This window comes from Perognathus longimembris, chromosome 3 (genome assembly GCF_023159225.1).
Source record: "Perognathus longimembris pacificus isolate PPM17 chromosome 3, ASM2315922v1, whole genome shotgun sequence".
Lineage (NCBI taxonomy): Eukaryota > Metazoa > Chordata > Mammalia > Rodentia > Heteromyidae > Perognathus > Perognathus longimembris.
In genome coordinates this window covers 97182625-97464443 of record NC_063163.1, presented here as the reverse complement: position 1 = coordinate 97464443, position 281819 = coordinate 97182625, and the positions used below count along the sequence as shown (strand labels likewise).

Genomic DNA, 281819 nt, shown 5'->3' with positions numbered 1-281819 from the left:
TTTTTTTACACTCTTGGATGTCTTAAGCACAAGTTTTCAACAGCTCCCTGAAACAGTCCTATACAGTAGACAACACAGGGATAAGTAGACAACAGGCCCCTGGGAGCTCACGTGGGGTTCCCAAGGCATGGCTGAGATCCAAATTTCTTTTTCTGGTTCCCATCCTTTGCCCCTTAAAAGCCACGCTTGTGGTTTAAAGTTCAGCTTAACCAACACTGCGTGTATAGGAAGGCTGGTCATGCTTGGCAGGAGAGGACCCTGCTCAGGGCCAAGGTGTTCAACTTTGTTTGCAGGAAGGCTTTTTGGGGACACAAATCCTTCCTGCTTCGTGTGTGTGTGTGTGTGTGTGTGTGTGTGTGTGTGTGTGTTGGGAGTTAAGGTAGAGTGGGTCAGGAGAGAGTTTATGAGTCAATAGTAAGTAAACCAAAGTTTAAGAGCAAATAAGCTCATTGGGATTGTTCAAAAGCTTTTGCTAACTTCCCTTGAACTCTGCTGTGGCTACTCCTATGTGCTGTACAACTGTAATAATCCAAAGCATTAGTGGATTTACAGCAAAGATAAATGGAGCTTATGGTCCATTTTTGCTTCAGGGTCCATGTTTGCAATGGACTAGCAATGCTTTTGCTATGTGCTTCTAGGAAAAGTTGCAGATGTTAAGATAGTTTTACAAGCTGGCTGAGGCCCACTGTCTCTTTCCATTACAAATCCCCTGTTACTTGTCCCCAGCTCTGTTGATCTGGTTGTGTGTGGGTACTCTGGCTAAAGGATAAGGGAAAACTAGGGGATGATTTTTGTATAGATTTAATGGATCATTTATGTGCTGTAAAGTTACTTGCTTAAAATTATTGTATCTTTCTTGTTGCACAAAAAGGCTTCAGGGTCTTGCCTACTGCCAAGGAAAAGACCAAATTATCTTTCTATTCTCTATAGGAAATATTACAAAACAACTGGCACAACAAAAAGTAATTAGAGGGTCTACAGCTCAAAAACACAAGACTATTTTAAAAGTGAATGTATGTTTGGCAGTTTATTTAAATGTCACAATTCCACCCCACCCCCTGAGTTTGTGGTCTCTCAGCTTTTTAATACTTAGGATTTCTAGATCTAAATAAAGGTTTCTTATTGACAATGCTCTGATTTTCTAATCAGCTTTGTTTTTCAACCAACTATTCACTCAAGATTCAATGCCACTCAAGGGGTTACTAGTCAGCCTGAATATTAGTTACTGGTAGAGTTTTCAATGATCTCTATGGCTCTGTTCTTGCACCATGCCATCTGTTGCTTTCTACTTAATGCACTTAAACTGTTATCGTGACCTGATTAATAGCTTTTGTTCCCTGTACTCAATGATGCCTATGGAAATCATTCATTCTCAAGTCACACATGAGGAAACTGAGGCCAAGGCCAATGCTAGAGCTAAGGAGGATGCCAGTGTTGAGGATGACACTGCATGCCATAAGGGATGAGATCCAAACAACTGCCGTGCTTTGTTCCAAGGCCATTCCAGTTGGTGACAAAATAACTGCCTCAGATACCCAGATTCCTTCTCTGTCCCCCACAGCAGGTCCTTCCCATTGGAAAATGCCTTGGTTTTTATGTTTTCATGCAGACATTTTCAACTCTCCTTATGCAGGAAAGAGCTAAAATGACTTGCCCAGGATCACTCAGCTAGTAAGTGACAGACCCAGCTTTCACATCCAGATCCTGGATATAAGGCATTGGCAGGGAGAATAAGGGTAAACAGACGCGTAAGTCCATCAAGCCAACAACGTTGTTTCTATGGGAGAGTGAGGAGAACGTGGAAGCAGCAAGCTGTGGCCACAAGCTGTCTCTAGCCCCTTTTCTCTTCACTCCCCCACCCTTGGTTCCCAAAGCTACATGGACTGCCCTTTTCTTTTAATTTAGGGACCAAGACACTTTCAGTATCTCCAATAGGTCTTCCCCTAACAACCTGAGAAGGGAAAGAACAGCGATTTTATAGATGACCAAGTAGATTTAGGAAACGCTGGGAGCTTCCCCATTGGGGTGTTTCTGTTTTTTTTTTTTTTTTTTGGCCAGTCCTGAGCACTGTCCCTGGCTTCTTCCCGCTCAAGGCTAGCACTCTGCCACTTGAGCCACAGCGCCGCTTCTGGCCATTTTCTGTATATGTGGTGCTGGGGAATCAAACCTAGGGCCTCGTGTATCCGAGGCAGGCACTCTTGCCACTAGGCTATATCCCCAGCCCCCATTGGGGTGTTTCTGACAGGAGTCTTTCACCTAATGTCATGGCAGGTTCTGTAAGAGGAACCACAGGAACAAGGGCTTAAACCCTGGAGTGCTCTGGTGAAGGATGAATAAAGCATGAACATAAAGATGTCAGGGGTGTGTGTGTGTCTCAAATCCAAGAAGTAGATCCCTATTTGTAGATCCAAGAAGTAGATTTCCTGTTAGCAAGGATTAAGGGTGAGATCCTATAAAGCACTCAAGTCTTTCATTTGGTGTACCACACCCAGGAGCCCTAACATGAAATTGAGGTGTTTCTTAGACACAGACTTCTCCTAAAATCACTGTCTAGTTCTAGTCTGGGTCCCCACCTTCCACAGTCTCCTTCTCTTCCCCAACTCAAAGGTAAGTTTCTCCCAAAGGTAAAGGTAATCTCCAGTGTGGTTAAGGGGGAACTTCAGGTACCAGAAAAGCTCTGCTCAAACTTCCCACCAAGAGAGAGAGAAAACCCCTCCAGATCCCCTCTGCTCCAGGGCCAGGCCTCTGATTTGGGTCTGAGGAGCTTTGGTTTCTTTTCCCACTCTCTGCCCTGCCCTCATTTTTCTGTCCTTTTCCTCCCCACCCCATCTTGTACATGAAAAAAAAAAAAATCTTGGAGAGTTCATTCTGGCTTATACAGGGCTGGAGACTGCAGGCTCGGGTCTGCTGAGAGGCCTCCCGCTCTCCGTTTCTTTCTCTTCCTTTTCACCAATCCTCCACTTTTTTGAGTCCACCCTTCTTCCCATTCCCTGAGATCCTTCTGTTCCTTTCACCGGTCACTGGTCACTGGTCACCCCCCAACTCCAAATCCCCACTTAACACCCGGGGAGCTAAGGAGTTTCCTTCTCTAGCTGTCACCTTCACCTCAAACCAGTCACTCCAAAACAGTCTGATGTCCCATCCTCTCCCCTTGCCCGGTGTTTTCTCCAACCACCCTTCAAGCCCCCAGAAGCAGCCTGGCAATGATGCAGCAATGTGCGCAATGGCGGCTGGTCAGCACCCCCTTAACCGACCCGCACGCGCGCGGATTCCACACACCACCAATTGCCAAGACAACCGGTCCACTAACCCGCCCCCAGCAAGCTCTGCGCGCCGCCTCGCCGGGCAGCCACAAGACTTCAAAGAACCAGAGTTAGCGGATCACAGAACGTGGGGGCGGGGCCTGTGGGGCGGGGCTTGTGCTGGCTGGGCGGGGCCTCCGCGGGTTAGGGCCGGGACCTGCAGGTTTTCAGCTCTGCAAGTTTCTGAGCAGGCGGCAAAGTGAAAACTGCTAAGATGCTATTAAGCCAAGGGCCCAGGCAAGAGACATAAGTTGGGGGATGAATCTAACCAAAGTAAATTATATGCATGTACGGAAGATCACAACCGGACCCCTTTGTACATTTAATAGGTACAATAGGTACATTATGACCTTTTGCTAGTATGATGTATTCAGTGTATAATTATATACTGTGAAAGTACAACACACTGTACAGCGTGTTATGCACGGAAGAGTAATGTGTAACACATTTGGGCCAAATAGAAATGAGACCCTCAGGCATCTGAACTTCAGGATCTGCTAAGAAAAAAAGCAGAATTGGGAATCTGAGAGTACAGGGCTAGGGGAATGGCTCAAGTGGCAGAATGCCTGCCCAGCAAGTGTGAAGTACTAAATTCAAACCCCCAAACAATAAATAAATAACTAGTAAAAAGAAAAAGTGTGTGTTTACAATTCTTGCAGCTAGCCTCACAGTTTGTCCTGTCACAGCTCTCTGAGATGCTTCTATGAAGATGCTTCATTCATTCAAACTCACCCTTTACTGGGTAATAGCATCTTGAACAGGCTATTGATAGACAAGATATTGATGTGTTTGGCCAGCTCCAAATCCCTAAAGAGCTAATACCAGGACTAACAAATGACTAAGAGCCCCACTCTTCCTTAGAGATTTAGAAAATGGCCAGGAACAAGAGGCTCATATCTGTAATCCTACCTAATTAGGAGGCTGAGATCTGAGAATCACAGTTCGAAGCCAGCCCCCCCGAGGAAAGTCCATGAGACTATTCAATTAACCACCAAAAAAGCGGCAAGTGGAGTTTGTGACAAGTAGTAGAGTGCTAGTCTTGAGTAAAACAGCTCCCCTGAGCACTCAGGCCTTGAGTTCAAGCCCTAGGACTAGTACAATAAAAGAGAAAGGAAGAAAAGAAAAAGAAAGAGGGAAAGGGAGAGAGGGAGGGAGGGAGGGAGGGGTTAAAAAAGAAAAAAGAAAAAAATGCCCTCAGGACCAGAATTGAAAAAAGAAAGGAAAATGGCCCCCATACCTTTATGGAGCCAAATCATCAAAGTTAAAACCAGGAGGGTCAAAAAGGGTTAAATGCATATGATTTTCCATACCCAGGTGGAATCTTTGCAGTTGCTAAGCCATTTTTTTTTTAATTTTTTTTTTTTTTTTTTGGCCAGTCCTGGGCCTTGGACTCAGGGCCTGAGCACTGTCCCTGGCTTCTTCCCGCTCAAGGCTAGCACTCCGCCACTTGAGCCACAGCGCCGCTTCTGGCCATTTTCTGTATATGTGGTGCTGGGGAATCGAACCTAGGGCCTCGTGTATCCGAGGCAGGCACTCTTGCCACTAGGCTATATCCCCAGCCCGCTAAGCCATTTTTGAAGGCTCGCTAGAGCACCCCAGTTTTGTTTTTTTGTTGTTGTTGTTTTGGCCAGTCCTGGGGCTTGGACTCAGAGCCTGAGCACTGTGCCTGGCTTATTTTTGCTCAAGGCTTCAGAACTCTACCTCTTGAGCCACAGTACCACTTCCAGCTTTTTCTGTATATGTCATGCTGAGGAATCAAACCCAGGGCTTTGTGCACGCTAGGCAAACACTCTACCACTAAGCCACATTCTCAGCCCTAGAAAACCCTAGTTTTATAGCACCAGGTAACCCAGTTTCTCCCAGGGATACCTGGCCTTAACTGACCCAGGCCACCTCCAGGAAACAATATAGCATCTAGTGAGTATCACTGCTGGATTTGTTCACCCTTTGTACTCTCATTTCTGTGCCCCCTTACATTCCCAAAGATAGATAAGACAAAAAGGAAACAACAACAAAGAAAATACCCCTTGTTTCCATTTCATGGAGTTCATTCTGATAATTATTATTATGTATAAGCAGAGGCACATAGACATTGCGCACCTTTGTGTTCTTCTAAGATTATCCTCCTTTGGTCTCACTGAGTGTGAATGCCTAAAGTCCTGTATAATTTATCATGTCCCAGTGTATTTTGCATCTAGCTTCCAAATATGTGAAGAAACATGTGTTATTTACCTTTCTGAGCTTGGCTTACTTGTTTCCCTATTTCTAATGACTTTGAATATGTTTGTTTGTTTTTGCAATGCTGGGAATTGAATCAATCCATGGTCTTATGCATGATAGGCAGGTGTTTTTCCTATCATTGGCCTCTACTACTCAGCTACATCCTAGCCCTGAGTTTGTGCCTATTTTATGAGATTATTAGCTATCTCGAGCTCTGTGAATTATTTGTTCATATTATATGCCCTTGAATCTTTTTTCTTTTTGTCTGTGTATGTATGTGATGATATGAAGGCTTGAACTAAAGGCCTGTGTGCATCTAGAGTTTAGCATTTCCTCCTCTTGCTCTTTATTTTCTGGTTTAGCTAAGCTATCTCTTTTTCCTCACTCTCTACAGAGGGTAGAGGTAGAATTCAACCAAAGGAGATTACTGCAAGCTACTGGCTCCAGAGACTCCTAAAATTTAGGGGCCCAGACCAAAGCTAGACTGGCTTAGGAACAACTCAGTGATAGAGATATAGAAATGTAGGCAATAATGCCTTTAGAAATCTGATGAGCAGGAGGTAAGCTATCAGTGGTTAATAGGGGAGGAAGGACAATATAGAGATCCAGGGGTGTGTGTGTGTGTGTGTGTGTGTGTGTGTGTGTGTGTGTAGGTCTTGAGGCTTGAACTCAGGGCCTGGAAACTGTCCCTTAGCTTTTTTGGTCAAGGCTGGTGCTTTACTACTTGGGCCATGGCTCCACATCTGTTTTTTTGGTGGGTTAATTGGAGATAAGAGTCTTATGGACTTTCCTGCCCAGGGCTGGATTTGAACTATGATCCTCAGACCTCAGACTCCTAAGTAGTTAGGATTACAGCTTACCCAGGAAGTTCTTTAGTGGAGAAAGAAATCAAAAGAAAGGAAGAGCTATTAGCCAAGTGAAGTCCTTCACCCCCTTTTCCAAGGCCAGGGTTTGCAAAAGCTAGCACCTGAGCCTAGAGGAGGGTGGCCTGTGACTAAGGATGAAGGCCACGGCAATGTAGAAGCACGTCCATACATGAGCCACATTTTTACCTGTGAGTGAGAGAGTATGTCCCTCTTAGGGGAAGCCTGTCTGTTGGAACCTGCAATGAACGACTAGGTCAAGAGACTCTTCTGAAGTTCAAACAGCTCAACAAGTTCCTTCATCTCCTTTCATAGATAAAATTCTTGGACTAAATACCAACCTCCCTCCATACCAGCCAAACCCCCAGTCCACCAGAGCTTTGAGGGGTTTTCCTGGAAACTTTTTGTGTTGTTTGTCAGAATTTTGTCTTCTACAGTTGGGTGCCAGGTCGCTCATATCTGCCATCCTAGCTACTCAGGACGCTGAGATCTGCAGATCATGGTTTGAAGCCAGCCTGAGAAGGAAAGTCCATGGAACATTTATCTCTAATCATCATAAAGCCAGAAATAGCTGTCACTCTGTTGGTAGAATGCCAGCTTTGAGCAAAAGAGCTAAAGGATGGTACCCAGGTCCTGAATTCAAGCCCCAATCCAATACAGACGCACACGCACGGACACACATTCTTTTCCACAGAATTCAATGGCAACTAGTTTAGCCAAAAGGAGAATTCTCCTTGCAACTAGTTCCATTGTGGAGGAAGAAGGTGAGGTGCTACTGGAGATAAATGCAGACAGGACAAGTCCTCTCCATCTTTCCTTTGCCTCAGTTTCTCCTGCTCAGACCAGACTGCTCTATGATCTCTGGAGATGTATGCCATCACAGGTTAGCCTCAGCTCACAGATATTGCTCCTGGGTTCCAACTTCAAAACTCCCCAGGAAATGCCTAACGTATGAAACTGTAACCTCTCTGTACATCAGTTTGATAATAAAAATTTGAAAAAAAAAAAAACAACCAAAAAACTCCCCAGGAAGCCAAGCAGAGTGAGGCATACTAGGAGTTCCAGCTACTCAGGAGGCTGAGGGCAACGTAAACCTCTGGTCTCAAAAGCAAAACACTTCCAGGGAAGTCATCTGATCCCTGCTACCCACTATGTGTGCCACTGGCCACCGGAACAAGCTACTCTCTAAGATTCAGGGAAAGACAGCACCCAGGTCTGGAACACTGTGCCCCCTAGTGGAAGTCTAGAGAGGAAGAAAGGAATTTAAAAAGAGGTTCCTGCTGGTCCCTGTCAGTCTCCAGGACCCCATCGTCCTGGATTGTGCTCATCCTCTCCACCATGGGGAGGAGCTCCAGCTTTCCCAGAGCGGCTGCAGGACTTGGCAAAGTTCTTCCTTTAGGCAAGACACGCCTGCACAAGTGACGCCCCCCCCCGAGCGACCTCTCTAAGATAACCTTCCGATGGAAACTGAGTGCTTGGAGCACAGCATCCCATTCACCTTCCACTTTCCTACTGCAGGGCACAGTCTGCAGACAAAACTCTGAACATACATGGGGGCATCTGAACTCTGGGAATCTTCCAGGATGTCAGAGCCTGGCTTTTTTTTTTCCAGATAGGAAGAGTTCCCGGCTGGCTCTCTGGCAGTGAGGGACTGGGCCAGGGACGGAAAGGGTAGACTTGCTAGGCTTTGCCCAAAGCCTCCCTCTCCTTCAGAGCTCCCTCCTTGCTCATCCCGCTGTTTGCAGCACCTGCTATGGACTTGCTGGTTTCTGTGGCTCCATCATGGGCTGTCTCAGCCATCTACATCTTCGCCAAGAAGAACGGCATCCCCTTCCTGAAGCATATGGTGGAAATACTCACGATGAGGCTGGCTGAACCCCCATATGTCCACAGACCCTGTACACCCAGCTACACCTAGACCAGTTTCTCTCCAGTGTCCCCAGTGCCGGTGCTGCCCCTTTCCCCAGCTTTGCCCACCAAAGAATGCTTGAGTGGCTTTGGACATGTCACAGTCCCACCCCCACCCCCCAATCTCATTAGTCATGGGGATTGAACTCGTGGCATGGGCCCTGTCCCCAAGTTTTTGTGCTCAAAGCTAGCCTCTACCACTTGAGCCACAGCTCCACTTCCGACTTTTTTGGTAGTTAGTTGGAAATTTGAGTCTCACTGTCTTTGAACCAATATCCTCGGTAGCTAGGGTTACAGATGAGCCACTAGCTTCGATGGGACTCTTATCTCCAATTAACCACCAAAAATCCGGAAGTAGGGCTGTGGCTCAAGTAATAGAGCACTTGCCTTGAGCAAAAAAAGCTCAGGGACAGCGTTCAAGCCAATATACACATACACACACACACATACACACACACTCATTTAAATGAAAAGAAAACAGGTCTTAGAGAGGGGGTTGCTGAACAACCTCTGCCCCTGGCCTGCCCTGAATCACCCCACTGTAGTCTAAGCTTCAACTCAGCTATCAAAGTGGGTCTCTGCTCCAATGGGGAAAGGGAAGGCAGAGCTGCATGACTTGGCCATTGCATATATTTTCTGGTCTTTTCCTCCTCAGGGCAGCACATGAGCAAGGAATTCTCCCAGGTTAACTTTCCTGCAGAAAGTACCGTCCTCTAGTCTGAAAAGTACTGTCCTTCACTTTCACCTCCTCAAGTCTGAGCCCACTGTGGGCCCTCCCAGACCCTGTGGGTCATTTGGGGGGTCATAATGAGTGGCACGAGCCTGGCATTGGTGGCTCAGGCCTGTAATCCCAGTGACTCACTCAGGAAGCTGAGATCTGAGGATCAGAGTTCAAAGCTAGCCTGGGTATAAAAGTCCCTAAGACTCATCTCCAACTAAGAATCCAGAAATGGGGCTGGGAGTATGGCCTAGTGGCAAGAATGCTTGCCTCTTATACATGAAACCCTGGGTTCGATTCCCCAGCACCATATATATAGAAAATGGCCAGAAGTGGCGCTGTGGCTCAAGTGGCAGAGTGCTAGCCTTCAGCAAAAAGAAGCCAGGGACAGTGCTCAGGCCTTGGACTAGCAAAAACAAAACAAAAAAACAAAAAAAGAATCCAGAAATGGCACTGCGAGCACAAACAACTCAAGAACAGTGTCCAGGTCCTGAGTTCAAGCCCCTGGACTAGCATTAATAAATAAACAAACAAATAATAAGAGGCATGAGGAGCTGTGGGGCATGCCGGCCTGAATGCATCGTTAAGAGCCTGTTTTCCCAGCCCTGGGGCCGCGTGGCTGTTAGCCCTGCCTGCCTTCCGGTCCTGAACCGGAAAGGCGGTTCTAACTGGCCCCGCCTCCCAGCCTTGGGACCACGTGTAGCCAAGATGGCGGCTGGTGGTGAACCCGGAGGCGGTCTTGTGGGCTGTGATGTAGATCTAGGCCGACCCTTAGGGAGGTCCCTCGGCCCTCCCTCATAGCCCCTAGCTAGGTGCGCTGCATGTGCTACACCCCTCCCCTTCCTGCCACTCTCTAGCCCTTAAAAGGGTGATTCCTCCCTGCGTAAACGAGACTGCGTGAACTTCTCCCGGGCAGTCTGATTGTCCTCTGGCGAAGGGGGGCTGAGTGCGGGCGGTTCACCGACTCTTTACTTTCTCTTGGCTCCCCCCCCTCCGTTGGGGTGCGCTCCCTGCCTCTCCCGCTGGCCAGGAGAGCGCTGGGGGCAAAGGACCCCGACAAAGGAGCAGATAGCCTAGTCTAGATAGCCTAGATATCCTAGATAACCAGGAGCTGAATGACCCTGCCCCTCTCCTCTTAACCTTCTCTGTTGGAACTCGGGCTCTCTCCACCCCTCCACTGAAAGGATTAGAGGAGAGAAAAAGGGTATTTTTTTTTCCAGTGCTGGACAGAGAGTAGGAAGTTCAACAAATGGAAACCTGAAGGAAGCCACTGAGGAGTAGAGCTTCCAGTGGGTTCTCCAGTTAGCCAGGAAGAAAATAAGAGGTCAATCAGATGGCTACAGGAGCAACTGCTGGGGAAATGTGTTTCCCTTCTTGATCCCAGAACCATGAAGTAGACATGAAAAGAACTTAGAGAACCCTACACAGGGTTCCAAGTGCCCAGGGACATTTTTCTCAGACAGGTCACTTAACCATTCGGCAAATCCCTCAAATGCAAAAGGGATCATGAGAGCCTCTACCTAAAAGGGTGGCTGTTATGGAATCACAGGGATGAATCTCTTAAAGGAAAAAGCAGCCAGGTGCCAGTTGCTTACACCCTGAATCCTAACTGAGATCTGAGGATCATGGTTTGAATTAGATCAGGCAGGAAATTATGTGAGATTCTATCTCCAATTAACCACCAAAAATCCAGAGGTGGAGCTGTGACTCAGGTGCTAGAGTACCAGCCTTCAGCATAAAAACCAAGGGATAACACTCAGGCCCCTGAGTTCAAGCAGTACATACACACACACATATACACATGCGCGTGTGTGTGCGCAGGTACGTGCGCACGTGTCCGTGCAGAAGAGAAAGTAATTCATCAAGGGTTAGAGTCCAAAACAACAGAGAAAGTAGAAGACTGAGGACAGTTTAGTAGTAGACACCTGCTTAGCTTGTGTGGTCCTGGGTTCAATCCCCAGCACTGTAAGAAAAGAAAGGAGGAGAGTGGGTGGGGCTATAGTTAAGGGAGAGGAGGAATCTTGATGAGACTAGACAGGTGTTTGTCAAATGCAGAGAACCCCCATCCCCTACCCAGGTCTCACCAGCAAGCTGAGAAGATAGGCCTTGGGATCCAGAAGCCTCACAGCTGTGTGGGTTTTTTTTTTCCACCTTAGCATCTCCATGTTGATTTACCTGAGCTGAAACTATGAAGTGGCAGACCTCTGGTATCCAGAAGACCTGCAGGATGGTGCCCAAGTCCAGGAGTACTTTTGATGGTATGCTGACAATATCTGAGGCATCTTTGCCCTGTGGGTCAGGGTGAGGGTCAGGGTCTGGGGAGAGGTTTAACTCTCAGAGCCCTGGGAGGAAGAAGGTCAGAGGCTGAGCTCACCCTTTGCTCCCATCAGGTGATAGCACCAGTCATTGGAATCGAGATACTTGAAGAGAAAGTGGATCGCAACAGAAACAGTGTAGACCAGGATTTGCAGCGATTAGAGGGCAGGTTCTTGGGGACAAGGCCTTCCTTATTGGCCAGCAGGTGGCCCTGGTTGATCTCATGTTGCTGGAGGAGCTGATATAGGTGTAAGATCAGCTGGCCCAGTGGTGGCTGTGGGCAGCCTCCTTTCTCTGCCTGAACTGGGGGCCACAGCCCAAGTTTTTTACTTCCCTTTTGGGTATAGGGGTCTCATTCCAGCTGCTGTAAAACCCTGAGGCTGACCACACTACTCAGGGGCCACAGATGAGGACTGTGGGAGGGAACCATGTGCTGAGCTTCTTGCATTGGTATCTTAGTGTCTCCAGGTTTCCCATCCTTGTTCCTAAAGTCTGTGGCTCTTGGCTATGACCTGTTTGAGAGCTGGCCATGACTAGCAACATGGTGTGGGCAAGTGGAGGCTTTCTTGGAAACTGAGCTGTGTCAAGAGGCCCATGGTTTTATCTTGAGCATCCTGGAACAGGCAGCCAAAAATCAATCCTAGTGTCCCCACCAGAGGCCCATGCAGGTATGCCTGTTCATGTTGCTAAGATCGCCTGAGTGGTCTAATTAGGGGTCTTTGTCTACCTTCTTATCTTTTCAATTTTGCCCCAGTCCTTTGTCAATGAGCTCAGCCAAGATGAGATACCAGGTAATTTTGGCATACATAACCAGGAGGAGATTAAAGTTTACAACACAGAGGATCTCTTAAAAATCAGTAACATGAAAAACAAACCAATTAAAAGTTATGTTTGGGGCTGGGAATGTGACTTAGTGGTAGAGTGCTTGCCTAGCATGCATGAAGCCCTGGGTTCGGTTCCTCAGTACCACATATACAGAAAAGGCTGGAAGTGGCGCTGTGGCTCAAGCTTGAACTCAGGGTCTGAGCACTGTCCCTGGCTTCTTTTTACTCAAGGCTAGCATTCTACCACTTGAACCACAGCACCACTTCTGGCTTTTTCTGTTTATGTGCTACTGAGGAACCGAACCCAGGGCTTCAGGTTTTCAAAGCAAACACTCTACCACTAGGCCATATTCCCAGCCCCAAAAGTTGTGTTTTAAGTATAATAAAGATCTGAATACTGAATAAGGAACTGAGAGCCATTAGCTTTATTGCATTTTCTATTATATGTATAGAATAAAACTATATCCCAGTAAACCTTATGGTTAACCAAAGACATCTTATAGATAACAAGTCCATGTAGCATTGTTAACAAGACAAGAAAATATTAGATAAGCAACCAACTAGAATCACAAGTTATTAAAGGAAATAGATGTTGACAGGCACTCATAGCTCATACCTGTAATCCTAGCTCTTTAGGAGGCTGATATGCAGAAGATGAAGGTTCAGAGCCTTCTGTGGCAGAAAAGTCCTCAAGACTCCTTCTCAAACAAACAAAAAACAAAACCTAGCCTGGCACCAGTGGCCCAAAGAGGCTGAGATCTCAGCATCATGGTTCAAAGCCAGCCTGGGCAGGAAAGTCTGTGAGACCCTTACTTCCAATTAACCACCAGAAAACCAGAAGTGGTGTGTGGCTCAAGTGATAGAACACTAGCCTTGAGTTCAAGAGCTCAGGGACAGTGCCCAGGCTCAGAGTTCAAGCCTCATGAGTAACAATAACAAAAACTAGCAAAAGGCTGAATTGGATATGTGGCTCAAATAGTAGAGTGCCAGCTGAGTAAGTAAGCTGAGCAATTAAGAAGCCCTGAGTTCAAATTCAGAAGGAAGGATGAGAGGAAGAGAGAGAGAGAGAGAGAGAGAGAGAGAGAGAGAGAGAGAGAGAGAGGAAGAAGAAGGAGGAGGAGGAAGAGGAAGAGCAGGAGGAGGAGGAGGAGGAGGGGGAAGGAAGGAAGGAAGGAAGGAAGGGAAAATATTTCACAGAGCACAGTAACAGTCTTTGAAGTCTAAGAAACGTAAACAATTTCTTTTTAAGGAGCATTGCTATCTTGTAAAACAGTTCCACAGTAACAACAAACAGTAAGATTACATCTTGTTGCACAAACCTCACGTCTGTCCATGAGTTAGAATTCACATTATTGTAACAGAGAAGATTTATCATATAAAGAGTTGGTAACCAGGCAATAATGAACTCTAATGGCATATAAGAAAGCTTACAGGGGTTATCACAAGAAGAAGCCAGTGCTCTTAGGGACCAATGACAAACACTGGAATTATGAGTAACCTAAGTGCTTGATGAAGGGTTCCATGGGGCTCAGACTTGGTGTTGTGTGTGCATGTACACACACGTGGGCCACCTTCACTCCAGAGGCCAAGGAGGGGATGACAGCTTGGAGATCTTCCCAGCCAATTGTGGGAGAAGTGGGCTTTAAGGGGGGGGGGGTGCGCACAGTTGCTATGGCCTCACTTTTAGGTCCAGAGGGACTGAACAGCCCTTCAGAGGTGCAACTGAATGAGAGCCAGGCTAAGGGCAGGTAGAAGATGCAGAGATGGAGGTTGAACTGCTCTTGAACCTGAACTTGTCTCTTTGCCATGCCCTCTGCATTATCTCCAAAAAGTGTCCATCCCATTCCCCCCTCTTTTTTTGCCAGTCCTGGGGCTTGAACTCAGGGCCTGGGCACTGTTCCTGAGCTTCTTTTGCTCAAGGCTAGCTCTGTACCACTTGAGCCACAGTGCCACTTACGGCCTTTTCTGTTTGTGTGGTGCTGAGGAATTGAACCCAGAGCTTCATGTATGCTAGGCAAGCACTCTACCACTGAGTCACATTCCCAGCCTGTCCATCCCCTTTTGAGATGCATAGGCAGCTGACTGGTGAGCTGGGCTGGCCCTGGCCCTAGGGAGAATGCTAACCAGGCTCTGCTTTGAGACTCCCTTCTTTTCCACCTATCCAGGGCACACCTGATTGCTGAGTTCCTGAAGGTAACCCCCCTGGGAATGGTGCTTCTCCTCAGAGACAGCAACTTCCTGCTAGCCAAGAAATATTGGTGAGCTGGGACCCACCCCTGATCAGGGCTACCCTCTTCTGGGCTGTGGGGCTGAGGATTGTAGGACCTAAAGCAAAGACACTAAAGAAGAAACTGACCACTCCTAGATGGGTCATCTTTTAAAAATTCCTGGCACCCTGCTCAGCTCAGAGGCAGAGGCTAAATCCAGGAATCATTTAGGACTAAGATTGGGGAGGCCAGGACCTAGCTAGCCTGAGCTGGCTGGAGCTGTAGGCTAGAGACTGGATATGCCTCAGCCAAACCTGGACAATGGCTTTGATGGGCAAAGCCTGAGCTTCACTTACGTATGAAACTGTAACCCCTCTGTACAGCACTTTGACAATAAATAAGTAATTATTCAAAAAGAAAAAAAAAGCCTGAGCTTCAGGTTAGCATTCCCAGCATGCCATTTCAGAGTTTCATAGCTGTGCTGACCCAGGGTCAAGCTCTGCTTTGAATCCCAGCCATTATTAGGAAATAGGAACATTTTGTGTTCATGGCAAGGTTCGTAAAACCTTGTGCCCAGATTTTCCCTCCAAACTACTTCAGCATTTTCTGTCACTAATATATGTGTGTTGGGTGAACTTATGCGAGATTTTGTAGATAGCCTTATAAAAACTTGTAAAATTATTTGTAGAATTTTTTCCCCTTCAATTATTTATATTCCCCCATATTTCCAAATAATTAAAAGGTATTTACATTAACAAAAGTGTGGGGCCAGGAATATGGCTTAGCAGTAGAGTGCTTGTCTTACACACATGAAGCCCTGGGTTCAATTCCTCAGCACCACACAAACAGAAAAGGCCAGAGGTGGTGCTGTGGTTCAAGTGGTAGAGTGCTAGCCTTGAGCAAATAGAAGCCAGGGACAGTGCTCAGACCCAGAGTCCAAGCCCCAGGACTGGCAAAAATAAAATAAGATAGGGATAATAATGTTACCACTTCCCAGGAACTGCCTAAGGATGGAAAATAAGAGTTAATGCTAGGAATTCAAGGACAACCAATAAAAAGGATTCTCACCTGGGCACCAGTGGTTCATGTCTGTAATCCTAGCTACTCAGGAGGCTGAGACATGAGGATCATGGTTTGAAACCAGGCCAGGCAGGAAGTCTGTGAGACTCTTACCTCCAATTAAACAGCAAAAAACTGGAAGTGGAGCTGTGGCTCAAGTGTTAGAGTGCCAGCCTTGAGTGGAAAAAGGTAAGGGACAGTGTCCTAATTAAAGCCCTGGTATCAGCACAATGAGAGAGAGGAGAGAGAGGAAAAAGAAGATTCATATAATGGATGCAAGCTAGTAAATAATAATAATAATGAAAAGGGACTCTAAGTCCCTCTCCCAGGCTCATGGAGACTTTATAGGTAGGCCTACATGCAGGGCAGCCTCTATCATGCTCAGTGAAGACCTAGAAAGAAAGACCTGATACAAAGCAGAAATGAAGAATCAGGGAGGAGTTCCTGTTACAGCAGTGGGGACAACCTGACAACCTCCCTTGGGAGTGGAGTTGGAGGAAACCTAGACTGCCTGAATATGCGTAAAGCAGCTGTCCAGCCCTGGCAGGGTATAGAAAAGATCCCAGGCACTCTCTGCCCTTTTGTATCTAAGCTGTAAGTCCCACTGGTACCTACCTGAGATGCAGAACTGCACCCACAGCAGTGGATACTTAATGTGGTAGCACATCACTAACCAGCTGCCTACCACTGATGTCTACTTGGGCAAGGTAAGTCTCTTTGGCCTTGTCATGCAGGCTGGGGTAGGAGCCAGAAACACCCCAGAAGTGATAGGCACCGGTTGGTACATATACAGCCTCCCATTCATTGCCCTGGCCACACAGGACTAATCTATAACTTCAGGTTCCTTCACCTTCAATGAATCATGAGAATCCTCCTGAGAACAGGGTCCCAGGAAGCATCACTAATTGATAATGGCAAGGAGAGGAGGCCAAGGAAGCTTGGAAGGGCCCCAGAGGAGCTGCCCTTCTTTTATCATTCTAGTCTCTCCTGTCCCTCTTCTCTAGGCAGTTTGTGGATGGTGAAGAGCTAGAGCAGTTGTTTAGGAGGCGAACACCAGCTTTTCAGTACCTTGATGAGGCGGTCCTAGCTTCTGGGTCCTTACTGGATCAGCTACTGCTATGTGCTGTGACATCTTCTCAAACAGACCGTGGTAGGCAATATGGCGGGTCCATGAGGAGTGGAGGTCACTCCGGGTGCTGAGCTTGCCCAGGGAGGCCTTTGAGCTCATCCTCCAGCCTCAGGACCACCATAAGGTGGGGTAGGACTCCCAGTTGGTCTGGGGGTAGCTGTGTAAAGGGGCTGCAGCTTGCTTGCCACCATGAATTCTGCTGCCTGTCTTAAACAAAACCTGTCATCTTGGCTCCTCCCCAGCCTCACTCTGTCCCCAGGAAATGGAACCTGTCTCACTTCTAAGCCGAGGCCTAGAAAGACAAGGCATCTTTTAAGATCACAGTGTGGAGCAAGCACTCAGGCTTTCCCACAGGTCTCTGGTTTCCTTCTACAGCTGCCAGGTTCACAATCTGGGGGTGGGGGTGGGGGGGTTGTCATTGAGGCCCTAATCCTGGCCAGGAAGTTTCTAGACTCTTTTGCATGACAGTCTGGCCAGTCATACCCTAAGTCCCCAATGCCCTCTTCCTCCCCAAATTCCACTAGTATGTTAGTCAGCTTTCTGTCTGTTTAACCAAGTACTGGAGATAATTAATCTCTAAGATGAAAGGTTTAGCTTGGCTCAGTTTTACAAGTTCCAATCCATACAGGATAGACTCACGAATTTCGAGCCTTGGGTTGGGGTTCAGCAGGGCAATGGTGGTGAATGCACAGCATAGAAAACTGCTCACCTTAGGATCAGGGTCCAAGGAAGAGACCAGTGTACCACAATCACCTTCAGAAAAGGGGAAATACAAGAATAAAATTAAACAGCAGGGGCTGGGAATATGGCCTTGTGGTAAGGTACTCACCTCGTATACATGAAGCCCTGGATTTGATTCCTCAGCACCACATATATAGAAAAAGCCAGAAGTGGCACTGTGGCTCAAGTGGTAGAGTGCTAGCCTTGAGCAAAAAGAAGACAGGGACAGTACTCAGGCTCTGAGGTCAAGCCCCAGGACTGGCAAAAAAGAAAACAAAACAAAAACAACAGCAACAAAACCCCCCTCAATTTCCATCGAGAGAATGTCACCCAATGACCTAAATTCCTACCACTAAGCCCCACCTCTTACAGGTCCCACCATTTCCCAGCAGTGCTATTATAGGGACCATACTTTTTAATGCATAAAACTTTGAGGGACATTCAAGATCCAAATAATAGCACCCAAACTTCTGTGTCTTTCTTGCAATCCCTTTCTAGCCACATTTTAGATTAGATTTGGCTGTCGATACCTCTTGTTTCTCCTTCTGGCCCCGCAGAGTTAGTTCTCATTAGTGTTAGAAATAGCTTGGGATGTTGGGGAGTCACGTAGGAATAAGGACACCAACTTGAAAGGAACTTGGCTAGGCCAAGTTTCCTTCTGCAGAAGAAGGCATCATTAGCCAAACCTCTGGCAAGCAAGCATACAGAGCAGGTAGGCCTACTCTCTTTTTACCCCTAATCCATCAGGCTCTGCCCTTCTGCTCCCATTGGCTGAGCTCAGGTTCATATGCTGCAAAAGGATGCAGCATAATTAACAGGATGTAATTAAAATTCAAGGAACTAGTAGCAGGATGTCCTAATTAAAGGGCAGCAGGACAAGGATGTAACTAACAAGGGCGAAGCCACCAGGCCAAGGCAGGCACTTTTCAGAAAAACAATTCTCACAAGATTAACAGAAAGAAAGCAAACTACTTGGATAGAAAAGCCTCTTTTCTCCCATTAGACTCTCAAAATCCCTTTTTGTCATGCTCTGCATCGAAGGACTAGCGCTGGGAATGCTCAGGCGTGAATCCTTCTCAGACAGATAGTGTCTATGAGACAGAACTATGTGGCCCATGCGCACACAGGAGCCCATCTTCCCCACCCCTGCCAGCCCTTAGCTAACTAAGGCTCTTTCTCCCTCCTAAATCTCCTCAGAATCCTTGTTGCTGCTGCGAGGATTCCAGGCCTCCTGGCTTCATGGCAACACCAAGGAAAATAAGAAATTCTAGAATGTGGCATCCTGGGCTCAGATCAAAGAGGGCAGCGGAGTCCGGGGCTCAGGATGGACACAGGCTCAGGTTTGTGACTGGCCTGCTACGGCAGTGGGGCCCGCCAGGAGTCTCAGTATGGTTTTGGAGCTGTTCATGGACCTGCTGTCAGCACCCTGCCGTGCCGTCTACATCTTCGCCAAAAAGAACAGCATCCCCTTTGACTTCCAGTTTGTAGATCTGCTCAAAGGTCAGTCCCTATTGGTACCTGGGCTGGCCTGGTCCTGGAAAGCAGCCCAATGACCCAGGGATGGAAATTTCAGAGAAAGAGAGGTACTAAGGCAAAGGCGGAGAAAAGATACCAAAGGTGTCAAGATTACCCAGGCTGCATCTCTGTCTTGTCTAACAACAGTCTCTTCACTAGAAAGAAAAGCCTCTTTGAGAGGAAAGGGGAAGATTGCTAGGGGAATCCCAACCAGGTCCCTTGCCATCACCTTGTGTGTTTTGGGGAATGGTGATGGTCTTACATCTCATTATCTGTAGCACCTGACAACCAGGCTGCTAATGATTGCAGTAATATATGAGTACAGACACTGTTCAGCCTACAGCCACCCTCTTCTCAGAATCAAACCTGCTCTGATGGTTGGATATTTCCCCAGCCCAGTGGTAGATGGTTTGCTAGAATATTCTAGATGCTAAGCTCCATCCTTAGTACTGAAAATCAAGTTATGTACAATGCAAACCTGCTATGGATCATATAGACCCATGTGAAGTTTCGTGGGTTGGGTTCCAGCCCCTCTACCCCAAGCACTGAGGAGGCTCTAAAAGCTCAGCTTATACAGACAGAAACTTCAAGACTATAGAAAGGGACATGTGGAAGCTGTAGAAATGAATGAGGCATAAATGGTACTCCCAGAAATGTTTGCATTTAGAAGTAGCTAATCAAGGAAGAGTGAGAATTCCTAGCCCTTACAAAGTTCCCTATATATACTAGTGTCTGATTTCACATGAGGAGCTCCTTCTTTGGAGTCCAGCTTTATTCTGGACTTATGTTTCCTATATGGCCAGCTTTAGCTGCCCCGCTTTCCTTAAGAGGCAGTACAGAAGCCAGGTGCTGGTGGCTCACACCTATAATTCTAGCTATTTAAGAAGCTGAGATCTGGGGCTTGAGTTTCAAAGTCAACCAAGGAAAGAAAATCTGTGAGATTCTTACCTCCAATTAACCACCAAAAAGTTGGAAGTGGACTGTGCCTCAAGGGGTGAAGGACCAGCTTTGAGTGAAAAAGCTATGGGACAGCATTTAGGCCATGAGTTCAAGCCCCAGTACCAGCACAAAAGAGACACAGGGATAGGGTGATTGGTGATGGAGTTGGGGACTGGAGAGCTGTAGTTTTGGGGAGCCAAAAGGTTATCTTGGTGCTGGAGAAAAGAGATCAACAAGTCTAGAGTAGTGGCAGAGTGGAAGGCAGGAATCCTTGGCCCCTGTTTTACCACTGACCTGGGTGTGCCACAGTATCCTTTGAGGCTTCAGTTTCTGTCTCTGAGTGTCCCAGGTCTCTTTCTCCTGAAGTTCGCAGCAGCTTCAGAACTTCCCTGGTCCCTCTCAGGTCACCACCACAGCAAGGAATATATCGAGATCAACCCCTTGAGGAAACTGCCCAGCCTCAGAGATGGGAAATTCATCTTAACTGAAAGGTAAGGATCCTCTCTCTCCATCTGCTTCTGCTCCTCCTCAGTGGGAATTGACCTGCTAGCATTCATTTAATTTGTTCATTTGTTTCATTTCTTATTGGTAGTACTGGAGTTTGAATTCAGACCTTCAAATTTGCTAGATAGGGTGCACCCTACCATTTGAACCATGCTTACAGCCCCTATTTATTTTTATTTACTTATTCATTAATTCTACTTTATTTATTGTCATTATTAATGTAATGCACAGAGAGGTTAACATATCATAAGTCAGGTGATTAGTGCATTTCTTTGTGGGCAATTTCACCTCTCCTATTTATTTATTTATTTATTTATTTAATTTTTTTGGCCAGTCCTGGGCCTTGGACTCAGGGCCTGAGCACTGTCCCTGGCTTCTTCCCGCTCAAGGCTAGCACTCTGCCACTTGAGCCACAGCGCCGCTTCTGGCCGTTTTCTGTATATGTGGTGCTGGGGAATCGAACCTAGGGCCTCGTGTATCCGAGGCAGGCACTCTTGCCACTAGGCTATATCCCCAGCCCCTCTCCTATTTATTTATTAACATTAGAAAATTTCATGCATGCACTGAAGAAGAGTGAATACTAACCAATAGTATAATAAACCCACACAACCATATCCCAGCTCCAGTAGTTGTCCATGTGGGGTCTACTTTTTAAATTTTATTTTTCATTTTACTTTATTTTATTTTTTGTGAGTTGTGGGGCTTGAACTCAGGGCCGGGCCACTTTCCCTGAGCCTCTTTGTGCTCAAGGCTAGCACTCTACCACTTGAGCCACAGCATCACTTCCTATTTTGGTCACTTCCCATTTTTGAGTGGTTAATTGGAGATAAGAGTCACATGGAGACTTTCCTGACTGAGCTGGTTTCGAACCTCCATCCTCAGATCTCAACCTCCTGAGTATCTAGGATTACAGGCATGGGCCACCTGTGTCCATCTTGGGTCTATTTTGTATCAGCCTGTTCCCTTTCCTTCTTGATACCCATCATTTTACTCAGAAGTGTTTAGGAAGGTACCTCTAACAGATATGGACTCTAAAAATATATCACATCGGGCTGGGAATGTGGCTTAACAGTACAGTGCTTGCCTAGCATGCATGAAGCCCTGTGTTCGATTCCTCAGCCCCACGTAAACAGAAAAAACCTGAAGTGGCTCTGTGGCTCAAGTGGTAGAGTGCTAGCCTTGAGCAAAAAGAAGCCAGGGTCAGTGCTCAGACCCTGAGTTCAAGCCCTAAGTCTGACAAAAAAAAAATCACCTCAATATCATAATGACAACTACTAAAACTAGCACTATTTCCTAGATTTCACCAAATATCCATTTTCTATTCAAAATTCATTAAGTAGCTCATAAATATTTTATTGGCAGTTGATTTGCTTAAATCAGAGATCCCAGAAGTTCTGAGGATCACAGTTGTTTGATCTGCCTCTTAGGCCTCTCTTTATCCATACATAGTCTTGTGTTAGCCCACTTTTTTTTTTTTTTTTTTTTTTCAAGTTACATTTTATTTTTTTATTTTTTTTTTTTAATTTTTTTTTATTATCAATTGAACATAAATTTTTTTTTTTTACAAGGTGCTGTGCAAAGAGGGTGCAGTTACATAGTAGGGCAGTGTGTACATTTCTTGTGATATCTTACAACCTGTTTTCCCATCCCTTGTCTAGGTCAGGTAGACCCATATGCAGTATACAATGTATCAAGCACATATACAGTGTTCACAGACTTGGTCTCTACTGTCTCTCCATCTCCCTTTGTTAACAGTCATATATCAGGGAGATCATGCCCCTTTGTTTTCTGTGTTCTAGGCTTGTCTCACTCAACATTATTTGTTCGAGTTCTGACCATTTCCCTGCAAATAACAATATTTCACCATTCCTAATCGCTATGTAGTATTCCATTGTGTATAAGTACCATATTTTTTGGATCCATTCATCTGTGGAGGGGCATCTGGGTTGTTTCCAAATTTTGGCTATTGTCCACTTTTTATCTCTATGCCTAAATACTGCAGCCTGGATAATATAAAGAACCAACACTGAACTCAGCTGAAAGTCTAAGAGCTGATCTTCTCAGCATGTAGGCCTTCTTGCTGGGCCATGGCATGGCACTGAGAATCATGTGGAGAGACAGATCCAGCAAGAGAGAAAACTTGTTTTTATGTCAAAGCAACTTGAGTGGTAAACCATTAATCTAGCAATCCTCTTATTTATGAATGGATTGATCCATTCAGGAGGGCAGAGCCCTGAGGACCCCATCACTTATTTTTTTCTCCTGCTGGTATTTGGTCTTGAATTCAGGGCCTCAACATTTCACTAGGCTTTTATGCTTAAGACTGGTGCTCTACCATTTGAGCCACTCCTCCACTTCCAGCTTTTTGCTGGTTAATTGGATATAAGAGTCCCTTGGATTTGTCTACTTGGCATTTTTGCTCATAACTGGTGTTCTAGAGCTGAAGCCATGTCTCTAGCTCTTGGTTTTTGCTGGCTAGAGATGAGTGCCATAGACGTGTTTGCCTCTGCTGGCTTTGAATTGTAATTCTCAGATCTCTGCCTCCTGAGTAGCTAGAATTACAGATATGAGCCATCAGGACCTGTCAACATAGTCATGCTTAATGGTGCCACCTTTTCTTTTCTTTTTTTTTTTTTTTTTTTTTTTTTTTTTTTAGCCAGTCCTGGGCCTTGAACTCAGGGCCTGAGCACTGTCCCTGGCTTCCTTTTGCTCAAGGCTAGCACTCTGCCACTTGAGCCACAGCACCACTTCTGGCCATTTCTGTATATGTGGTGCTGGGGAATTGAACCCAGGGCCTCATGTATATGAGGCAAGCTCTCTTGCCACTAGGCCATATCCCCAGCCCTGGTGCCACCTTTTCAAAGATCATGATGGGTATTAAATTCCAACCTAAGTTTGGGTGTGGACAACTAAATAGTAGCACACTCTTTTCCCCTAGAAGTTTACTGATGCTGATGATGAAGAAACCGAATCTGTTGTCTTTTGGAGTTTTCTGCTTTAGACATCAATCAGCAAGCCTGGGGCATTCTCCTAAAGCCTGCCTCCACTCTGTCCCTTCCTCCCCTCCCTTCCATCCCTAAGGCCTCTGCCCTCCCCAGCCCTTTCTTATGAGTTTGATTGGCTATCTTGGCCTCTCTATGGTCCATCTACTTCCCCCACCCAGCATTCAGTCCCCTTTATCATTGCTGGCAGCCTCTCTCCCCTTTTCACCTGTCTTATTTCTGGCAATATGCACCTGCTCTCCATTCTCCAAATTCATCTCCATCTTACTCTAGTATCTTGCTATATGTTTCCTGTCTAGACCGCCATTTTTTATCCTATCCACTGACTCCTGCACCCCTCCTGCCCTTGCTGATGCTTAGACTGTTAGTTTAGGAAAGGTCTTTTCCAGGGGCCTCTGGGCAACTTCTCCTGGAGGAGAAGCACTCCTGCCTGTAGCTGGAGGCCTTAGCAAGTTGGGCCCAGGCTGTGATGGGGTGATTGGTGTCAGGATCTTTGGAAGGCAAGTGCAGTGAGCCTGACCTGTTCTTTTTGCAGTGTGGCCATCCTCTTCTACCTCTGCCGCAAGTACAGCGCACCTTCACACTGGTACCCGCCAGACCTGCACACTCGTGCACGTGTGGATGAGTTCATGGCCTGGCACCACACAGCCATTCAGCTGCCTATGAGCAAGATACTCTGGTTCAAGGTAAGAAGGGCCATGTTTGGAGTTTGGGGACAAAGTAACAAGAGAGTCAGGAAGCCTGGAGTCTAGTTCTGGCCTTGCTGTCCAGTTGTAAGCTCAAGCAAGCCCCCCTTCTCCCTCTCAAAGTTTTGTTTCCTCTGCTCCCTCTCCTGCCTGCCTTATGGCATTGATGGGAGTGTGGAACAAACCATTGGGTATGAAAGAATGTTATTAAGACAAGGGGAAGGGTACCAAAATAAGGGCTGATGTGACTCAGCTCAAGTCAGAATTCAAGAAATTTCATTCAGAACTATAGAATATTAGCATCAAGGGGCCCTAGATAAAAAGTTTGAAGACATAAATAACAAGCACATATGTCTCTACTTCTAATACTAGTCCTGTGTCTTAGTCTGCTTTTGGTTCCTATGACAAAATTCCAGAGGCTGGGTAACTTTTAAAGAAAAAAGCCTTATTTAGCTTACAGTTTTGGAGGCTAAAAATCCAAACATAGTACAGGCTCTGGTGAGGGTCATCACAATGGAAACAAGTTAAGGAGGACTCAAATGGGGCTGGGGTGTAGCGCAGTAGCAAAGTGCTTGCTCAGCAAGTGGAGCATCCTGGGTTTGATGCCCAGTACCAAAAAGGAAAACAAAAAAAGAGGGACGACATGATAAGGAAAGGAAGCCAGAGAATAGGAGAGGGGCCAGTCTTGCTATAACAATTTTGTCTCATAAGAATTAACTTACTGGGGCTGGGACTATGGCTTAGCAGTAGAGTGCTTGCCTTGCATGCATGAAGTCCTGGGTTCAATTCCTCAGCACCACGTATATGGAAAAAGCCAGAAGTGGTACTGTGGCTCAAGTGGTTGAGTGCTAGCCTTGAGCAAAAAGAAGCCAAGGACAGTGCTCAGGCCCTGAGTCCAAGACCCAGGACTGGCAAAAAAAAAAAAAAAAAAAGAAAGAAAGAAAAGAATTAACTTGCTGTCCCTTAAGAATTACTTTAAACTCTTCTGAAGGTAGTGTGCCTTATTAGATTTGACTTCTCATATTACCCACTGGGGAGGAGGGGTTAGCGTTGAGCTTCTAACCCATGAACCCTTGAGGAATACATTCAAACCACATCTAATCCATAGCACCTATTACAGATCACTAGTTGATCACAGGATGCATTTTTGCTGGGGTCTCAAAATCCGTCTGAACACAGAGTGCCAGGAAACTTCTACTAATTAGAACTTCCCAAAAGGTGAAACAATTTACATCCTTGAAACTGTCTGCTATCTATGTAGCTGACAGGATGGTGGAGGTCTAGAAGGGCAAATGGGACCGGAGAATAGCCTTCTTTTTCTTTTCTTCCCCCCTGGCCAGTTGCTGATTCCAATGATCACCGGTGAGGAAGTCCCCGCTGAGAAGACAAATGAGATGCTGGAAGAAGTGAAGAAAAGCCTTGCACAATTTGAGGAGAAGTTTCTGCAGGACAAATTGTTCATCACTGGGGACCACATTTCACTGGCTGACTTGGTGGCCTTGATGGAGATGATGCAGGTGTGAGATGGGCAAGTGGGTGGTCAGAGCCTAGGCAGAGGCAAATGTTTCTGAGATCAGTGGGAATATAACTTAAAGATAGACTGGTGAAGGAGGAAGAGGAGGCAAAAAGTTGTAGTAGCCAGATCTGGCTGCCTAGACTCCATCTTGAGGCAATGGGAAGAAAGGACAGAAGGTTTTGAATCAGGGAGGAGAGTGATCGTGTGTGTGTGTGTGTGTGTGTGTGTGTGTGTGTGTGTGTGTGTGTGCCTGTGTGTGTGTGTGTGCGCGCGCGCACGCATGCATAGGTGTCTGCCTCCTGCCTGCGTGCCAGTACTGAGGCTTGAACTCAGAACCTGGGTGCTGTCCTCTGAGCCACAACTCCACTTGAAGCATTTTGCTGGCTAATTGGAAATGAGTCTCATAGACTTTACTTCCTGACTTTGAACGAGATCCTTAGATCTCAGTCTCCTGAGTAGCTAGGATTACAGGCAAGAACCACTGGCAGGCACCAGACTTGATCTCTTGACCAGGATCCTAATGCTAATGTGTGGGGAGGAGGTAGAAGGGTATACCTGGATGCACAGAACAATGTATTTCTCTGTTCATCCACCAGCATTCCAGATGCATCTTCCTTCTAGTGGACTCTCCAGGAAATAAGTGTTCAGAGGCTTCTGGCTTTGTCTGTTTTTTTGTTTTGTTTTGTTTTGTTTTTAACCCCAGAATTCACATGATAGGGCAGATGGTTTTGAGGAGTCTTCATTATGTATTTGGAGGCACACCTTGGGATGGAACTTTTGCAAGGTTTATATAAACAGAGGAGAGTGGCTAGTTCTGAGTTAGCTGGTATGTACAGGCAAGATGGCCAGTTTGGGATACTGGCCAGTGTCTTGAGGGGCCAACAATAGTCTCTGGCCGATATGTAATGTGGTCACTTTGGTCCTTGGTCAATGTGCAGTACAGAGAAGTACCAGGAAAAACGATTCCAGCCTGACCCACACCCCTTCCACGCCACCCAACTCCCCCCTCTTGGGCCTCCTAGATGTTCTGGGTATGTATTTCTGTGCGTGTGTGTGTGTGTGTGTGTGTGTGTGTGTGTGTGTGTGTGTGTGTGTGTACACATGTGTGTATCATTACTGGATCTTGAACTGAGGGACTTCACACCCTCCCTTGGCTTTTTTTTACTCAAGGTTGGCACTCTAGCATTTGAGCCACACCTCCATTTTCAACTATTTTCTGTTTAGTTGTGGATGAGAGTCCCATGGACTTTTCTGCCTGGGCTGTCTTAATCCTAAAATCTCAGCCTCCAGGGTGAGCCATCATCATTGGGTCCTTTTTTTTTGCATAGATACTGAGGCTTGAACTCAGGGCCTGGGCACTATCTCTTAGCCTTTTCTGCTCAATATTGGTGTTCTACCAATCTACAGAACTCAGCCTCCTGAGTAGGTAGGATTACAAGTGTGAACTTCTGGCACCTGGGAAAGAGTGTATATTTTTTAACGAGACAGTTGAACTCTGAGGCAGCTAGGCTGCTGTATCTCCTTTTCAGCCCTTGTGCTTCATCATAGAAGGAGATTCTATATGTATATAGGGAGGGGGGAGACTTAGTTCCTCCCACACATACTCCCTTGGATACAAGGGGCTTCCCTGGAAAAAGGCAAGGATCCATGGAAGATTTTTCAGGCTAGAGATATGGCAACCATTTTAGGCCAGATGTGACCTCAGAGAGAGGTTTGAAAGCCTTGGAATAAGACCATTGATCAACAACCCTGGAGGTTTCTGGGTCTTCTATCCAACCCAACATCTAATTATATGTACTTCAGACCCCTGGCCAAGCAGATGACCAACTCTGTGGGGTCAGCAGATGGTTAACTCTTTCAGAGACTGTTGGGGTGTGGGGGTCCCCTGAGGCTATAGGAGATGACCTGGGTGGGAGCTGGTGCCCAAGTTAAGCACATTTTCCTCTCTGTCTATCCGTAGCCCATAGGAGCAAATCATAATATCTTCCTCGACAATAACAAGCTGACCGAATGGCGCACGCGTGTAGAGGTGGCCATTGGATCTAGCCTCTTCTGGGAGGCTCATGACCGCTTGACGAAGTTGGTAGAATGGGACTGTTCAACACTGGATCCATCGGTCAAGGAGAGGATCTGTGAGTTTCTGCAGAAGTACAAGTGACCCCAGAGGCCGTGCATGGGCCTGGCTGGCTCAGCCCTTTGAGCCTCTTCCCTTAAGGGACATCTTAAAAAGCAACTCTGTTCCTTGGCCTAATAAAGAAGTAGAACTACCAGCATGGCTGTGAAGTCAAGGATAGTTAATATAAGCAGTTAGATAGTTAGATAGTTAATATGGGCACTGGTGGCTACTCAGGAGGTCGAGATCTGAGGATTGTGGTTCAGAGGCAGCCCAGGCAGGAATGTATGTAAGACTCTTATCTCCAATAAACTACTGGGGGGAAAAAAGGCCAACCCTGGTGGCTTACGCCTATAATCCTAGCTACTTAGAAGGCTGAGTTCTGAGGATCACAGTTCAAAGACAGCCTGGGCAGGAAAGTCTATGAGACTCTCTAGTTAACCACCAGAAAATTCGAAGTGATGCTGTGGCTCAAAGTGGTAGAATGCTAGCCTTGAACGAAAAAGCTCAGGAACTGCACTCTGGCCCTGAGTTCAAGCCACAGTAGTCTCTCTCTCTCTCTCTCTCTCTCTCTCTCTCTCTCACACACACACACACACATGCACACGTACACATGCACATACAAAGCAAGAAATGGAGCTGTGGCTCAAGTGGTAGAGTGCTAGCCTTAAGCAAACAGAAACTCAGGAACAGAGGCCAGGCCCTGAGTTCAAGCTCCAGGACCTGTACTACATATGTGTATATATATATGTGTATATTTACACATATATGCATATATACACACATTCATATGCAGAGAGCCTGATGTGGGAGCATACTGTCATGTTTCCAGAAAGAAAGTAAATAAATATTAAGCCAGGTACTAGTACTTCACCCTTGTAATCTTAACTATTCAGGATCCCAGGATTGAGATGAGGGCAGAAAAGTCTAAGACTTACCTCCAACTAACTCCCCCAAATAGCTGGAAGTGGAGCTGTCTCTCAGATGGTTGTGCCTTGAGCACAAAAAGCTCAGGTATAGCAACCACACCCTGAGTTCAAGCTCCAATATAGACTCCCCTTGCCTTGTCCTAAAAAGAAGTTTGAAAGGGGCTGCTGTGACCGTCCCACAATATGAGGACACAGCAAGAAAATGCCATCTTCGAAGCAGAATTCAGTAGACACTGAATTGACTGTAACCTTGATCTTGGGACTCACTAGCCTCCCAAAGTGTGAGCAGGAATTTCTATTGTTTACAAATGACTCCATGGATAGGATATTGTGTAACAGCCTAATTAGCACTAAGTGGTCCAGGGAACGTGATTGAGAGCCTAGCACTGACCACAGTAGGAAAGTCAAATTCCAGCCAGTGCTTTTGGAGTGATCACACATGCTGAAAATGCCACCTTTGAAGCTTTGTGACCTGCGGGCACCAGGATCTTTGGAGGGTTGGTAGAGGGCAGATTCTCCAGTCAGATTTTCTGGGGCTATCATCTTATAGTGCCTCACCTGTGAAGTGGGGACAGTTGGAAATTCTGACACCCACAGAGACAGAAATGTACCTTGAAGACATTATGCGAAATCAAATAAGCCAGTCACTGGGACCAGGACCCCTTTGTATCTTCCTCACAGCCTATAGGGGCAATCATTTTCATCTCCACTTGATTTGCTAGGGCTGACACGCCAGGAACTCCACCCCTTCCTTGGTCAGTGGGAAAGCAGAGTAAACTGTCCCAGAGCTTGGGGCCACCCCATGGGGGCGTGGCCACGCCAGGCCTGATCTCAGCCCCAGGGACCTGCAGCCTAAGCTTTCACTCCCACCATGGGCCTGGAACTCTATCTGGATCTGCTGTCCCAGCCCTGCCGTGCCATCTATATCTTCGCCAAGAAGAACGGCATAACCTTCCAACAGCACACAGTGGAGCTGCTCAAGGGTGGGTCGGCCTCAGATTTGGGACACCCAAGAAGGAGGGTCAGACTGGGAAGCAAAAAGCTTAGGAGATCTCGTCTGGTGCCCCCCACTTTCTGGGGCCTTTGCTAACCTGATCTGGAGACTGAATGAGAAAGGGGAACTGTCAGGTAGATCCAAGATTCAAGATAACTCTGGCATACCCTGCTGTCCCATGGAATGGACAACAAGGGCTCCTCAGCTGAAGAGAAGCTGGGAGAAGGGGCATGAAAAGAGATACAGAGGGAGGGCATGGTGAAAAGAAGCCTAAACCAGCTGAAGTGGGTGTGGCCTCGGCCTAGGGATAAACAACCTCCCGGAAAGAGATGGCCAGACAAGAGGGAGTAGAGGATCAAATATACAGACTGTGGCTGACAGCCCGGCCCCTCTTTTGTGGTCCCCAGTGCTGAGATTAGCAGCCCCTCCAAAGGACGCATTTCTCCTGGGGAGGCCTGGCTTTCTAGCCAAGGTCTGGCTTTCTAGTCCTGCCCTTCTCCCTGTGCTAGTGCTGATGAAGGGTCTTCCCCCTTCATTCCTCTTGCCTCTGGCCTCAGGTTGTCCTGCTGGGGAGGGTATCTGTCCCCACCTCCCCTCCCCCCAAGGCAGGGATTGGTGAGCTCTGGACTCTGAGCCCAGGATGTCTGCTGCTTTGGCAGGCCTCCCAGGCCATCAAGGACACAGCTGGAAGGTGGAGGCTAATGGGGGTGGTAGGAGGGGATGGCAGCTGGTGGGGGTGAAGTGGTAGGAGAGAGTGGCAACCAGTTGGCAGCAGAATGCCCATGTTGATGTTGCTGGATAGGAAAATAGATGCCACTTAGCTAAACTTTCTACTCAGTGTACCTGCCCCCATGGTGGGCCATCTCCTGCCTTTGTGCCTTTGACTTTCTACTTGTTCCTCTATTAAAACTTCATGTCTCCCTCCCTGTTTCAGGTGACCACCTTGCTTTTACTGCACAGGGATTGCCCTTGGCTAATAGAATCATTTGGAGAGTGGGCCCCAGGGCCAATGGAATATCCAAGTTTGCTGCCAAATATAGGGATGCAGCAGATAGTTCCTGGGGGAAGGAGCTATCATAAGGAGGGTAATAAGAGGGTGGCCAGGAGGCAAGAGAGAAAAGGCAATTGTGCATGACTTTGAAGAACTTCCAACTGACCCAAGGTAATGGGGAGTCCCTGAGCGATACTGAACAAAGCAGCAGTGAGACAAGCATTCTTTATGGTTTCTCTATGGTTGCATCTTCAGGAGCAAATAAAAGCTCTGGAGATAAGCTCAAATAGGGACCAGAGTACCAGAGGCCTCTGTGTGTCTCAGGGCTGTAAGTGAGGCAAGTCTCTTAATAAGGCAAAGAATGTGGAAGTTTATTTTACAGCAGATGTTAGAGCAGCCCACCTCCCTTCTCCCACAGTAGCCCCTCCAGCCTTTCCCATTCCAGTAACTCACTGGGGAGGAGAGCCATGAATTTGGGAACTGGGAGTGGGTCAGGCTACATGGAAGACTCGTCATTCTACTCCCAACTCTCTCATGCTGGGCTCTCTGCAGGTCAGCACCTCAGTGATGCCTTTGCCAAGGTGAACCCCCTGAAGAAGGTGCCAGCCATGAAGGATGGGGACTTCATCTTGACTGAGAGGTAATCAGGCTCCCAGGGCTGCTGACACCATCTGGTCCTGTCTGTTACAAAGAAACTGAAGTCCTCAGAGCAAAGGGCCCCTTGGTTCATCCCACAGAAAGTTGGAGCTAGAACCCAGGCCTCTGCCTGTCTGCTATTACAATTCACCAGGCAATGTTGAAACATTAGGTCATCTGAGGTTTGTCTGACTGCCCAAGGATGAGAGTGGAGACAGACTGGCATGAATTGTGTTTCCTCCAGGCTCAGCTTGGATGCCATCTGCTCCAAGAAGCTCTCCCTAATCCTCTGGCCAGAAACTACTTCTTAACATTCAATGAGGGCTGGGAATGTAGCTTAGTGGCAGAATGCTTGCCTGCCATGCATGAGGCCCTGGGTTCTATTCCTCAGTACCACATAAATAAACATTCAATGAGTCACTCTTACAGAGTTTTCTCTGGTCAGTAAGATGAACTTGATTATTAATTAGCCTCAGAAAGATTGTCATCTCTGACAGCAAGAGCAAATCCCTTCCCCTTTTAAAGACTACTTTCTTTGTTTGGAAAATGAGGGCAGGTTAGGAAGATCAAGTCCCTAGTATAGGGTCCTTCATCCACCCATTATGATGTTCCTCCTTTCCCCACCCCCACTCCCACACAGTGTGGCCATCTTGCTCTACCTGGCACACAAATACAAGGTTTCAGACAACTGGTACCCTCAGGACCTGCAGGCCCATGCCCGTGTGGATGAGTACCTGGCATGGCAGCACACAACCCTGAGGAGAAGCTGTCTACGGGCCCTGTGGCACAAGGTGAGGTTGGAATGATGGGAAGGACAGTAAGTGGTTCAGGCAATTCTTTTCATTTTGGGTCTTCCTCCTCTTCTTTTTCATCTCTTCCGCCTTCTTACTCCTTTCCCCTCCTCCTCCTCATCTTCCTCTTCCTCCTCCTCTTTCTCCTGTTCCTCTTTCTCCTTTCAATACTGGAATTTGAATTTAGAGTCTTGCTAGGCAGATGCTCTGTAACTGAGCCATGCCTCCAGTCCTATTTACTATTGTTTTTTACTTCACTAATCCTTCTGTTGTGTGTCTGGGTTTCTGTGAAGCCCATCTAATACGTTCTTTATTTGAGAAATGTACTTTGCATTTCTAGAAATTCCATTCGATCATTTTTACAGAGTTCCATTTCTCTTTAAAATTTTCTTTTAAAGTTTTAAACATTTGCCTTTTGTTAATTTCAACACATGAGTCTTCTGTGGTTCTTTTTCTATTGCTTTTTTCCCTTATTGATTATGGGTCACATTTACCTCCTCCTCCTCTTCTCCCTTCTCTTTTTCTTCCTCTTCCTTTTTTTCCCCTCCTCTTCCTCCTCCTCCTCATCATCATCTTTTTCGTCCTCCATCTTTATCCTTTCTTTTTGCTGATCCTGGGGCTTGAACTCAAGGCCTGGCCACTGTCCCTGAGCTTTTGTACTCAAGGCTAGTGTTCTACCACTTGAGCCACAGCTCTATTTGCAACTTTTTTTTTTATTTAATTTTGGCCAGTCCTAGGCCATGAACTCAGGGCCTGAGCACTGTCCCTGGCTTCTTTTTTGCTCAAGGCTAGCACTCTGCCACTTGAGCCACAGCGCCACTTCTGGCCATTTTCTGTATATGTGGTACTGAGGAATTGAACCCAGGGCCTCATGTATATGAGGCAAGCACTCTTGCCACTAGGCCATATTCCCAGCCCCTACTTGCAACTTTTTGGTGGTTAATTAGAGACCAAAGTGTCACAGACTTTCCTGCCCAGGATAGCTTTGAACTATGATCCTCAGATTTCAGCCTCTTGAGTAGCTAGGATTACTGGCATGAACCATCAGTGTCTGGTTACTTTCCTGCTGCTATACATGTTTCATAAGTTATTATTGTGTACCAGATGCTGTATATAAAAGAAGAGTAGACAATGAAGTACCTTGAACTGGAGGTGTGGCTCCACAGTGGAATATCTACCTAGCAAGCACATGTCCTACAAAGTTCAGTACCACTTCAAACAAACAAACAAACAACAACCTGACTATTCAAGAGGCTGAGATCTTTAGATCAAGGTTCAAAGCTGGTTTGCAGGAATGTTTATGAGACTTTTATATCCAACTCACCAGAAAAGGCTGGAAGTGGAGATGTAGATCAAGTGGTAGAGGGCCAGCCTTGAACCAAAAAAGCTAAGAAACAGTGCCCATGCCCTTCGTTTACCCCAATACCAGCACAAAAAGAAAGGAATGAAAAAGAAAAATGTTGGGTACTGGTGGCTCACACTTGTAATCTTCACTACTCAGAGAATGCACTCTGAGGATCTCAGTTCAAAGCTAGCCTGGGCTGACAAATTGGAGAGACTCTTACCTCCAATCAACCACCATAAAGGTGAAAGTAGAGGTGTGACTCAAGTGGTAGATTTCCAGCTTTGAGCTTAAAAGCTAAGCAGGAGTGCAAAGCTCTGAGTTTAAGCCCCAGTAAGCAAAAAAAAAAAAAAAAGTATACAGTATGTGGAGAATGACCCATGTAACTTGTAGGCATGGATGGGAGAGGAAAACTGGGGGAAAACAAAGGAAGGGGTGACATTGCTCATAAAAAGAAATGTACTCATCACCTTCTTAAGAAATGGTTACCTGCTGGGCTGTGGTGGCTCATACCTATAATCCTAAGGTGAATCTGAGGATCATGGTTTGAAGCCAGCCTGGGCAGAAAAATGCCTGTAGACCTTTACCCTCCAATAAACCACTCAAAACCCAGAAGTGGGTCTATGGCTCACTCAAGTGGTAGTATTCTAGCCCTGAGCACAAAGAGGCTCAGGGACAGTGCCCAGGCCCAGAATTCAAGTCCCACAACCAACAAAAAAAAAAGAAAAAAAAGAAATGATAACCCTTCTGTACAATACCTTAATAATAATATTATATTTTAAAAAAACAGACAGAGATGTCAAGACATTTCAATAGAACTCCCCCTGTTCCGCAATTTATTTCATTTGTTCAGTTGTTTACATGCAGGCCTAAGTTTATGGCTCAGAACTCATGCAAACTCTCACTGTCCTATTAATACTGTTATGCTACATTATCCCTTTAAAACTTTGTATCTATTACCTATCCAATTTCTGCAGAAGTATAATACCTAACAGTATAAAGTCCTGGCTCAAGACTTTGACATGATAGCCAATGTCTATCAGAATAGAAAAAAAAATTAAACTTAATGATGAAACCTAGGGACATTTGACCTAAGAAGTTCTCTGGCCCCTGAATGTGGCTAAAGTGATTTGCATCAACTCCTCCCTCCAACATGAAACCAGACCAAACTAATCTATCCTGGCACCTAGAGACAAACGACTTCAAAATAACTAATCAGTGATGTTTCCATAAAAATATCTGATGCAAGTAGGAAACACAAAACCTACCCGTACCAAAATGGAGTTACTTAAGTCAAACTAACAAAATGGAGTCAAGAGAAGCCATGAAAAAGGAGCACACTCGGATCCATTCTTATTACAAGGCATTCCAACATGTAGACTGGTAATAGGATTTACTGGAAAAAAATTTCAAACTTGCAGTATGCCTGAAAGGCTACTTGCAATGATTGCCTGCACCAATAACCTGACACCAAATCCTTTAACAACCCCTGGTAATCTTTGTTTTCAAAATACTTTACATAGACTCTGTCTTTAAAAGATTTCTCTGTTGGGGCTGGGAATATGGCCTAGTGGCAAAAGTGCTTGCTTCGCATACATGAAGCTCTGGGTTCAATTCCTCAGCACAACATATATAGAAAACGGCCAGAAGTGGCACTGTGGCTCAAGTGGTAGAGTGCTAGCCTTGAGAAAAAAGAAGCCAGGGACAGTGCTCAGTCCCTGAGTTCAAGGCCCAGGACTGGCCACAAAAACAAACCAACCAAATAAATAAATAAAATAAAAGTTAAAAAATAAAGATTTCGGGGCTGGGGATATGGCCTAGTGGCAAGAGTGCCTGCCTCATATACATGAGGCCCTGGGTTTGATTCCCCAGCACCACATATACAGAAAATGGCCAGAAGTGGCACTGTGGCTCAAGTGTCAGAGTGCTAGCCTTGAGCAAAAAGAAGCCAGGGACAGTGCTCAGTCCCTGAGTCCAAGCCCCAGGACTGGCAAAAAAAAAAATAAATAAATAAAGATTTCTCTGTTAATTCTTTTTTAGTGTGTGGGGGGGAGTGGGGTCAGTTGTAGGGCTTGAACCCAGGGCTGGGGCCTCTTTGTGCTCAAGGCTAGCATTCTACCACCTGAGCCATAGTACTACTTCCAGCTTTGGAGTGGTTCCTTGGAGATGAGTCTCATGGGGACTTTTCTGCCCAGGCTGGCTTCAAGCTGTGGTCCTCAGGTCTCAGTCTGCTGAGCATCTAGGATTAAAGGTGTGAGCCACCAGCACCTGCCTTTTTGTTTGTTTTGTTTTTGGTCAATGTAATAAAACACCCGAGGTTATCACCTTATAAAGAGAAAGTTTATTTTGGTTTACAGCCAAAGTGTATTTTGGCTACCAGTGCCTGGCTTAAAATTTGTATTTTAATCTCTTTACTGTAGAGGTAGTAAATGTTGGGGGGAGTAGAGCTGACTCCATCTTGATTATTGGGTCAACCTGACCCCAAAATTCTGCTTCTGTAAATAGCTTGCTTAACTTGTTTGTTTGCTCTACCCCCTGCATCAACCTCTTACATTAGTGCCACACTTGCTTGTTGCTTGCTCAACCCACTGTGCCAACCCCCTACATCTGTGCTATGCTTTTACCTTTATAAACCCCAATTTGAGGACTGCTTGGGGTTACGGTTGTGTCCCTGGCTGGTCAGCCTGCTTTTCACTATCGCAGCTCCCAAGTCTGTGCTGCATACCTGGCCGGTCAGTTTGCTTTTTGCTTCCCCAATAAATCCTTTTTTTTTTGCTTGAGACTGTCTCTGAGTGGTGGACTCTTGGTGGGATGTGGAATCTCCTCCCTCAAACCCCGTAACACTCTTCTCTTCCTCCAAAAAATATCTTTCTAGTTGCTTATAGTGTAAGGGATTCTGTTAAATTTAGGAGAAAGAACTATCAAATAGACACAGCTACTTGAGTAATAACATTTCAGTCACTAATGGGCCACACATGTGGCAGAGGCATAAATGAGCTGAAAATTGTAGTCACCTAGTAACACTATATATTGTAATATCATAGTGTAGTGCATTACTTATGTGTTGCATGTATGTGCAAACATATAAAAGTATAGCAGTGTGCCAGGCACCGAGACTCCCACCTGTAATCCTAGCTACTCAGGGGGCTGAGATCTGAGGATCAAAGTCCAAAATCAGCCTGGGAAGGAAAGTCAATGAGATTCTTATTGCCAGTTCAATAACAAAAAGCTGGAAGTGGAGCTATGGCTCAAGTAGTAGAGCACTAGCCTTGTGCAAAAAAGCACAAGGACAGAGCCCAGGCCCTGAGTTCAAGCCCTAAGACCAACACACACACACACACACACACACACACACACACACACACACACATTATAGCAATGCAACTATGTACAGTACATTGACTTGAAGTGATAATATTTTAGGGTGGATTCCTTATTTAAAAAAAAAAAGATTTGCTGTAGTTGGGCATGGGTCATTGTCTCTCGCCTGTTATCCTAACTACTGAGATTTTGTGGATCACAATTTGAAGCTGGGAAGGCTTTGAGATGTCTAACTGCAATTAACCACCCAAAAGCTAGAAGTAGCTGAGTGCTGATGGTTCATGCCTATAAACCTTGCTACTCAGGAGGCTGGGGACTAAGGAACAAGGCTTGAAGCCAATCAGGGCAGAAAAGTTTCTTGTTGTTTTTGCCAGTCCTGGGGCTTGGACTCAGGGCCTGAGCACTGTCCCTGGCTTCTTTTTGCTCAAGGCTAGCACTCTACCTCTTGAGCCATAGTGCCACTCAGGCCTTTTCTGTATATATGGTACCGAGGAATTGAACCCAGGGCTTTGTGCATGCTAGGGAAGCACTCTACCGCTAAGCCACATTCCCAGACCCAAGGCAGAAAAGTTTGTGAAACTTGCCAATTAATCACAGGAAAAGTCAGAAATGAAGGTGTGGCTCCAGTGGTAGAGTGCTATCCCTAAGCAAAAGCAGCTCAGGGATAGCACCCATGCCCATAGTTCAAGCCCTAGGACTTGTGGGGGGGAGGGGAGGTGTAAAAAAAGCCTCAAGTGGTAGAGCATCAGACTTGAGCAAAAAAGCTAAAGGATAGTGTCCCTGAGTTCAAGCCTCAGTACCCCTGCCCAAAAGATTTCTTCAAATAGTTTGCTGTGTTCCATGGGTGGCAGCCTTAGACATTTTAAGTTTACTGTCTTTTGATTTTGCAAAGATGAAATAATCTCTTTCTCATCATGAAATGACATGATTTTAGTTTGTAGGCTAGTTTCCAATTACCAAATATTAGATTCATTGTTCAGGTCCCTATTTGAGTCATTTTCAAAGAGGTCGTGTGTGTGTGTGTGTGTGTGTGTGTGTGTGTGTGTGTGTGTGTGTGTGCACTTGGGCTTGAACTCAAGGCCTCACATTCTCACTTGGCTTTTTCTACTTGAGACTACTGCTTTACCACTTGAGCCACAGTTCAACTTCCAGCTTTTTGCTTATTTAACTGGAGATAAAAGTCTCTCAGGCTTGTGTGCCTATGCTGGATTTCAACCTCCACTCTCAGATTTTCATCCTTTTGAGTAGTTAGGATTACAGGTGTGGCTTCAAAGAGGTTTGAGTCATTCTGTCTGATGTCCTGAGGCTTAGGACAATCAGAGACTGGGGAAGCAGGAATATGTCTGCAAAAAGTTGTCCCTTGAGAATTGCCAAGCCATTGAAGAAGCAAAAGGAGCTACAATCATGTAAAGGGTCTTGCCTTACTGTCCTGAAGGCTGGACTTACTCATTTCCCACTTTGCCTGCTCACCCACCAGGTGATGTTACCTGTCTTCCTGAGGGAGCAAGTAGCTCCAGAGGTGCTAGCAGCCAGCCTTGCAGAATTGGATATGACTCTGCAGTTGTTTGAGGACAAGTTCCTCCAGAACAAAGCTTTCCTTGCTGGGAACCACATTTCCCTGGCTGATCTGGTAGCCATAACAGAACTGATGCACGTGAGTACTTCCAGCAGGGTGGGCCTCCTGGATAGAGGTTGCTCTCATGAGAAACTGAAGCCCTGTTTTTTGTTTCTTTTCTTTTTATGCCCTTACAGGGGCTTGAACTCAGGATCTGGGTGCTGTCCTTTAGTTTTGTCACTCAACGTTGGCACTCTGTCACTTGAGCCAAAGCTCCATATTTTGGCTTTTAAGTGGTTAATTGGAGATACGAGTTTCACGGGCTTTCCTACCCTGGCTAGCTTTGAAGGGTGTTTCTCAGATCTTGACCTCCTGAGTAGCCAGGATTACTAGCATGAGCCACCAGTGTCCAGTTGGAAGTCTTGTTTAGTGCTGCCTCCACCCAGCTGTGTATCTGCAATTATGTGTGGAAACACCTTCTGGATATCTTGGGTTCCCAAGCCTGGTGGATCAGGCCTGCCTTTGGCTTCCCTCATCATTTCCTGTTCCATCCCCTTCTTACTACAGCCCGTGGGTGCTGGCTGCCAAGTGTTTGAAGGTCGTCCTAAGCTGGCTGCATGGAGTCAGAGAGTGAAGGCAGCGGTAGGAGAGGAACTCTTCCGGGAGGCTCATGAGATCATCCTGAATGTTAAGGACTGCTCTCCTGCCGACCTCACCTTAAAGCAGAAGATGATGCCTGGAGTGCTGGCCATGATCCGCTGAGCTCAGAAGCCTCACTCCCGTATTTCCCATGGCAGTTCACCAACCCTTTTCATTTCATTGTCCCACAAAAGTGACTTGCTCTAGTTGAAATTCACCTTGAGCCTCCAGGCCAAGGTTCCAGCCCTATCCTCTCTTCCAAGGCTGTCTGAAAGCCATGATAACAGCTCACATCCAGATTTCAGATCACTGCACTTCTTTATAAGTTTGGGTAATAAACCTGGGCTCAGCCCAAACCTCTGCTTGTGTGTCATTCATTCAACCATTCTCTTTCCTGGATTTCTCTGTCTTGGTTTCTATCTGAAAGATGAGCCCTTTTCTCAGACCTTCAATTAGAAGGATCAGCTTTCTCCTGATGGTTGCCGATAACATAAAACACACACATACTTCTAAGCCTTCTGGTTCTTGGAGATTTTTCAGACAGCACAGGGATAAGCAAGCAAACATGTAATGTGTAGGCTATAGCATGGTGATGGGAGTGGGCTTTCTGCTTGCTCGCCACCCAACCTTTTTGATTTTTGCTCCAACAACAACAATGGCTATCATTATTATTGTTGTTGTTATTACTACAGACATGATCCACGACTCCTGGCTAAGACATGATCCTTTTGGTCAAAGTACAGTTAAGCTACTTATCTATCTTGCATCTATCCTTGAGAATTGGTCAGGAGAAGAAAATCCAAACTGCAGTATTCTCCTAATCCAGATCCACTCCAGCAGGGGCTTAAATGTAAACTTTAAACAGAAATTGAGTGCTCAGATTGTATTTTAGATTGCTGTTGGCAGTTGGATTGGAAGGCAGCCAGAAGGAAGTTGTGAGATGGAGATGAGATGTTGCAATAGTTGGGGACAAAGGTGAGTTGTGGAAAACTGAGGGGCTGGGGGAAAGAAAGAGAGAGGAATATGTTTCCTCTCATTCTGGAGAGGGCTGAGACTTTCACACAGGCAAGAGGACACTCTACCTTAAAGGGGTGCGTTTAGAACCAGGAAGTCACAGGCACCCTTAAGCTTCCTTATATAATCTATCCTCCGGCCAAGGGATATTATCTTGAGTTTCATATTTAGGGAGGGGTCCTTCTCACCCCGGGGGGCGGGGAGGGCTCTCTTGGAAAATGAGTATGTCATAGTCCAGGCTCCGGAGCCTCAGAACTGTAATCGAAGGGACTTGACTCTACAAAGGAGGTGGAAAAGTTTTTGTCCCACCTCAGTTACCCTTGCAGAACGCTGGAGGAGCAAGTGACCTCAGGGCTTGGAGAGGGAGAGCGGGTTCCTTCGCGGGACGTTGGTTTGGCCTCGGCAGAGCACGTAGCCCATCCTCCCCAGCCCGCTTCCAGAGCGCTGAGCCGGAGAGGCGGCTGTGCTTTTGTTCCCGGGGACGTGGGAGCCACTCCTGTCTAAGCCCATTGCTAGAGACCGAGAGAGGGTGACGCTGAAAACCCACGGGTCTTTCCATCCTCGATTTACTGGGTGTGTGCTGGACGCGCCCTATTTTATCCAGGAAACTGAAGCCCAGGGCAGCGGCCTGACCTGGCCTTGGGACCCGTCGCAGGTGAGCGGGTGCCGACCACTGTAGCCGCCGGGGAGCAGGAATGGGAGGGGCGCCGTTGATTGGCTCACGGTTCTCCGGAACCGTCCAATGGGTAGAGAGGGCGTAGTCGAGCTTGGGTTTCGGGTCTGCGGCTGGGAGGCCCCGCAGCAGCCGTTCCTTGCCCAGCGACCCGGTGCCCGGAGCCTGTCCCCCCGCCCACCCCGAGGCCAGCCTCCCCGGTCTGCCAGCCGACGCCACCGCCGTCCCGGCCATGGTCCTAGAGCTCTACCTCGACCTGATGTCCCAGCCCTGCCGTGCCGTGTACATCTTCGCGAAGAAGAACGGCATCCCTTTCCAGCTGCGAACAGTGGAGCTGTTCAAGGGTGAGCCGGGCTGGGAAGTGAACCGGTCGGCATCCCCTTGTGGCCGTGCCAGATGTGCAGCCCAGGCAGGAGAGCGATGTTTTAACTGGGTGTTACCACTCAGGGGTCTTTTTCGCTGCCTGCTCCAGCCTAAGGCCCTTCCACTTTGGACATCTTTCCTTTCCACAGTTGCTTTTTCTTGCTTCTGACTGCTCTTGGGGCTGGGAGGTTCCCCAAGAGGGTATTGGGAGGCCAGTACCCTCACTTGGAGCTGTTAGTATTGCTAGTCTGGCTAGCCTAGGAAAACAACTGGAGTAGAATCCAGGGAAGGAAGCAGAGCCTTAACTGGACAGTAGAGCAGGTACAGTATCCAGAGCCTTCTGGACAGGCCAGAAGACCCCTGCTCAGCTGAACCCTCCTACTGGATGTCTTTGGTAGACCCAACTTGAACCACCTGCAGCAGGAGGGGAACAGGACACAGGCAGTTTGTGTAGGAAGAATAGGCAGGAGTGACAGTGTCCACTCAGGACAAGGAAAAAGAAGCCCTCTACCTATTGGTCAAGCTGGAGCCTGGTTCAACGGAGGTTCTCAGATCACACACACACACACACACACACACACACACACACACACACACACACACACACACACACATATCTTAATGTGCCCTCCAGAACTTGCCTGGGTTATATGGAGATAAACCAAACCTGGGAACCCCAATGACACAAAATGAATCTGAGTTTGAGCTTAGAGATAAGACTAAACTGTCTGACCCATGGGCAGAAATGGCTGGGTGTAGACTATAGTGTGACAGAATCCCTCTCCCTCCAAGCTCAAGTTAAGTTTTTGCTTGGGCTAGGCTTTGCCACTCAGGGAACTCTAATGGGGGTCAGCGTCTGTAATCCACTGACCAGCACAGTGGCCTCTTCCCTGAAGAAAACAGTATCAAAATTTAGAGGACCTGGGCACTGGTGGCTCATGCCCATAATCCTAGCTATTCAGGAGGCTGAGATCTGAGGACTGAAGTTTGAAGCCAGCCCAGGCAGAAAAGTCTGTGAGACCCTTCAATTTACCACAAAAAGTCAGAAGTGCAGCTGTGGCTCAAGTGGTAGAGCATAAAAGCTCAGAGACTTCCCAGACCCAGTTCAAGCCCCAGGACTGGAAAAAAAGGAAAGTCAGGCAAATATCTCAGAAGTCTCAAGGGTTTTCTCCCTATCTTTCACCGATCTCTCCCATAGGCCAGCACTACACTGACTCCTTTGCCCAGGTGAACCCTCTGAAGAAGGTGCCAGCCTTGAAGGATGGGGACTTCATCTTGGCTGAGAGGTAATGAATCCCTAGCCTGCAGTTGGACTTTGTGGATACAGTCACTATTGTTCATGATTGAAGGCTGAAGCTAGGGCTTGGGTATACCAAGTTTCTTTTCTTTTATTCTCCTCCTCCCCGTTCCCCTTCTCCTCCTTTTTTTTTTTTTTTTTTTTTTTTTTACCAGACTCAGCATAGAGAGTGGGCTAAAGTTAGCAGAGGGATCCAGGGCTAAGAAGGGTTGTTGAAGTTTTGGCATATTCTCTCCCATCTTAAATTGTACAGATGAGGAAACAGGCTGGGCAAGGGCAGTTACATAAGATCAAGGGCCCAGTTCACTGCCAGGTTCCTTCCCTCTAGCCTAGGTCTCAGAAGGAAGAAGAGTATAAATGAAGAGAGACACCAAGCAGATGGAAAATTCTTTCTCCTATAGATCCTTGGGGAATGTGTTATTTCCCTGGGGAGTTGAACTAAGCTTCAGTGAACTTAGTATCTATCAACACTACGTGCCGAATGCTGGTGACTCACTCCTATAATCCTAGCTACTTGGGAGGCTAAGATATGAGTAGCGAGGTTTGAAACCAGCCCAGGGGAGAACGTCCATGAGACTCTTATCTCCAATTAACCACCAAAAAGCCATAAATGGGGCTGGGGATATAGCCTAGTGGCAAGAGTGCCTGCCTCGGATACACGAGGCCCTAGGTTCGATTCCCCAGCACCACATATACAGAAAACGGCCAGAAGCGGCGCTGTGGCTCAAGTGGCGGAGTGCTAGCCTTGAGTGGGAAGAAGCCAGGGACAGTGCTCAGGCCCGGAGTCCAAGGCCCAGGACTGGCCAAAAAAAAAAAAAAAAGCCATAAATGGAGCTGTGGCTCAAATAGTAGAGCACCAGTTAAGCAAATAAGCTAAGAAACAGTGTCCAGGCCCTAAGTTCAAACCCTAATAATTCTGCATGCACACACACACACACACACACGCACATACACAAACAACACCAGCCCCATCCAGACTCTGGGGCTTAGACAGAGAACATGGCTATCATGGTACTCACACTGTAGAGGGAGGAGCCGAGAATAATCCATAAAAACATGTGGTAAGTCATATAGTGATTGCTGTGGAAAAGATAGGTGTGGGGGGGGGGCGGTAATTTGGGGTAAGTGATTTTAACAAAAGGCCCACCTATCAAGTGGTAACTGAATAGGAGTCTACAGAACTGGTGTGGTATATGGGAAGCATGTTCTGATTGGAGGGAAGAATAAGGGTGAAGACCATGAGATAGGCCATGTTGGAAACAAGCTAAAGAACAAGTGGGCCAGGGATTGGAGCACAACAAGAGGAAAGAGAGCAGAGAGAGCTTCTGGCACAGGGAAGAGTTAGATTTTTCTTATGGATGAATAGAGCCATTGGCAATTTTGAGCAGAGGACAGCAGTGATCCCCCTTGTGTTTAAAATTATTTGTCTGGAGTGGGGTGGGAATCCAAGTACAAAGTACTGGGACCTCAAACCACAATGGTGGTGATGTAGGATGGGACAACAACTGGCCCTGAGTGTTATTCAAGGTCAGACTGAGGGGCTGGGGATATGGCCTAGTGGCAAGAGAGCTTGCCTCGTATACATGAGGCCCTGGGTTCGATTCCCCAGCACCACATATACAGAAAACGGCCAGAAGTGGCGCTGTGGCTCAAGTGGCAGAGTGCTAGCCTTGAGCAAAAGGAAGCCAGGGACAGTGCTCAGGCCCTGAGTCCAAGGCCCAGGACTGGCAAAAAAAAAAAAAAAAAAAAAAAAGGAAAGGTCAGACTGAAGGATTGGTCATAGAGGAGGGGAGAGGGAGCCAAGGCCAGACCCCAGGTTGGTGGCTGAAGGGTGGTACTACTCTTTACCAAGCCCGCAGAGAGCCTCTATGGAAGAGTCATATTCACACTCTGGGCCATGTGGCTTCAGAGCCTATGGTCTGTGCAGAGTCCAACATCTAGGGAGGCATGAGGAGCTGTGGGTTGAGGCTGCACATACAGATGTGATGGGATATGTCCAAGAGTATGGCCAGGAAGGGCTTCCTGTGGGAGATAGATAGAGGATTTGAGCAGGAAGTGGGGCAGGGTGGCAAGCAGTGCCCCCTTGTCACCTAGAAAGACTCTCCCAGCTGTATGAGGAAGACAGTGGCCATGCTCCTGACTCTGTCCATCCTGCACATCTGGTGGGGAGTGGTATTCCAGTTGCCCTTTCCTCCTAGAAACCTCTCCTGAACTCCTGGTTCCTTCTGAAATCCACAAGGTTTTGTTTCTCCTTTGGAACCTTTCATTCAGATGAGGCAGAGCTGTGTGACCTTGGTTGTCGCCTAACCTCCCTGAGCCTCACATTCCTCCTTTGCACTTTGTGGATAGTGAAACTGTCTCAATAACTAGTGGAAAAGTGACTGGAGCATATCCTCCAGTCCTGTCCCTTTCACCTAGTGTGGCCATCCTGCTGTATCTGAGCCGCAAGTACAAGGCCCCTGACCACTGGTACCCCCAGGACCTGCAGGCCCGAGCCCGTGTGGATGAGTACTTGTCCTGGCAGCACACAGCCCTGCGGAGTTGCTGCACCAGGGCCATGTGGCAGAAGGTGAGTCCCAGAACGGGGATACCTCCCAACATGCTAAAGTGATGGTCCTTTTTTGTGGTTTCAGTTGTGGGGTTTGAACTCAGGGTATGGGCACTGCTCCTGAGCAATTTTTGATCAAGGCTACCATTCTATCACTTTGAAACACAGCTCTACTTCCAGTTTTCTAGTGGTTAATTGGAGATAAGAGTCTTACAGACTTTCTTGCCTAGGCTGGCTTTGAACCATGATGCTCAGATCTCAGCCTTCCTGAGTAGCTAGGATTTTACAGGTGTGAGCCACCAGTACTGGGTAGCATTTTCTGTTTAAGGAATTCTATTCAGACCTGGAACCTCAGAACACCAACTCCTGGAATGCTAGAGACTGCCAGCTGTGGTGTTTTAGGAACATGCCCTTTAACTACCTCCCAGGAGATTCAGAATCATGCCCCTTGTGGGAATTCTCTGGTACAGTGTGAGGTAGGGAGAGAGCAGGTACAGAGTAGCTGCTGCACTGGGGAAGACTTTGTGTTCAACCTGAGTCACAAGAAAAGTGAGAATCTATGGAAGCCTTCATACAGGCAAAGAGCCAAGGGAGAGCTGAAGGTTTGTGATATACAGGATGGGAGTATGCTAAAGGATGAGTGTTAGGCAGAGTCTGATCCTCTATCTGCTTGCTGGCTCTCCAGTTGATGTTCCCTGTGATCCTGGGCCAAAATGTACCCCCTGAGACACTGACAAGCACTTTAGCTGAACTGGACAGGTGTCTGCAGCTACTGGAGGACAAGTTCCTGCGGGACCAGCCCTTCCTGACAGGGCCCAATATCTCTGTGGCTGATTTGGTGGCCATCACTGAGCTGATGCATGTGAGTGCCATGGAGTGGGGGTAGCTCTCTGTGAATAGAGAGTCCTGGGAGGGAGCTTTTGTCCCTGATGTTGATTTTGCAGAGTCATTTCATCCTCTGAAATGAGTCTTCATCTATAAAATGTTATCTTCAAACTGGGCACCAGTGGCTCACACTTCTAATCCTAAACTGTTCAGGAGACTGAGATCTAAGGATTGAAGTTCAAAGCCAGCCCAGACAAGAAAGTTTGTGAGACTCTTATCTCAGGTAGATAAATCCAAAATATTCTTTTTTCCCCCCTGCTTATCCTGGGACTTGAACTCAGGGCCTGGGTGTTGTCCTTGAGCTCTCTTGTTCAAGGATACTGCTCTACCACTTGAGCCACAGCTCTACTTCCAGCTTTTTGGTGGTTAAATTGAAAATAAGACTCTCTCCAGCTTGGGCTGCCTTCAAAATACAGTTCTCAGATTTCAGCATCCTAGGAAGCTAGGATTGCAGATGTGAGTTACCGGTTCCCAGCTCAATGCAAGTTTAACTCAGTGAATGTAGACTATAGCAAATTGAAGAAGGTACGGACTTTTAAATGAAATGTAAAAGCTTCTTAGAATGAAGCCATATGTACAATTGTCTACATAACCAGGAAACACTTCCCTCTTACATTCATGAAATCATTTTTTTTGGGTGCAAGTACCAGGGCTTTCGGGCCTGTGTGCTGTCCCTTAACATTTTTGCTTAAGGCTAGTACTCTACCATTTGAGCCATAGCTTCACTTTTGACTTTTGAGTGGGCAATTGGCAATAAGACTCTCATGGACTTTCTTGCCCAGGCTGGCTTCAAACTGCAATCCTCAGATCTCAGCCTCCTGAGTAGCTAGGATTATAGGTGTGAGCCACCAGTCCCTGGTTCCAAGAAGACTCTTATCTCCAATTAACCACCAAAACAAGCTAGAAGTGGAGGTATTGCTCAAGTAGTAGAGTGCTAGCCTTGAGCAAAAAAAGCTAAGGGACAGTGCTCAGACCCTGAACTTAAACCGTAGTACCAGCACAACAAAAAAGGTGGTCTTTGTAAGTTCTCATATAGGGATATAAGAGGCCTTCTTGTTGTGGTTTCTCATAGAAGTGGGTCACACTCTACTCCTCCCACCCAGCCAATTAGACACATGGTAGTGAAACTAAGATTCATTCAGGTAAACTGTAAGGCAGGTCATGTTGCCTTGTGTTTGGCTGTGCCAACCTGCATTTTTTCTCCACAGCCGGTGAGTGCTGGCTGCCATGTGTTTGAAAGCCGGCCCAAGCTGGCCGCATGGCGCCGCCGTGTGGAGGCTGCAGTGGGAGAGGACCTCTTCCAGGAGGCACATGCAGTTGTCTTGAAGGCCAAGGACATGCCACCATTGGAGCCGACCTTGAAGGAGGCATTTAAGCATTCACTGAAGAGTTTGTTGCAGTGAATGAGTTGTGTGGGCCTGTGGAGCCATTCAGGAAAACAATGATTTGTCAGAATAAAGAGACAAGGCTGCCTGTCTCTCTGGTTGTAATGGGATAAATCCATGGGTTCCTTCCAGGCATCATGGCCACCTTCCTTTTATGTGTCTGACCAATTCTACTCAAACATCTGTTCTCAAATATGTGTTGCAACTTGACCTGGGAAACCATTGGATCCATCCCTCTTCTTTTGAAAATTTCCCATGGTTCCTCACTTCACCGAGGCTAAAATGCAAGTCATGGAACTTGTCAGTGAAGGACTTTGCCCCATTCTTCCAAACTGCTCCCTTTGGTCCTGTTCATTTTGTCACCTGATGTAGGTGAAGGTTAGTGAAGTTTAACCTTTATAAGTAGGGACTCTTCCTTAGGGTTCTTGACTTTGATAACAGAATAAGGATTTCTCTGGGGCTGGGGATATGGCCTAGTGGCAAGAGCACCTGCCTCGTATACATGAAGCCCTGGGTTCGATTCCCCAGCACCACATACACAGAAAATGGCCAGAAGTGGCGCTGTGGCTCAAGTGGCAGAGTGCTAGCCTTGAGCAGGAAGAAGCCAGGGACAGTGCTCAGGCCCTGAGTCCAAGGCCCAGGACTGGCAAAAAAAAAAAAAAAAGAATTTCTGGACAAGTCATGATAGTAAAAAATTAAACAAAACTTGAGGAAGTATTGAGTAGGTAGGTAGTCAAGCAGGCAAGCAAACAAAAGTAGACAAACAGACAAGCAGAAAAAAGGGGCACACTCTTAACAGAGTGTGGGTGCTCTTGAGGAGAGACAGAGAGATACACAGCTCCTTGGCAGTTAGGGGTATTTGCATGGTAAAGGTAAAGGTACATGGTACCAAGATAGATGTTTTATCTGTCCTGGTGTTAACACTTTCTGAGTTCCTGAGTATTTGGGGCATTTCTTCTAGGTATTCATGCTGTTCTAAAACAGATGCTTGTCCTTAAGATAAGAAAGGTGCCTTATTGTTCTGTTGTCTACCTTTTGGGTAGGAGGTTGCTTACATTTTGGGGGAAGGCACATATCCTACCAAACAAATGTTAATTCCTGGGGTGAGAAATGTATCTCTCTGGAAGGAATGTATCCTGCTGTCTCTCTTTGAAGCAAAGATAGTGCTTCTGTGTTTCTCAATATCATGTTTCTGAGTTGCCTTTATCAGGCTTCATTTTCCTCAGGCTTCATTTTCCTCAGTTTATCCTGCCTCATTTTCCCCTAACTGACTTTGGTCTCTTATTAAGCTTAAGGGATGTAGATGGATGAATGTTTCCTTATTTTCTGTAAGGTTATCAGACCTCATTTTCCCCTAGTCTATCTTGCTTCATTTCCCCCTACACAGTGACTTTGTTCCCTTAATCTTAAGTAGACGGACTCACTTTAAGCTTGAGTCTTTGAATTCCTGGCAGCCATTTACCATGCCTCACTTTCCCTAGTCTATCCTGCCTCAATTTCACATCCCTCTCCCCTAGTCACCTTGGCTTCTGCTCACAATGTCTTCACCTTAACTTCTTTGCCTGGTGCCTCTACTAGTCATTAGCATTTAGCACCATGTCACTTCCCTAGGGAGACTTCTCTGACCTCCCCAGTCCCAAACCAGATGAGTTGACCTCACTGGTGCCTTAGCTCCAGTGTTTCCCTCTCTCAGTTTTGGCAGAGATTAAGCTCCATGACTCCTGGTTTGAGTGCATGTCACAGATGGAGTAAAGGGATATCTGATCAGGAATGACCTCTCTCCACCAAATCTCTTTCCTCTTTCTGAGGTGACTTTGTCTCCCCCTGGTGGGTTACAATGGTTGCCTCATGAACATTCTTGCAGGGAGAGAAGTCCCTATTTATTTCTTAGTCATCCATTTACTGAGCTGCCATGGTGTCCTATACTTATTCCTAACTCTAACCCCTGTCTGTGTTCCAAACTCACCATCTTCATGACTCTAATAACCTACCAATCTTGTGTCATGGACCCTCTTTTTTGCAAATTTTCTAATAAATCAACTCCTAATCAGACAAGAAAAGTTGATGGAGTTTCTTTGCCACTTGCTTTTCCATGGAGGTTCTTATAATATCCACCCTTAAAATTTTCTATATGTAGGGGCTGGGAATATGGCCTAGTGGTAGAATGCTTGCCTCTTGTACATGAAGCCCTGGGTTTGATTCCTCAGTACCACATATACAGAAAAAGCTGGAAGTGGCGCTGTGGCTCAAGTGGCAGAGTGCTAGTCTTGAGCAAAAAGAAGCCAGTGACACAGTGCTCCGGCCCTGAGTTCAAGCCCCAGGACTGGCAAAAAACAAAACAAGCCAAAATTTTTCTATATGTAACTGGACAGATTGCCTTGTCTTAAATTATGTGACACTGTTTGGTATAGTGACTCATCATTTACACAAAAGCCCAGTGTGTTGGGGACCAAGTGGAGATGTCCTTGAACCAAGGGCTTACCAAGCCCCACCTGTGGGCAGGTTTCCAGGTTGTTCAAAAGAAATGCATATTGAGTGCTCAGTGATACAGTGCTTGCCTATAATGCAAGGCCCCTAGGGTTCAAAAACACTATTAACCCTAGTACTGGGGGAAGGGGTGAGATTGCAGCAGGGGAGTCCAAAGTTTCAGACCAGCCTGAGCTATGTAGGAAGTTGAGGTTACATAAGGAAACTCTGTAACAGAAAAACAAGGGATACAGCAGGTTCCTAGATGGAAGTTGCTTGAATTCATTCAAAACCATTTTAAACACCATGTGCAAGGTAGAGGGTCCTACAGAACTGTGTGCTTCGCTCTTTACATAAGTAATGGAACAGGAACGGGTGAGTTCCTAGCTTGAAAGTCTGAGAAGGAAATACCAATCCCTGGTGGGAGTGGGTTGGGCGGAGCCTGGGTTCACAGTCTAAGTCCTATTGGGGGTGGGATTACCCCCTAAGATTCTGGAAGGTCGGGTTTCCAGAAATTTACTGCCAGAACACGTGACTTCAGAGCCAGGGGGTGTGGCCCTGGCAGCCAATCGGAGAGCGAGGAGTCTGCCCAGCCAATGAGAAGCCTGGGTGTCGTGGGTCCCCGCCCCCAGGCCCTACTCCGTCACCCTAGGAACCCGGGCTTCCGGCGTTGGGCCCCGCGCGCCCTTTCCCGGCGGCCGAGGTGCCTCTCCCTAGACATGCCGTTCGTTGAGCTGGACACGAACTTGCCCGCCAACCGCGTGCCCGCAGGGCTGGAGAAGCGGCTATGCGCGACCACCGCCGCCATCCTGAACAAACCTGAAGATGTGAGTGGGCATCCTGGAGACGGGAGGCTGGAGGAGCTCCGCAGCCGCGCTCCGTCCGCGTCCCGCCTCCTCGCCGAAACCGGTACCCTTCTCCCCAGGAGCGCCCGGTCCGCCCACTGACCTCCCGTGCTTCCGGACCCCTGGGCCCGCCCTGCCTCCCCAGCCCGGACCCTGCGGTGCCCTTCCGGGACGCCGGAGGGCATCCTGAGCCCCGACGCCTCCGCCCCTCCCCCCGCCCCTCCCACTCCCGCACTCGCCGACCCTCAGGCTCCCCCGAACTCCGACGCAAACCCTACGGATCCCAGCTTTAGTGAAACCTTTGTGTCCCTTGCAGCGTGTGATCATTACAGTTAGGCCTGACATGACCATGATGCTGGGTGGATCCACAGAGCCTTGTGTCCAGTTGATCGTCTCCTCCATCGGTGTGGTGGGCACAGCTGAGGAGAACCGCGGCCACAGCGCCCGCTTCTTTGAGTTCCTCACCAAGGAGCTGGGCCTGGACCAGGACCGGTAGGTAGGGGTAGTGAGAAAATCTCAGGGACTCCTAGCAGCCGGAGGTGGGGGTCTGCCTCAGGGTTCCTATGTAAGCTTGAGAAAGAAAAGAGAAAGGGGGGCGGGGGTGAGAGGCAGGGAGGCAGAGGATCGATTGAGATCTGAGGATCAGAGTTCCAAACCCAGCTTGGAGAGGAAGTTCAATGAGAACCCTTATCGCCAATTAACCACCAAAAAGCTGGAAGTGAAGGTGTGGCTCAAGTGGTAGAGTGCTAGCCTTGAGTAAAAAAGCCAATGCAAAGGAATCTGCCCACTGTGAAGGCCCTTTTTAAAACACCTCTCTGGGGGTACTGTAAGAATTCTTGGGATGGCTTGTGTGATGCATCTTGCCTTGGTACCTGGCAAGGTATGAGGGTATTTATAATTATCCTGAAGAAGGATTTCAAAGAGAACTTTTCTATTCTGTTCAGAAGGAAATCTGGGTATGTCCTAAGAATGAGCCCTTTGGACTAGATGAAGCTAGAGGAGGGGGGTACTGAAGAGAACCGTGGCCTGCATGTCTAGGCATTTGGATTCTGGGCCTGGCACAACTAAGAGAGCCCAGACAAACCTGGACATGAAACATTTCATTTGCAGCCTCCTTTTCTGTGAAAAGAGGAAGCAGGGTCAGTGACCTTCCCTCCCCCACAAGAAGGCCCTTACCCCCAGACCTGGCCTTCTGTGGCAGGATTAAAGTTTCCTCCTGGAGGGAAAATATTTCTAAGCCTAGTCTATGTCTGCAGGCAACAATGGGCATGAGAATTCTGAAAGAACTTTCCAGTATGGAGCTCTAGTTGGCCCAGGAAGGTTGGTGGGAATGTCTTGTTCCTGCTAGAGAGAATTTTAACAAATAACCAGTATACTCATACCTAATATGTGCTAGGAACATTATACCCATAATCACATTTGATCCTTACCAACCCTGTTCATGGGCCCTCTGTGCAGACTAGCCATTCCCAAGAGGTAATGGAAAAACTGAGGCTGTCATCCCTTCTGGTCCCTTATCCATACCAGGTTAGCCCAATGCCTAGGGCTCTTCACCAGGAACTTCATGTCATTTCTGGAAGGAACACTTTTATTTATTCCACAAACTTTAGTTGGGGGTCACCCTGTGCCTAGTGTTGAGTCAGACTGAAGAAACCAGATGGCTAGTACATTGGGCCAGTCCACAGGGACCCTGCATATAGGAATAGGAAGAGCTATCTCCCCTTCTAGACTGCACAATTAACCACATGGCATACCTACATTGTGTTGTGTCTGCCCCGGGTGGGTCATGCCCATGTACAGCTATCACCTAGCAACCTGTTCTGTCTGTGTCAGTTGAAGATCATTAACTGTGATGAGCAGATTGGAAAAGGCCTTATGGGCTGATGTGGGCTGGTCTGAGAAGCCACTGCAGGGATGCCTAGTAGATGTGTCTTGCAAGTTTGGGAGTTATCCAAGGAGCTGACAACTTTCTCCTGTTTCTTGAAGGATAGTTATCCGCTTTCACCCAGTGGATCTCTGGCAGATTGGGAAGAAGGGGACAGTCATGACATTTTTGTGATTGGCAACAAGGATCCATGGCATCTGTGAGCTGGCTATCCTGTCCAGAGGCCTGATATTAGCAATCCTTCTGCAGATATATCTGTGGCTTTACCTTAGTTCTTCTCTTCACTATCCTCAAACCAAATAAAGAATATCATTATTCAAGCATGACTTTGTGTGTGTGTGTGTGTGTGTGTGCACGTGTGTGCGCACACCATCCTGGGGCTTGAACCTAGGGCCTGGGTGCTGTCCATGAGTGTCTTTTACTTAAGGCTGGCACTCTACCACTTGAGCTACAACTCTACTTCTGGCTTTTTGGTAGTTTATTGGAGATAGTCTCATGGCCTTTCTTGCCTGTGCTGGCCTTAAACTGTGATCCTCAGATTTCAGCTCCTGAGTAGCTAGGATTATAGGCAGGAGCTACCATCACTTGCCATATAACTCCTTTGTGTGTGGTGGGGGGTGGTCCTGGGGCTTGAACTCAGGGCCTGGGTACTGTTGCTTAGCTTTTTCACTCAAGGCCAGTGCTCTACCACTTAAGTCATAGCTCCACCTCTGGCTTTTTGATGGCTATTGGAAATAAAAGGACTTTTCCTGCCTGGGAAAGTCAGCTTCCTGACTAGCCAGGATTACAGGTGTGAGCCACCAGAAACAGTTCATACATGACTTTTTCCCTCTCTAATTCCTTTCCTAAAAAGCATTCAGATTGTTGTGGACAATGAGATTTAAGAGGCACACTGAAATGGCATGTTTCCTGTTTTCAGAGATGCTATTTGATATATTCACAGTGCTGAAATTTTGAGTAAAGGGCTAAGCCTGGAGTTTCTGCTCTCTACATCCATATGTAGAGGCCAGTGAGGCCTTGTGTCTGGAACTTCTGATATACTGTGAATTCTAACTTTTTTTTTGGCTTTTTCTTTCTTTTTTTTTCTCAAATTTTTATTATCAAACTGATTTACAGGGAGGTTACGGTTTCATACGTTAGGCATTGGATACATTTCTTGTACTGTTTGTTACCTTGTCCCTCATAACCCCCTCTCTCCTCCCCCTTGCTCTTTCCCCCCATGAGGTGTTCAGTTCACTTACACCAAACGGTTTTGCAAGTATTGCTTTTGTAGTTGTTTGTCTTTTTTTACCCTGTGTCTCTCAATTTTGGTATTCCCTTTCAATTTCCTACTTCTAATACCAGTATACATGGTTTCCAATATACTCAGATAAGATTACAGAGATAGTGTAGGTACAACCACAGGAAGCTGATACAAGAACATCATCAATAATAGAAGCTACAGATACAGATGGGACGTTGAAAGTAGTTACAACTGTGATATAACAATCGTTTCCATAACATGGAGTTCATTTCACTTAGCATCATCTTATGTGTTCATAAGGGTATAGCTATTGGGCTCTTGTGATCCTCTGCTATGACTCACCTAAACCTGTACTAATTATTCCCAATAAGGGAGACCATAGAGTCCATGTTTCTTTGGGTCTGGCTCACTTCACTTAGTATAATTTTTTCCAAGTCCTTCCATTTCCTTAAAAATGGGGCTATGTCATTCTTTCTGATAGAGGCATAAAATTCCATTGTGTATATGTACCACATTTTCCTGATCCATTTGTCTACTGAGGGGCATCTGGGTTGGTTCCAGATTCTAGCTATGGCAAATTGTGCTGCGATGACTATTGTTTTCTACTGACTTCTGTGCTGACCAGCCAAATGGGGATGGCTGCATTTCAGGCACCTTCCCTGGACTTGACTGCACATAACTCTTGTTGAGAAGTTACTGAAGCTATTTACTTTGCAAAAGCCACACCAAACATGAGAAACATGGTGTTTGTCATCATACTCAGCGTGTAACTACAATGCCATTTTCTCTTAAGATTGTCACAACCTTTCTACCTGTCTTGTGTCCCATAGTCTCTGATAGCTGACACATAATAAATGAACTCATAAGGGGACCAGAAACATCATGGTAGACTGAGTGTCTTGGCCTCTCTGACTTCCCATGGGGGATCCTTTGTCCTGCACATTTATATAGACATTTACATTTGTAACTGAAATTGTCCATATACACCCACACAATTTTAAATCATATTCAAATTTATTCAAATTATATTTATAAATTTATTCAAATTTATTCAAAATTATATTCAAAATTTCCAATTCAAATAACTTTGCAACACTGATGAGATAAATCATATTGAATCAACCCACTGTTTTCTGCCATTTAAAGGAAACTTTTACCCCTTGCTAGAATGTGGCTCAGCATTGGTCATGAGAGTCTCTAAAAGTTGTCTGTAGGGACCAGGCAGAGATGGTATGGGGCCTGAAGGTCCTGCCTGCACCCTCCTACCCGCTTCTGTCAGCAGCCCCAGCCCTCCAACCAACCCCTGATTTTTGTAACCCTTAAACTGGCTGGCTCCCCTTCCACACATCCTCTTGTCATCTTCCCCAGATACAATCTCAGCTTTTTATTTTTGCCAGTCCCGGGGCTGAACTCAGTGCCTGGGCTCTGTCCCTGAGCTGCTTTTGTTCAAGGCTAGCACACTCTGCCACTAGAGCCACAGTGTCACCTTTGGCTTTTTCTGTTTATGTGGTAGTGAGGAATTGAACCCAGGGCTTCATGCATGCTAGGCAAGCACTCTACTGCTAAACCACATTCCCGGCCCCAATCCCAACTTTTTTTTTTTTTTTTTTTTTTTTTGGCCAGTCGTGGGCCTTGGACTCAGGGCCTGAGCACTGTCCCTGGCTTCTTCCCGCTCAAGGCTAGCACTCTGCCACTTGAGCCACAGCGCCGCTTCTGGCCGTTTTCTGTATATGCGGTGCTGGGGAATCGAACCTAGGGCCTCGTGTATCCGAGGCAGGCACTCTTGCCACTAGGCTATATCCCCAGCCCCCAATCCCAACTTTTAAACACTGTAGTCCCAGGGGCAGGCTTAGGGGAGAGGGAAATTGGTCCTCACCACTAGCCAGGTAGCTCAAGCATCAGAAGAAACTTTCTTGCCCCTCACAGCTCAAGAATGAGATGGCGAGGACTGGCCTGAGCATGTCATTTTTTTGGATCTGCAGTGCTGGTGCCCTCCATTGGCGTGATGGGCACTGAGGAGAAAAATAGAGGCCACAGGGTCTGCTTGAGTTCCTCACTAAGGAGCTAGCCGTGGGTCAGGATAGATAGCCAAAGGACCCATTTATGACTACTGTGCACCCAGAGGTGTCAAACCTGCCTCAAGGGCTCTGCATAAAGTGGAGGAAATGATAATCTTTTTTTTTTTTTGCTCAGGAAGGATATACACATCAAGGCCCAGTGTCTTGGGCCCCTTGACTCCTGAGTCCTAAATTCTATTGGTAGGTCTATTAACTGGGTGACCAGAGCATTAAATACATTTTCAGCTGTGAAGTGTTTTGTTAATGGCCACCCAAACTCAGAAACTATAAAAGGACTTTATTTGGGATCTTAGGAACTGCAGCCTGGGAGATATCTCTGATCCAGTGTTCTGAGAAAGGCAAGGAATGTAGGACTTTACACGAACAAGCAGTGTTAAATTATAAAAAAGCAGTACAAAATCTGTAGAACTCCATGAGAAAGGGGTTGCTTGAGGGGTAGAAGGAAAAGAAAGTATATATTTTGTAGACATATCTGTAAAATAAGAGTGATAACTTCTTGGTATGCATTTTAAATCTCTGTACACGGTGTTAATTATCCAGTGGTTCAGGGTCCAAATCATTCCAGATGCCTGTGGTCAAAGAATAGAGAAGACTTAAGTTCATCTTAAGGGGCTTCACAATAACCTAGGACTTGCAAATGACCTTCCATATCCATTTTTAGAAGCATCTTAAGCCAAGTTCCAGTGCCTCTTACCTGTAGTCCTAGCTACAAAGGAGACAGATCTATAGATCACAGTTCCAAGCCAGCCCTGGCAGGAAAGTTGATGAGACTGTCTCCAATAAACGACTTCCAAAAATGAAAGCCAAAAGTGGAGCTCTGGCTGAAGTGATAGAGCACTAACCTTGAGCAAAAAGAGGTTCAGGGACAGCATCTTGTCCCTAAATTCACACACACAAAGCATAAAGTTCTCTCCTATGCAATTTGTGGGCAGGGACGGGAGGGGGGAAACTGAGGAAAAAGAAGGAAGGAGTGACATTGTCCCAAAAAGAAATTACTCATTACCTGAGTTATGGAATGATAATCCCTCTAAACAACACCTTAATAATAATAGAAATATAGCTCTGGGAGGAGGGGAACAGTAATGCAGGGACAAAGGGTATACAAATGCAGCAGTGATACTCACTAGAAACTGGAAAACAAACTACAATTTGTGGGTAAGGACTGGAGGGAGAAACGAGAGAGTGAGGAAAGGAGTTAAATTGCCCAAAAAGAAAGGTGCTCATTACCTGACATGTAACTGTGATCACTCTGTACATCACCTTTAGAATAACTATACACACATATATGCATAAAAAGCTCTGTCAGTGTTGCTTTTATTCTGTTTTATTTTCATACTGTGAGGTCTGGGGAAGACATGGTTTCTGGGACCTGTGTATCTAGTGTATCCAGCTAATCTCTGGTAAGGATCTCTCTCTCATGCTGACACTGGAGCTTGAACTCAGGGCCTGGGCCCTGTCCCTTATCTTTTTTCCCTCAAGGCTGGTTCTCTACAACTTGCGCTACAGTTCCACTTCTGAGGTTAATGGTAGTTAATAGATTCTCACAGACGTCCTTGCCCAGGCTGACTTCAAACCATGATCCTCAGATCTCAGCCCCCACTGACACCTAGATAGTCAAGTTTTGTTGTTGTTTGTGCTGATCCTGGGACTTGAACTCAGGGCCTTGGAGTTTTTCTGTTCAAGGCTAGCCTTCTGTAACTTGAACCACAGATCCACTTCTGGCTTTTTTGGTAGTTAATTAGAGATGAGAGTCTCACAAACTTTCCTGTCCAGGCTGGCTTCAGATTTCAGGCTCTTGAGTAGCTAGGATTATAGCCATGAGCCACTGGCACCTGGCTAGAAAGCATTTTTTAGTTACTCTCCCAGGGGTCCTGCAAGGATCATCAGGATAGCGTGCATCCTTTACCTGCCTTGGCACTTGGTAAAGTAGGAGCGTTTTTATTACTTTGAAGAAGACAGTCTGATTTTCAAGACATTTTTCAGTCTGGTAGCAAGGAAATCTGGTATGTTCCCTGGAACAGTGGCCAAACTGGTTCCAGGTGAAGCTAGTGAGGAAGGTTATGGGGTACTGAGAAGAGTACTGAATTAGATAGTCGGGACAACCAGGTTCTGGATGCCGTATAATTAGGGGACCCCAGCCAAATCAGGAACTAAAACATTTTCAGTGTATAGTCTCTTCTTTGAATAAAGCATGTGTAGGGGTGGGGAGCAGGCTAAATGACCTCTCTACTCCACAAGTAGGCCTTAATCCCCAAATCTGGCACTCTGTCGTAGGGTTTAAGTTTCCTCCTGGGGAGGAAGAAACTTCTGAGCCTAGTTTCAGGCCTGTGAGGAACAAAAGGCATATGTTTTTAAAATGAATTATTTTATTATTAGTTACTCTTTTTTTTTTTTTGCTAATCATGAGACTGGACACTGAAATGCTCTACCCCATAGCTCCACTTCCAGCTCTTGGTGGTTAATCGGAGATAAGCGCCTCATGAACTTTACTGCCTGGACCTGCTTCAAACTGTGATCCTTAAATCTCAGCCTCCCGAATAGCTAGGGTTACAGGCCACTGGCACTTAGCTTATTTCATTAATTCATTACTTAATTGTGCCAGTACTGTGGCTCAAACTCAAAGCCTGGATGCTATCCCTTAGCTCTTTTCCTAAAGACTGATACTCTACCAGCTGACCCCCAGCTCCACTTTGGCTTTTTGGTGGTTAATTGGAGATGAGTCTCATGGACTCTCCTGCTGGGTCTCCCTTCAAAACAAGAGCCTCAGATCTCCACATCTTGAGTAGCTAAGAGTACATGGCATGAGGAACTGGCACCCAGGTGGACCTTAGAATTTGAAGGAATCTTCTAGAATGGCGCTCTGATTGGCACAAGAAGGATAGGAGTGGTTACTCCTGCTAGGTGGTGAGGCACTCAAACTGGGAAGAGAGCATTCTAACAATAAATAATAATGATTATCATGTGCTAGGAATAATATACTCATGATCCTGTTTGATCCTGACAAATCCAGATTCACATCTTTATGGAATGGAAGTCAGAGTCTAACAACTTCACCTGTGGGAAAACTGAGGCTATCATCCATACCAGTCCCCTACCCCCAGCCAGACCTCACCAATCCCTGTGCTATTCCACAGCAACTTCATGGCATCTCTGGAAGGAGTACCTTCATTCATTCCATAGACTTTGAGCTAAATCCCCAACCCCTCTATAGTCTTTTGATAGCAAACATTGAATAAAAGTATTACTCATAAATGTAAAATTCTTTAATTGTAAAAAATACCCTAATATTGAATATTACTGAAACTATAATTAGTATGAAGGAAAATAAGGCATTGACATGGAAAAGGACCATACCAAATTTGTTGAAAAGCAAAGCTAATAGTAAAATACCATGTATTGCGTAATACTGAAAATGAATGACAAATTTGTGGAAGACTATAGATTTGTGTAACTAAAGAAATAGTAAATTTCAGTTTAAAAAAGAAGGAAATAGGCCTCTCAGTGGATCACAATAGCTCAAAAACTATGTATGTACGATCATATAAGACAAGGATAAGCAAACTCTATTGTTGATGTTATATTTAAAGTTCTAGGTGAATTTCCTTTGGCGTATGCCACGTGGCTACTGTATATGTTTTTGGCATACTGGATATTGTATTCATGCCTACCTGATCTAGGGAAGGGAAAGAAAAATGAGGGTGTAAGATATCACAAGAAATGTACTCACTGCCCTATTATGTAACTGTACCCCTTTTGCACAACACCTTGTCAATAAAATTTAATTAATAAATTTATAAAAAAGAAGGAAAAGGCTCTTATAGTCTGCTCCTGGTGGACCATTCATTCTCTTTAGGTTGCTGTACCAGGTAAAGTAATAGGGCTGGCTTGACTTCAGAGAACTTCCTTGGTTATTTTAAAAAGCGAGTTCTGCCTGGTTCCAGTGGCTCATGTATGTAACCCTTGCTACTCAGGAGGCTGAGATCCGATGATCATGTTTTGAAGCCAACTCAGGAAGGAAAATCTGAGAGATATTTTTAAAATTTCCAACTACCAAAAAAAAGCAGAAGTGGCATTGTGGCTCAAGTGGTAGAACGCCAGTCTTGAGCAAAAGAAGCCCAGGTACAGTGCCCAGGCCCTGAATTCAAGCCCCAGAACTATCACAAACACAGAAAGAGGACTCTTGCTGAGAATTCTCTTGAACTGTACTTTGCAAAATCACATCCCACTATTCCAAGCCTATAAATGCAATATTTGCCACTAGAAACTGAATGAATGCTGTCCTTGATCACATCTACTTATATCATGCTTTAATTTCAAAGTGTTTTCAGGTGGGGTAGGGAGAAACCAAAGGAAATTTCTATCTGCGTAGTTTTCCAGGTGTTCATACAGAGTTTACAGCTTGTGACTATTAGACCCTGGTGGGAGCTGTTTTCCTCACATACTTAGACATTTGATCATCCTTGTCTTTAGTGCACCAGAGAAATATGAAATATCAAGTTGACCATTTTTATTCTGTATAGTCAGTATCATAAATTCGTTCCAATGGAATATGACTGCCTAGTGTGCTTGTACCACTGCTTTAGGGCCTCTCATTTAAAGCCAGATGTTGGCTGGCCAAGTGTGTAGCAGAGATCCAGAAGATCATTATTTGAGGCTAACCTAGGCAAAATGTTATGAGACTCCCCATCTCAATCAGTAAGTTGTGTTTGGTCTTAGCTATGGAGAGCCTTAGGTAAGAAGTTCCTAGTCCAAGGTTGGTCCTAGGCAAACAAAACAAAACAAAACAAAACAAAACAAAAAGACTACCTGAAAAAACAACTACGGTAAAAAGGGCTGAGGGCTTGGGTCAAGTGGAAAAGGCTGTAAATTCAAATTCCAGTACCATCAAAAAAGAAAAGTGCTACAATTTACAATTCCTTCCCGTGTTTGCACCCAATTCTGTCAAAATGTTTCACAGGTGTCTTGTTTTCCTGTAAGGAATGTTGAATGTGAATGAATGGTTACTTTGCCTGAGGATGGGATTGAGGTCTGACTCGCAGCATCACTTCTAGACAACTGTCTTTCCATATTTAATCTATCAACCCCCAGGAAGGAAGAGTTATATCTGCTGGCAGATCTACTATTTTGTCCCTTCATGGTGTTCCTGAATTTTCTTCCTGGTAACTCATACCTGAGGATTGGGCATGATCTACATTGTTTCTCACCTTTTTTAAGATTTCATTCCAAAGCATCTTTCAAAATACAATTCTGCATTAGGAGCTAGATCCAAGATGCATGTTATTCATGCACATTTTTTCCCCCAGTCCTGGGGTTTGAACTCGGCCTAGGCACTGACCCTGAGCTTCTTTTTGCTCAAGGCTAGCACTCTACTACTTGAGCCACAGTGCCACTTCCGGCTTTTTCTGTTTATGTGGTCCTGAAGAATCGAACCCAGGGCCTCATGCACGCTAGGCAAACACTCTACTATTAAGCCTCATTCCCAGCCAATCATGCATTGTTAAAACCATCTGTTTCTACTGGGTGCCAGTGGCTCATGTTTGTAATCCTGGCTACTCAGGAGGCTCAGATCTGAGGATCATGATTTGAAGCCTGCCTGGGCAGGAAAGTGAGAACTCATTCCAATTAACCCGCAAGAAGCTAGAAGTGAAAGTGGCTCAAGTGGTACATCACCAGTCCTGAGTAAGGGAAAAGCCAAGCAAGAGCATAAGGCAGGCCCTGAATTCAAGTCTCCTAGTAACTGGTACAAACAAAAAAAGCATTTGTTACTGCTCTGTCCACTGTGCTTTTCCATAGCAGTGCATACTTTTTCTCAAACTCAAGGTTGAGTCTCCTTGCACATCAACAGAACTTTTTTTTTGTATTGAGTTGAACCTATGAGTTATTTAGCACATCTTATGTATATATATATGGGCTGAGAATGTGGCTTAGTGGTAGAGTGCTTGCTTAGCATGCATGAGGCCCTGGGTTCTATTCCTCAGTACCATATAAACAGAAAAAGCTGGAAGTGGCTCTGTGGCTCAAGTGGTAGAAAACTAGCCTTGAGCAAAAGAAGCTCAAAAACAGTGCCTAGGACCTGACTTCAAGACCCAGGACTTGGAAAATGTGTGTGTGTGTGTATGTGTTTCACTCTTTACATAAGGCCAAAAAGAGCCATAGCATCCACTCTTACTGAAATAAGCAGTTATGAATTCGACCAGTGTGAGAATCTTCCCTAAAATGCTTTACTATTAATTCTCTTTCCATATGTGGAGGCCTAGTCAGAAGCCCTTGTGAAAGGAGAGCACAAACTCAGGAACTTCTTCCGGTGTGATTTCTGAAAATACAGGTCCACTCCTCCCCCTCCGTTTACTGGCTCGCCCCTCCCCTCTTTGTTTCAATTCTTTCAATGTATCTGTGCCTTTGGGCTTCAACTTTTCTAGAAAACACACACCAACACACATATATACACACATACCTGTACATATGTGTGCGTGTGTGTATAGTGATATATCACTATAGGAGAGAGAGAGAGAGAGAGATATCAAGGATGAGGACATGCTCTTCTACCCCTAGTTCTAGGTGTTTCTCAGGTTCCCTCTGGACGCCCAGCACGAGTCCCAGGTCGTGACAAGACACACAGCCCTTCCTCATATAGCTGAGGACCAGGCTCGGAGTCCGATCCAGAGCAAAGACCCAGAGCAAGGATCCGGAAGCAACCGGCATCAGGCCACAGTCTGGAAGACGCCGCCTACAGGACCCGCGTGAACCTGCGGGACGCGCAAGTGGCGAGTTGATTTATCTGATTGGTTGGCCAGGCCGGCGCCAGAGCCAATGGAAACGCTCTTTGTTGTCAGGCGCGCAGTCGGCCAGCCCGGAGGTCCCGACGGATGGGCCGTTGCCGTGGAGACGCCGGGAGAGTTCTCCTGCGGTAGGTGTGGGGGTGGGGGGATCCAGGGTCCCGGCGCGGCTGGGGTGTGACGGTGGTGGGGTGGGGCGCGGGCTAGAAGGGCGGCGGGCCGGAGGGCGCGCGGAATGCGAGCGCTTCGGGCTCCTCGGGCATCCCCAGAGCCCTAGTAGGGAGTCAGGAGGCCCGCGAGACCGAGGAACCAGGCGGGGCCTTGTGCTCGCGCTGCGGGCCTCCTTCCCACTCCTGCCCGCGCCGGGAGGCGTCTAGCACGCCCGGGACTGTGTTCCTAATGACATCGGCCTGAGTTACTGGGGATTTCACGTCTGCTAGGTGCGAAACCCGGCCCTAACCCCCTCTTTTTCCCCCTCGCGTCCTTTCACTTACCTTCACAGCAGCCTTTCGAGGTGAGTGTTGATATTAGTGTCATTTACAGGGCATCCAGCGTGAGGCTGAGAGAAAGTTAAAAGATTTACCTAGGAGTCACCCGGTGCTTCAACCCAACTCCCAAGTGGGAATCTAGACCACTCTACTGTCCTGGTTCCCAGGAGGAGGCGGAGCCCTGGTTAGCTAGACTAACAGTTCCCAGGTATCTGTACATTCATATTTGGGGGCCATTTAACAGTTCAGGCCCTGGGCTATTATTATGGATCATTAGTGTGGGACAGTAGGATTCCGTGTGGCTGAGGTTCCTTCTGTGTGATTTTTCACTGTGGCTGGACATAGAATATCCTTAGAATGGTCTCTTGCTTAGGGGTCAGAAAAGCTAGTTTATGTTAGTTCATGTGTTGTAAATATAACAATATATATATATTTTTTGGCCAGTCCTGGGCCTTGGACTCAGGGCCTGAGCACTGTCCCTGGCTTCCTTTTGCTCAAGGCCACTTGAGCCACAGCGCCACTTCTGGCCGTTTTCTGTATATGTGGTGCTGGGGAATCGAACCCAGGGCCTCATGTATAGGAGGCAAGCTCTCTTGCCACTAGGCCATATCCCCAGCCCCAATATAACAATATTTTAAGTAGAGGGGCAGACTGTCTTTTAAATCCTGGTATTGCAATGTGACTACAACCAAACACTGTACATAAAAGGGTGGCAGTATTCTAACATTTTTATTTTACAGATACTGAAATTGGAACATTGCATAATTTTAATGTAATTTTCACATTTTTTTCTCATTTGATTTGGTATAACTACTCCTAGATTGTATAAAAACAGAGGTCTGATTAGCAGTAAAACCTTTGTCCAGTCTCGAGCCTCACACAATTGAGAAGAACTAGCCTATAAAATGGCATGTAGAGACTGGGAATGTGACTTAGTGATAGAGTGCTTGCTTTGCATGCATGAAGCCCTCAGTTTGATTCCTCAGCACTTTTTTTTATGACTGGCTAATGCCTTGGGTATACATACAATATTTTATAATATTCCGTGTGTGTAAGTACAACATTTTATTTGTTCATTCTTCAGTTTATGGACACTTGGGGGGTGTTTCCACCTCTTAAGCTGTCATAAATAATGCTGCCACAAACAGAGCAAGTTTTAGTATGGATATGTTTTCATTTCCCTACTACATTGCATACTAATTCTTATTAGCATTTTGAGGGACTGCCAGACTTTTCTTACAGCATTGCATCATTTTTACATTCCCAGTAGCAACATGGGAAATTTTAATATCTCCACATTCTTGTCAATTCTGTCATCTTTGCAGCCTTCAAACCAATTATTATTTTTTCCCATTATATTTCTAAAACAGGTGGTCCTGTAGCACAATGGTATTCTTGTTTGTTTCTGAGCCCTTTCTCAGTCTGTCCTGTTCCTTCTCCAGGAGATTTGTGGACTGGCACAGCCTTTTCCAGTGATGGGAAGTGATCCTCCGTGGTCGTGCTGAATCTCTGAATATGGTAAGACAGATGCTTGCCTCTGGTGCTGGCACCAGTGGTGCTTGTTACTTTGCCTTTAGGTGTGAGAGGTATTTTCTGGTGGACTCTGAAAGCACTCATTGTGCAGCACAGGCCCTCCTAGGAGGGGTTTGGATGATTGGCTGTTGATTTAGTTTGTGGGCCTTACCACAGTTGTTGGGAGAGCACAAAGTTAACATATTCTTTTGGAATTCTTTTTTTAGAACCAGGGTCTTCTACTGCGTTGAGCTTTTGCTAGAGTGTCCACAGCCTCTGCCCTTATATAGTGGGAGAGTACTGAGATGTGCTACCCACACAGATTAGCCTAGTTCCTCAGGCATGTCCTATTCCGTAATACTTCTTTTCCCCAGAGATGATCAGACATGGGTCATTTCCTTAAAGCTTTTGTTTTAAAGTTTGTTTTGAGACAGTCTTGTTGTATAGCCTAGCTGGCCTTGAACTCACAGTCATCCTGCCTCAGCCTCCTGAGTGCTGGGATTACAGGCATATGCCATCACACCTTGCTCCCTTGTAGTTTTCGATGTAGAGTTGATTATCTGCTGGAGCATAATTGTATTTCTGTGAAAACAGCACTTCTCTTCTCTCTAGATTCGAATTGCAGCTTTAAATGCCAGTTCCACAGTTGAGGATGATCATGAAGGAAGCTTTAAAAGTCACAAAACCCAGACAAAGGAAGCTCAGGTATGTAATCTAAGCTCTTCTTCCTCTGCAGGTAGACCTTGATTCTCATTTCTACTGATAGAATCTCATTTTACATGCACTCAGACATCTCTTTAATAGGATTTTAAGGGGAAATTCCATTTTGAAAGATGGCTAGCTCTCTTCATGTTAAAGCTGTTTCATGTAGGGGACAGTTATACTGAAGAGAAACTATATATATATATTCTGTGTGTGAATGTGAATTCCTGTTAGCTCCAGGCTCTACTTCTCCAGCTGAGGTCAGCATTCCATGCAGCCCATTCTTTGTGCAGGTTCAGGGGTTTGCATACTAAGAAACAGGAGAGTGTTTATGGTAGATGTGCTTTAAGTTTCCCTAGATTATTACCTCCACTCACAGTGTGATGAGACCCTTGAGAGGCACCACCTTGCCTGTAATCTTGCTCCAGATAAGTAGAGGAGCCAGGTCCAACTTTGCCTTTCTAGGTTGTTGATCATTCTTCTCTACCATGTTGCTTAGTAACTCTTCCATTTCAACCAGCTTCCTTTTCCTTCCCTCCTTCTTTCCCCCTCTCCTTTCCCTTTCCTTTCTTTTCTCACTCCTTTCTTCTACCACCCATTAATCTGTTTATTTTTCCACCTATACCATATTATAGTATAACGAAGGTTTGCTCCTATCTTTTTTTTCCCTGGAATAAATATATGTCCCATACTCCCTTTTATGGGTGAAATCAGGGCAGTTTCAGACCTCTTTCTGAAGTGACTAGTCAGCTATCTCTGGTCTGTAGGGATGTCGGTGTGGTACAAGTGGGGGTGTTGGAGGAAGTTGTCATTCTCTCCAGGCAATGATTAGGCTAAGGCAGAGAATCTGGTAGAAAGCAGAGGAGGGAGCGTATGAGGCAAGAAAAGAAATGTCCAAAAGAAATATCCTCTTTACCTTACTTATGTAACTGTAACTATATCACCAACAATTTAAAAAAAGAGAGAGCAGAGGAGGGCAAGGAAGGGCTTAGTGGTAGTTAGCATGCATGAGGTATTGGGTTAATTTTCCACCTGAGAAGGAGAGGGAAAGAGAGAAAAAAAGAGGGATAGAGAAGAAAAGAGGAGCCAGACACTGGTGGCTCACACCTGTAATCCTAGATACTCAGGAGATTGAGATCTGAGGATTGCAGTTTGAAGCTAGCCAAGGGCAGGAAAGTCCATAAGTACTCAGAAAAAGCCAAAACTGGCACTATGGTTAAAGTGGTAGAGTGCTAGCCTTGAGCACAGAGAGGCTCAGGGACAGCACACAGGCCCCAGGACTGGCCCTCTTTCCCCCAAAAAATAGAAGAGAAGAAGGAGGGAAGGAGGAAAGAAAGGAGAGAAACCACATTGAATTGTTTTACTCACAAAACTTCTGGCATTCAGTTGTGTGGGGTGATTTTCTTCTACCCCAACAGAATTTCCAGTTCTCCAGATACCAAGTAGGTGTGTCTTGCACTTCAGTCAGTTCTGACACTGACTACTCCAAATTAATGTGGGACTCCACAAGTTAATGCCTCAGCCCTGTAGACTTCCCTCCCTTTAGGTACCATTTGCAGGTATTAAGTGCCAGGATATCCACAATTCTGTCTGGCTTGGCTTTAAAATCAAAAGTTCTTCACTCCTATTTTAGGTTTTATAATTTGCTAGTATGACTCACAGAAGTCAGGAAAAATACTTCTGTTATTGGAAAGGACACAATTCAAGAGCAGCCAAGTAGAAGAAATGCATGGGGTAAGGTATGGGGAGTTGTGTATAGAGTTTGCATATTCTCTCTGGGTACACCACCTCCCAGCATCAACTGAGAAGCACTCCAGACCCATCTGTTAGGGTTTTTTTTTTTTTAAAGGAAGTTCTATTACATAGATGAGATTGATTAAATCACTGATGGTGAACTTGATTTCCAGCTCCCCTCCCTCCCTGAAGGCAGTGATGGTGTGGAAGACCTAAGAGTGCAAACCCTCTGACTCATTGTCACCAGGCCTATCGAAAAGCTATCCAAGGACTTCAGTTACCTCTCATCATGTTAACTAAACTCAGATCTGGTTAAAAAGGATTTGTCATGAAGACCAGGAAACACTCTTTTACCCCATCACTCAGGAAATTCCAAGGATTTCAGAAGCTGCACCTGAGAAACCATGAACAAAGCCCCCAAATTGACATCTTATAATGCCATATATACTCTTTTTGGATTGTACTCGGGCCAGTTGACCACTTTTACCTAGAAAGGGCTACTGGGATCCTACCTTGGATGCCCTAACTCTGCTCTGGCTCTCTATGTTGTCTATGCTATTGTGTAGACTCAGTGCTGCCTGTATTGCTTGTGTCTGCTTTGGGGCTCATAAAGGACTCTTCTAGTGATCATCTCTGGGAAACTGGATTGTTAGGGTAATTCCACTATAGAGTGTGCAGCTGACAGTTAAGGTGGCAGTGACTATGGTCTCCATTAAACACATAATTGGTTTAAAATAGATAAACCTTTGTACTATATGAAAATATCTGTCTTGGTTTGCAGGAAGCAGAGGCTTTTGCCTTATACCATAAGGCTCTGGATCTGCAGAAACATGACAGGTTTGAGGAGTCTGCTAAAGCCTACCATGAGCTCCTCGAAGCACGCCTACTTCGGGAGGTAAGTTCCTGGCTGGCCAGGCACTATGGTGGGTAGCACCACACTTCGGGAGCCAGGCTTTCTGGCTCTTATCTCTGCTCTTTCATTACTTGACTGATCAAACTGATCCTTTCTACCACTTTCCCTTACCACACTCACTCTCTAATTCTTAATTTCAACAGGCTTCATTGTTCTGTTTTTATACATGCAAGTAAATAACTTCATCCATGTTCATCTTCATCCAGTCTGTTAGCCTTTTCCTATCCTGCTGGTACCCTCAACAGAGCCTGCTTTGCTTTCCTGTCTTTTTTTTTTTTTTTAGGTGTATATTAATTGTGCCAAGGAGATTGACCATGATATTTCAAATGTACATGTATTATATTTTGATCAGAATAACCCTCCTTTCCAGTCAGGTGCTGGTGGCTCATGCCAGCAATTCTAGCTACTCAAGTGGCTGAGATCTAAGAACCATAGTTTGAAGCTGGCCATGGCAGGAAAGTCCATGAGACTCTTTATCTCCCATTAACCACTAAAAAGCTGGAAATGGGGCTGTGGCACAAGTGGAAGAGCTTTAGCCTTGGCAAAAGAGCACCAGGACAGTGCCAAGGCATTGAGTTCAAGCCCCAATAATGGAGAGAGAGAGAGAGGGAGAGAGAGAGAGAGTGTGTGTGTGTGTGTGTGTGGTGTGTCTCTGTGTGTGTGTATGTCCATTCTTCATTGCTTTCTCTTTCCCAAGGCCCTGAGTTTAAACCCTAGTGTATGTGCATGCACACACACACACACACACTCACTCACTCTCTCTCTCTCCATTGCTTTCTCTTTCTTATCCCCAACTCCCTATTGATTAACAGTTTTCTTTGAGATTCCTCATGCTATCTTTATTCACTTTCTCTTTCTTTTTCCCTTTCCCTCACCCCCCTAAGTGGTACTATAGTTAGAAGCATGTTATACACACACACACATGGGTATGTGTATATTGGTATATATACACATGTACATGTCCATGAATATGAATATCTTTAGGTCCAGCTTTCACATATGAGTGACACCATAATATTTGACTTTTTGAACTTGGCTTATCTCAGCATGATGTTCTCCAACTCCATCCATTTTTCTGCAGATGCCATTTCACTTTTTTTTCTTTCTTTCTTTTTAAACTAAAAACCTAATTGTTGGGGCTGTAAATGTGGCTTAGTGGTAGAGTGCTTGCCTTGCATGCATGAAGCCCTGGGTTCAATTCCTCAGCACCACATATACAGGAAAAGCTGGAAGTGGCACTGTGGCTCAATTGGTCAAGTACTAGCCTTGAGCAAAAAGAAGCCAGGGCCAGTGCCCAGGCCCTGAGTCCAAGCCCCAGGACTGGCAAAAAAAAAAAAAAAAAAAAAAAAAAAAAGAAATGACATGAAGTTCCTGGTGAAGAGCACTAGGCATTGGGCTAACCTGGTATGGAATAAGGGTCTAGAAAGGATGACAGCCTCAGTTTTTTGGCCAGTCCTGAGCTCAAGTCCTAGGACTGGCAAAAAGGCAAAAAAAAACAAACCAAAAACCCCAACTAAAAACAGTGTATCAGGATTCTATTCCCCTAGCATCCTTGTCAGTATTTGTTGGTTTTTTTTTTTTCTTTCTTTTTTCTTTTTGGCCGGTTGTGGGGCTTGAACTCAGGGCCTGGGTGCTGTCCCTGAGCTTTTTTGCTCAAGAGTAGCCATTCTACCACTTTGAGCCACAGCTCTACTTCCAGTTTTCTGGTGATTAATTGGAGATAAGATTCTCATGGACTTTGCTGTCTAGGATGGCTTTGAACCGCAATCCTCAGATCTCAGCCTCTTGAGTAGTTAGGATTATAGGCATGAGCCACTGGTGCCAGGCTTCTTGTTGTTTTCTTTTTCTTTTTTGCCTGTCCTGGGCCTTGGACTCAGGACCTGAGCACTGTCCCTGGCTTCTTTTTGCTTAAGGCTAGCACTCTCCCACTTGAGCCACAGCGCCACTTCTGGCCATTTTCTATATGTGTGGTATTGGGGAATCGAACCCAGGGCTTCATGTATATGAGGCAAGCACTCTTGCCACTAGGCCATATTCCTAGCCCCTCTTGTTGTTTTCTTGATGATAACCATTCTGACTCTGAGGTGAGGTAGAATCTTATTACAGTTTTATTTTTCATTTTGCCATATTGGGATTTGAGCTCAGGACTTTGTGCTTGCTCAGCTGGCATTCTACCACTTAAGTCATGTCCCCAGTCTAGTCTTAGCTGATTATTATTATTATTATTATTTTGCCAGTCTTGGACTCAGGGCCTGGCCACTGTCCCTGAGCTTCTTTTGCTCAAGGCTAGCACTCTACCACCTGAGCCACAGCACCACTTCTGGCTTTTTCTGTATATGTGGTACTGAGGAATCAAACCCAGAACTTCATACATGCTAGGCTAGCACTCCGCCACTAAGCCACACTCTTAGCCCCTTTGCTGATTATTTTGGGGGTGGAGTCTTGCAGACTTTCCTGCCTAGGACAGCCTCTGAATCTCAGTAGTTAAGATTACTGACACGAGCCAGCAACCCTTTAGTGTAGTTTAGATTTTTATTTCCTTTATGGCTAGGGATGTTGAACATTTTATCTATTAGCCATTTGAATTTCTTCTGAGGACTGCTCAGTTTTCTAGTCAATTTATTAATGGTATTATCATTACTTTTTAATTTTTTGAGCTCTTTGTGTATTCTGCATATTAATTTTTTATTTATTGAGTACCTGGTGGAGATTTTCTCCAATTTTGTGGGTTGTCTTGGTTCTGGTAATTATTTCTCTTAGAAATTACTTTTGGAAGTAGAAATGTGGCTCAAGTGGTAGAGTGCTAGCCTGGAGGGAAAAAGCCAAGTGAGAGTATGAAGCCCTGAGTTTAAGACCTAGTACCCCCTGCCCCCCAAAAAAATTTAATTTGGAGAAACATTGATTTAAAAGAACAAAAAAGACAAAAATGATGTTCTTTTCATTCTCTGGCAAGGGTATTCGATTTTAAATCAGTAATTTCTTAGAAGTAAGATTTTTCTAAGAGTTGTCATAAAAGCTATGATAAAGTGACTTCATATTAAAGATGTTGACCATCTTTATGCTCTTCCATTCATACTTACTTTTAGTCTAGGAAATATTGTCATTCTATTATAAAAGTTATGGAGACATTAACCATTTAGTTGAAATAATTTATCTCTGGTCATGTGGTGAGTTACAGAATTGAGTATAATCTCTTGATTCTTAATCCAGTTGTTCCTAGGTTCAAGCTCAGGTTCTGCCTGGTGACTTTGGGTTACCTCTTCACACTCTGTCTGTATCTTTAGTCCTGAGCAGGGGAGAGCTGGCTAGGCTGTCTTATCAATGGTGGCAAATGTCACTTGTCATTCAGGCCTGAATCCCAAGGTGTAGTAGCAGTGGCAAGGGAGTATTCATTCTGTCCCTGTTGATGGCCAGACTGTGGCAAACTCCTTCCTGATGGTCTAGTGTTTCTTCTCTGTGATGAAAGCTGGAGTGATCCTCTTAAGAACATCATCATAGCATGTTCATTTTCTTGTATAAGCTGGCCTGGACTGGCACAAAGTCCTGCAGTAGGGGCTGACGTAGAAGCCATGTATCTTGCTAAATACTTGCTGAGGCACTGGGACCTAGGTATCATTTCTGCTTCTGTTTTTTCCCCCCCACAGGCAGTTTCATCTGGAGATGAGAAAGAAGGATTGAAACACCCTGGACTGATACTGAAATATTCCACATATAAGAACTTGGCTCAGCTGGCAGCTCAGCGAGAGGATCTGGAGACAGCCATGGAGTTCTACTTAGAGGTGTGGTCTGGCAGTGCTCTCTGTTTCATAGCAGCGATCTCTCTGTTTTGAAAGCTCTTGGTAGAGAGGATACATGTTGTCTTGTTTACAGTTGATTAGTATATCACCAAACTGCTGGATTAAAGGCTTTAGTCAGCAGATGATAACATTAAATACACAGCAGTCTGGAGATTTGAGCAGAGGCTTGGGTGCTGAGGGCTATATGTAAATTAATTTTTCTATACAGTGCATGTGTGACTGTGGGTAAGTTAATATCAGTGCCTCCAGCTTTGTACTAGTGTAGTGTATTGGAAGTAAACAAACAAACAGAATAAGGAATCCCAACACTTGGGAGGACAAAAGAGAGTTGCAAATTTGGGGCCTGTCCAGGCCATATAGCAACTTTGATTTCTATATTGCCTGTCTTCCTTCCTTCCCTCCCTCCCTCCCTCCCTCCCTCCCTCCCTCCCTCCCTCCCTCCCTCCCTCCCTCCCTCCCTCCCTCCCTCCCTCCCTCCCTCCCTCCCTCCCTCCCTCCCTCCCTCCCTCCCTCCCTCCCTCCCTCCCTCCCTCCCTCCCTCCCTCCCTCCCTCCCTCCCTCCCTCCCTCCCTTCCTTCCTTCCCTTTTTCTTTCTGCCAGTTGTGGGGCTTGAACTAACGGCCTGGGCACTGTGTCTGATGTTCTTTACCTCAAGGTTAGTGCTCTACTACTTGAGCCATAGCACCATTTCTGGCCTTTTCTGTATATGTGGTACCGGGGAATCAAACCCAGGGTTCATGCATGCTAGGCAAGCACTCTACCACTAAGCCACCTTCCCAGCCTGATTTCTGTATTATATTTCTATATTTCTATATTATAGTCATCACCTCTGTGGGTACTTCTAATGTGCTAGATACTGAGTTATTGCTTGCTATTCATATTTAAGCCATCTTGCAAGGAGGGTGTCTTTATTCTCATTTTAGAGGTAAGGAAAGAGGCTAAGGATCATTGTGCTAATTAATATTGGAGCTGGAATGTGAATTGAGGGTACCTCATATAATCTTTTTAGAATCCTTTAGGACTGGGCTGGAAATATGGCCTAGTGGCAAGAGTGCTTGTCTCGCATACATGAAGCACTGGATTCAATTCCCCAGCATCACATATATAGAAAATGTCCAGAAGTGGCGCTGTGGCTCTAGTGGCAGAGTGCTAGACTTGAGCCATAAAGAATCCAGGGACAGTGCTCAGGCCCTGAGTTCAAGGCCCAGGACTGGCCAAAAAAAAAGTTAGTACAACTAATTTATTTAACTCAGAACATTTTCTTGATGTGATGCTAATTTAAATATTTCTGTTCCTTATTAATTTAATAGGAAGTGAAAGAAGTAGAATAAAAAGAAAATACTGCAGTCCTAAAGGATTCTTTTTTTTTTGGCCAGTCCTGGGCCTTGAACTCGGCCTGAGCACTGTCCCTGGCTTCTTTTTGCTCAAGGCTAGCACTCTGCCACTTGAGCCACAGCGCCACTTCTGGCCGTTTTCTGTATATGTGGTGCTGGGGAATTGAACCCAGGGCCTCACGTATACAAGGCAAACACTCTTGCCACTAGGCCATATCCCCAGCCCCTGTACTAACTTTTTTTTTTTTTTTTGGCCAGTCCTGGGCCTTGGACTCAGGGCCTGAGCACTGTCCCCTGAGCACTGTCCCTGGCTTCTTCCCGCTCAAGGCTAGCACTCTGCCACTTGAGCCACAGCGCCGCTTCTGGCCGTTTTCTGTATATGTGGTGCTGGGGAATCGAACCTAGGGCCTCGTGTATCCGAGGCAGGCACTCTTGCCACTAGGCTATATCCCCAGCCCCCCTGGCTTCCTTTTGCTCAAGGCTAGCACTCTGCCACTTGAGCCACAGCGCCACTTCTGGCCGTTTTCTGTATATGTGGTGCTGGGGAATCGAACCCAGGGCCTCATGTATACGAGGCAAGCTCTCTTGCCACTAGGCCATATCCCCAGCCCCTGTACTAACTTTTTAAAGTGCCATTCTCTGGTTCTAAAAATGCACAACTTCAGGAAAGATGAGTTGGCTTTACTAGTAAGTTATAAACAATCATACAACTTTTGTCATTTTCCTTGGAAGTTTGAGCAGGAAGGCCAGTACTATGTGCCCCCTGTGTCCATAGGTACCTAGTCAGATCTCCAACTCTGTGTGTGTGTGTGTGTGTGTGTATACACACTCTGCTTGTGTTGTTTCCAGGCAGTGATGCTGGACTCCACAGATGTCAACCTCTGGTATAAAATTGGACATGTGGCCCTAAGGCTCATCCGGCTTCCACTGGCTCGCCATGCTTTTGAGGAAGGCCTGCGGTGTAATCCTGACCATTGGCCCTGCTTGGACAACCTCATCACCGTACTGTACACCCTCAGTGATTATACAAGTGAGTTTGGTTTTGATTCTTTCTTTTTTGTTTTTTTTTTTTTTTTTTGCCAGTCCTGGGCCTTGGACTCAGGGCCTGAGCACTGTCCCTGGCTTCTTCCCGCTCAAGGCTAGCACTCTGCCACTTGAGCCACAGCGCCGCTTCTGGCCGTTTTCTGTATATGTGGTGCTGGGGAATCGAACCTAGGGCCTCGTGTATCCGAGGCAGGCACTCTTGCCGCTAGGCTATATCCCCAGCCCCTTGATTCTTTCTTAATGTGCCTTTGTTTTTTGAGACAGAAGAGGGAGGCTCCCTTGGGTAAACAGATAGCCAAAGTTAACCCTGATAGGCTTTCTGCCAAATGGTCAGGGACAATGGACATGTTTCTATATCCTTGCTTTATTCCATTTTACTTTCTAGATTTCTTAGGTACTGTAGTAATAAGCATGTTCTTGGAGTGTTTTTTTCTTTCCTTCCTTGTACTATCCTTTTTTTGTGTGTATGGCATGTTTTTGTTTTGTTGTGATAAGGTCATACACTAATCTGGCCCAGGCTGATTTTGAACTCACTACCCTTCTTCTGGGATAACAGGCATGCACCACAATTCCTAGCACATTGTCCCATTTTTATGTCTTAGGTTGGGCTACTGTTACAAAATGTTAGAGTGGGTACCTTAAACAACAGAAATTTCTGTATTGATTGATTGAATGATTGACTGTGCAGGTCCTAGGACTTGAGCTCAGGGCCTGGGTGCTATCCTTGACTTTTGTGTTCAAAGCAGGCACAGCTCTCCTTCTGGCTTTTTGGTGCTTAATTGGAGATAAAAGTCTCACAGACTTTCCTGCCTGGGATGGCTTTGAGCTACAATCCTCAGATCTCAGCTTCCTGAGTAGCCAGGATTACAGCATGGCATGAGCCATCAGTGCCCAACCAGAAACCTATTTCTTGTAGTTCTGAAGACTGAGAAGTCCAAATTCAAGGTGCCAGCAGATTTTCTGTCAGGTCTTGGCTCTCTCCTTGGTCTGCAGAGGGATACCTTCTTGTTATATCCTCAGCGATGGAGACAGGGAAGTAGAGAAGGAAAGAGCAGGAGAGAGGGAAAGTGGGGAGGGGAAGAAAGAGAGAATACATTAATCTTTTCCTTTTATAAGGATACCAGTCCCATCATGGAGACTCCACATATGGTTTATCTAAAACTAATTATTCATAAACTCCCCCCCCCCATCTCCAAACACCATTACATTAGAGGTTAAGGCTTTAATGGGTGAATTTTGGAGATATAAACATTTATTTAAGACATAGCCTCTATCTCTACCCCTACCCAAATCTATGCCCTTCTTACCTGCTAAATATACTCATTCTATTCCAGTATCCTAAAAGTCTTTTTTTTTTTTTGTTGGGGCTGAGGAGGGCAATGGTCTCACTGTGTAGTCAAAACTGTCCTCAAAGTCAAAATCTTCTCATTTCAGCCTCCTGAGTGCTAGGAATATGGGTGTGAGCCATTATGCTTGACTCACAGAAGTCGTAACGGCTCTCAACATCAACTCTAAATTATTATTATTATTATTATTTTTTTTTTTGGCCAGTCCTGGGCCTTGGACTCAGGGCCTGAGCACTGTCCCTGGCTTCTTCCCGCTCAAGGCTAGCACTCTGCCACTTGAGCCACAGCGCCGCTTCTGGCCGTTTTCTGTATATGTGGTGCTGGGGAATCGAACCTAGGGCCTCGTGTATCCGAGGCAGGCACTCTTGCCACTAGGCTATATCCCCAGCCCTATTATTATTATTTTTTTTTTGCCAGTCCTGAGCACTGTCCCTGATCTTTTGCTCAAGGCTAGCACTCTACCTCTTGAGCCACAGCACCACTTCCGGCTTTTTCTGTTTATGTGGTACTGAGGAATCGAACCCAGGGCTTTATGCATGCAAGGCAAGCACTCTACCGCTAAGCCATATTCCCAGCCCCAGCTCTAAATTTTAATGTCTCATTTAAATATCATCTAAGTGATGTATATATGAGAGTAGAGGTACAATTTTTTCCTGAGGCAAATTTCCTTTCTACCTTGGGCCTGTTAAGACAGATCTGTTTTGTACTTCAACATGTAATGATAGGATAGACATTTTCCTCTGAAAGGGAGAAATAGAAAAGAGGAAGGAATGATGAGTCCCAGATAAGGCCAGATTTGCAGGCTTGGGATATGGACTAGTGCAAGAGTGCTTGCCTCATATACATGAAGGCCTGGGTTTAATTCCCCAGCACCACATATACAGAAAATGGCCAGAAGTGGTGCTGTGGCTCAAGCGGCAGAGTGGTAGCCTTGAGCAAAAAGAAGCCAGGGACAGTGCTAAGGCCCTGAGTCCAAGGCCCAGGACTGGCAAAATAATAATAATAATAATAATAATGCCAGATTTATGAAGGCAAATTTCAATAGCAGTTTGATGTTCTACCCTTACCTGTCCACTGTTGAACAGTGCCACTACCGTAGCTCAATGCAGTGGCCCCACATTTGTTACTTGAAGGATAGTACATGTTCACAGACTTCCTTCAGTCCCTCCTGTGTTTTTCTTTTCCCTTAGTCTCAACTGGCAGTGTTTTTGCTCATATAACTCCATCTCTATTCCTAGTTTTAGCATAGATAGTTCATTAAATTTATAATCAAATAAAATTTTTAATTATACTTAATTGTAAATTATAATTATATTACAACCTTATTTCATTATAATTAAATTTCTCATTATCCAAGAATTTGATATCCTTGTTAGCAAGTGGCTAGTTACATCTTTATTTTTTTCTGCAGAATAATCTTTCTCAATTTTTTGCAATGCATATGAAGTCACAGTTCCTACTCTAATTCATTTTCTAGTGTATTTTTTTCTTTTTTTCTTATTTATTGTCAAAGTGATGTACACAGAGGTTACAGTTTCATACATTAGACATTGGATACTTTTTTTTTTTACATTTCTTTCTTATTGTTAAAGTGATGTACAGTGAGGTTGGATACATTTCTTGTACTGTTTGTTACCTCCTCCCTCATTCCTCCTCCCTCCTCTCCCTTTCCCTCTCCCCCCATGAGTTGTGCAGTTGGTTTACACCAAACAGTTTTGTAAGTATTGCTTTTGTAGTCGTTTGTCTTTTTTTTTTTTGAAGGTTCATAAGGAGTTTTATTAGTGGGGCCATAGTTCCCACGGGAGAGGGAGCTACATGGCATCTGCACCTTATCCAGGTGGCAGCTTCTCTCTCTTGGGGTAAAGGGGAAGTAGGTAGGTAGTGAGTAGCAGTGTCTCATTAGGTATGGGTGGATCTGGGGGCTAGTGGGAGGAGCTGAGCACCTGAGGCTAGGGAAATGCTAACATTCCCTCCATTTGTTGTTTATTAATAACAGAGGAGGGGTACCAGGCTGGGAGTATGGGCGGAGGTTGTTTTTTTTATGTTTTAATTGCATTTTTTTTTCAAATTTTTATTATCAAACTGATGTACAGAGAGGTTACAGTTTCATACGTTAGGCATTGGATACATTTCTTGTACTGTTTGTTACCTTGTCCCTCATACCCCCCCTCCTCCCCCTGGAGGTTGTTTCTTCTGGAGCTACTTCCTGCTGTAAAGAGGTGAAGTAGTCAGGGGTCCCTGATTCGTCATTTGGCCTGGTATCATCCAAGAATGTAGTCATTTGTCTTTTTATCCTGTGTCTCTCGATTCCTAGTGTATTTTACCATATGGTTGTTCTTTCGTATTTGTAGAGGACCCCCTAAGAATACCAAAATCTATAGAAACTCAAGTACTTTATATAAAATTGGCATAATTTTTGTATATAACTTATCTATGACCTCTCATATCCTTTAAAATAATCTCTAATTACAATGAAAATGTTGAGTGAATAGTCATTATATTGTATTGTTTTGGGGAAAAAGTACATGCAAGTTTAGATTAAACACAGTTTTTAAATTCTTGTTCTTTTTTCCCCCAAATATTTTCAGTTCACGGTTGGTTGAAATTGTCGGTCACTGTAGAACCTAACACATTCCTTGACTAACTAACTGGTCAGGAACAACCATTCCATGCCTTCAGCACTTTGCTTAGAAATCACAGTTAAATAGTTTTATTGCTTACATGTTCTACTTTCCACAAAGCATTGAAACATGAAGGCATTTTAATCAAGTGCTTTGCTGTTTTTTTTTTTTTTTAAATATGGCCTTTTGTCCATTGGCCTCTTCCCCAGAAATGCCTTTAGTATACTTTAACATATATTCATTCATTTGTTAATTTTCCCATTTGCACAGGGTCTAACTAATGTAGTCCAGGCATCAAACTCTGAATCCTCCTCAGTGGTGGGATTATAGTGTGTGCTACAATCCTTGGCTCATACCCATATTTTTTCCCTTTTCTTTCTCTCTCTCCCTTCTCTCCCTCTCTTTTTCTTCCTCCCTCCCTCCCTCTGTCTGTCCTCCCCACTCCCCCCACCAAGGCTCCCCATCTCCTGATGTTAACTAACAGGGGCAGAGCTTCCAAGTATGGTCCTAAGTCCTAAACTGTTTGTTTCTCTGTCAGCATGCCTCTACTTTATCTGCAAAGCATTGGAGAAGGATTGCCGGTACAGCAAGGGTCTGGTTCTCAAGGAAAAGATCTTTGAGGAGCAGCCTTGTCTCCGGAAGGACTCACTCCGAATGTTCCTCAAATGGTAAGTTCTGCCTCATCCCATGTAGTGCTTGTGCCCATCACCATGTGCTGATAAACATGAGGAGCACACTTCATTCTCCCCTTAGGTCCAGACCTGCCTGCAGGTGGAACCCTTGAGCTCCAGAGCGGCATCCTAGACTTTTCTCAATCTTACCTCAAGCGTGCTTGATCTCTTGGCGATGCTTTCTTCAGGTTAAGCCTCTTACTGCCCTTCTTTCCCACTATTCTGCTAGCTCTTAATATTTGCTGGTTTTCCTCTAGATGCTTGTGACAACCTCCTATCCACTGTACCTCCTTTTTTCTTGCTGAAGTTTTGTCTGTAGTGTACTGCCCAAGCTAGTGTTCAAACATGCCTCTAATCTCGCGCCACTCTTGCCTTGCCACCAGAACAAACCTCACTCTGAGCTGAGTCACCCAGTCCCTGGTTCTAATTCCTCCTTACCAACTGCTTTTCCTCCTAGGCTCTTCTTTCGGGATGTGGGGGAGTGCCAGTCCTGGGGCTTGAACTCCAAGTATAGCCTCAAGTCCTAAACTTTGTTTCCCTAAGCATGTTTGTATATCATCTTCAAAGCATTGGAGAAGGACTACTAGTACAGCAAAGGTCTGGTTCTCAAGGAGAATCTTTGAGGAGCAGCCTTGTTCCTGAGCTTTTGTGCTCAAGGCTAGCACTCTACCAATGGAGCCACAATTTCACTCCTAGCCTTTTCGGTAGTTAATTTGAGATAAGAGTCTCACAGCCTTTCCTGCCTGAGCTGGCCTTGAACCAAAGTCCTCAGTCTCCTGAGTAATTAGGATTACAAGTATGAGCCACCAACACCCAGCAGGTACCTGGGCCCCTTTTACCAGAAATGCTGGGGCCCTGGAACATTCCAGGCCTGGCCCTGTTATGCTCTATCTTGTCTCCTCAACCTGGCTCCCATTGTGCACCCAACCAGTCCTGTCATCTTTCCACCTCTTTTCTTGCTATTGCTCCCACTTCACATGCCGACTCCCAGGCAGTGCCTTCTTTTTTGATTCTTTTTTTTTTGTGTGTGTGCATGGGTCCTGGAGCTTGAACTCCGAGCCTTAGCCCTGTCCCTGAGTTTCTTTCACTCAAGGCTAGCACTCTACCACTTGAGCCACACCTCCACTTCTAGTGTTTTTTGGTGGTTCATTGGCAATAAGACTCCCATGGCTTTTCCTACCTGGGGTGCCTTTGAACCAGGATCCTCAGATTTCCGCTGAGAAGCTAGGATTAGAGGCATGATCTACTTGTGCCTGGCACCTCTATCACTATCTGAGTGCTAGCTGCTTTCCTCCAACCTTCCTTTTGAGTGAAATCATCTTGCCCTCTGGTATTCCTTGGCCCCTGGAACTTACCTTCAGAATTTAATGGATATTTGTCTTCGTGTCTGTCTCCTATGTACTTGTGTTTTTGTACACGTAAGTACTGAAGAACTCACCTGTAGGAGATAGTTAACAGACACATTAGAGACAAGCACTCAGTGGCTGTGTGGTACAGACCTGCTGTGAGGCATCAGGACAGGCTAGCAGGGAGAGCAGGTAGGGTTGGGTCATCTCCAGTGGGAGGGGACCCCAGGCCTCAAGGCCTCCACCCTTCCTCTAATTTGGGGATACTATTAACTTTGGTGGGCTTGGTTTGTTTAATGGCTTTTGATTGGAGTGGGCATCTGGGGTAGTTAAATTTTAAAAAAAATTGTAAGTAATAATAATCATTTTCTGAGGCTTTCCAGACACAAACATGATATTGTTAGTACAACTGGAAGCTTTCTTCTTTCTGTGCCGGCTGTGATTTGTGGGAAGCACAAAAGGTGTTAGTCATTTCCAGCGCATGTGGGTCTTAAGTACTAATTGCCATCTACTTGAGGCTGGACTTAAGTGGTTATTTATGTGGGAAGAATAAACATAGATTAAAGGGTATTAACTTAAATGCACACTTATCTGTAAAATTTCAGCCTTGGCTTTAACTTGTAACGTTGTAATTTCTCCTGTCCTTCATGCTTCTAGTGACATGTCGATTCATGATGTAGTCGTCAGTGCAGCTGAAACACAGGCCATTGTAGATGAGGCCCTGGGGCTTCGGAAGAAGCGGCAAGCACTGCTAGTGAGGGAGAAGGAGCCGGATCTGAAGCTGGTGCAACCCATCCCCTTCTTTACGTAGGTAGTCCCTTGTCTCTGGGAATGCTGGGCTAGCTGGTGGGCCCTGATATGGGACACTACTCTGCTCAGAAGTGAGAAATTCCAGGCCTAACCCTGGCTGGTAGTTTGGGTCAGGGTTACATGCCCAGTGTCTCAAAGTCTACAAACATATACCTGCTTGTTGACTACTAAGTAGCAGCTCAGCTCTCTTATGGATATTCAGTCCAAGTCACTCTTGGTTAATGGCTTTGTTGACCCCTCCCACCTGTCATGTTCCTGTAAGGTCTCTCAATCTGCCCTACCCAGAGAGGAAAAGGAAGTTGGCATTTATTAGCTACTTGGTGGGGAGAAAACTGCAATCAGTCTTAGTGTAGACTTCCAGACTGTCAAGTCTGTGCTCTATCTTCAGGGACATTTAGGACCTTGCATAATATGCCTTAGCTCCTTTCTATTCTGGAAGAGTAATGTGGTATTGATGGCCCACTGGAGTTGGAGACAGTTTGGCCCCTTAGTAATATTTCACGTTAAATTTCTATTTTAAAAAATCTGACATTGGATCCGAATCCTTAAATTTAGCATGCATTGGCATTAGTGTTCAATTTCCTCCCCCCTTCTCACATAGACAGACACCTTATATGGAGGCATTGCTACACAGTGGTCCAGACCATTTCTTCTGGGTCAGATATACATGGTACTCCTGCTATTGATTGATTCATTACGTTCTATTCCCTAAAAATTGAGAAAGCAACATCCCTCCCTTGTTGAGGGTGTCATGATAATAAAGTAGAACATTCCTGGCTTCTGCTGGAGTGAGGGGCAGGAGGTCACAGGGCCCTCCTCTTGCTCTAGCTTATGCTATACCTTCAGATGTATTATTGGCCTTTCTGAAATGGTGCCAGGCAAGTATGTTGACCCTTTCGTTTCAGGTGGAAGTGCCTGGGAGAGAGCTTGTTGGCTATGTATAATCATCTCACCACTTGTGAGCCTCCACGGCCCAGTCTTGGCAAGAGGATTGATCTCTCTGACTACCAGGACCCCAGCCAGCTATTGGCATCCTCCATGGTGATGGCGCCCATCAGCGTGATCCAGCCAAGCCCTGTCAGCACCAGTACAGCTGTAGCTGTGCCTGACCCTGTTCTCTCCTATGCCTCTGTGGCCACAGCCAGCTTCCCACTGCATAGTACCAGCCTACTGGAAACAAGCACTCCTATAGGTGAGCGGGTCTCTTGGAGTCATCTTTCAGTGAGATCTCATTTGCTGAGCCCAGCAGGAATGAGAATGTTGGAGTACCTTGGCCTCTTTAGGGAGATGAGTCATATTGGCCCTTAAGGTTTAAGTGAAAGTGGAGCCCTTAGCCTTGTAGGGCATTGATGAAAGCAATTCATTACCTGTAACTCATTCTACTGAGAGGACATGCAGGGTATTCATTGACAGTGTGTTCTCTTGGGTGGGGGTGGAGGGTAGGGGGGTTAGAAAAGGGAAGGGGGAAGGGTATTACTAAGTCATAACATAAAAGTCCCTTTCAACTCTTGTCTCAGCAAGTCTCTGCTCTCACTGGCCATGCACATTCCAGACAATACTAAGTCACCAGCATGTATGGTAGTTTGTTATTGTATGGCTTTATTGATTCTTATTATCATTGGAGTTGTAAAAAAACATAGTTTGACAAAAGATTCTACTCTCATGCCTGATGTCTCTGGCCAGGCACTGGTGGCTCACGGCTGTAATCCTAGCAACTTAGGAAACAGATACATGAGGATTGTGGTTCAAATCCAGCCCAGGCAGGAAAGTCTGTGAGACTTTATCTCCACTGAACTACCCAAAACGGTGGAAGTGGAGCTATGGCTCAAGTCATAGAGCACCAGCTTTGAGCAAAAGAAGCTCAAGGACAGTACCCAAACCCTGAGTTCAAGCCCCAGAAACAGCACCAAAATAAATAAATAAACAAAATTTAAAAATATGGCATTTAGGGAAGTTTTGGAATGACTTTCAGTCACAGTTGCTTCTAACTTCCTCTGTTGTCTAAGTGGTTTCCAACTCTTTTGCTCTTTTCATATTATTATCGGGTGTTCACAGGGTCCTGGATGTGGTCAGTGCAACTCGCCACATATCCCAACCATATCATCTGAGGCCTTAGAGGCTTACAGCTCACTTGTACTGGGGTAGGGGGGTACTTAACACTGTGGATCTTAACCACTTGAGAAGGATGTGAGAAATAGAGGTGAGGTTTGTGTATGTGTTTGTGTGTATATGTGTGTGTGTGTGCCCGTCATGGGGCTTGAACTCAGTGCCTGGGCACTGTCCCTGAGCTTTTTTTTGCTCAAGGCCAGCAGTCTGTCACTTGAGCTATAGCTTCACTTCCAACTTTTTGGTAGTTAATTGGAGATGAGAGTCTCATGGACTTTCCTGCTTGGGCTGGCTTTGAATCACGATTCTCAGATCTCAGTCTCCGGAGTAGCTAGGATTATAGGCATGAGTCACAGGCACCTGGCAAATTAGGGGTTTTAAATTAATTTTGTTTAGGACTCTTTGCTGTTGGAGAAGAAAGATTTTTTTTTTCCTAGTCCTGGGGCTTGAACTCGGGGTCTGGGTACTGTCCTTGAGCTTCTTTTGCACTTTACCACTTCAGCCACAGTGCCACTTCTGGCTTTTTCTGCTTATGTGGTACTGAAGAATCTAAGCCAGGGCTTTATGCATGTGAAGCAAATACTCTACCACTAAGCCACATTCCCAGCCCAGAAGAAATATTTTTGAATGTAAGAAAAAGTTCTGTTCTGATAAAGGGGGACTGAAGAATTCCCCCCACTTCCACATTATCTGAGTTTAACTTGCACTCTTTGTAAAGGTGATATGTCTGGGGGAGATAAGTCCAAGAAAGGGGTAAAGCGGAAGAAGATTGCAGAAGAGAGTGGAGAGACAGCAAAGCGGAGGTCTGCCCGGGTTCGGAACACCAAGTGTAAAAAAGAAGAGAAAGTGGACTTCCAGGAGCTTCTGGTGAAGTTTTTGCCATCCAGGTACTGCACATTCCTTTTGAGTCACAAAAATAAGCAAATTCATAGCCTATCAGCCTTCCCCTCCAGTAATATTTCTGTTCTCTCACACATTGTCCTCTGGGTACCTAATCTGTACAAATATGGAAACCACATCTCTCACTAGACTGAGATCATGAATGTTTCTTACCTCCTCTTGTCTCCGAATTTCTTGAAGGTAGGAGCTGTCACAGGCTCATCTTTTAGGAACCAGGTACTTGTTTCTTGGGGCCTGAGAAGATGGGTTAGTAAGATAGGTAACACATTGTGTCCCTGCACCTATAGACACTCACTTGTTGCTGGGGTGCCTAGGATTTCTGTGACTTATCCATGACAACCCCATAGAAAGCAGCTTTCCTTCTTCCAGAGAATGTATGTCTGCTTGATTTCCTCTAGACTCAGCAGGATTCCCTTACATTTTGAGAAGGAATAGTCTTTGATTTCACTAATTCTGTATGTGTGTGTGTGTGTGTGTACGTGTGTGTACGTGCACACTGTTCTTGAGACTTGCACTTTGGGCACTGTCCCTGATCTTTTTTGCTCAAGGCTAGCATTCTACCACTTACGCCACAGCTCCACTTCCAGCTTTTTTGATATTTAATTGGAGATAAGAGTCTCATGGACTTTCCTGCTAGGTCTGGCTTTGAACTGAGATCCTCAGATCTCATCCTCCTGTGTAGCTAGGATTACAGGTTGCCATCAGTGCTGGGTTGATTTCACTAATTCTTAATGTTTCTTAGAGAAGCCTAGGAGAAGAAAAGGTGCCAGCCACTTTTATTCATGCATTGTCTTCTGATGAGTTTCTCTTCAAGTGTGATATAGGAAGTTTCCCCTTGGAAGAGCTTCAGGATTATACTGTGGTAAAGTGACCCTTTCCCTTAGCTTTGCTATTCTGTTTTGGGATTTTCTTCTCTAACCCTTCTTATGTGGAATGCTTTCTACCTTATCTTTATTGAGTTGATTTTTTTGTGAGGTTTTAGTGTTCACTTCAGTACCTCAGGCATCTTGTAGTATCTTGCCTGATAAAGTTTCCCTGGTATGTGTGAAATCAGGGGATGGAGACACTTACAAGTGCCCTGAATGTTTATGCTGCATAGGTCTGGTGTGAGGAAAAGGTTGGCCAAGACTTAGTCCTTGGGAAGCATCTGTAGAAGAGCTTTCCCTAGTCCCAAGACTAAGCTTGACCCAAAGCTTTATGGGCAGCTAAGGAGGGACCAAGCTCAGATGGGCTTGGTGTAGACTACCACTCTCACTCACCCAGCCATTTTGTCCCTGTTCATTGGGCTCCCTGAAAGCCTAGAAGTGCTCCTTTGGCCTGTACCTTTGTGCCTGCTCTTGTCCTACTCTTTGCAAGGCCAGACTGTCTCCTTTGTCATCAGCCTGAATAGCATCCTCCCTGATTCTGCTCTGTACTGCTCTTGCAACTCTCTGTCTCAAGCAAGAATTTTGCAGTGATTAGTCTTGCTTGTTGGTGTTATTGCTTATTGTCTCTCTCCCCTATCAGAAGGTAAACTTCCTACAGGTGAGTCTCTCATATTTACGTCTATATTCTAGCATCTAGATCCATGCCTGGTCAGTAGTCACATATTGATTGAATAAATGAGCAAGTAAGAGTACAGATCAGATGCTGGCTCACAAAGAGGAGAGAGGCAGAGCCTCCTGGAAGCACAGACTCTAGACCCTGCCACTCGGCTATTTTAGTCTACTTCAGGATTCAGATTAAGTTTCTCTACTAGAAGCAATTCACATGCTGTATCAGATGATGATGTAAATTTTGTGACTTTGGCTTATTCCATGCAGGTTAAGAAAGCTGGACCCTGAGGAGGAAGATGATCCCTTTACTAACTATGAAGTCCAGTCAGAAACCAAGCTGGAAACCTTTGCAAGCTTAGGACCTCATCGACTATCATTTGACTCAGCCACATTCATGGAATCAGGTAGGAATCAGCAGTGTGACTGCTAGGAATTTCCTCCAGGGCTTTTATTTTTACTTTTGTTGTTGTTGTTTTGTTGGTCAAGAAGATGCCTGTGACCATCTAGGAGGCCTGCTTAAATATCCCATCTCATACTTGCTTTGCTGCCTGAAGCTGAGTGCTTAAGGGTAAATTCAGAAACTTGGCTTTTATAAGTTGAATGTGCATCACAACTGAGTATGTATTATGTGCCAGACCCAGTGTTTTGTATTTTTTGTGCATGATTTCATTCAGTGCACTCAGCAGTACTCAGAGGCCAACCCTTTTGATTCCTTAGTCATGGCAATTCGAAGAGGCTTGCTTATTGGCAGTGACTGCTGGACCCAGACTTTGAGCCCTGGCAACCTAACATTAGCACCACAATGAAGTACTGTGCTTACCTGGATTGAATGGTGGAGGGAGGACACAGATTATCGTCTTTCAAAGAGAATGAGAGGGGCTGGGAATATGGCCTAGTGGTTAAGTGCTTGCCTCATATACATGAAGCCCAGGGTTCGATTCCTCAGCACCACATATATAGAAAAAGCCAGAAGTGGCGCTGTGGCTCAAGTGGTAGAATGCTAGTCTTGAGCAAAAAGAAGCCAGGGACAGTGCTCAGGCCCTGAGTTCAAGCCCCAGGACTGGCAAGAAAAAAAAAAAACCATCAAAGAGAATGAGAGACTAGTCATGAGAGATCCCTTCAGATCAGGTTGTTCTCCCCGGGCAGAGAAGCAGGATGTACATGAGTTCTTGCTGGAGAACCTGACCAACGGTGGCATCCTGGAGCTGATGATGCGCTACTTGAAGGGCATGGGCCACAAGTTCCTGCTAAGGTGGCCACCTGGTCTGGCGGAGGTCGTGCTCAACGTCTATCACAGCTGGAGGAGGCACAGCACCAGTCTGCCCAACCCCTTGCTGAGAGACTGCAGCAACAAGCACATCAAGGTTCGTGCTCTTGAGGATTAGTGTCAGAGTGTGACCATGGGACAGTAGAGCGAGTCTCTAAAGTGGGAGAAAGCTTTCCTGCCTGGGCTTGCATCAAACTGTGATCCTTAGATCTCTGAGTAGCTAGGATTATAGGTGTGAGCCACTGGTTCCTGGCCCCTGAGTGCTTTTAAGGCTTGAATATTGTAGTGTAGATGTAATATCTGACCTTACACATGGTCTCTTCCACAAGACTCTAATGATAGATCTGCCAAGTCTTATCCCTATAAAGATCCATGTACCTTTTTATTTGGTTCTAGTACCGGAATTTGAACTCAAGACTTCATGCTTGTCACACAGGTACTCTAATGCTTGAGCCAAACCTCTGGCCCTTTTTGTGGTTATTTTTTTTTAATTATTATTATTTTTTTTTGGCCAGTCCTGGGGCTTGGACTCAGGGCCTGAGCACTGTCCCTGGCTTCTTCCCGCTCAAGGCTAGCACTCTGCCACTTGAGCCACAGCGCCGCTCCTGGCCGTTTTCTGTATATGTGGTGCTGGGGAATCGAACCTAGGGCCTCGTGTATCCGAGGCAGGCACTCTTGCCACTAGGCTATATCCCCAGCCCTTTTGTGGTTATTTTTGAGATAGTGTTTTGCTTTTTGCCTGGACTGGCCTAGACTGTGATCTTCCTGTTTATGTTTCCTGCTCTAGGTGGGATGACAGGCATGAACAACCATGCACAGCCTTTTTGTTTTGATAAGAGGCCTTGCAAACATTTTTGCCTGGGCTGGCCTGGAACAGTAATCTTCCCAATCTCAGCAAGACATCAGGTTTACTACCATGCCCACCTGTTGATTGAGAGGGGTCTTGCAACCTTTTTGTCTTGGCTGGTCTTACACCATAATCCTCCTGGTTTCTGCCTCTCCAGTAGCTGCTGTTATAGATGTGAGCCGCTGGCACTTGATCATGTTCATCTTTTTATATCTGTCAAATAGTCACTTAGGAAATGGAAAGTAGGTAGATGGAAGAATTTTGTTTTTATCCAAAGATAAATTTGAGTTCAGTGTTCTAGCTCTCTAGTGAATCTTTGTGACTTTCTTCCTGACCTATCTGTGCCTATCCTGCAGGACATGATGCTGATGTCTCTCTCCTGCATGGAGCTCCAGTTGGACCAGTGGCTGCTGACCAAAGGCAGAAGCTCTACAGGTGATCTTCTGAACCCCTGCAGGCTAGAGGAAGCTGAATGGGGTGGCTGAGTCATGGAATTCAGACTTATACCCCCCTGTGGGTACCTTGTCATTGTTCCACACTTGTTCCAGAGTCCTAGAGAAACCTCTCTAACTCCTTATGCTATTACTCAGGATTAAAGAAAATGGAGGTGGGGGGAGAGGGAAAGGGGAAGGGGGGAATGAGGGAAAAGGTAACAAACAGTACAAGAAATGTATCCAGTGCCTAATGTATGAAACTGTAACTTCTCTGTACATCACTTTGACAATAAATAAGAAAAAAAAAGACAACTTAAAAAAAGAAAAGAGAATGGAATATCTGCTTTAGGGTGGCTTCTTTATGTTTTATGTATCCCCAATAATTTTCCTTGCTCATATCAATCATTCTGACTTGTTTTTTTTGTTGGTCATGGGGCTTGAACTCAGGGCCTGGGTGCTGTCTCTGAGCTTTTTTTCTGCTCAAGGCTAGCACTCTGCCACTTTGAGTCACAGCACTACTTCCAATTTTCTGGTGATTAATTTGAGAGAAGAGTATCATGGACTTTCCTGCCCAGGCTGTCTTTGAACCACGATCCTCAGATCTCAGTCTCTTGAGTATCTAGGATTATAGTCAAGAGACTTATTCTGACTTTTAAACTACCTGGTAGGATACAGATACTCTTAAAGCTTATTTTGTGAAATTAGTGGTCCTTTTCCTCTTAGCTGTCAGGTTTTCTGGATCTTGTCTGATCTCTTTGTTGTGTGCTGCGCAAGAGGCTATAAGGCTCCAAGGAACTTGGGGTATTCACGGAGACTGAGAGCTTATGTTAATTACTCTGAAGAGAAAAAGGGTATTTGTGTTTCACACATGAGGGTGATTTGTTGGCCTGCTGGTTTTTAGTGTCTCCTCGGAACTGCCCAGCTGGTGTGGCAAATGGCAGATTTGGGCCTGACTTCCCGGGAACCCACTGCCTTGGTGACCTCCTGCAGCTGTCATTCGCATCGTCCCAGCGTGACCTGTTTGAAGATGGCTGGCTGGAGTTTGTTGTGCGTGTTTACTGGTTGAAGGCTCGTTTCTTGGCATTGCAGGTTGGTTCTATGGTCATAGCATGCCTTGTCATCTGACAGGGAGGACCAAAAGTTGGCCATTTTGGGGACATATGGCTGACTGCATGTATACTTGCACAGTACTTATTTCCGCACTGGGCTTGGCATGAAGAAGTGGGACATTGTGGGGAATTGCCAGTGTGTCAGAATTCCAAGCATGACTACTGCTCTACAAAGCACCTTAGCTCGGTTACAAAGTTCTAGAAGGGATCTCCTCTGCTTCCTGTTGACCTGTAATCAAGATGGCCTTGGTTGAACCATTATTTATGCTTCAGTGAGAAAATGTAAATACATGAATAGAAGCAGAGCTTTCTAGAGAGTAATATCCCATATTGTGAGAGTTCTAGATACGCTTCTCCTTGGATCCTGGTCTAGAAGACAGGAGTGGATTTACTGTTCCCCAGGACCTAGCACTTGATAGTACCTGGTGCATTGGTAGGGTAAGCCAGAGATTGCTAAGTCTCAATAGCAGTAGTTTAGTCTTAGGGAAGTAAGATTGTTGAATGTGAAGAACATCAGTTCTAGAATGAGGACAGACTTAGGTTCTAAACCTGGCTCTGCCAGATACCTGGCTTACTCTCATATAAATTATCCATGTCCTTACTTAGAGCATAGCATTAATGATATTTCCTCTCATAGTGTTGTAGTATGGATCATTCATTCATTCAGTCATTCAATGAGTATTCATCGAGCCCAGTCTATGTGCCAAAGCCTTTTCTGGGTATAGCAGTAACTGGATTACCTCCCTGCCAAGGGCACCCATAATCTATGAGATCAGCAGTGCAAGAAACCTGACACAGAAAAATCAGTTTTCTGTATTTTGTCCCTGTTTTTTGGTTTTCCTTCTGACTAGGGAGACATGGAACAGGCCCTTGAGAACTATGACATCTGCACAGAAATGCTCCAGAACTCCACTGCCATCCAGGCAAAAGCAGGGGTTGAGCAAAGAGACATTGTCATCCGGCTGCCAAACCTCCATAATGACTCAGTTGTTTCCCTGGAGGAGGTGAGTGGGAGTTTTTAATGCACAGATATATTGAGTTGGCCATTAGACGAGGCCTTGACTTATCTTTGAGAAACAAGAGCTGTCCACAGATGTCCTGATGGCATACTCTCCTAATGGAAAGTTTGTTCAAGTAAAGATGGAAGGTATGGATTCCTCTGCTAGCATGATTTAAAACTGGTTATTGCTTAGCTCTCATGTGTGTGATAGTAACTATCAAAACTGGAAGAAAGTATCAGCTGGTGCAGACCAAAGTTGGTCTGGCTATGGGCTGAAATAGCAGTCAGAGTACTTATGCTAAGTTCCATCTGAGTGGCACCACTTCTGTTCTGTAGCAGTTCTGCATCTCTCATATGTCCACATGGGTGAAAGAAGCCTTTGGACTCTTCCAGCTTTGTTTCAGGGCAAGAATAGGTGTGGTACCCTGCTGCCTATGTGCTGAGACTGCATCAGGCCCTTTATTAAGAATGTTCTGTGGGTTGGTAATGTGTCCCAACCTCTAGTCCATTTCTGTGTTGGGCATCCTGATTCTCTATGGCTCTGCAAGTCTGGTTTTCTGATTTTTGACCACATGGCTGTCTGACAATTTTGCCTGATGCTATTCTGGAGGCACTCTGCTTCATAGTAATTTTGGGTTTGAGGTGTGTGTGTGTGTGTGTGTGTGTGTGTGTGTGTGTGTACCGGTTTGAGGTGTGTGTGTGTGTGTGTACCGGTTTGAGGTGTGTGTGTGTGTGTGTGTGTGTGTGTGTGTGTGTGTGTGTGTGTGTGTGTACCGGTCTGGGGCTTGGACTCGGGGGCCTGGGTGCTGTCCCTGGGCTGTTTCGTTTAAGGCCAGCACTCTACCACTTGAGCCCTACTTCCAGCTTTTTTGATGGTTAATTGGAGATAAGAGTTTTACAGACTTTTCTACCTAGTCTGGCTTTGAACTGTGTTCCTCAGAATTTAGCCCGCTGAGTAGCTAGGATTACAGGTGTGAGCCACTGGTGCCCAGCTTGGGGTGTGTGTATGCGTGTGCTTAAAGAGTGTACTTAAAGAGTGAGCAGTGTACTTAAAGAGTGTGTGGTGTGTTAGTTTTTTAAAGAATTGGATGCTTTAGGGCTGGGGATGGGGTACCTTGATAGTGCTTGCCTATTCCAGGGCCTTGGGCCCTGGGCCCTGCCAACAAAAAGAAAAGAAAATGGAAGGCCTTGGCCTTCATATAAATACTTTGAAAGTCATATACATTCCGTGTGAGCACTGATCGATTAACAGAGTCTAATACATTTTGGCTGTGGGTAGGGGCTTAGAGGCTAATTTTAGCTTCTTCTTCTGGGAAGCCAGATTCAGGAAGGGTACGAGGGTTGCCAACTAGGCAATATTTCTGGGCCTTTTTCAGATTGATAAGAACCTGAAGTCACTAGAACGCTGCCAGTCTTTGGAGGAGATTCAGCGGCTCTATGAGGCTGGTGACTACAAGGCTGTTGTGCATCTACTCCGCCCCACTTTGTGTACCAGTGGGTTTGACCAGGCCAAACACCTGGAGTTTATGACTTCCATTCCTGAGAGGCCAGCCCAGCTGCTTCTGCTACAGGTGTGTGTGTGTTCCCCACTTGGGTCCCCTACAACTATTTGTATCTTCTTGTGTATGTATTTGCCCTCTCAAGACTTTGAGGTAGTCCTGGAGATCACAGAAAAGTGGAAGTCCAGATCACCAGCCTAACCTCTAGAAAGATTCTATAGAGAGATATGATTAGACTAGAGTAATGTGAGAATGTAGGAGTACAGAGTCTATGTGGTTCAAGGAGAGCCTTGCACTTGACTCTGAACTTCTGCATGTCAAAGGAGAAAAGAATGATTAGAATTCCATTCATCTGTCCATTCATTCATCTTGTTTTTAATGATGTTTTGTTTTGTTTTAGATAACCTTAACTATATAACCTAGTCTGGCCTGGAACTTGTGGTCCGTTCAGGATTATAGATACATGCTACCATGCTTGGCTGTTTTTATTGCCTTTATTTTTATTTTTTGCACTGGGATTGAATCCCTGGAGCGTCCTATATACTTGGTGAGCACTCAGCTGCTTATGCCATAAAACTAGTCATTTTATTTGCATTTTGTTTTTAATTAAATTTTATTTTTAATTTAAAAAAATTTGTGTGCTGGTTCTGGGACTTGAACTCAGCCTGGGTGCTGTTCCTGAGCTTTTTTTTTCTCAAGGGTAGCACTCTACCACTTGAGTCACAGTTCCATTTCTGGCTTTTTGTTAATTGGAGTTAAGAATCTCATGGGCTTCCCTGCCTGGGGTTGTTTTTGAACTGAAATCCTCCTATTTTAAGTCTCCTGAGTAGCTAGGATTGTAGTTATGAACCACTGGCACCTGTTTTTTTTTTTTTTTTTTTTTTCCCAGCCCTGGGGCTTGGACTCTGGGCCTACTAGGTGCTGACCCTGAACTCCTTTTTGCTCAAGGCTAGCATTCTACCACCTGAGCCACAGTACCATGTTCAGCTTTTTCTGTGATTAATTGGAGATAAGAATCTCATGGGGCTGGGAATGCAGTTTAATATTAGAGTGCTTGCCTACCATGCATGAAGCCGTGGGTTCAATTCCTCAGGACCACATAAACAGAACAAGCTGGAAGTGGCTCTGTGGCTTAAGTGGTAGAGTACTAGCCTTGAGGAAAAGAAGGTTAGGGACAATGCCCAGGCCCTGAGTTCAAGTCCCAGGACTAGCAAAGAAGAGAGAGAGAGAGAGAGAGAGAGAGAGACAGAGACAGAGAGAATATCTCATGGATTTTTCTGCCTAGGCTGGCTTCGAACTGTGATATTCAGGTCCTTAGATCTCAGCCTCCTGAGTAACTGGGGTTACAGTTGAACCACAGGCACCTGGCTTATGTGGCTATATTTTATTTATTTATTTGTTGGTTATTTTTGGTGCCTGTGCCTGCTTTCAGTCTGGGCCTGGGCGCTGTCCCTAAGCTTCTTTTGTGTAAGGCTAGTGTTATACCACTTGAGCCACAGATCTACTTCCAGATGTTTTTATAGTTTAGTGGAAATAAGAATGTCACAGACTTTGTTTTGAGACACAGTCTGTGCTTTATCTAGGCTAGCCTAGAACTTGTAATCCTTTACCTCCCAAGTAGCTAGAATTGTAGACTTGTGTTACCATGCTCAGCCTGTTTCTATTGCTATTTTACTTAACTCTGGAGTAGATATAAAATGGATAGATGTTCAACTGCATGCTGGTGGCTCATGCCTGTAATCTAGCTACTTGGAAGCTGAGATCTGAGAATTGTTAGAAGTCAACCTGGGCAGGAAAGTCTGTGAGACTCTTATCTCCAATTAACTACCAAAAAGCTGGAAATGGAGCTGTAGTTTAAGTGGTAGAGCAGTAGCCATGAGAAACGCCCCCTCCCCAAACAAAACAAAATCAATAGAAAACACCTACCACCACCACCACCACAATGAAAAAAACTCTCAGGAACAGCATCTAGGCCTTGTGGTTAAAATCACTATCACATTATATGTATTATCTTAATGGACCCTTCCCTTTCAATTTAGAAAGAATCTTATTCCAGCTTTTTGTTCAGATTACATGCAGCATCTCAATCCTTTCCTTTCTTAAACTGGGAAATAGTTGAGTTACGACTACGTGAATAGAGGTATCTCAGCCCTGTAAAGGGGGAGGAAAGAGTTGGTTTGGGGAGAGAGCAGAGGAGTAGGGGGCAGGCTATTAACTCCTGAGTCAGGTAGGCCCAAAGTGAGATTAGCAGATGAGGTTTGGCTGACCTCAGTTATCATGGCATGCTGTAGGGTTGCCTAGCATGGCAGTGTGTGGGAGGGATATCTGGATATAAAAGAGAGAAAAGGCCAGCCCTTTTACTTCTGTAGGATGGTTTCAATGTTCAGTTGCTGGTTTGCTCTTGTTGATATCATCAGCTACTGGATGCTTCCACATAGATCATTATCTGCCTTCCCAGAGGGCCTATGCTGCACTAGGAAACCTTCCTTTCTTTTGCACTGTCTTTCCTCTCATCCCAGCTTTCCTCATGCCAGGTCTGGATCCAGGTGTGCTGAGCTCACAAAGTCTTTTCATCTCAATTCTTTTTTTTTTTTGGCCAGTCCTGGGCCTTGGACTCAGGGCCTGAGCACTGTCCCTGGCTTCTTCCCGCTCAAGGCTAGCACTCTGCCACTTGAGCCACAGCGCTGCTTCTGGCCGTTTTCTGTATATGTGGTGCTGGGGAATCGAACCTAGGGCCTCGTGTATCCGAGGCAGGCACTCTTGCCACTAGGCTATATCCCCAGCCCCTCATCTCAATTCTTATTGTGCTTAGGACTCCTTGCTCCGGCTGAAAGACCACCAGCAATGTTTCGAGTGCTCTGATGTGGCTCTGAATGAGGCTGTCCAGCAGATGGTGAACTCCAGTGAGGCTACAACCAAGGAGGAGTGGGTGGCAACGGTGACCCAGCTGCTGCTGGGCATTGAGCAGGCACTGTCTGAGGATAGCACTGGCAGCATCCTGAAGGACTCATCCTCCACCACTGGCCTTGTTCGGCTTACTAACAACTTGATCCAGGTAACCCCTGGCTGCTTCGCACCAGTGATCCAGTGGCTGTGTTACTCTGATGTTTCTTTCTTCTGTAGATCACTGGCTTTCATTGTCAGTTAGGCACACCAAAGGGGATGCCTTGGCCTTTCTGGCTACAACATTTGGGAATCAGAGGTGGTGGCTGTGCACAGGTTGCAAATATTTGTTGGGTTGGGTATTAGAGATGATTAGCATTCAATCCTACAAGATTCTCCCAGACATCCCATCCAGAGATGAAGAAACAATCTCAGATGGGAAGCACTATCTGCTTGCAGTGATCCAGAAGCAGAGTGGGGGCTAGAGCCCACACCTGACTACCTGCCAGAGTTCCCCACCATCCAAACCATCCTGGCCCTTAAAACTGAGGTATGGTCACAGTACCCTCTATCATCCAGGCAGGCTTTTAGAGGAGAACTTTCCTCTGAGCCACCCTCAACTTTCTCCTTAGCTCTGTTCAAGTCATCAGAAAATCCTGCCAAACTACAATCTTCCGACCTCTAGCTATTGTTTCTTACCTGTGCCATGTTTGTTTTGCCATAGTCTAGGCCACTGTCATCTTCTACATGAACCGTGACATCACATACCCTTTAGTCCTTCCTGCCCCTCTACCTTTCCTGCCCAGCTTCTACCCTGCCACAAGGTCACCTTTCCTGGACAGATTTATGAATGTCTCTCCTGTGTGGGGTTTGAAACATGGCTCAGTTGGTAGAGCAACAGTCAATGAGCAAAAGCATCAGGTACCAAGTTTGAGTCTGGGTCTCAGACAAAAACAAAGAAAAGATATAAATGTCTCTTCCCTTGCATAAAGCTTCTCACATTCTTTCTGGGTGGTGTGCTGCCAAAGGAACCTGCCTCCTCCTTGGCTACAGCCATTATGGGCCACCCTCTGGGGCCCCTGCCTTTAAGTAAGACTGTCTTCTGCTTTCACATGCTGCCCTCTCTAGGTGTTTGACACACTAAAGCTGTTCACTTAGTGTCCTACTCTTAAGGGCTCACTTTTGCCTGCCCTGCCACTCTGCTGCCCTGTTTGCTTTCATTGCAGCAACCCTACAGATCCATAGTGCTCACATAGCTTGTCTCTGGCTCTCTTTCCCTGGGTGCTTTTCTAGAGGGAACTGCCATAAGTGCTTATTTTAGGAGGGCTGGGAGCAGAACTGGTCCTACTGTGACATCTGTAGTGCCCTCCATCAGGTCATTGACTGCAGCATGGCGGTGCAGGAGGAGCCCAAGGAGCCCCATGTCTCCTCAGTGTTGCCCTGGATCATCCTGCACAGGATCATCTGGCAGGAGGAGGATACCTTCCACTCACTGTGCCAGCAGCAACAGCTCCAGAGCCCAGCAGAGGAAGGTGTGCTGGCAGAAGGTTTGGTTGGGTGGGCTCTCATTTCTGTGTCTTTGCCTCTGGACTCCAAGGTCTTACCCAGGAACTATGAGGTTCAGTAGAACAAGACGTGAGACTGCTTGGTATTCCCCATCTATAGATAGTTGTCAGGAAACTAGTAAAAATACAAACTTATATAAAGCTAGCTGGTGGTGGCTCATGCCTGTAATTCTAGCTACTCAGCAGGCTGAGACCTAAGGATCATGGTTCAAAGCCAGCCCAAGTAAAGCCCATGTGACTTTTATCTCCAGTAAACTACAGTACTCAAAAAACCAACCAACCAGAAGTGGTGCTATAGCTCAAGTGGTAGAGTGCTAGATTTGAGCAAAAAAGGAGCTCAGGAGCAATGCTCAGGCCCTGTAGGACAGCCCCAGGACTGGTACTATGTATGTGTGTGTGTGTGTGTGTGTGTGTATACATATACATATATGTGTGTGTATGTGTATGTATATATATTTGAGGGGGGGCGGAATTCAATACAAGAAAAATACAAGTTGGGCTGGGAATGTGGCTTAGTGGTAGAGTGTTTGCCTAGCATGCAGGAAGCCCTGGGTTCAATTCCTCAGCACCACATAAACAGAAAAGGCCAGAAGTGGTGCTGTGGCCTTGAGCAAAAAGAAGCCAGGAACAGTGCTCAGGCCCTGAGTCCAAGCCCCAGGACTAGGGGAAAAAAACAACACAAAAACCAAGTTGGCCCTGGGTATGCATCTCAGGATGAGCCTAACCTAGTCTTGTACAAGTGTGGTCAGAAAAGAATTTCCTGAGGGGGTGTGTGTGTGTGTGTGTGTGTGTGTGTGTGTGTGTGTGTACAGGGCTTAAACACAGGGCTTTGTGTACTTGCTCTGGTTTTTCACTCATAGCTAGCACTCTACCACTTGAACCACACCTACTTCTGGCTTTTAATTTTACTTAAAGACATTTTCATTGTTATTATAAAGGTGATATACAGAGGGATTACAGTTACATAACTCAGGTAAAGAGCACATTTCCTTTTGGATAATGTCACCACTTCCCTTGCTCTCTCCCAGTTTTTCCCTCCCATTTTCAACATAGTGTCCAGTGAGTACCATTGCTGCCTTTTTTCACCCTTTGTCCCTCCATTTCTGTGATTCCCCTTATGCTCCCAAAGACATATAAATGAACAAACAGAACAATAACAAAAAAGAAAAAAAAGCCTCTTTCCATTTCTTGGAGTTCATTTCAATAAATACTATTTTGTTTGATCAGATGCACATAGGCATTGTGCCTTTCTGTTCCTCTTCTAAGAGTATCCTCCTTTGATCTCACTGTGTATGATTGCCTAGAGATCTGTGTAATTTATTATGTCCTGGTGTGTATTAGATCTTTGAGAGAAAACATGTGTCATTTGTCTCTTTGAGCTTGGCTTATTGCACTTAACATGATTTGTTTTAGGTCCATCCATTTCCCTGCAAATGACATAATATTATTCTTTCCAATGGCTGTGTAATTCCATTGCGTATAGTTACCAGTTCTGGCTTTAAAAAGAAAAATTGTAGATAAGAGTCTCAGGGATTTGTCTGCTTGAGCTGGCTCCAAACTACAGTCCTCAGATCTCAAACTTCTGAGTAGCTAGGATTATAGGCATGAGCCAGTAGTGCACAGTTTGTGGGAATTGTTTTTAACAAGTGACCAGAAAGGAAACAAGGAAAGAGAAACACACAAATGTCTTTGACTTTGGAAAGTGTGTCAAGGAAAGGAAAAATTCTGATGACTGACAGAAGACATGGTTCTATTTCCCGGTATTTTTTAATGAGGTGAATTGAAGGAAGATGATTATTAGACCAAATTCTTGGGAGAATGTTATTATCTTTTCATTTGTGGAGAGCAGGTGGCTGCAAAAGCTTCTCCATGTCACTGTGACCCTTAGCTAATGCTTCTGGGTCCTGCCATTGCCCTATGACCAGACTGTTGAAGGAAGAAACTCAAAACTAAAACATTTCTGGCTGGGTGGTAAGGGCCCTGGTGAGGGCACTGTCACATTGAGCACACACTGAAGTAGGGTTTATTAGGCCTTTCTTGTAGAAGAAGGGCAGGAGGAAGGATTGGGCAGAAAAAGAACTTGAACTGTTGATACAGGTCTGAAAAAGCCATGCTTAGCCTGGCACAGAGCAGTCCTTCCATGTTGGACTAAGGTTATACTCTCATCCTGCTCAGTCCTGTTTGTGGCTCCCACAGGTAGTATGCGAGTCCTAAAGCTGTAGCAGATGCTGAAGGAGATTGGCAGCTGGAGACAAGTCCTCTCCTAAAGGCAAATCTCAGAATGAGAACAGAACTTAAATGCTGTCCTCTTTTGCAAACAGAGAGGTAGAATTGTAGCTTTAAGGAACAGGCAATCTGGTCATGTGTAGGAGAGTGCCTCAGAAAATTCGTTCATGTTATATTTGAGCACCTACTAAGTCTGGAGGAGCCAGGAGCTGGTGGCTCATGTCCGAATCCTACTTATTCAAGGCTAAGGTTGAGGATCAAGATTTGAATCCAGCCCTGGCGGGAGTCTGTGAGACTCATCTCCATTAACCATCGAAAAGCTGGAAGTGGAGCTATGGCTCAAGTGGTAGAGTGCTAGTCTTGAGTGAAAAAGCTCAGGGACAGCAGACAGGCCCCAGAACTGGCACACACACAAAGATATTTATAGAGGATGAAATCAATAAGCCAACATGCAAAGGCATGGGATAACAGGTACCTACTACCACAATGAACTGCTTCTGTCAATCTCATGGACTTTTCTGCCCCAACCGGCTTGAAATCATAATTCTTCTGATCTCTGTCTCTCACATAGGTTGAGATAACAGGCATGTACTTTTTGTTGAGCTTTTTGCCCAGGCTTGCAGCAAACAATTCCCAATTTCAGTCTTACAAATAGCTAGGATAGCAGGTGTGAGCCATTGGTGCCCTGCTTACATTGCTTTATTGATATACATGGTTCTTTCTTCTTTAAAACAGATAAGAGGAAAGTAAGAAAATCAGTGACCACAGTGGTACAGAAACACCCCAAAGATGAGACCTTGTGGTCCCAGGTGCATGTGTTGTTAACTGTTTGTTGGTCTGAATTTTCCCCAGGGATATCAGAGACTCCCATGCTCCCATCTTCCCTCATGCTGCTCAACACAGCCCACGAGTACTTGGGTAGGAGGTCCTGGTGCTGCAATTCAGATGGGGCCCTGCTGAGATTCTATGTAAGTGATCCCCTTGGGCCAGGTGCTGCCATTTCAGGGCTGGGACTGGTGAGGAGGGATTCCTGTGTCTTGCTTTGTCCCCCCTCTGCCCCTGACCCTGTAGGGCCCCCATTGTGCTGTTTTGACTTTACTGCATGTATGTGGCTACTGAAACTTGCCAGAAAATCTCAACTTGGTTCCGGTTAGTTTTCTGTTTTTGTGGCAAAATGCTTCGAAGTTCAACTTAAAGGAGGAAAAGTTTATTTTAGCTCATAATTTTAGAGATTTCGGTCTAGGGTCACTTGGACACATCATCCTTGGGCTTGTGGCAACATCATAGAGCATATATAGCACAGGAAACCTGTTCACCTCATCATGTTGGGAAAGCAAAGAGAAAGACAGAAGGGAACAGGGGTCTCAATATCCTCCTCAAGAACTCACCCCCAATAACTAGCCTAATTTCCTTTTTTTTTTTTTTTTGCCTGTCTTGGGCCTTGAACTCAGGGCCTGAGCACTGTCCCTGGCTTCTTTTTTGCTCAAGGCTAGCACTCTACTATTTGAGCCACAGTACCACTTCTGGCCATTTTCTATATATGTGGTGCTTAGGAATCGAACCCAGGGCTTCATGTATACAAGGCAAGCACTCTTGCCACTTGGCCATATTTCTAGTCCCCTAACTTCCTTTTACTCCCCCACCTCCTAAAGGTTACATTACTCACCAATATCTCCATAGGTAGGAAACCGAGCCTTTAACACATGGGCCTTTGCAGGTCTTTCAGGATTGACACTATAGAGATTTCCATCTGGGCATGGTAGCACCTTCCTATAATCACAGTATGTGAGAGGCTGAAGCAGGAGAATCATGAATTCTAGGTCAGCCTAAGCTATACAGTAAGATAACTATCTCAGAACAAAGCAAAACAAACTAAGAAAATAGAAGGAAGAAAAGGTGATGAGTATTTACTTAGCAATTTAATAGCTACATAAATGAGTGAAGAAGTAACCTGAACCTAAAATATCTTCTTCTAGTGGCTGGTGAATGCTGGCCAGGTGTGGTGGGAGGAAAGTAGTTTGCAAGTCCAGCAGGAACTACTGCCAGAGCTGCCCAGAGTAAGACCACTGGGATAAGAAAATTTTCCTTGAAAGAAGTCTTTGGAATACAGTCATACCGGGACCTCAAACGTTGCTTCCTCAGGTTAACAGAGTAAATAGAGAGGTGGTCTCCAGGGGTCCTGCTGTGGCAGGAGAAGGCTGTGACTATAGCCTTAGGCATCTCCTTAGGCATCTCTTCCTGCCTCTTGTAGGTTCGAGTTCTCCAAAAGGAGCTTACTGCATCCACCTCTGAAGATACTCACCCCTACAAGGAGGAGCTGGAGACAGCCTTGGAACAGTGCTTCTACTGCTTGTACAGCTTCCCCAGCAAGAAGAGCAAGGCCAGGTACCTTGAGGAACACTCAGCCCAGCAGGTGAGAGTGACACACAGGCCTGAGAGGAAACAACTCTGAAGAGGGATGGGGCTCCAGAAAAGCTGAATCTCTTTGAAGAACATTAGATTAGTCACAGCTCCACAGTTCTAGTACAAGTTATACCAGGATAAATTAAGTGGATGGTCTGATGACATCTGACTATAAAGGGCAGGAGTTTCACTTGCAAAGGTGTATCTTTATAAATATTGGCTAATGATTTAAAATTTCAGCCTGACAGTTACCCATAGATTTATTTACAGTCAATTTGTTTGATATGCATGATTTCTTTGAGAATTTGTGTGTGGGGGAGGGGTAATATTGGGGTTTAACTGAGGACCTTGCATTAGCTAGGCTGATAATATACCATGGAGGTACACTTCCAGCCCTATTTTTTTTTAATCAATTATTTTTAGGATAGGTTCTTTTCCTCCCTGCATATGTGCCTGAGCCATAGTCTGTCCACTTTGGGCTTCTCATTATAGCTGGGATCACAGGTATGAACCACCATATCCAGCTTCCCTTTAAAAATTTTTTAAATTTTAATTTTATTGTAGAGGTGTTGTACAGAGAGGTTGCAGTTATGTAAGTAAGGCAATGAATACCTTGTTAAACATTGCAACCCCCCTCTTGGTTTTCTCCCACTTTTCCTCCATCCCTCCCCCACATATTTCCCCCTCCCCTCCAGCTTCCCTTTTATATAGATGGAGTCTCATAACTTTTCTGGGCCATCCTGGCACAACATCCCTCTTGATCCCTCCCACATAGCTTGAGATGACAGTTGTTTACCACTATGCCCAGCTTTGCGTTAAGAAGTCTCACAAAGTTTTCTGTCCAGGCTGGCCTGAAACTGAAATCCTCCTGTTGTTAGCCTCCCACGTAGCTAGGATTACAGAAGTAAGCCATTGGCACCTGGCTGCTGCTTTTTTTTTTTTTTTTAAGTTTTCTCAGGGCACTATTGAGTATATTATCTCATAGCTCCTCGATCCTATTTTAGGGATTCTATCCCCTAAAATGTAAGCCCCTTAGGATAGGACTTCCATTTTTTTTTAAATTTATTTATTGTTAAAGTGATGTACAGAGGGGTTGCCGTTTGCTATGTATTGCAGTGAGTACATTTCATATTGGGCTTCCATTCTTATCCTCCATTCTGGCCCCTGTCTCTAGGATCACCTTTGCTTAGAAACAGTATTCAGGTAATTTTTTTCAACCAACTGGCTTAGGTGGGCAGCTCAAGTGGGGAGAGGGTCATTGGTAGCCCGACATCTCCACTCAAGATTGAACCTCCTCATCTGCTAAACCATATGATTTTTCAGAGCATAAGCACAGACCTCAGTTTCCAGCATGCTTTTTTTTTCTTTTCTTTTTATGGCCAACATGTTTTTCACAGTTGGATTAATGATTACAGTGGGCATGAAGATTTTAAGAAGTGTAAATGTTTTAGGCTCTCCAATATATTGTAACTTCATTTACATTGGGCATAGTATGCTTCTATAAAGGAACTTTTTCTTCTTTTCTTTACCCTACGTGTACTATGAGTCTGCCTTCTGTCTTTTTTTCAAGGTGGATCTTATATGGGAAGATGCCCTGTTTATGTTTGAGTACTTTAAGCCCAAGACCCTTCCTGAATTTGACAGCTATAAGACCAGCACTGTATCTGCTGACTTGGCCAACCTCCTGAAGAGAATTGCTACCATTGTGCCTCGTACAGAGAGGCCAGCACTGCGTTTGGACAAAGTGTCCGCCTACATTGAAGGGACCTCAACTGAGGTGGGCCTTCATAGATATGCATATATGGGGTAATGGAGATGTTCACATCCCTTATCCTGTGGGACTTTTGTACATATACCCTGGCTTCTTCCTTGTTATGGACCAGATAGATGCTGGGCCAAGGAAAGCTGCGGGGTGGGGGGGTGGGGTGGTTGTTATGATCAAACAGTTCTGGGTTTGTAGGTCACACCTGAGTCCTTGACTTTGCTTCCTCTCATACTTATTCTGTCACATGCCAGGTTCCCTGCCTCCCAGAAGGGGCAGACCCCTCTCCTCCAGTGGTGAATGAGCTCTACTACCTCTTGGCTGATTATCATTTCAAAAACAAGGAACAGTCTAAGGCCATTAAGTTCTACATGCATGACATCTGTATTTGCCCGAACAGGTGGGTAATGTGGTGGTGGAATGGGGCTGGTTGCTGGGAGTACTGGGATATCTCTAGTTCAGTTTGGAGTTTCCCTGACCATAGCAAGGAGACTAGGAGGAAAAAATGAGGACAAGGAGGTAGTTTAGTGTTGTATAGTTATTAAAAAGGCAGATTCTCTATAAAAAGAAGAGTGAAGGAGAAGGCTTTGTTTTCCCCCAAAGACCCTGGGAGGGTCATTGAGAGTAGAGGAGGTATAAGGTGCTCTTGTGGGTCTTTGAGTGTAGGTCAAGTAGGTGCTGCCCAGCTCCATCCTGTGGTTTTATGCTGGCTCATTTCCTGGTTTCAGCCCTAGGATGGCTGATGTCTACTCTTGGTGCTTCTATTGTATGCTTTTTAATTACAGTTGGTTTCTTGGGATAGGAGAAGTAATAAACTAACTCAGACCAGGAGTTCTCTTCTCTTGTGATACAGTGTATTGTTGGCTCCCAGGGTAGTCACAGTGGTATGTATAGAAGAGCCCCATGTACATGAGGCTCATGCTTTTTTCTCATGGGGCCTTGCTCAACTTTCTCTTAAAATGTGTTTGGCTTGAGCATCCTGAAGTGCTCTGCTGTTTTCATGAAGTCTGCTACACTTGGTTGAGAGGAAATGTCTTCTCTTGGCTGCCTTGGAGCAAGGCCAGAATGAGGCCACCATGACCTGACTCTTAAGTGTAGCATTACGGGTAGCATTTCTGGAAATACTCAGGTGCTAACTCATGATGGCTACCCTTGAACCATGGATGAGTTGGAAACAGAGCATTTAAAAAAGCATTTTGTTGTTATTGTAAAGGTGATGTGCAGAGGGGTTACTGTTATATAAGTCAGGTAAAGAGTACATTTCTTTTTGGACAGTGTCACCCCTTCCCTCCCAGTTTTTCCCTCCCACTGCCACAAGTTTGTTTTGTTTTTTATTTCAGTCACAGGGCCTGATAGGGCCAGGGTGCTGGCCCTAAGCTCTCATTTTTATTTTATTTTATTTATTTATTTATTTTTGCCAGTCCTAGGGCTTGAACTCAGGGCCTGGACACTATCCCTAAGCCTCTTTGTGCCCAAGGCTAGCACTCTACCACGTGGGCCATAGTGCCACTTTTGGCTTTTTCTGTTTATGTGGTACTGAGGAATCAAACCCAGGGCTTCATGTATGCTAGGCAAGCACTCTACCACTAAGCCACATTCCCAGCCCTGAAACAGAGCATTTTTTACTCAGGGAGAATGAGAGAATTCACCCATTCAGGACCTACCTGACCATAGGGAGGAAGGATTAGATCTGAGTGCAGAAGCCAGTTTGTAAGACTTCCATAGCTTGTGGGAAACAGCCCTCATAAGACCCCTTTTGCTCAGCCTATCATTTTCTTTAGGCAGAGAGCCATGTACTTAGAGGCCTGGCTGTCCTCTGGAATCACTGTGCTCCACTGTAATGGCATGGCCTTGCACTCTGGCTGGCTAAGCATTCATTGTGTGACACACTGGGTGTGGGGTGGGGGTGGGGTTACCTCTGTACTGTTGCTTTCTTATCTGAAAAGTTAAGATTATGAAACTCACCATCCATGAAGTATCAGGCACCTGGTATGGCTCTTCTTACCTGACAGTCCTTTAGTCAGTGGAATAGAGTCACAAAGACTCAACTTTGCCATCTACTTTTTTTTTGTTTGTTTGTTTGATCATGGGGTCTGGGTGCTGTCTGAGCCTTTTCACTCAAGGATAGAGTTCTGCCACTTTGAGCCACAGTGCCACTTCCAGCTTTCTGGTGGTTAATTGGAGATAAGAGTCTCATAGACTTTGCTTCCTGGGCTGGCTGTGAACTGTGATCCTCAGATCTCAGCCTCCTGAGTAGCTAGGATTACAGGTGTGATTCACTAGTGCCTGGCTTCAACTTTGCCTTAGGGGATATCAACCAGTCAGATCTAGTCCACTGAGCAGCTGTGCTACAGAGGAGGGGTTTCCTATGAAGACTGGCCCCAGGACCAAGGAGGGACTTGTTTGGCTTGGTCCTGAGCTCCAACCTTTGGCCTCCTTTATTCTGGCCCTCACAGGTTGATGCCAGGGGAGCCTCAGGGCTCTGTCTGTTTTCTCAGCTAGCCTGTTGAGTAGTGAGAAGTTCCCCACTGTCTGGGTAGCAGACAGCTGGGTGGACAGTAATGTCCTGATTGTAGCATTAGAGGTTGCTATAGGGAACAATCTATGACTGTGTTGTCCATTCCTGAGCTGGAAGTGGTCCAGGCAGTTCATCTGTTTGGGGAAGGAGGCAGTATAGTGCATTTCTACTGCCAAGGAAGCAGTTCTGAATCCAGTGCCAGAACCAGACCTGTCTCGTATAAGTCAGAGCCCAGTGTATGGGCTCTGGACATTTCCTCCTCCTGAGTTCACATCATTACTTCCCTGGTCCTCTCACCGTCCCTGTGGGTCAGCTATTCCAGAGAATCAAGTGTGTATAGTTCTGCCAAGATCAGATCCTGACATCAGAAGGCTCTAAAGGACACATAAGAATTTTCAGTTGTCATGATTATGTTTTTTGCCTTTGGTTACTGTATTGTGACAGGAAATAGTGGTTTTCATGCAGTCACATGAGTACTGTTATGATGTGGTTCCTTTCTTCAAGGTGAGGACAAATGGAGTTGCTGAAGGCATTCTGGAAATTGAAAAGAATTCCCTACTATGAAACTAGCCCTGGTGAAGGGGGTTTGTCACCTAATGCATGTTTCCTCCTCAGGGTGACTTCAGCAGAACTGTCAAGGTTTGGTAGCTTTGAGTCCCCAGGCCCCTGAGGAAGGAGAACCATTCTTAGGAACCCCTCACATAGGGGGTGATGCTTTTGTCTTTACTGTTCTCTAGCATAACTGAGCCTTGACTCTTTCCTGCTCCTTTGTTTACATGGTGTCATCTTTTGTTGCTAGAAAGCACATCTGTTTGACAAAGTTTCTCTGCCTTTATCATAGCTTGGAGATTATGAAATAGTCAGAAAGCCAGGCAGCCAGTTTAAAAGTCATGAAAGCTAACTTTGGCTGTCATAGACTAGAAATTGTTGATATTTGGGAGAATAGTATCTATCTTTCTGTTTGCTGTTTTTTATATTCTTTTGTACCACTCAGAAAATTCTAGGCTCTACAGACGCCCAGAAATTATATTGGTCTTGGTGTTTCTGTGACTGTCACTTGCTCACAGAGGTTTCTGTGTTCTCATGGTCACTTTCTTTAGGTGACCTCAGAATGGTAGAGGTTTCACCATCTTTTAGTTCTCTCACTTTTTATTTTATTTCTGGGAACTGAGCTAGAAAGGCCAGGGTCTACTCCATGTTCCAGAGAGACAGAGAAGGTAAGTAGGTGGGGCCCAGAGCGCTCTTGTACATCTGTTCTTGGTGGATGTGTTGATGGAAAGCTCTACTCTCACTGAAAGGAGAGAAGGTGACATCTGCTGCCAGTCTTCCTATCACTTTAGCTGGGCCCCTATTGATTATGATGCAGGGTCAAGGCCTGCTTTGTGAGTGACACCTCAGTGTAGGGAGAAAAGTCCAAGAGTCACTTGCTAGAAGGCCAATGAGTGCCTGTGAAATGCTGAGGGACTCACAAAGAGACTCATTTTGCCTCTTTCTTAGTACCTACATTTCTTCTCTTGAGGTGGGTCTTATCTATATGTCATGGCTAGTCTAGGTCATAGCCCTGGGTATACTGAGTGGCTGAGCTAGGCTGTGAGCCCTGGTGTGGGAGTGGAGTTTCCATATTATCTGTTTCCTAGCAGGCTGCTATGTCTTCTATGCCATGGAGGCAAAGGTATTTTTAGCTGACCTTTTTGTCATCACCTCAGATTCGATTCTTGGGCAGGCATGGCTCTAGCCCGAGCCAGCCGCATTCAGGACAAGCTGAACTCCAACGAATTGAAGAGTGATGGACCCATCTGGAAACATGCCACACCTGTCCTGAACTGTTTCCGGCGGGCCCTGGAGATTGACAGCTCTAACCTGTCCCTATGGATTGAGTACGGCACCATGTCCTACGCTTTGCACTCATTTGCTTCACGCCAGCTGAAGCAGTGGAGAGCTGAGCTGCCCCCTGAGCTTGTGCAGCAGGTGAGGAGGGACACTACAGAGGTCTTACCAACTTACTGTCTAACCTGAGTGTCCTTGGTCAGCAAAATTCTGTTTTTAGTTCTTTTTCTGACATCTCTCTCCCCAGGAGGCCAAGAAATTGTACCATGGTCAATGATAACTGTATTGGGCATTGGGCACTCAGTTCACTTAAGACATATATAAGGACTGGCTATTGTAACCTTTCTGGTTAGCCAGTCAAGTGGTAAGAGAGAGGTATTGTCCACTAGACCTAGGTATCATCTTTTTTTCCCCTCATCCCTTGTAAAATTCTTGATCTTCTGTTGAGGTTTTCAGTTTCTCTTTGTTGGGAGTGGCTAATGTGGAATACTGAGTCTGGACTGAGGTTGTTGCTCAGTATGATACCTTTGGCTTCTTGAGATGGAAGTGAAGAAACTGTAGTGATAAATCTTTGGGTTTTTGTTTGTGTGTGTGTGTGTGTGTGTGTGTGTGTGAGAGAGAGAGAGAGAGAGAGAGAGAGAGAGAGAGTACTGGTGCTTGAACCCAGGCCTGGGCACTGTCCCTTAGCTTTTTTGCTCAAGTATGGCATTCTACCACTTGCCACAGCTTTATTCTTGAGGTGTATCTTCTTAGCTATATGTCTTGTACAATACTTCTGGATTTTTATGGTTAATTGGAGATAAGAGTCTCAATGGCTTTCCTGCCCAAAGTTAGCTTTGAACTAGAATCCTCAGATCTCAGCCCCCTGAGTAGTTAGGATTACAGGTATGAGTCACTGGTCCTTGACTGATTTTTTTAATTTTAATTTTTTTGTTTTGGTGGGGATCAAACCTTGGGCCTTAAACATGACAATTGGTACTCTACCACTTACCTACATCCTAGTCTTTTACTGGCAAGTTTAGAGTGGTATAGCAGTAAGATATCACAACCCAGAAAGGTGTCTCAGGAGAGCAAGGTGCTGGAAGAGCCTGTGTAGCCAGGTAAACAGTACTGTGCCTGAAGTTTTACAGTGATCATCTATAATCAAAACCACAAACAAGATGATAGCATTCTTAGTACTATCTTGGGACTATTGGAAGACTGAAACTTGCAGCTCATAGTTATCTTCCTGTACTCATCTGAAAGCCTCCTGTTCTTGAGGGGCTTTTGACATGGTGCCTCCAGCCCCATTACCCTCTGAGATCCATGTCCCATTAGATAGGTACATGGGTTCCCAGAGCCCTTGAAATCTTCTTGGGCTCATGACTCATTTCTTAGCATAAAGCTAAGTAGCAGGAAGCCTAGTCCTGCTCAAAAACATGAGAACACTTTGTTGTCTTTTCTGACTATGAAAGTGATATTGTAGCCAGGCACTGGTGGCTCATGCCTATAATCCTAACTACTCAGGATGCTGAGATCTGAGGGTCATGGTTTAAAACCAGCCCAGGTAGTAAAGTCATGAGACTCTTTAGTTAATCACCAGAGTTCTGACAGCACCCAGGGACAGCACCCAGGCCTTGAGTTAAAGCCCCATCACTGATCCCCACCCCCACCCCCAAAAAAAGAGAAAAAAAGAAAGTGATATGTGTTTAGTATAAAAGTTCAAACATGTTTTGTGAAAAATGTAACAATGAATTTTACTGGTAGAGATAGCCACTTTCATAGACTGGGTGACATCTCTATCTATACAATTCCAAGGCTATTTGAGTATGGTCAACTCCAGGACAGCATCATAAAGTGAATTTTAAAGGACTAAATTATTATAGCAAATAGTGAATAAAAGGTAAGATTGGGTCTTCATCATGAAAAAAATTAAATGAATAACTCCTGAATCTTACATTACCAGAACTATGGTGACAGTTGCAAGTGTGTGCTAATTCTTCAAATGAACAAAAATTGTTCAAGTTTGATTGTGGGAGAGCTTAATTTTTTTATCACATTATCATTTGTATAATGTGATACACATCCTTTGCCTTTACAGCCTGAATTTAGAAGGTTACTTTTGTAAAAATATTTGAGGGCTGCTTTCCTTCCCCTAAGATTTTCTGAATTCTTTGTCTTTTTAGAAACTTGTTGTTTCTTACTTAGCCAGTTTTTCTCGGACATTGGCCAGCTGTGTTCATTCCTCATTCTCATGTGTTAAGCTTTGGCCAATGATCTGAGCAGTTGACCTTTATCAACTTCGTAACTTTGCACATAATATCCAAAACTTAAGATTTTACTTTGAAGTAGATTCTCATACTATTAGGCTAGATTTAATAGTATATCTGATCAGGGTTTCAAGCTAGCAACACTCCTTCATTGTGCAGTTGCATGAACCCTATAGATCAGTAAGGATGAGGGTTCCCATATCTGGCTGAGCATCAGAGTCTCTTGGGTATCAGGCATGTTAAGAGGCATTATCAGGAATTCACAGTCAGAAGCTGGGCTTTAGTAAGCTGATGGTTATTTTGTTTTATTTTTCTGGGTAATATTGATATAGCATTATACAGACAGGCCAGGCACCAGTGGCAGAGGATATAAATGGAAGGGGCAAAAGGAGGCACAAGGAGGTGGCAAGGATGCTCTCTGGAAGGGAAGTGAGTAGTTAAGTACGGACATGATCTTCATCTTAAATATTAACCTCCGGGGCTGGGGATATGGCCTAGTGGCAAGAGTGCCTGCCTCATATACATGAGGCCCTGGGTTCGATTCCCCAGCACCACATATACAGAAAATGGCCAGAAGTGGCGCTGTGGCTCAAGTGGCAGAGTGCTAGCCTTGAGCAAAAAGAAGCCAGGGACAGTGCTCAGACCCTGAGTCCAAGCCCTAGGACTGGTCAAAAAAACCCCCAAAACCCCAAATTAAATATTAACCTTCTCTGAAAATTCATTCTCAGCTGGTACCAGTGGCTCAAGCCTGTATAGTCCTAGCTACTCAGGAGGCTGAGTTTGAGGACTGTAGTTTGAAACCAGCCTGGGCAGTGAACTCTATGAGACTTTTATCTCCAGTTAACCACATAGAAAAAAAAATCAGAAGTAGAACTATGGCTCAAATGGTAGAGAGCTAGCCTTGAGCTAGAAAAAAATAAAACAGAACCCTCAGGGATAGCAGTTTAGGCCCTGAGTTCAAGTCTCAGGCCTGGCACCAAAAACCAAAACACCAACAACAAAAAGAATTATAGCATTGAGTGTAAAGGATAAAGCCAAAATCCCTATGGCATCTCTCCCTAGATCTTTTTCTTTTCTTTTCCTTCCTTCCTCCCTCCCTCCCTTTCTTCTTTCCTTCCTCCTTCTCACCCCCTCCCTCCCGTTCTCCCTCCTTTCCTTCTTTCTTTCTCTCTCCCCCTCCCCACTTCCTCCCTTGCCCCCTCTTTTTTGTGCCAGTCCTGAGGCTTAAACTTGGAGCCTGGATGCTGTCACTGAGAGCTTCTTTAGCTTAGGGCTAACACTCTACCTACCACTTGAGCCACAAAGCCACGTTTTGGCTTATTCTGAGTAGTTTATTGGAGATAAGAGCCTCATGTACATCTCTGCCCAGACTGGCTTCAAACTGTGATCCTCAGATCTCAGCCTCCTGAGTAGCTAGGATTACAAGTGTGAACTACCAGCACCTACCTCCCATCTAGTCTCCTTACTCTTGTCTCAGCAGCTTGTATCTTTTCAGACTTAACAAAATTTGCACAATTTTTTGTACATATTAATATACTTTAGAAAAAAACCACCATGATTTGTCTGTTTTCTCTTTTAGCCTTGAAGTACTATCATACCAAATAAAGCATTCACTTTTGTTTTTCCCAGAGCAGAGCTGTATCCAGGTTAATTCCTGTGTGTCTACTAGTATATTCCTTTTAAAGAGTGTAACCCTTTTTTGTTGTAGTTGCTCTGTGCAGAAGCCCCTTGCTAGATTCTATTTGTGTTGCAATGGCCCCTGAGCCCACAAGCCTAGGACTGAAGCTAGCACCCTGTGCTTTAGAGTCTGACTCCATAGAAGTCCTTCCTTGTAACTCCAGAAAGACCATTATCCTCTACTGGGGCACAGTGTGATGAGATGGGCCTGGTCTTTGGAATCCTTCCACTAATCTCCCGGCAGTGATGCCATATGAGATTTAGTAGAGTAGGAGATTTCCAGGCAATAAGTGTTGTGAGAAAGTAAATGCCCCTTTGGCTCTTAGCATACAGTTGTAGAGCTTTATTTGTACAACTCCCTGGAGGCTGGGGCAGGAGACCAAGCTCCACATCACACCCACCTTTTCTCCCTGCCTTGTTCTTCTACTTAGGCTCATGGCCTGTGGGGCTAACTTCAGTGTTGATCTGATGGAAGATAATATAGCTCAGGTTCTGAGACTAAGCTCTCAGGCTATCTCCTTGGAATGTCAGGGAAGGCGAGAAAGATGAAAATCCTCTAGGGATATTAGAGAAGGAGTTTGGAACTGGTCCAAGGGTGAAAACGGCCTTTCAGGGCTTCCCTGCAGTCTGTGTACTCTTTCCACTTCTGGGTGGCACCTTCCAGCCTTAAAGTGTGTTACAGAATGTAGTTCCCTGGTTGCTAGAGCGATGACTGGACTTCTGTGTCTTATTAGGCTGGGCTGCAGCACACATTTTGTCCATTATTTGAGCTGCATTGTCTTTTGCTTCTGCCTATGAACTCATCCAAAGGAGTTGTATGGAAATAGAGATCCATGATGTTGATTCTCAGGCAGAGGAAAGGCCTAGGATCCAGAGTTGTCTAGTTGAATGACCTGGAGGAATATCATGACATTCCTGCTGTGGTTTAGGCTGCAAATGAAGCTGGCTATTCCTTCTTCTAGGGAGTATTGGAAGATTTTAGTAGGGACATCTGCCTTAGTCATTTTCTGAGCCCTGGTCATGGAACCCCAGACACAAGGTGAACGAAGTACCAAAGTTGAAGATGTCCCTCCCACTCAAGATGGCAAGTCATCATGAAAATGTCCTGTAGAGCTTCTGAGACACATCCCCTCAGTGACTGTCCCTTCTTCTTCCTGCCTTAGATCTTGTACCTGCTGCACTTATCAAGGACAGGGACATCACCAGTTTAACCCTGTGTAGGAATGTGACTGGAATTCAGTTTCTTGGGGAGGGTCTGTGTGGTGTCAGAAACCAGCCAAAAGTTGCTCATCACAGTTACCTTTTCTTGGCTAGTGGTCATTATGGACTCCCGTGGCAGAGCTTAGTGGGGCAATGACTTGGTCAAATTCACACAGCTATTAAGCAGTTTGCATAGAATTACATTTCAGCTGTTGCCTTCTTCTGCAACAGATTTGCTACAGAATCTGTTTTAGGAGGGTATGATGAGATCACCTGATTTTACTGTTTTCCTGGCCTTGTAATTCTTTCTGCTATATTTCATCTAGTGATGGTCTCTTACTTCCTAAGTGTCTGTTTTCTTTGCCAAGAAGTGTCTGACAGAATACCTGAGTAGCATGTCACTCTTTTGTGTCAACTCCAAGGCCATTGCTACATGATATTCACAAAAGTAAGCCTCCATTGAGCTGAAGTGAGTAGAACAGGCTTGCCTGAATGGGCTAGGAGCCTGAGCATGTATGCCTGGCTGTCACAGCCCCCCTTCCTGGAGAACAATGCCTATGGCTTCTGACCTCACTCTGGCTCCTGAGGTTAAATGAGAAAAGGCCACAACTTCCTTGCCATCAAGCCAGGTGCATGGTGAGAAGTGGCCAGAGACCTGGAATGCTCAGAGCAGCTGCTTCTTTGCTTCTACGTGGTAATCTTCATCCTGTCCCAGCCTGATAGCTCTGGAACGGAGGGATGCATGTGTGCCTGACAGCTGCCAGGGGCTGCAGAGAAGCAACTGTCAAACTGGAAAGTGTCTTACAAGCTATCCCTCTGTCTTATTTCTGTCTTAGGGGTTTTAAGGGGATAGCTGGAGATACTTCTGTAAATGCAGATTCCCAGGTCAGTGGGCATTAGATGATAGGCTGAGGAATCTGTCCTTTAAATAGGATAGGGAGAAGAGAGGGAGACAGTCAGGTGCACAGCTTTCCTGGTGCTGTGGAACTGAATCCTGGGTGAATATCTTCCCCAGCTCTGCTTGTTTGCCCTAGTAGAAGATGAGGGAGCAGGGTGCTCACTGCCTGCAAATATCTACTCTGATCAGAGACATTCTCAAAGTGACATGGCAGAGTTGACAAGGGACCTCTAGCCTTGTCCTTTATTTTCCCCCTTTATGGGCACAAGTCTTTTCTGTAGCCACACAGGTCATACTTGAGAACTTCAGAGAGGGTTCAGTAGTTACTTTATAAACTCATAGAGGGCTGGGAATATGGCCTAGCTGCAAGAGTGCTTGCCTTGTATACATGAAGCCCTAGGTTCAATTCCTTAGCACCACATATTTAAAAAAGGACAGAAGTGGCGCTGTGGCTCAAGTTGGCAGAGTGCTAGTCTTGAGTAAAAAGAAGCCAGAGACTGTGCTCAGGCCCTGAGTTTAAGCCATAGGACTGGCAAAATAAATAAATAAATAAATAAATAAATAAACTCATAGGCTGTTAGATACTATAGGGAGAAAGTAGAAGAAAAGATCTTTGGGTTTGATGAGAGAGGACCTGAGTTTAAGTCCAACTCTTTGTGTTACTTAGTGTATGCTTTAAAAAAAAAATTTACTTATTTATTTGCCTGTCCTGGAGCTTGAACTCAGGGCCTGAGCACTGTCCCTGGCTTCTTTTTGCTCAAGGCTAGGACTCTGCCACTTGAGCCACAGTGCCACTTCTGGCCTTTTCTATATATGTGGTGCTGTGGAATCGAACCCAGGGCTTCATATATACAAGGCAAGCACTCTTGCCACTAGGCCATATTCCCAGCCCCTAGTGTATGGTTTTGAGACTCCCCAGGGTCTTCTACACTTCATTTTTACCAGCTGTAAAATGGTGGTAAACAGTTCTGGTCTCAAGGTTGTTGAGAGGAATGTCAGCTGCTTTCATAGAAGAAGTATGATCCTTGGACAGGTTTGGGCCTTGCACCTAAGCGCAGTCTGGTCTTGTTACAGATGGAGGGCCGGCGTGACAGCATGCTGGAGACAGCCAGGCACTGTTTCACATCGGCAGCCCGCTGTGAGGGTGATGGTGATGAGGAAGAGTGGCTTATCCACTATATGCTGGGCAAGGTGGCTGAGAAGCAGCAGCAGCCACCAGCCATCTACCTGCTGCACTACAGGCAGGCTGGCCACTACCTGCACGAAGAAGCGGCCCGCTACCCCAAGAAGATCCACTACCACAATCCACCTGAGCTGGCCATGGAGGCCTTGGAGGTGACTTCCCACTGGCCCAGGGAGGGAGGCAGGGAAAGAGTCAGCTGGTCTCTTGTTCTCTATGGAGATGGGGCTGTAGTCCCAGTGATTCTGCTATAAACCCACTGGAAACACCTCTGTGTCCAGAAGCTTCATGTGCAATTAACTTGAAACAGCCTTTCCTCTTTTTCTAAGTATACTTATTACTCTTTCTGAGTATATTAGCATTTTGTTCTTACATACCAGAGGAAAACCACCCTTCATTAGCACATAGTTTCTAAGAACCTGTCCTTAACAAGGCAGTACAGTGCATTATCTCTTTGTGTCTGAGGCATTTGTACCTACAATCTGACTGGAGGAGGACAGACACCTTTGTTCTTGGGTGCAGATAAGACACACAGGCCTATTGAAACCTTAACCTATGCCTGGACTATGCGGCTTGGTAAGGTTGAACAAAGTAAACAAGCTGCTCTAGATCCTAGATTTGGGTTTTCTTATTGCTACTCAAGAGAAAAACAGTTCCTTGTTGTGTTTTTTTTTAATTTCTGAGATTCTTTTATGATTTCCAGAGCATTTTTTAATTTTCTTTTTATGATGGTATTGGTACTTGAACTCAAGGGTTCACTATCTCACTAGGCTTGCCTTTTACAACTGGTGCTTTACAACTTGAGCCATGCCTCCAGTCTAGACTTTTGCTCCTTAATTGGAGGTAAAGTCTCATAGACTTTTCTGCCTGAGCTGGCTTCAAATTGTGATCTTCCAGGTCACAGTCTCTGGAATAGCTAGGATTACAGGAGTGAGCCACTGGCACCCAGCCCAGGACCCTCTTTTTAATACTTGCTAATCTTGTGAGAAAACAAAAAAAGGTCAATTAAAATGTTTTTTTCTCCCCCTCCCCCTCCCCCTCCCCCTCCCCCTCCCCCTCCCCCTCCCCCTCCCCCTCCCCTCCCCTCCCCCTCCCCCTCCCCCTCCTCCCCCTCCTCCCCCTCCTCCTCCCCCTCCTCCTCCCCCTCCTCCTCTTCCCTTTTTTTTTTTTTTTTTGCGGGTCCTGGGCCTTGAACTCAGGGGCCTGGGCTCTGTCTCTGAGCCTTTCTGTGCTCAAGGCTAGCACTCTACCTCTTGAGCCACAGCACCACTTGTGGCCTTTTCTGTTTATGTGGTACTGAGGAATTGAACCCAGAGCTTTATGCATGCTAGGCAAGCACTCTACCACTAAGCCACATTCCCAGCCATACTTTTTTTCCCCCGCAAAATGGTTTATAGTAGCCCTTTGGGGGCCAGTGTGGGATTCATCAAGAAATATGTAGCTATAGCTTCCTATCAATTTTTTTTTTTTTTTTTTTTTTTTTAGTAGCAGCCTAGATACTGCCATTCACAGCCCCGGGTGTCAAATCCTTCCCTGTCACAGTTCTTTCATGCCATCCACTTGGGGCTATGTGCTTTGGAGGAACTCTATTTTGGGAATGAGAAGGCTGAAGTCTAGGAGAGAGGTGTGACCCAGCTTTAAGCAGCCAGCAGGAGAGAGGAGCTGGGTCAAATCCCACTGAGCCTGTGGCGGATATGCAGCACCTTTGGGCAGTAATGACCCAACACATGGAAAGAAGTGCCCTGGCCCTCAGAAAGATGATGTCAGTTCCATGATTTTTTTTTTCTTTGAGTTTTTGGCTTTCGTAGTTGCCTGGTAGAGCTTATTAGTGGTCAGAATGGTGCCCTCCCATGAGTGGATTGCCCATCAACAGCATCCTGTGCTGGCTTGTAGGTACACAGAGTTCATTTTGGAGTACTCTGCTCTGCACAGCCAATGTAGCCATGTAGCTTTAAGTCAGATGGCATGTGTGTATGCCTTGTTTTTAAAAATGGCAGTTCTCTGAAGAACTTACCTTGCCCTGATATAAATGAAGTGCCCTGATTCCTCTGATGTGAAGCCTTCATTCAAAATACTTGTCACCTGGATCAGCTTTGCCAGTTGAATACTTTATCCTACCCCAAGTTTGGCCACCTGGTATACAGAATGGTTTTCTACATGCAGAAAGTGAAAGAAAGATTATATAATTGAAATGAGTGGGATGGGAATATGGCCTAGTGGCAAGAGTGCTTGCCTCGTATACATGAAGCCCTGGATTCAATTCCCCAGCACCACATATATAGAAAAAGTCAGAAGTGGCGCTGTAGCTCAAGTTGGCAGAGTGCTACCCTTGAGCAAAAAGAAGCCAGGGACAGTGCTCAGGCTCTAAGTCCAAGCCCCAGGACTGGCAAAAATAAATAAATAATGATTGAAATGAAATGAGAGTACTTTGTTTATGCTGGTCTTGGGTCTTGAACTCAGGACCCGAGTACTGTCCTTGAGGGGTTTTTTTTGCTCAAAGTTAGCTCTCTACCACTTGAGTCACAGCCTACTTGTGGCTTTTTTGGTACTTAGTTTGAGATAAAGAGTCTCACAGACTTTCCTACCCAAGCTGGTTATGAACTGTGATCCCCATATCTCAGCATTCTGAATAGTTAGGATTACAGGCATGAGCCACCAGCACCCCACTTTATATTTATTTATTTTAATTTTGCGTGGTATTGAGAATTGAGCTCAGAGGTATGTGCTTGCTAGGAAGCAGTAGTATTTGAGCCACAACCCAACTTGGTATCCTGTTGACAGAAATAAAGTTGCTAGGCCATGGAGTTAGTAAGTCCAAGGATAGACTGGGAATAAGGGTTCTGGGTGACATATTGCAGCCCTCTGTCTGAGATGTCTCCTTGAGAATATTGGGCAGACCTAACTAAAATGATGCCATCTGAGGGAATGCTTTCTCTAGGATATGGAAAGACCTGCTTAGTCAGGGCCTGAGGTGCCAGCAATTCTTAGTCCTTATGACAGACACCCATTACATCCTTCATGGAGTAAATGGTATAGGTGAGAGCTACATCACACCCACACTGGGGTGGCAATCCCAAGTCAGCTATACAGCTGCCTGCATGTGTTATACATAGGACAGTAGAGAACAGGAGACAAAACAGACCTGGGTCGAATCTGGCCCTGGATTTTCCCAGTGGCTGAGCTTTGTGAAACTCACTTCACCCATTCATAAATAGACACTGTGCTCATCTATCTCATGTTGTGCTCTCCCTGCTTACTTGCCCTAAAACCTATGGGCGCCTGACTCTTCCTCCTAGGGACAGTGTTACAAACAAATCCTACCTGGTCCTTGCTTCCACAGCATATTTACTCAGTCCAGTATAGAGATAGATATGGAGGCTTAGTATCTGTGAGTACTAGGAGAGGAGCACAAAGAGGGCAGCAATGTCATGGCAAGAGGCAGTGCCAGTGAAAAGGGCTGAGTGGGTTGTTACTGTCATTTCACCACCATGTGTCTGGTTTAATTTTCAGAGCTCATCTTGAATTAGTTATAGGTTGACTGACTTTCAAGCTAACAAAACCAAGTTAGTATGTGGTAACCTGTTGCCCCAGGCAACATTTATAGTGTGGCTACCTGGCCTGTGGAATAGAGCTTAGCACTGAGAAGATTGTTCACATCAGAGGTGTTGTTCTAGGTGTACTTCCGGCTCCATGCTTCCATCCTGAAACTCCTGGGGAAACCTGATTCTGGGGTTAGTGCAGAGGTCCTGGTCAACTTTATGAAGGAGGCTGCAGAAGGACCCTTTGCCAGGGGCGAGGAGAAAAATACACCCAAAGCTTCAGAAAAGTGAGTAGCTTGCTTGCAATGACCCCAGAGTGCTCATTTTCTATGGTATAGTGGTCACAGAGAATTGGAACTCATCTGGAAATACTGATGGCTAGGCCAAAATAATTCTTTGGAATCTGTGGAGAGTGAGCGTGCAGTCTTTGGTCTCTTTACACTGTGGCCATGCCTGGTACTGTCCTACCCTCAAGGCAAGTCCAGGGGAGAGATCAACCTTAGTGTTCTGCTAATATACAGTGATATCCCATGCATAGGAGCATATAGGAAGCCTTGCCCAAGGATGCCTGGTGTGTATTCTATTCTCTTGAGAAGCATTAAAGGGTATGGGAGATAGGGGCTTTTCTCTAAGTGCCAGAGAGCTCAGACAAGCTAGGGCCCTGGCATGGTCCCCTCAGTGGTGTGGAGTGAATTCCTGTCATTCATCTGTGTCCCTGCTCCCATGTGAATTGTCTCTGTGGCCTAGACATCTTTCACACTGATATCTCCATCTTGGAGGCCCCTACCTAGCTGGTCACTGTTTAGGATTCAGCTGAGAACTGGGGAGATCTGTTCCCTGACCCTGACCCTGAAGGTCATCTGTACACTGCCACAGGTAGTTACATGACATGCGCCTTTGGTGAACAGCAGAGACAGTGCCCTTTTCTTGTGGAAGAGATAGGTATAAGTGTACCCACTTGGGTGGGTATGTTGTGTCTAGAAGTTTCAGGTATATATGTTGTAAATCCTCAAGGGTACAATGAAGTTATCTTTAATTGATCATAATTCTCTTTAAAATTTTTTAATTATAGAAATAATATAGTTAGAGGAAAATCAGACACACATATATGCATAGACTAAAATGTGACAGAATGCCCTCCCAACTTAGATGTTACAGTTTAATTTCTTTTTATTTTATTAGCTTACATGAATTATACAGAAGGGCTTTCATAGTTACTATTTCCACACATGTTTACAATTAACTATACTCAATCTTACCCCTGCTATCACTTTTCCTTTCCCTTCTTTTCCCTTTCCCCAAACCTCATAGCTTCTCAAAATGTTTTCTGTATATTTGTCCACACATATACATATGTCCAATTCTAGGGTTTCTTTTATTTTTATAAAAATGATCTGTTTAAGGTACTATTCTAGAATTTGTTTTTCCTCTTAATGGTGAGTCTAGGGCACTATAGAGGTGACATCCTATTTACCAGTTTTTTTCTATTCCATACTTACTGTTGCATCATAAGATAATCAGGGATTTTTTTGTAACCATTTCCACGGACAGGAAGGTGTTCCTACATTTTTTTTGTTGTTTACTTGTGTTATAGCAGGTATCCTTAGGCATATGTGAACCTCCTGCACTAATGTAGCCATAGTTTCTGTTCCTTCATTTGTTGGGGTTTAGACATATTGGGCTGTCACATAGAAGGGCACTGACTTGAAGTGAACTGGTGTTGGAGTGCTTCTGAGGTGAGGCTTGTCACTTCTTGAGTAGTTTCCTGGGCCTGACACCCAGAGTCACTGGCAGTCTGGCCAGAAAAGTAGGGAAGTATCTACGTAGGGGTAAAACTGGGTGGGTACTGTTGAGACTGCTCTTTGAGGAGCTTAACCAGATAGGGTGGGAGCCACTAAAGGTAAGTGGGAGCAGGAAGCCCTGGGAAGGGTACCAACTCACAATGCCACATGTCCATTTCACCATGACATGGAGCCTGACCTGCTCCCCAATCCTCTATCCCCACAGAGAGAAGGCCTGCCTGGTGGATGAGGATTCCCACTCTTCAGCTGGGACACTGCCGGGCCCGGGAGCCTCCCTACCCTCCTCCTCCTCTGGCCCAGGTCTGACATCCCCACCTTACACAGCTACTCCGATTGACCACGATTACGTCAAATGTAAAAAACCCCACCAGCAGGCAACGCCGGACGGTATAGTCCCTGTTCTCCCTACTGCCAGCCCAGGGCGGCACACCAATCATGGGGAGGGTGCTCAAGCGAATTTGTTTTGTCGCTTTATTTTGGTGAGGGGGGGTGCCGGGTCTGGGGTGACACGGGCAATGTTGCGGCTGTTCATTAACTTCATGGACTCACGGTGAATCTTGTGCTTCTAAGACATGCTCAGGGTCGCCACCTGCCAGCTTGCCCACCTGGGAGCCAGGGGAGGGGCAGCTTGGACTAAAGGGTCTCACTTTTTTGGGTCTACCTTTTCTCGCCTTCAAAGTTAGGGGTGCTGGCATCTTCCCTTGAAGGGCATTTTGGAAGACTTGTAGGTTATCTAGAGGCCTACATCGTTCAGCAGTGCATTGTTAGAGCTCTTTCCTGGGGATGATTGTGGGTAGGCCTGACTATATCTGTCACCCTTGGGCATCCAGATGGGGTTACCTGGGACTGTATGCAGGGCCATCCCATGTGGGATGGGGCAGGTGGCGACCATTCAGTCACATTTCTTACTAACATTAGGAGGCTTGCATGCTGGCCTGTAGCTTGAATTTTTCACATTCTCATCTTTATAGTGACAAGCTGAGGACAACATACTTGTTAGGATAAACCAAATTAGTGGATTTAGAGGGCCATTCAAGTGGAGCCTTGGGGAGGTGGTGACACCATTGAAAGATACCTGGCTCCTCATTCCCATGCTGCTCATCTCATCCAGGCTGTTGGGAAGCAGGCCTTGCTCTGCTTCCCACAAGATGATAGGGCATCTGTAGGTTGGTAGGATTGGTTGTAGGCCGATGCCTCCTGCTGTGTAGAGTGGCTTCCTGAGGATGGGTCCTCTGGGGACTATGGTAGCCTTAAAGCTGAGGTCCAGGGTGGGTGAAAGAGCATTTGGGGCTCACCACTTTGGTTCCAGCACCCTACAGGCTCAGTGGGTGTACAGGTTCCTGGAGAGCATGGACATCTGCCCCCAGCTTGCTCAGTCCAAAGCAGATTTAGAGAAACACTGGTAAAGAATAGCAAGGTCGGGCTGGGGATATAGCCTAGTGGCAAGAGTGCCTGCCTCGGATACACGAGGCCCTAGGTTCGATTCCCCAGCACCACATATACAGAAAACGGCCAGAAGCGGTGCTGTGGCTCAAGTGGCAGAGTGCTGGCCTTGAGCGAGAAGAAGCCAGGGACAGTGCTCAGGCCCTGAGTCCAAGGCCCAGGACTGGCCAAAAAAAAAAAAAAAAAAGAATAGCAAGGTCGCTGGGCCTCAGGTTTCCTAAGTGTAGGATTTAGTGATCTCCTGAGAGGACGAGAGATTATATCTTCTCTTGGCTTTGGCTTGGGTCTTCAGCATGTATGTTGAGAGAGAAGCCAAGGATCTGTAAGTGTGCTGTGTGCTTCCATTCCCTCCCAACAGAGTTGTGTCCTCACTGTAGTCCCTCACTGTAGTGTCCCTTCCTGACCCAATGCACTGAACAGAGCTAGGAGAAGCTGAATGCCTTCTCCAGTCTTCAGTTCTGCCAACATTTCTTAAATGAGATACTTCCTCCTCCTCCTCCTTTCTTAAGTTACCTCAAATTAACTGGGGGAACCACCCTGCTCCAATTGTTCACTCTTGAGAATATTGAGAAAACACTAACAGTTAAGACCTTGCCCTAGGAGTTACTCTCTGCCACTTTCTTTGAGGAAGTTCCAAAGGAGAGAGGATTGCCTCTCTCAGGTATCCACATGCTCTGTGCTCCTGTTCATGTGCTCCTGGGCTGGGGAGAACCAGCACCAGCCCTGTAGCCTCCCAATTTCCTGCAGGTGCCAGGGGCTTGACTCTGAGCCCATCGGGCTAGGTATACCTCCAGGAGCAAGAAAGGAGGCAGAAGTGCTTCAGAATGGAGGTACTATCACCACCTGCTACTGGTGGTCTGGATGTGCCACTACAGAGTGCAGGGGTTGGGCATTGGGCATGGCAGATCAGGATGCCAGCATCATAACAGCCACTTGTTTTGGAAGTATGCAGAACAAGTAAGCTCAAATATACTTTTAGTAGTTTCAAGGTGCTTTTTTAAAATTAAAATTTTATTGACAAGGGGTCAAAAATTTTATTGTTCAGAGGGGTTACAATTACATAATAAGGTAGTGAGTACATTTCTTGTCATATTTACTATACCCTCCCTCATTTTTCTTTCCCTTCCCTAGTTCAGGTAAGCATATATACAATATCCAGTGTACCAAAATCATATACAGTAACCACATGGGGTATGCCAAAGGAAGTCCATCAAGCTGATTTTTTTTATTAATACTTTGGGATTCTCTGATGCCTCACAGCTCTACCTTTATTCAGTTCCAGTGTGCTGAGAGGGGGTGAGAGGCCTAGTACTTTCAGACAGCCAAAGAACACTGTCTGCAACAGAGAAAAATTGGGGGCCTGAAAATGGCCATGATCTTTGAATGCCAGTGCCCCTTTTAGCCACTATTCTGGTTCCTAGGAAAAGAACCAGACTCCAGGCAGAAGCAGCAGATTGCCATGTCAGGAGATTTTCTGATAATCTCAAGAATCCACACTGCTCACTACTTACTACTCCTGCTTCCTAATGAGACCTGACCATGGGAGGATAGTGTATGGCTCATACTTTCCATTCATCATTTCATCCTAGGACCAGCTTCAGATCCTCTGTGGGAAGATAGGATATTAGCACTGACTGCAGGTCACGGCCAAGCCATCCCATTGCAAGAGTGATGGATACTTATAGCCCGGGTAGCAATAGGGTTAGGAAGTCAAGGGCAGAGCAGGCTCTGGAGTTAGAGATATCTGAGTTCCAATTCTAACTCCATTGCTTACATGCTCAGCGTTCTTGGATAAGAGATTACCTTTTCGGAGGCAGTTTCCTTTCCTGCAAATGGAGTAGTGTTTGCTGTGTGATTATTAGATAAAAGTACTTGCAAAGCTGGGCACCTGTAATCCTAACTACGCAGGAGGCTGAGGATCATGGTTCGAAGCCAGCCCAGGTAGGAAGTCTGGGACACTCATCTCTAATAAACCACTCAGAAAAACCCAGAAATGGAGGGCTGGGAATGTGGCTTAGTGGTAGAGTGCTTGCCTAGCATGCATGAAGCTCTGGGTTTGATTCCTCAGTACCACATAAACAGAAAAAGCCGGAGGTGGCACTGTGGCTCAAGTGGTAGAATACTAGCCTGGAGTACAGAGAGGCTAAGGGACAGTGCCCAGGCCTTGAATTCAAGCCCCAGGACTGGGGCCGGGGGGGGGGGGGGGAACCAGAAAAATCAGAAGTGGGGCTGTAGCTCAAGTTATAGAGTGCTAGCCTTCAGCAAAAAAGTTCAGGGACAGAGTCCACACCCTGAGTTCAAGCCCCAGAACTGATACCAAAAAAAGGAAAAGAAAGAAAGAAAGAAAGAAAAGAAAATTGACTGTATATCAAGTCCTCCGGGTGCAGCTGTTCTCCAGATCATGGGGGAAGCCGGGATGTGTGCTAACTCATCACACGTAGAAGGCACACAGTGGAGCCTGTCACCCTTGGTTTGTATCCTTACTTTCCAGCTAGTCATGTAGCCTCAAAAGATGAGCAGGCAGCGCCTGGGTGAGCCTGCACATCGTGCTTGCTGGGTCCCTGTTTCCCACCTGACAGAGCCTTTATGGGGCTATTTAATTTGCCAACAGTGAGAGACGTAGCCAAACATCAGGAGTTGCCGGGAGTGTATTTTGGAGATCTTGCATTAGGGCTACCTCCCCTCTTTAGTACCTCTTGGCTTAAAAAGATGAAAAACAGGGCTGGGGATATAGCCTAGTGGCAAGAGTGCCTGCCTCGGATACACGAGGCCCTAGGTTCGATTCCCCAGCACCACATATACAGAAAAAATGGCCAGAAGCGGCGCTGTGGCTCAAGTGGCAGAGTGCTAGCCTTGAGCGGGAAGAAGCCAGGGACAGTGCTCAGGCCCTGAGTCCAAGGCCCAGGACTGGCCAAAAAAAAAAAAAAAAAAAAAAAAAGATGAAAAACAGCTAGTCTCTGGGGGCTTACATCTGTGATTCTAGCTAGTCAGGAAGCTGAGATTTGATGATTGTGGTTCAATGCCAGCCCACTCAAAAAGTTCACAAGACTCTTATTTACATTAACCACCAAAAAACCAGAATGGAGATGTAGCTCAAAGTGGTAGAGAACTAGCTTTGAGCAGAAAGCCCAGAGTCTGTGCCCAGGCCCTGAGTTCAAGCCCCACAGCTGACAAAAAAAAAAAAAAAAAAAGAAAAGAAAAGAAGCTGGGTGCTGGTGGCTCTTGCATGTAATGCTAGCTACTCAGGAAGCTGAGATCTGAGGATCATGGTTCAAAGCTAGCCCAGGCAGCACAGTCCATGAGACTCATCTCCAGTTAGTCACTAGAAAACCAGACGTGGCTAAAAACACTACCTTTGAGCAAAGGAGCTCAGGGACAACACCCAGACCCTGAATTCAAGCCCCATGACTGACCAAAAAAAAAAAAAGAAAGAAAGAAAGTAGAAAATCAGCTGGAGTAAATTTTGATTTGGCTTAAGATTTAGAAAAACAGTTCCAGCTAGATGTCTAGATAGACATTTGATTGTGTCTCTCCTGGGTCAGACCTTAAGAGCCATGAGTTCACTCTCTAGATTGCCCTCACCTGTAGCCTTGTGCTGCCTGCACTAGCGTTGGACACCTGTTGCAGCCATCCACATACTTAGTAAAAAGCCTCTGGAATTCATCCCATAGGGTGCTCTGAGACCACCACAGCCGTCATAGACAGCCCTTCTCAGGGAAGCACACTGACCTGAGGAGGGGCCTTCTGGCCAAGCTAAGAGAAAGACAGACAGACTGGTTGTTTAGGTGACCTAGCTGTCCTCCTCACTGAACTAGCTTCTTCCTTCTATTCATTCAGTTCTTGGAATTGACCCACAGTGCTGAAATACTTCATGTCGAAGCTTTCTGACTCGAAAGAGAAAGTGACATGAGAAGCATATTGTGACCTCCAACGGCTCTTTGGTGGTAGCAGTTCTGTAGCTTCACAGCTATAGCAGGCTTGGCCATATCCTTATTCCTCTGAAAGGAAACCAAGCTGTGGGAAGATAGGCATTCATTCATGATGTCATGCTAGTCAGGGCAAAGTTAAAGGAGAAAGAGATCCTAAGTAATCTTCTATCTAGGCTGTGTGTGAGGCTAATGTTAAGAAAGCCCTTTGCCTGGATGATCTGACAGATTACATCTGTTTATGTTTCCCTCCTTGTTAGAGGTACTTCAGTGGAGGAACTAGGGAGCAAAACCATTCCAAAATGGCTTGAGCCTTCATTGATTTGGCTTAGCTGGTCTTTGAGATATTTTCTTTTTTCTTTTTTAATTGCAAGTCTTGGGGCTTATACTCAGCCTGAGCACTGTCCCTGACTTCTTTTTGCTCAAGGCTAGCACTTTACCACTTGAGCCAATGTGAAACTTCCGGATTTTCCTGTGTATGTGGTGCTTAGGAATTGAACTCAGGGCTTTGTGCATGCTAGGCAAGCACTCTACTCTTTGTCTAAGACCTGGTCTGCCTGTTGTACCTCATGTCACTTCAGAATGAGAATGCCACAGCCAAGAAAGGCCTAAAAGGCCAGAGGCCTTGCTCTGTGGCCAGTCTGGGGCTGGGTCTTCTTTGGTTCTTTAGCCAGTCTAGGGTCACGTCTATGCAGGTGTTCTGTCAGCACTATACCAGGTACACATAGCCACCCTGGTCTCTGTTGCAAGCTTAGAGGAGACAAACAGGAGTCAGTCATTATTCAGATGAAGGTTAGGTTGAACTGAAGTGAGCATCTAAAAGGTAAGTGTGCTTGTCCCAGAGAGAGCCAGCCTGGCTAGGAGTGGGAAGCCCTTCTGAGGAAGCAAAGCTTTGCTATGATCTCAGGCTGTGTCAGTTTACTGTGAGTGGAGAAGGGGAGAGAGGACAGGAGTTGAAGCTTCAGGGGCTGGCATCCATGGTTGCAGGTGATGCTCAGTAAGCTCCTTGACAGCATGAGCCCAGCTGCCAAGGAGCCTCTGAGGCTGTTCTGGTTTTTAGGCTGTGGGTCGTTAGTTTCTTAGGTAACTAGTGTCAAGCTTCTTCACAGCCATCCATCCTCACCATGCTGTCACTGTCCGTCATGTTTCATCTGTGCCTGTCCTCTCCTGTTCACCCCCACGCTGCCTCCACCAATATTGCCCGTGCTGCCCCTAACCCTGACCACACTCTGTTCTCCAGGCTTTGTCTTTCTGCTTGCACCTGTCACGGCTCGCTTCAGGGAACAGCGCAGACCGCATGCTCAGTCCTCAGTCCGGCTCCCTGCTTCCCCTGTGACCAGGAGCACCTTCATATCTGCTGGTCCTGTGATTTGGAGAGTGTATGTTAGATGTGTGTGGCCTCTGCCAACAGCCCTCCTTCCCAGTTCTGGCTGTATGTAGTGGCACTGGTGGTCTGTCCCCTAAATATTCACCTGTTTGCCTGCCTGGCAGGTGGCTCAGTCCTCTATTTCCATTGCTTTGTTCTTCCTTGCTTTAAAACAAAAACAACAGACTTTTAAGTTCACAAATACTCTTTATAAGGTCAAGTGTAAAAATGTAGATTATCTACAGTAGCTGAGGCTGTGAGGTGGGCCACATGCCTGTACTTCACAGTGGCCAGACTCTTGAGAGTCAGGGGCGGTAAAAGTAGTCATTCCTGAAGGGACTGACCTTTAGGCTGGCCAGGGGTAAGTCAGATTCTGGTAGGAGCTCTGCTTTCCTGTAAATAGACATTCTCAAAGTGAGAGACTCCCAGGAAACTCCTGCTTGTCCCCTGGGGAATAGTGGCTGGGAGGCTGTCAGACAACAGAACTAGTTGCTTCTTTGCTTTTCCCTAATTGTTACCTTCCTGAGAATCTCTTTAGGGCAAAGCTGATCATGACATTTGTTGAGTAGGTCTTGCTGTGTGCTAGGGATTGAAAGAAGGCACATGGGGAAAGCCAAGAAGAAAGGGCCCTGATCCTGCAGCCAGGTTGAATCTCTGGGTGGTGTTTTGGGATAGTGATTGGTACTGTGAGCTGGCAGGAGTAAAAGGAAACTCTGCAGCTGGAAGGTCAGGAGATAGGCCTCCAGAGAAGCCTGGCAAGCCCCTGTGGATAGGGACAGTGGAGATGAAGACCTGGAAACTGGAGAGTCCTGCAAGTGTCTCTTCTCTTTGGTGTCTGACAATGGTAACAAAATAAGAGATTTTGTAGGCAGAGAGTTTTGGAGAACAGCTCTCCCACAGAATGCAATGGGCCATCCTTTGTTGGCTTCACCATTTCTGATGAGGTCTAGCTACCTTCCTTACATGTTCTGGCAGATCTGTGGTCCCATAGCATTGACTCATAAAGAGGGCATTAGCACATTGGGAGTAAATACTGGTTTGCTTAAGTCAGTCTTTGGTTTTCATAATGATCACAGCTGGGATTCCACCAAACAGGCAATTCCTTTAGGCCCAGAGCCCAACAGCTTGTGAGCCAGTGAGCTTATGGCAGTGCGCCAGCGGGTGAAATCATCTTGGCTAGGCTTGCTTCCTGGAGCTTACCACAGGGTATGCTGCTCACCCTGCAGTAACTTTGGCTGGTCTTATGTTGGCTGAGGTGACCCAGCCCTGGCCTTACTTTCATGGAGATCTCAACTTCAGAAATATGGCCTGCCGTCATCTGGAGAAACTGAGGCCTCTTGAGTGCTGTCCAAGTCATCAATATTCTCTCTGTGAGTACAAAAATGAATACTACAGAACATGATAGTCATTGGGTTATCATTAAACTATGCTAGGCCGGGCTCCTTAGAGGTCTCTCATGTCAGAAACAGGAATATTAAAAAGCATGATGATGTGGACTGAGAATGTGACTTAGCAGTAGAGTGCTTGCCTAGCATGCATGAAGCCCTGAGTTCGATTTCTCAGTGCCACATAAACAGAAAAATCCAGAAGTGGCGCTGTGGCTCAAGCGGTAGAGTGCTAGCCTTGAGCAAAAAAGAAGCCAGGGACAATGCTCAGGCCCTGAGTCACAAGCCCCAGGACTGGTAAAATAAAAATAAATAAATAAATAGATAGATAGATAGATAAATAAATAAATAAATAGCATGGAATAAGCTGGGTGCCAGTGGCTCATACCTATAATCCTAGCTACTCAGGAGGCTGAGATCTAAGGATCATGATTCAGAGCCAGCCTGGGCAGAAAAGTGCCTATGAGACTCTTATCTCCAATCAACCATTCAAAAACCAGAAGCAGAACTGTGACTCAAAGTGGTAGAGTGCTAGCCTTGAACAAAAGAGCTTAGGGCCTGAGTGCCTAGGGCCTGAGTTCAAGCCCCTCAATTGACAGAAGAAAACAAAAACCTCATGATGTGGGCTCCTTAAAGTGCAAAATCATTCAGCCAAGGTTGCCTAGTCTGTAAGTGGGACTGGGGTACCCCAATGACCCTGTGTGGCTTCTGGAGCTTCTAGGGTTCACTGCCAGTGCTGCTTATCCACAGGGACAGTGAATGGCCATCTCCATAGCGTGGAGAAGTGATCTCTCTTGAGAGCCGTAGGCCTGTCCCTAACTCACACTTGGTGCTTGCCTATGGAGCCCTGGGATTTGGCCTTGCAAGTAAGACTAGAAACCTTTGCTGAGTATGAGGTAGAAGGTCCAGTCAACTCACTGCTTTCTGTTGGGATCTGGACGATCCCTTTCTCCCCCCCCCCCCCCCACGGGGAGAATGGTAACCACAAACTCTATGAAAGAGCACTCAGCCTGGCCCTCGGCCAGCGGAAGGCCAAAGGCGTGCTCACATGGGCAAGCGCTAAGTTGAGGACGGGTTGCTGAAGCTTCCCCTCCCCCCAGTCCCCCCACATGTTACCGAGGGCGGAGGCGAAAAGGAAGGCATCAGGGACACGCTGCGGTGGTGGGAAGCGTCTCAAAAACTTTAATATGGAAGGGCACTTATATAGAAGTAATGGCGGGAAAGAAAGGGGGCTGGCCAAAGGACCAGTCATAGGCTAGGGAGCATGTCCATCAAGTGACATCACGAAACTTCCTTTGTGGGCAGGACAACCCCATCATGGTGGCACGCACGTGTTCACCTCCCAAGGGGTGGAGGCCAGAAGGTGGGAGGGACTTCCATTGTCCCAAGGCTGGTGGAAGGGCAGCCTTTCCCAGGCCATAATAATCCCCAACAGCTTTCCAGCATGGGTCTCACACGGTCAGCTCAGCTGATACTTGCGACCCATCAGTTACTGGGCAGTGGACATTCCAACAGCAGCTGTAAGGAAGAGCTGTGCAGTGACAGCTATACTGTCCTGTCAACCAGGTCACTGTGCCCAGACTGCAATGTATGATGAGATGTGGGCAAAGAATTCAGAGCAGCATGGCAGGATGAGGACGAAGTTGACTCTTTTTTTTTTTGGCCAATCCTGGGCCTTGGACTCAGGGCCTGAGCACCGTCCCTGGCTTCTTCCTGCTCAAGGCCAGCACTCTGCCACCTGAGCCACAGCGCCCCTTCTCGCCGTTTTCCATATATGTGGTGCTGGGGAATCGAACCGAGAACTTCATGTGTAGGAGGCAAGCACTCTTGCCACTAGTCCATATTCCCAGCCCCAAAGTTCTTTTTTTTTTTTTTTTTGCTAGTACTGGGCCTTGGACTCAGGGCCTGAGCACTGTTCCTGGTTTCTTTTTGCTCAAGGCTAGCACTCTGCCAGTTGAGCCACAGTGCCACTTCTGGCCATTTTCTATATGTGGTGCTAGGGAATCAAACCCAGGGCTTCATGTATATAAGGCAAGCGCTCTTGCCACTAGGCCATATTCCCAGACCCCGAAGTTGACTCTTGATGTTCTTTTGTGTGGACCAGCCTGCTTGGAAGAGCTGTGTGTCAGCATTTGGAAATTAGTTACCACCCTGTGAGCGAGGCACTGGCTTCATTATGGCCTCAGCAAAACTCTGTCTGTTGAAAACTAAATCTCAGATGGTAAGTTTGGACTGATAAGGCATGTTCCATCTCTGAAATTAGAGAGAATGGGTAATTGAGCTGGCATTTCATGAACACACAGTGCCAGACACTGATTCAAGTACTTTCTGTACATCAGCCTATGGAATCATCATGACAACTTTGTGAAGCAACATTGTATTATAGGTGTACATGCAGGGAAACCAAATAATTGTGTCATTTGGGTAAGTGGCGTAGCACAATTTTAGCTGTGACAGCCTGATCTTCCAGAGTCCAGGCTTTTACTCGATCTTGTTTCAAGGTCCTCTTGGTAGATCCTCAGGGACTGCCTGATAGGTGCTAATACATTAATCCAGATCTTTAAAGTAATTTAGTATACGATTGAAGACCTGGGCTAGGAATATGACTTAGTGGTAGAGTGCTTGCCTTTCACACATGAAGCCCTGGGTTAGATTCCTCAGCACTACATAAACAGAAAAAGCCAGAAATGGCACTGTGGCTCAAGTGGTCGAGTGTTATCCTTGAGCAAAATGAAGCCAGGGACAGTGCTCAGACCCTGAGTCCAAGCCCCAGGACTGGCAAAAAAATAAAAAAAAATAATAATAATATTAGAGACCCTTGGGGGGACTGTTTCTCCAGAAGCCATTGTGGCATTGATCTGTCTCATAACATAGCTGTTTTCTGGTGGGGTAGAGATTTAAGGTTTTCAAGGTCACATATCTAGAGTGACACAGAAGAATTTGACCTTAGTTCCAGACAAAACAAAATCTTACGTTACATTTTTTTTTCTATAATACCCCCTTTTAAAAATGTAGTTGAAGCTGGGGTTTGGTGGCTCATGCCTGTAATCCTAACTACTCAGGAGGCTGAGATCTGAGGATCATGGTTCAAAGCCAGCCGGGTAAGAAAGTCCATGAGACTCTTATCTCTAATGCACTACTGGAAAAATGCAAGTGGCACTGTGGCTCAGGTGGTTAGAGTGCTAGCCTTGAGGTGAAGAACTCAGGACAGCACCCAGGCCCAGAGTTCAAGCCTCGTGACCAACAAAAAAATAAAATAAAATAAAATGTAGTTTGCCTTAACTCATCTTTGGTATTTTGTTTTGTTTTAAAAACAGAATCTTATATAGCCCCAGGTTGGCTATGAGATCCTCTGCCTATCTCATGCGGAGACTTATATGTGTGTCCCAATACACCTGACAAGGTCTTTTGTATTTGCCATCACTTGAGCCATTTCTAGAAAACTTCTTTTCTCTATGTAGGTCCAAGTTTCTATCAGATTGCATATTTATATCTACCTGAGGAACTGCCTTTAATATTTCTTGTGAGATATAATGCATTTATTCAGCTTTTGTTTGTCTGAAAAAAAGAGGCCTTTGATTCTCTGGCTCTAGGAGAGATATTTTCAGATTATTGAAGTCTGAATTGATGTTTTTCCTTTTGGCACTTAAAAATATTATCTGACTTGGTAGAATTTCTGATAAGTTGTCTGTAATTCTTAACTTTGTTTCCATCTATTTGATATGTCTTTCTCTAAATACCTTTAAGGTTTTCTCTATATTTTTGGCTATATCAGCAGTTACAATATGTAGTATGTGGTTCCCTTCCCTCTTTTAATGTGTGTAAAGGGACTTTCCCTTGATTGGTGTTCTCTGTTGGTGATTTAAGCCCTTGGTTACTTTTGGAAAATTCTCAATTATTATGTATTTTTAAAATGCATTTTTTTTTTTTTGCTGGGGATCAAACTCAGTTAGGCAAGTTATTGTTGTAAGATTATTTTTTGTGTGTTCTCTTTCTCCTTCATTTTCTTTTTCATTTATCTTTTAATTTAATTGTTTTTATAAAAGCGATGTACAGAGGGGTTACAGTTACATAAATCAAAGTGATGAGTACATTTCTTTTTGGACAATGTCATCCTTTCCCTCCTTCAATTTCTGTGATTCCCAATTAGTCAGTTAAATCATTTGGATGCTCTTGAATGATGTGTCCTGATTTTCTACTCCCTACCTCTTTCTTTCTTGGTTTTGATTCTTTTTCTTTTCTTTTTTTTTTTTTCTTTTGCCAGTCTTGGGGCTTGAACTCTGGGCCTGGGCATCGTCCCTGAGTTTCTTTTGCCCAAGGCTAGTACTCTACCACTTGAATCATAGCACCACTTCTGGCCTTTTCTGTTTATGTGGGACTAAGCAATCAAACCCAGGGTTTCATACATGCTAGGGAAGCACTCGACCACTAAGCCACATCCCCAGCCCTTGGTTTGAATTATTTCTATTTAACTTAGTTTTACATTTTGATCTCTTACCCCCCAACTGTTGTATCAAGTCTGCAGAGAAACCATAGCAAAGACATTCTTCATTTCTGTTATTGTGTTTTTTTATTTCTTGCATCCCCATTTGACTCTTGCTTAAAAGTTCTGTCTTACTCCTGAGATTCTGCATCTGTTTATGGGTGATGTTTATGTTTTTCCAATACAGCCTTTAACACCTAATCATATTTATCTTAGTTATTTTAAATTCCCCATCAAGTAGTACTGACATCTGGGTCATCTCTGTCTCTTGTTTTATTGACTGTTTTGTCTCTTAATTTTTTTGCCTTCTTTCTTGGCATATGTGTGTATATTATAATTTTTATATTTAATATTTGGGGATAAATAATATTTAAACCTGGAATGGGCTTCCCCTCTTCTGCTTCTAGGACTTTAAGGGAAGCAGAAGTAGGTTGAAACTTGTTGTTGCTATGGTTACCTCCAGTGCACCACAGGCTTCATATTCCTTGCATGTTACCTTGTGCTTACAGTGGGGCCTGGTTTGCCTTAAGATTTTTCCCAATGTTCCAGCCTATCTTAGTTCTAGGTCTTTGTGTGTACATCAGAGTGAGCCTCCCTGCGTGTTCTTGCCTTCTCCCTGCAGCTGGCTGCTTTGCTTGCTACTTGGTGCTTGCTAGTCTGGGGCAGGGCTGGGTGGTTCTCTGTTGTCTTGGTCCATCCTGAGCCTTAGGCAGGCTGTGTCTCAGTGATCCTATCCCTCCCTAGTAACTAGTGGTTTCCTGCCCTTCCTTAGTGCAGAAGAATTTTTCTTTCCCCTGTACCTTGGAGATGACAGGATTACTGTCCTTTCCTGAAGCTGGAGGCTTTTGAATCTCAGGGAAGAATGATCCAGGCAAGCTTTAGACCTTTTCCAGAAGTCCCATCACTCTCCTCCAGGTGTATAGTACCTGAAGGGTATCTTCTAGCTTTCTCCCTGCCCTTCCCTAAGTCTTTCTTTAGACTCTTCGAAGTGCCTGTGAAGACTTAGGGAGAATAGCCAGGAAGTAAGTACAAATACCCTTTATGTCTGAGATTCCCAGGAATCTAGATTCTCATACTAAACTGCCCACACCTGGCCTTTAACAACACCTTAAAGATTTTCCTTGTTGAATTTCTTTTTTTTTTTTTAAGCACTTTAGTTACTTCTATTACCCTATATAGTAAACCCACTGCATTATGGTGGCTACTGAACATCTTTTCCCAACTCCACATTCACCAATAGCATGCTCATCACTTAAAATTAGCAGTGATGGGAACATTTATGCCACAGGCCTCAATAAATGCCACAAGTCAGGGTTGCTGTCCTCTAAGGGCCAACTATTGAACATTTGTTGGAACACCATGCTTTGGAGAAACCCCATGGAGGTTGACTATGGAAATCGATGCCTTTGGTGAGTGGCTCAAGGCCCTCTAGGTTGGGTCTACTTAGCAAAATCAGAGTGGTTCTGCTCAGGCTATCTCCTTTGCAGGGCAGTCCCCAGGCCACTGGCAGGGAGACTCACCCTGGGGAGGCCTCTTCATGTTGGAGGTGGTGTGGATTCATTCTCCTGCCTTCTCTTTCTTCTTCTTCCCTTAGACCGGAGCCAAGACAGCACAGCTGTTGCACTCTCAGACTCCAGCTCGACCCAGGACTTCTTTAATGATCCCACCAGCTCACTAGAGGGTTCCCGGAAGCCCTTTACAGAGAAGAGGCTGCCTGTGCTCAGTGCTCAAGCAGGGCTGAATGGTAAAGATCTTCAGGGGGCCACAGAGGAAAGAGGTATGAAAAACCTAACTCTGAATTAGAACTACTTTGATGTTTTGTGGCAGTCTGGGCAGAATTAAGTCTCACAGGCTTAGGTGGCCTAGGTCTGTCCTATCTTCTGTCCTCATGTCTCTGCCTGATTCTTGGGACCTCAGTTGGTTATTTACTTCTTTGGGCCTCTGTTATTCTCCCTGTAGGATGGAAGTGAACCTAGTGCTCACTATTAGCTTAAAGCATGCTGGTAGCTACTCTGGGATTGTAGGGATTAAATAAGGCAGCTCCTAAAGGTGTTGGCACAGAACCTGGTGCACCTAGTATGCTCAGTGATACTTCTTATGACCCACAGAGTCCAGCCTGAGAAAGCCATATCCACAATGTCAGTGCACCTTATTTTCCTATCTTGGTAAATGATTAGTTTTTTTTTTGTTTGTTTGTTTTTTAGTCTTGAAGCTGGATTCTGATGTCTTATACCTTAATCCTGAGAATCCCAAGAATCTAGATTTGAGATTGGGTTCCTAGTCAACCCAGACAGGAAAAGCCATGAGACTCTTATTTGACTCTGTAATTGACCACCGAAAAGCCAGAAGTGGAGCTGTGGTTCAAGTGGTAGAGTGCTAGCTTTGAGCTTGAAAGCACAGGATTATGTCAGTGACCAGGCAAAGTTCAAGCCCCAGGGCTGGCACACACACAGAAAAAGTCTTGGGATTCTAAATATCAGAAATGCTGTTTTCTTTTTTATCTGAAGCACCTAGGCCTTTGGCCAGGGGTGGTGGTGTCTGCCTCTTTGATGCAAAAGTCCTGATCTAAGTTCAGGATATACCTAGTTCTCTTGGGGTATCCTTGATGAAACACTAGGCAGAGCCCCAACTCTGGTCTTGCTGGGAGACTAGAGGTAGGTTAGGGCATTCCTAGTGCTACTCTAACGTTGTGAGTGATCACAGATGGATTTTGAAAGCTTTCTCACTCTGGCCAAGAGCTATGCATACAGGTACTTGCTGAACAACAACTTCCCAGACACATGCTCACTGTTGCCCTAGTCCAGACACTGCTTTAACTCGTTTGGTTCTCCTAGCCACCCTAGAAATAAAACTTATGGCTTTCCATTACAAGTAAAGAACTTGGGATACAGAGAGAATCAGGAATTTGCCTGAGGTAAACCGTAGTCCCTGTTCTGTGCTGCTTCTTCGGGTGGGCTAGATAGCTTGGGGGATAACCTACAAACTCTGGGAGTAGGCCTAGCAAGCTACCATACAGGCCTTCAATGAAGGGTCAAGAGTTGGAAGCTCACCTTTAGCCTTTAGATGTGGCAGTCAGGCTAGAGCTGTTTTCAGGAAAGTAATCCTCTACCAGCTTTCTACCTCCTACTAGCTCCCTCTGGGTGGCTTTAGAAGGAACAAGGCAATATATTCTGCAAGTTGGATAGGGTGACCTGTTAGGGTCAATAAGAGTTCATGGAACCCAGGACTTGCCCAGAGAATGTAATATATCTAGACCTCATCAGAAACAAGGCCAAAGCTGAATGTGGTATGTACCTGTGGTTCTAGCACTTTCTAGACAGTGAGGCCAGCCTGGGTTATATAGTAAATTTTAGGCCATTGTGGGATACATAGGGAGACCTTGCTTCAAAAGCACCACTTTCTTAACAAACGTAATCATTAGGCTTTTCTCAGGCAATGGTGACTTCCAAAAAATGACATCAATACACTGTAGAAAATTTAGAATGTGAAGGAAACAAGTAACAATTTTCAGCACTCTTTATACAGCACTTGTAATCTTAAGAGTAAGATTTTTACTTTTAGACAAGTGAGACTAGTCATTTCTGCTTTGTGGTCTAACAAGCACTGAATTGTTGTGAGTGCTACTGATATCATGGGCCTCTTTCTACCATATGTGGAGTGGGGAACCTGGGGAAAGTGTGGACTGAGCTGAGCACAAGTTGGCTTTGGTGCACCCTGTCCTATCCAGACCTTTCTAGACTTGCAAGGAACATCCTGCCTCTTCCACTCAAGATTGATGGTTTAAGCAGAGTATGAGGCTGGTTTTTGATAAAGAACGTTAGAATGTAATCAAAGCTTATCAGAATAGCCTATAGACTTGAAATAAAGCATCTCTCATTTACAGGTATGTGCCTCCCCTTTAAGCTGGGCTTTTTTCTTGGTCACTGAAGTGATAAAATTGGTGAGCTCCTGCCAGATAGAAGTAGGTATAACAAAAAAGGATATTCTCAGCCCATTCATAGAAGATAGCACAAGGTGCTGAGTGTTTCTCCCCGACTGGCCTTAATCAGTGTAGTGTCTCTGGCAGTGCCCTCCCTTAGGCTCTCAGTGGATAGCAGCCCTGGGCACCATCGTCTTCAAAAATGGGTTTCCTTTTTTTGTGTGTATGTATGTGCTTGAGATCAAACCTAGGGTCTCATTCACACTTGACTTGAGCTCTATGACTGATCCAATCTTTAAGCAGTTTTTGGCCTCCCCAAGAAAGGGTTAGGAGTGAATGTCCTGTGTGTGCTCTATACCCCTCATCTTCCAGGAATATCTTTGTGGGAAGTCCTGTCACCAACCTGATTTGTGTGGTCAGTGTCACAGGATACAGGCATTCATTCACACTTTTTGTGTCTATTGATAGAGCAGCTAGGAGTAAAAGGTTTGTACCAGGCAGTGGGTACTGAGGGGACTAGGAAAGACCTGCTTGCCACACTGTTTGGCCTTGAGATTCCTTCCTTCCTCCTGTGTTCAGCAGATATGAACTATCCCACTTCCCAAGAAGTGCCCTCTTTTAGTTTTCCAGAGGCCATCTTTCTGCACACTATTCTGCTGCACCGGACCTTGAAGAAAGGCTTCTGAAGATATGACTTCTGCATTTGTAAAGTCCCCCACCCCCAGTCCTGGGCCTCGAACTCTGGGACTGGGCACTATCCTTAAGCTTCTTTTGCTCAAGGATAATACTCTATCACTGAGCTACAGCATTTCTTCTAGCCTTTTCTGTGATTAATTGGAGATAAGAGTCTCAGGGGCTTTCCTGCCCAGACTGACTTCAAACTGGGATTGTCAGATCTTAGCCTCCTGAGTAGCTAGGATTACAGGTGTGAGCCACCAGTGCCTGGCTGAAAGCTCACCTTTGTAGGGATCAAAGCCCCACCAAATGTCCAGAATATGGAGGTAGCAATAGTAGGATTTGTTTTTGTTGGTTGGTTGGTTGTGGACTTGAACTCTGGGCCTGGACACTGTCCCTGAGTGCTTCAGCTCCAGCCTAGCACTCCACCACTTGAGTTACAATGGCATTTCCAAGATTTGGTTCTTAAATACAGAAAAAACATGGTCCACAATTTAACCATTTAAAGTAAGTTAATATTATATCATTTTGAGGGCAACAGGGTCAACCCAAATGCAGAGTTGTCAACAGCTGGTGTGGCCCATGCAGTGGACATCAGAGCCTGCTATACTGTGGGCACATATGCCCTCTTCCAGTCAAGGAGGCCTACTGATAGTACCTGTGTGTAGGGCAGGACCAGGAATCACCTGGCTTGTCTAGGTCCTGCTTAGTCTACTTGTACTTTCTTAACAGGGGATCACCCTTACTGGACTGTAGTCTCAGACTAGTGGAGTTTGAGTAGTGAGAGTTTCTTAGAAATCAGAAGATGTGGACCTGAGACCTGCCACAGCAGATTTTGACTTAAGCTACTCAGCTATTAGTATCTCTAGGACATATAGCCAGCTGTAGGCCAGACTTTTTCAGAACAGGACCCCTTTAGTTCAATGGGCTATGGATGTCTATCAGACCACAGGCTTGGCTAGAAAGAGGTCCAGGCTCCAGATCCCCTCCAGCCTTCCCAGAAAGCCTGCAGGATGGAGGTACTTCACTGTAGCCATCTCACATATGTTTCCTAGGACCTTTCTAGGGTGAATCAGATGGTTCTTGTGCCCTACTGGCCTTGGCACCTGTGTGGCTAATTACCTTGCCAGAAATGGCCCAGGTCACTAAGGTGTGAATTTCTCTCACTTCGTATTAGGAAGAAGTCTTCCCATTTTCATGCACCTAAAGTTAGCACTGAATTTATGTCTTGGCTGGTAATCATTGTGTGACCTTGTTGGCATTTCTGATATTCTTCTTCTGCTTAAGAAGTGGAGGATTCCAGTGACTTGTGAGGCCCATTTAACAGTGGGAGTGGTTACTGTGTGTGAGGCCCCTCAGGCCCTTGAGGAACTGGACTTTTAACTCCCTCTGGGCTCACTATTTTCTTCACTCCTTATGTGTCTTTAGATGTGTATTCTTTGGATTGATTCTTAACTCCCTGTCTGCTTCCCATCACATCATGTTCTGCTGTCCTTGTGTCTGAGCATTTGGTACCTTTGTTGAGCCTTTGTAAGGCCTGTACTATTGTCTGATTTCCTTGTCTCCCTGGAACCTCAGGTCTGGGCCCAGAACCATTGCTCCTGTTATACCTTAGGGTCAAACTGTGAACTTAGCATTATTTTGAGCAAGACAACAGAATCCTTTGTAAACTGCATGTCAGTCCTAAGCTGGAAGATCCCTAAGCCCCCATGAGAGAGTATTAGCATGGAGACCAGCTAGGATCCTGGCACTCCAGTCAGTCAGTCTTCTTCAGGTCATGGGGACAGGAGCTATGGGTATATGTCAGTGATAGAGTGCTTGCCTAGCATTCATGAGGCCCTGGGTTCCATCTCCAGAAGTGTAAAATAACATCAGTACATGGGATGCAGGGCCACAGCTCTCTTCCTGGCACTGGGCTCCTTGGGAAGGAAATTCTCTTTTGATTTTGCTCTGCAAACTCTTATTTATCTTGGGATGGTGAAACCTGAGAGCGGCAACATTAAGTAAAGTCCTGAGGGATGCCTAGCAAGTGGGCTAGGTAGGAGAGGCAGGCAAGTGGGGAAAGCAGCTCAGAAGGCGTTGCAGGAGAAAGGCAGATATACAAAGGAAATATTCTGAGTGGCTGGTCTCAGTGGAGTGTGGATGGCAGGTAGATGGTAGAGGTGTCTGCTCAGTTCTTGCCTTGACAAGAAGAATGATGATTGTCAAACTTACCACATGCTTGATGTCTGTCAAGTTATGCTTGCACTTGTAAAGGGTAAACTTATTAGGGCCCTAGTGTGTGCCCCCTGGCCCTGCCTAGTAGTCCCTAGCTGCCTCTCTTTTTTTTTTTCCCCCTCTCTTTCTCTTTTGCTGTAGGGAGAAGGTTAGCAGAGCTTCATAGTGCAGACTGCCTTTAGGATGAGTGGTGTTGGCTGCCTCTCTGGCCCTTTCCAAGAAGACTGTATATTATGTGCCAAATTCCTAATTGCCTCAGGAGCCATGAGCCAGGGGGCCACCTTGCCTTTGCCCTCTGCTTTCTTCCTTTTATTGCTCCTTCCTGGGCCAGACAGCCTCCTCCATGGGCAGCCAAAGATCCTGCACCTTAGAGACGAGTCTGAGACCAGCCAGCCACTTTCATTGTCCTGAGGTGCAGCCCTAGACTTTCCTGGGCTGCCTGGCTCTGAGGTCCCTGGTGGAGCAGGGCTAAATCTCAGGGCTTATCTCTGGTATGTCAGTGCTTGGTTCGTATGCAACAGCCATAGAGAAGGAATCTGAAGGCTGAGGCACTGAATGGTAGGGCAGGTGTGGAGCTTCATGGGCTTTTTCCTAGCTACATTATTGGGTGGTGGGCCTCCCTGTGTGGGCTGCTTTTCTATGTACCTATAACCGTCCTACTGAAGGTAGGACAACCTTCATTCAGCCAGGAAGAGACCAGTTAGTAACTCTTCTTTCAGGGCCCTGCTGCTGCATGGCTACTGAGGCCTCAGTCGGTGGCAGCAGAGCCAGTACTAGGTCCTATCCCTAGCACTGTTAGGTCCAGGGCCCAGTCAGCATGGATATATCAACCTTAGATGTGCCAGTCACCTACCTGAGGTGTCTCCATTGCTGGTGATAAACTGCTTCATGGGCAGAGCCTAAAACCATGGTGACTTTCTTTTCCTTTTCAACTGTAGGCAAAATCAAAGAGTCCTTGGAGAACACAGAAGGCTTCCGGGCTACAGAGCAAGGTCTCCAGAAGCCTGCTGCAGACCCCCTGGCCTCTGTTTGTATTCCTGTCAAGCCCCCAGTGTCCACACCTGCTTTGTTGGATGGGAAGAAGAGGAATGACTCTCCAGCAGAACTAGTGGCCTTCCCCCAGGGGCTACCAGCTGGTGCTGAGGAGCAGCGCCAATTCCTCACAGAACAGTGCATTGCTTCCTTCCGCCTGTGCCTGAGCCGATTTCCCCAGCACTATAAGAGTCTCTACCGACTGGCCTTCCTCTACACCTACAGCAAGACCCATCGGGTGAGTGGTGTCCAGGAGAGGGTTTGGACTGTTTGCCCAGGGAAGGCAAACGTCCTTGACAGTTGGTGGATAGAACTAAAACAGATTGGAGCTTTGGGATAAGGTTCAGGTGACTCGCATGGGGAAGATGGGAAGGAGAGCTATGGAGACAGATTCAGTCCAAAGAGTGGACCACTTTTCCTGTGTCCCAGCCCCCAACATCATCTTGCAGAGGCATCCTTGCTGTGGTGCTGCCCCTGGGCTCGCCTCCCAGTTGCAGCTGTCAGAACCATCTTCACAGCCTCTGCTTCATGGGGGTTGGGTGCTGACAGCCTCCTCCAGCTCTTTTTGGAAAGCAACAGCTGTGCCTCAGGCTTAAGCATTCCCAGGCATACCCCTTCTTGCTGGCAGCTTAGTATTCGTGGAGGAACTGGGTTGACTTTCTTTCCCCTCAGCCACTCCTCACTCAATCAGGAGGGTTCTAATGGTCAGTGGCTCTCCTTGTGACACCTATTCCACAGAGCTTCATTCCAAGGTGGGAAGCTTATTTAAAAACATGCAGATGAGGGCTGGGAATGTGGCTTCATGGTAGAGTGCTTGCCTTGCATGCATGGTTCAATTCCTCAGCACCACATAAACAGAAAAGGTCAGAAGTGGCGCTATGGCTCAAGTGGTAGTGTGCTAGCCTTGAGCAAAAAGAAGCCAGGGACAATGTCCAGGCCCTGAGTCCAAGCCCCAGGACCGGCAAAAAAAGAAAAAAGAAAAAGAAAAAACCATGCAGATGAGCAAACAAAGCAAGTCCCACTGTGATGAATATTACAGAGAAAATAACAGGATACAGTGAAATGTTGATGTGGCTCCATAAAGGCACCTTCTGTGCTGAGACCTATAGTGAGTGGAGATACCACCAGATTGAAGGAAAGAGTATCTAGCCAGGGTCAGGAGCCCAGCAAAGCGGCTGTGTGGTTGAAGATCAGAGAGGTCTGAGGTGGACAGGTGAACCTGTGGGGTCTCACTGTGAGACCTTCCTTTGGCCTTACAGTTGAGTAGGTTCTCTTCTAGGAGGCCTTCTGCTTCCCCTGATTCCCCAGCCTCTCTGTGGAATCATGAAGAACCAGGAAAGACAGTTGGCAGAGAGATAGATCCTAGCTTGACACTGGTTAGTTCACAGAATTATGTTTGAGGACCTAGGCACCAGGAGCTAAGTGACTTCACAGTGACTAATATGCTCTTGTAGCTTGGCCAATTTCCTTAGAGCATAGCAGGTAGACTTGGTCTCGGTGGGGTGTATGCCAGCAAACAACAGTAGGCTTTGGTTTCCCTGGCTTCCCCCAGCTGTTTGCTGCCTATTGATGCTTCTGTTGCCACCAGGAGCTTGGCCTGCTCACTGCTTGACTTGCTGTGCTCCAAGCCTTCTCTACCCAGGGAAGCCTGAGCTCTTATTAAACCTTGACTAGCATGTATCTTCACTGCCAAAGCAATTTGCAGTCCAAAGGGGCAATGGCTGATGTATTGCCTCACCCTTTTCTCCCACTGCTTTGGGAACTTTTCTCATTCCCTCTTTTGAAAGCAGCAGAGCCTTCTGCAAGAAGTCTCTTGAGTATCAGTAGGAGGAACATTAGTTAGCACTGTCACCTAGCTTTGCAGACCCAGCCAGCCATGGTTAGCTCTGTCCAAGACATAGAATTTCAGAGGCCAAGCTTAGACTCAGTGCTCACCCCAGAGCAGATGCTAGAACAAGATTTGTTGTGCAAGATGAGTAGTGGGATCCAAGGAAAGGGAAGGATACAAGATTAGGTGAAAAGAAACCAGGAGTTGGTTGCTCATACCTGTAATCCTAGCTAAATAGGAGGCTGAGATCCAATGTTTCAAAATCAAACCAGACAGAAAAGTCCACAAGATGCCATTTCCAAAAAAACTAAGAAAGACAATTGCTGATAGCTCATGCTTCTAATACTAGCTACACAGTAGGCTGAGATCTGGGGATTGTGGTTTGAAGCCAGCCTGGGAAAAAAAAATCCAGGAGACTTTATCTATAATTAACAATAAAATGATGAATTGGAGAAATAGCTCAAGTGATAGCCATGAGTGAAAAAACTGAGTGATAGTAGGAGGTCCTAGTTCAAAACCTGGTACTGGCACAGTGAAAGAAATAAATAAGTAAAGAATAAGTGTCAGCACCAGCCACGCAATCAAACATGTGGCTCTAAGTGCAAACCACTGGGAACAAAAGATGAGAAGAAAGTTGAGCTGCAAAGCAGACCCCACAAAGCCAGGTATCAAGCCTCCACGTCCCACTAAAGACTTTATTTGGAGCCCCAGGGAGCCAATGCCAGTGAAATAATCAGCACAGCACCAGGCACAGGCTGCAGTTATTATGGCCTATCCCCCTCACTTGGCAAGTATTCTCATAATAGAAAAGTGTTTATATAAAAATTGGGGGCTGGGAATGTGGCCTAGTGGTAAAGTGTTCGCCTTGTATACATGAAGCCCTGGGTTTGATTCCTCAGCACCACATATATAGAAAAGGCTGGAAGTGGTGCTATGGCTCAAGTGATAGAGTGCCAGCCTTGAGCAAAAGGAAGCCAGGGACAGTGCTCAGGCCCTGAGTCCAAGCCCCAGGACTGGCAAAAAAAAAAAAAAAAAAAAAAAAAAGTTGAGTGGGGGCGGGAGGGTGGGGGGGTTACAAACACAATTCTCCTTCCCTAAAACAAAAGCTACTATTTTATGTCTAATATTTCTTGTGGTGGTTGTATACATGTACTGTTGATAGTGTGTTTCTGAGGCCCATGGCACTTAGGTTCCTTGAGGAGAGAGTTCTGTCCCCTTTACATCTAGGAACCTGGGCTCAGGGTTCCATAGCCATGAGTTGGCAGAGTCAGGGATTGCTCTTCTGCCTCCATACTATTACCTGTGTCTACCCTAAGTTTGTTTTCCATTTTGCTCTTTCCATGAATGTCTCGAAGGCCAACTGGTCATTCTTTGATGATTCATGGCATTAAGGGTACTCAGTTGACCCAGGCATCCCCACTAGTGGGGCAGTAGCGTGCCTATGGCTGCTGCGCCATTGCTACCCATGTCCCTGAGGAATCTTCCATAGCTGTCATGCTCAGTTTCTTCCAGCCCTTCTGTTAGCTGCATTCCTAGGTTGGATTCCTTGCTTTGTAGCATGAGTTGTATTGCCTTCATTCTGAGAAAGACCCCTTAGGGGGCAGATATTATTCCCTTCTCATAGCTACACTTTCAGCTGATAGCACTGTGTAGTGCCAGGTATTCCATAGCTGGTCACCAAGCCAGTGAGCATACCTTAGACCCTCATCATGTTGACAGCCACAAGGTTGTAATTCTAACAGTTTTGTCTCTCACATCTCTGGGCTCACAGTCACTGACAGGATTTTAAAGCTGTCAGTCAACACTCAAAAACCTAGCTCTCTGAGAACACATGGGCAGTTCAGAAAAGGGTGTATGAGTTGGGATGGAGATATAGCTCATGGTAGAGAGCCTTCTCAGCAGGCACAAACAAGGTCCTGAGTTTGATTCTCAGCACTGCAAAAGGTGGTGAGGGGTGGGGCACATTTCATCAGGATACCTAGTAGAGGTATCTAGCCTTCACTGATAGGACAAGGTATGGTCACCTGTGTGCACTGTTCTCCTACAATCAAGCCCCTCTGTCTTCCACTGTAACTACTCTGAGGGGTCTAGGGCAAAAGATCTGATAAGATGGGCCCTTGAGCCAAATAGCCAGGTTAAAGAACAAACTTGGAGATTCATACCTCCAAGCATTACTTCATATTGTTTGTAGAATTAAAACATGATATCTTAATTCAGCTTGAGTCTTGATTATGCATCCAATCTGTCACTTGCTTTGAAGATTCTTCTGGGCCTTTGTAGGCCAGAGACCAAGAGGCAAGTTTCTCCATGAAGAGTGCTGCTTTCCTGGTCATCTTTCTCTCAAAGGGATGTAGATGCCAGCAGCTTGGATGGATTTGAACTCTGCCAGCACCATCAGTTACAAATAAGAGAGAAAAGTTTAGAAAATAGAATGAAACTATGTACCCCTTTATTGTCTCATGACCCATAATGTGGCAGCATTGTTTGTGTTTTGGTATGCTGTCTGTGCATCTCTCCAGGTTTGTTTATTTAGCAGCTGTCTGCTGAGCAGATGTCACATGGGGAAAACCTCTTTGAGGTTCTGAGGATGCACAACAAAGCCCTAAGTGTGTACATTGGAGAGGGTAGGGAGGAAACACATACACAATAAACTGAGTAAGGAAATGGAGGGGGTGGCGAATGGCTATTTAGACAGATTGGTCAGAAAAGGCCAATTTCTCTAAGCCTTGAAGACCTGAGTCAAGTGATGGAGCCCTGCCAGCTATGAGGATGTCAGGGCTAGAAGCCATCTTGAGAAGTGATGGGCAGTTGAAAGAGAAGAAAGATATAGTCAGAAGCTTCCTGGGACCGAGTTAGGAGAAATTGTGATAACATCATTCCAAGTGAGACTAAACCATTGCAAGGTTGTGGGGTAAAAGGAACATCATGCAGCCTACAGGTAGACAATGAGTAGGGATTGCTAGTTGGAGACCTGGCAGGATGAAGGAGCAGTTTATAGAAGCCTGGACAAAGTAGGAACCCATGTGGGAGGGTGGTACAGTACTATGGGCCAGCCGTAGCATGCCCATGAGGCTGATGGCCTGGTAGACTGATGGCCTTTAGTGGCCAATTTTTGATGACCCCACAAACTCAGAATATTAAGTGTATTTCCCTTTGTACGATTAATTTATGTCATATGAATTTTAAAAATATGGGAGTGTAGCTGTAGCTCAGAATGGTAGACCACTAGCCTTGAATGAATGAGCTCAGGGACAATGCCCAGGCCTGAGTTCAAGCCCCACAACTGACTAAAAAAAAATTTTTTTAAGGGGCTGGGGATATTGCCTAGTGGCAAGAGTGCTTGCCTCGTATACTTGAAGCCCTGGGTTTGATTCCCCAGCACCACATATACAGAAAACAGCCAGAAATGGCGCTGTGGCTCAAGTGGCAGAGTGCTAGCCTTGAGCAAAAAGAAGCCAGGGATAGTGCTCAGGCCCTGAGTCCAAAGCCCAGGACTGGCAAAAAAAAAAAAAAAAAAATTAAATAAAACAAAAATAAAATATATTCATTTTCCTTGAGCAACTCCTAAGAATGATAGCATTTCCTTTCAGTTTGCTTTATGCACATGTGCATGTGCATGCATGCACATACATATGGTATGTAAACATATATATACATATATATATGTAAACACATACCACTTTAGGTTTTTTGTGTGCTGGTCCTGAGGCTTACATTCATGGCCTAGTCATTGTCCCTGAGCTTCTTTTGCTCAAGGCTAACACTACCACAGCTCCATTTCTGGTTTTCTGGTGGCTAATGGGAGATAAAAGTCTCACAGGTTTTCTTGCCTGTGATCACTTTGAGCCATGATCTTCAGATCTCAGCCTCCTGAGTAACTATGATTACACATGTGAGCTGCCAGTGCCTGGCTTAAGCATAATTTTTTTTTATAATTATAGGATCAAGAGTGGTTGTTACAAAGTCTGCCAGACTCAGGTTGAGGGCATTTGTCTGCATATGCAATTACAGGGTGAATTTTCAGTGTGCATGTTTGTGTGTGTCCCAAGTAGCCTGCCAGTATCCACTGTGAACTAATGGTGGCCACATTGCTGCTCTCCCCCACCCCCCACCCCACCTGTGGAGCCCTGTACTCCAAGAGCCTCAGCCAGTTCCCCCCAGTATGAGACGCATGCGTAGCACCACAGGCTGTAAGGACCTTTCCCAGCCATGACTTTCACCTACTCCTGATTCCTTCATTTGACCCATCCATAACCACTGTCTCCTCCTGAGGTATTACCTGGTGAAGGGCAGAGCCCAGTGACCTTCCTGGCACCTGGCACCTGTGCAGGGTGGCAGGCCATGTTGCAGAGTTCTCACCAAGAGATTTGTTCTGTTTTCAGCCCCTGCCAGGCAGTTCACATTCTTGGTGTCATTGGTAAGAATTTGACCTTCTCTGAATCTCACTCTCTCTTTCCTAAGTTTGTGAGGAGGGAGGTAGTTAAGTGGAAAATGAACACATATCATTGGCTATGACAGGGAGAGAGCCCCTGGGAACAGACAGAACCAAACAGACTAGGTCATCCATATAGTGGCAGGTGGTGCCTGGGGTCAGGTCTACCTTTCATTCTTAAATATCTTGGGATTGCAGGTAACCCCTGCAGGGACAGCAGCACTGTTTTGGTATCTCCTATGTATAGCCCTTTGAAGGCTACAGTTAGGGACACATATTGGCACGCTTGCAGCTTGGGTTTCTTATGCAAGGGGGGGAAAGCTGAGGGGCTCTCTGGAGCAGTATCACTATAGCCTAAATGTTCTGAATTAAGATCATCAATGTCAGTGATTGCAAAGCCAGGAGACAAAGCAGACATTGAGATTGAGATACGCCCCAGGGGCATGGACTGTCCCCCCCCCCCCCCACATTATCTGTCCCTGGCAAGTTGTATGCTCTGGACGTTGGCCTTATAGGGACTTTCTTCTGGACACCTAAGGTGCAGCTAGGCTCCTGCCTATGTTTGTATAGACACTTCTCTCAGCTGAGTAACTTCTTCCTTTCATTTTCTAAAAGCACAAACCCTGTTCATCCTGTTTTCATTCCCTATAGTACCCCTTTCTCTGGACTCTGCACCTCTAGTTTGCCTGCTGAGGAGCTATCAGTGAACAAGTCAGCCTGTATCCTTGCCCTCATTGGGGTTGATGGGGAAGTGGGAGCAGATGGCAGACTTGGCAGTGAGTCAATTAAGAATCGGTTTAAGGTGGCAGTAGGGCTTTGGGACAATACAGTAGGAGACCTTATGGGAGTTAGATGAGGTGGCACTAAGCCAAGGGACCTGCAGGAACTATGTGGGAGCAGAGAAAGTATGGCTGGGAGACCCTCCCCCAGGGGAAAAAGGAAGAGATGGGCTGATATGTGACACGCACGGACCTGACCGTCATTCTGAAGGAGTGTCGCAGAAGGCCTTCAAGCAGAGGAGTTAGTAGGTCCTCTACCTTCTGTCAGTGAGCAGATGGTTTAGATGATGGGTGGAGGAGGGCACTGAAGTGCACACATGCTCTGTGAGATACTTTTCCCCACTTCTCCTCAGCACCCCTCAGCCCTCAGTCTACCCTCTGTTAGAGGAGGTCCTGCTAGGCCACATAGTCTGCAAAGTCCAGAAAGATGAAAGACATTATCTGGTGAATGACTCCACATAGTTCTCCCAGAGATGTTGGGCCACTGGTATTGTGGCAAATTGTATAGGAGAGGGATGGCCACGCAGCTGCTCCTGGTGACTGCCTCACAGCATGTACCAGGCAGGTTTAGAGTGACACTTCCAACTTTGTGGTAGTCTTGGGAGAAGCCCAGGCTTTGGAATAGCTCTCCTTGGACCAGGGTACAAAAGCTAGCTTTGTTACTTCCTAGCCCTGGGTCTTGGGCCTCTTTGGCCTTGTTTTTCTCACTGATAATGAAAAAAAAATTGTGGTACTATGCTCTGCCTGGGCTGCATACTTCACTTTTCCTCACTTCAAGGCACTTACGAAGCTGCAGGGCATACAGTATGCTACAGAACCACTCATAGAGGCCCGTCAGTCTCTGTCCCCCACCTTGCCAGCCTAGCACCTGCCAAACCCACTAAATCTTTAGATAGGTTTTCTGGGCCTTGTCAGCAGCTCCCATCCAGGCCTTAGACATGAATTAGCTAAGAGCTCCCATGAGCCGTCTGGACACTTTGTGCTATAGCCATCGATCTGCTCTTTCTCTGGCCGCCTGGAGACAGCTGGGAAATACGCTCTCTACCAGTACACAGTGGCTGAGTCTGCTGGAGACTAATTTGTGATCCAGGTCAGGTTTAGCAGACTAGTGTTTCTGCTCTTTTTGCAAGCACCCCAAAATGTCTCCCTCTTTCATCCTGAGAAAAGGGCTGCTTGGTGCAGATACCACTACAGGGGCTGCATTGGTAGAAAGCAAGCCAGGGTGGAATGTGGGCCCCAGTTCCCCAACCACGGAACCTACTGCCCAAACAAGAAAGCATTCTCCTACTCTTCTACTCTCAAGCCTGACCAGAGGAAGCTTTTGTCAGGGCCTCCTTTTCTTAGGGAAATGATGGCTACTGTGGAAAGAGTTCTTCAGTGTTCTATCACCTCTCCACCCCTCACTACTACTGCTTACATCATTTGGACACTTCTCACAAGTTCTTGGACCCTACAAGCAGCTTTGGGGGTCATAACCTTTCTCAAGCCTGCCATGCAGCCCAGGCCGGGCTTGTGTCTGGGTTTCCTGGAGTCACTCAGCTTGAGGAGAAGGCTGCTGCAGTATTGAAACCAGGGGTTTGAGAGCAGAATGACTGTGCCTGCTTTTTGGGCCCCACAACCCATGCACAGAGCAATTCCTCCCTGCCTCACTAGATCTTCACTAGCCTCACAGGTGGCTGCACCCAGTCTCCTCCACCTCTGAGCTGGGCTCTGACTATCCCACCTGTCTAGGCTCTTGCCCCATTGAATCTCCCAGTTCCATAACAGTTGTGTGCAAACAATAGTCCATATCATTGCCTTTTGAAAGCCTCTTGACCTCAGACTGGACCAGAGGTGGGGCTCCTTTGTATCTGGCTTCCATAATCAAGAGGACACTTCAGTTTCCTGGCCCACATCCTCTTATATGAGCTTCTGCCTGTGACTGATTAGACCAGGGTAGCTACCTTCCTGGACTAAGTCTGATACCCCACCCCCCTGGAGTGACTGAACCAATTGGCACTAAGACTCAGGGGTCATGACTGAGCACTGCTGTGTGTTGTATGAGTCTCTCTCTGGGGAATCTCTGCTTGCTAAGTCCTAAACTTTCACCTTTTCCTAGCCTTGATAAACCAACTAGACCTAATCTTGAATTTTAATTCTTTTTAATCAACTCATCTCTCCATTGTGCTGCTTCTCTGTGGTTGCACCTCCCTCCTGGTGAAAAGCATGGGTACATGATCTGAGGGATAGCAAGGGGTTTGGAAGGGAAAATATCAGGCTGGGTCTGGGAACCAGCTTCAGAAGGTTTCCAAATGAAGTGGCCTGGGAAGAAGCATGACCTCTAGATCCTGGCTGTTGGAGGTCATCATTGGGGCACTTGAATGTGAGCCATGTGTTGTTGCTTCTGGAGTACTGAAGCTCAGAAGTTGAAGCCAGGACTGTTTTACTCTTCTTCATGAGTGGGGAGTAGCTTCCATACTCTTCATACAGAGGCCTAGCTCAAGGATCTGAAGCACTCCCTGCTTCTGAGCCTCAGGCAAACAGGAGGCCCCATCTGGCTAGAACCCCATCCATCCACTCTGAAGGCATACAGCCCAAGACCCTGGAAAGGCCTGTGTCTTAGCAGACAGCAGCTATATCAGGCACACCCTTCTAGCAGCTGGGCCTCAGCAAGACAAGGCTCCACATGGCCTCTGGTGGAATTTCCTACTCAAGATTCTATTTCTGTTGGAGTTGACTCTGTTCCTGATCTCAGGATATCATACTCGTATCTGAACAGGTGTCTGGGTCCAAAGAACAAGCCTCCCTCACGCAAGAATTAGAGGGGTCCTACGGGCTAAGTGCTTACAGTATCATCCAACAGGGACTATTTTTGCCCTCCTCCTAGCATGCTGGGGTACGCATGGCTGCAAACAGACATGTCTTCAGTCAAGCTTGGCCAGGGCAGCCATGACTTCACAAGACCTTTCCCTATGAGCCAGGCTTGTCCCTGTAGAAGTTGGCCTTCAACTCCAGGTTGAGCATCACTATCCAGCATTCCCATGGAAGTGGCTCTCACCCATGGACTTCTATGGAACAGCCATTTTTTTCTGCCTTAAGTGTGTCATCCACGAGACAAATACCTGAGATCTTGCCTGTCCCTGTTCCAAAGGGATCTTTCTCACTCCCACATGACTTCAGAGTCCTGCCTGTGTGTGGGAGCAGTCTGTGGGGTGTGGTCCTCTATAGTTATAGGAACAGAGGCCCGGAGAAGAAGCCAGGGTTAGGGTTTGTACTTTAGCCTAATGTGGTGACACAAGCAATGATTAGTAAGTTAAGCCTAGCCAGTGGTAGGCAAAAAAGGAACAGTGAAACAGGTGTATAGGCCCAGAGGTGAGAGGGCATTTGAAGTGGCCTGGGACCAGGGCTGAAAAAGGCAAGCCAGGAGCCCCAGCAGGGAAGCAGACTGATTGGCACAGGAGGGTGTATGATGTTGAAAGGGTTGGAGGCCCAAGGCCCAATTTGTCATTCTGCTAACTCCTCCCTGGCAGGATGGCACTGCCAGGGTATGTGGCTAAAGCCTTGGTTCAGGCTTGAATAGCCACCTGCAAAGACCAAAGTTTCTGGCTAAGCAGTTGATAGGAAAGGACTGCTCCCTGGACCAAAGAGAAGGCCTCAAAGAAAGCTGAGGAAGCCAAGATCATGTTCCCCCTCTCCTCTACTCCACAGTTGCACCTGGGTTCTACCAAGGGAGCTTGGGTCTGAACACTGCATTCTGAGCTTGAGGCAGCTGTACCTCTGGCTCTAAGTAGGGCTTCCTTATAAACAAGTGAAGTCTGCCTTTTAAGCTAGTGAAGGCACTGATAGCAGGTGGGACACTGTCTACATGTAAGCTTTACAGGGTTGGTCAAGGCTAGTAGTCTCTGTGTATAGCCCCAAGCAATCTGAGGTCATATTCTTAAGTTGACGGCACTGGGCAAGAAATCCGTTCTGGAAATGCATCCCATAACTCAGTGATCAAAGCCACCTAGAGCTATGGGATCAATGTCTGCAGAATTGCCACTCATCGCGGTTTGCCAGTACAGCCGGGAAGGAGGGGACCGCCTGCCTTCCCTGTGGGCGCCCTGAACAACCCACACACTCACTTTCAACCTACTTCTTGTTTCCCCAGAACCTCCAGTGGGCCCGAGACGTGTTGCTAGGCAGCAGTATCCCATGGCAACAACTGCAGCACATGCCGGCACAGGGGCTCTTTTGCGAGAGGAACAAGACCAATTTCTTCAACGTGAGTACTTTGCCTTGTTGATTTCTGAGGCTGCTTACTGCCACTGCTTTGCACTGAAGATGCACGAATTGACCACCTGGGCGGGCATTCCCAGGGCTATAGGTTTGAGACATCTTAGGGCAAGCAGGGTAGAGCGTGGCAGTGCGCGCCAGACTTAAGCATGGGGCGGTGATTGCTGAGTGACTTCTAGCAAGTCACTGCCCCCTCTGGGCACCAGTTTGCCCTGTACAGGGAGAGGCATGGATAAGTTTGTTTGGAGTCCCAGGTGTCCTGGGGACATACAGAGTCTGTTACCTTGATCCCCCAGGAACAGATTTACTTCTGTGTGGTCACGGGAAAGAGGAGCTTCTAACTAAAGCTGACTCTAATGCTTAAAAACCAAGTTTGCTCAATACTGAGATTTAGTGCCCTTCCAGCCCTGCTTTCCATGTGGGATGGAAACCCACTCCTTGAGTAGGACAAGACTGACCTCTCAGGTCAGTCTTCCATCCTGAAACCCACTTCTGCTTTCCTTGACACCCTACCAGGCCCATCCCTGTCTCATTTGCCGTATCCTTCCCAGAGCCAAGTAGCTCCTCACTCCTCTCTGTCTAGCACTCATTTTCTTGCTCATCTCCCACCATCCCTCTCAGCATAGCTAGATTGCAACTGTATTTAGAAGTCACTCTCAGCTTCGATTTTTGTGTATTTTCCCTGATACTCATAGAGAAACTATAGGGCAAGGTGGGTCTGAACAGAGAGCTGAGGTCTGCTTTCAAGTCTGGAGGATAGTGACAAAAACTGCTTCCCAAAGTGTATGGAAGGAAGTTCCCACCAAGAGTCAGCCAGGTTGTGGGTCTGGGTCCATGACTTTTCCTTTTGCCAGGCTGCTACCTTCTCTGGGGTCAGCAGAGACTGTTAACCCTGCATCTGTCTACCTTTTCTCTTAGTATTTCAAAGATAAGTAGCTTGTGTCATTGGTAACCAATTTTTGTGGTGCAAAGGGATTTGCCATGAAAGAGAAATGCCCTCCCACCCACATGTCCAGGCCGTAGTTCCTGCCCCACATATGACCTTCCAGGATACTCTGCCTTTTGCAAGCCAGTGTGTAGGTGTATACAATGGCAAAAATACATGTTTCTGCCCATCTGGGGTCCCTCGTCCCAGCATCTCTTTCCACTTCTGTTCTCCCTGCATCTCTTCACTACCTCTCTCTCCCCTCTTTACCCTCTCTTCCCTTACCCTTTCCCATCTCCTATTTCTGAGAGGGTTTTGATAACTTTGCCCAGACTAGCCTCCAATTCTTGATCCTCCTGCCTCTGCCTTTCACTGGGATTACAGGCTTTGTTTAGAGCTAGTTTTTGTTTTGTGTTTTTGTTGTTTTCAGTAGTAGGGATTAAATTCAGGAAGTCTTACTTGCTAGGTAGGTACTTTACCAATTTAGCTATATCCCCAGCCCTTAACAACATTTCTTCCTCTCCCTCCTCGTCCTCCTGTCCTCCTCTTCCTCTTCCTTCTCCTCCACCTCCTCCTTCTTCCCCTTCCTCTTCCCCCTCTTCCTCCCCCTCCTCCTCCTCCTCTCCCCTCTTCCTTCCCTTCCTCCCTCTCCCTCCCCCTCCCCCTTCTCCCTTCTCTAGTCCTGGGCTGGGGCTTGAACTCAGGGCCTAGGTACTGTCCATAAGCTTCTTTTGCTCAAGGCTAGTATTCTACCACTTTAGCCACAGTGCCACTTCTGGCTTTCTGTTTATGGGATATTGAGGAATCAAACCCATAGCTCCATGCATGCTAGCCAAACACTGTACCATTAAGCCACATTCCCAGCTCCTTAACAACATGCTCTGTTTTTTTGTCGCAATGCTGAGGATCAAACATATAGCCTCACTCCTTAAGCAAGTAATATACCGCTGAGCTGTATCCCCAGTATGATCTTTTTTTTTTTTCTTTTGAACTCTGGGCCTGAGTGCTCTCTCTGAGCTCTTCAGCTCAAGGCTAGTGCTCTACACTTGAGCCACAGTGCCATTTCTAGTTTTCTGGTGGTTAATTAGAGATAAGAGTCTCATAGACGTTCCTGCCCAGGCTGGCTTTGAACCACAGTCCTCAGATTGCAGACCTCTCAGATTACTGAGTAGCTAGGATTACAGAGCCACTGGTGTATGTCTTCTTTTTTTTTTTTAACAAGACAAAATATAGTTTATTTCAACAAAAAAATATATACATAGTGCTATAGGAAAGTCATACTGCTAAGTGTCTGCACCTCATCAAAGGCCACTACGGAAATCAGTGCCAATGAATGCTGTTTCTTAATGCTTCTAGATTTCATTCATGTTAAAGAAAAGAGACAGTTTGTGCCCACTAACTTCAAATGTAGTATTATATTATACATAACTTTGTGTCTCTAAAAGCCCAAAGGCAAATAAGAGGAACTTAACTGTATTTAGAAGTCACTTCTAATATCAGTGACAGGAATATTTCACTAATTCAGTGGAGGCAAATTTCCTTTCTAGACACCCTGGAAACTGAGCATGTTAACACCCATTCGCTCATTTGAGTAATTAGTCAGTTCCACTTGTTCTTTTTTAATAGCTGTATGTACTCTACACATGGATGTCCTAGAATTACCTGCCTATTTCCCCAACTGAGAGACATTTATATTATTTCCAGTCTTTTGTTGCTACAAACACTGCTTCATCCTTGCACATTGGTGGGAGTCCCTTTATAAGAGATATCCTAGAAATAGAATTCCTGGATCAAATAATTCATGGTACCTTTAAAGTCATAGTAGATACCACTCTCCACAAAGATCTGGCCCACATTCCCACCTGTAAATTAATTTTTTCAAGGCTCCATCAGTACTTTATACTATTGAACTTTATAACATTTGCTTTTGTTTGTGTGGGAGTAAGTCTTACTATGTGGGCCAAGCTGGCTCAAACTTGTGATCCTTTTGCTCAGTCTCCTGAGTAAATATTTTCTTAGTAGTAGGTGAAAGTACTATCTATCATGTTTTATTCATTATGAGTGATATTGACCCTAATACATTTTAACAGTTTCAATTTCTATGCAGTTTGCGCTCATGTTTATTTTTATTTATTTATTTTTTGCCATTCCTGGGGCTTGAACTCAGAGCCTATGTACTGTCCCTGAGCTTCCTTTTGTTCAAGGCTAGCCCTCTACCTCTTGAGCCACAGCTCCACTTCTGGCTTTTTCTGTTTATGTGGTGCTGAGGATTGGAACCTAGGGCTTCATGCATCCTAGGCAAGCACATTCCCAGTCCCTCATGTTTATTTGTTTGTTTTTAATTGGATGTTGAGTTCTTTTTTGAGTTTTTTCCTATTTTTCTGCAGTTAATAGATCAAAATCAGGGCCAAGTAAGTTGCTTAATTTTCTGAGCTCTTCCATTACTCACCTATTAAAGTATCTTTTACTGTCTTGAGGGGTAATTGTAAGAACCACAATAGATAATAATAGTGTTCCTAACCAAGATATGACATATAGTAGATGCTCAAGGAAATAATGTCCCTCTCTTATCTCCTTTCTGATGTTAGTTCTTTGCCCTTAAAGACAGTACACGGCCTAGTCTCCAAGCCTGCCACAAAGGTACAGCCTTCAGACTCCCTAATGCCACAGTTAAGGTACTCATCAGGTGCCTGTCCTTCTGGAGCTAGGGCTAAGTACTCCAGGCCCCTTTCCCACTATTTTTACTCCCTATAGCTCCTCTTAGAGTTTCTGGTACCTTCTAGAAAAATAGCCTAAGGTTGTGCCTATGGGAGGGGAGCCTTGGGAGAGTCCTTTGTGAGCTTGACATTTGGGCAGCATTTTTCTTCATTGCCCGAAGCCTCTGTGGAAACTGACTGGTGTTTTGGGTGATTTTTCCTTTTAAATTGGTTCAGCCTCTAGCATCTTGCTGTCCTTACTATCCTGGGGCTCCCTCTCAGTCTCCTCTGCTTTTTTGAGCTCTTTAGCTTCCTGAAGCCATACCTGGAGCCCAGCATGGTAGGAAGTGTTTGGCAGACCCTGAGCACTCTCAGCAGGGAGTCCATCCAAGTCAATCTTTGCCAAGTATGAGGAAACTGTTTACTGACATGTCAGAGTAGTATCATTTAAGGCAGCTGCTGGATGCTGGATGTGTCTATGTGTCTGACAGATAGAGCTAAAGACTGGGGTGAGCAGGCTGCTTACATCCCTTTTGGATTTATTGACTTGTCTGGGGGAAGAAGAAGTGAGAGTGTTGAGGGCTGGCTCTCACACAGAGGGGAAGGGCAAGGCCATTAAACTGCCTTGACTCACCGTCCCTGTAGGGATTCTTCTCTAAGACCATTCATTCATACTAACCAGCCTTGGTGTTGCTCACCCAACTGTCTAGGCAATTCTCCCATCTTCAGGACCTGTGTGGAGAACTTCCTTATTATTTTAATGACAGTTTTTGAAAATTGTGTGAGTCATATAGGACTACATTGTCACTGCCAACAGTTTACATAGCAGAGCCTACGCCCCCTTTGTCTTTTCACTCTAGGCACTGTGCCCTCAAAAGTGCCTCATGGGGAGCCCAGTTGCTCTGTTTTTTAAAAATGTATATGTATATATGTGTGTGAGTGTGCCACAGTGCGCTTTTTGACCTCTTGATTTTCTCACCTACATTAAATTTTGGAGAGTTTTGCTGGCTGTCTTGATCTTCTCCATCTCCTGTGTGGGCCTAGTGGTTGCTCTCAGAAACATCCTGTTGCATATATCTTTGTGCTGCTGGTAGTTCTTTGGGTTTTCTGATCTGGCCCAGCCTAGCCAAGAGAAGGTATTATTTTAGTATTTGTAGATTGATCCCTTAATAAATAGATGACCTCTAAGCACAGTCTTCTGGCCCAGTAAGTCCAGCTGGGTGTTGTATAGGATAAGGAGATTCTTGATCCCTTCCACAAGATACCGAGGCTGTGGTAAAGTCCCTCATGCACATCTTTGTGTATAACTCTGTTGGATGCTCAGGACATATGGGAGGGGCAGAGAGCCAGGCTCCCACTAGCAGGACAGAGTACTGCTCAGCTAAAAGTGGCCAGGACAAAAGAGGTCAGGAGTAGAGACACCTTTGGGGAAGCTCTTCAAGTTGGGCTGTCCCTGAGACAGATAACTAAGTCTTCACAGGGAGTTCAAGAAGCCAAGGGAAGGGATGGGTAAGTGGAGCTTGCCCCTCAAATTAGCTTGTCCTTCATAGTAGCACAGACATGGCATGCAACAGGCCTAATGGTGTGGTTGGATTATGTATAAGTAGAGGAAGAGTGAACTTAATATGAATCCAGTCTCACTGTTTCACTGACTGAACTAGCATCCCCAGAGAGGGACTAGTTCTTTGCCCTAGCCATTTCCTGCCACTCCACTTCTGCTGTGGAAAATCACTGTGGGGCTGAGGCAAGAACAAGCTCATGCAACTAGGTAGATCGGTGCCCAGCTGAAGGCCCCCATTGCACCAGCCACCTTATACCAACAAAAACACTGATCTTGGCCCAAACTTAACCAGAGTTCACAGCTGTTGTTAGTTGGGGCAATGCCTTGGCACTATAGCCCATCCTTTCGCACATTAAAGGCAGCATATGTAGCCATGAAATTCAAGGTTGGCCTCCCAGGGAGTCCGGGAAAGCCCCAGAGGCCTGTGGGTGGAAAGGGGCAGCAGGGCTGAGGCTAGGCCTAAAGGCTGGAGCGGGGAGCAGCAGTTTTTCCTCCTTGAGCAGAGGGTACCAGGAAAACACATAAGCTGGATGGCTGAGCCATCTGTGTGGTCTGTACCATAAAAGCTGGAGGCTTGTTTCTGGGTGCCCAGAAGCTTTGGGGACTTTCTGTGTGTATGTACCTCTGGACAGACAGGCAGGCCTATGTGAGCTAGAGCCGGGCTACTTTGTCGACAGTGAACTTCTTTCTCTATTTTGTAGTTGATTCGGAAACGTTCCCATAGTAACCAAGCCAGAGATGGCTCTCCTTCTTCCCCAAAATGTTTGCTTATTTTAGCAGGCAGGGTTTTTTTTTTCCTTTAAAAAAAAATCCCATTTCAACCCAGTTTTCAGTCTCTATGAGAGAAGAAACTGGACTGGCGGCTTCCTCCCACCTCTGAGGTTGAGCAGGGAGAGCAGCAGGTCATGTTCCTCTCTGTGTGGTACCTACCTGCTTCTCAGGCCAACAGCTTCTGGGCTTTAGGAGTACCAAGAAAAGCAAAGACTTTGAGCATGGGTATGTTCAGCCTCTGCCCACTTCTCTTGCTGGCCTTGTAAAGGTACTGGGCTTCCCTGGACAGGGCATTCCCCAAGCACACTGCATGCTGCATGGCGTATTCATAGAATTTGAGATGGACCTGTGCAGACGGAGCCTTGGGGATTTTCTTTGGTTCCTGATTGGCCTACTAATCTCAGTGGTCAGCACTGGTACTAGAAGAACAAGGAACTTGTTCCTTGTCCAGGAGGAACTTCCCCCTTCCTCCCTCCCTGGCTATGTGGGCCCAATGCTTTGTGGCCTCGCCTTGTAGTAGATGGCTGTGGGTGCAAATTGTGCGTTCTCTTTCTTTTCTATAGCTTGTCTACCTGGTTATCATTACAAAACACACCATTTTCTCACATCTCTTTTTGTCACCTGTATAATAGTCTCTAAGACAAATGTATGGAAGTAGAGGCCAGGAAACAGACCCTCTGCACCCAGTGCTTCCATGTTCCCTCTCTCAGGCATTGTCCCACTCCTCCCAGCCCTGGGCCACAGATGACTTTTATTTTGATCCATCTATGGGTGTGACAATGAACACTAGGTGGTTTCAGTCTGTGTTTCCCAGGTGACAGAGAAGGCTGAGGCCAGTCTGGTTCTAGGGCTCTGGTTCTAGGACAATCTGTCCTACTTGCCCGCCACCTTGTAGGTTCAGGTGGTTCCGTTTACTTAAACTGATGAGAGGAACAGTCATAATGAGCTAGCTTTGATTCTTTTAAGTGTTGTACTCTGTGTTGTCCCCAGCCCTCTGAGGTATGTGCCCCCCTTTGGCCTTGATGTGGTTTGGGAAAGGAAGGGGCCCCATCAGTGGGGCTGGCCTCTTGCCAGAGCTGGAGGGAAGGAGAAAAGAAAAGGTCTCTTAGAGCCCCCAGAACTCTATTTTCAGCAAGAATTAGTCATATCTATTCTACTCGTAACTGCCACCAATGGGCTTGGGGGAGTCCCCCTCCACCTATCCCTTAGCAGTTGCCAGATGCAGTAGACCTATCTTTCTGTCTAGGGCTCAACCAGTGTTCATCCTCCACACACCCTTTCATAGAGCCAGTGGTCCAGATGGAGCCAGGCAGAGCCCCAGATGGGAATCTCCTCTAAAACACCATTGCCATTGTTCTTCCTTCCAATGCCTTTCCCCAGCTTGGTACCCAGTAAACAAAGTGTGCCTAGTGACCATGGGTCCCTCTCACCCTTGAAAATTCCATGGGATAAATTTTCTAGGAAGTATTCAATGCTCAGGTCTGTGTCCTGGCCTCCACTTGCGTATATTTGTCCTAGACACAGGTTGAGGAAGGAGATGTAAAGAATTAGTGTTCAGAAATGCTTCCTTGGGAAGTAGCAGCCCCAGAACAAGGGGCACAGGAATATTGTGGCTCAGGTGCTCAGGAATCTAGCCATGACCAAGCCTGAAGTCTTTGCCTCCTCCTGTTAGTCCAGACCAGGATTGTCCCTTAGCTCTGTCACCATCCCTCTGGTTCCCAAGATGCCGTGTCTGACTGGCCTATAGAAAGCCCCTTCTAGATACTAGCCTCAGGTTCAGGGATTATTGCAGGTGGTCTTTATCAGTGATGATGGAACATAATCTAGGGAAGAGGTATTGGTCTCTTCCTAAATCCTGATACCCCACAGTACCCCCAGAGACCAGTCAGGTAAATAGACCTCAGGAACATCAGCACAGGATTTCCTACCCTCCCTTTTTTTTTTTTTAAAATCAGGTCTAGGGATACATCAGGATAAGAATGACCTGGTGGGGCTGGGAATGTGGCTTAGCAGTAGAATGCTTGCCTAGCTTGCATGAAGCCATGGGTTAAAATCCTCAGCACCACATATACAATAAAAAAGCCAGGATGGCCTAGTAGCAAGAGTGTTCCCCTCGTATACATGAAGCCCTCCCTGGGTTCGATTCCTCAGCACCACATAAATAGAAAACGGCCAGAAGTGGCACTGTGGCTCAAGTGGCAGAGTGCTAGCCTTGAGCAAAAAGAAGCCAGGGACAGTGCTCAGGCACAGTTCAAGGCCCAGGACTGGCAAAAAAATAAAATAAAATAAAAAAGCCAGGAGTGGTGCTGTGGCTTAAGTGGTAGAGTGCTGGCCTTGAGCAAAAGAAGCCAGGGACAGTGCTCAGGCCCTGAGTTCAAGCCCCAGAACTGACAAAAAAAAAATGGTTTATAACAGCCAAGCCTCATTCCCCTCAGGACCACTGGTGATTGCTTTTGTGTACGTATCTGCTTGCTTCTTTGTTTATATTTCAAGGAGCATGTTAACTGTCTGTTAACTTGCTATGTTATATCTTGGACCCATCACATTGTCAACAAGGGCTTGAACATGCAGGCTATAAAGCTGTTGCATTGGTTCCTATTCCCCAGAGGTACCAGAAGGTAAAGCAACTTTGCCCAGATCCCATGACCAGTCTGGGTCAAAGGAGGGGCATGCTCCTCAATGTATCTAGTGCTGATGCTTGGAATGAGGCCAGTAGCCTCAAGCAGGAGCATTCCCCATTGTCTGAATGAGGATAGTAGAGTGCCAGTGAGCAGGAGGATCTGAACATCTGCACTAGGAGGTGAGCTTGGATCGTAGGCTGATGAGGGGTCAGTACTCAGCTAGACCATGATATTAAACAGGGATGTCTTTGGTGGCCGAGTACTGTACTGCCAGCCAGTTTGGACACTATGAGTATGGCCCTGAGAGGCTAGCTAGCTGAGTTGTGCCACTTTTCTGTGTAACCCCCTTACCCAGGCCCAGTAAGGGTCTGGAGCTCGTGAGACTAGCAGCAGCAACACTGGAGGCCATCAGCTTGTTGCAGTACTGCAGCACATGCCTGGCCTAGCCTGGCCTCTTTGAGGAACCAGCAGGGAAGATTTCCATGACAGCTATAGTAGGACCAACCTCAGTGGTCCTTTAGTTGGGTTTTATGGTCCTTTATTTGATCTGCCTCCATTGGTCCCTCATAGCATATCAGTGAGGCTTAGGTACTATTACTATCCCCATTATAGAGATGGGGAAATTGTGGACCAATAGGTCCACTGGCTGTGAAAACCTAAAGTCTCTTTCTGTCCTCTGCCCACTGAAAGGAGAAGCCTGGCCACTTCTTTTGGACAGCAGGTCTCATGGCCCTATTTTCAGTCTGTCCACAGCCTACTCCCCAGCTCTGGGAGCTGCCAAGTGTACTTCTGAAGCAGTGGTTGCCAGTGATTATGGCACAGTGGCCCAGGCCCTCATAGAGGCTGGTGTGATTGTGCCCCCTTGAACAACATGCAGAAGCCGAAGGATTGGCCAGAGATCACACAGCTGGCAGGTGGCCAGGCTGGGATTCCAGATCTATTTGATTCCAAAGCCTTCACCTTTAGCTAATGTGTCATTGGGGATTTGGAAGCTATATCCCAGCTGTCTTATTCTGTTCATGATATCAGCTGTGGGTAACCCAGAACAGCGACAGTGATAAATTGTGTCCATGTGCTACAAAACTCTCCACCCTTCAAGAGGTGGAGTCTTGCCTATCTCTTGCTTTGACTGGGGCCTGATTAGGCTACCCTGACCCAACTTTGAAGAAACCATGGGTGAGGCCCCTCTATACTTCAGCCCTACTTCTTGAGCACCTTGTCTGGCATTCCATTGTCCATTCTGCAGCCAGGACCCCTTGCAGGAACTCTACTCAGTGTTACTGTATCCTGCCCTTCCCTAAGCTTACCCACAACCTTGCCTAGGAGTCAGCTTCCTTTGGTAGATGTCAAGCCTTGCCTGAGTTTTGATGGGAGTCATTTGTAGATGTGCTTTTTGAGGTCCCCAGGCCTATGCCCCCAGCCCTCCTGAAGTGTAGGTTCTGTCACTTGAAGGTGAGCAGACACTGAGAGGAAGATAAGAGGGCAAGATTAGATATGTTCATGAAGGACAGAGCAGAGCGGGACTTCCTTCCAGGCAGAAGGAGCAGTGTGAGCAGTAGTGTAGACATAGAGGGGTACATGCTGAAGGATAGCCAGTGTCAGGGTGTGTGCTTGGTATATGGCCAGCTAGACACAGGGCCTATGGGTGGAAAAGCATCTTCAAGACACCACTAGCTGCCACATTGTACCTAGGAGTGAAGGGGCTGGGATAAGGTATGAGCTGCACTGGCAACCTGCCACTCTGTGGCTCTTCTGTTCACAGTAGTCCTTGAACTCTTCTCAGCCTTCTTGCCTTTCAGATGGGGAAACAGGTCCATACCTAAGCTAGGATTTAGGTGTTCTAAACCAAATCAGTAGCAATAGAAATGATGGACAGTGGGAAGTTCTAGAGACAGGCAAGAAGAAGGACCACAAGCATGTATAATGGGATAAGAAAGGAATCAAGTAGTACAGAGGGCTAAGGCATTGAGCTCATGAACCCAGAAGGTCCTTGGTCTGTGTGCATTCGTGTGCCTGTCCACTGGAGAACACAGCAGGATATCACTGACAGATAAGCAGTAGCTTATCAGTGAGGATACCACACAAGGCCATGTTGGGAGGATGATGCTTATTGTCCCACCCCAGGGTAGCCTTTTCTTCCAAATCTCCATCATGTGGTCCTCAAAAGAAATAGGGCTGGGAATGTGGCTCAGTGGTAGAGCGCTTGCCTAACAAGCATGAAGCCCTGGGTTTGATTCCTCAGTACCACATAAACAGAAAAGGCTGGAAGTGATGCTGTGGTTCACGTGGTGGAGTTCTAGCCTTGAGCACAAAGAGGCTTAGGGATAGTGACCAGTCCCTGAGTTCAAGCCCAGGACCAGCAAAAAAAAGAAAAAGAAAAGAAAAGAGAAGAAACAATCTTAGATTGGTTGTAGCTTTTTCTCTTCCCTCATGATTCTATGTCACCAATGACATACCACCCCTGGCTGGCTTCTGTTCCTGGCCTCCCTTGTGGTGGCTAAGAGGTCACCTGGCCTAGCTGAGCTGCATCCTTATCACTAAGATGACCTGAGATGTGCAACAGGGCTGTACTATTGGCTGAGTGGAAGGAAACTCAGTCATGTCACAGTGGGAATCAGAGGACATAAAAGCAGGGAAAGAGTTTAAATTGAGGAAATGTGAGCTTCTTGGCTGTAGTAGGAATTGCTGCAATAGTGCTATTTTTAGTATTGCTGAGATGATCCATGGGCCAGTTGCACAAGCAGAGTAAACAAAAGAAACACTTCAAGTTCTTTCTTGAAAGGGGAGGGAGTGAGTCCTGTTTTTAAGCATCTTGAAAGGGTTAGCAAACTCGTGGGTTCTGAGATTATTCCCAACCTCTCCTTTCTTGCCATATCCTGAGCTCTGTGGACCTTGTGGAGCTTTCATAGCTTCAAGCTTGCTCAGCCCTAGGTTTGGCTTGAGTCAGATATTGAAATTCTCCCCATCATCTCTCCTTTCTTGTCTGGGGAGTGAGTGAGCCCCAGAGAGGATTTTCCCAGTTGCCCCATCCAAGAGATCAAGAGGTAGTAGCCTACAGTGAGGAAACAGGGTAAGACCCTGGCCGCAGAATGCCCAGATCCTTCCCCCAATAGAATGCATCATGGTTCGAAGACTTGCCAAGCCAAGCTGTTCTCATCCATGGCTAGAATTTAAAAAAATTTTAAACCAAATGCAGGCAGCTTTTAGACTGTTCTTCCCTGGTGAGGGACACTTTTCACCTCAGGATGTGAATTCAGAATTGTGACAAGGCCAGAATACTTGGGCAAAGCAGTATAAATTCCTAAGCCCTTGGCATTCATGGTTTTAGTCCTCAGGACAGTCCTCCAAGAGTTATAGAAGCTCCAGAAGGTGGCTTAGCCATAACTTACAGAGTGTAATCTAGAGCCCAGGATTTTGGGACCCGTGTCCTGTGGACCAGCTCCCACACCAAGGTTTCTGCCCGGCTTCTCAAGAGCAATGTTTTTTTCCCCCAGAAGGACTGCGGTGCTGTGTATACATCCCCTTTTGACCTCAGCTCTGGTCCCCTCCACTCTCTGCTGCTCTGCTCTGCTTCACTCTTAGTGTTCAATCAAGGGCTCTGTTTAACATTCCTGAAGAGAAGAACATTTTTTGGCATAGATTTCTTTTCCCACTTGCAAGTTATTTTTCAGAAGTTTGCTCCTGAAACAAGTAACCCTGCCGTGTTTTTCTGAGACACATGCATATTAGTCTTAGTTGGGGTAGATCCTTGTGCCCTCTGTGGATTGCCCTCCCAGGACACACTGCTTCAGCCAAGTTCAAGGGCAGAGGTGCATTTACAGGTGTGGGGCCTTTGGTGTGTGAGGTAGGGTAGGCAGCCTGTTTAGACTGAGGACAGATTGGGCAAAGGCAGAGAGGTTAGGTGAAGTTTGTGGCTTTGGGAAAGACAGGGACTAGGAGCTCCCATCTTGAGGATGAAAAGAAGAGGGGGTCACAGTAAGATTGTGCCCTTTTCAGAGGGAAAGATATTGCAGTGCCATCCTCCATTTTGTTCACTCAGCCCCTAAAACACTGGGCTTTTACTCCAACGTGGACACTAACCATGAAAGCCCAAGTGAGGGGCTCAGACAGTAACTTACAGCTCACTACTGTAGTTAATTCAGTAGAAGAGTATATGTCCTTAGGGGAAGTTAGGTGCCATCGTATTTATCTTGAGTTAGATTTTCATGGTAGCAGCAAGCCCAGGTTGCCCAGAACTCTATGGAGGCCCCTGACCCTCAAACCCCAGAGTTAAAGAGTATATGCTAGCATGAGAACTAATCCTTTGTTATGTCATTATGTTGTACAGAGTTGAGGCCTTAAGCCAAAGACTTATAGGGTATAGACTTGCATGTGGGAGGAGAAGCCCAGAAGTTCAGAGCATCTAAAACTCTAGCTAGCTCCTTTTCTTGCTCTCAGAGTTTAGTCCTGCTGTTGATTTCCTAGTCCTGACCCCTTTGTCCTCAGTTTCTCCATTTCCAGAGATGGGCCAGTCAGATGAGGTCAGTGGTTTTCCAGCCCTTTCTCCAAAAGAAACGTTTTCATATACCCAATGGAAAACAGATGAGAGGGCAACTGCTCCAGCCGAGGCAGGAAGGGCCAGGCCCCACCCACTTGGGCTGTACCTCTGCTGGCTCCCAGCCCCCAATCAGGGGAGATTTAGCCTGATAGAAGACATGGGTTTCCTTTCTGCCCTGCCCCCAGCAGACTGGCCAGCACTCTGCCATTCCTGCTTAGTTTAGTGGCCAGGCTTACTTTCTGGGATGATTTTCTGTCTATCTCCCTCTCCCTTTCCACTTTTCCCTCCCTCCCTCCCTCATTTTTTTCCTCTGCTTTTCCTATTTGGAAAGTTTGACCACATTGCTTGTTGCTTCTGAGAAAGCATTGGATTTGAAATCCTGGAGCAGCCCCTGCCTGGTTACCATGGTAACAGGCTGTGGCCCACAAATGCCCCTGGGGGCCAGGAACTGCCTGAGAGGAACATACCAAGGTCTCTATCACACACATGGGCCTCTGTGGTACATGTTCTTCCCCTCTTCTGGTCTTAAGAGGAGCCCCCTCCTCCTTTACACACCCTGGCTCCTGTGTATACCAGGCTCCATCCCATACTGCTGGGTGACTTTGGGCAAGCCAGTTAGCATTTATAAGGCTTACTTTCTTCATCTTCAGAGTGGACTGACCTGCCTCAAAGTCATGGCAAGAGTCATACAAGAATACTTGGAAAACATTACTGCCATTGGCCCATGGCCTGTTAAGAACACAGTACAAAGCATCGGTGGCCATTGTGTCTATAGACAATGTAGTGAGGAAGGGACTTTGTGGATAAAGGCACCCAGTCCTAGGGCTCACTCAGGTCAGTAGAGAAAGTGGAATAGTTTGGGACCAATTAGAAGGCTCATTGAAGGAACTAACTACAGAAATATAGGTGGTTAAAAAGTTTTGGTTGAACTGGGCTGAATAGCCTATAGTTCTAGTATTTGGAAGGCTGAGGCAGGAAGAGTGCAGGTTCAAGGTTAACCTTGTGCTATGTAGCAAGTTTCAGGCCAGTCCGGTCTACTAAGGGAGAATTTGTATGTTTAAAAAGTTTGGAGCTAGCTTGGTAGTACTCTCTCATAATCCCAGCAGTCTGGAGGCTAAAGCATTTGAGGTCACATGGTAGTCTAGAAACATGAGCTACATGGTGAGACCTTGTCTTAAAAAGTTAAACTAAACTTTAAATATATGGTCTCTCAATGTATATATGTCTTAGGTTAGATCAAAGCAAGTGAAAACTCATGGAACTTTCCCATAGAAAAGCTTCTCTGTGGTTCCTTGCCCATCACTGGCAAGGCTCAGATTCTGTTGATCCCTCAAACACTGCCATATCTCTTCAGAGGACTATTTAACTAAATGGTCCTATTTACTTGTTCAATGAGTGCAAGCAAGCAGGCCAGTTGTGGGCTGCAAAGAAGACCACTCAATTCCTGCTAAAGGGAGGTCCTTGACAGTAGGGAACTAGGCACTATCTGCACTGGACTTTATTTCTGGAGAAATGTTTCCCAGCCATATGCAGGATTACTGGGAAATGTTGGACTACAGGTTTTGCCTGAGCTCATACTCATGGCTCAACTAAGGAAGGTGCCATTCCCCTTGTGGGGAATGATCCCGGTCCAGCCTTAGAGGCATGGGGTACCAAATAAGGTGGTTACCTGGAGGCCTTTGATAGGGAAGTCTGCAAATGAAGAGTCCTTGTGGTCTCCTCTTAGTAGACAAGAGATATCCCCATTCTCAGGCATAGCAACAAGACGGGAATGTTCCAGCAGGCTCAGAACCCCATCCTTAGCCTTACTCTCTGAAGCCAAGTATGAACACCACTTCTAGCTTTCAGCCCAGGTACCTGGAGAGAACTACTGTGCGGGTCTCAGGATGTTGTAAACCTAGGAGTGGGGTATCTGCCAGTCTCTAGTAAGAGTGGGTGGGAACATGTGTGGAGGCCTGGACTGACCTTCTAATTGAACAGATTGTTAGCTTGAGAAGGCCTTCTAGGAAGGAAACCAAGGAAGGCATTGTGAAGTGTGAAGGTCCCTCAAAGAGCAGGGGAAGGCACCAGTGGGTGGGACAGAATGGGCCCATTTTGCAGGGTTAGCACTGTCACTGTCAACAGGCCAGCTCTGTCCTTGGTTGTAGACCTATTTCAGTGTACTGAGGTAGGAAGTTCATCACTATGGTTGGTGGAGGGCACTGTCTGAGATCAAGGGATTATATAGCTTAGAGAAGGCCCTATACACTAAAGAGACCTAGGAGAATATCAAGGTGTAGGCCAAGAAGACCTCTTGCCTTCCTGACTAAGAGGAATATACATGGGAGTGCCTATTTTAGGTAATCAAAGACATGTTTGGCTTGGCTCATTGAGACTACCCGGCTCCAAGTTAGTCCTAGGCCAAGTTCTGCCTTTGGCCATCAGGAGCATCCTGTAGGTGTATCTGCTTTCAATGGGTGACCCCATTCCTGGTGAGTAGACCCTTCTATTCCATTAATTCACAGCATGGGTAGGAGGTCCCAGTGCTTTACTTGAGGACCCTGAGCCTTAGTGAAGTCTGGTAGTATCTTAAGTTTGTCCTCCTGGCTTGGAGGTAATTTTGCAGGTTTGGGACTGAGCCCTGCTCTAGAGGGTGAATGTGTTCACGCCAGGTACACATGGGTTTTGAATAATTCTTGCCGGTGACAGTCATGGAATAGGAAAAAGAGATGGAATGTAAGCCCTGCATCATCCCTTGCCTCTGTCCACCAGAATACCTGTTCACAGCTGCCTGGAGTAGACACCTGACATGAGCTGTGGCCATTGTCACCACTCACAGCCTAAGCCACAGTCTAGTCTCACAGCCTGATCTCTCATTGTTTCCTCATTTTCCCCCTACCCAACACATGTACATTTTAGCACAACCAGATAAGCCAGAGCCCACGAAGGCCGTTCATTAGGGACCAGGAGTTAGATATACAGACTGTCCTAGATTGCTTAGTGTTCATGTTAGATGTGTCTTTGCTAGGATTTGAGATCCCCTCCTGAGATGAAATGGAAGCAGCTTAGCAGTCCTCCAGAGTGGGCTATTGTAGAGCTTGGGCAGCAGGTTGCTTTCTTACCCTAAGGTGGGGGTGGGGCACAGAGGAGCCCAGTATAAATGTCCTGTTGCCCTGAGAGTCTCAAGGGCCCTGTTCCAGTCATACATAGGGAGAAGGCATTCCAGGAGGTAAAACCAAAGGAGACATTGTAAGGTATAAGGGTTTCCTGGGGCAGTGGAAGGCACCAGTGGGGAGGAAATGGGCCCAACATGCAATTGCCACTATCACTGTCAATAGGCCAACTCTGTTCTAAGTAGTGGACTTGGGCTGGGAATATGGCCTAGTAGCGAGAGTGCTTGCCTCTAAGTAGTGGACTTATTGCAGGGTGCTGAGGCAGGGAGTTCATGGTCATAGTTTGTGCATCCCACCTCACTCAGAATGCCTCAGAGCCTGTTGACCTCCCCTTGCTTTGTCTGTTTCTTCCACCCTCTCTGCAACCCTTTCTTTCCACAGAGGTCACCTGACACCACATGCAGCCTCATTGCACCTAACACCCCTTGTCCTCCACATGATCTCAGACCCCTGCTGTCCTTCTCTTTCTCCAGTGGGCCACTTATCCTGCTTGATCCCACTCTGTAGGAAAATCCCCAGTCTTTCTAAAAGGAAAGACTGATACTTCCTCCCCTGGAAGCCATCCCGTCCCCATTCTTGTTACTTTGGTGGTCTACCGTGCAGCTGGGCTAAAGGTACCAGGTAAGTTGAACTGATGTGTCCTATACCCACAAGAACCCTGGAGCTCATGGCTGAGAGTCTCATGGCTTTGTCTCTAGGTGATAGGGAAAGGTATTCCTTTTCCCTTAGAAAGGCCCACTACTAACACATATGCCAGCTCCTCATGTCCTCCAAGTGTGTACAGCACAGGTATCTGCAGCCTGATGCAGACTGAGAAACACAGATCCTTGAGCTGAGTCCTATTGTGGCAGCCTAGAGGTGTTCTTGCTTGCTCATAGCTGATACTCTACTAGAGCCATGCCTTCAGCAAAAGAATTTTCTGGAGGATGGTTCTGGGGTTTGAACTCAGGATCTTATGTTTGCTGTGTTGACCTACCACTTGAGCCACACCCATAGCTGGAGGTGTTCTTGAAGTAGGCCATTTCTCTTCTCTCCATCTCTGTTTCTGTCAGAACAGCTGGGTAATGACATCTAAAGATGCCTCCCAGCTGTGCAGTGTAGGCTCAACACCTGAGTACCAAAAGCTGTTGTTTGAGGTAAAGTGGGGGCCAGGGGCATCTGAGCCATACAACTTTGGGGAGTATTGGATACCTGGGTAGGAGAGGCCTATTTCATCCAGGAAACTGGGTGGCGTGGAACTGTAAGACCCAGTGAGGGACTTTGGTTCTGTTGTGACCTGTTAGTGTCTCTGATCAGAGAGGCAGGTGAGCAGCAGCAAAGCCTATGTCTCCAACTGCTTGGCAGTCTTCATGGCTGGGAATTAGGACTAAAGAGCATGTTGCCCAGCATTAGATTCATCCCAGATAAAAGACTGGGAGGGTGTAGGTAAGAGCTGGAAAGAAAGAAACCAAGAAGTGTAGATCTTCAGTGGCATAGCCCAACCCACCTTTGGGGTCTAGATACTGGCTACATGAAACCAGAAACCTACCACCACTGGGATTGTAAAGTCACTTAAACTGTATTGGCCACATGAGTGAAAGGCCAAATCTTGTTTCTAAAGAAGCCTGTGGCCATGTTAGGGGGCTCCTGTGGCCCACAAGTGCGTGTGGTAATGACAGCTTGATCTCCTGGCCCTTCAGAGCTGGCAGAAAGGAGTCCTCAGCCTCTTAAGCCTTCAGATAGATGGGCAGCTGTCTGTTCAGGGAAATGGTCAGCAGTCTGTGGTTTTTGATGTTCAGGTGCTTTGTGAGCTGTTAGGGATTGTGGAACTTTCTTGCTTAAAGTACTAGTAAGTCAAGCATGTCAGGTAAGCAGATCCACCAGCCTTGACTCTCTCAGTGCTCTCACATGATGCCCAGGAGCCTCAAGTACTTCCCCTCTGTGAGGGACAAGGAAGGTACCCTCACTTTTGTGGAACTTCCTTACACTGGGTCTCAACTAGAGATGACTGCTTGTCTCATGAGGCTTTGAAGAGCACTGGTATATACCAGAGCTTGGGATACAGGGCATCACATGGCACAGTGGTACCAGAGTCAGGGAGACCAGAGCCCACAAAACCTGAGACCCTCTGTAAGCAGAATGTCTCCCAGGGATGTCTCTCCAAATGTTCCTCGCCTATCACAGGCCTCCCTCTTGCTGTGACCACCAACCCTGGGACCACCAGGCCTGCTCCCTTCTCTTCTCCCAGAGTGCTCATCTCTGCTGGCCTGTGGATGGGGGGGAGGGTAAGGGGGTGCTGGCACAGTGTTGATGAAAGCCTATGGCCCTTTTAGAGCCTGTGTAGCAGGACAGTATGCTGTGGCGAGCTGGATGCTACCAGAGGTGGGTCTATAAGCCTTCTGGGTACTGGGCACTGGTTTCCAGAAAACCACACACTTTCCACTGATAACAGCTTCTTCCTGGCCTAGGGGTGATGAGCACATGTTCTCAGCTTCCTTTGATCTGACTTGATCTTTCAGGAAGTAGATAATCTATGAAGTGAGTCCATGAGCTATATAAGGTGCCAGTGTCATTCTGGCACCTAATGAACAGAGGACCCTGGATCTGGCCAGCCCTGGGTGATGAGTTTTAGCTATACTGGCCGTATTGCTGTGTAACTGCCTAGTGCTTAGGCTCTCTGAACAGTTCCCATGTATATTGTGTCTGTGAAACCAAGAATATGGGATTGTGAGAGGCTGTGAGCTGAGTGGCAGCTGGATTGAGAAGTTCTTATTTGAGATCCCACCATCAGATAACTCAGTTGAAGGCTCTTGTCCTCCCTACATAACCTGTGGGTGGGTTATACTCATTTATGTCCCTGAAAGTGAGTGGCTTCTAGAAGCCTATGTCTGTTTCTTCCAGTGCTGGGTAGGGAATCCACCTTCCCTGGGAAGAAAGTAGAGCATGCTACAATTGGCAGATTGGATTCTAGCCTATTCAGACTGGGAGCACCTGGGGGGGGGGGGTGGGTGGTAAAGCTTAGGAATACTGGTGGGCAGGAGCTAGCCCAAGGATAAGGCAAATGGGAACTGGCCAGTTCAAAGAGGGGCTATCAGTAGAACAAGTGTTACCAGGACTGGACAGGTGAATCTCGGCCTTTGGAAGGATGGAAGAGCTCCCAGCTCTGAGGTGATGAGAGAAGCTTATGGAGGAGCAGCATTCTTCCATCTAATCTACGTAGGGTGGCCCATCCCTGCCTTGCTTTATTCTCTCCAGGCAGGTGGGAGGATCAGCCAACACTTGGTGGCAGTTCCAGTGTAGCCTGCCTCACTGGGAGGAAGATGCTATGTATACACTAGTGCTGTGGGTGCTGCCATTTTCTCTGGAGGTAGATTCTGCCCTCCTTAACCCTTTCTTCCTCTGTAGAAGCAGCTCATTTAATGCCTCAACAAACCACTCACTGGATGCCGTCTCCAGGGAATTGACATGGGCAGTTAAGAATGGGAGGGGGCATCCTGGCCAGCCCTGAGAATAAGATGTGGCCCAAGAAGAGACTTGAGTCAAGATGCTCATGCTGTTCTTGAACAATCAAATCCTAGAGGGTCCTGAGACTTACACAGTGCCTAGCATCCCTCCCTCTGACCCCTCCCCCCCCAGCTTAACAACTTCTTTCTGGGCCTAGTAGTGCATCCAGAAAATGAGGCGCCTTCCAGCTCTAAAATGCACTCCCATGGCATCTCTGTAGTTCCCCCCCACCCCCTTTAAGGATGTTACTGCACAATTCTTCACTGTCATCCTGAGTGGGATGGCTAGTGTGGCAATTTTTTTACTCCCCACTCCCACACCTCTCCCTGTCACAGGGCACCATTCACATAGGTATTGTCTGTGGCTTAAAGAAAACTTCTGAACGCCTCAGCCATTGTCATCCCAACCCTAGTATGTAGTTAGCCACTGCCATCTCTGTCCCCCCTCCCATTCTTGGCTGTTCCACTTTGCCTTGTCTGAGCTTCCTGCACTGAGAACTGTGCCCAAGATACCCCGCAGTATATGGGCAGCCCCCCTACTGCTGCACAGCAGCCAGGCAGGGACCCCACCAGGATTGGCCGGCAAAAGTCAGTTGCGCTGCTGGGCCCGCTTCCAGGCGAGCGCCGGCGCGGCGCCCCATCCGACTCTGCCGCCCCGCCCCAGGCCCGCCGGAGCTGGGGAGTCTCCGCGGCCATGGCCCAGCGCCCGCCCTAGCTCTCCTGCACAGATGCCACAGCGGAGCCGGCGGGTAGGAACTTGCCCACAGCCAAGGACGGGTACTGGGGCCAGGGCTGCACGACCACCTCGCCTTCTTTGCCTGCCTAGCTTTCTGCTTTGCTGCGCTTTGGCTCAGTCCTTCCCGGGTGGGCTTGACCAGCTGCTGCCCACTGCCTGGGGTGCAGCAGGAAACCCGCAGGCTGTGGTTTCTGCGACTCCTCTGCGGAGGAAGTCGCGTTAGCGATAGGGTGAGGCGCCCCCATGCCCGGGCTGGGCTGGTGCTCTACGCCACATCAGGTGGGCAGCCAGGCCGGCCTAGGCAGCGGCACGCGGGGGCGGCTAACACTGGTGGAGACCGTACAAACGCTGGCGCGGGGAGCCCCGGACCAGCCCAACCCGACCGAGCCCGGGCCGGGAGCCGGCGCGCGGGGGTGTGCGCCGCGCTGCACCGCGCGAAAGCGAAAGCCACTCGCTCCAGCAACTTCGCGGCAGAAGGCGCCGAGGAGAAGCTGCGCGGAGCCGCTCCCGGGGATGGTGAGCGGGCCACCAGGCCGGGTGGGCAGCGGCACCCAGGCGTGGCGCTTCCATAGCTATAAATAGCTGCAGTGCGGGGGCGGGAAGATGGTGCCAGCACTTTGTGAGTGCCCGCCGGCTTAGAGCTCCGTGCCAAGTCCTGGCGCTGAGCATTCAGAGTAGAAGGGGTGGGGTCGGGGGCAGGGGTCGCGGGGGTCCAGGACGCAGAGCTGGCACGTGGGAGCGGGGCTTGCCCCTGGCAGTTGGCCACTGGGCTCTCCCCACGCACTTGGGTTGTTTGTGGGCTCTGCTTTTCCCGGGAGGGGGAGGGGACCTAGTGCGCGATGTCTCACTTGGCAGAAGAAGCTGGAAACGGCAGGCGCCAGCTGCAGGCAAATTGCAGGCTTCCCCAAACCCTTCATGCGTTGTTCGAGGACTCATTACCTGTGATGGCACAGGGAATCCCTTGTCCTTAGTAGCCCCGCCTGGACGACCAGAGCCGCGCGGGGTCGGAGCGGGGAGCTGGGAGCGGGGACTACGGCGCCCCTGGTGGCTTGTGCGTAACCCTTTAGCCTGAGAGGCTTTCCCAGATGGCTTTGAGGTAGACGCTGTAAAAACTTCCTGCCCCCAGGGGTTCTCCATCTGGCCTGCTTTTCCCACTCCCCCACTTAGACCTGGAACCAAAGTGCTGCCTGAGGAGTGGGAGCCCCCAGCTCCTCTGGACATTAAAATGATAGAGGAACTGCCTGGAAATAGATTTGGGCCCAAATTCTAGGACTCCTGAGAAGGAGGGTCCCAGAAAGGACCACCCATGGGGTACTTAATACCCAAGTCGTTGATCTTAACTTCAGGGCAAGTGGAGTGGAGTAAACTGAGTTGGTAAACTGAGTTCTGCTATAGTCTTGGCTTGGCTAAGTCATCCCCTCTCCCACAGAGAGGTGTAAGTGAAATTGTGTATTGGAGAAGCTGGGTGGGCACCCTCTGAGTATGGTAGGACTCTGGGAGATAAAGTCGGCCCAAGGCACACAGACTACACCGAAGCTATCCCTCCAAACACTCCAACCTCTCCCTTCTCAGTAGCCTCTTGCTGTTTGAGTGGTTTGCTGTACGGGTTTGTAGGTAACAGGTGATTCCCTAAGATTAGGGGATTCTGGTAGTTTCCTCACAACTACTTCTGATCTTGCTGCCCCTGATTCAACTTGAGGTAGGGTTGTCTCCAAGGCTGTCCTGTCCCCATAGAAAGTTTTGTATTTCTGGAGGCAGGAGAATAAAAAGGCCCCTGATTTCAGCCTTGCTGACAGGCTTCATTGCTGTCTAGCTCCAGCCACCACTCGCCAGCTGGTCCTTAGCTAGCAACAGCCTGCTCCTATATCCCATGCCTGCTGCTTCTGAGAATGGGATGCCAACATACTCCCCGCCCTCGCCTGTTCTGAGCACTGAATCACTACTGTGTTCCATGCCAGAAAGGCCTGCAGGAATCCCTCTGCCAGGGAGTCGGCTCTCTCTTGGGTACTCATAGCGCTGTTTTCTGTGAACAGGGCTGTTGAAGCTTAGTTGTCTGGGAAGCCTTGATCACCCATCTTACTGTGGACATCCCCCACCGTGTTAGCTTAGGCATCCAGATCTCACCTCCAGGAGTTCAGCCTACTGTCATGCCCTTTTCCTTGGCTCCCACAAATGATCCTAAGTACAGGGAAGAGAGCTTTGTAAAGAGGATGTTCTGCCCAGCATTTTTATGGAGACTCAATCCAGATGCTGACAGTATACTCTGTGGTTGTTTTTAACAAGATGCTTTAGGTAGGGGGTTTATGTACAAAGTTAGACGTTCATATAAAAATTATGTGCTCCCTGTTTTCAGGATACCCTGGATGGTAGGACCCACTCACTCTGCAAGAATCAATACTATATTGATTGTATGGCCAGCTCAGCTGCCCATTTCCCACCTGCCCAGCAGAGGCTCGTTTTCCAGCTCCTTCTGGCTTTTCCCAGAACACTTATCAGAATCCTTGTCCTCTGGACCCGTTACTCAAACAAGCCTTCCTTCTATTCCTGCACCCTGAATCATTAGGTGTTGGGGCTCCCTGCATCTTGGGAAGGACAAGCCCAGTTGTGGCTCTGGGAGCATAGGCAAGACTCCTTGAGTTCATGGAACTGACTCACACCAAGGTTAAAGAGACTTGAAAACCAGAGTTGAGGTTTTGACCTGGAACATTCCTTTTCTGGGCAACATGCCTGCAGGCAACATAGGCAGTTGGCTGCAGTCTTTATCTTCCTGGGTCCTAGCTTGTCTTTGGGCTTCCTTTTTCTCAGGAGCTTTACTATCTGGGACTTCAAGTTTCCTCACAGGTCATATGTCTCAGATTTAATGTGAGCTAGAGGCATTGCAGCCCCTCCTGCCTGGATACCTCTGGACAGCTCAGTCTAGAGGGCTATAACCAGTGTTCCACCCAAGGTTCAAGACTAGGACTAACTGCTGAGGCCATGCTAGGAGCAGCCAGGTGGGCAGTACCTGAATAGGCTGAACAGGGCCCAAGAAGTCCCCATGCAGACTCAGGAGTCTGGGTGAGCTGGAGAAGGGGAAAGTTCATTGCTAGCTGCCCAATAGGCAAGCTGTTTCCTTGTCAGGCTGAACACCCTACGTCCCCCCATCAGCAGTTCATTGCCTTGTCTTTTCATTGTCTCTCTGTGGTGCCCAGGTGGCTCCTTAACAACTTTTACTTGGGAAAAGAGGCCGCTCTCTGTACTGCCTTTGTACCTGAGCTTTCTTTGCCTAGCATGCCACTGGGCATGATCTGAAAATGGCAGATTAAGGGAAGGAGCCACATCTGAGTCCTGTGAAGATGGCAGCAAGGGACAACTAGAACAGAATGTGCTTAACTTTGACTGAGGCATCTGAGGGTGCTAGTGGAAGACACTGGCCACCTGTTCATGGGCAGGGCTTCTAGTCCAAGCCTGTCCTATGGTGGGACTCCAGGTCTGACTCAAAACAAGTGGTTGTTTGTTACCACTTCCGTGTGTGTATGTATGTATGTATGTATGTATGTATGTATGTGTATGTATGTAATGTACATATGTAAAAAGGAGGTTTTACTGCCAATTTGTTTCTTTGGGAGTGAGAGTATGGGGAGAGACTCAAGGTGGTCCCACTTCGGGGTGGGGGTGGGGGGTCACTGGGAAACCTGAGCAGGTTGAGACAAGTACTGGGTTGATTATACACTTAAGAGTATCTCTGCCACCATGGGTGTAACTGTGTGCTTTTATTCCCTTCCCAAATTAGTTCAGCTTTGACTGGGTTACAGCCTTTGCCCCTCTTCCTTTCCTGTTCTGGCATTTCCAGAAGCACTTGTTTTCCCAGGGGACCTTCGTGCCTTTATAGGCACAAAGAGGGGGGCTGTAGGAGGATCTATAACTGAGAAGTGGGATTTGTAAAGGTAACAGATGAGGCTTGCCACCCTTAGCCAGAATAGCCTTGAGCAATCCTGTCAGAAGTAATGTGAGACCCAGATATGGTGGTACATACCTCCGACCCTAGCACTTGGGAGAGTGAGGAAGGAGGATTACAAACTTGAGGCCAGCCTGGGCTACATAGTGAGAACCTGCCATTTAAAAAACAAAAAACAACAACCAACCAACAACAACAAAAAACACAAGTGGACTGAGTGGTGGCCCAGAGGAGAGAGATGGAGTGTACTGTGAAAACCAGAGCAGTGTTTGAAACTGTGGCCTCAGGCTTCCAGGATGTGTTGGCTAAGGGGTGAGAGAAGAGGCTACATCTAGCAGCCAAGCTAGGGTGCAGGGTCACAGGGATGCAGGAGTGTGCATCAAGCCCTTCCTGTCCACATCAAGGCTCTTAGTGTGGGCCGACCAGGGAATCTGGGAAAAGAAGAGCCTAGGTCTCAAGCCACAGTGTGCAGGAGATAAGCCACAGTGTGCAGGAGATAAGATAAGCTGTGAGCCCAAGCACAGCTTTGGCCAGCTGTCTACATAGTGTTCCATAACTGCAGGAGACACTTCCATCTCTTGCCTTTCTAGTTACCATACCACCCACCAAGATTCTCGTGAGTGGACTCTCCCTCACCAGCTCACCAGGTTCGATTCCTCCCCTCTGAAGCCCCTATGCTTTCTAGTCCCCTTGTGAATGGACAGTATTTCCTTCCCCTACCTCAGCACCAGGGCTTACACTCAGAGCCTTATCCTCTTGTTCGGCCTTTTTTTTTTTTCTTCTTGTTATGTTGGTACTGGAGCTTGAACTGAGGGCCTGAGCACCGTCCTTTAGCTATTTTGCTCAAAGCTAGCACTCTACCACTTGAGTGAAAGCTTTACTTCCAGCTTTGGGATGGTTAGTTAGAAATAAGAATCTAGGGAGCCAGATGCCAGGGGCTCACGCCTGTAATTACTGGCTACTCAGGAGCCTGAGATCTGAGGATTGTGGTTTGAAGCCAGTGCAGGCAGAAAAGTCCTCATGAGACTGTAAACTTCAATTAACCACTCAAAAACCAGAAGAAGATCTGTGGCTCCAAGTGGTAGAGCCGCTAGCCTTGAGCAAGAAAGTTAGGGACAGCGCCCAGGCCCTGAGTTCAAGCTCCCGAACTGAAAATAGTCTAGGGGATTTTTCAGTCCAGACTGGCTTCAAACTGGGATCCTCAGATCTTAGCCTCCTGAGTTAGGATTATAGGCATTAGCCACCAGTACCCAGTTTGCTTGGATTTCTTGATTACAGCTGGTACTCTATCACTTAAGCTGTACCTCTAGTCTGGTATTTTGTGGTTGGTTGGACATGGAATCTCAAAGACTTTTTCTGCCCAAGGTGGCTTTGAACTTAAGGTCTCAACCTACTGAATAGCTAGGATTACAGGTATGAGCCACTGGCACCCGATTTTGGACAGTACATTTTGGGCATTAACACCAGGCTAGCACAGCACCCCATCACCTCCACTTACCCAGCTTTCAACTGAGAAGGAACAATTTGAGGGCCCCCAACCCACAGCCACTGTGCTCACCCTCCCTAGATCCCCAGGCTTGCCCTCCTGTGATTGCTGTTTCTAAAGCCCCATTGCCTCCACAGCAGTGGGAGGAAACCAAAGGCTGTGGGAAGGGTTTAGGAACTTGTATTAAGCCCTCAGCCCAGAGTCTGGGACTTTATAAAATATTTAGGTTGTTAGAGTCAGTCTGTCTCTGTGACCTCATCTGCCATGGAGGAGCCCAGAACCGCTCTTGAGGGTGGGGTGGGCTGAGTACTTGGGATGAGGATTTGGCACGCAGGAGGAGTCTTGAGTACAGTCTCATGGTTCTAAGTGCTCTGAGGCTGCCAGTGTGCTCCTCCAGCTGCCCTTGGCTCTCCCATACAAGCATTATTCTAGCTGCACTGGCTACCAGGGAGCCCAGCCCAAAGAAGTAGGGGCAGATCTGAAGACAGCGTATGTGCCTGCAGAGGTGGGAGAGGACAGTACCAGGGGAAGGCTCTCCTCATGGGACTGTCTGTTGTTCTGGCTCCTGCTTCTGCTCTTGGCTTTCTCAAATCTGTGATCTCGCTCCATCCTGTCCTTTGGATTCTGTGGGAGTGTCAGCACCCAGTCCTGGCCTCCCTCCATCTGCTCTCAGCAGGTCTCCCTCCAGGCACTGCTGCCCACACTCTTCTCATCAGGCTTGACTTAGCTCCCCTTCTGCTTACTCCTGGCTCCTCACCCACGCCCTCCCTGAGGCCCACATCTGTGCCTTCTAAGGTAGTGCCAGTGGGCCAAGCCTCATGCCTCTTCTCATGTGGCCCATGATAAGGAAGATGGAAAAACAGGTATCTTTGCTTGCTGGGTGCCTGTCTTCACAAGGCTGCCACAGCACCTCACCAACATATTGGCTCTCTCTGGGACTTCATAGCCATGCATAAAGTCAGGTGTGGGAGAAGTAGTTAGGGGGAGGTTTGTTTTGGCTCCTTCTTTTTCCTCTACAATAACCCAGGTCTAGACCATCCACCTGCAGCAGATACAGAGAAGCCTGGCTCTACCTAGCTCAGGTGAAGTAGGGTTGTTGGCTTGCTTTCCACCCTGTTGACTTTGTTCTCTCAGGCCAGCTGTCTAATGGCCGGCCTCGTGGCCACAAGAATCAGCCCTGCCCTTGGCGGCTTACCTTCCATTCATACAGAGCTCCCCACTAAGGAGAGGAGGTGGTGTTGCTAAGGACTTCTGCTAGAAGAGGGAAGCCTGGCAGAGATCCTGGCCTTACCTGCTTGCTACAATTCCATGACTGGTGGGTGGGCAGAGCAGGGCTCAACTGTGGGAGTGGAAGGAAATTAGCCCATTTCAGGAGAAGGGGAGGGAATAGTGCTCAGCGCTCGGTGAACTCAGGAGCCCTATGATGTGGCATTTAAATGAGTAAACATGAATGAGTGAACAAGGGCACTCAAACTAATCAGAGCCCACAGAATTGTATCTTTCAGTACCACTGTTCCCAGGGAAAGGCCAAGAACTGAACCAAGATGAAAGCAAAACCCATGCAACTATAAAATGCTGCGTTTCATGCCTCTGGGGCTGACTTGGAGCATTTGGTTAGGGTGTCTGTCATTCCCTTCTGGTTTTCCATGGACTCACTGTCTGATTTGCTGTGGTCTTCTGTCCTTTCTGAGATAGGTGGTGTTGTGTTACTAAAGGAAGTGGGAGATAAGGATTCAAACTGTAGGCTAGAATGGGTGATACGCAGGTTTCTTGGCATATGAGTTTGTTAGCATCCAAGTGCTCCCCATGGGTTTCTACTGCTGACAGATCCACCTTGTCACAAAGCAAGTGTCTTAAGAACTTCTTCCTTGTGTAGGTTTCTTTTCCCCCTTATATCAAATATGCTTCTGTTGCCACCAGAGGGTCAGGTCCTTGCCTAGAAGGAAGGCTTGAGTTGCCTAGCCTTTCCTTCAATCTCTAGTACAGCAAGCATTTGGTACAAAAGCTAGTGGGTAAGAATGGGAGCCCAGTGTCAACAGGCTGGCAGTTGGGAACAGGGAAAGGCAGGAGGGCATGCAGCTTGGTTGGAATGGTCCAGCAAACAGTCCTGTAAACATTCTAGATATTCCAGGAGGTGCATGAATGACTCTGGGGCATTACCTCAACTTCAACAAGTTGTTGTCAGCTCCTGCCCATAACTGATAAAGGTGAGCCAGTGCCCAGTTCCAAATGGGCTGAGAGTACCAGGCCACTCTCACCCAGTTCTGTGTAGTATATTGGTAGCTGTGTGGTAAGTCTTCCAGGTCTTCTCCATGTGCTCATTCACACACACACACACACACACACACACACACACACACACACACACACACACACCCCTCTTGTATCTTCCATCTTGAATTTGGAAGTAAGAATCTGGAGGTACTCTCTTCAGAATCTGAGGGTCCTAGCACCCATTTTCCTCCTCCTCCTCCTCCTCCTCCCCCTCCCCCTCCCCTCCCCCTCCCCCTCCCCTCCCCCTCCCCAAGCCCGCTAGTGCCTGTGCCCCAGCCCCACTAGTGCAGAGGCCCAGGGAAATGTGAGGGAGCAGGGCTACCCCTCTGCCTCTGGGATACTACCAGGAGAAAACTAGAAAAGTCAGCTTCTCCTCACACACACACCCTCAAACAGTTCAGAAGAACAAATGCAGTTCTTTTATTCATCCTCCCCTGATAGGCAGGCAGACAGGCCACACCAGATCAGGGGAGAATAGCCTCCCACATGACAAGTCATCAGGGGCTCTGTATAGGAAGGGGATTCAGTAAAACCCAGGGATATTCCAGACCCTCTTGGATGACTGTCTGGAACAGGGTATATGCCTCCGTGTATCCTCTAATTTGTGAGACCTGTAAGCCTCCGTTCTTACCTGCACCTCACACAAAATGTGGTCTTATGTGGAGAGGACTGCTGCAGCTAGTGATAAGGCCTATAGGAATCCTTTTCTCAAAGCCATGGGTGAGTGAAGGGCCAATCCCCGCTCTTGAGGCTGTGTGACTCTGAGAGAGCCACTCCATATCTCTTGAGCTCTTGATATCTGGCCTTATAGGCCTAGCAAGCTGCAGGGACAAGCACCTTCAAAGGCCACTGCAGTCACACCTAGGCCATCCACAGCTGGGAGAGCAGAGGAGGAAGATGCCAGGGCTTGGGGCTCTTGACTCCCACGGCAGCCACTATAGTTCAGGGCATCCATCCTACCTCACACGTGGTGGCTTTTGCAAGCTGCTGCAGACCCACATCTGAGCAGCTCACACATGGATACCTTTAGTCTCTGCTCTTGATGGACACCACTGAGGGCAGAAGGTGGTGTGAGGCCTCCACACAGTCCCTAGGCTACTCACCTGTCTGCTTGATGGTTCAGTGTGGAGGGCACAGGCTCAGAGAAGAGGAGTTTAAGCTCCTCCTGTGCCTGAACTCTTGAGGCCAGAGGTGCCCTAGCTTCCTCCCCAGGACTGCTGGAGCAGTATGGGTTCATGCCTCTTCATACACCAAGAGCAGGCAGTAAGCGGTAACCAGGGCCTGGAAGGGATACCACCTAAACATACATGAAGCCCCATGGCTGGTAACCAAGGTCTCTAGAAGCCCATGTCGTAGCCTGACATGGACCTACCCCACTCCAAGAATAGGAAGAGGGGTCCATGTCACTTGTAGCACCAGTCCATTCTAGACAAGAATTGTTCCAGGGTCCCATGTGAAAACTTGCTGATTCTTTCCAGGCCTTTGAGGTACTGTGCCAAAGTAAGGCTTTCTTAATATTCCTTCACTCATTACTCCTTCCCAATGTCCTATCTGCCTCCCCTTACACCTTGATGGGGCTCCAAGTTGTCAGATGCCATGCTGTAGAGAACCAGACTTGAGCTGATAATATTAGGAGATGCCTGGTGCCACAGTATTTAGGCATAGGCCAAGGTCAGGAGGAGGGGAGTTGTTGCCAGGAAAAAAACAAAACACAAAAACAGTTATTACTGAGGTAGTAGAGGCTTGGGCATCCTAGGGGCTGTGAGTGATTTTCTAAGACAGCCAACAATGACGTACATGAGAGCAGGGCCATACCAGAGTCTGTCTGCAGCAGAGGCCAGAGATCTCCATGGCCTCCTTTTCTTTTTTTTTTTTTTTTTTTTTATAACTTTTTTCTCTGCTTTTTTCTTTTATCTTTTTTTATTCTTGTTGTTGGGGTTTTTTTTCTGGTGGTACTGTGATTTGAACTTGGTTTGTTGTTGTTGTTGTTTTGCTGAGCTGGCACTAGACCACTTGACCCCTGCTGTACACACGAAGACAAGTGAGCTTTTTTTTTTTTTTTTTTTTGGCCAGTCCTGGGCCTTGGACTCCGGGCCTGAGCACTGTCCCTGGCTTCTTCCCGCTCAAGGCTAGCACTCCGCCACTTGAGCCACAGCGCCGCTTCTGGCCGTTTTCTGTATATGTGGTGCTGGGGAATCGAACCTAGGGCCTCGTGTATCCGAGGCAGGCACTCTTGCCACTAGGCTATATCCCCAGCCCGCCATGGCCTCCTTTTCACTCAACAGTTTTGCCTCTGAGAGTTGGGCACATGGTTCAGTTGGCACCTGTGCAGAGTGGCATGCTCTGCACCTGAGTGCCATTGTAGGGCATAGGTGCAGCAAACACACAATACAGCCAGAACCACATGTGTCTCATCTGCCACCATGAGTAAGGAGAGAATAGATTGAGGCAGTCATGCATCTCTTCCCCTATAGGGGACCAAGAAGTCCCCCGTTGGGTAGTATGCCTCTAGCATATTCTAGAGGATGCTAGGCAGGATGTCCCTAACACTCTAGCCACACCCTGTTGTACCTATCCCACAGGGCATCTGGCGGATCCCCGTGGATGAGATTGACCGGCCAGGCAGCTTCGCCTGGCACATGAACCGCTCCATCGTGCTTCTGCTCAAGGTGCTGGCCCAGCTCCGGGACCACAGCACTCTGCTGAAGGTGTCCTCTATGCTGCAGCGGACCCCAGACCAGGGCAAGTGAGTAGGCCACCCACATGTATAACCTTGCACGTGGTTCTGCTGCCATCACCAGGCCATCCACCAGGACTGTGTCTCCACTGCTTCAGTTTGGTCCTGAGCCCATTGGTCTGGAAGCCCCAGCCACCAGTCTCCCCTCAGCAACCTCCCTGTTTCAGGCACCACTCCTGCCTTCAAGCACCCTGGGATCAACAAAGTGGTTTCCACATTGAGACCATGGACAACTTAGCCTTCCCCTTCTCCTTCCCCTGTCCTGGACCTCTCAGAGATGCTATCAGGTGGTGAGGAAAATTTGTAGCACCTGAGGCAAAGGCTAGTAATGACTAGGTGGGCAGCAATGATGCCTGGGCCTCAACAGGAACCAGGAATCCCTTTGCTAGCGGGGTAGGGCACATCTGCTACATGCAGGGGTGAAGGGTTCCTGGAGATGCAAAGCTGTGAAGCCTCAGGCTGGATCACTACCCTCTTATTTCGGCACTGCCTCGTGTTCTGGCTTTGTTCACTACGGCATATTCGGTGGCATGCCACAAGCTCAGGAATACAGGCCTCCCTCACTCTCCCACCCCTGAGCAGCAGGCAGGGCCAGCCCTCTGTGGCCCTCCTGCTCACAGCTAGACCAGAGGTCTCAGTGCAGCCAGGGGGAGCCATCTCAGAGACCTGAGGAAAGTGGGATGCAGCAGAGACCTTCAGAGAAGCAGACTTCAAAAAGTAGATTGGACACGGGATACACACGTTCTCAGGGTAGGGATGGGGTCCCGGGATGCCACCCAGCAGTGTTGTGGTGTCTGACATTCTCATTCCTTCTGGCTACCTCTGGGTGATCATAGGAAATATCTGCGAGATGCTGACCGCCAGGTCTTGGCACAGCGGGCCTTCATCCTTACTGTGAAGGTGCTAGAGGACACACTGAGTGAACTCACAGAGGTATGTTGTCCACTGCCCCTCTCCATGGTCCATAAAATGTGCTTTAAGCACGCATACCCCAGTCAGTGCTCTTGGTACTACCACTTGCATTTTAGTCAGGTTCCTCTGTCCCCACAGGGGAAGCAGCACCCATCCTGACCCCTCCTTCTTGCCCAGCAAAGTCAGCTGGAACAATGAATACTCCAGCAGTTAGTGAGACCCCAACATACTTGATGGTCAGAGAGAGTAATGACGACCACCCAGGTGGCTGAGCAAGGCTTGTGGGCACGTTATGTGTGTCTCCCATCCTCCAGGCAAGTGCAGCAGGACCCCACTGCACTGGAGCCAACTCCAGAGACCCAGGGACTGCAGGACCCCCTCAGTGAGTGGGACTGCTGGGAGGCCCGTTTGCCATCCCTAGAGCCCATGTCCGGTAGGGTGGCTAGGGCTTGATGCAGCTGCTCAGCACTCACCTCTCCCTAGGACCTCATGCACAAGGCCAAAAAGACCTGGCTGTGCAATTACCACACCCAGCAATGGCCTCAAGCCCTTTACAACCCCCCGGGGCTTACATCACCACTCCACAGGAGACCCAGGTGGTCACATCCCAACTAGAGCCAGGCTTGTCACACAGGCAGCAAATAAGGGTCCCATTGGCCCTTCTAACTTCCATTGTTGTGGGGCACTAGAGTCTCGGGATCCAGCTTCTTCCTCTGATGACTGAGGCCAAGCCCTGGCCCATTAGTAGAACAGATGTCCATAGCTAAGACTGCTATTGGGTGGAGCCCCAGAGGTGCGTTTATGCAGTGGAAAGACCCTAAAGTCTTCTCTCTGGTTTCTTTGCAGGGGTCAGAACGCCCAGGGCCCAAGGCTTCTGGCCTTTCCAGAGCCAAAATGACCACTGATATCTCACACAAGAGCAGTCCTGAGGATGACCAAGAGAAACTTCCTCACCCCAAGAAGTCCCCTCTGACTGATGGCTCAGGGCCAGAGCCTGAGCCAGGGGGCACAGCGAGCGCTCTCAGTCACCAGCCTATGGCCATGGATGCAGGAAACAGTGGAGGCCAGGGTGGGGAGCAGAAGGACAGAGAGAGTCAACGAATGGGGTCCACTGAGCCCATGGACACAGGTGAGGCCACCATTTGCCGCATAGACTTGGAACGGCCTTTGTCCCTGCTGCCGGGCCATCCCCTGAGGGACCGAGGCTCAGAGAGTCGACCTGCTGAGCTCTCTCTGGAGGAACTGAGTATCAGTGCCCGGCAGCAGCCTACTCCACTCACCCCAGGCCCCCCAACCCCCACCCCCAACACTGCCCCCACTACTGCCACGGGAGCCAGAGCATGTAGCCACCTCGAAGAGACACCCCCACGACCCAGCCGTAAGAGGAAGCTTCTGGAGGACACAGAGTCAGGCAAGACCCTCCTGCTGGATGCCTATCGAGTGTGGCAGCAGGGCCAGAAGGGTGTGGCCTACGACCTAGGCCGAATCGAGAGGATCATGTCAGAGACCTACATGCTCATCAAACAGGTAGGTAAGCAAAGGTATGCCCTCCAGGGCTACACCTGTCCACAGACTCGGCGTCTGCAAACTCCACTGTGTCTGTGGCTTTCTCTTCTCTAGGAGGCTCATTCCAGAGTGTCCAGATGTGCTTGGGCCTGCCCCTGGAGTGGGTCTCAGTCACCATGCCCACCACATCCCCTCTGTACACTTTAGGGGTTTTTTTTGCTTTTGAGGCTTTCTGAAATGAGAAAGCAAGACAAGGAGCTTTAAAACATGTGACTTTCACTTTAAGGAAAACGAACTGCATTACAGGTCCTGTCCTCGTCCCACTGCTTCGAGGTCATCTGGATGCATGTGGGGCACTGTCATCTGAAGGTGGTTACTGTAACCTGCCTAAAAGACAGGGCTGGGGAGAGGCTAACCATTGTGGCCTAAAGAAGCTGTCACCCTGTTCTTTCTGTTGCTTTGTTGTTGTTGTCTTGTAATGTATAGACACACACATTGTTCTCCTCTTAAAATTATTCCTATATGAAGAATACCCAGAATATCACTAACTGGTGTAAATAGGTAACCATCCCTAGTAAGCAGTTTGTCCTAAATATCAAGTACTAACTTCCATTTGCTTTTGTTGCTAATTGCTTGGGAGACAGTCCAGGTGCTACTGTTTTCCTTACTGGTAGTGAGGCTGGCCTTTCCCTGTGTTGCCTTCTCCCCTGCCTTGATGGCCATATACGGCCATCTCCTCAATCCCTGCCCACTGCTTGTCCAGAGTGACCCCTTTACCTCCTGAGTCATGGACTGAACTTCCTGTGCTGTGGGCTCTTGGGCTCTGGAACATGTCTAGCATGGCCCAAAGCTATCACTATCAGACTTGTCCCACCATTCAGACCTGGACATCCGAAAGGCCTCTCATACTTGGATCATAGCCCTCTATCCTGCCCCTCAAGTGAGCAAAAAGCTCAGAAGTCTGCCTGTCAGAAGCCACACCTAGAAGCAACTGGGCTTCAACTAAATGTTTTGTTTGGTTTTAAGAAATGATCTCAAAAAACAACTACATAACCCAGACTGGCCTGGAACTTTCTATTTTCATGTTTCTACTTCCTGAGTGCTAGGATTATGGATGTACATCACCACACCCAGTTTTCAGGCAAATTGGAAGCTTGGTCTGGTCTGAATTTCCTTGCCAGCCTTAGCTCTTATGAACAAAAGTAAATGGCTACAGAAAGTAACTTAGTGGGCTGGGAATGTGGCTTAGTGGTAGAGTGCTTGCCTAGCATGCATGAAGCCCTGGGTTCAATTCCTCAGCACTGTTATGAGGTCCTGGGGAGGTACCCCAAGTGAGACTCAAACCCACGTCCCTCCAGAGTCCACCACACAGAGATAGTCTCAAACAAAGATGGATTTATTGGGGAAGTAAAAAGCAAACTGCCTGGCTAGGAATGCAGCACAGACTCGGGAGCTGAAACTACGACCCCTAACAGTCCTTGAGCTGGGATTTATCGAAGTAAAAGCATAGTACAGATGTAGGGGGTAGGGGGTGGACACAGGGGGTAGAGCAAGCAACAAACAAGCAAGCCATTTACAGAAGCAGAATTTTGGGGTCAGGTTGACCTAATATTTAACTTCATTTTAACAATTGCTACCATTTTTCCCTAATCAAGATGGAGTCAGCTGTATTCCCTGCAACAAGCACCACATAAACAGAAAAAGCCAGAAGTGGCACAAGAGGTAGAGTGCTAGCCTTGAGCAAAAAGAAGCCAGGAACAGTGCTCAGGCCCTGAGGTCAAGCCCTAGGACTGGCAAAATAAAGAAGAAAGAAATAATAGAACGAATGAACAAATGGTGTGGCCAGACAGAAAAAAGGAAGAAACTTAGTGTGGCCGGAAGGATGGCTGCCCCTAAGTCCTGATACCAGTAGCTGGTACATGGACCCTCAGCCAGAACCTTCACCTGGAAGACAGACTTGGGAGCTCTGGATTTGGTCAGCAGTGAGGAAAGTTTGCACTGAATAGAGTTCTCCCCACCCCCTGCCCATACCCTCAAAGGCTGGTCTGTGCTGCCTAACAAAAATGACTGGAAGCCAAGCATCATGACCCAGGTCTTCTGATTTTGAGCATTTCCTTATTCAGGTGGATGAGGAAGCTGCGCTGGAGCAGGCTGTGAAGTTTTGTCAAGTCCACCTTGGGGCTGCTGCCCAGAGACAGGTAAGCTGGAGCCAGTCGTTCAGGGCCTGCCTATTACCTAGGCCCTAGCTGTAGGCTGAAAGCAAATTTGCCTTGAGGATAGTTCCTGTGGTTAGCATGGACCAAAGGGAGAGGACCAGGAAGTGACTAAACCTTAGGCTGTTGGGGCACCATTCACAGTAGGGAGTGCCTTGACCAATACCAGGAAAGTGGAGCCTGCCGCTCCCACTTCTAAGGAGTGTCCATTTTGTTCTCAGTATGTCAAAGGTGCGATGGAAGCCCTTGCACAGCCCTGTAGGGTGGTCTAAACACCATAGGGGCCCACTCTTGAGTAAGGGACAGGGACACAATTCTTGACTCTCCCCAGTATATCTGCCACCAGGAATTCAGACAGCAATACCACTGCTGCCATTATTTCAGGCCTCCAGGGCCCACTGCAGGCTCCTAGGCCAACAGCCTGCCCTGGCCTCCTTCCAAACTATAGCCCGTCGCACAGTCCTGGGGCTTATCCCAGACACCCACCACACGGTACAGTCCACAGAGCCTGTCTTCTGCCATATAGAACCGTGGATAGGGCATTCCAATCAAAACATATCAGAAGCCACAGTCATCTGTGGAAGCAAACTGTTCCCCAAGCACTGGGGTGCCCATTAGCAGGTATATGATTCTCGGGGCAGGGTGGAAGGCCCTGCTACCCTGGAGTGGGCAACTCAAGACAGTGTATTGGGCTTATTGCTGGGGAGGGGCTAGATTGCTGGGGGCTCATCTCTGACATGAGATGCTGCCTCAGTGTACCCCAAAACATTTCATTTGAAGCATGCTACCAGGATGCTGTGGCTTTTCACACTTGTCCAAGGAGTGCCAGGCTTTGGGGGAGTGGCAGTGGCCCTGGGAAGAGAACCCTGGAAGAGTGTCATAGCAGAATGGACTGTGAAAGATGACCGGAAAGGGTCCCGCTCATGGGGTTCGTAGCCAGTTGCAGTCCTGAGCTCAGGTGTGGGACCCTTCCACAAGTGGCCTTTGGAAAGTCCATCCCAGGATTACCCATTCCTGCAGTTCCCAGGTACAGCCCCAGACTTAAGGGCAGACATGCTTCTCCCAGCAGAGGCCCCTAGAGAATGAGTGGGGAGGGCCCACAGGAGGTCCTCACTTAGTCCTCACCAGCACCAGCCAGTGCTGGGTCCCCACCTGTACAACAGCGCCAATAGTACTGTGCCAGAGGATCCTCTGTGTAACCAGTATATCATGGGGCTCAGATGCCATAGGGCTCTGTTGGCATCCCAGGTCCAGATCACTTGTACTCCACAGAGGACTGTATCGGGCTGGGGTGGGACAGGGCAGTGTGTGCTCAGGGCTGCCAGCCAACCCTCTTTGCGTTTTTTGTTCTTACAGGCTTCAGGGGACACCCCCACTACCCCAAAGCACCCTAAGGACAGTCGAGAAAACTTCTTTCCTACAGCGGTGGTCTCTACCGCACCTGACCCTGTGCTGGTCGATGCTGTCCAGCGTCCCACTGACAGCCACGTCAAGCCTCGTGGTGCAGTGGCTGCTGCTACTACAGCTGTTGTCAGCTGTCTACCTGTAATGTCCGCCTCTACTCCAGACCTGTCCAAGGACTCCGGGATCCCCCGGCCACACAGGCCGGAGGCCACCCTCAGCGTGGCGTCTCTGACCCCAGGTGAGTGTTGTGCCAGTCAGCCTGGTCATGTAAGTACACATGTCCAGTGCCACAGCCAGACTCAGGTCCCCACTATCAGCTGACAGAAAAGACTGCTTCCTGTGTGGAGTATGAACAAGGTGGGCAGTGAGGACATTCCCAGCCTGAGTGATCCCCTGGGAGCAGGCCACTCCTGGCCTATTCTGCAGCCTCTGTCAGCATCGGTGGCCCCAGACAGGACCAAAGACACGAAAAAAGAACAGGCATGTTCCCTAACCAGCTCACCTCTTCAGCTGGTAGGTTTCCAAGAGACTAGCCTGGCCAGTGGGTGCCTAGGGTCACCAGGGTCCACCCAGGGATGGGCCAGCCTCCTTGACACTTCATTTCAATCCCTCCCATCCTTCTCCCACTGTTTCAGGGACCCAGTCTATGCACTTGCACAGGCCCTGTGTTGGCCCACAGCTGAGTACCCACCTGCCCACACCAGGGTCATCCCGGTAGAATCACCCAACCTTTCAGTCCTAGGTCCTGTGGTTGAGTAACATATCTAGGGCTTCTGCTTTCAGCCATGGGACCATGGCTATGTCATTTTCCAAGCCATCTGAACAATGAGACAGCTACCTCTGGCAGCAGTGCCTGACAGAAAGGCAGAGAAAGAGCCCCGGGTGCGTATTCTACCCCATGGGCTATACTGCCTGAGAGGAGGCCAAGGTTGGGAGTCTCACCTTTCAAGCCTTTCCCACAGCTCACTGTCAAGTGCTGGTCTTTTCATCCATGCTGTCTCGTTTCCTAAGGATCATGAAAATGTAGGGGCCCACTAGTCTGTCAGAAAACACACTGGCCATTTGTTCTCAGAGCAGCCTCTGAAAGCCACAGAACAAAGAGCATTGAGCATTGAAAGGCTGGCATTGTGCATTGGGGGAAAAAAGAAGGAAAGAAAAAATAAAAGGGGAACTCTAAATGATGTGACCATCTATGTTGCGTGGTCCCTCTACATTTTTCTGCCTCAGTTTCCTGCCTAAAATGTATAAGGAGGAGATAGTAGCTCTGTAGGACTTGCGCTCAATAGTAAGCATGGTTTTGCTGGGCATGGTGGTACTTGCCTGTCATCCTCACTCTCAGGAGGCAGGACGATCAGGAGTCAGAGGTAAACTTCAGCACAGCCAGACCTTATGTCAAAAAAAAAAAGGAAGAAAAAAAATTATAAGCCAGGCTCCAGTGGCAAACACCTATAATCCTAACCAGTCAGGAGGCTGAGATCTCAGGGTCACAGTTCAAAACCAGTCCAGGCAGGAAAGTCTGTGAGACTTGTCTCCAACTAACCATCAGAAACTAGAAGTAGCGCTGTGGCTCAAAGTGGTAGAACACTCGCCCTGAGTGAAAAGCTGTGGGACAGCACTCAGGCTCTGAGTTCAAGCCCCACAACCAAAAGAAAAAGAATTGATGTGAGTTTGCTGGTGGTAGTGGTGAGGGGAACCCGTGGCTGTAGTAAATTGCTGTTGGTGATTCACTCATTTCCACAAAGACCCATCTCTTGTCCTTCTACCTCGGGCTGTCCTGTCCTTTGACTTCCCTGGTCTCCCATTATCTTGTAGTATCTGAGGGTGGAAATCTAGCAGCACTTGCTGAGGTAGATAGTTGTAGCTTGCAGTCTTCTCCCCACATACACACACCCAGCTTGTTCTGGTACTGGGGCTTGAGCTCAGGACCTGGGCATTTTATCCAAAGGACAATAAGCTTTTTTGCTTAAGGCTGTCGTGCTACAGCTCTACTTCTGGCTTTTGAGTAGTTAATTGGAGATAAGAGTCTCATGGATTTCTTTGCCCAGTATAGCTTCAAACTGTGATCCTCAGATCTCAGCCTCCTGAATAGCTAGGATTATAGGTGTGAGCCATTGGCACCTGATTTGTCTCTTTTATAGTTTTATTCAGTAGAGTGATGGGCAGCCTCAGATCTCCACTGGCTGTTAGGAATTTACATCTTCCTTAATTTTTAGGTCAGAAGAAGAGTATCTTTTCGAGTGTATATTCCTTTCCCAGAAATTAGATTAAGTGGCCTTTTGCCAGGATGAAGCTCAAGCCCCACTGAGTGTGTGCATATGTAGACCTGAGAGAGGGGCTGCCTGACCAGCTCACCTCTCTACTCCCACGTCTGCCCACTTCAGGGCTGCTGTAGAAGCCATAAAAAGGTGGGTTTTGTTTGACCCCTCTGTGGTGAGTGTCCCTAGCTGTTCTCGGAACTTTCTGGGTTGGCGTCAGGTACAGGTATGTTCCCAAGAGCCCACATCTAAACCTCTGGAACAAAGAAAGCCCTGGGGGAAAGAAGGTGACCCTCCACAGGCTCTAGGTTCTCCCGGCATGACACAGTCGTGTGGTGGTATGGCCAGAGACTGCTGGTTATGGTGATGCTTGTAAGAACAACCAAGGACTAGAGAGGACGAGCAAGTATGCAAGTCTGGAACCAAAGCTTGGAGGACAGTGCAGGTTTGTGGAGTGGACGCTGAGCGAGGCCTGAGCTCCCTGGGAGAGCAGACTGGAGGATGTATTTCCCCTGATCCCCTCCTGAAGTGAGCAAGCTAAGTGGACAGCTGCAAAGGCAGCCCAGGGGCCTGCTATCCCCAGGCAGGCTGTCCTCCCTCCTCCAGGAGACAGTCAACAGAAAGGAAACCTACCTTGTCCTGCCACTATGGCCTGAGCAACAAGCATCCTGAGGCCCCAGTGAGGAGCTCACACCCACACAGGCCATCCAGGCTATGGCCCCATAGACAGGTGCTCTCCTGTGAGCTCAGCCTCCACCAGAACTCAGGGCTCATGTCTGTTTCTGTGCTGTGGAGTTTCCTCTAGGCAATGACTAACATGGCTTCATGTTTGATGGATATCTTGTCCCAGGCCAGGACCTAGAGTTGTGCACATACTGAGAACTGGTTCTCTGGCTGCTGGGAGTAGTCCCACCCAAATGAAGGAGTCTCATTCCCCGAGGTCCTAGGCCCTTCTAGGATGTAGTAAGGGGCCTCTGCAAGCAAGATTGAGTCTAGATTACAAACCTCAGTCCTAGGGAAAGTCTGAGCTAGGCATGAACCTAAGGACAACCAGCCCAGATTTGACACCAGGCCATGGGTCTGCCCTGAGGAACAAAGGGGTTGTCCCATTGGCACAGGATCGCCACTTGACCACCTGCTTTCCTGCTAGGACCTGCGGCTGGGGGAGCTCCTAGACAGCCCTTCTCAGCTGAGGGTGGCTTCAGTGGTTCCCGTGGCTATATGGTAGGATAGCCCAGGGCACTCTGGTGAGGGGAGGCACTGCCTAGCCCAGGGAACACCTTCCCATGTACTTAGTTATTTTTGTTTGTGTGTGTGTGTGTGTGTGTGTTTGTTTGGGTGTGTGTGTGTGTGTGTGTGTGTGTGTGTGTGTACCAGTCCTTGAGCTTGAAGTCAGAGCATGGGTGCTGTCCCTGAGCTGCTTCTGCTAAAGGCTAGCGCACTCTACCACTTGAGTCACAGCACTGCTTCTGGCTTTTTCTGAATTGTTAATTGGAGATAAGAGTCTCATAGACTTTCTTGCCAAGCTGGCTTTGAACTGTGATCCTCAGATCTCTGCCTCCTGAGTAACTAAGATTACAGACATGAACCATCTGTACCTGGCTCCTTCCCATATGTCTTAAGTCTCAACTGAACATAGCCCACAACTTTTCCTCCAGCTAGGAACAGTACCGCTTTCCAAGAAGGAAAGCCTAGAAAAGACAAGACACCTAGCACCACTCTTGGGATTGAGAAGCAACCTCCCCTGATACCTGGAGGGCAACCTTCACCCATCCTGAGAACCTTAGCCTCTACCCAGCATGTGCCTGGCCCTGCCTCTCTCCATTCAGTCCTGTGAATTCCTGTCAGCAATAATTCACCTCCCCACTGAAGAGCAGACCCCTTCTCCAAGCTTGGTGTGGTGGTCCCAACTACTCAGGAGGCTGAGTCAGAAGTTGGGGGCCGGCCTGGACAACATCTAAAAACAAAAACCTTCAGTCCCTGAAGCTCTGTGGAAACCAGGGCAGGGTGTGGCCCAAAGACCCATTCCTGTAGCCTGTCTTTGTCCCAGAACTTTTCCTCCTGGTGGCCAAGGAGAGGAGCTGCCATCTCTATTGGGCAGGTAGCCATAGGTATAGCCATCACCCCCTCAGACCTGTCAGGTTCTAAGGCCTACTCTTGGCCCCTGCCTTGAGCCAGGAGTGTTTGGGCACAGCAGGAGGACATAGTTCCATCATGTGCTCTATCCACATTGGCCTAAAACTGGATGACTTCAATTCTGGTCCTGACCCCATTCTAATTGCCCCTCACATAAGCCAGAGGGAAAGAACACACCTCCCACACACAAGCCTACTTCTCTGGCAGCCAGTGAGATATCCTGCCCAGGTCCAGGGGCTGTGTAATGTCAGATGTGTCTCCCACAGTGTCTAGGGTGGGGGAGATTCACCTCCTGAAAATATCAGCCCAGCCCCTCCACACAGTTGTCCAGGAGAGCACAGCTAGTCCCCAGGCCACTTGGTGGAGAGAGCACCTAAGCCAGATCCCCATTGTCCTTGTTATCCCGCCAGGGAGCCTAGAGAATGGCCTGGGTCCCAGGGCTTGGCACAGATACATAGGTGGCCAGGAGGGTGCCCTGCCCCCATAGGATGAGCATGTCACTTGCAGCTGGCCTTTGTCCCCACAGAAGGAGAGGAGTTGGCAACAGTGGCAGAGGGCTCCAGCTGCCCACCCTTGGAACCACGGCGTGGTCAACAGGTGAAGATGATCTCCACTGGTCCTCCTGTGGATCCACACTCGTGGCTGGTGAAGCCTGCCCACCAGACAGGCACTGAGCTGCCCTGCAGCCAAAGTAAGGCCCTGAGGAGCAGCCCAGCCCGGTTCTCATAGTTGGCAGCCTGAGGGGCCCTCTCTAGGGAAGGGCTACCACGGAGGGTGGGTCCAGAGGAGGCCCAGGGGAGGTGAGATGGAGAGAAAAGATAGGGGTGTGTGGGGCATGCAAGGAAGTTTAGACAAGAGTCATGTGAACCATTATCGGCCCCCCAGAGCCTCTAATTCAGCCCCTAGCATCACAGAGCGATCCTAAAAGGGGTAGGCATCTTTCTCATGGCTATTGCCCCACTGTAGATGAGATCGGGAAGAGCTGTTCTGTCACTGATGCATCCTCACAGGCAGTTGAGATGGAGCCCAGCCCCAGACTCTGGCCTATTCCCACCAGCAACCCTAGCCAAACCCCTTGGGAACTCCTCCTTGCTGGGCTGTGTGCAGACCTCTCAGGACGGCAAGACCTGGCGCCAGCCCTCAGAGACTAGGCTTGGACTCTGAGTAAGCCCCATTCCTTTTAAAGCCATTGGGCTGCAGAGGAATGTGGAGCTGTGCCAGGACATCCCGGTTGCTCTCAGCTTGTGCAGTTCCCTGGAGGCTGCCAGGCCCCAGAGCTGCAGCTTGTAGCCATCCTAGTTTCTCTTAGGCTCCCAGCAAATGTAGCCTCTCACTTGCCCAGGAGTATGAGAGAAAATTTGAGACACAATGTCTGACTCAGTAACCAGCGCTAGGCCTCAGGATCCTCCCTAGAGTATGGAATTTCTGGAACAGTTTGAGGTATACAGTAATTTGTGGAAGCACAATGCCGGAGGAAGCTCACAGAATCCCCAAGAAGGCTTAAGGAAGCCTAACCTGTGCCTAACCTGGCTCTCAGAGTCCACAGTGCCCTTGAGTTGGGGACACAGCCCCAAGACCCCACAATCCAGAGCCAGAGCTCAGTCTCTGTAGGCCTGAGCTGAGCCATTGCCCAGGATGGGGGCCTAGGAGGTCTGGCAGTGCACTAAATCATCATGGGGGGAGGGGGACCATGAACGAGATGAGCATGCAGGCTAGGTCCAGCCGGCAGAGAAAAGGCATCCACATGGAAGTGTTCCTCTGTCCAGTTCAGTGACTATCCTTCAGAGGGAACAGGGGTCCAAAGCAGGGAGCAGTAGGCACAAAACTCAAACTCCAAAGTCTTCCCCCACAGCTGCCAGCTCCAAGGTCTTCAGCAGTGGGACTGCCCAGCCACCTGAGGGCCACACCGGCAAGGCTGAGCCCAGCCGGGTCAAGTCCCGCCTCCTGCCCAACATGCCCAAACTGGTGATCCCCTCGGCTACCACCAAGTTCCCTCCTGAGATCACAGTCACGCCACCCACTCCGACGCTACTCTCCCCGAAAGGCAGCATCTCAGAGGAGACCAAGCAGAAGCTAAAGGTGACCATGGGTACTGCCCAAGGAGCCTGGGCTGGGGGCTCCAGTCTTGGGAGCACCTAGGGGAAGGGCCTAGATTATTGGGGGCCTTAGATTACTAGGCAGACTGGTTGGGAGGTTGGGTTAAAAAGTCAAGAAGCAGCCAGTGGCTCATGCCTATAATCCTAGCAATTTAGGAGGCTGAGATCTGAGGATCCCAGTTTGAAGTCAGCCTGGGCAGGACAGTCTTTGAGACTTATCTCCAATTAACCACCAGAAAACTGGAAGTGGTATTGTGGCTCCAAGTGGTAGAGCACTTGTCTTGAGCAGAAAAAGCTCAGGGACAGTGCCCAGGCCCTGAGTTCAAGGCCCATTACTAACCAAAAATAAATAAATAAATCAAGAAGCCTGGAGCAGGACCAGGAGCCCCTGACCATTGCCCTCCCTGTCTGCAGTCGGCAATCCTGTCTGCCCAGTCGGCTGCCAATGTGAGGAAGGAGAGCCTGTGTCAGCCTGCCTTGGAGGTCCTAGAGACATCCAGTCAGGAGTCCTCCCTCGAGAGTGAGACGGATGATGACGACGACTACATGGACATCTGAGGGAGCTACCACCACACCCTGAGGGACCAACCAGGCCTGGAATGCTCCATCAGCCCAGAGCCTAGGCAAGACCAGAGGCTCACATGGGCTATCATTTCCAGTTCAGCTCCCAGGCCTGCCCAGTCCTCACTTCACAGTGTTGGAGTCCAGAGGAGGAGGGCCCAGCGTAGCCCTGTGAGGACGGGGATGTGGTCTGTACAGCAGGGCTGACATCCTTTTGATGAAATGTTGACTTTGTAAATGTGCCCATTCCAGCCCAGCCCATACCATGTCCACAGTTTGGTGCCAGAATAAGTTGAGCTCTGCCTGAGTCCCAGTGGAGGGACCACCTAGGGCCAGCTTGTGTCACACCTTTTTGTTTGTTTGTTTCTTTTCTAATAAAGATGGAACAGTGGTCTTTGCTTCTTTGTTTATCCTCAGGAGGGTGCCTGGGGTCTTCTATACAAAGGGTTTCTATCCACAGGCTTGCTGGATGTCTCCTCCCCTAGGGCAGACCCAGCCTTGGTCACCTCAGAGACCGGAAGGCTGGGGAGTGTAGGGAGTTGGACAGACCTCTCTAGAGCTGTGGCAGCTAGAACTGGTTCGGAGGGCTGGGAATGTGGCTTAGTGGTAGAGTGCTCGCCTCACATGCATGAAGCCCTGGTTCGATTCCCCAGTACCACATACATAGAAAAAGCCAGGGTGGTGCTGTGGCTCAAGTGGTAGAGTACTAACCTTGAGCAAAAAAAGCTCAGGGACAGTCCCCAGGCCCTGAGTTCAAGCCCCAGGACTTGCAAAACAAAAAACTGATTCTGAAAGAACTTGTGGGGTATTCCAGAGCTCTCTGGAATGCAGGTAGGAGGGAGGCCCCAGGAAGGTAGTGTCAAGGCTGCACTGAGCAACTGATAGATCAGTGCTGGAAGGGACACAGGGATGGGAGAACTCAAATCCCATCACAGTCCACCCCTACTCCAACAAGACCGGCAACATACACTCTAGGCTCAGCACTGATGACGTGGAGCCTTGTTCCAAATATTAAGTTGTATGGTTTGTCTCTCTGTATATTTCCAGGATGGCCTCGAACTCCTAGTGCCCCACCATCCGGAGTAGCTGGGTATGAATTACTATGCATGGCTAAAATTTCAGAATTTTAAGACAATAGACATTACATGAGCCTATGATACTAGCTCTGTTCTCTTAGGCTCAGAATTACTCTGAATTGAGGGTACATAGGGGTTTTGTAGCTGTAACCCCAGAACCTTAGGGCCCATCTGCACTAAAATGGAGACTCTGTAAGATGGAAATGGGGTACAACTTTGCTGCCCTCTTTTCCCTCACACTGAGCATTACCCTGGATGCCAGCCCAGGCCATTTGGAACCAAAGACGTCATGGTCAAGGATGTGTCTTGGTTGGACCTGCTATCTGGACCAAAAGTCATAGTCAGCAGTGACTCAGCCAATACCTTCACCCCTCATCCCTGTGGTAAAGATGAGTCTGGGAAGCAGCTGGCACAGAACTTAAGTAACCATACGCATGTCCCTCACCCACCCAGAGGTGCCCTGCCTACCCAGCAGTACTTCCTCCCCTCTGGAAGTTGAAGCTATGACAGACTTTATCAAATGTGTCTGTAGAGCAGAGGGCTCTGGTTCTGATGACCAAAGCCTTCCTTTGAGTCGTAGTAGGAGCCAGCCTTTCCCAGCTGGACCCACAGGAACGGGAACACCCCAGGTGGCTGCCAATCCTAGCTGGTTTCTGGCAGGCTCACCTAAGCAAGAGGTAGGGATAGGACCAGAGAACAATGGGCTGGATGAGCCCCAAGATCTGAGGCGGCTCACAGCCCAGATGGCCTCAGCTCATCTCCCCCACCCCACCCCAGTGTCAGATCTCTGACACCTAGGAAAACTACAACTAGGAAGGGATTACCTGCCCATCTGTCCTCAGGCCATGGGCCTGGAGGAAGAATTTCAAGCCATGGGCCATCACAGCCTGCCCACCTTGGCTTCAGGGAACTCCTCCCAGGAGCCTCAGCCTCTACTGTCTTCAAGTTTCCTAATCTGCTGGAGGATTAAGGAAAGGAAAGAAACCCTAGAGCTATCATGCAAACTATCCGAATGACCATCCATGGGGCGGGGAGGGGGAGGGGGGAGGGGAGGGCTTGTCTCCCGTCTCCCCTGCCCTGAGTGAGGCCCTCTGGAATCTCTCATGAAAGGACCCACTGTACAGCTGTCCCTTTGGCATTGCCTCTGTCCCAGGGCTCAGCCTGGGTCTAACTTGGCTGTTCCCATTCTCTGAGATCACCTCTACCATACACGTCACAGCCCTGCCAAGAACATGTCTGCTTCTTCACCTTCCAGGCTAAGAGAAAGGATTAGCAACACCTCCTCCCTTCTAGAAGCCAGGGCAGAGGAGCTGAGGTCCTCTAGAATCTTGCCAGTTTCTTGAACGATGGCCTTGCCCACCCTGAAGCATGGCATCCCTGCAAGAGCCCCACCCTGTAGGCTCCGGCAAGCTGGTCTGGGCTGAGGCCCAGAGGCTGGAGCAATAGCCTCTGGATATCCGGCTTATCACGTGTCCTGCAGCTGGAGGCTCCAGCCCCCTTGCTCCCCAGGGCATCCCAAGGCCAAGGTTTGGCCCCCTCCCCCTTGTCCCTTGCTAGCAAGACAGGAATGTGCTAACGGAGCAGGTCAGTTGGTCCACGCAGGCACCTGTGGACTTTGAGAGGACAGTGTGGGGAGGGAGGGGCAGGGTAGGGTGGTGCCATAAAAGCGAGGGCGGGGCTAGTCTGGCAGGGAGTAAGCGCTTCCCAGCCGCTGCATCTGAGCACAACAGTCTGCCTGGGCTGCAGACATAGGCTGCACTGTGAAGATGGCTCTTCCCTGGATCCTGCTGCTGCTGGTGATCATCTCCGGCCCAGGGCCTAGGCCCACAGCAGGTATGTTCTCACCCTGCTTTTCTGTCCCTCTCCTCTATCTGTCCATTTGTCTAATCAGCTAGGCCTAGGGTGGATGTCCCACTGGGCTCAGCCACTGCCCATCTGTTGGGCCATCTGTGATTCTGCTGGGGGCTGGGGGAAGAAATTCTGAGGCTCCAGGGCCCAGGGATCTTGGTGAGGATGCGGGTGTCCTGGCCGAGTCCACCTTATATCTGCTGGGATCTGGGAGACTAAAGCTGTCTGGGAGGAGACAGCCGAGCCCTTGGCCTGCACCCCAAGCTTCAGTGAAAGGCATGATTACATTCAAGAAACCCCCAACCATTGCTCAACCCTGAGTAAGATTGTTAGTACTCATCAGGGTGCAGATAAATCCAATAAAGTCTAGCAGAAGGCCTGAAGTTCAGAGTTGTAATCCTAGCCTCCGGGTAGCTGGCTAAAGCCGACCAGTCGCCCTCCACCCATCTTCTATCTTTCATGGAAGTATCACTACCCTCCTGCACACTTTAAACTCACTTACTGGCATCTCAGAGCCTCTTTCCCACATCCTATCACAGCCTTAAAGCCATCAATCGCATCATTAGCCAATAAATATTTATTGCTGCTCTTAAACGCCAGGCACTGCACTTAGTGGAGTAGGGTGGCTCAAATCCAGACCTAGCCCTTCACTGACCTCCTTTATTTAGATGGTGAAGGGACAAGTGGAACATACGATCCCATCTTGCCTGCTTGTATCCCACCCCAGTCTCCACCCTCTAGTTCAGAAGGGCGATATCTGCAAATATGCCCCTTTAGCTAGGTGCCAATTATAGGCTCATGCCTATAATCCTAGCTACTCAGGAGGCTGAGATCTGAAGACAGAAGTTCAAAGCCAGCCTGGGCGGAAATGTCTTTTGAACTTTGATTAACCACCAAAAAGCTGCATGTGGAGCTATGGCTCACATGGGAGAGTGCTAGCCATAAACAAAAAGGCTAAGGGACAATGCTCAGGCCCTGAATTCAAGCCCCAGGACTGGCACCAAAAAAAAGAAGAAAATATGGCCCTGCTACAGGTCCCCATATACTGCCAGAGAAGGCTCGGGCCTCACGCTGTTGAACTCCTAATGTCTAGCTCTTCAGTATCAGGCTCCCTGATGGAAAGGAACCTCCTATCCCTTGAAAGCAATGGACTATCTCTGGGTCTGGGCATCTTTTTCTTCCTGACTTTGTTTATTTGTTTTGTTTTTGTTGCCAGTCCTGGGGTGTGGACTCAGGGCCTGAGCATTGTCCCTGGCTTCTTTTTGCTTAAGGCTAGCACTCTACCTCTTGAGCCACAGCGCCACTTCCGGCTTCTTTCTATATATGTGGTGCTGAGGAATTGAACCCAGGGCTTCATGTATACAAGGCGAGCACTTTACCACTAGGCCATATTCCCAGCTCCTCCTTCCTGACTTTGAATGGGACTCAAGCCACCATGTGCACAGACCCTTGCTGAGGCAACTAAGAGAGGCCCTAGTCTAGTCTGTGAGCCCTGGAATAACACCTGTAATATGGAGGTCAGATCTGGCCAGTGCCATATTGGCCACATGGCAAGCTTGACCATGTGGTATTTCTAGCATCTTGTCTTGCTGGGCATGCCTGGATTCCTACAGGAAGGGAAGTCCTATCCCCAGGTAATAGGAGTTCCTAAATCCCAAGAGACAGTGGTGGGCATATGGCTTTTATTTAGGTTATTGAACTTGTCAGTCAAGTGCTTGGGACTAGGAGCTTCCTGTGACCCAGCCCCCTGACTTGATCCTATTTAGGGTCAGGCCTGCTCAGGTGCCATTACGCCATGCCACATGTCCCCATGTCTGCATCCTGTGTCCTGTCTCTCATTTCCATGGTGGCCCAATTCAGCTCTCCATTGGAGCTGAACTGGTTTGTTGGTACTTAGAAATCTTCCAGAAGTAAGTCTCTGTATCTCTGTCCTACTTTGTGCTATATGTTTTTCTGAAACCTGGGACCCGTCCATTTGGAGCTTCCCCAATAAATTCATCCTTTTACTTGAGACTGTCTCTGAGTGGTGGACTCTTGGAAGGATGGGTGATCCCCCCTTGGACCCCATTAAGCACCCTGTCCACAGACACCTTGGGAGTCAAGAGAGATCTTCAGACCTACAGGGTCCGAAGGGTGCAGAAAACTGTGACCCTCTGTGGAGGGCTGTCTTGTGAGCTATAGACTAGGTGGCCAAGGGACAGTTTGGCCCTGGAGCTACTCAAACACTCCAAGGTTAAATGTCTTAGGCACTTTCCCTTATCTTACTGCATTCTAGCCTGTCCACTCTGCCACTAAATCTGTGTTGATTATCTGGAACCAGTGACTTTATTGTTATCTTAGTAACTGTGCTATACTGACAAGCATTCTTCTAAGGAATGTTTCCCTTTAACAAACTCCCAGGGCCTTGCATGCAGGGCGGCTGCTCTTGCATGCACCCAGATCAGGATCTCTTTTCCAGGTGCCCAGAATAGCTGTTCATCACGCTGTGGGGACCGGAATGGGTTCTGCTCCTGCCACCCAACCTGCTCTGGCCTTGGTACCTGCTGCCCAGACTTCTGGGACTTCTGTACAAGGATCTCACCCTATTCAGGCTCCATGATGGGTGGCAAGGACTTTATGGCACATTTCAAGTGGTCTGGTGACACAGATGGTGTGATCTGCAGGTAGGAAGAACCAGGCCATTAGGACTCCCATAATCCTCACTTCATACCTAAAGCTCTTCACACAACTGGCCTAGTGGAGGTCTGGGACCAAGGATAAGCAGGAGAACAAGGACACCCTGGAGGGTGGGAGGCAGTTCTTGAGTTTTGAGAGGATCTGCTCACTTGGCCCAACTGCTCCTATGACCTCAACCCTCTCTAGGTTTAAGGAAAGCATCGAGACTCTTGGCTATGTGGACATCTTGAGGCAGGTCCACTGCATATCGCCCTTGCTCTATGAGAGTGGTCGCATTCCCTTCACCATCTCCATGGACAATGGCCGCACCTTCACTCACTCAGGCACATGGCTAGCTGGTAAGCCCTCAACCCTGCCAGACCAGTCTAGATCCCTCCCTGCGTGGGCCCTCATTCCTACCCGAAGCCAGAGCTCATGGGGACTTTCCCTAACCCTAATCTATGCACACCGAGATCTGGTCCGCCTAACCTACCTGCCATTCTGGCTGAACCAGTCCCTTGGGTGAAGGTTCCTTCCAGGAGGCCCAGCCCAGCGGGAGGCCCTTAGAGGGGTAGGCCCTTGGATTATTTGGTCCCGAGCCTTCAACTCACCTTTCACTGGCCCCTGCACAGTTCACCCCTACAAAGTGTCTGAGACCGAGAAGAGTCAACTGGTGAATGAGACCCACTGGCAATATTATGGCACCTCGGGCACGGCTGGTAACCTCAGCCTGACTTGGAACACCTCAGTGCTGCTCACACCAGTTGTTACCATTGAGCTGTGGGGCTATGAGGAAACAGGTGAGGCTGACTTCGGGTTAGTGGAAATGACAGAACCTCTGGATTCTTAGAAATGAGAGGAAGGCAGCCCAGGTGGCGCGTCTAGACAGAGGAGAAAGTCGGGGACCTCCATGCAGGGGATGGGGTGGGTGGGGAGATGTTGCAGGAACAAGAAGTCTGATGCTGAAGAAGGGGAACGGCAGTCACTTCTCTCAGATGGTGCGAGGGAGATGGCAAGGTAGGGCATGTCTGGCTGGCTAGGGTACCAGGTGTGGTGGGAGGTCTGGATACTTTGATCATCAGATAGGCACATCCTGGAGACAGAAGAGCCGGCTCTTCTCAATCCTTTACATACCCTGGCACACCCAGTGACACTCGATGTATGGGATGAGGTGATAGTAACACAAGCCAGGGGCCCCGGTGGAGCAGTGGCAAGACAGACTCTCCCATGGCGTTGAGTTGGTGTGTCCTTCTGTCCTCCTATCACTCTGTCAAGCTCTCTGTGGGAGAGTGGGGCCAGGCTTGCCCTGCTTCTGCCCCCAGAGAAGCCTTAGTGTTGACTAAGGCTTGTTCTCCCTCAGGTCAGCCATACTCAGAGAACTGGACAGCAAAGTGGTCTTTCCTCTACCCCGTGGCTACAAATATCCCCAACTCTGGCTTCTTCACTTTCACTCCAAAACCTGCACCTCTTGAGTATCAGAAGTGGAAAGTGGGTGCTCTCAGGATCATCAGCAGCAAACAATACCCAGGGCAGAAGTAAGGGCATAGAGTAGTGGATGGGCTGGGGGCCATCTGCCTGGGGATTGCCCTGCTTGCTGGGGCAACTGCAGGCCAGGGTGGTGTGGCTGCCCCTGCCCTTGAGCTCATGCTTCCTCCCTACTACAGAGATGTGCAGGCAATCTGGACCAACGATCACGCACTGGCCTGGCACTTGGGTGATGACTTCCGGGCAGATTCTGTCACCTGGGCCCGTACACAGTGTCTGATCTGGGAGAATCTGGAAGACCAGATGCCGGATTTCTTGACAGAACTGCTTGACTGCCCTTGCACCCTGGCCCAGGCCCGGGCGGACACTGGCCGCTTCTTTGTAAGCTTGGACATGCGTTAAAGTCTGAAAGGGGTGGGGGGCAGAAGGGGCAGACAAACCCCCAAAGAGAAGGGGCTAGGAAGGGAGGGCTCCCAGGGATATTGGGGGGCGGGGTGCACAACCCAAGTGACAACCACCAGCCACTCTACAGGTGGACTACGGCTGTGATATTGAACATGGCAGCGTCTGTACCTACCATCCCGGGGCTGTCCACTGTGTGCGCTCAGTGCAGGGCAGGTGAGCCACCATTCCGGAGGACTCAGGGCTGAGGGAAAGGTGAGACTGGGACTGGGGGCCAGGCTGCCAATGGTAATCTGCTCTCACCCCCAGCCCCAAGTATGGCTCAGGCCAGCAGTGCTGTTACACAAAGGACGGCAGCCAGCTCCTCACTGCAGACTCAACGAGTGGCAGTACCCCAGATCGTGGACACGACTGGGGTGCACCCCCATATCGTGCACCACCCCGGGTTCCCGGCATGTCCCACTGGATGTACGATGTCATCAGTTTCTATTACTGCTGCCTCTGGGCACCTGAATGCCACCGCTATATGCGCCGGCGACCATCTAGTGACTGTCGCACCTACCAGCCTCCACGCCTGGGTGGGTGCCAGCCTGGGGTCCGGGGGAGGTGGGGTGGAAGGGGCAGGGCTGTGGGGCAGGGATGCCTGACCATCCACTCTCACCTCAGCCTCTGCATTTGGGGATCCTCACTTTGTCACCTTTGATGGCACCAATTTCACATTCAATGGGCGTGGCGAGTACGTACTACTAGAGGGGACGCTGACTGACCTAAGGGTGCAGGCACGAACTCAGCCTGAGAGGACAACCTATGGTGAGGCTGGGGTCCCCCACAGGTTTCTGAATAGCTCTGGGTCCTCCAGGATGGGAGGTAGGAACCCAAAGGACCTCACTCGGTACCCACCACTGCAGGCACAAGGGACGGAGGCACAGGGCTAACGGCAGTGGCTGTGCAGGAGGGCAGTTCCGACGTGGTGGAGGTGCGGCTGACTTTCGTACCAGGCTTCCTGGAGGTGCTGCTCAATCAGGAGGTGCTCATCTTCACTGAGCAGAACTGGATGGACTTGAAGGGTGAGTGGCATGTCCAGGCAGGGTCAGCAGGCTGCCCAAGAGCTGAGGGTGTGCAGAGAGCCACCTTCAACTTAGCCCTTGCTACATTCTGGGATTGCAACCTGTCCTGGGGTTCAGATGCAAAGATGGATGCTTCACAGGACTTACAAGCCCAGGTAAGCCCAGGTGGGTCTGTGCTCCAGCCGATGGGCCTCAGGTGAGGGTGTTTGCTCTCGTCAAACCTTGGAGCGGCGAATATTGAGGCCTACTCAGAGCCCTGAAAGGCCAATCGTATGGGTAAGGGCCTCCCTACAACCTAGAGGAGCCCAGGGGCTGTCATGATGGAACACAGTGCTGACCAGCAGGGCCCCCCCCCCCACTATACAGTGGTCACTAGATCCCCCCTCAAAAGCTGCTGCAAGGAAACCAAGGCTGTGGGCTTCAGGACACAGCCCAGAAGTGGAGAGCAAGAACCACAGGACTTCAGCACACACCACCACGGTGCTACCACTAGGAGCAAATGAAATGGCTTCCGGAAGTGCAGGGAGGCTGGGTGTGCGTGGCCCTTCCCTTACAGGTCCTCCCAACCCATCTTGTGTGCAGAGCAAGGGCCCAAAGGAGTGGCCCTGACTTATCTCCACCTGTGGCCAGGTATGTTCCTGTCAGTGGCTTCAGAGAACAAGGTGTCAATCATGTTGTCATCGGGGGCTGGCGTGGAGGTCAGCCTGCACGGCTCTTTCCTGAGTGTGTCCATCCTGCTGCCTGAGAAGTTCTTGACCCACACCCGTGGCCTCCTTGGGACCCTCAACAATGACCCCACCGATGACTTCACCCTCCGCAATGGGCAAGTGTTGCCCCTGACAGCCAGTGCCCAGCAGTTGTTCCAGTATGGGGCCGACTGTGAGTGACCCTAGGAAATATTATGGGAAAAGTGGATAGCACAGAAAAGGGGGAACATGCTCTGTACCAAGGGCAGACCCTGGACCCTTGGTGCAGAGCTGTACCCACCCAGGACTGTCTCCCCAGGGGCCGTGCACAATGCCTCCTCACTCTTCACCTATGACACCCAGAGTTTGGTCCACAACTTCATGAACCAACCCAGACATGACCCCAACTTCAAGCCCCTTTTCCCCGATGAGGCCACCCTCGATCCCAGCCAGGCAGAAGAGGCCAGGAAACTCTGTGCCAACGACCCTTTCTGTATCTTCGATGTGGCGGCTACTGGGAGCCTGAGTGTGGGTAATGCCACGCGAGTCTCCTCCCAGCTACACCAGGAGCGGCTGAAGCACCTACAGCCTGGTGAGGGCTGGGGGAAGGCGTGGCCTGAGCCAGGGAGCAGGTACCCTACATTGCCATTGAGCCCCTTGTGCCAGGGTCAGCAGCTCAGCTGTGCCCTCTCCTTATTCCAGTGGTGTCCTGTGGCTGGCTGGCTCCCCCTTCCAATGGGTACAAGGAGGGCAGTAGGTACCTGATGGGTTCCACCATCCACTTTCGCTGCAACAGTGGTTACAGCCTGGCTGGGGCGGAGACCAGCACCTGCCAAAGCAACGGAGCCTGGTCTGCGGCCACCCCGGAGTGCCACGTAGGTGAGAAAACCTCTCCTGACCATGCCTATTCTCCCTCTGGCTTGCCTAGTATGCCCCAGGCCACCCTCACCATTCTTACCCCCTCACCAGGACGGAATTACACCGTGCTTCTAAGCATCATCTTCGGAGGCCTGGCCGTGGTGGCGCTGGTTGCTGTCACCTATGTGTTGCTACGCCGCAGGAAGGGCCACATGTAAGACCCCACTCTGAGGCCCACTCCCAGACCCCACTTCTACCCCTTGGACAGCTGTCTTGGGACCTTGGGGAAAGCCAATGGGAGCCATGCCCAGCTTAACACTACACGTCTGTTACAGGAACATGTGGCGTTCTCAACCCTGAAGCAGAAACCAGCGAGGCCAGCTGTCTTGCCACGGTGGAGACCCAGCCTCCCAAGAGAAGATCCTGGACTCCAAATAACACGTACCTCAGTCCTGTGATTCTTGCATCCCTCGGGCTGGACGCCTGATACCTGGGCCTGTAACACCTGTGGACTCAAGACCTCATGCCATATCTGTCATCTCAGACTCAAGGCACAATGCAGGTGTTCGTAACCTTTGAAATACCCTGCCATCAACACTCTGCATTCTGTTCCTCTACGGCAGCTCTGATTCCTCAGCCTGGAGACTTTTAACCTGGAACTATAATGCCTGGGTCCCAACCCTAATCTCCTGCATCACAGATTGCAACTCCAATCCCTCCCCACCCCCACACAGCGTGACGCCCATGACCCTTACCCTTAATGAACTGGGACTTGCTGCTCACCCTCCTATGGGGCTTCCATGCTAAGCTGCCCTGGTTCCGAAACCCTGGACCCAGCTTGTGAGCCAGGGTGGGCTCTGCTCCAGGGTAAAAAGAGAGCAAGAACCCCAGCAGGGAAGACAATCCTGTGCACTTCAAGCTTGTGGAACGGTCCTGGGATACCCTTTCCCGTGTGTGTAAAGAGAAAACAAGCTCTCTTGTCCTTCTGTGGTGGTCTGCCACTCACATTTCTAGAGTTCATGATTGCTTTGTCAGCTCACCTACTAACAGAACCAGAATCTCAGTCCCTCTTACCGTGTGTGTGTGTGTGTGTGTGTGTGTGTGTGTGTGTGTGTGAGCACACGTGCATGGGCATACTGGTCCTGGAGGGCCTGAGTGTTGTCCTTGAGCTTTTTGTTCAAGGCTAGCACTCTACCACTTGATTGACAGCGCCAATTCTGGTTTTCTGGTGGTTAATTGGAAATAAGAGTCTCATGGACTTTCCTGTCTGGGCTGGCTTTGAACTGTGGTCCTCAGATCTCAGCTTCCTGAGCAACCAGGATTCCAGGTAGGAGCCCACCAGCACCTGGAGTCTTGTCTACTCCATCCACTCAGTGTACAATGTCCCGCCATTGCCTTGCAATCTGCTTTGTATTGCTGGGCATAGTCATTGATAGGGCCAAGTACAACTTCTTGAATGCCTAGGGCCCATGTTCCTTAACCTGGGAATTTACAGAAGGTAGGCGCAGAGTGAGGCTACATGCTGCCATTGTCCGCCTGAGTTGCTCTTTTCCTGACCTGGGGACAGATGTGGGGAGAAAGCTACCAAAGCACAGGACCAGTTTGGGGACAAGGAACATGTCCTTGTGCAGAAGTTGCTGACTGGATATTGTGCAGGGCCTAGACAGGGTGCAATAGGATTGGACATAAGTGTGGGGTTTTTTTTTTTTGGTTGTTTTTTGTTTGCTGCCCATTCTAGGGCTTGAACTCTGGGTCTGGATGCAGACTGCGCTTCAAGGTTAGCACTCCATACTGAGCCACAGAGCAGCTTCCGGCTTATTCTGAGTAGTTTATTGGAGTTTTATTGGAGTAGTTTATTGGAGTTTCACAGATTTTCCTGCCCAAGCTGGTTTAGAACATTGATCCTCAGATCTCATCCTTGAGTAGTTTAGTATTACAGGCTGAGCCCTTGATCCTCAGATCTCATCCTTGCGAGTAGTTTAGGATTACAAGGTTAGGATTACAAGGCATGAGCCCTTGATCTGCAGATCTCTTCCTCCTGAGTATTTTAGGATTACAGGTGTGAGCCCCTGGCCCTGGTATTTAAATGTGTATCTTAAATCACATGGAGAATGGGCAGGCAAGGGTGGGGCAGATGGGGTTGGGGGTGGAGACACGATGGAGAACCTGAGTGGAGAACAGTCCTAACCTCTGGACCTTTGTTGAGAGTAGCCACAAGAAGGCAGTAAAGGGCAGGGGCAAGGAACTGGAGAAGAGAAGTTGATGCCAGGAGCCAGTGAAGCGCCCCCAGATTACCACAGAAGCAAGAATCATGCAGGCCCATCTGGGACAGCTCTGCTAACTCTGCTGCAAGTTCCCTCCGAAGGGAACTTGGTGGGAGAAAGGGACTAAAGTCCTTGGGGGAGCATAGGACACGCCTTCCTCCATATGTGCACCAAACTGGTTCTCTTTGAAAGCCTCAAGATGACTGTGTTGTGGTGGGTGAGACCTTGGCTGGATTCGCTGTGTATGTGGGTGGGGCCTGTCCTCCTCCTCCTCCTCCCCCTCCTCCACCTCCTCCCCCTCCTCCTCCTCCCCCTCCTCCTTCCCTTCTTCCTCACACCTCCTCACACACTATGATTGTCAGGAAGGGCTTCCGGAAGAAGTCTGGCTCCAGTTGTCTTTTTCTCTTTTATTTTGGTGTGGATATTGGAGTTTAAACTTAAAAACTGGACCCTGACCTTTAGCTTTTTCACTTAAGACCGTGTTCTGTTACTTGAGCCACAGCTATACTTCCAGTTGTTGTTGTTGTTGTTGCCAGTCTTAGGGTGTGAACTCAGGGCCTGGGTACTTACTGTCCCTGAGCTTCTTTTGTTCAAGGCTAACACTCTACCACTTGAGTCACAGCGCTACTTCTGGATTTTTCTGTTTATGTGATCCTGGAAATCAAACCCAGGGCTTCGTGTATGCTAGGCAAGCACTCCCAGCCCCAAGAAGTAAACCTTTATGATTTTATCATGATATATCTTAGAGAATATGCGTTACCACAGTGAGTTGAGTATCTCTAAAGATTTACCAGAGGGTGGTGCCAGTGTCTTGCCTCTAATCTTAGTTACTCAGGAGGCTAGGATCTCAGGATGGAAGTTTTAAACCAGCCCAGGAAGCAAAGTTCACGAGACGCCAACTAATCAGCACCGAGGCCTTGAGTTCAAGCCCTCTCACACACACACACACACACACACACACACACACACACACACACACACACACACACACACACAAGGCCAAGCATAAACACTTGTACTCCCAACAGTCAGAAAGTGGAGGCAGGAGGATCATGAATTGGAAATCAGCTCTGTATCTATAGAAAGATGACTCAAGCCAGGTGCAGTGGCTCACGCCTGTAATCCTAGCTATTGAGGAGGGTGAGATCTAAAGATCACCATTCAAAGCCAGCTGGGTCAGGAAACTGAGACACTTATCTCCAATTATTCACCAGAAACCTGGAAGTGGCGCTGTGGCTCAAGAGGTAGAGTGCAAGTCTTGAGCTGAAGAGCTCAGGGACAGTACTCAGGCCCAGAGTTCAAGCCCCACAACAGGCAAAAAAAAAAGATGTTTCAAAAATAAACAAGTACAAGAGGGAGACACATGAAAACCTAGCCTTCCAGTTTATTGAACTAGTCTCTAGTTGGGCAAAATTCCAACTGAGCTCATTCTTTGCTTTTTCAAATGTTGCACTGTGTGAATGTGTGCAGATTTGCCTGGAGAAATCTAAATGGTTGATCAGCCAGTTGACTGGCATGTGCAGTTCCCTCCTCCAGTTGGAACCAACCCCTTTGACACCTGCCACTAATTTACCACAGCCTGAGGCCCACACTATCATTTGAATATGGCACCCACACAGATTTTGCTCTTTGCCAGACAGATGAAAATAAAAATGGGGTCTGTGTCAATTTGGCTAGCCTACATGACATTTCCTGGATTTCCTTTCCCTGCATGTTTCTGGTTAGCACAGGCCCCACAAGAAAGAAGCTCTTGCAAGACTTGGCAGATGGAAATGAAGCAGCCATTTGTTTTGGAGCTCGCTGCCATTGCTGCTGATCTGCGGGACCCATTCAGTGGGTTGGCAGAGCCAGGCCTGCAGCTGTATGTTTTCTCTTGGATCAGCCCCTCTCTGGCTGCTGGGATTCTTGGCCCAGCTATATGAGGAAGGGTTCTAGCTTCTTCACAAAACCCTTCTGACCCATGGCAACAAAAGCAGATGTGGTTGCAGTCTGTCCTGTGGACTTCAGCCCCTGCCTGGGGGGGAGGGGGAGGGGGGTTGCCAGCTCTGAAGCTCCTGGCTCATCTTAAATCAATCTTCCTTTCCCATTTCCCTGCCACATGGATCCATAAGCTCCAGTGTTAGAGAACAGAGGACTGTGGCTGGGAATGGGGCTTAGCGGTAGATACCTTAGTACCACATAAACAGAAAGGCCAGAAGAATCATGGTTGGAAGCCAGCCTGAGCAGAAAAGTCTGTGCGAATCTTATGTCCAATTAACCACCAAAAAGCCAGAAGTAGAGCTGTGACTCAAATGGCCACTAGCCATGAGTACAAAAGCTCAGGGACAGCTCCCAGCTCCTAAACTGGCAAAAAGAAAGGAAAGAAGAGAAAAGAAAAGAAAGAAAGACATTGATAAAGTTGGTCAGCATTCACTCATGATAAAAACTATTGGCAAGGGCTGGGAAGATGGCCTAGTGGTAAAATGCTCACCTCATATACATGAAGCCCTGGGTTCAATTCCTCAGCACCACATATATAGATAAAAGCCAGAAGTGGCGCTGTGGCTCAAGTGGTAGAGTGCTAGCCTTGAGCAAAAAGAAGCCAGGGACAGTGCTCAGGCCCTGATTCCACGCCCCAGGACTAGCAACAAAAACAAAAACAAACAAAAAAAACTATTGCCAACTGGAAATGGAAGGAAACTCCCTTAATTTGAATAATTGTAGCTACAGAAATGGACAGTTTTCTAGCTCCCACAATGAGGTAGGGAAACTAACAAAATGCCTAAGGGTGTGGGATGTAGTTCAGTGGTAGACTGCTTGTTTAGTATGCACTAGGCCCTAGGTTTGATACATAATACCTCAGGGAAAAAAGAAAGTTATAGATAAAAGGCTTACAAGAACTGTAGGCAAAGGGGCCATCACATGTTTGGGCATAAACCTGGAGAGTTAGCTTGCTTGCTTCCTCACCCACCCTTCCTTCCTTCCTTCCTTCCTTCCTTCCTTCCTTCCTTCCTTCCTTCCTTCCTTCCTTCCTTCCTTCCTGTATGGTCCACCCTAGGGAGGGCTCCATGCAGATGCCCCCCACCTGTTTAAGTCTGTGCCCAGTACCTGAGTTACCTAGGTAACTGGCACACCTGGAGGCAGTTACCTCCTTCTTCTCTGAGGTCACATCCAATCCACCTGGCCATACCTCTTGCCTTTCCCTACATAATCCAGGTCAACACGAGTTCCTGCTCTCTTTCGTTTTCTCTTTCTCTCTTCTTCCTTCCCCTCTGTCTCTCCATGGCCCCCATTTTGGGTGGGCTGACAGTTTGCTCTCCCCCGCAATAAACTCTTCTCTGCCTGAACCTTGTGGTGGGTTTCCTTTCCTGCAAGCCTTATCCTTCCTTCCTTCCTTCCTTCCTTCCTTCCTTCCTTCCTCCCTCCCTTCCTTCCTTCCTTCCTTTCTTTCTTTCCTGGTCCTGAGGCATGAACAGCATCCCTGAGCTTGCATCTTTCTTTCTTTCTTTCTTTCTTTCTTTCTTTCTTTCTTTCTTTCTTTCTTTCTTTCTTTCTTTCTTTCTCTCTTGCTCTCTCTCTTGCTCTCTCTCGCTCTCTCTCTCGCTCTCTCTCTCGCTCTCTCTCTTTCTCTTTCTTTCTCTCTCTTTCTTTCTTTCTTTCTTTCTTTCTTTCTTTCTTTCTTTCTTTCTTTCTTTCTTCTTTCTTTCTTTCTTTCTTTCTTTCTTTCTTTCTTTCTTTCTTTCTTTCTTTCTTTCTTTCTTTCTTTCTTTCTTTCTGGTCCTGAGGCATGAACAGCATCCCTGACCTTCTTTTGCTCAAGACTAACATTTTACCACTTGAGTCACAGCTCCACTTCTGTCTTTTTCTGAATAATTTATTGGTGATAGACTTTCCTGCCCAAGCTGGCTTCAAACGGTGATCCTCCGCGCTCAGCCTCCTGAGTAGCTAGGATTATAGGCATGAGCTACCAGTGCCCGGTGAGAGGATGTCTTTATGAGAGCAGGTGCATGATACAAAGCTAATGGTACCCCTGGTTCAAGTCACCCACACATTTGGGACTACATCAGGACTGAAAGAATCCACCCCAGCCATCCCAGAAGATTGTGCAGAGACAGTCAGGTCCAGGAGAAGGTTTATAAGGTTTCTCAGAGGGTCCATCTTCCCCATGGGAGAGGGAGCACTATGGTGCCTGCCACATAGCTTGTAACTCCAGGGCTAGAGGTGGGAGGTAACTTGCATACGTGGCTAGGTCGGGGAGGGTGGAGAGTGGGAGTGCTGACCAGTCCCAGGAGGGTTCTAGGACAGGGAGAAGTTCAGGTTTGGATAGAGGGCATTCCCCTGAAGCAGCGGGAGTCTACAAGCTGCCTAGGGAAATTAAGTTGGGGAGGGGGGCTGAGGACCTGATGTGGAGGGAATGCCAGAGAAGTGCTGGGAGTATGGGCCCTCACCTATTCACATGCATGCCATGTGCAATGTGAGCTTGGCACACTGCACAATGGTCCATTAGCATGCTACTCTGGACACCATGGAGCCAGATAGCATTTCCTGCCCAGCAAGGGAGAACAAGAGAACTGGATTTTTCAGTGTGTGTTTGAGTGTGTGTGTGTGTGTGTGTGTGTGTGTGTGTGTGTGTGTGTGTGTGTGTATGCATGCCAGTACTGGGGCTGAAACTCAGGGCCTGGGTATTTTCCCTTAGCTTTTTCACTCAAGGCTTGGCACTCTACTATTTGAGCCACACCTCTACTTCCAGCTTTGCTGGTTAATTGGAGATAAGAGTCTCACAGCATTTCCTGCCTGGGCTAGCTTCAAACCAGAATCCTCAGATCTCAGCCTCTTGGTGTTATGCCAAGTCGCGAAACGACCACCAAGCAGACCATCGAGACTCAGACGTTCCAAAATACAAAAGCAAGGCAAGGCTTTATTCAGGCGAGCTGCAACTAGGGCCTCGTCCTACCCACCGACACAGCGGAGGTTAGGAGGAAGCCCCGAGCTGCGATTGCACAGGGCTTATAAAGGCAAAAAACAAAGTTACAGCCATCAGGTGTTCAAGCAAGACAAAAAACAAAGTTACAGCAATCAGGTGTTCAAGCAAGCAAGATTAGGACACGGGTACAAATCTGATTGGCTCAGGGTTCGAGGCATTCTGGGGGCGGTTAGAGTTAAGCATTCCCAGGTGGTTAGAGTTCTTGACCGGCTGGGCCCTAATAAGCTTGCCCTGGGTTTGCTCATAGTTTAAACAGACGAAATGGGGGCTGCCTGAAAATGGGGTTTACTTTAACTCTTCATTCTCCCCTTTACTGGGTAACTAGGACAATGGGCATCAGTCACTAGCTTTAAAGGTGGGTCCAACAAACTTAAGCCCGTCATCATTCTCCGTCCCTTACAGAGTCTCTAGATAGGAAGATTTCCCCAGGAGGGCCCCTCCAGGCCCATGAGAACTGAGCCTGGGACTTCTGTTAAACTGTATGAAAGTCATCAGAGTTCAAGTGGAGCCACTTATGTCAAATCTAGCAACAAATAAATAGAGGCGGAAAGCTGTTAAGGAGGCAATCACATGCATGCTTGATAATAAAGACTTCTGTGAGAATCTCCGCCAGAAGCATGACATTGCACAAAGGGCACTGCAAACTCCCACAGACAAGACTGCGGTAAAGACATCTGCCCAACTTCCTGTCAATCCCTGGACAGAAGCCACCCTGTTATCAGCCCAGCCAAGGATAATTGTTGCAAAACAACTTACACAATCCTCCTTATTCTGCCTTTCACCCCCTCCCTCCAACCTCAGCCTCCTTGAATACATGATGAGGTATTCCACTACCCCACCTGGGGTCAGCCCCTAGATTCTACCACATTCAGGGTAGCTATCTGAACCCCAAACCTTTAGCCAGGCCAGCCTATCTTTCTCTCTTTTTTTAAGCCAGGCCAGCCTTTCTAAAGGTCAGTGCCTCACTTCCTTCCCAAACCAGACTCCCAGAGAGGCTGGTATTCTTCCACCTGCCCAGTGCCTGAATACTGGCAGTAGATCTCCCAAGAGTCACAGCAGTAATGGCCAGACTTCCTACCGGTGGTCCATCTAGACCCCTTCCATATGTGGCTCCAAATACACCCATGTCCTAATCCTTGGGACTGTGGAATGGTACTCTGTAAGGCAAAATTGACTTTGCTTATGTGATTAAACCAAGTGTAAGAAATGTTAAAGTAGACAACCGATGATGGAGAATGTTAGCATTTCCCCTACCTCAGGTCTTCAGCTCCTCCCATTAGCCCCCAGATCCACCCATACCTTGAAGCTCCCTGTCCTAGAACTATAACGGACCACTCCCACTCACCATTAAGACCTGCCTACTTCCCTTTTAGCCCCAGAGACGGGCAGAAGAGTACTTTATTTAGCTGATCTGATGGCCTACTGCTAAATCCAAGGCACAAGCGCTAGACAAAAGAGCTAGTCACTTGAGTGAGGCCTTATCTAGGGCAGGGTGGGAGGTGGGTCTAGGTGGATAAGGGTATAACCTCAGAGAAGGGGGCAGTAACTGCCTCCAGGTGTGCCTAGTTACCTAGGTAACCCCCCTAGGGAGGGTATCTGCATGGAGCCCTCCCAGACATAGACCTTACACTAAGTTTTTGTTTGTTTTTGTTGGTTGAGGGGCTTGAACTCAGGTCCTAGGCACTGTCCCTAATCTTTTTTGCTCTAGACTAGTGCTCTACCACTTTGAGCCACAGCTCTACTTCCACTTTTCTGGTGGTTAATTGGAGATAAGAGTGTCATAGACTTTTCTGTCCAGGCTGGCTTTGAACTGCGATCCTCAGATCTCAGCCTTTTGAGTAGCTGAACCACCAGTGCTGGGATAAACCAAAGATTTTATTTATTTATTTATTTATTTATTTATTTATTTATTTATTTGGCCAGGCCTGGGCTTGGGCTCAAGGCCTGAGCACTGTCCCTGGCTTCTTTTTGCTCAAGGCTAGTACTCTGCCACCTAAGCCACAGCGCCACTTCTGGCCGTTTTCTATATATGTGGTGCTGGGGAATTGAACCCAGGGCTTCATGTATATGAGGCAAGCATTCTTGCCACTAGGCCATATTCCCAGCCCTAAACCAAAAATTTTAAGATGGGGAGTTTATCCTGGGTTTCAGGATGGGCTCTTCTGGCCATAAGAGTCCTTATAATAAGCTTTCCCAGGGCATCCTCTCCACCCAGCCCCACCCCAATCAGAAGGAAATTGAACACACACACAGACATGGTATATGACTACACAGGAAGAAAAGAGAGTGATGTGGACACAAACCAATATGGCCTGGTGGTAAAGTGCTCACCTCATATACATGAAGCTCTGGGTTCGATTCCTCAGGACCTTGGATATAGAAAAACTTGGAAGTGGCACTGTGGGTGAAGTTGTAGAGTGCTAGCCTTGAGCAAAAAAGAAGCCAAGGACAGTGCTCGGGCCCTGAGTTCAAGCCCTAGGACTGGCAACAGAAACAAAACCAACCAAACAAAAAGAAGCCAAGGGACAGTGCTCAGGCCCTGAGTTCAAGCCTCAGGACGGGCAAAAAACAAAACAAAGAATGACAGCATGGTCAGAAGAAGCTAGAAAAAGTTCTCCAGAGGCTTGAAAGGGAATGGAGACATGCCAATACCTTGAGTTTGGGCTCCTGACCTACAAGAAAATAAATTTCTACTGCTTTAAGCCATGCAGTACTTTTGTTACAGCAGCCATGGGAAACTAATATGTCATCCTTTTCTAGCTTGGGACCCCAGCGAGAATGGAAGGCCATAGCTATTGAGGGAGTATGCTCTTTGGCTCTGCGAGGTGGAGGTTCCAATGATCCAAATACTATGTCTCATCCCCCCATTGCTATGTTGAAACTTAATCGCCAATGTATTGGGAGATAGGACTTATGGTATTGGTTATATCAAAAGACAAAAGGAAGACTCCTAAAATGCTATTTGTACCCTGTCAGTTCTGCATTCACAGAGTCAAACAACTGTGGAGTCAATCAACCACAAATCAAATACATTCACAGAAGGTCCAGGAGCAGAGCTCAGAGGTAGAGAGCTTGCCTAGCATATGTGAGGAGCTGAGTTCTATATACAAGCACAGAAAAAAATTTTTTTTTAATTTGGACACCAGTGGCTTATACCTGTAACCCTAACTACTCAGTAGACTGAGATTTGAGGAGAAAGATCCAAATCCTGCCCAGGCAGAAAAGCCTATGAGACTCTTATCTCCAATTAACTAGGAAAAAAAAAAAAAAGCTGAGTACTGATGGCTCCTGCCTATAATCCTAGCTATGCAGGGGTAATATCTGATTGGTTTAAAGCCAGCCCAGTAAGGAAAGTTCATGAGACTTTTTTTTTTTTTGCTAGTCCATAGTCTTGAACTCAGGGCCTGAGTACTGTCCCTGGGCTTCTTTTGCTCAAGGCTAGCACTCTACCACTTGAGCCACAGCGCCACTTCCACTTCCAGCTTTTTCTGTTTATGTGGTACTGAAGAACTGAACCTAGGGCTTCATGCATGCTAGGCAAGCACTTTACCACTGAGCGGCATTCCTGGCCCCATCTTTTTATTTTCTTTTTTAAAATTTATTTTTAATATAATTACTTATTTATTGTCCAAGTGATGTACAGTGGGGTTACAGTTTCATACGTAATGCCACGGGTACATTTCTTGTACTATTTGTTACCTCTTCCCTCATTCCCCCCTCTTCCCTCCCCCAGCCCTCTCCCCCCATGAGTTGTTCAGTTGGTTTACACCAAATGGTTTTGCAAGTATTGCTTTTGGAGTCGTTTGTCATTTTATCCTTTGTCTCTCGGTTTTGATATTCCCTTTCACTTCTCTAGTTCTAATACCAGTATATACAGTATACAGTGTACTCAGATGACATACAGTGATAGCAGGGACAAACCACAGGAAGGAAATACAAGAGGATCATCAACAACAGAAGCTACGGTTTCACATGGCATGTTGAAAGTAATTATAACAGTCATATAACACTCATTTCCATAACATGGAGTTCATTTCACTTAGCATCATCTTATGTGTTCATAAGGGCATAGCTATTGGCTCTTGAGATCTTCTGCTGTGACTAGCCTAAACCTGTGCTAATTATTCTCTATGAGGGAAACCATAGAGTCCATGTTTCTTTGGGTCTGGCTCACTTCACTTAGTATAATTTTTTTCCAAGCCTTTCCATTTCCTTATGAGTGGGGCAATGTCATTCTTTCTGATAGAGGCATAAAATTCCATTGTGTATATGTATCACATTTTCCTGGCCCATTCATCTACTGAGGGGCATCTGGGTTGGTTCCATATTTTTGCAATGACAAATTGTGCTGCGATGATCATTGTTGTGCTGGTGGCTTTAGTGTGTTCTTGTTTGTAATCTGTTGGGTAGATACCCCAAAGTGGGTCAGCCCCATCTTTTTTTTTTTTTTTTTGCCAGTCCTGGGGCTTGGACTCAGGGCCTGTGCACTGTCCCTGGCTTCTTTTTGCTCAAGGCAAGCACTCTGCCACTTAAGCCACTGTGCCACTTCTGGCCGTTTTCTGTATGTGTGGTGCTGGGGAATTGAACCCAGGGCTTCATGTATACGAGGCAAGCACTCTTGCCACTAGGCCATATCCCCAGTCCCAGCCCCATTTTTTAAAAAATTTTAAATTGAGGGGCTGGAAATTAGCCCTGTGTATGCATTGTGTGCATGTGAAATGGGATGATATTGCATAGGCAGAGACTAGGGATTCTGCTGCTCAGCATCCAAATAGAAGGAAAGCCCCTCCCCCCCCAAGAAATAATTTCAGAGGGTTTGGTGTGGTGGCTTATGCCTATAATCCCAACTACTCAGGAGATAGAAAGATTGTAGATCAAGGCTAATCCTGGCAAAAGTGCAAGATCCAATCTAAAAACAAAACTCAAAAGCACAAAAGGACGAGGGCTATGGCTCAGGCAGTAGAGTATCTGCCTAGCAAAATGCGACCCTGAATTTAATTCCTAGTAACACACACACACACACACACACACACACACACACACACACACACACACACACACACACATCATTTTCACCCCAAATGTCAATATTGCCAGGGCTGAAAAAACCTGATCTCAAGAACATGGGGCACCAGAGCCTGAGGGGGGGTGTCTGGTCTAGCTTTTCCAGTCTTTTCCTAAGAACAAAATCCAGAGAAGGGTCCATGGGCAATGAGGGCAGGTGTGGAAACAGGCATGTTACTAAACTCCTTCAAACACTGGTTGGAGTGAAGTAGGGGTGGGGTGCTTACCTCTTTCCAAAGGTGACACCCAGGCTTCCTTGGAGCCTCAGTTCCCCACCTTCACACAGTATGTAGAGGATCATAGATGCATGCTGTGCACCCCACTGAGCACTCCCTCTTCAACTCAGAGCCATGGAATCAACACACGGTCTTGTTCCTCTTTAATTTCCCACTGGTAAGTATACAGTGTGGCTGAGTGAGCAAGAGGCCAGGAGAAGGCCAAGGAGTCAGAGCAGGGCTACAGGGGGTTGTGGGGAAGGGGAAGGGACAAGGCCCCCATAGTCATCCAGCTGCCTGGTCGACCCCACAGCCTGGGGTCCCACTGGAGCTCTTGGTGCCGTGGTTTTGTCCAGCTGGGGAAGAAGGTGAATGTGGCTGTGAACCAGGCTGTCTTCTCAGTAGCCTGCAGCCTCTCCATCCTTCCTCCGATCAGATGCTGCATACACACAGGGTCCCTCCTGGGATATGGCTTGGACCACATTCAGGAAAAAGAACCGTGGGGTCTGGCCCTGGCCACGGTCTTTGAGCCCCTTCTGTACCGCCTGGAGAGTAGAGAAGAAAGGTTCACAGGGAGAGTGGCTCAGTTTCTTTCCATAAGGGAGATGCCTGGACATGAACAAAATGGACCCTAAACAGCTGGACTGGGCAGTTGAAGAAAGATGCAGGCCAGGGCTAGGTTGCTGTTCTCAGGGCATACATTTCTATGACATAAACAACAGCTTGAAAAAATCTGAGGGACCTAAAAAAAGGATAGCAGGGAATATGAAGGGAGCCTGTTACTTAGTTTGACACTGTGATTGATTGATGTCTCTCTTTTTTTTTTGCCAGTACTGGAGCTTGAACTTGGGGCCTGGGAGCTGTTCCTGAGCCTCTTTGTGCTCAAAACTAGCACTCTATCATTTGAACCACAGCACCACTTCTGGATTTTTTTTTTCTTTCTTTTTTTTTTTTGGCCAGTCCTGGGCCTTGGGCTCAGGGCCCGAGCACCGTCCCTGGCTTCTTCCCGCTCAAGGCTAGCACTCTGCCACTTGAGCCACAGCGCCGCTTCTGGCCATTTTCTGTATATGTGGTGCTGGGGAATCGAACCTAGGGCCTCGTGTATCCGAGGCAGGCATTCTTGCCACTAGGCTATATCCCCAGCCCTCACTTCTGGATTTTTCTAAGTAGTTTTTATTGGTGATGAGTCTCTCAGACTTTTCTGCCTGGGCTGACTTCAAACCATGATCCTCAGACTCCTGAGTAGCTAGGATTACAGGTGTGAGTCACCGGTGTCCAATGAGATTAATGTATTTTTAATGACAGATTGATTTCTGCCCTGAATCCAATCCACTATGACTTCAGAGAAAATGTGAAGGGTTCTAGAGCCCTTCGATGGAGGAGCTAGCTTCAAAGGTCTTAAGACTGAGAAGATGCTGATTTTGAGCTGTTGAAGTAAAGCCTTCTAGAAGGCTAAGACTGGACCTTTGGAATCCTACGTCCTCCATACATCAGAAACTGCCCCACTCAAGATCTCTCTCCTTGCCTCAAAGATCTCTGTGTCTGAAGACCCTTGAGATAACTGAGGAAGACAAAGTTCTGGGTGTAAGATATCCAGATTTGCGAACTGTAGCACCATTTAAGACTTGTGATCTTTACACACCGATTAGAAGAGTCGTGATCTCAGATATTCCAGAATGTAGAGGATTCTTTGGGTCCTGGAGCCCTGAAAGTTTATTGGTTGTAGACTCATCTAGAAGCTAGTAGCTCAGATTGAAGACACTAAACTGTGAACTTGAAAGCAGTTAGAGACCAAGGAAGGCCTTCAGCCCTGAGGTGTTGGTGTCTAAAATATTAAATGCCTTGTCCTAGAGTGTGGCCACATTTATCAATTTGTAAAGGGGCAGAAATCCTAGAAGTGTGTATCTTCGATTCCATGCTGCCAGGCACCATTTGGGATGAGTGGATCAAGAACTTGGCTTAATCAAGGCTTCAAATTCCAGAGATGAGGGTATCTCTGTAGTCCTTGGGACCAGTGCCTCTGATCCAGGTTACATACGTCAGATGGCCTGAGCTACCAATAGTCATGCCCTTGGGACCCTGTATTTTTGGTTCTAAGTAAAGGTACAGATTACTCAACATCCTTAAATGCAAAGGCTAAAACAAAAGCCATATTTTCAGTCCTCAGAGGTTCTGCTCCCTAGAATATAGTAGCCAAACTCCCTCCTGGGCCTCAGCCCACATGCTTTGTCAATGAAAGTCCCGAGAAACTCAAGGTCTCCAATGTAAGGTTTAAGATTTTCTCCATAGAAATACCAAAATTGAGAGACAAAGGGTAAAATAAGAGAAACAACAACAAAAGCAATACTTGCAAAACTGTTTGGTGTAAGTGAACTGAACACCTCAGGGGGGGAAAGGGGGAGTGGGGAGGGGGGTATGAGGGACAAGGTAACAAACAGTACAAGAAATGTATCCAATGCCTAACGTATGAAACTGTAACCTCTCGGTATGTCAGTTTTATAATAAAAACTAAAAAAAATAAAAATAAAAATAAAATAAAATAGCAAACATGTATTAACTTTCTCTGGTAGCCTTTAAGAGAATTAGCATGAACTCAGAAGATTTGTACTTGTAACAATAATATTGTCTTCTGGTTATTTTCATTTATTGAATAAAAATTATTCTCTCCACTTGGATTTCTCTTGTGTTATCAATAAAGGTTGAATGTTTTTGAATTTCTTAGTACTACAGAAAAGGATGGGAGAAAAGCAGGGAATGAAGGAAGATGGTTTCTGAACTTCAATCTTGTATCAAATATTGCATTGATCTTCAGGATTAAAAGCACAGTAAATGTACATTCTAATATATTAAAAATGCTGTATTTAACTTAGAAAATGTTCATGTATGGGGTTTATTGATTTAAATTATGTTTATTTATTATGCTTATTGTTTTAAATTATGCATACTTATTGTACATACCTATGGTGAAACATGGGATGTTCCAACACACATAGTCTGTCAGCAATGCTCAAATCACAGTAAACATGTCCATGGATGCAATCATTTTTCATTTCTTTGTGAAGACAACCTGTAGGTTTTTTTCTAGCTCTTTTGAAATATCCAGAACATTGTCATTAACTATAGTCCTTAAACTGCCTTATAGATTACCAGAGCTCATTTCTCCCTTCTTTCACTTAGTACCTGATGATCAACTTTTCTCCAACTTTCCCTCTACTTTACCCACCTCAGCCTCTAAAAATTGTTTAATATAATACTGATTTCAGCTAAATGAAATGGATTTTTATTTTTCTCCTACAAAATATTATCTTAATGGGACCCTTTATATTCATAGGTTTTGTATACTCAGAAAATAAACAAATGAGGAAGGGGATAACACTGTTCAAAAAGAAATTTGCTTGTTACATTTCTTATGTAACTGTAGACCCTCTGTACACATTTTTACAATAAAATTTAAATTAAAAATAAAACAAAAAAAGAAACAAACAAAAAAAAAGATTTTCTCCATAGAAATCCATGAGGTCTTCATGTCCCTGAGCTTAGCACCTGGGCCCTAAGTTCAAGCCCCAGTACACCCCCCCCCCAAAAAAAAGCCTGTGAGATCACATGTCCAATTAACAAGCAAAAAGCTAAGCTAGCATTTATCAAGATGCATTGTTTTCTTCTTCTTTTTTTTTTTTTTTTTTGGCCAGTCCTGGACCTTGGGCTCTGGGCCGGAGCACTGTCCCTGATTTATCTTTGCTCAAGGCTAGCACTCTGCCACTTGAGCCACAGTGCCACTTCTGGCCATTTTCTGTATATGTGGTGCTGGGGAATCGAACCCAGGGTTTCTTGTATAGGAGGCAAGCACTCTTGCCACTAGGCTATATTCCCAGCCCAAGATGCATTGTTTTCATAACGTGACTTATGGAATTGAAGCCTCTTTGTAAATTACTTAATAAAAATACAATTTAAAAAGATAGGCTAAAGGCATGGCTCAAGTGGTAGAGTGCCAGACCTTAGCAAGAAAATTGAAGAAGAGTGAGGATCCATAAATGTGGTACCAGCAGACAGACAGACAGACACACACACACACACATACACACACACAACCAGTGAAAAAGAGGACTGGAGGCATAGATCAAGTGGTAGAGTGTCAACCTAATAAAAAACAAGGCATGAATTCCAACCCCAGTACTATAAAAAATAAAATCCTAAGTAAAACATGGCATCTAGTATACCTAACCTACCAAACATGAGAGCTTATCCTAGCTCACCTTCAGTATGCGGAGAACACTTATTTTAGCCATCTACGACAAAGCATATATTGAATATCTCATGCAATTCAATGTATATGCTATTAAAAGTAAAAAATAGAATAGTTACACCATTTTGTTTTTATCTCTACCTTAATATACATTAATTGTACCATTAATATACAATCAAAAATCTTACTTTAATACATATTAATTGTGTGCAATTGATGGTACACAATTATTTTTCTACAATATAATTGTATACAATATAATAATTGTACACAATTAATATATGTTAAAGTAAGGTTTCTAACAAGTGAATATGTTTTCTTATCTTCTGTCTCTCCCTCTCTCTTTCTTTCATTCTTTCTTCCTTTTTCTTCTATAGTATTGGGGATGGAACCCATGATCTTCTATGGGCGAAGTAAGCCCTCTACCACTGAGAAACACATGCAACCTGCATATGGCTTTCATTCAGTTGGAAAGTTGAAAGCTCCTGAAGTCAAACCATCACGAGCTGAGGACCACCTCTAGATAGATAGCCCCTTGGACTAATGGTGCTTTAGTCTATAGTCTTCAGAATTCTAAGGTAAGAGAGATTGTCTTGAGGACCTTGATCCTTAGCTAGTTGAAGTGACCCTAGGAATAAAGCTTGTAGCCTCAAAAGACTACCAGTCTTCAACTGGATCCTAGCCAGGGGCATTCACCAGAATTAAAGTTCCAAGGAAGCTGACTATCACTGTGGAGAAGGGAGGACCAGCCAAGAGAATTCAGTCTCTAGTTCTGTATTATGGATTTTGGTGGAGGAACTAAAACAATGTAAGATCGAATACTAATAAACTCTGCATACCCCAGAACAAAATCCCTTCATAGACTCCCACAGGAAAACAATCTATTTTGCAAATAACTCCCAAGCATGAGTTGCGAACCACATAGGGAAACAAAGCACCATGAGAGATGATCTGAGAGGCTAGGAGAAGCAGCATCCAACACAACATGAACAGATCACGATGTGTAGGTTCTCGGCCTGGGAGAAGCACAAACAACATCCTGCAGTCTGCCTTGGAGGTCTTGGGATAGGCTAGTTGCCTTCCACAAAGTTCTTGTGAAACCTCAAAGGTACCTTGCCTGGGATACCCAGAAACTGAGCTCCTCTTGAGGCGTTATGAGCAACAGGGACTCAGACACTGGCCTTACCTGGCTGAACTCGGGCTCATACTCCACACGGCCCTTGCTGTTGACATGCAGGATAGGGGCTGCAATGGCCTCTGCCAGGTCAAAGCCAAGCCACAGCTTGTTCATGATGGTCTGGGACAGAGGAGAGAAGAAGATGCAGAAATGGGGAGGGGCACCCATCACTCCACACCAATGTTCCCAATCCCACCCGACAAGGCCTCTCAGAAAGGGAGGGCTCTGAGCAAGAACCCTTGGATTCACCTGGACCACAGCAGAGATGATAAGCTCTCCCCCAGCCCCGCCAATAATCAGCTTCGATCTCTGGGCTTTGTTGACCAGGATGGAGGGTACCATGGATGATGGTGGCCTCTCACCTGGAACTAAGAGCCCAACAGGCATCACACATAAACTCTAGGAGCACCACCAACCCTCTCTGCACTCACTGTTGACAACAGTGGCTTGCCACAAGCAGAGCAATCCACCCAGTGGTCAGCACAGGCCACCCACCTTCCCTCCTCTCTTCCCCAGAGAGGGCTGCCTATAGAAGCTGAGCTAGAGACCTCGCTCTTACCAGGTTGTGGAGTGACATTGGATACTGGCTGCTGTCTCCAGCATAAATCCAGTAGTTCATTGTTGAGGAGAATGCCTGTCTGTGGCGAGTACACCATTGCTCCAAAGCTGCAGACAGGGGAGATGGAGCCTGGGGCTTGGAGCTTTGGTTCTCATGAACACAGTGCCAACCTCTCAGGATTGTCTGTGTTATAGCTGCCCACCAGCAGGCAGAAGCCTTGCACCAATCAGAGCCCCTCTCCCAAGATCCCTTTGGACCCCCAGGAAGACCCCCCAGCAACAGCCATTTTTTTTAGCCAGAGATGTCTTGGGTGTGAGATTCCTTTTAACAGAGGGCAAGAAGAGAAAAAAGCAAGGTGCTGCATCACTGGGAATAGAAAAGGCCGAGGTGGAGACCAAGTTGGAGGCAAAGAGAAGTTAGATTCTAGGAGCAAAGAAGAGGGTCTTTTCTTTTGCCCTTGGGCCCCACGCACGGTGTGTTGATGGTGCTGGTGGCAGCCACTGCGCTGCCATCCTCTCCTAGCACAGACACGTGGGAGGTGCCCGTCCTTGGGCCCCAGGCCCCGGCCAGGTTGTAGTAGCTGAGCTGGTGGTCCCCACGGCCATCAATCTGCTGGCGGATGTGCTGGGCCAGAGCTTCCCCCAGCAGATCTTGGGAGGCATTCTGGGGTGAGTGGGCAGGTGGCAGGGTCAGCAAAGTGCCAGGTAGAATCCTCAGAGCAGAGGGTAGGTTGTACTCAGTCCCCTTGGGCGCCCTCTCCAGTCTATCCAACATCTGCCATTCCAGAGTCCCTGGGGCCACTACTAAGCGATTCCTTCCAAGAACCACAGAGAAATCTCCCCATCCTCCCTCTGCCTGTGCCTGATCCTTCCCCACTTCCTGCTGAGCCCTGGGGCAGGAAAGAGGATTCCAGGAGCCTCACCTGGACCCCTGGGTGGCTGCGGGGGTCCCACAGCCGCCAGTTCTGACCTCTTGCAAACTTGAGTGTCTCTACAAGGTGGTGATACATGTTTACTTCCCCTTCCGGCTGGGCCACCGATTCTGCAGAGAAGTTGAACCCTGGGAAGGCAATGGAGAACAGGTGGAGGTCATCCTGGGTAGTAGAACAAATGTTGGTTCCCCCTCCACAGAAAGAATCACTCATATCCCAGTCCCCAGAATCTGTGAATATTACTTTCAACAGCACATGAGTAAGGATTACCTTATGTGGCAAAATAAGTTAAATTAAGGATTGTGAGAGAAGGCAATTATCCTGGATATACAGGTGGGCCCTAAACATGATCACATGTAGTGCTATATATAAATCAGACACAGAGGAAAGGAGAAGCCAAATACAGTGGTCTCTTCTTATCTGTGGTTTTCTTTTTTTTCAGTTTCAATGATTGGATCACAATCTGAAAATACTAAGTAAAAATGCCAGACATAAACAATTCATAAACTTTAAATTGTATGTCCCGGTGAAATTTTAAATTGAGTAGTGTGATAAAATCTCATGCTGTTTAGCTCCATCTTACCAGGGATAGGAATCATCCTTGTGTCTAGTGTATCCATGCTGTATATGCTACCTGCCAATCAGTCACCGATTAGCCCGCCATCCAAATGATTAGATCAGTGTTCAGCTCATCAGATTACTTAAGTTAAAGTAATACCTATTTCAATTAACAACGGCTCCAAAGGGCAAGAGTAGCATTCTGGAAAGTCTCCCAAAGTCCATGTGTTAAAATCTTGGTCCTCAGCACAGACATATTAGAAGGCAGAGGAGCCATGAAGAAGTGGAGCCTGGGGCAGGGAATGTGGCTCAGTGGTAGAGTGCTTACTTAGCATGCATGAAGCCCTGGGTTCGATTCCTTAGTACCACATAAAGAGAGGTTCGATTCCTTAGTACCACATAAAGAGAAAAGGCCAGAAGTGGTGCTGAGATTCAAATGGTGCTAGCCTTGAGCACAGAGAGGCTCAGGGACAGAGCCTAGGCCCTGAGTTCAAGCCCCAGGACTGGCAAAAAAAAAAAAAAAGAAAGGAAGGAAGGAAGGAAGGAAGGGAGGAAGGAAGGAAGGAAGGAAAAAAGGAAGGAAGGAAGAAAGGAAGAGAAGAGAAGAGAAAGAAAAGAGGTGGAGCCCAGTGGGAGACTTTAGATCACTAGGGTGGGGGGCATGAACTGGAAGGGGCTCATGGGATAGGACTTCTTCCTCTTCCTCTTTTACTTCTCAGATGCCATACGGCGAGCAGCTTCTTCTTCTGCGGGCTTCTGTGATGATGCCACCTCACTACAGGCCCCAGAGCAATGAGGCCAACCTTTAATGGATGGAAACTTCAAAAGCTGTGAGCCAAAAGGACTCTTTTGTCTTCATAAGCTGATTTATCACAAGCATTTGTTACAGTAATGGAAAGCTAACACAAGTAATGATGTTGGCAATCTGGGATTTTTGTTTGTTTTTGTGAGTGTGTGTGTGTGTGTGTGTGTGAATGTGTAAGAACATAGTATATATACATCCAGTTGGGGTCTTAGAATGTGTTCCCCACAGATAAACACTATTGTATGGCAGCAGAGGCAGAAATTAGAGTGATGCAGCCAAAGCAGAGGATAGTCATCAGAAGCTGGAAGTGTTTGTCTCATGTGGCCCCAGGAACAATGTGATGTAAAATTTCCAGAACTGTACAGTAATACATTGTTGTTGTGTGTTCATAGTAATTTTTTTTTTTTTTTGCCAGTCCTGGGCCTTGGACTCAGGGCCTGAGCACCATCCCTGGCTTCTTCTCAAGGCTAGCACTCTGCCACCTGAGCCACAGCGCCCCTTCTGGCCGTTTTCCATATATGTGGTGCTGGGGAATCGAACCGAGAGCTTCATGTGTAGGAGGCAAGCACTCTTGCCACTAGGCCATATTCCCAGCCCCATAGTAATTTGTTATAGCATCCATCAGACACTAATACAACCAGCCCCAGACCTAGGCAGCCCCCTTCAGGCTATGATATCCTGGGTTTTTGCCCCAGGCCTAAGTGCAGCTCTCTTATGGGACACTGAAGAGTCCTGTGTCCTGCCTCTGAGTTGACCTATTAGGGAGGAAGATGTCCGTTCTTCCAACAAAACCTCAAATAGCCAGTCTTCTAGAGGGGATCCAGTGCTCAAACATATCAACCTGATGGGTGTCCATAGTCTTATCTTGAATATCACGTGCCTGTTAAGCCAGTTTACACAGGAGGGGACTGAGCAGAAAAGGCAGCGGCCCCTGCTGTGGTTGGGATATGTTTTGGGCATCTTCTAGTGGCCCGTTGTGATTGAAGGCTTAGTCCTCCAATAGTCATAATGGGAAATGGTGGAGTCTTTAAGAGGTGGGGGCTGATGGGAGGTACTTAGGTCACTGGAGGCTAGATGGTGTGGTACCTTGCTAGTTCTCAAAAGAAGGTTGTTTCTAGGTGCTGGTGGCTCACACCTGTAATCCTAGCTACTTAGGAGGCTGCAATCTGAGGATCGTAGTTTGGAGCCAGCCTAGGCAGCAAAGTCTGTGAGATTCTTCTCCTCTAATTTAAAATAAAAAAAAGACTACTCAAAAAAAGTGAGAAATGATGCTGTGGCTCAAGTGGCAGAATGCTAGCCTTGAACAAGAGACACTCAGAGACAGGACACGGGCCCTGAGTTCAAGCCATGGGGCTTATGAAAGGAGTAAGTTGACCCTTACCCAGCTGTCACAGCTTCTTGGCTTGAGATGTGACCACTTATTCAGACACAAGTTCTACCATTGTGGCCTACCATCACCACTTACCGTGGTCTCTTATCAGAACTAAACCAATGAGCCAAAGCAAATATGCCCTTGGACCTCCAAAACTGTCGAAAGAGACTTCCTCTCCTAGAAGTAGAGGTGTGGCTTACGTGGTAGAGCACCAGCCTTGAATGAAAAAGCCAAACAGGAGCACAAGGTCCTGAGCTCAAGCCCCAGTGCTAGCACAAAAAAAAACAAACAAAGGCTCCTTTTCTTTCTTTCTAATTATTAAATTAATTTTTTTCTTTCTTTCTTTTGCATGGCTGGGGATCAAATCCAAAGTCTCATGCAAGCTAGACTACCACCGAGTGACACTCCCAGCCCCCAACACCCCACTTTTCCTTATAAGTAGCCACATCTGGAATTTTTTAAAAATAATGATGAAAAGCATTCATTCACTGTGTACGGCCATGGTTGTGCTGGGAGCCCAGGTTCGCAGGGGAGGAGCCCTGAGATTTTACCTCTCATCACATTGAGGATGAAGCTGAGAATGGCACCCCCTGCAGGCGGTGGTGGTGAGTACAGGGTGTAGTCTCCCAGAGACATCTCCAGGGCATCTACCACTTCTGGCTGGAAGGCAGCTAGGTCCTGGAGAGTCAGTTGGCCTCCTGAGTTGAAAAGGAGAGAGATTCAGGCACAGATGTTAAAAGTGAGGCCAAAGAAGGATAACCATTGGCCCCAGGACACACAAAGGTGGGGGGGTGCTCTTGTCCCTTAGCCGCTGTAGACCTGGTGAGGGGATGGGTATGTGAGCAGCAGAATGGGGTGGCTAGATCAGAAGAAGATGTGGAGGAGGGGAGAGGAAGAAGAATGTTTCCTGGGCCTACATGGTGATCTGGAGCTGCCTTCCCTGGCCTTGAGAGGGCCTTGCCCTTTGAAGTCCTAGACCACAGAAGCCCTGAAGCTAACTTGGCTGGGCTTAGCTGGGCACCTGGCCTCTCCAAGCCCTGGGGGCAGCAGGCACTCCTGGGGGCAGCTTGGGGAAGAGCTCACCTTCAACTCCCAATACCCAGAACCTGACTCTTTCTGTGTTCAGGACAGAGGTTGGACTGTCAGTGTGGCTAACCTTCCTTGGCAATGTCCTCTATCAGCATCTGGCCCAGTCTCCCTGTGTAGAAGGCCTCCGCCCCTTCCGTAGCCACAGTCTCCAGTGTGGTGGCCAGAGCAGGCCATGGGAATGGGTCCTGAGGCCTCAGGATTTCTGTCCCATTGAAGAAGAGCTGCCTGGGGGAACAAGGAAGCAGTCTCAGGGTGGGCAAGGGTCCAGAGGACAGCCATTCTGCCAGGGATCTAATGGAATCCTTATGACTTCTCTTGGGGAGCAGCCCTGGCTTAGGGGCCTGAGGCACTGAAGATGAATAGCAATGGGGCAGATTCTCTAAGAGTAAGGGGGGGGGGGGGGGCTGGGGATATAGCCTAGTGGCAAGAGTGCCTGCCTCGGATACACGAGGCCCTAGGTTCGATTCCCCAGCACCACATATATGGAAAACGGCCAGAAGGGGCGCTGTGGCTCAAGTGGCAGAGTGCTAGCCTTGAGCGGGAAGAAGCCAGGGACAGTGCTCAGGCCCTGAGTCCAAGGCCCAGGACTGGCCAAAAAAAAAAAAGAGTAAGGGGGCACAGGGTACTATCACTTAGCAATTAACCCTTCATGGCCTGATCTGCCTGAAGCTGGGCTCTGATCTGAGACAGCCCTGGCCTGGCCTTAAGGTCCCCGGCACTCCGTTAGTACTAACCCTCCAGTTCAAGGCAGAACTAATGTAAAGCTGAGACCTAGCTGGCCTCAGATAGAAGGGAGTCTTTGAACCCAGGACCATCATTGCTTACCTCAGGGTGGACGCATACAAATAAGGCCTCAGAAAGCTGCTATTCAGGAACTTGCTGAGGATGGAGGGCATACGGTAGCCCCCTCGGAGCAGTGTAATGGTGGGTTCGAACAGCTGTGCCCAGGGCAGGCGGCCATAGCGGCGGTGAGCCTCAGCATAGCCACGGAGCTCCCCAGGAACCCCGATCCACTGCACTCCTGCACAGAGCACCCCCTGCCCTTAGCTCTGTGTCTTTTGAGCTGCTCCAGAGCTTCTCTCTTCTCTCCATGCTGTCTCCTGTCCTCCAGCACATGTCAGCAGAGAAAGCTTTTGGAACACAGGCCCAGACCTCCTGTGGTTCCCCAGGACAAGGCACTGGGTGGTGCCAGTCCTGGGGCTTGAACTCTAGCCCTTAGCTTTTTTTTTTTTCCCCAAGGCTAGCACTATACCACTTGAGCCACAGCTTCGTTTGCAGTTTGTGTGGTTAATTGGAGATAAGAATCTCATGCACTTTCCTGCCTGGGCTAGCTTTGAACCACAGTCCTCAGATCTCAGCCTCCCGTGTAGCTAGATTTACAGGCACAAGCCACAAGCACCCGGCAGAGAAGACACTTCTCTACAAAGTCCACATTAAAAAGTCCACAGCAAGACCCTGTCTCAAAAACCTATTCCCACTGAATGCCCAGAACATTCCTCAGCCTGGCCCTCTCCTTGGAAATACCCCTCTTTAGTCAGACAGACCCTCCCTCAGAAAGACTCCCTTGACTCCAGGTCTCCAACTTCCACCCCCAGGACAGGGTGTCACAGCCTATACACGAGGCACACTGCCTGTTTGACAGCCATCCCCCATGGCTTGTCGGGGCGGGGTGGAGGACCCACTCAGAGCCGCACCTGTGCCCAGTGGCAGGGCCTTTCCACACTGGTCCAGCAGGCTCGGGTCATGTGTGGCAGGCACCGTCTCCCTGGCATTGATGACCTCCACCTTTCCTAGAGTGGGGGTAGGGCAAGAGAGTGGTCATGGTCCTGCTTGATGGTCCTAGATTATCCTAGATCTCAGCTTCTCTCTGTGTACTCAGACTAGCAGGAGGACCTGCCACCAGGGCTTTGAACCCGAGGTGAAAGAGGCAGGACCAGGGGAGGTCTGTGTGGAGCACGGGGCCTAGGAAGTGTTACGGGGTGGTTTGGGATAAGTCAGACTTCCCCATGGGGGAGACACGGGCCCACCTGTGGTTGCATTGTAGATGGTGAAGATGACCCCTCCGCCCAGGCCCATGCTCTGGGGGTTCACAACACCCGTGCAGACCAGGGCTGCGATGGCTGCATCCACAGGGGAGCCCTGCTGCTGGAGGATGGCTCTAGGGGATAAGACACCGGGTCAGTGGTTTGGCTCCCCTCCCACACGCCTCACCTGGGCTCATGTACGGAGCACTCACTGGGGAGTAGTGACCGATGAATGGGTGGCCTGTGTGCTGCCAGAAAACCCCACACGAAGTCAAAAAACAGACTGGGCTTCCCCTTCTTCAAGTCCAGCTGTTCAGTGGGTCTAACTATGATGTCATTTGCATCGCTCTTCTTGGTTTGTAAAGAGCTTCTGTGGACATGGCTTCAAGGAGCTCCTGACAGCAAAGGCTCATTTGTAATAGGCAGAACCTGGTCTGGGCCACCCCCTTCTTGTTTCTTCTGGGACTCCACTTCCCATCTTTACTGGTCATAGACCCAGAGTGGTTGCAAACCCCTTAAAAAGCTGTGTCTGGTGACTCCTGGATCCTAACCTGCCTCGAGGCCTCAGAACTGGGCATCAAACCCCTGTAGGAGGGATAGACTCTTCAGATCCTAAGCCTTGGTTAGGCTAGCCTGGAGTGCAACCATCCTGACCTTCAGGCAACAGCCCTGCACACTCGCCTCAGCTGCCTTCTCCCTAACACCCAGAAACCTCGCCAACACCCCCAAGAAGCCAGTGTTTAAGCCCTAGTTATCAAAGAGGAAATCAAGATCTGAAGGAGTGGCCTTGAGTACTTGTTCTCTTTTCATGGGTCCCCTGATCCCAACACCTTCCCTCAGCGCAGTTCCTGCGGCTTGATCCCGAACTCCAACCCTCCCCAGCTTCTGACTCGAGTGTCCTTATCCTGTGCCACAAGAAGACACAGAATCTCAGAATGGGAAAGGGGACAGTACACTAGCTGTAGGAACAAAACAAGACTGACACAATCAGGCATCATGATGAATTTCCTTACTGAGACCAGAGTGTTGAAATATGGAGGCGGTTCAGGTAGAAAAATCCAAAAGATTCCATCTCCAATTAACCAGCAAATACTAGTCTAGAGGCATGGCTGAAGTGGTAAAGCACCAGCCATGAGTGAGGAAACTGAGGGAGGGCACAAGGACCTGAGTTCAAGCCCTTGTATGGGGGTGGGGGAGACATATTGCCTTCAAAGAAGCAAAATTAGACATAGAGCTTACTCCTTAGTGGAGCTGAGAAAAACAGAGACAGGGGCATGATGTTTTTAAAGTAAAAGAGATTCTGAGCGCTGGTGGCTTATGCCTAGAATCCTAGCTCTCAGGAGGCTGGAATCAGAGGATTGCAGTTCAAAGCCAGCCCAGGCAGGAAAGTCCATGAGACTTTTATCTCCAATTAACCACTAGAAAACCGGAAGTGAAAGTGTGGCTCACAATGGTCGAGCACTAGCCTAGATCAAGCATAAAAGCTCAAGGACAGTTCTCAGTCTCTGAGTTCAAGCCCCACGACTGCCCCCACACACACACGTAAGGGGAAAATATATCTGCCAACCTAGAATTATCTGCCCACAAATAGTATCCTCCAAAATATAAGCAGGATAAAGACATTTTCAGACAAATAAAAAGTGGAGATTTGTGCTAGGGGATTTCCCTGTGCTAGAAGGAACTTGAAGTGATCATGAGCCCAGATGGGAAGCTCAGAGATGCAGGGAGAGATAGATGAAGGGCAAGGGCAATGGAAGAGGTAAATAAGTGGGTAGTGTTTGTATGACATTCTAAATGATAAAGTTAGAACAATATTGGCAATGATAATATTTTGTGAGGTTTAAAATAACACCTAGTGAAATGTTTGTAAGAAAAATTATGTACCTGGGATTCACATTGAAACAGTATGGGATGAGGGCTGGGCACCGGTGACTCTCACCTATAATCCTGGCTACTCAGAGGGTTGAGATCTAAGAATGACTGTTTGGAGCCAGCTCTAGCAGACAAATCTGAGGTTCTTGTCTCAAATTAACCAGCAAAAAAGCTGGAAGTGGAGGTATAATTCAAATGGTAGAGTGTCAGCCTTGAGCAGAGAAAGTTAAGCAAGAGTGCAAGGCCCTGAGTTCAGGTCCCTAGATGGTACAAAGAAGAAAAAAAAAACAAGTGATATATATATATTGTGTGTGTGTGTGCATGCATGCATACACACCAGTACTGGGGTTTGAATTTAGGGCTTGGGCTCTGTGCCTTAGTATTTTTGCTCAAGGCTTGTGCTCTACCACTTTAGCCACAGTTCATGGACTTCCAAGCCTGGGAATTTAATCTGGGATCCTCACATCTAAACTTCATGAATAGCTAGAAGTGCAGGTTAGTCTTGACGCAGACTTCCTTTTTCCCCAGGAAACCTCAGTTTTTGCTCTTAAGGCCTTTGACTAGATGAGGCTCGTTGATAACGACAGACATTCTGTTCTATTAAAACCAACTGATTGTAAACACTAGTCACATGTACAAAATACCCTTCTAGCTAACTAGAACTCTATTCAGATGACTGTGCCTGACTTATAAAGGTTCTTCTTACAATGTTTTGACTTAACAACAACACTGTGAATGAAGTTTTGATTTGCATCTTTTCTAGCTAGGCTACTGATATTGAATGTAATACACTTGTTGCTGGGCAGAGCTAGCAAGCCAGAGCTCTCAGTCAGCTCCAAAATTATGAAGAGGAAACTCAATATGAGGCCTTGAGTTAAAATCTCAGTACTTCCCAGAGAAGGGGAGTGGGCATCTCAAAAGCTGAGCTAACCAACAGCTAGAGGTCAGCCTGGGCTACGTAGAGACATTATAACAAGAAGAAAAGAAAAAGGAGGATGATGAGGAAGAAGAAGAAAAGAAGAAGAAGAGGAGGAAGGAGGAAGGAAGGAAGGAAGGGAAAGAAAGGAAGGAAGGAAGGAAGGAAGGAAGGGAGGAAGGAAGGAAGGAAAAGGAAGGAAGAAAGGAAGGAAGGAAGGAAGGAAAAGGAAGGAAGGAAAAGGAAGGAAGGAAGGAAGGAACTTTTTAAAAAAATTTAAGAGAGAAAATTACAAACACACAAATTATTTCCCTTAAAATAGTGATCAGGAATGGAGTAAAGTACTTATAAATATGAATAACATTCTCTCTCTCTTTCTCATGTTGGTAGTGGGGCTTGCATTCTGGGGCTGGGCACTGTCTCTTAGCTTTTTGAGTTCAAGCCCCTGTACCAACACGATAAATAAATAAATAAATAAATAAATAATAAGATCTTAGGGCTGGGGATATGGCCTAGTGGCAAGAGAGCTTGCCTCGTATACATGAGGCCCTGGGTTCGATTCCCCAGCACCACATATACAGAAAACGGCCAGAAGTGGCGCTGTGGCTCAAGTGGCAGAGTGCTAGCCTTGAGCAAAAGGAAGCCAGGGACAGTGCTCAGGCCCTGAGTCCAAGGCCCAGGACTGGCCAAAAAAAAAAAAATAATAATAATAAGATCTTAAAATGAAAACATACTGAAAAAAGCAAGGTAATAGTATATGAAGCTAAAAATACCAATTCAGCAGAAAAGTAATTTAATTAATTATACATATTTTGTAGGATCTATGCTAAGGACAAAAATAAAATAAAACCCTCCTGTAAAACAGGAGATCTCAAACTTCACCTAGTAGATTTATCATTAGTACTAGGAAATAGAGCTGTAATAATATTGTCATTGAAGCAATTCCAAAACTCTTTTATGAGTATTTTGGGATAGGACAGGAAAGTAAACGCATTGACATGAGGGGGTGGGGGACTCTATCACCATGGGAAAAGAATTTATAAATACAGTTTAGAGAAAGTTGGGAAACAAGCCTCTTGTGGGGCATTGGAGCTGTCAGCATGAAGCATGGTATTTCCTAAAGGTTTGTTTTTCTGCGTCTCTACATAGAAAGAACAGAGTAGTAAAAGTATCCTATATGGCAACAAGCAGGCTTAGGTTCCAGATCGTAGATGCTAAAATACCATTCTTACCTAGGCGCCCCGAGCTCACGCCTGTAATCCTAACTACTTAGGAGGCTGAGGTCTAAGGATCGCAGTTCAAAGCCAGCCTAGGTTGGAAAGTCTCTGAAACTCTTATCTCCAATTAACCCAGAAAATGGAGGTATGGCTCAACTGGTAGGAAAAGCTAAACAAGAGTGTGGGGTCCTGAGTTCCAGGCCCAGTGCGTGCAAGTGTGTGTACATACACACACACACACACACACACACACACACACACACACACACGATGGAACCCGGGGTCTCTTGAAGACTAGGCGTGTCCTATCATTTAGCCATGACCTCAACCCTCATGTATTTGATATAAGACAAAAGAGGGTGTTGTGTGCTGTAGACAGAGAAGGATGTGTACCCATAACCCCATAAACACACTCATGGTTGGACTTGCCTCTGCCTGGTGTCAGGCAAGCTCGTCAGCTCCCTGAGCCTGAGCAGCTGTGAAGTGTGGGCATTTCTGGCCAGCAGAAGAACTTACAGATCTTCAAATGTACTTGTTAAGGAATCAGGAGACTTCCATCACCATCACTGTGGCCACACACCTACTCAGACATGTGTGCTCACACGCACATATTTGCACACACATAAGTAGTGCTGAGTCCCAGAGAACAGGAAATACAGTCATTTCCTAGGGATCTGACCCATCGTATAGAGAGCCACGAGCATCCCAGCCCCACAGGAAGGAAAAGGGGTGAGATGAAAAGCTATGGCTCTGGCAGCAGGGAACTAGGGGCTACACCCTAGTCCCCCGTCCTCAGGCCCCTGCCCAGACCAACCCACAGAAGAGATTAGTAGACAGAGCATTTCCCATGGGGGTCCTGTGTCCCATGCCTTGCCATTGGTGTGCTCTTAGCCATCCCATGAGGAAGATGCCAAGCTGAGTCTCACTTCACAGGTGAGGAAACTGAGGAGGCCCTCAAAGTGTAACTTGTCCGCTGTCCCTGCTCTCCCTTGTGGTCCAGAGAAGCATGGGGGAGCAGACAGAGCCTAGCCCTTGGCATTCAGTCACCCTGTTCCCACTCACACCTGCCCCCACACCCCTCAGCCCATGCCATCCTTAAAAGTTTTCTCATCAGAGGCCCCATAGAAGGCCACCATGCCTGTGTCTTATTCACTTGCTTGTGCAAAATCTTTGGTCTTCATGGGCCAAGTTCAGGGGCAGGGCAGATTGAAGTTCCTGAGTGGAGAGATGGCAGGCTCTCGGAAAATCTGTTCCCACCCATAGCCCTGACATCATTTCACCCCTGCAAGGGCAACAGCAGCCACAGCAGAAGACTCATATTCCAGGGCTAGCTGGGCCTGCCCACTGTGATCCTTAGTGGATGGGAAAGCAAGCCCATCCATTAGAAAAGCAAGAATCTTTGAGAAGCCACAGCAGATGAAGCCCACAATGCCTAAAGGATCCCCCGAACCCGGCAATGCCAGAAGTCTTCTTAGAAGATAAACCTTTACTGAGTGCTAGTGGCTCACACCTGCAATCCTAGCTACTCAGGAAGCAGAGATCTGAGGACCCATGTTCAAAGCCAGCTTGAGTAGAAAAGTCTGTAAGACATTCATGTCCAATTAACCACTAAGAAACCAGAAGTGGAGGTGTGACTCAAGTGGTAGAGCACCAGCCTTGAGTACCAATACAAGAAAAAAAAAAGATGAACATTTACTCAGAAGCTCAGCATATTCAGATTGTACACTGTGGGGTGTCACACTGAGAGATGACATAGTAGAGAAGGGATCTCACTGTGCGTGTGTGTGTGTGTGTGTGTGTGTGTGTGTCTATTAGGCATGGTACCAGCTCTTCTTCACTCACATAAACCTTAAGAACTCTCATCCAGAGACCCAAGCTGCAGCGGATGGCCCAGGGAGGAGAATGTGATTAGAGAGATGGGGAACAGCAGGAAAGAAGGAAGGAAGGAACATGGACTGACCTTGGAAGCAACAAGGTCAGGCCCCCTAGGAAAGATGTTGGCCAGCAGCCAGGCACCTTCCTGTGGCCCCCAGCCTAGCCAGGGTCACCTGATCTCTATTTCACAGGAGACTCCTAGTGTTGGAACTAGATCCAGGCTTCCTCCCACTTGTGGCTTCTTAAAACAGGAACAGGAAGTAGAGAGTTATTTAACAAAACATTAAAAGAGAAACCACATCCTCTCATATCACCAACAATCTGCTCAAGAATTCGATCAGAGCAGAGACCCCTCTCTCCCCTAAAACTAGCCTTATGCACAAAGCAGACCCCAGACAGTCAGGCTCAAGGAAACCCTGCAAGTACCCAGTCTGTTTAGAGATTATGTGGCAGCAGAGCCATTCCTGCTTGTCCTCCTTCCCCTGGTCATCTCTGAGGCCTGAGGTCCCCCAGCTTCACTTGCATTTTGGCAGTTTCAGGTGTAGGAGGGGCAAAGCATCTCTACACAGCCTCCCATGGCAGGGGCGGCAGCTGATCTCACTCTCTACCATCCCTGAGGAAGCATCTTGAGCCTGGGCACCAGTGGCTCACGCCTGTAATCCTAGCTACTCAGGAGGTTGAGATCTGAGGATCCATGGTTCAAAATGCACCCAGAAAGGAAAGCCCATGAGACTCATATCTCCAATTAACCAGAAAAACAAGCTGGGAATGAAGCTGTGGCTCAAGTGGTAGAGTGCCAGCAGCAGGTGAAATGAGGAAGGATGGATTGATGGGAAAGGAAAGGGTGGAATGAATGAATGAATGAATGAAGAGGTGGATGGATGCATAATCAGCAAAAGAAAGCATGTCTTGAAACCAGGAAGTAGGGGACAGAAGTCCTCTCTGCCCAGCCATGCCACACGCTTCTGCTGCAGGACCCAGCCTGGGTTTGCAAAACACCTCGAGTCTTCACAGTAAAGCCTGTCAAGCTGATATGCTGGGAAGTAGACTGAGTTGGCAAACAGAAAGTTTCTGGGGGATCCAGTGTGGGAACTGGGGGGCCACAAGGAGCTTCCTGCCATGCTTCCCTCCAGTGAGGTTTCTTATGGGCTAGGTTTCCTGGAAGAAGGTCAGGTAAAACCGGCTGTGGCCTGCCAAACATCAGTTGGCCCAGGTCCTGTGACAAGGGGAGGGTGGCCATGAAGGAAGGGGCATTAGCAGGGGGGAGACGGGGCTTGGGCAGTATTGTGTGCACCCAGCAGGCCAGTACCCATCCATATACAGATCTCCTGCACCCCCTTGCCTGTGCCCCTGGGCAAAGCCCCCAGCCTTGGACAGCTGGCCATGCTGACAAGTCCATTACAGGCCATCGGAGTTAGGCTGCAGGGCCCTTTCAGAGTTTCTAAGTTCAACCTTTGTGGTATAAGTGGCTCTTCTGAGCCCCTGAACTAGGAGTAGACTCAAACCCTGCCTGTGCAACATTGCTGTTGCCCCCAGGGGGTTCCCTATCTGCCCTGTGAGCATACCTGCCACATGGCCCTTTCTCCATGAGCCAGCACACACCCTCCTGTGCCTTCTCCCCTACACACTTGCCACAGCCACAAAGTCTCCAAGAGGAGCCAAAAGCCAAGGGCCGCCAGTCCCCACCCACCTCTTACCGTCCAATGTCAGAGCAAATTTTGGAGTCAGCAGCTACAGCGGCGTGGGCAAAGGCCTGGGGGCCACAGGAGGGACGATGGCGAGAGAGCACCATGGCCAGCACAGTGACAATGGCCAGCCCCAGCCCTACCCCCAGGAAGACCAGGCTGACTGTGGCCCTGTGGCCCTGGGCCATGGCTTTCTGGCCCAGGAGGGGAGGGGAGGCCAGCGGGCAGATAGGCCAGAGGCTGGATAGACAGACAGGCAGATAGATGGACAAGAAGCTGCCGAGGCAAGCTCACTGATGATTGGACAGAGGGAAAAACCGACAGACAAACAGATAGATTGACATCTAAGCCAGACAGCTGGACAGAGAGGAAGGTCTGGTGGATGTTAATATAGAGATAGACTTACAGAAAGGTGGGCAGACGGATGAGTTTATAGACAAACAGCAGGCAGACCCGCAGATGGGTTTACAGACAGACAGATGCGCAGCAGCAGCCCCTACCCTCCTCAAGTGTGTGCCGCCAAGACAGATCTGCCCACACACTTGAACTTCCAGTGTCCAGCCCCGGCGTAGGCCGGGCAGCAGGCCAGGCCAGGCGCCCAGCAGGGGAAGTGCTTGTTTCCTTGCAATAAGGAGCCAGTGGCAGTGGTTAACTCTTTCACTATCAGTGGGTCCCCTGGCCCTTCTGTCTGACCCCACGGCACCAGGGACAAGGGGCTAGTGTGCACGGCTCCCAGAAACACAGAGAAGGCAAAGCTGGGGGTGACCTAGCCCCTTCTTGCATCAGGCTCTGAGAGCCAAAGCCCCCCTCCCATGCAGGACAGAACTCCATTCCCAGACTCTGCCCTCCACACGGGCACAAGCTCAGCCTTGTCATTCATATGGCCCGGAGGAGAAGCTGAAGCAGGGGAATCCAAGGTAGAGTCATGTAGGACATCTCAGCCACAACCTGGCCCAGAGCCCAGCGTGCTGCCCATAGAGGGGAGCAGGATGCGGACAGGCCACGAGTCCACTCTGTGGCACCCAATGCCATGGGACCATCCCACCCCGGGGGACCTGTTGACCTGAAGATACAATCTTAAACTTCTTGGGGAGCAACACTGCCCTGTGTGGGTTCCCATGCCTCCTCCCCCACATTCCCCACACTGTGTGTCTGCCTCCTTGTGACCATCCATCTCAGAGTTATTCCTGCACTGGCCCTATCTCCTCCCTGGGGACACTGCCTTCTTGTGTGTAGCTGGAGCAAGCAAGGGTACACTGAGGTACACTGACCAAGCTTAACAGGGGTGCAGGGTGCAAAGGTGATAGTTTAGGCACCGTTGCCACAGCCCTACACTGCCTTCCGTGTCTCTTTCCAGGCCATACATGAGTCCTAGCCCACCTCCTGGCATAGCCAAGAAATGACACTAGAGCCAGACAGCATCTACACAGATCACACAGCCTGCCCGGACCTCCTTGCCAGATTCCCTGGTCAGTCTTCGTGAGAGAGGCTGTTTCCCACAAGCCGCTGTCATCCTTGTCTTCAGTGGGCGGGTGCTGTTGCCCTGGCTGTGTTGACATTGCCCAATCAGGAATCAGAGTGCATTGCTGGGTGCAGGCCAGCCCACCCCACCCACCTCAGGCCTCAGAGGACAAGGCACTGAGGGCAAGAACAGCGGGGGGCCAGGGGTGGGGCCAGCTCTGTCGTTATCCTGGTCAGGCAGAGGCCAGGGTACAGAGACAGTGAGGGCAAAGGCCCAGGAAAAGGGTTTGTGTCATGCTGGGATTTCCGCCATAGCTGGGCCGGGTGATCCAGCTGGGAAGATCCTAATGAATGTCCTAATCCAGGACGTGGTGGGGAGAAGATGGGGTGAAAAGAGAGACCTTCATCTCCCCTAGCCCCTGAAGATGCCTGGGGAACCTGGATTCAGCGAGTACCGTGGCCCATCTCCCACCCTCTCATAGCTGTGCAACCTAGAGCAGGTCTTCATCTTCTCCAGGTAAATGGGGCCATGGCCTTTCCTTTTAGACTAAAATAAAGATGTAGGAATGACCACTCGGCCTCTGTCTCTTTCCCAGAGAAGCCTTCCCCCATCCCCCCCCCCCCACACACAGGCTTTTGCTTTAGACCCAGGGTGAACCCTGCACACCCAAACCCCATTTCTCTGTTGGAAGGACCAGGTTTCTCAGCCTCCCTGCCCCTCTCCTTGTATTCTTTAGATGCCCCCACTGGTCACAGCCAGAGGTGACCCCAAACTGTGATCACCAAACTGCGACCCCCATCCCACGCCTCTACCCGTCACCACCAGCCTCGGGGATCACAACTGTGTGTGAAGGAGTTATTAGACTAGAGAGAAGGGATGACCACCCCCACCACCCCAGCCCACCCCCAGGGATGCTGGGGCCTAGCAGTGTTCTTCTAGACCCACCCCTCTGGGCCCTTTCTCCCTAGGGGAGCTGGGGATCTTCTCCAGTTCACCAGCTTGCTGTTGTGTGGTAATTGGACTTCTCCCGTTAGAGCTGACTGCGAGCTGGGATTTCACTCTTGAGTTTGTGCTTGGCAAGTGACCCCTGGGTGTGTCTCTTATCAAGATGCTTTGCTTCTGCCTCCCAAATCCTAACTCCTCAGACTTTAGTTTCACTTCCTTACTTCTTGGGCAGGGGGAGCTCAGAAACCGAGACGGTACCCTGGTTCCCAGCAATTTCCCAACAATGCCCGGGCTGGGGCTCCCCCTCGTGGGCAATAGTCAAAAGTGCTATCTGATCAAGGAAGGGATGTCAGGAGCCTCTCTGGCCCTGGGGGTAGTGATGAGGAAGAACACTGCTTAATAATGGCCTGTTCATCTCTAATCCTCCTCCCCCTCACCTCACCCACATACTTTGCTCTGCCCCTACTAAAATGTTAAGGCTAACTCCAGTACCCAGAGTGCGAAGATCTCTAGTTTCCACCTTGCCATTCTTCCCCAACCTGATAATTCCATTTCATGCACAAGACACTGAGGCCCAAGGAGTGAGGAGCCTGCCACTCAGGATGTCCACAGCCTGGCACTGCAGTCTCCATTTATTATGTTGTTCTGCCACTCTCAGAAAGAGCAGGTCCTCCAAAGTCCTACTCCCCGCTCTGGTGAGATTCTTGTCCCTAGGCTTCTGGTCAGTCTTGTCCATCCCAGCATTCAATAACCAGCAGGCTCCCCGCCTTTCCTGGAATCTGAGGCAGCTGCCCAGCCACTGGCTGTTTGGACAATGGCCTGGACCACAGCAATGTAGGTAGAAGTGACCTTGATATGATGGTGCCGGGCCTTCAGGGCTTCAGTCACAGCCTGGGGGAGGGGGAGTGGGGAGAAGGAAGCCTCAGCAGGGCCATCGATATGGTCAGGACCACTCTGAGTTGAGGGTCTTACAAAGCCAGATGGTAGCTGGGTACCTCTAATCCTAGCTACTCAGGAGGCTGAGATCTGAGGATCAAAGTCTGAAGCCAGCCCAGGCAGAAAGTCTGTGGCACTTATCTCCAGGCAACCACACAAAAGCTGGAAGTAGAGCTGTGACTAGAGTGCCAGCTGTGGTAGAGTGCCAGCCTTGAGAAAATAGGCTAAAGCCCCAGTACACACACACACACACACACACACACACACACACACACACACACACACACACACGGGAAGAGCTGACTGGGAGTACCCAGGCTTATGAGGTCTTATTATTCCATAATGGACTCTGTTATGTCCATCATCAGAAATAACCCTCCAGCACAGGATGCCTTATAAGCCCACACCATGTCTCAGTTTCCCCACCTGATCAATGTGCTTCTCCACGGTGGTGGTGTTGGGCAGAAGTTGATTGTGCAGCCGGGGCTCCTCCACTGCCTGCTTCACGTCATAGCCGAACCACAGATGGTAAATGATAGCCTGGGAGTGGGGGAGTGGTGAGGGCCTCGGTGTGGCCCAGGGACAGGGGTAGGGAGGACAGGTAGGGGACACATACCAGCGCAGTGGCCGTGGTGATCTGCGTACCCCCAGAGGCTCCCACCACCATCTGGACTTTCCCATCGGGACCCACAATGATGGACGGGCACATGGATGACAACGGCTGCTTCCCTATGGCCCATCAGAGCACACGGAGATGCTGGTCAGCCCCTGGCTCAGGATGCCAGCCCCCTCCAAACACAAACTCCCCAGGACCCAGATCCTGCACCTGGTTTGATGAAATTGGCTGGTGATGGGAGCACCCCGAATTGATTCATGAAATTAGGCGAGCTAAAGTCATCCATCTCATCATTGAACAGGATGCCGCTGACCCGGGAAAGGATCCGAGAGCCAAAGCTGCGAGTGGGGAGGGGGCGGACAGCTGTGAGCTAAGAGGCCTGGCCCGGCCTGGTCCCGCCTCCCCACCCACCCCAGCCCAAGCCCCCGCCTGTGAGGCCATGCTGCCAGAGGGAGCTGTTACCCACCATAACAGTGGGAGTCCTTTCCTGGGATGAAGGCAGCCTCTGGCCCACCACCTCTGACCCTGCACCACCTGGCCCCACAGCTCCTACTAGAGATTGATGGTGCTGGTAGCGGACACAGCACTGCCGTCTTCCGAGACCACTGACAGGTGGCTGGTGCCCCCATCATCCGGGTTGTAGAACTCAGGTTCGTAGTAAGAAGTCATGTGAGTGGTGCTGTCAGTGATGCGAGCTTGGAGCTGGGCAGCGAAGAACTCTGAGCTCATGTTGCGAATGACCTGCCGAGAGCCCAGAGCTGGACTGAGGAGGTGGGGAGGGAGCGTGGAGAGGGGGGCACGGGTCCGAGGTCTCAGGAAAAACCCTGGCCATGGTTCTGATCACAACCCTCTTGCACTCTAAAACTTTTGGGGTTTTTCCAGGACACAGGGGGGTGGGCTCAGCACCTCACATGGCCTGTGTGACCCCCATCTCTTTGTTGCACTCCAGTGAATTCTGAATGTCTGTTATCCACACCCTCAAGCCTTTAGACTCTCATCCTATCAGTGATTCATTCATGCAATGACTTACAGAGCTTGTGCGGCATGCCTAGAGATGAGAAATTGGAAGGGAACAGGCAGGGAAAGTTCTAGTAATAGGAAGGCAGAGAAAAAGAATAGAGAAAAAATGAAGGATAGGCAGAGTCGTTGTTAGGGAGGGCTGCTTTAGAAGAGATATCTGAAAAGAGTCCAGCAGGAGCCTAAAGGGAAAATGCAACGGCCCTGGGGCAGGAAGGACAGGGCTGTGAGTTTCCAGTAGTGACTGGGATGAGGGGAGAGAAGGCTGGAAGATGTTTGGGGTTCATTATTCCTGTAAGGACTGACAGGCACAGGTAGAGGAGAAGCATGCTGGGGAGCGTTCTCACAGGGTCCCCCTGGTGGCCATGAGGGAGTAAAGAGCAAGCTATGGAGAACCAGGTGGCATGAAGATGGCTCATCTCATGCCAAGTGCTGGTGACCCTCGCTTGTAATCCTAGACACTTAGGAGACTGAGATCTGAGGATCAAGATTTTGAAGATAGCTGGGCAAGAAACGTCTAGGAGACCCTTTTATCTCCAACTAACCACCAAAATGCTAGAAGTGCAGCTGTAGCTCAGTCATGTGGTAAAGCACCAACCTTGAACAAAAGAAAAAGAAAAAGGAAGGAAAGAAGCAATTTTACTCATGGCTGGTACACTTGAACCACAGCTCCACTTCCAGCTCTTTGTTGGTAAGAGTCTTGCGGACTTTCCCATCTAGGCTTCAAATTTTAATCCTCCTATCTCAGCCTTCTGTGTAGTTAGGATTACAGGTGTCAGCCACTGGTACCTGGCTACTTTTTCTTTTTCACATTTTACAGATATAAAGATTTGCAAAATGAGTTAGGCGTCAGTGGCTCACACCTGTAATCCTAGCTACTCAGAAGGCTGGCATTTGAGGTTCTTGGTTCAAAGCCAGCCCAGGCAGGAAAGTCTACAAGATTCTTATTTCCAATTAAGCGCCAAATACCTGAAAGTGGAGCTGTGGCTCAAGTGGCAGAGCACTAGCCTTAAGTGGAAAAGTTAAGGGACAGTGCCTAGGCCCAGTGCACATGCACACACATTAATTAATTTTCAAAATGGAAGAATGTGTGGTAAGCTATGTGGGATGCTACTGAGAGAACCCCAAAGGGAAAATGAGGTTGGATGTGAAGATCTGGGATTGTGAGGTTCAAGCAAGGATAGACAAAGTCTGAAGGGAAAGAAAATGGTCTGGGGATGTGGCTCTATGCTACAGTGCTTACCTGACATGTGAGAGGCTGGATTCTATTCTACACACACACACACACACACACACACACACACACACACACACACACACACAGCTTGCAGAAATGTGAGGGTTGCTCAATGTTTACCAGGAAAAGAGAAGATGGCAGGGAGAATGGAGGTCCCTCTGGCTGGTCCCAGGTATGGTGGGGGCAGGGGTGTCTTCAAATCTGCCCCTGAAGGCAGGGCATCCAAGTAAGTGAAAAAAGCCATGAGGGCCCCTGGGCAGAGAGGGATTCGATGGAGGCCTCAGTGGAGGCCTAGTAGAGAGCTGAGGTACCTGACAAATGTGACAGCCAGGTGATACCAAGCCAAGGGAAGGGATGGGGGAAGCGTTAGCTTCTTAGTATGACCAGGGAGTAGACTGTTAAGGGCTCTGCCTGCTGGATCCTCAATTTCTCACACATCCTCCACAGCAGTCCTGAAGATTGCAACACCCCCATTGCATTGCTCAAGAGCACAGCCTTTGCAAGGGCCCCTGCAGTAGGAGTTCAGCCAGAAGTGGGCACCAATGATCTGTTGCCAAGTCTGTTTTTGCCCCAGCTCAGTTGAAGTCCATAGAGCGAAGGCTGGGCCCTAGAGTAACCAATCTTCCCCAGGACATAGTAGGTTCACAGTGAAAGATTATGGCAGAAGGGAGGCAGGGTCAGCCCTGGGACCTCCCTTAACATCTCTATGGCATGCCTCTCCTCGACTATAGACCAGCCCCTTACCTGAGTCACATCAACAAACTTGGGGTCTCCCAACAGGGTCCTCTTGGCATAGGCAAACCGGAAGGCCTCTACGATGCGGTGGTATGTCAGACCTTTCTTCTCAGGTGTCTTCACACTCTCCGGAGAGAAGTTGTACCCTGATCGATCAGAGCCAAGGACAACACTGACAGGCCCCAGGGGCACATGGGGCTCGGAGGATTGATGCCACCCTGAGCCATGTTGCCCAACCCTCTCAGAAAGGAGGCACTTGATAACCAACGGCAGTGGCCTCCCCCCCAGAACACTCTTGTTAAGACATAGGGTCCCCAGCTGGGCCTCAGGCACTCACACACCAGGCTCCAAGGCCTACAAAGCCACAGGTGACTACTTCTATTACCAGAAACATACTTTTCTTTTAAATATGCTAGTCCTGGGGCTCGAACTCAAGGCCTAGGCAATGCACCTGAGCTTCTTTTTGCTTAAGGCTGCCACTCTTACCACTTGAGCCACAGTGCCACTGTTGGCTTTTTTTTTTTTTTTTTGCTGGTTAATTGGAAATAAGAGTCTCATGGACTTTCCTGCTCAGGCTGGCTTTAAACCACGAACCTCAGATCTCAGCCTCCTGAGTAGCTAGGATTACAGGGGTGAGCCATGGGGGCCTGACTTAGCATCATCTTTTTTAGTTGTGTGTGTGTGTGTGTGATTGTGTGTGTGATTGTGTGTGTGTGTGTGTGCATATACTAGAACTACTTAAACTCGGGACCTAGATGCTGTCCCTTAGTTTTATCATTCAAAGATGACCAATGGTATGACACCCCCCCCCCCCCGCCGTGACTGTCCTCCATGAATAGCCTGTTCTCCAGTAGTGGACCCTTCAACCCTTCTACTACTTGAGCCACACAGCTTCACTTTTGGCTTTACTAGTAGTAGCCGCAATAGTAGCAATAGTAGTAGTAGTGGTAGTAGTAGCAGTGGTGGTGATGGTGATGGTGGTGTTATTAGAGATGAAAGTCTTTCCTGCCTGGGCTATCTTCAAATCTCGATTCTCGGATCTCAGCCTCCTGAGTAGCTAGGATTGATTACAGGTGTGAGCTGGCAGTACCTGGCATTACAACCCTTCGAACCAAGCCCCCCTGCCCTGAACTCCAGCACCTCTGTCTCTTCCAACTACTCTTCCTCTTCACCCTCCTCTTCTTCATCCACTCCTTCCTTGCCTTCCTTCTGCCCTTTCTCCTCTCCCTCTTCTTCCTCCTTTTTTTTTTTCCCAGCTCCTCCTTCCCCTTCCCCTCTTCCTCTTCCAGCCTCTAGTATGGTTAGCCTTGTCACTCCACACTGCCCCCTAAAGAAGCTGTGAGGTAGGACAGGGCACACCCCACACTCAGTAAAGGAAAGAAGCCCCAGATCCAGCAGGGATACAGCATGAGAAGGGACAAGGAGTAGCCGACAGTGTGTCTGGGGCCTCTCAGCAGGGACTGCTCACCTTTGAGGATGTTCAGGATTAGAATCAGCACAGGCCCACTGAGCGGAGCACTGGGCACATACAACACCGAGTCCCCAAGGCTGGTGCTCAACGGGTGCTCAATCAGCTTTGCTTGATAGTTGTTCAGGTCCTCAATTGTCATAATGCCTCCTGCAAAGGGACAGCAGCTTGATGCACATGAGGAACAGCAGGTCTGCATCATGTAGGGACTGGCTTTCACCATGGAGGTTGAACCATGGAGCAAACCAAGGGTACACTATTGGCAATGGGGAGTGGGGCGGCAGACATGGAGGGGAGTGACCAAGAGTTGTACCACTGGGGAGAAGGACAGGGTCACACCATAGGGGATGGGGCTGCACCACCAGGAAGGGCCACATAACCATCAAGCTAGGGCCTCAGGCTCTCTGCTTCCTTTACCACACATGGCCAGGCCAGGCAAGACACCCCTCAATCTGCTCCATTCACTGACTTCCTGGCCAGCCTGCTCTTCTCTCCACAGAGCCTTTTGCAAGTAGAGAATACCTACTCCCATCTTCCCTCTCCTCTCAGGCCCCTCCTCCCTTGATGAATGATAAGTTGATAAAGGAGATGAGGGAGGAAGGGTGGGAAGGAGGGAAGCTCTTAATTCTTCTGGGAACCAGCTCCAAATAGAGCTGGCTTAAAGGATGATGTGCTCATCACCCTCCTCCATAAACCCCAGACAAAAGCGACCAAAAAATGGTCACTCTTGTGGCCTGCCCACAGAGGCCCTCTGGTATTATCTTACAAGCTCATCTTCGCCCTGTGATCTCCCAGTGAATAAAGCCCACCTTCCTCCTGGCCTTAGTCCAAGCTCCTACTCTGTCAGCACTTGTAGTCTCTACCTTGACTAGGCTGCAGCCCAACTGCCACCTCTTCAAGGATGTCCTCCCTGATCTTCCTGGAGCCACAGGCAGCACTCCAGTGCTCCCTTAGCCTCGGATCCTGTCTACCTCTGCATTCACCTGCCAGAGCCTTTCCTGTGCTACCCAGCCAATGCCTAGCCCAGACAAGCTGGAAGGACTTCAGTCTGGATCCCAGCTCAGAGTTCCCACTGTGGGGTTCCTTGCTCAGAACCCTAAAGATGCCCACTCACCAGCCTCCTGGATGTCCTTTACAATCTGTCTTGTGAGGCTCCCGTTGTAGAAGGCCTGGGCGCCCTCATTGGCCAGCGTCTGGTAAGTGTCGGCCAGCTTTGGCATGGTCACGGTCTCTCCTTCCTGGAGCACTTTCCCATTCCGGCAGAAAACCTCACTGGGGCGGGGGGGGGGAGGGCGTTGCATGAGGTAGCAGGTGGGGCAGATGAGGCCAGATCATCCCACCCGCCTATCCACTTGTGTGGACAATGCAAGGAATAGACAGAGCCTCACAGGTATCCCTTGGAGCTCCTATTGTCCCCTATCACTCAAGCCACACCTGCCTTGACTCTGTTCCACGACAGGCCAGTCCCTGCAGACATACCACAGGGCAGGTGTCTGTTCGATGACATCCTGTTTACTTCTCAGGGCCCCTGCCAGGCCCTTGCCCACTGGGAAGCCCTCGCGAGCCAGCTGGATGCTAGGCTGGAAGAGGCGATGCCATGGGAGCCGTCCATGCCGCTGGTGTGCCAACTCATAGCCACGGATCTCACCAGGGACTGCCACCGAGAGACCGCCTGGAAGGAGAGAGACATCGGTAGTGACTCCAAGCAGAGGACAGCTGGAACTTCTTAAGGCAACATCTGTGTGGCTCGTTTTAGAGACAGAGCTTAGTAAGGCTAGAAGGAAAGGGGCTGTGGTGTGTGTGTGTGTGTGTGTGTGTGTGTGTGTGTGGTGCTGGTTATCAAATCCAGGTGCTCACACAGGCTAGCTCACTATTGCTTGCTTATCACACTCCCAGCCCAACAAAAGGGAATTTTATGATCATCTCTGGGCAAGCATGCAGATTGACAAGGGACACGGGATGGAGAGATGGTGGCCCAGATGCTGGGCTCTGCTAGCCAGAGATTAGAGGTGTCCCCACAGTGCCTCCATGTTTGCCTGTGCGTGCTCCACAGTTGCCCGGAGAGGCCAGAGGAAAGATAGATTCTCTCCCCTCTTGTCGTCTACACCACAACCACCTCCATCCACAAGGCCTCTTATCCCATCAGACTCAGACTCCACTAGGACCTTCTAAAGCAAGATCAGATCCTGCTCTGCCTTCACTTCAAACTCAGGGCATCCTCAAGGCTTAGCTGGCCCAGAGGAAAGGCTCCCTTCCTCTTTTCTACAGTTCTGAAAACTAGGCAATGCCCTGTTCTCTCTCTGGGCCCATTTCCCCATTTGACTGTAAGCAGGGGAGTGAGGAGGGGAGGGAGTCTTCATCTTCTGGGTTGTCTTCTTTTGTGTGTGTGTGTGTGTGTGTGTATGTGTATGTGTGTGTGTGTGTGTGTGTGTGTGTGTTGGTACTGTGGTTTGAACTCAGGGCATTGAGCTCTCTCTTAGCTTTTTTGCTCAAGGCTAATGCTCTACCACTTGAGCTATACCCCCATTGCTGGCTTTTTGCTGCTTAATTAGGGAGAAGAGTCTCGTGGGTTTCCCTGCCCTCGCTGACTTACACAGAAGTGTAAGTGTAAAATGGTATGCTCATGGTCCAGGAGCAGGCCTGGGCAAAAACCAAGATACCATCTTGAAAGAATTTGTGCAAAAGGGGGTAGGGGTACGGTTCAGTGATTTAAAAAAAGAAATTGGCGGGCTGGGGATATGGCCTAGTGGCAAGAGTGCCTGCCTCATATACATGAGGCCCTGGGTTCGATTCCCCAGCACCACATATACAGAAAATGGCCAGAAGTGGCGCTGTGGCTCAAGTGGCAGAGTGCTAGCCTTGAGCAAAAAAGAAGCCAGGGACAGTGCTCAGGCCCTGAGTCCAAGCCCCAGGACTGGCCAAAAAAAAAAAAAAAAAGAAATTGGCTAGGGCTAGGAATGTGGCTCAGTGGCAGAGTGCTTGCCTAGCATGCATGAAGCCCTGGGTTCGATTCCTCAGCACCACATAAGTAGAAAAGCCAGAAGTGGCGCTGTGGCTCAAGAAGTAGAGTGCTAGCCTTGAGCAAAAGCAGCAAAGGGACAGTGCTCAGGCCCTGAGTCCAAACTGCAGAAGCAGCACCAAGAAAAAAAAAAAAAAAACACCCCCCCAAAAAAACCCCAAAACTAGCAAGCTTGAGGCCTCAAGTTTAAAACTCAGTTTTCCCTATTCTCCCCCCAAAAGAAATTCTCTTCTAACCTTAGACGAATCAAGGTCTCATTTTATCCTGCTTGCCATGCCCACAAATGACCCAACAACCTGTTCAGTTTTAAGGCTTGAACTCAGAGCCTGAGCACTGTCCCTGAGCTTTTTCACTCAAGACTAGCACTCCAGCACTTGAGCCACAGCTCTACTTGTAGCTTCTTGATGGTTAATTGGATATCAGAGTCTCATGGACTTTCTTGCCGAGGCTGGCTTCAAACGACAATCCTAAGATCTCAGCCTCTCAGGAATAGAGGTAGGCAGGATGAGCAAATGCAGTCCTGTATTCAATGGACACTTTGTAAAAAAAAACGAATTATATAATTTGAAGGTAGGGATGGAGAGGGGGAAAATGAGGGAGAACCAAAGAAAGGGTGACATTGTTCAAGAAGCATTGTACTCATAACCTGATTTATGGAATTGTAACCTCTTTGTACAACTACTTAATAACAAATAATAAAAAAAGAGAATTAAAAAAAAAAGATCTCAGCCTCCTGAGCAGCTAGGATTATAAGCGTGATCAACCAGCACTCAGCTGGTTTTTTTGTTTGTTTGCTTGTTTGTTTTTGTTTTTGAGACAGAGTCTCATTATGCAGTTTTGGCTGGCCTTGAACTCTCAATCCTCCTGTCTCAGCCTCCCAGGTGCTGGGATTACAGGTATGTACCACCATGTTTGTCCTGCTCAGACTTTCCATATCTATTCTCTTTTCTGAGCTATCTTTGTGTCACACCCAACTGGTTCTCTTTATCCCCTCTGCCTTCTTCCCCATCTCCTACCACCTTTCCTCTCTGTCTTGGTGGTGTTTCCAGCTCCATGTTTCAGGTTCCACCCATGAACTGACAAACTCTCCAATGTATCCTCTGGCCTAATTGGAAGACCACCTGCTAGCTTGAAACAAGTATCACAAACTTAACCTTAACCTTACCATATTCCTAAGCATCCCTGGCTCAAACCCCCTCCCTGATAGTCCTGTTGTCTCTGAGCACAGATCAGAGACTTCCCCTGTCTACATCTCAACCAAACAACAAATTACAGGCTTCATCTTCCATGTGTTGTAGCACAAGCCACTCCAATCACCCTCTTCTCTCTCTCTCTCTCTCTCTCTCTCTCTCTCTCTCTCTCTCTGTCTTTTTCTCTGGATTATTTGGGTGACCTCCTACTGAGTCTCTGTACAGCAGCCTGAGGGATCTCATTAATCAGATTTCTCCTTCTCCACTTGGACACTCCAGGAACCTCTCACCTCACTCAGAGGTGACCTATGAGGCCCCAACCAACTTAGGCCATTTCTTCCAATGCCATCTACTCTTCCTCTGGGGTTTCTTGTTGGAAGCTTCCATGGTACCCTGTAAGATGTTACCTCTGCCTATTCCATCTGGATCACGCAGTTTCCTTATCTTCCTTCAGACATGTGACTACTCCTACCTCACCTCTGCCTCTGAGACAACCCTCTGTAAAAATCCTACCCCCTGGCTACAAGCTTTATGTGGCACTTGGTGCCGGTGGCCTCAGCCTCCTCCTCCTCCTCTCCACCCAGAATGTGCTTGCCCAATTACACTGTTTGCCTTTGTTCTGTACCTGAGTTTTGGGAACAAAGTGTGATGCTATAAGAGGGACCCAAGAAGTTCAAGCTAAGGGAACAAATTCCAAGCATTCACAAGATGCTAAGTCTGTTAAGATTCCAGCATTGCCATACTCCTGGGCAATTTCATTTCCACATGTTCTGTATTTCTCAGAGTATAAAAAAAAAATCAAAGGTTGCTGGGGGCTGGGTGGCTCACACCTGTAATCCTAGCTACTCAGGAGACTGAGATCCAGAGGATCATGGTTCAAAGCCAGCCCAAGTAGAAAAGACTGCAAGATTCCATCTCCAAAAATAACCCTAACAAAGCTATCCTGGAGGAGTGGCTCAAGTGGTAGAGTGCCAGCTGAGCAGGCATGAGGCCCTAAGTTCAAACTTCAGTACCAGAAAGGAAAAACAAAAAGACTATATATGCTGGGGGCGGAAATACAAAGAGGCCTTTCAAAAGGAGCTACCCAGAAACTGATCCTCACGGGATTCAGACATGTCCTGACATAGTGCTCTCCTCCTCCACCTCTCCCACTTCCTACCCTGAAATCCAGTCTGTCTCTTCTGAATACTGTCCCCTGGGGGAAGGGCACGGGCTTTCTCCAAGCTACCAGGGAAGTCTGGAGGTGTCTCTTCCACTAAAGAAAAAGAGAGACTATGCTCCATACTCTAGAGGGCTCTCTCCACACATGAGCAAACCAATGAGTGCCATTTTAAACACAGGATGTAGACAGTCCGAGTTCAACTCTCTTTACCATCTGCCAGCTCCATGACCACAGCCAGTTCCTAGTCCTCTCTGGGTCTGTTGAGTGAGAATCTACACAGCATGGCCACAGAGAGGATATAAAGAGCTTAGAAGAGAAAAGCATTGAGTAGGGTGCCAGCCCCAATGGCCTCTGGGATATGTGTGCTTCTATAAAACATAGTGCTCACTCCCCTGGGTATCTGTGATTGGTTAGTTTCACTTCCTAGAATGCCAAAGTTCACGAATGCTCAAGTCCCTTATAGAAGATGAAAACATATTACCTATCCACATCCTCCTGTATTGTGTGTGTGTATGTGTGCGTGTGTGTGTGCGTGTGTGTGTGTGTGTGTGTGTGTGTGTGTGTGTGTGTGTTGGTACTGTGGCTTGAATGTGGTGCCTGGATGTTATCCTTTAGCTTTTTTTTCTTCTAGTCCTAGAACTTGAACTCTGGGCCTAGGTGCTGTACCTCAGCTTTTGTGCTCATGGTTAGTGCTCTACCACTTGAGCCACAGCTCCACTTTTGGTTGTTTGTGTTTAATTAGATATGAGAGCCTCTCATGGGGACTTTCCTGCCCAGGCTGGCTTTGAACCGTGATCCTTAGATCTCAGCCTCTTGAGTAGCTAAGTTTACAGGTGTGAGCCACCAGGGCCCAGCTTGGTTACTGTATTTAATCCAACGCAAACAGCCTTTAAACAGCTGCCATACTGTATCATCTAGGGAGCCACGGGAACAGTCTGTACTTCTCAATACAGACACAATCTTTTTGTTTTAATATTTAATATGAATGGTTAGTGGAACCCATGGATACAGAACTAGTGAATATGAAGGGCCAACCATAATGGATTCCCTCCATGTACAAGCCTGGAGGAGTCTGAGCAGTGGGTGCCAGTGGCTCATGCCTGTAATCTTAGCTATTGAGGACCCTGAGATCCGAGGAATGCTTGTTTTTTGTTTTTGCTTGTCCTGGGGCTTGAACGCTGGGACTGGGTGCTGTCTCTGAACTTCAGTGAAAAAGCTGAAGGAGAGTATAAGACTCTGAGTTCAAGCCCCAGTATTGGCAAATATAATAATAATAATAATAACAATAATAATAATAAAGAATTGACGGCCTCTCTCAGTGATGGTTTGTGCATTCACTATGGGAGACTGTCATGGCATCAAGAAGGGACAAGAGGGGCTGGGGATATGGCCTAGTGGCAAGAGTGCCTGCCTCATATACATGAGGCCCTGGGTTCGATTCCCCAGCACCACATATACAGAAAATGGCCAGAAGTGGCGCTGTGGCTCAAGTGGCAGAGTGCTAGCCTTGAGCAAAAAGAAGCCAGGGACAGTGCTCAGGCCCTGAGTCCAGGCCCAGGACTGGCCAAAAAAAAAAAAAAAAAAAAAAAAGTAGGGACAAGAGAGGTACCACCACTGTCACCAGACCTTGGATGAAGGCATGACTGGCAACTTACGTCCTGAGCCCATGAGGCAGCTTACCTTCCTGAGACTGTTTGGAGTCATTGAACATGTTTTCATGGGCCAGCCTAGGTGCTACCTCGCGTGCATTGATGATCTCAACTTTTCCTGGAAGGAGAAGCAAGTAGGTGAGATGACATCCACCCCAACCCCAACCCCTCCTGCCTAGGAAGCCCTGGGGCCATCTGGTTAGGCTGCACCTCAGCCCAAGTCCACTCTGAGGATACAGATGGGGACCCCTACCTCCCACCCTCTGCTTCCCCAGACACTCACGCGTGGTGCTGTTGTAGATGGTGAGGAAGAGGCCACCGCCAATGCCCATGCTGTGCGCATTCATGAGCCCCATGCACAGCAGCCCGGCGATGGCTGCGTCCACCGCAGAGCCGCCCTCCCGCAGCATGTCCCTGTCGGCAGTGTGGGAGAGGGGAGACCCTGAGGCTCTCCAATCCTCCAGCCTTCTCCACCACCCACCTGCCCACTTCCTCCCAGTCATCCTGCCCAGAGGAAAGTGCAGGAGTCTAGGTGACTGGTGCTTTGTTGGTTTTGAGACAGCCTCAATGGATGAAACCAGCTCAGGCTAGTCTAAATGGCCTTGACCTCTCTCTCTCTCTTTCATTTTGATAGCTTATCATTTTATATGATCGGCGGCACAGAGGAATTCCCTTGATCCTCCTGCCTCAGCCTTCTAAGTGCTCAGATTACAAGTATGTACCATCAGGTCAGCAATTCCTTTTTTTTTTTTTTTTTTTTTACCAGTCCTGAGGCTTGAACTCAGTACCTAAGTGCTGTCTCTGCACTTTAGTGCTCAAGGCTAGAGATCTTCTACTTTAAGACACAGCTTCACTTCTGCCTTTTTGTTTTTCTAGTTAATTGGAGATAAGAGTTTCATAGCCTTTCCTAATGGGGCTGGCTTCAAACTGCAACCTTCAGATCTCGGTCTTTTGAGTAGCTAGGATTGCAGGCATGAGCCACCAGCACCTGGCTTAAGTTTTTGTTTTTGTTTTGTTGGTTGTGGGGCTTGAACTCAGGACCTTGGGAGCTGTCCTTAAGCTTTTTTGGTCAAGCCGAGCACACTACCACTATTTGCCACAGTGCTACTTCTGGTGTTCTGGTGGCTAATTGGAGATAAGAGTTTCATAGACTTTCCTGTCCAGGGTGTCTTCCAACCTCTTGAGTCACTAGGATTACAGGCGTGAGCCAATAACACCTGGAAAGTTTTGCTTTTTAAAAATATTATTTCGGGGCTGGGGATATAGCCTAGTGGCAAGAGCGCCTGCCTCGGATACACGAGGCCCTAGGTTCAATTCCCCAGCACCACATATACAGAAAAACGGCCAGAAGCGGCGCTGTGGCTCAAGAGGCGGAGTGCTAGCCTTGAGCGGGAAGAAGCCAGGGACAGTGCTCAGGCCCTGAGTCCAAGGCCCAGGACTGGCCAAAAAAAAAAACAAAAAAAATAAAAATAAAAATATTATTTCTTGCAACACCTACGTACATCTGATCATATAAAATATTTATCAAAATGAACTCCAAGGTAACAAACTGTTCAAGAAATGTACCATTGCCTTACATATGAAACTGTAACCCCTCTGTACATCACTTTGACAAGAAATAAGTAATTATTCTGAAAAAAGAACTCTAAATGAAAAAAGAAACATCATTTCTTCTTTTCAAAGCAAACAAGTATACACAGCAGTTGAAAAAACAAACAAACCTTTAAAAGGTTTTTGTTTTTTTTTAATGGTATTAGGGTTTGAACTCAAAGCCTGTGTTTGCCAGGAAGGTATTCTTCTACTTGAACCAAGTCTCCAGCCTTTTTTAAAAGATGAGGTCTTGCATTTATGCTCAGGCCAGCCTGGACTGCATGCTCACCCCTCCCCCCACCCCAGTCCTTGGACTTGAACTCTGGGCCTAGGAGCTGTCCTTGAGCTCCTTTTGCTCAAAGCTAGCACTCTACCCCTGGAACCACAGCACCACTTCCAGCCTTTTCTGTGATTAATTGGAGATATGAGTCTCAGGGACATTTCTGCCTGGGCTGGCTTAAACAAGGAACCTCAGATCTCAGCCTCCTGAGTAGCTAGGATTACAGGTGTGGGCCACCAGCTCCTGGCTTGCATTTTTTCTATTTATGCTTCCTGCATCTATGAGATGACACAGCTAGCTTTTTATTTGTTGAGACTTTGGCCTTGAGAACTTTTTGCCTGGTTGACCTCAAATCAAAATCTTCCTGATCTCTACCTTCCAAGGAGCTAGGATTACAGGTGAGAACCACCACACCTGGCTAGAAAATAGATTTTGATTAATGACATATTTTGGCTTAAGCTATGAAGTAAGAATTGATCTTTGTATATCATGTGTGATGGCTAAAATAGAACAAAACAGCAGCATCTATCCCGAGATACATTCTTAAAACTGGCGGGGGGAGGGGTGGCGAACAGGAGAAGGACCAAGATGACTGTTCAGAGACCAGTACACTGTTCTCAGAGTCATCGTTCCTTCCCCTCTGACTAGAGGTGAGCCACAGAGGCCAAGGAACACAGCTGCCTACATGCATCCGATCCTATAAAATAATAGTCATCAAAATGAACTCCAGGTAATGGGAACAAGAGGGTTTTCTTTGTTATTTTTCTTTTCTTTTCTTTCTGTCTCGTTTGTTCATTTGTCTGTCTTTGAGAGGGTAAGGGGAGGCACCGAAATTGATGGACAAAGGGTGAACAAAGGCAGAAGTGGTACTCACTGGACACTAGGTTGAAAATGAACTACACAACTTGTGGGTGGAGATGGGAGGGGGAAAACTGAGAGAGAGCGAGGGAAGGGGTGACATTATTCGAAAAGGATGTACTCATTACCTGCCTTATCTAATTATAACCCCTCTCTACATCACCTCTATAATAACAACAAAAATAGATTTTTTTAAAGAAAAGAGAGGTCAAGGAAAGGACAAGCTATGTACATCAAACACGCTTTGTCTAGACAGATTATTTACAGTTGGGGGAATTGAGCCTTTGAGGGGCAAGGAGAGGCTGTCCCCCATCTTGCTTCATATCCAGTGGCCCCACTCACCTCCCAATCTCCGAGCAGCGCTTAGCGTCCGCGGCTACCGCTGCTTTGCGGTAGACATGCTCAGGTCCCTTGGAAGAGGAAGGCAGCCAAAGGCAGAGGCCAATGACCATAGCCACCACCACCACCGCCAACAGGCCCAGCATCATGGACCGATTCTTCATGGCTCTATACCCTGTCTGAACAGGGTAGGGTGAGGAAGAAGGTCAGTCCCAACCTTGGGCACTCCCAGACCATGCCCCTCTCCCATAAGGCACACCCTAAAGTCAAGCCTCAGAAACACAACCCTGTGTCTCCTTCCAGCCTCCTACAAGACACAGGCTGTCCTGACTCTAGATCTTTGGCCAAGATATTCCTTCTGTCGGGAGCTTTGGATGCCCTCTCCGCCCTCCCAAATCTCCCCCTATTGCCCCCTGCCTGGGAAACCCTTCATGTGTCCTGTCCACACCTCTACCCAGCACCTGGGCACCCACTGCTGAGGGCTCTAGGAAGGACACACCTAGCTCCAGTCTTCTATGTCCCCCACCTTAGCCCAGAACTTAGCCGCTGTCTGTGGGTGCCTTAGAATGGCACACCATGTGAGGTTTAGCACCATCATGCCCGTTAGTGCCCATTTAATGCCCATGAGTGCCAAGGAGGCACTCCTCAGTCTCCTAAAAGAATCAGACTACAGCCACCATGGGGCCAGGACTTACTGTGTAGCAGCAGATAGGAGCCCCAAACTTTGCCTGGGGGTGTGGTTCCAAAAGACAGGAGAGTTTGGCTGCAAACAATCTGTGGCCCCAGAATCTTCTTTACAGAATCCCAGAGCCGTCAGTCTCCTTGTTCCCCTGGAAATCACAAGGATAGATCTGAAGCATGTCCAGCTCTTTTGGGGTGGGGGAGGGGGGCTTCAAGGTGACCTCCCTCTGCTCTAGATGGTTCGCTGCCTCCAATTGAACTCTGGAGTCAAAGAAGCTGTCAGCCACGCACATGTTCGCATGACTTCTCCCAGCCCTTCTCCCAGGGTGCCTGGAAGAACATTTACAAAGCCAGATACCCATGTACAAACCAAAGATCTGGTGGTGTGTCCTGTGGCAGCAGGGACTAAGGAGCCTGAGCCAGCCTGCCCGGCTCTGAGTATCAACTCCCTCTGAACCTACTACTGGACATGGACAAGTCACTTCTCAAGTCTAGTGCCGGCCTCTCTCACCAAGGGGTATTGCCAATTAAGTGGGCTAGAATGTGTGAAGCCCTAGAGGGAGGAGGGAGGAGGGACGAGTATCCTATGTATACATTGTACTCATAGATGGACATGTCAAAATGAAATCTCCAGCTGGGCACCAGTGGCTCATGGCTGATAATCCCAGCTATCCGGGAGTCTGAAATCTAAAGATTGTGATTTGAAGCCAACCTAGGCAAGAAAGTCTGTGAGACTCTGATCTCCAATTAACCACCAAAAAAGCCAGAGGCAGAGGCATGGCTCAAGAGTACCAGTCGAATGACAAAGCTAAGGGACAGTACCCAGACCCTGAATTCAAGCCCCATTCCCAGCCCATAAGAAAAGAAAATCAAGGAAAAGAGTGAAGGGCTAAGTAGATACTGGCTGCAGTTCTCCTTGTGGCTGCCCGAGAGCATGGTCAACAGTGGCTCACCCACTGGCTGTGTGCTTCCCACTGGCCTAGGAAGCAAAGGTCAGCTGCAGCCGTAGAGTCCCTGTGGCCATGGAGGCAGATGAACCAGGTAGGGAGAAATGTGTCCACAGAGTCAAGGGGCTCCTTTCTCTCACATGCTATTCCTTCCAAAGGGAAGCATCTGCCAATAACCAGCCCCAAGCTGGATCCCCCTCTGCTTCCTGTCCTTGTGCAGAGCATCTGAACTCAGAGCCAAACACGATATCCCAGAGATGATTTGGGAATGGAGTCTCTGCCTGGAATGTCTGCACCTGTGAAGGAGCATTCCAGATACCAACCAACAGGGGAAAGCGGCTTAGCAGGCATGGTGTGATGAATGAGATTTGACACCTCATCTTGGGAGAAAAATACAAAGATCCGAAGCTCTTGATGCATAGGAGGAAACTGAGCCCCAAAGCAGAAGGACCTGGAGCACAGTGGCCTGTGCCTACAATCCTAGTTACTCAGTAGGCCGAGATCTGAGGATCAAGGTTCAAAGCCAGCCAAACAAAGCCAGACAAATCTGACTCTTCTTATTTTGGTGCTAATCCTGAGGCTTGAACTCAGGGCCTGAGCACTGTCCCTGGCTTCCTTTTGCTCGAGGCTACCACTCTGTCACTTAAGCCACAGCGCCACTTCTGGCCATTTTCTATATATGTGGTGCTGGGTAATTGAACCCAGGGCTTCATGTATACGAGCCAAGCACTCTTGCCACTAGGCCATATCCCCAGCCCACTCACTTCTGGCTTTTTTGGTATAGTTAATTGGAGACAGAGTCGCCTGGTAATTGAAGATTAGAGTATCATGGATTTTGCTGCCTGGAGTTGGCTGGAATTGACCCTCAGATCTCAGCCTCCTGAGATTATAGGTGAGAGCCACCACTCCCAGCCTGAGAGAGTCTTATCTCCAATTAACCAGTAAAATGTGGTAGAGTGTTGACCTTGAGTGAAAAGGGTCAAGCAAGAGCAGGAGGCCCTGAGTTTAAGCCCCAATATGAGGAGAAGATGAAGGTGGGGGCGTCTGGTGGGAAATCACATTAACAGACCCTATCCCATGTCCCTAGTAAGATCCAAAGCAGACTCAGCACCATAGCCATCTGAACACACCACCTCTTCCTTATACTTCTTCCCACTTGCTCCGTCCTCCAAAAGGCAGCCAGAGGGCTGGGAATATGGCCTAGTGGTAAAGTGCTCGCCTCATATACATGAAGCCCTGGGTTCAATTCCTCAGCACCACATATATAGAAAAAGCCAGAAGTGGCGCTGTGGCTCAAGTGGTAGAGTGCTAGCCTTGAGCAAAAAGAAGCCAGGGACAGTGCTCAGGCCCTGAGTCCAAGGCCCAGGACTGGCAAAAAACCAAACCAAAACAAAAAGCAGCCAGAGGGCTCGGTGGTTCAAAGTGTGAAGCAGGCCCCGCCCTGCTCACTGTCTGAACCTTTCACCAGGCCTAATGGCCCTCAGGTATGCTGACACTGGGTTGTGATGAGAAGTCTTTGTCCAGGTTAAGGGTTCCTGATGGGAGTCACACTGGAAATCAAGGAGCCCCAGGAGTTTGGGTCAGCAATAAGTGGCATCCTCAGTGTGTGTGTGTGTGTGTGTGTGTGTGTGTGTGTGTGTGTGTGTGTGTGTGTGTTGGTACTGGAGCTTGAACTCAGGGCCAGGACGCTGTCCCTTAGCTCTTCCACTCCAGGCTGGCACTCTACCACTTGAACCACAGCTCTACTTTTAGCTTTTTGATGGTTAACTGGAAATAAGAGTCTCACAGACTTTCCTGCCAGGTCTGTCTTTGAACCTCAATCCCTAGATCTCAGCCTTTTGAGTAGCTAGAATTACAGGAATAATCTACCAGCTCCTGGCTTAGCATTATCCATTTTGAACACATTCCCATCATAGGTAGTGGGGCCAGAGCTGAGTGTTCCTCACAGTCCTGGTCCACTCTGGGCAGAACTTAGGCCCTCATTTCTCCCAGGTTCCTGAGGGTAAGGCAGCCATGACCTCCTGAGATACATGTTCCACTGTCCACTGCCCACTTATCTATCCATCTAAAGGCCCAAGTAAGGGCGCCTAGCGAGATTCAGACTGCCAGGGAGCAGGAGGAGATGACTGGGTAGCACAAATCCTATCTCCCTTTTCCAAGCCAGGGAAGTCTGGCCCAGCCTCCCAAAGGCAGATATTCCCAGCACAGAGGAAGACACCCTGCTGGGGAAGTAGGCTTTCATTTCCCACCCTTCCACCCTTAAGTTCTCCCAAAGACTCACTAGAAGAATGTCCAAGCTCAGAAGCCTGGCTCTTACCCAAATCAATGTCAGGAGGGGAAACCGAGGCTGGAGATTGGGTCATCCATTGCACTGAGCTTCATACCCAGACCCTCCCTCCATGTAACCCTGGTAAGTTTTACCTGAGGACCAGGAAGGCAATGGGGGTCCAGGAGAGAGCCCCCTCTTCAGAAGATAGTTCTGGACTGGGGCACCCGCTGGGGAGGAAGAGGCAGATTTGTCCTCCTGGGAAAATCCTGGCCACAGAACTAGCTGTTCCTCCCCACCTCCCAGAAGCCGCCAGAGCCACGCCTGTGGCCCTTGCTGAGCTCCTTGGGGATTTCCAGATTGGGATTGGGGGTGGGGGGACCTTCAGGTCTGAGGCAGGAAAAGAGTGGTCCTGGTTGGATTCTCCTGTGCTTAGAACTCAGTTAGGGGGTCACCAGCATCCCCAACCCGAGAAGGGCAGCTGGAGGCCTCTGGATGGGACGTAGATAGGACAGGCAATTCTCTGCCTGGGGTCTGGCCAAGCAGGGAGTATGGTCCGAGGCAGATGTTGCAGCAGTCAAGAGGCTTGTTACCAAGGTGACTGAGTATGTATGTGCAGCCCCAGGGAGGGCCTGAGCAGGAACTGGACGTCACCATGAGCTTCAGAAAGGAGTTCCTCTCAAACTCCGTTCCTTTAAAATGGCATCACCCTCTGGGCAGCCCCTCCAGGGAGCTCCAGGCTGGGTCCTCTGTTTCTCTCTGTCCCTGTTCAAGGGACTCAGAGCCAGATCCAGGGTCCCACAGATGGCTTCCTGAGACAGAAGAATAAGGGCACCTGGCTACCAGGCCACAGCCTAGACCTAGGAGGCTTCACCACATCCTGCTGCCAGATGCCAGAGGCCCATCCCCAAAAGCTCCAGCATCCAGACCGGTTCAACCATCACCAGTCCAGGAAGATTAGCACCGCAGGCAGGGCTCAGAGAGAGCCAGTGCTGACCCAAAGTCACACAACCCAGCAGTGCTATCCCACCACCCCATACCTGCCCCAAGTTGTTGCATGTCCTTGAGCAGCTCACTAAGGAAGTCCTGTCAGACTAGACTTTGCTAGAAAACCACACTGACATCCAGGCACAAAGAACAAAGAAAATTTTATTGCCAGCAAAGAGACCGGCAAGACCCCTTCTCATAAGAGAGAAGTGCTGGCTCTTGTCTGAGGTGACCTATATAACCTACAGGGGCTAGGAGGGGGAGACCCTGGTGTGGACGTGTGGACAAGGGGCTTCATCATGGCTAGGATTTATGGCTGCTGTGCAAGTGGTAGATAAGGGGTCTGCAGCTGCTCAGACCTGAAGGTCACTCAAGAGGATCTTTTTGCCTTATAAGGTTGTAGTTGTCCCAAAGGAGCACCATCTCAAGGTGAAGGGGGGCCGAAGCTGATTATTTACTGCCCTCACTAAATGGGCCTGGTGTTGCCTAGGAAAGGAGCATGCTAAGCTCTGAGAGAGGAGGTTACTGGTCTAACAAGTCTCAAGCAGAAGGAGCTGTGTGTCTGGCTTCCAAGGATCTTCAGCGCCCCCACCCCCACCCATTCTCGCTTAACTCACATGGCTCCTTCTCTCCTGCCTCCCTCTCTGGCCAGCTGTGCATATAGGGTAGTAAATTCCCCATCCTTGGGAATATGCAAGCCTTTCCCAGAGATGCTGACTCCACTTCTCCCAACACACACACACACACACACACACACACACACACACACACACACACACACACACACCCCTGCATTGAATATAGACTGAGCAGAGCAGATTCCCAGACACACTCAAGAAAAAACTACACTGAAGGCCCATACAGAAGAGTCAGCCTGAAGTTTTCCCTGCTGATCCTCCAGCCCAGCCTTCCCAAAGCCACAGGAACAAAACCAAGGCATAACCCTCACTCACTCACAGACAGGAAAACAGCTTAGGCAAAAGCGATTTCCCTAAGGTCAGCTGTTCCTGGGAGGCACATGGACCCACAGGACTGACTCCACCCAGGGTGGAGTCACCTCCCCTGGGTATGAGAACATATACACACACACCTCTGTGGTTTCCTAGCCTGGCCTGAACCCCAGGCCAGGATTCTCACTGCTCCCTGGACTTGAAGCTAGAATCTGCCTCCTTAACTGCCCAATCTAGTAACATAGAGTGGAGTATTAGAGCATGACTTTAAACCCATGGCTTGCTGGAAATCCGTTCAAAGAGGTATCCAGGCACGACCTTGAGGCAGGAGCGGAAGCCCCCTGGAATTAGGTAATGACCCCATTCATTGCGCAATGGGTCTTGCCTCACCCCCCCCCCCAGCTCCACCCACAACCACAAGGAAAGCCCAGAGAGAGGGAGATGTGGTTTGAGCGCTGAGCACTTGCCGATCTCTATCACAAGGCAAGTTCTGCTCTTAGAGATGATTACCACTCCAGCCCAGGTGGTCAGACCTTCCTGAGGCCTCAGTTTCTCCATCCACCCTTCCCTCTACATCCCAAGTTCACTTCCTGGGAAGCTGGAGGTGCCTCAAGAGTTTCTTCTGAGGCCACAGGTAGCTCAAAAGCCCAAGCAGGCTATCTCTAATCCATATGTCAGATAAGAAACAGAGCCCCCACCCCCAAGCCCACACCCACTGAGTCAAAGAATTTCAGGGTCCTGCCTACCTGAGATACCAGACTGGTGAGTCTTTAGCCTTGTGCCTTGCACTCTGAAGTACAGCATAAGCCAAGGATCTCAGTTAGAGCTTGGCCATCACATGGTGGAGCTGAAGACGGAATCCAGGATTTCACACGTCTGAGAGTCCCAAGCCTTAATTTCCCCCGCCAACTGTGTCCAGAAGCTCAGAGACAGTGAGCACAGGGTCACAGAACTGCTTGGGCACAGCCAGACACCTGCTGGGCTCACTTAGCACTGAGCTAATTTCTAGTCCTAGGCCCCATCCCCAGCTGTGACCCAGCTCCTCCCCTCCCTCCCCCTACCGGCCTAAGGTGGGAGGAGACTTTAAAGGTACAGGAATGATTCCAGGTCCTCATTCTACTGTCATGTGACCTGGAACAGCTGCTATTCTCTCAAGCCCTCCATGAGAAGTCTGAGCCCAGAGGGCTCAAGTAGAGTTGAAGAAAGCTAGATTTCAGCCAGAGGTAGATCAGGCCAAAGTTGCCCTGGGAGGGAGTGAGCTACCCCTCCTACACTTCAATATCTGACTAGAGGTCACACAGAACTGAGGTACAACCAATACCTGTATAATGGGGCTGGGGTAGAACCACGTAAGGCCCTATGAACTCTAAAGAGCCTAAATGTCCCTCTACAATTCCAAGATTGGGGGATGCCCCTCCACACATGCCCTCTGTCCACTCTCCAAGCCACAGGTTAGGAGTATAGGGGCTATTGTTCCACCATCTTGGTTAACCCAGACTGAAAGGAGTCATATGACTCCCGTGTAATCCGTGCCTTGGGCATGAGCAGTCAGGCTGATGGAGGATGCTAGGTAGTAGAAGCTGGTAATAGGGACCATCTAGTCATCTCCCTGCCTACTCTGATCCATTGTATGAGATGGGGGAAGGGTTACCCCCACAAGGCACCCCTCAGACCAAGCTCTAAGCCCTCTAATGGAGATCCACATAGGATCTGTTGTCTACCAGAATTCCCACCATTTATACTGGCTAACAGTGACTTATACTTATCTTTCATTCCCTCTGGCAAACAAATCCTAGCCCCTCTGCATTCTTCTTTCCCTGGTGACATTAGTCTGGCTGGAGATAAGATATTGTTCTTCTAAGATAAGTATTAACAATAAGATAATATTGTTCAGAACCAAGGGTTCTGAAGGAGCAGCATCTCCTAGGATGGGGGCCTTGAGATCTAGTTCAGAGCTGAAATTGGATGGGGCGGTGGGGGGTGGGGGGCATTGCAGTACATCAAGGCCAGGAAGTACAAGTTTCTTCAGGGAACAGCAAGTGCTCGGGTGAGCTTTTTTAGTTCCTTGGGCCTTTCCTGAGCCCTGAGGCATCAAGTATGGAAAGGAGGTGGCCAAGCCTAGACCTTGAAGGCCAGGCTTGTCTGGACTTTGAAAACCCTGGGAGATTGGTGAATATGTCACCATGCTAAGTAACCCATTAACCCTGGCTCACTCATTAAGACCCTGGTGGGTGTCCATTAGCTCCTTGGCCAGTTCCAGGAACTGGAGAAAGGGCAAAGGCCAGAGAGTACAGGAAGAAGAGAGTGTGAATCGGGGCAATAGAGGCAGTAGATGAGAGGAGGCTGAGCTAGCCTGTCTGTTCCTGGAGATTTCTTGTGCTAGGCTGGCCTGAAAGATGTCAGGCACTGACCCAATGCCTTCATCTCCTAATCACTCCTTCTGTGCTGCCACCAGCTACCCATAGTGCCTGGGGACCCAAGTCAGATAGGAGGTTCAAGAATCCAATCTACAGGGAGGTGCTTAGGACTCCACTCTGCTCCCCTGCAGAGAAATAGGCTCACAGTGGCCTCCAAAGCCCTTCCTGTGCCTGCTGGGACCGATACCCTCTTCCCCTACCCCCTCCTCTGGGAACACAAGGGACTGGAAGAGTAAGAAGTGTATTCCAGCAGAGGAGAACAAAGGCTGAGAGGGGAGGGAACCTGTCCAAAGTCACTCAGCAGGATGAAGACCTACAAGAAGGGGAAGGCTGGAGAAACCACTTCCTGTGACTGGTACCTAACTATCAGGTTCAGGAAGCTGACTACACCTGAGTACCAGGAAGTGCTGAGTAAGACCTGAACCCCACACAGGCTACTGTAAGGGCCAAGTCTGAAAGAATGGTGACATCTAAACTGCAGCCTCAGAATGAATAAGCAAAGCAGGCAGATCTGGACACTGGCAGCACATGGCCCATACTTCAGAAATTTGGGGACAGAATTTCCTGGGAGCTAATAAAGCTGATATGATGCAGGATATTTTATGTCCCCACTTAGTAAAACGAACTGACTTCAAAGATGTTTTGATTCGCATCTTAATCAATTTTAGGCTCACAGAATCTCAAGTGTTTGTTCTGCTCTTCCGGCATGCCTGAAAAAGTTGGCTTACACATCTGTCCCCACCCGAAGCTCATGGCCTGTAAAGACACCAAGATTAGCTGAGTGCCAGGGGCTCACATTGATAATCCTAGCTACCTAGGAGGCTAAGATCTGAGAATTGCAGTTGGAAGCTAGCCCTGGCAGTAAAGTCCATAAAACTCTTAGCTCCAATTAACCACAAAAATGTCAGAAGTAGAGCTGTGGTTAAAGTGGTAAAGTGGCCAGTCTTGAAAGTACCAGCCTTGAGTGAAAAAAACTAAGGGACAACACTCAGGCCCCAAGTTCAAGCCCAAGTACTATAAAACACACACACACACACACACACACACACACACACACACACTGAGAGAGAGCGAGAGAGAGAGAGAGAGAGAGAGAGAGAGAGAGAGAGAGAGAGAGCGCGAGAGCGAGCGAGAGAGAGAGAGATTACAGTAGTTGGTAAATTCTTCCCATTATCAAGCCCCATTTGGCTTCTTTTTAATGCCTTCTATGGGCTGCCTGAGTCAGTCTGCTCCTAGTTGGTGGGACCTCAGATTCTGCCTGCTGTCTAAAGCCATAGAACAGAGAAGCAGGGGCCAGCCAGACCCTGTGCCCCCCACCCCCGGCCTCAGCCTCTTAGAACTGTGCAGTTCTCCTGGAAGGATAGAAGGAAGAATCTAACTCACTAGAAGGACTGGTATCACCCAGTGATGGTCAGGAAGTAAGAACTGGCTAATCACAGCATAGGCAGAGTGATTGTACCCCCAGAGCCCAGCCAACATTCCCTGGCACTGTTTCTAGCATTCCCTATGCCAGCATCCATCTTTGATGTGAAGATGGAGCCTGGAGCTTAGCCAAGTGTGTGGGCTTCCAGAATCATCAGCTTATTAATGCCTGGAAGCACTCGGCAGCCAGGCTGGCCTGGCACCGAGTGGGCCAAGTCTAGCTCCTAAATTCAGAGGCAAGATGGTAGGGGCATGGACCCAAAGGTCTCCAGGTTCAAGCAGCAGACACGAATAACATGAGGATCTGGGCAGCCTTTCCTTTCTTAGCCCAGGTTTCCTATCTGGAGAGCAAAGAGAGTTAAAAGATTCGCTGAGGTAGCCATATACAGATTGCAGAGACAACCAACCCCTCCAGAGCTTAGCTTGGCAGGGGTGGTGGTGGTGGTAGAGGGGTTGGGGGGGGGGAGGAATGACCTAGCTCCTTTTCCTAGCCAGATAAAACAACTCAAAGAGCCTCCCTCCCTTCCTGGCTGTCCTGTCCTTCCTGCCCCTGGCTCACTCTCCAGATGGCATTTATTGTATCACCTAGCAATTATCTGCAGTGTCTGGAAGCTCCAGGGGGCAAGGGGAGAAAAGCTGAGTCTTATCCATGTCCTAGACCCCACCCTGTCATATGGCCTTAAGTCTCTCGAAGAGTCAATCCAGTCCTATCTCAGATTCTCAGTCACCTGCCAAGCCTGCCCGTGTACCCACAATTCCTCACGACATTGCTAATGCCAAACTGTCCAGCATTTTCCCACACACCCTCTACTCAACTCACCCAACCTTCCAGAACTCGCTACCTCCTTTCAAGCACCTCCACTGACCCCCTTGTCTCCTGGATCCGTGGCTGTGTTATGTTCTCCACAATGAGTCCAAAACTGAACCACTGACTGATGCTTCAGGCAATCCAAGGCAACAAGCCCAAACCTGAACGAAGCAACCGCCCTCCCCAGACCTCCGCCAGGGTAAAGTGGCCACCCCTGCAGCCTCACTGGTCCCTTTCCATTGCTTCTGTGACTCCTCCCAGTCACACCTGACCCCTCTGCTCCCACTGGACACCTCCATCACCCGGTAACTTCCCAGTGCTAGGTTTGCTGAACATGCAGTTCTAAGCATGTCAACCCTCCGCTGGAAAACTCTTCAAAGGCCCCCTTTGCCCTGCAGAGAAATTCTTGCCCTGTTGGTACCTGCCCCCCTCTGCACTCAATGCGCCCACCAGTCTTTTCACTAACTACCTTGGCCTGAAGCACTCTCCCTTCAGATCCTGATCACTTTCTACCTTCAACTCTGTGGTCAGTTGTTACTGCCACTCTCTCTGCCTGACCCACAATACCCAGGAACTATCCCCGAATGAATAGATGGCGGCTGGGAGGGTGGCTGGGCTGGATGGATTCAGTATAAAACCACAGAAATGGAGCTGGAGGTGTGGTTCCGTGTTGGTTTTGCCATCCATAAGACCCTGAAAGAGCCAGGAACTAATGGCTGGCTCGCGCCTGTCATCCTAGCTACTCAGGACGCTGAGATCTGAGGATCCTGGTTTGAACCTGACTCGGGCAGATAAACCAGAAATTCCTATCTCCAATTAAGCAGCAAAAATCCAGAAGTGAAGATGCAACCCAAGTGGTAGAGCACCAGCCTTAAGCAAAACAACTAAGGCAGAGTACAAATATATCCTGAATCTAAGCCCCAGAACCTGAGCACAGATACACACACACACACACACACACACACACACACACACACACACACACACACACTTCATTAGGCAAAGAAATGAAAAGCTCACTTGGTAATTGTTGTGTCTCTAATTCTATAGTGCCTTTGCCAGATGGGCATTATATTTTCCCCCATTTAACAAATGCGGGAAATAAAGTATATACACCAGGGCTACTGTTATCCCAAAAGCCTCCTCTCTCTCAGCTTATCATGCTGCTTTCCTAGGCAACACCAGGCCCACTTAATGAGGGCAGTAAATAACCAGCCTCCACTCCCTTTTACCTTGAGATGGCATTCCTTTGGGGGAACTACAACCATACAAGGCAATAAGATCCTATTAGAGTGACTTTCAGGTCTGGGCCACTGCAAGACCCCTGATCTCCTACTTGGACAGCAGCCATAAATCCTAGCCCACCATGATGAAGCCCCAGGTCCACATGTCCACACCAGGGTCTCCGCCTCCTAGCCCCTCATAGCCTCTATAAGTTATATAGGTCACCTCAGACAATAGCCAGCACTACTTCTCACCTCCCTCTTGTAAGAAGGGGTCTTGCCAGTCCCTTTGCTGGCAATAAACCTTTCCTTTGTTTTTTGTACCTGGATGTCTGTGTGGTTTCTGGCAAAGTCTAGTTTACCCTAAGAGCTACTATAGTGGATACAAGTTCATGTCTACTTAGAATTCAGAAAGTGTTATTTAGAAAGAGAATCTTTGTGGAAGTAATTAGTTAAGATGATGAAGTCATCCTAGGTTACAGTGGGCCCCAAACCTAGGAACTAGCATCCTTAGTAGAAGGCTACGTGACTGGGCACCATTAACCCTAGCTTGTCAGGAGACTGAGATCTGAAGATTTGCAGTTTCAAGCTGGCAGAGGAGGAAAGTCTGTGATTCTTTATCTCCAGTTAACTATCAGAAAGCCCTTCAGGAAGTGGAGCTGTGGCTCAAGTGGTAGAGCCCTAGCCTGGAGCAGAGGAATTAAGGGACAACACCCAGACTCTGAGTTCAAGCGCCAATACTGCATGTGCATGCATGTACACACACACACACACAGAGCCATAGGAAGAGTCACACAAGGAAGGTAACCATGTGATGATGGAGGCTAAATTGGAATAACATACAGTAGCGACTAGGAGAACTAAGAGTCCAAAAGCACCAGAAGCAGGAAGGATCCTGCTCCAGTGTTTAGAGGGAGCATGACTCTGCCAAATCCTTGCTCAGTCTTCTAGTCTCCAGAAGAATCCATTTCTGTTTTAAACCACTGAGTTTGGGGGCAATTTGTTAAGGCAGCCACAGGAAACAATGCTGCTTGAAACCTTGTCCACTGTTGTACAGAAAACAAAGGGCAATCTGGAGAAGTTAAATTCAGCTTCTGTGAAATTCTGTTAAATTCAGAGCCTGTGACCTCCTGTCCTACACCCTGCTGCGTTCTTTAGCCCCACGGCAGTTCAGGGATGGCTGACAATCCATCCTTGCAAAGCGAGCTCTAGGGAGACTGTCTCCCGAGAATATCTACCTTCCTCCTAAGTGAAGGTTCTCAAAAATGATTTGGCATCCTTCTTTGCCATGGCTACCAGGAAGCTCTGTGCCACAGTTACTTGCTAAGATAACATCAGTCCTCAGTTGGCCTAATTCCTCCTGGTTTAGACAATCCCATTGGGTAAGCAGAGAAAGGGCCTAAAGGTGGGCTCCCCACTTTCTACTCCACTGGCTCCTTAGATGTGGCAGGGCTGTCCAGAAACACCCAGGTCCAACACCCCCTCCCCTCAGGCCAACATTATTCCCAGGGGCCTCTACCCTCTGTGGTCTGCTGCCCAGGTCAACTCCAGAAAGAGGGCTGGCAGTTTTTAGTTAAATACTTGTGAACCAGATTGAGGTCTCCATCATTCCAGATCTGAGGGTACAGATCTGTCTCCAGGAGCTCTCGTCAACATTAAGCTAAGCCAGAAATACTTCCCAAGCCCTAACGTGCCCTAGGAATCCACTATAGCGGACTAGAGGAGGCTCATCCAGGGACCTGGGCCCAGATACTATGCTCTTTCCTGGAAAAACGTCTTCTCAGCCAGGGAACAGAGGTGGGACTGGGGACAATTCTCTTCTCACCACAGGACTCTAAGCTCTGGGCATCTGCCCACCCTATGCCAGTGCCTAGGTTGCTCCCTCCCTGACAGCCACGCTTATCCCTCCTTCCTCGCCCCTCATCCTACCTCAGTCTTCTCACACTAATGGGGACAAGGCCTAGCTGAGCCTCTGGAGCCACACATTCAGGATCTGGGAGCCATCCAAGTCCAGCTCCAGCCCTGAACATGCAGGAGAAGAGAAGGAGGACTTACCTGGCTGCCAGCTCTGAGCAGGGGGGTTTGAGAAGTCCCTGGGGGCTCTGGGGCTGCTGCTTAAAGCTCTGGCCCTGTCTCAGTGTTAACTCAGCACTGCGCCTTGGCCCTGGGGGAGGGTAGACTGGGCAGTCATGCAGGTTTGCCAGGGAGGAAACCTGCTGTGCCAAGGTGGCCCCAGGACAATATTGGCTGCAGAGAAGGAGAGTAGAAGGCTGCTGGGGAGAAGGGAGCCCAGGAATTGGCCCAAAAGGGACTGGGGGTGGGGGGAGGCATATACATCCTGCTGTCCTGACTTGTCAGAGGGACTCAACCCAAAGCTCACAAAGCCCGGCCCCCCTGCTCCCTACCCCAAACCTCAATTGTTCAGTGGGAATGCTTGACCAAAAGGAAAGATCTTGGCAGTAGGTCTGTCAGTGTGTGTGTTCTGAGGCTGATCACCTCACACACCTCAGCACATTTGCTCAGCCAGCCAACCCCAGCCTCACAGGTCTCCTTGCCTTTGGAAATGGGGACTGGAGCCCCAGAACCACAAATGACCCCACTCAGATAATAAGAGGAGCCCAGAGCTGGGGTGATGGCTGCAGGGGCGGCAGCAGGCCCTCAGTAGGAACTGCTGAGAGAGCTCTGAAAGGTGGGGATCCTCCTCTAGCTAGGTGGGTCTCTACCTCAGACTTGGAGTCCTGGAGGAGCCGGGACCCTCTCTTCACACTGCCTGCCAAGCCTGCCCTTGCTAGGCAGGAAGGCTGGAGCGCGAGGCAGATTGCAGGGCTTGCTGCCAGGCTGCCCAGGGCCAGGCTTCTTGGTAAAGTAGCATGCCTCGGCGCGCTCATCTCTGAGGCTGGGGGTCAGAGGAGTGGGCTCCACCCAGCCTGTCCAGGCCTGCCACGGCTAACAGGATTTGCGAAGGCAGTGGTTATCGTGCAGGATGGACAGATCTGATCCAAGCGAGCTCTGCAGGGGCGATTCCTGAAGCCAGGTGCTGTGCTGGCATTGCCCCCCCCTCCCACCCCCATGTCTCCTAGAGCGCTCTTTTGCATAGTCAATGCGACTATTCTCCCAGTCAGCACCGGGGCCAGAGGGCTGAGAGGTGCCAAACGCCACCTCGACCTGGCCGGGCTCAGTGTCTCCCTCCCAGGCCCTCCGGAAGAGCTTCCACTCCGGATCTCGGACGCGGGCGGGGCGGGGCTCTCCCCGGCGAGACCCCTGCCAAGCCCCGCCGCCCGGCGGCCCGCGCGCGGGAACGCAGCCGGCGACCTGGCGCTCGGGCTCCGCGCACCCCTGGCCGGGGCGGGGCGCAGACAGATAGGCCACCCGCCCGCCCGGCGCCGGCTCCTCCGAGGCCATGGGGGCGCGGCTGGGCCGGCGGGCAGGACCCGAGGCGGGCTCTGAAGCCCGGGCGGCGGCGGGCGGCGGGCCCGCGCCCTATGAGCGCCGAGTGCGCTGGCTCCGGGAGATCCAGTCCACGCTCCACGAGCGGCAGCCCGAGCGCGCCCAGCAGCTGCTGCGCGTCCTGAGCCAGGCGAGAGAAGCCCAGGGCCCGCCGTGAGGGGCCGGAGGGGGGCCGGAGTCGGGGAGGCGCCCGCCGGCTGCGGGGCTGCGAGGCTGCGGGACTGCGGGGCTGCGGGCTGCGGGGCTGCGGGGCTGCGGGGCTGCGGGCTGCGGGGAGGCTGGGCTTTCCCGGCTAGGAAAGAGGGCACGGGCCAGAGTGGGGGCCGGTGAGGCTGGCGGGGGGGAGGGGGGCGCTGTATGTCTGCGACTCCGGGATTTGGAGTGGGGAGTGTGTGTGTGTGTGTGTGTGTGTGTGTGTGTGTGTGTGTGTGTGTGTGTTTGATGTGGTGGTAGTGTGGGTGAGGGTGGGTGCATGGGGGTGGGGGTGTTGAGGATGCCCCCGCCTGGAACTGAGAACCCAGATTTAGGCCTTGGCAAGAAAGGAGGATGTTGGATGCGGGATATCCCTTGTTGAAGAGGGAAGAGGCCTGCTCCCCACTCCTCCTGGATGAGGAAAATCCTGGACCCAGGAGAAAAGGAGCCTGGGAGGCACAGCCCTGTTAGTTCACAGGCACACCAGGAAAACCCCGAGGGCAGCCCAGACAAAGTCACAGGCACACATCATGCCATCCAGCGGCCCATAGCTTCTGAATACACATCAGACACAGGTGCATCACCACTAGGCATCTGGACCCGTGGAAGCTCTGATCCCACATATACCTGGTGCCCTAACCAAAGACCCTAAACCCTAAGTTGCCCTAGAGATGTGGATGCATCACCCCTGGGCAAGCTACTGGCAGTCTGCCTTGTCCCCATCCCCTGGCTGCAGGTACCACTATCACCTCTTTATTTCCCAACTCAAACACCATGCAGGTAGATGGTTGGGGTTTGGGAAACAGAGGCATGGAGAAAAATGGTGATCCAGGAATCAGAAAAAAACAGAGTGAGGGCTGAGGTTGTGGCTCAGTGGTAGTATGCTTGCCTAGCATGTAGAAGGCACTAGGTTAAATCCATGGTAGATGGGAGGATAGATGGGAAGGAAGGGAAGAAAGAAGGGAGGGAGGGAAGGGGGAAGAAAGGAAGGAGAGGGAGGGAGGGAAGGAGGAAGAAAAGAAGGGGAGGGAGGGAAGGAAGAAGGAAGGAAGGAAGGAAGGAAGGAAAGAAGGAAGGAGAGGGAGGGAGGGAGGGAGGAAACAGAGGAAGAGCCAAGGCAAGAGCTCTCCTCCTCTCAGGCAAGTTTCCTCTTTGGACTTAGCAGACTGGAAGGATAGAGCTAGCCTCTTTTTTTTTTTTTTTTTTTTTTTTTTTGGCCAGTCCTGGGGCTTGCACTCAGGGCCTGAGCACTGTCCCTGGCTTCTTTTTGCTCAAGGCTAGCACTCTGCCACTTGGGCCACAGTGCCATTTCTGGCTATTTTCTGTGTATGTGGTGCTGAGGAATTGAACCCAGGGCCTCGTGTATATGAGACAAGCACTTTTGCCACTAGGCCATATCCCCAGCCCTAGAGCTAGCCTCTTAAGAGGAGCTGTCCAGACCATTGGACTGAGGCTCTGTCTAAATTTCCACAAACTTACCAGCCATCCCATCCTCCCTCTAATTCCTTCCTGACATCGGTGACTTGAGCCATGTTGAGATTACAAACAACAAAGCAACCCCCTATCAATCAGATGGCACAGAGACACAGATCAATGTATGGAGGCCAAGGCACCAGCTGGACATTTTTCCCTGGCCAACATTTGAGGGGAAGGACTATCAGAAAGATCAGCTAGGTTATTCCTTTGTGTTTCAGAGGGCGGATTTAAGGCCTATCATCTCCTGTAACTTTCTGGGTCTCTGAAACATCAGCCTATGGTGTGCTCCTATCTGGCCTGTTTTCTTGTGCCAGGGACACATGCACAGAACATGTTGCTCTCTAGCTTGAGTGAGCACACATGGAGGCTAGAGGCTCCTCCTGGCTGTGCCTGCTCCATCAGCTGTCACTGTGTCCTCTAAGTGGGTCCTCTGCATCGTCAGCCCCACACCAGGCCTATGGGACTAGATAGGAGAAGATCAATGAATGAACGTAGGAAGGCCAGACCACCCTGACTTATCAAAGGGTCAGAAAGAAGGCTAGTAGGCAAGGGCAGATATGATGGCCATACACAGCGAGTTCTGACTCTGAAAACTGGGTCTAAGTCCCTGATGCCACATAACTCTTAGAGTGCTTAGTCTCCACCAATGGAGTTAAGGGACAGGCTCAGGTGTGTGTTTCATAGAGTAGCTCTGGCAACCCAGAAATGTGCTGGAAGGTTCTGAGAGGATAGAAGTCCAGGGGAAGGCTACTGGGTTTTGGGGCCTGAACCTTGGCAGGAGCAATGGAAAGGAAGAAGAGAAACCATGAGGAAAGAGTATTGGGTGAATTCTGCGAAAGTAGGCATGGTCCCATATACTCAACTGGAGCACAGGACACAAGGCAGGAGATGAGCGGCCTGAGTCTGAGCTTTGGGATGTCTCTGATCTGGAAGAATCCCATTCCCACAAGGTGAACAGATGGTGGCCACAGCTCAGGAGACCTCAGGGATAGGAGGAAGAAAAGATCTGAAGGGAATGCTGAGGGATACTGCTCCTTGGGGTGATCAGAGGAGCAGAACATGCTGGCAAGGAGTTGCATCAAGACACATCATTGCCAATAATGTATCTGAGTAATTGTTTGTCATCTCCCTGAGGCTCTGGGCATGCCACCCTCTCCTCATCTAATGGCTAGTCCACTTGATAGTGGACAGTTGATTCTTTGCCTGTGGGGAGACTCCTGCAAATCAAACCTCAGGGAGGGAGGGGCATTTGGCTGGCTGCCCCAAAGAAGGGAAGTTTCACACTCGGGCTCACTCAACTACTTCTTCCCTACCCACAGGACCTGGGCCTTGAGGGGACCCTTCTCACTGACATCCTCTATAGGAACGTGGCCTTCCTCAATCTGGTGGATCCTATCTCCCATGACCTGTTGGTAAACCTAGCCCGGGACCTGCAGTGCCCCAAGAAGGTGAGGTCAACAGGCCTTGCAGGGTGAATAACAGGCTAGAAGAAGGTTCTCATGTGGCTTGCTATATTACCTTGGGCAGTTCACTATCCTCTGAGCCCTGATGCCAGCTTCAGGAGTAAGTGAGCAGTGTTGCCCACCTGAAGTCATACCTATGATATAGGTCTGTTTCCCAAATGGCAGCACGGTGTGCCAGGCTCGGGACTCTAGCTAGACAGAAGTCAGAGGGGGAACCCTGCAGATACAGTGTTCTGACAAATTCACTACTAGGACTCAACTCCCTTCCTCTTGTTCCTTGGCCAGAAGAGAGCTACTCCAGACTGGAGCCCCTGTCCACTGGTCTCTATCTTACTTGGATACCTTGGGGATCGGTATCCTCTGTACCCCTCCCTTGCTTGAACCACAAGCAAGGTCCTCCTTGGGCTAAGTTGGAGACTGTTCTCCTGAAACCTCCACCTTTCTTGTGGCTCTGTCCTGACACCTCCAAATGTGTCTCTGTGAGTAATAAACATAATCTTGACTTCTGCCTATGGCCAGCCACCAGCCCCAGAGCCCTGGACACAATGTATCTTCCACCTGAAATAAGGATCTGATTCTTTCCTCTGTTGGCTTGTTGGCTAGCCCACAGCCATCACAGTAAGCACAGCTTGGGGTCGCTGTGTGTGTTGCATGCTCCTGGTACTGCTATTAGAAGGACAGCATAAAAGAACGTTCCGGGTAGTAAAGCATGCTTAGCTGTGTGGAAAGCACACCCTGTATTCTGCCCCAAGCTGGGCCTCTGTGTGTGTCTGAGAGAGTGTGTATGTTGGGGAGAAGGTGTAATGAGGATCAAGAGAACCATAATGTAGTGGTATAAAACATGACCCCCCCCTCCTCCCCAGCCCTGTCAAGCTCAGACCCAGGCCCCATGGGAGCTGTGTGGCTTGGAGAATGAGAGGAAGAAGAACATGCTGACCTGGCTTGTTCCTATTCCCTGGGACTGGCGTCTGTGGAGCTGGGCTCCCTCGAAGGGCCTGATCCGGCCTCCCCCTGGTGGCAAGTCCCCTGGGGGTGCTGAGAGTGGGCAGGCTGCCGGCTGCTAGCCCAAGCTGCTGGCCCTGGGCCTGGGGACAGGGAACAAGGGCTCATTGTCTGGGCTTCCTCCCACCGGGCACTGCGGGCCTCAGACTAGTGTGTCCAGCTCCCAGCAGGCAACCTCTCCTGGCTCTGTGCCATGTTACAGCTGGGGTGGGGGTGGGATGGGCTTAGTCTCACCCTGACAACCCTGTCCCTTGCCCATAGGACGGTGAGCTCTGGAAGTCCTCAGACAAGATCTGCCGGCAGCTCATCTACCACCTCACCCCTCACTCCAAGAGGCAGCGAGGACCCAGCCTGCCCCGAAGGAAGAGCCACAGCAGGTAAGAGGAGTTGAGCTACAGCCTTTCCTTTCTGTTTCTGGTGGGGTCCCCTCCTAGGTTAACACCTAGACTTCTCTCACTGAGAGCCAGGCACCCCAAATCTCAACCTGTGGGCACCCTGCACCCCATCCTTATCTACATGAAGGCTCCAACCCTGGAAGCTAGTCTGACTCCTGTCAGTGGATGCCAAGTGTAGGTCAAGCTACACATAGGCGTGCACTGCCTTTCACTTCCTCTAGGACAGTGCTGTCTCCTGCCAGGCACTCATTCCTCAATCCTCTTGGCTTGTCACAGGGCCTGGACCACCTTGGACCCCAGGTACATTATGTAATTCTTCTTAACAGGTTGTGAGGGAGGCAGATTTCTTTCATTTACAGGAAAGGAAACTGAGCTAGAAGATGCAAAGTTGCTGGCCTTAGTTTACAGCTCCCTGATTATCCTTCAGCCCTTTGGAAATTCTTCGCCCAACACTAGGTTACCCGAAGGTGAGACCTTTATAGCCCCCAGAGGCGCTTATTCTGTGGGCCCTGTCTCACCATCATAACCTCATGGCCTAGACTCAACCCAGAACTGGCTGCAGGCACCAGACCCAGGGGCCACGAACCATAGCTGGGAACTTATTTATGTGCATGTCCCCTTTTTTCCCCCAACCCCTGTCACACCTCAGGCCTGGTGGCCCAAGCTGAACCCAGAGCCCATGGCATTGTTCCCTGGCATGGCAGATGGGAGAGCTGTCAGTGTGTTTTCTTCTCTATGCTCCCCCATCACTGGTCAGGTCTGTCTATCTAGTGGGCTCTATATATATAGCAAAGGAAGTGCAGGGGGGTGTGGGGGATGCTTATCAGTCTCTGAATGTTCCTTCCAGCCTAAAACAGGGAGTCTTCCCCTAGGGTAAATCCTCACCCCACAACCTTACTCACTAACCTGGATTTTCTCTTTAGTCTGTAAAGACTGAGAAGCTCAGATTGAGGGGCTCAGGAGTGAGAGTCTCTCAGTTTTAGAGACCTAGTCCTCCCTTGGTAGAACGTCCCTACGAGAGAGTTTCTTCTCTTCTTTGAGCTTTAGTTTGCTTCTCCATGAGATCATCATTCCTGACTCCCTGAACTGGTGTAAAAAGAAAGTGAAGTCAGGTTTCACAGAGATGGCAATACTAGGCATACAGTAGTATTTTGTAATAATAATTGGTGCATGGAGCCTTAATGTATATGTGTTTATTCCTCACCATAATCTTGTTCCCTTTCCACTAAAGGGGAAACTGAGGCTCAGAGGTTTCCCAGCACTGCCCATGGCCATCTCCCCTCTCCCTCCTTAAACAGTAGCAGTTGGAACCTGGCTTTGCCAGACAGGAGGAACTGACTTGCCTCTGATGGATCATTGTGTATGGTGGCTCCGGTCTTGGCTCCCCCTTGGGCCCCAAGTGCTTGCTCAGTCCATTCTACTTATACCTCTTCATAGCTTCAAGAGTGGCTTCCAGAAGACACTGCTGGCTGGGGAGACTGTAGATCTTTCGGGCATCCCACTGTCTGCTCGAGACGTGCAGCATATAACCCGCTACCTGGGCAGCCATGGCGCTGAGCTGGTGGTGCTGGACTTGAGCTTCACAGAACTGAATGATGAGCTCTTGCATCTGTTACTGCCCAGCCTGTGGACACTGCCCCGCCTCACCCAGCTCCTGCTCAATGGCAATCGACTGACGCGAGCCACCGCCCGAGAGCTCACGGAAGCTGTCAAGGACACCACCAAGTTCCCCGCATTAGCCTGGGTAGACCTGGGCAACAATGTGGACGTGGCCTCGCTGCCCCAGCCCCTGCTCGTTGGCTTGCGTCGGCGACTGAGCCAGCGTGCCTCACTTCCCACCATCTATGAAGGCCAAGACTTCGAGCCTGGAGGTGGTGTGGTGGGGGTGACTGTGGTTGCCTCCACCTGGGGCTCTGCAGCTGCCAAGCTAGGGTCTGAGTCCCAGGCTTGCTGTGCCAGGTGACCCCTTATCCTCTGGCTCACTGCTACTGACCCAGGAGGAGGCTCTCAAGAAAATGGAGGCCAAGGAAGACCCCCAGGCTCCAAGAACCACTGAGGATGCTCAGCCTGGGATTAAGTGGATAGAAAAAGAAATGGGCCCCTAGGAGGCTTGATGGCAAAGCCAGGCTAGGGCCCAGACCACCCTTAACAAAAGGACCTTAACACCCATGATATACTCCTCAATAAAGGGTGGCACCTCATCTCACCTCAACCCAATTGCGTTATGGCCTCAGAGTCTCTGAGTGTTAGTCCTGCTACCATGGTAGGGTAGTCCTATTCCACCCACAAGAGTGGAACTTTCCCCTCAGTGCTCCCTGGTAGTGCCCCACGGAGACCATGGTGTGGGGTGGGGTTGGGGGGCATGAGTCCAGTAGTATGGGCTGGGGAGTTAGAGATGGCCTTCCGTCTGAGCAGGGTTTGGACTAAGGTAGGTGGAGTATGGTCAGGGAGCTAAGGAGGAGCAGATTGGAAACCCTGGAAGAGGCAGAGCTCTGCACGGACCCTCAATGTAAGCTTACACCTAGGCTGCCATTAGGGCTGGAGACAAGGCCACACCAGACTTGAGTGGGTCCACTTTCTGCTCATCTACCGCAGGACACAGCACAGTCCACCAGGACACTCCCTAGGCCTCCTGTACTTGTGATTAGATAATTAAGCCAGGTTTGGAGACACATCTGGCCACAGACAAAGAGCTGTGTGTTCCCTCCAGGCTTTGGGGGTCCCCCACCAAGCGCATGCAGGGGGTGAATGTGGGCACAGTTATCAGCAGGTTGGGTCAGGACCAGGATAGTTGTCAGATGATCTTATAGTGGGGATTGTCTCCCTTTCCCAAAGCCATCAGAGCGGGATCCCAAACCAAAGAGTAACATGGTGATTATCCTCACAGCCTTATGAAGGGAACTGGAATTCAGTCCAACCAGCAGACAGGTAAGGCAGGTGAGAAAGGGATTTAGAGATGCCCAGAGAGTCAGGCACCAGTCGCTCAGACCTGGAATCATACCTACTCAGATGGCTGAGATCTGAAGATCACAGATTGAAACCAGGAAAGCCCATGAGATTCTTATCTCCAAGGAATCAGCAAAAAGCTGGAAGTGATGTTGTGGATCAAGTGGTAGAGCCCCAGTCTTGAGTAAGTGAAAAAGCCAAGAGTGAGAGGCCCTGAGTTCAAGCCCCAGTATAGGGACGGACACATTCATCTCATACACACACACACAAACACATACCACACACACACACACACACACACACACACACACACACACACACACACACGAAATGTCCAGAGGGAAACAGGCCTGAAGATGGAAAGCCAGGGAGTGACCTTCTGTACAGAGTCAAGACCTAAGGTCTGGGCTGGGAATATGGCCTAGTGGCAAGAATGCTTGGCTCATATACATGAAGCCCTGGGTTCAATTCCCCAGCACCACATATATAAAAAATGGCCAGAAGTGGCGCTGTGGCTCAAGTGGCAGAGTGCTAGGCTTGAGCAAAAAGAAGCCAGGGACAGTGCTCAGGCCCTGAGTCCAAGGCCCAGGACTGGCAAAAAAAAAAAAGACCTAACGTCTGGGAGGTCAGTGGGATCCTGCTGGATGAAGAGAGATCTAACAATAGAAGGAAGCTTTGGGGCCCAGGAGAAGACAGGCATCCCCGTATGCCTGTGCATCATAACCTGCCAGCTCCAGCTTCTCTCTCTCTCTAACCCCATCAGGAGTGGCCCCTCCATCTCCCATGGAACACGGATTCCAGACTATCTAGATGCACAACAGCCTCCCAGACCATAGAAGTATTTGGCCAAGAACAGAGAGGACAGGGTTATGTCAGGTCTCAGCACTGGGAGGGAGATGATGGGGAAAGGATTTCCCCGAAACCCCACTGGTCTCACTGTTTTATGGGACTCTGGAGATCACAGGAAGAACACAGGCTTCCATCTGGCTCTGATCTCCATGCTGGGGAAAGCTGCCCAGGCCATTCACCTCTCTGGGACTCAGATCCTAATTTTTCCTGTGTTAAGTAGGACCCTCTGTCCCCAGTCCCTCCCAGCTCTGAACACTCCATCGTAAGGCCTTGATACTTTCCTTGTTCTAAAAGATATAGGCTTGCCCAGAGCCATGAAAGTTTTATGAACTCTTCAGAACCATGAAAGTATTTCCCAGTATCCCACCCAGGAACAGAGATTCAGGCCCTCCTGGAGCTAGGGAAAATGAAGTTAGAAGGTAGATCAGTGGGGAAAAAAGGAAAGAAAGACCAGCCGTAGGCCCAGCAGGCTTACAAGGGTATTACATGTGCAGGCAGCTGGGTTCTCCCTTCAATTCCTTGTTGGAGAAAGGCCAAGCTCTTTGCATCCTTCCTGCCCTCCTCGCTCCCTGCCCATGTCTGGCTCAAAACCAGTCCACAAACCTGGAATGCTCAAAAAGGTTCTTGCCAGGATGATACAAAAGAACTTGAGCCAGGTGTCCCAGGAGGGTTCCAGAAGAATCACAAGTGGCCGCAGATGGTCTCAATTTCTCCACCTTTTGAACAGCAGCCTGTGGCCCAGTAGCTGAGCCACAGGCAGGCTACAAGGAATGGAAGCTGACCTTGTTGCTGACTGGTGTCTACAGCTCCCCACGGGGTCCTCCCAGCCATCAGCAAAGATGCTCCAATGGTCGAGAGGCAGCTCCTGGAAACCAGGGCTCATGCCTTTAGTTCGTTTTGTACTGCTGTAACAATACCACAGTTTGGATAATTTGTAAACAGCTAGAGTTTATTTGTCCCATGATTTTGAGGGCTGGGAAATCCCATGGAAGGATCGCATCTGGGGAGGGCCTTCTTGCTGCGTCACAACGTGACTGAAGCGTCGAAAGCATTCAAGAAGACAAGAAGGGGGCCAGTTTGGTCTTTGTTTTGTTTTGTTGTTGGTTTTATTGGCAGGAGGGCTTTCACGTTGGGACTGGGAATCGTCCTTTAGCTTTTTCACTCAAGGCTGGAGCTCTACCACCTAAGCTCCATCTCCACTTTGGGCTTTTTGGTGGTTAATTGGAGATAAGAGTCTTAAGCATTTGTCTGTCCAGGCTGGCTTTGAGCCTCCATCTTCAGATCACAGCTTCCTGAGTAGCTAGGATTACAAGTATAAGTTACTGATGCCAGGCTTGTTCAAAGTCATCTTTATAAAGTACTCACTATGGAGGCCTGTGGGTATGGTTCCAGTGGTAGAACACTTACTTAGTATCTGTAAGGTCCTGAGTTCAAACCCCAGTATGGCAGGGAGCCAGGAGAGAGAGAGAGAGAAGGAGGGAGGTGGGGACAGGAGTACTGAGATTAAAACATGACCTGATGTTTCCTAGGCAGGTATTCCAGCACTTAAGCCATACCCCTAGCCCCCCACAACCCTGCCCCCTCTTTTTCTTTCTGATCCTGGGGCTTGAACTCTGGGTCTGGGCTCTGTCCTTGAATTGTTGTGCTCAAGCCTAGTGCTCTACCGCTTGAGCCACAGCTCCACTTCAAGCTTATTTTTTTTTTGGTAGTTTAGTAAAGTCTCATAGATTTTCTTGCCTGGGTTGGTTTGAAACAGGATCCTGATCTTGATCTTAGCCTGTTGAGTACCTAGGATCATAGGTGTAAGCCACCATCACCTGGCCCTACCACCTTTTGCATTATTTTTGAGATAAGAGTTTTGCAGTTTTGCCTAGGCTACCCTAGACACTGATCTGTCTGATTTCAGTGCTCTGAGTAGCTGGAATTATAGGCATACGACGACGGCACCCCTGGCCTGAGACCCAGGCTTCGACCCCCCTCCCCACACTACTGCCTACCCTGCCACTTAGTCCCATCACTCCCTTGCAGTGTGGTCCTCTTTTAGGACCAGTTCCCTCATCATGGGAACTAGGAACATAAAGTGTTCCTTTGTCCTTCTGAAGTAAGGAAAACTTGTGGTTTGTTGATGTGCCGCCCACACGGAAGGTCCGGGAATATAAACAGGAGATTTAACATCAGTGGGGGCCCCACTCAAGCTCTGTGGGTAGCAATGTCACTAAAGAAAATGAAAACATTGTATTTGTTTATTTATTCAAAGATCT

General features: G+C 47.9%; 9 protein-coding genes and 1 pseudogene across 13 annotated transcripts; 8 read left to right on the top strand and 2 right to left on the bottom strand.

Moving 5' to 3' along the window:
* Positions 1-11174: 11174 nt before the first annotated feature.
* Positions 11175-12027, top strand: LOC125347765 (annotated as a pseudogene).
* Positions 12028-18654: 6627 nt separating this feature from the next.
* On the top strand, positions 18655-27586 carry LOC125348007 (glutathione S-transferase theta-4-like). The gene is made up of 5 exons (XM_048340946.1): positions 18655-18766; positions 20124-20211; positions 23762-23912; positions 25253-25429; positions 27389-27586. Exons 1-5 carry the CDS (start codon positions 18655-18657, stop codon positions 27584-27586), a joined length of 726 nt encoding a protein of 241 aa, XP_048196903.1.
* A 1748-nt stretch (positions 27587-29334) lies between these two features.
* On the top strand, positions 29335-39099 carry LOC125349417 (glutathione S-transferase theta-1-like). The gene is made up of 5 exons (XM_048343551.1): positions 29335-29453; positions 31008-31095; positions 31732-31882; positions 38023-38199; positions 38668-39099. The coding sequence occupies exons 1-5, from the start codon at positions 29342-29344 to the stop codon at positions 38860-38862; spliced, it is 723 nt and encodes a 240-aa protein (XP_048199508.1). The 5' UTR covers positions 29335-29341; the 3' UTR covers positions 38863-39099.
* A 1351-nt stretch (positions 39100-40450) lies between these two features.
* On the top strand, positions 40451-47009 carry LOC125349418 (glutathione S-transferase theta-3-like). The gene is made up of 5 exons (XM_048343552.1): positions 40451-40770; positions 41988-42075; positions 44505-44655; positions 45320-45496; positions 46728-47009. Exons 1-5 carry the CDS (start codon positions 40659-40661, stop codon positions 46920-46922), a joined length of 723 nt encoding a protein of 240 aa, XP_048199509.1. The 5' UTR covers positions 40451-40658; the 3' UTR covers positions 46923-47009.
* Positions 47010-50054: 3045 nt separating this feature from the next.
* Positions 50055-52423, top strand: LOC125349416 (D-dopachrome decarboxylase-like). The gene is made up of 3 exons (XM_048343550.1): positions 50055-50197; positions 50532-50707; positions 52202-52423. Exons 1-3 carry the CDS (start codon positions 50090-50092, stop codon positions 52272-52274), a joined length of 357 nt encoding a protein of 118 aa, XP_048199507.1. The 5' UTR covers positions 50055-50089; the 3' UTR covers positions 52275-52423.
* A 9769-nt stretch (positions 52424-62192) lies between these two features.
* Positions 62193-195069, top strand: Cabin1 (calcineurin binding protein 1). 3 transcript variants are annotated; one of them, XM_048343547.1, is made up of 37 exons: positions 62193-62332; positions 64128-64203; positions 64810-64902; positions 67415-67528; positions 71191-71325; positions 73527-73707; positions 78227-78356; positions 80363-80512; positions 81421-81707; positions 83340-83508; positions 85324-85460; positions 86203-86420; positions 87527-87605; positions 88506-88693; positions 89565-89717; positions 91090-91284; positions 94025-94267; positions 95471-95627; positions 98739-98854; positions 100138-100299; positions 101860-102066; positions 102306-102451; positions 106276-106537; positions 113495-113755; positions 117275-117426; positions 119147-119328; positions 133139-133321; positions 139294-139625; positions 150556-150669; positions 181441-181604; positions 182432-182528; positions 183354-184034; positions 186137-186211; positions 187583-187868; positions 192548-192712; positions 193874-194100; positions 194532-195069. In XM_048343547.1, exons 2-37 carry the CDS (start codon positions 64201-64203, stop codon positions 194673-194675), a joined length of 6588 nt encoding a protein of 2195 aa, XP_048199504.1. In that variant the 5' UTR covers positions 62193-62332; positions 64128-64200; the 3' UTR covers positions 194676-195069. The 3 variants fall into 3 exon arrangements, with proteins under 3 accessions (XP_048199504.1, XP_048199503.1, XP_048199505.1); XM_048343546.1 differs by having other exon boundaries at positions 62255-62328; XM_048343548.1 differs by lacking the exon at positions 133139-133321 and having other exon boundaries at positions 62255-62328.
* Positions 195070-197434: 2365 nt separating this feature from the next.
* Susd2 (sushi domain containing 2) lies at positions 197435-205762 on the top strand. Its single transcript, XM_048343549.1, has 15 exons — positions 197435-197587; positions 200061-200265; positions 200465-200616; positions 200890-201057; positions 201618-201792; positions 201922-202123; positions 202275-202360; positions 202454-202722; positions 202811-202954; positions 203053-203211; positions 203842-204090; positions 204217-204489; positions 204600-204776; positions 204867-204969; positions 205091-205762. The coding sequence occupies exons 1-15, from the start codon at positions 197521-197523 to the stop codon at positions 205113-205115; spliced, it is 2454 nt and encodes an 817-aa protein (XP_048199506.1). The 5' UTR covers positions 197435-197520; the 3' UTR covers positions 205116-205762.
* Positions 205763-217048: 11286 nt separating this feature from the next.
* Ggt5 (gamma-glutamyltransferase 5) lies at positions 217049-239123 on the bottom strand. Of its 3 annotated transcripts, none has more exons than XM_048343541.1 (12): positions 237597-239123; positions 230023-230153; positions 229690-229785; positions 228821-229016; positions 228063-228220; positions 227458-227604; positions 224163-224299; positions 223713-223903; positions 223241-223347; positions 222931-223049; positions 222691-222801; positions 217049-217806 (listed from the first exon to the last, which is right to left on the bottom strand). In XM_048343541.1, the coding sequence occupies exons 1-12, from the start codon at positions 237770-237772 to the stop codon at positions 217660-217662; spliced, it is 1716 nt and encodes a 571-aa protein (XP_048199498.1). In that variant the 5' UTR covers positions 237773-239123; the 3' UTR covers positions 217049-217659. The 3 variants fall into 3 exon arrangements, with proteins under 3 accessions (XP_048199498.1, XP_048199500.1, XP_048199499.1); XM_048343543.1 differs by having other exon boundaries at positions 237590-237607; XM_048343542.1 differs by lacking the exon at positions 237597-239123 and adding an exon at positions 230232-230614.
* Positions 239124-240564: 1441 nt separating this feature from the next.
* Positions 240565-262915, bottom strand: Ggt1 (gamma-glutamyltransferase 1). The gene is made up of 14 exons (XM_048343544.1): positions 262665-262915; positions 256783-256917; positions 256091-256266; positions 253304-253434; positions 253052-253138; positions 247480-247672; positions 247115-247272; positions 246001-246150; positions 244542-244678; positions 242097-242284; positions 241754-241881; positions 241544-241656; positions 241354-241467; positions 240565-240882 (listed from the first exon to the last, which is right to left on the bottom strand). The coding sequence occupies exons 3-14, from the start codon at positions 256249-256251 to the stop codon at positions 240736-240738; spliced, it is 1707 nt and encodes a 568-aa protein (XP_048199501.1). The 5' UTR covers positions 256252-256266; positions 256783-256917; positions 262665-262915; the 3' UTR covers positions 240565-240735.
* Positions 262916-271188: 8273 nt separating this feature from the next.
* On the top strand, positions 271189-277959 carry Lrrc75b (leucine rich repeat containing 75B). The gene is made up of 4 exons (XM_048340945.1): positions 271189-271365; positions 274223-274351; positions 275630-275745; positions 277201-277959. The coding sequence occupies exons 1-4, from the start codon at positions 271189-271191 to the stop codon at positions 277724-277726; spliced, it is 948 nt and encodes a 315-aa protein (XP_048196902.1). The 3' UTR covers positions 277727-277959.
* Positions 277960-281819: the final 3860 nt, after the last annotated feature.

Bases quoted from the DNA above. Each gene is read 5' to 3' on its own strand.
- LOC125348007 (XM_048340946.1), top strand. From the start codon at position 18,655: ATGGTTTTGGAGCTGTTCATGGACCTGCTGTCAGCACCCTGCCGTGCC. The intron at 20,212-23,761 runs GTAAGGATCCTC...TTCTTTTTGCAG, and splicing joins AAATTCATCTTAACTGAAAG to TGTGGCCATCCTCTTCTACC. The intron at 23,913-25,252 runs GTAAGAAGGGCC...CCCCCTGGCCAG, and splicing joins GCAAGATACTCTGGTTCAAG to TTGCTGATTCCAATGATCAC.
- LOC125349417 (XM_048343551.1), top strand. From the start codon at position 29,342: ATGGGCCTGGAACTCTATCTGGATCTGCTGTCCCAGCCCTGCCGTGCC. The intron at 31,096-31,731 runs GTAATCAGGCTC...ACTCCCACACAG, and splicing joins GACTTCATCTTGACTGAGAG to TGTGGCCATCTTGCTCTACC. The intron at 31,883-38,022 runs GTGAGGTTGGAA...CTCACCCACCAG, and splicing joins TACGGGCCCTGTGGCACAAG to GTGATGTTACCTGTCTTCCT.
- LOC125349418 (XM_048343552.1), top strand. From the start codon at position 40,659: ATGGTCCTAGAGCTCTACCTCGACCTGATGTCCCAGCCCTGCCGTGCC. The intron at 40,771-41,987 runs GTGAGCCGGGCT...TCTCTCCCATAG, and splicing joins AACAGTGGAGCTGTTCAAGG to GCCAGCACTACACTGACTCC. The intron at 45,497-46,727 runs GTGAGTGCCATG...TTTTCTCCACAG, and splicing joins CCATCACTGAGCTGATGCAT to CCGGTGAGTGCTGGCTGCCA.
- LOC125349416 (XM_048343550.1), top strand. From the start codon at position 50,090: ATGCCGTTCGTTGAGCTGGACACGAACTTGCCCGCCAACCGCGTGCCC. The intron at 50,198-50,531 runs GTGAGTGGGCAT...TGTCCCTTGCAG, and splicing joins TCCTGAACAAACCTGAAGAT to CGTGTGATCATTACAGTTAG. The intron at 50,708-52,201 runs GTAGGTAGGGGT...TGTTTCTTGAAG, and splicing joins CTGGGCCTGGACCAGGACCG to GATAGTTATCCGCTTTCACC.
- Cabin1 (XM_048343547.1), top strand. The intron at 71,326-73,526 runs GTGTGGTCTGGC...TGTTGTTTCCAG, and splicing joins CCATGGAGTTCTACTTAGAG to GCAGTGATGCTGGACTCCAC. The intron at 133,322-139,293 runs GTATGAAAAACC...TTTCAACTGTAG, and splicing joins GGGGGCCACAGAGGAAAGAG to GCAAAATCAAAGAGTCCTTG.
- Susd2 (XM_048343549.1), top strand. From the start codon at position 197,521: ATGGCTCTTCCCTGGATCCTGCTGCTGCTGGTGATCATCTCCGGCCCA. The intron at 202,955-203,052 runs GTGAGGCTGGGG...CCACCACTGCAG, and splicing joins GCCTGAGAGGACAACCTATG to GCACAAGGGACGGAGGCACA. The intron at 204,777-204,866 runs GTGAGAAAACCT...CCCCCTCACCAG, and splicing joins CACCCCGGAGTGCCACGTAG to GACGGAATTACACCGTGCTT.
- Ggt5 (XM_048343541.1), bottom strand. From the start codon at position 237,772: ATGGCCCAGGGCCACAGGGCCACAGTCAGCCTGGTCTTCCTGGGGGTA. The intron at 230,154-237,596 runs GTAAGAGGTGGG...CTTATCCCCTAG, and splicing joins ATTTGCTCTGACATTGGACG to AGCCATCCTCCAGCAGCAGG. The intron at 223,050-223,240 runs GTAAGAGCGAGG...TTGGGCTCTTAG, and splicing joins CAATGTCACTCCACAACCTG to TTCCAGGTGAGAGGCCACCA.
- Ggt1 (XM_048343544.1), bottom strand. From the start codon at position 256,251: ATGAAGAATCGGTCCATGATGCTGGGCCTGTTGGCGGTGGTGGTGGTG. The intron at 246,151-247,114 runs GTGAGTGGGCAT...GTCCCTTTGCAG, and splicing joins AAAGGACATCCAGGAGGCTG to GAGGCATTATGACAATTGAG. The intron at 242,285-244,541 runs GTAAGGGGCTGG...GGCTCTCGGCAG, and splicing joins AGTTTGTTGATGTGACTCAG to GTCATTCGCAACATGAGCTC.
- Lrrc75b (XM_048340945.1), top strand. From the start codon at position 271,189: ATGGGGGCGCGGCTGGGCCGGCGGGCAGGACCCGAGGCGGGCTCTGAA. The intron at 271,366-274,222 runs GCGAGAGAAGCC...CCCTACCCACAG, and splicing joins TGCTGCGCGTCCTGAGCCAG to GACCTGGGCCTTGAGGGGAC. The intron at 275,746-277,200 runs GTAAGAGGAGTT...ACCTCTTCATAG, and splicing joins CGAAGGAAGAGCCACAGCAG to CTTCAAGAGTGGCTTCCAGA.